General features: G+C 41.6%; 5 protein-coding genes and 2 long non-coding RNA genes across 10 annotated transcripts; 3 read left to right on the plus strand and 4 right to left on the minus strand.

The window, feature by feature from the left end:
• Positions 1 to 6,749: 6,749 nt before the first annotated feature.
• Positions 6,750 to 21,219, plus strand: pik3c2g (phosphatidylinositol-4-phosphate 3-kinase catalytic subunit type 2 gamma). The gene is made up of 32 exons (XM_061077246.1): positions 6,750 to 7,178; positions 7,253 to 7,365; positions 7,450 to 7,607; positions 8,848 to 8,962; positions 9,074 to 9,185; positions 10,158 to 10,228; positions 10,396 to 10,459; positions 10,567 to 10,692; positions 11,347 to 11,368; positions 11,646 to 11,829; positions 11,946 to 12,068; positions 12,707 to 12,835; positions 13,276 to 13,390; positions 13,489 to 13,622; positions 13,754 to 13,942; positions 14,710 to 14,803; positions 14,954 to 15,048; positions 15,354 to 15,534; positions 15,675 to 15,782; positions 16,120 to 16,212; positions 16,426 to 16,555; positions 16,650 to 16,786; positions 16,887 to 17,056; positions 17,374 to 17,530; positions 17,633 to 17,742; positions 17,839 to 18,007; positions 18,913 to 19,031; positions 19,181 to 19,274; positions 19,367 to 19,430; positions 19,536 to 19,615; positions 20,158 to 20,283; positions 21,067 to 21,219. The coding sequence occupies exons 1-32, from the start codon at positions 6,750 to 6,752 to the stop codon at positions 21,217 to 21,219; spliced, it is 4,164 nt and encodes a 1,387-aa protein (XP_060933229.1).
• A 2,374-nt stretch (positions 21,220 to 23,593) lies between these two features.
• LOC133009587 (1-phosphatidylinositol 4,5-bisphosphate phosphodiesterase zeta-1-like) lies at positions 23,594 to 37,867 on the minus strand. The gene is made up of 11 exons (XM_061077111.1): positions 37,672 to 37,867; positions 36,267 to 36,468; positions 34,695 to 34,839; positions 34,342 to 34,494; positions 32,078 to 32,269; positions 31,802 to 31,952; positions 30,568 to 30,684; positions 28,435 to 28,604; positions 26,030 to 26,156; positions 23,919 to 24,068; positions 23,594 to 23,676 (listed from the first exon to the last, which is right to left on the minus strand). Exons 1-11 carry the CDS (start codon positions 37,859 to 37,861, stop codon positions 23,594 to 23,596), a joined length of 1,680 nt encoding a protein of 559 aa, XP_060933094.1. The 5' UTR covers positions 37,862 to 37,867.
• Positions 37,868 to 62,589: 24,722 nt separating this feature from the next.
• LOC133009509 (pleckstrin homology domain-containing family A member 5-like) lies at positions 62,590 to 155,730 on the plus strand. Of its 3 annotated transcripts, XM_061077025.1 has the most exons (25): positions 62,590 to 62,692; positions 62,815 to 62,891; positions 64,644 to 64,701; positions 112,197 to 112,280; positions 120,731 to 120,851; positions 121,038 to 121,142; positions 124,043 to 124,115; positions 131,064 to 131,164; positions 133,216 to 133,331; positions 135,258 to 135,764; positions 137,464 to 137,944; positions 138,309 to 138,392; positions 144,327 to 144,389; positions 144,482 to 144,562; positions 145,255 to 145,404; positions 145,526 to 145,627; positions 146,359 to 146,517; positions 148,114 to 148,234; positions 149,769 to 149,884; positions 151,332 to 151,541; positions 151,685 to 151,846; positions 152,291 to 152,424; positions 153,323 to 153,465; positions 153,714 to 153,813; positions 154,688 to 155,730. In XM_061077025.1, exons 1-24 carry the CDS (start codon positions 62,601 to 62,603, stop codon positions 153,803 to 153,805), a joined length of 3,432 nt encoding a protein of 1,143 aa, XP_060933008.1. In that variant the 5' UTR covers positions 62,590 to 62,600; the 3' UTR covers positions 153,806 to 153,813; positions 154,688 to 155,730. The 3 variants fall into 3 exon arrangements, with proteins under 3 accessions (XP_060933008.1, XP_060933007.1, XP_060933009.1); XM_061077024.1 differs by lacking the exon at positions 154,688 to 155,730 and having other exon boundaries at positions 153,323 to 153,786; XM_061077026.1 differs by lacking the exons at positions 62,590 to 62,692; positions 62,815 to 62,891; positions 64,644 to 64,701; positions 154,688 to 155,730 and adding an exon at positions 101,095 to 101,336 and having other exon boundaries at positions 153,323 to 153,786.
• On the minus strand, positions 126,387 to 128,108 carry LOC133009239 (uncharacterized). The gene is made up of 3 exons (XR_009680530.1): positions 126,941 to 128,108; positions 126,728 to 126,821; positions 126,387 to 126,636 (listed from the first exon to the last, which is right to left on the minus strand). It is a non-coding gene; the product is annotated as an uncharacterized LOC133009239 (long non-coding RNA).
• A 1,728-nt stretch (positions 155,731 to 157,458) lies between the features above and the next one.
• On the minus strand, positions 157,459 to 160,272 carry LOC133009408 (uncharacterized). Its single transcript, XR_009680537.1, has 2 exons — positions 159,292 to 160,272; positions 157,459 to 159,170 (listed from the first exon to the last, which is right to left on the minus strand). It is a non-coding gene; the product is annotated as an uncharacterized LOC133009408 (long non-coding RNA).
• LOC133009407 (zinc finger protein aebp2-like) lies at positions 159,726 to 184,836 on the plus strand. 2 transcript variants are annotated; one of them, XM_061076908.1, is made up of 10 exons: positions 159,726 to 160,280; positions 161,612 to 161,822; positions 162,882 to 162,989; positions 163,367 to 163,553; positions 165,239 to 165,295; positions 166,015 to 166,139; positions 172,422 to 172,489; positions 181,082 to 181,195; positions 182,734 to 182,763; positions 183,948 to 184,836. In XM_061076908.1, exons 1-10 carry the CDS (start codon positions 159,739 to 159,741, stop codon positions 183,952 to 183,954), a joined length of 1,449 nt encoding a protein of 482 aa, XP_060932891.1. In that variant the 5' UTR covers positions 159,726 to 159,738; the 3' UTR covers positions 183,955 to 184,836. The 2 variants fall into 2 exon arrangements, with proteins under 2 accessions (XP_060932891.1, XP_060932893.1); XM_061076910.1 differs by lacking the exon at positions 165,239 to 165,295.
• A 25,566-nt stretch (positions 184,837 to 210,402) lies between these two features.
• LOC133009641 (uncharacterized) lies at positions 210,403 to 215,687 on the minus strand. Its single transcript, XM_061077171.1, has 2 exons — positions 210,731 to 215,687; positions 210,403 to 210,432 (listed from the first exon to the last, which is right to left on the minus strand). The coding sequence occupies exon 1, from the start codon at positions 215,653 to 215,655 to the stop codon at positions 211,006 to 211,008; it is 4,650 nt and encodes a 1,549-aa protein (XP_060933154.1). The 5' UTR covers positions 215,656 to 215,687; the 3' UTR covers positions 210,403 to 210,432; positions 210,731 to 211,005.
• Positions 215,688 to 228,431: the final 12,744 nt, after the last annotated feature.

Consider the following 228,431-nt stretch of genomic DNA (forward strand, 5'->3'; position numbering starts at 1 on the left):
TTCACACATAGGTGCGAAGTGCTACCCGGGGTAAACTCCAATTGGTCACTCTGGCCACATGACCTGAGGGTCATCAGCCCAATATAAGGAGAAGGGCTCCCCCAATTCTCTCTTTTTCCTCAACCCCACCGAAGACAGCAGGCGGCCAGCCGTCTCTCCTGCAACTCCAAGGGAGGGGGGTCCAGCCTGCTTCACTCTCTTCCACAACTCTTCGAAGGGGGAGGCTGGCGGCCTTTCCTCCTGCATCGGCGAGTGGAGAAACCGGATTTCTCCAGCTCAAATCTTCTCTTACCAACAACTGGAGGGCAAAGGTCGAGCTCCCAGCTCATCTTCTCAAGGAAATCTCCTCGCCCTTCAAGCTCTACCAGCTCCCAGCAGCGATTCGATATCCTGCAGGTTACAAGCGAGAACTGCACAGCTCAACAGAACCGCGGAAGCAGAGACCACACGAACCAGAGACTTCAAAGCCAGGACGAACGGCGAACCGCACAGCAACTTTCTCCCTGTTCAAGGACTTGTAACATACTGGGCTTAATTATTATACTAGAATAAGCAAGACTGTTTATTTGATTCTGTGTGGTGTTTATAAGTTTAATATATGTGGTGATATTGTGTAACAAGTTAAATCAAGGTTAATGTAAGTTGGGCTCTACACAGACTCTGCCATTATCTGATTAGCATTTTCACAGACACCGCATATCTCCTCACCTCATTAGCTCAGACCCCACTGCATGTCGTAAAACCACTACTGAAGAAGAAAGGGGGGGCTGCTATTTTAGGGGGTCAAACCACCATTTTGAAAGCATGCTGAAGAAGTTGTGAACTTTTGGTCGACAACCATTCTGAAAGCACCCTAATTTACATACACTCACACACACACCTTTGTTAGTTAGTACATTTTGTTAGTAACTTGTATTTTTTAATACTTTATTATTTTCATAATAAATGTTTTCTTTTAACCTTGTCCTTTCATTAATGTGGCATAAGTGAATTTTGCAAACCGTTACACTGTCAAGAACTCTATAAACCTTAACTGCTCATAATATAATCTTTAATAGTAAATATTAAGATTTCTAATTGAACTAGATCTAAATGAGACTGATCTTAATCAATAAATTGGTTATCGTTTCCCTTCTGTGAAGGGTGGTGCCCCGCGAGAACTTAAACAAATTGAAGTTAGGATTTAATATTAATATTTTAAATATTAATGTTTCATATTTTATTTTGATAACCAAATGTATTGAACGCCTAAAGGCACACCAGCTTATGGTATCACTCCTAACCATTATTGCAAAACTAAATGTACAATTTAAAATATTTATTCACAGACAGTAAAACATAATAGCAGATTAGATATTAAAATGATTAAAATTGACACGTTGACATCTGCCCTCACTGTAGTGCACACCTCAGTGTCAGACAACGCCGGCCTTCATCATTACTTCATGTTGAGGCTGCAGAGATCTCTTCTTCACATAATCAACCGTGACATCAGATTAAAGACGGAGCTCATTGGGAGTCTGTGGTCACAAGCTGCCGACCGCCACAGCTACACTGACCAGTGTCAGAGCGATGGAGAGAAGACCGGCTGTGACGGCCGTGCAGGAGTTGCAGTACGGCCCCTCACAGCAGGCGTAGGTCATGGTGTAGACGGTTCCCCTGAAGCGCAGCTTGTGCACCTGCTCGCACTCCCTCTTCGGCATGCAGCCCCTGGCCGACAGGGCGCTGTAATTGCCGTAGCGACCCTCTGCCTTGTAGCACAGCTCGTCAGGAGGGCACTCTGTCACAATGAGCTCGACCTCCGCCTGTTTGTCCAGGACGGGGCTGTAGTAGCACCGCAGGTTGTCACACAGCACCGAGGGGAGGAAGAGGAGGTGGAACCACAACACAGAAACATGCAGGAGCTGGAACATGTTCAGCCTGAAACAAGACATTTCACAACATCCGGGTTTCTGGCATCAAGGCCTGATATTGATATTGAGTACATTCAGGATTAAGTATCAAACTTTCATCATGTTAGGGCACCAGTGGGAAAACAGTCGGGGTCAAGCTCTGTCATCACAAGTTCACACAACTTTCATTTGCACCCTGTCCTGCCTTGTACGTAAAAACTCCATTTGTCCATCCATACCATTTTTACCTTGAGGTTCACTGGAGTTAATTTGCACCCATGGAGAAACATGCAACCTCCAATGGGATTCAAACCAGGAACCATCTAGCTATGTTCCAAAAAACCTCTCCAAAATAGTCACAGTCACAAAAATCAGCAGAATGATTTCAAAGCTTTTGTTCTGAGCCGAAATAAAAATTGTCTGAAAATGTTTGTTGATCAGAGCTCCACGTGTCAGTGATGTCTCCTGATTGTCACATTAGAAATGTGTACCTTCTGATGCTAGAAACACAATTTAACCACACAACAATTTTAGCAGTACAACTACAACGACAACTCACCTGCACATTTTTAAATCCAATAAAAATCCGTCGAAACAAGCACAAACTCTTCTCCAGGTGAACTCAGCACAGACCCCAGATCTCTCTGCACAGACCACACCCCCAACACACCTGCTCTAAATACACAGCAACTACACCAAAGAGGCATCTGATTTTTTGTTTCTGCTTTTATTGTGCTGCATCCATCAGTAACCACACAGATAATGTCAGCACTTATTCATACATATGATTTTTTTAACATCAGGAGGATGGCTTACAAGTCCACCCCTTTCTCCCCGGAGTAAAAAAAATAAAGGTAAAGACACAAAACACAAATTCATTCACACGTTAATTTATCGAAGAACATGCAACACATGTGACCACATGTTCCCCGGCAGAGACTCAGTTGAGAGCTTGTGACCAACAGGCCTCTCCTGTGCAGCCTCCTGGTTATGCAGTGTCAGGTACGTTGTTCCCTAATGATGTGTAGTTTGCACACGAGTCCCAGGCCTGCTCCCTGAGAACATCAGTCATGTTGCCTTTATGCATTATGGCCTTAATCATCCCCAGCAGCTTCTTCAGGCCGGCATCATCCCTTGGCGGCTCGTTGCATTGGTTCTTGCAGCAGCAGACGTGGCTGACGTTGTACTTGACCCCCCTGTGAGACATGAGTTCATGGGAGCCGCAGAGTTCACCGTCCAAGCAGCCCTGAGAGGATAGCACGTGGACGGAGCCGTAGCGGGCCGTAGAGCTGGAGCAGCGCTGACCGGGCAGACACTCGGTGGTGAAGTTGCCGTAGGATTTGCCCTTGTGCTGCAGGGGACAGAAGAGACAGAGCAGGGGGTCCACGCTCAGAGCCGGGAGGAGCAGAGCTGTGGCCAACAAGATGGAGGTCAGGAACCAATGTGGCCCAGATTGACGTCTGACGTAAGTCCTCACACACACAGGACTGATACACGATGAAGACATGCTTAGACACAAGTCCCACTCATCAGTTGTTTAGTGTAGGTGTGATGTTCACCTGTTGTTCCAGAGTGGGATCACTCTTCCTTTTTGTATTGAGGAGCCTCAGCAGCTGATTACCAAACAGAGACAGCTGCGACTCTGAGGCTGTTTGAGCATGAGTCATAAATCATTTTATAAATATGCACAAAAACAAGACATATATTAACTTTTAGCTTATTGACCAAAAAAAAGTATTTTATCTTATGTTTCAAAAGAGTTTTACCTGATTTAATCTGATTTTCCAAATGAGTGAAGAGACCTGATTATGCTTCCATCTAGTGGTTGGTTCTGGAAAACTCATTACCGTGTCAATTTGTTTTTATTATTTGGTCTTTTTCCAGCTACTGTTGTAATTCTTACTCATTAGATCTTCGAAACAACTTTTCATTCTAGATCCTTTACATTTGTATTGTTCATCCGCTTTTATGTTTTGTCCTCAAGACAATTTCCAAATATCTATTTAAATATACTTTTTTGTAAAACATCTGCAATACTACAATTGCCCTACATTCACCTTATGGAACCACATTTAAATACACTTGATCCAGATTTCTTATGTTTCAATATTTTTATTCAGGCGAAATGCTGTGACATCACACAATTTGAGGTAAAGCATTTTCATTTTCATCTGCAATTAAGGAGGCAATCCAGTGAAGTTGCCAAAACGAATAAATGGTAATGATAACAATAGATATATTTTTAATGATCATAAACAGACAAACACAGAGAAAAATGAGAGGGGGGGGGATGCTCACATCGAGGCTGATATGCCTGATTAGTGAAGATCACTGAGGTAGAACTAAGGGTCACAACCTAAACCACACAAGCACAGTCTAAGGTATTGAATGTTGGAGCTGGCTGTGAGTGTTGTGGACGGGCAGTGAGGCTGATCTGCACACACTCATAAATATCAGTCCCCTAAACATTTAGATTTATTAATCAAGATCCAGGAATTATGCTTCAAGAAATCATGGAAAATCGTGAAAAATGTTAAAGAACAATGTCTTTTAAAAAGTTTTTAAAAGATCAAATCCTTGAGCCTCACCAAACTGTTGTGGTTTCTTCCTTAGGTCATGTCCCATCCTTCCACCAGGTTTCATGGAAATCTGTTCAGTTGTTTTCGTGTAATCTTGCTTCCAAACAAACAGGTAATAGAGTCTAAAAGAAGAACTCCGTGGTCTAAATGGACACATTCTTCTTTCTTTCTTCTCTTGTCAAGTTCCATAACCAGATGAAAAGGAGAGTGTTCCCTCCTTGTACAAAGGCTCCTACAAAGAAAAGCACATTTAAATATGATATGATAGAAAATGTAGCTTTCATTGATGTGTCAAGTTGTGGCGGTTTGCTCACAGCCAGCTCCTCCTCCTCATTCTCCACGTCAGCGTCCCTCCACTCCTCTTCCTCGGCGGGGTCGTAGGTGTACAGAGGAATCAGCCTGTGACGTAGCTCGTCTAATCTGAAGCAACGAAAGAAACACGTAAACCAAACTGTGACAGAACAAAAAAGGATTAAACTGATCAGAAAGTGCTGCTTAAATTCACACGAACCAACTTACCTTGATTTCCTCCTGATATACAGAACCTACAGAGAAGTAAAACAACACACACACTTAACACTAAGCCCAGAATGCCAAAGAAAAACCAGCTCAAAGAACAGAAGTGCTCTTACCACTGCAGCAGCACATCCCATCAGTGTGAGGAACACCAGGGGGATGAGGACACTGTAAGCAGGAAATCCAGGACATCCAGGCGCTGCTCCTGTGGGTGAGACGGTTGGAGTAGTGTGGTTGGAATACATTTCCCTGTGTCCGATCTCCTCCTCCATCGTTCACACAGCACCCCCCTCTGCTGCACGCACCTCAGCTGCCACCTCAGTGAGACATTCAGAGGAGCAGTCGCTGTCATTCTCTGAGAAAGGCCACTTTGGGCTCTATCGACCAGGAAGGCTCCGGATCATTACCACAGAGTCAGAAAGGCACACGGCTTACTGTGGGCCTAGGCTCAGGATTTACATCATGGTCAAACTTTTTAAGATGATTAAATCTTACCTTGTGTATCATATGTGGAGTTTGTTGTGAGCGCATGTTTCCCTTTTGTGGTTCTCAGTTCAAAGGAGACACACACACTAACACACACACAGGACTTACATAGCCCAACCTGCTCAAGCACATTCCTGTGTGAGGAGCAGATGTGACGTGCTCTGCCGGTAACTCAACTGGATCCACGTGTCTATTACTGTAAAGGCAAAAGAAAATAGAATGTTCCTCATTAGAGTGAAAGTATATTGAGATTGAAAATGTATCTTTTGTTTCTCTGGATTATTTAGTTAAATATTGTAATGAGGTTATGTCTAATACAACAATATCAGGCCATGAATACACGATGCTCCTTTGCCTTAGGATGGAGTTATAGCAAGGGAAGTGTGTGTGTGTGTGTGTGTGTGTGTGTGTGTGTGTGTGTGTGTGTGTGTGTGTGTGTGTGTGTGTGTGTGTGTGTGTGTGTGTGTGTGTGTGTGTGTGTGTTTTAATTTGTTTACTAAAATAATGATAGTATTCCTATGATTGATCTCTTGTGTTCAGTTTTCTATATTTGTGGTTATAATAGATTCCTGTGCCATTGGCGATAAAGCAAAGTAAGAATTCATTGTGTCTCAATAAAGACTCTTGAACAATCACATACGTGTAATGCTGTGTTTCCTCCAGCAGAGAGAGCATGGCTCTGTGTGTGTTGGCAGTGGGAGGGGTGAGGAGGCGCAGGTGCAGACCTTTCTTAATGTTGTACTGGTTTAACTGGCTGAGCCTGGTTTCCCTCACACGCTCCTGGTGTTGACGCAGGATGAGACCCCAGCTCGCAGAGCTCTCACGGTGAGTTTCCAACCAACACATCAATTCAGGTATTTAAGAACTAACCTGAAAATATGAAGTGTGCCCAGTGGATGTAAGAGTCTCAGTTTATTCAATATTTAAGAGATTGGATTTTCGATTTTGACAGAGCTTTACTTTAATATAAGTTGTGTGTGAGGTAAAGTAGGTTACAGTTTAAAGTCGTCATGTCTTCTGGGACTTCAGTTTAACTGCTCTAAACTCAGTTGCGCGCTCAGGTAGATTTCCTGTTAAGATTTGAAAGCTTGTTAATTATTACACAAATTCTAAACCCTGAGTCATAAAACAGCTCACTGGTCCTGCCTGTGGTGTCCTCAGGGTCATACACTCAAGCGATTCATTCCAATAAATGATAATGAATTTTGTGTTTCTTTTAGGACGCACTGAGAGCGTGAAACAACCCAAACCAAGAGGGATTTTCTTCTACAATGTGATGGATCCTCCTGACAGGCAAGATGAAACACTCCAGACATACGAGTCCAACCTCCCCTTGCCTTTGAGAGCGGATGTAGATGACCACATTTACGAGGAGCTTGACCAGCTTCGTGAAAAGGATGAGGAACTTTTGTGTGAGACCTCCTGCGCTGAGTTTATCTTCCTGCCTGAACCTCAGCCACAGCCTCCGGGTCATCTCTCGGCTGGAGGCACTGAGATCACTGACCAGCACAACACAACTAGGCTTCGCCCAGTCCGCAAGCCTCCACCTCCACCCAGAACCAGGCCTCAGCCCTGGGTGGAAGATAGACAAGGCCTTGCGGCCCCCCCTGTGCCCACTAGGAGACTCAGAAAGCAGTTTTCCTGTGACCCGGAACGGAAGCCTGTTCCAAAATACGTCCGATCCATGACGGAAATAGACCCTCATGTGAGTATGTGAAGCAAAAAGCTCCTCATCTCCTGAATAATATCACCTAAACAAGACGTGGTGAGATCAGACAGAGATGCCTAAGTTTGTTTTTACTTTCACATCAGGAGCTCTGGACAATCAAACTTATCGACACTCCACAGGGCAGCACCAGGAGGCTTTCCTCTCTCTGTGAGGCAACTTCAAAGTAAGAGAATGATACCAAACGTACGTGTTGGGAGTGATTTCCATTTCAAACTGGAAACCTGTTTGTCTTGACCATCTCTGGCAGGCTGATGTCACGGCACAAATTCAATGACGGCGTTCATAACTCCGGCGTGTTGTGGGGTCGAGTGCTGCAGGTCCACCCGGCCCTGCTGCAGGAGGTGGAGGTGACGGTCAGCGTGGCCACAGAGTGGGGCACTAACCAGATCCCCCTCCCCACCACAGGTACCATACTCATTTACAAGCCCTTTCAACCTTGCCCAGATCACACCGGTTTTACAAGGGTATTATTTGTGGCTCTCGATGGTGAGAATAAGACATATTTTGGGGTGTTGGTGGAGTATGAGCTCTACTCAGTGCAGGTTTAGTATGTTAGTTTGCAGGATTGTACATAAACTAAGGGGAAAGGTGGGTCTTGACAGAGCACTGCACTCTCCTGGCTCTTTCTACTTTACTGTATATTTCAAGCCCTTTTCTCTATCTCATTCATAAACACACAGACAAGGCTGGAAATTCATGACATTTTTCTCATTGTCCACACATTTCATGAATCACCAGATCCTTAAAACAAATGTTTTGTTGCCATATCTTGATATAACTTCTACTTCTGAATGAATTTGTGTTTTTGTCCATAAACTGGTTTTATAAAGGGGACTCTATTCAGTGTCTCACTCTGTTGAGTGCCAATCTAGTATGTAGGGATATTATGTGTGTATTGAATCCTATGTCATGGTTTGTCATGTGAGCATATAACTATTTATAGTTATGAGCGGCAATTTTGGTTCAATACCATCATTGTGAGGACATTTTGGCTTGTCCTCACAGATTCAATGAGCTGTTTGAGGGTTAAAGGGATAGTTGACCCAGAAATTAAAATGCACTCATTATCTTAACTGCTAGCGAAGGGGTGGGTGAAGTGTTTGAGTCCACAAAACACTTTAGCACTCTCAGGGGTAAACAGGGTTAGAGCCACTGTAGTATCTGGTGACCAAATCGTCAGACGTAATAAAACCACAGAAAAAGATAACCTGTCTCCATACAGCTTGTGTGGTGTCATCCAAGTGTCCGCAAGCCCCAAAATTCATATTTGACTTCAAACTGCATAATTTACACCATGTTTTTAGCCTAAATGTCTGTTGATATCTTCACGTCGCGTCTTAAGATTTGGTCAACAATTACGTCCGTGGTATTGGATTCTGCTCCAACACTGTTTACCCCTGAGACTTTTGTGGACTCAAACACTTCACCCACCCTTCCATCGGCTTAGAGGTGAGTAGATAACAAGTGAGTTTTCATTTTTAGGTGAACTATCCCTTTAAGACTTGGTTTCGGGGTTAAGGTTAGGCATTTAGTTGTGATTGTTAAGGTTAGGGTAAGGGGCTGGAGAATGTCAATGAGTGTCCTCACAACAATAGAGAGACGTGGATGTGTGTGTGTGGACTCTGAACTCTCGTCTTTTATCCAGTGAACAGGACAGTGAAGAGTCTGATCGATGAAATCTTCCAGCTGCTGGACCTCACTCCAGCCACAAGTGGGCAACACCTTCTAAAACTGTGTGACTCCGAGGAGTATCTGCGAAAGTAAGACACTTATCCAGAAACGTATATGTACCAAGATGTTGTAGTGTATGATGCTCCACATTCTTGGTACAAATTGGTGCTCTGTGTGTGATTTCTCTTCTCTGTCTGCAGTGACGAGCTGCTGGGTATGCACGACACTATTCAGATCTACTCCAAGCTCAAACTGGAGGTCCCCATGCGACTGCTCCACGTGAACAACCTCAAACACAGTCTGTGTAGGGATGTAAGTCACTTCAAACTCTGGCTCTGTTCCCACCTACAGTGCAGATCATTAACCAAGAAGGAGTGGCCTGTCTTCAGTCTCGAAACGAAGTCTAATTGTCAGGGCTGTTGTAAAGTCCTCCACCCTGATTCCTTGACTTTGTTCTGTTTACACATAACGTCATGACTGGAGGCGCTCGGCCTCAGGAATGAAACACGATAAAGGTGAACCTGATGCGTCCTTTAGATTCAGAGCCATGGAAATTCTGAACAAACATTCCACTGCAATTTCATGATTCTACATATTTTCAAAAACAGCCACAGTCCAAAAAAGCAGCCAGTTCGTTAAAGGGATGGTTCACCCAAAAAGTGAAAATTCACTCATTATCTACTCACCACTATGCCGATGGAGGGGTCGATAAAGAGTTTAAGTCCACAGGACACTTTTGAAGTTTCAGGTGTTCAATCCAATACCATTAAAGTAACTAGTGACCAACTCTTCAAACATAATGAAACATCAGAAAAAAATACATAACATGCCTCCATACTGCTGCTGTGATGTCATCCAAGTGTCCGGAAGCCCCGACATTCTAATGCTACTCAAAATGCATTCACACCATGTTTTTAGCCTAAAAGTCATTTTGATATCCTCATCAGAGCCGAGCTAGCACACAACCAGCTCACAAGCCCTCGCTCAAGGGTACACACGGGAGCCTAAGCATCCAATTGTGGACTTTGAATGTTGGTGCTTCCAGGCACTTGGATGACATCACCAGAGCAGTATGGAGGAATGTTCCTGTTGTTTAAGTAGTTGTCACCATTCACTTCAATTGTATTGGATTTGGCTGCAACACTGTTTACCCCTAAAACTCCAAAAGTGTTTTGTGGACTCAAACACTTTACCCACCCCTCCATCAGCATAGTGGTGAGTAGGTAATGAGTGAATCTTCATTTATATATGAACTATCCATTAAACGTATGTTTCTTCTCTAAGGGGGCAGACGACAGGAGCCCGTGCCAGCTGTACCAGTCCCTGCGTCCTCCCTGTCTCTTCGACACCTGCAAGTAAGATGACACACAGTCAGGCATCCCACATGCGCTTTGTACAGTGGTGTCAATGACAATGACATGTTCAGTGGGTCATGCGTAAACCAACGTCTGTTAGCAGAAAACATGACTGTTTCTCCTTTCCACTCCTGTGAGTGTGTGTTTAATCTTTCTCCCTGTCACAGGTTGAGCCTGCAGGATGTGATCAGCAACTACAACAGAGAGGTGACAGAGATCATGACGAATAAGGTCAGTAAAGACGTGACATGATGGTCGGGTATATAAATTACTCTCACACACGTGTATTTATCAGTTTTGGTTATTGATTCTTGGGTGTGATCTGTTCATGTCTATAGACTGGGATCAACACCTTTGTGCTTTTGGGTCGAGTTTACACCATCACTAATCTTCTGTGTGGACTCTCATGTGAGGAGCTGGAGGACATCATGAGCTGGCTCAACAGACTCGGCCCCACATGGCTGGTAGGATGTTACATACAAACACACATATATGAAGTGGGATCAAGCACAGACGTTCTGTTATTCAGCCCTTTTTCTTTTTAGTGGTTTTATTGATAATTTCTAATGCCTCTGCACCAGCGATAGCCAGTGACTGAATGTATTATGTTTATGGTTGTTCGTCCTATTCTTGTAAATACGATATATCAAAACACCTTGAGAGAATCCCTTAAAATGTGGTTCACAGATTTCGTTCAACTCAAGAATGTACTGATTGGATTTTTGAAGCCAAAGGTTAAGGTCGCTGTGACCTCACACAACATTTTTTCCCTTGTGAACAGAATATCTCAGGAACACCTTGAGGGAATGTCTTTTAATTTGATAAAAACATTAACATGGATTTAGAGATGATTTGATTCGATTTTTTAGGTCAAAGGTCTTTGTGACCCCTTAGAATCCATAATTGATTTGTGAACATGTTATCTTCACAAGGTACTTCTAGGGCAGTATTTCTAGTTTTCTTGCTGTAGAATACTATCTCTGCTGGTTTGCTTTTTTATTGATTAAATACTTTGCTAAGGTATTGTGACTCTATAATGCACTATTATATATCACTATCATCCTTTCATCATTCCACCGATGAATTTATGAGATGTATTTTCTCCTTTTCTTCTTCAGAGTCCTGATGAGATTGAAAGTGGTGAGTAACTGTTAATCAATTATATAAGGGTGGCACTGGTTTGTCTGTTTGATATTGACAGTAGAGGTATGGACAGGAGGGGAAAGGGGGGTATGATATGCAAAATAGGTTGCCCAATTAAATCAAAAATATTGCCAATATGGTACAACCACTTAACCACTGGGTCACAGGGGAATTTCCTTGGTATTTTACCTATAACTGTATTATATTTTAAGTATTATAGATATTGATATACTAACCTTTTGATGTGATGTTGGTTCTGTGTTCTGAACTGTAGCGGTGCTCATGCTGCGGGCGGCGCTGCTCAAAGTGCTGCAGATCTTTTTTGACAGCTTCCAGTCAGACTTCAGAGGTCAGGAGGTCACCAGCAACCTGCAAACACGTGATGTGGAGGACCACGGTGACATCTGCCAGTTCAACATCGCTGCTCTCTACAAACTGCAGCAGTCCTGGCTCAACACGTACGTGGTCACATTACTGATGTGTATGTGTACACACAAACAAATACACAAGGGTGGACCACACCCCTGATATCAACACTAGATTTTTGTTGGTTTCTCTATATTTTTCTTCATAGGTATGACCACTTCTCTATTTCCTGTGAGTTGATGTACAGAGGAGTGAAGATCTGCGACACCGGTGTTTCTGAACACATCAGCACGGCCTTGTCGTATGGAAACAAGATCCAGTGTAACCGCATGTAAGAGTAAAAGCTGTAAAAGAAAAAGAAATTGACATATTCATTCTTCTCTTTCCTTGTCTGTGAAGATTCTCAGTCATCCAGGTCATGGTATATCTACATGATAAAAAGAGTCCAGTTGACCCGTTCTTTGTTGCCATAAGTTTTACATTGTGACTGTTAATGAAACAGAAATGGAATCAGACCTATCAGCTTTGCTTTATTTCCTTGCATCTGACTCAGGCTCTGTTGTGCCCTCACATGTGTGTGCATGACAAAGAGTTCCCATTAAATCCATAGTTTTTCACTCAAATTTGAGAACAATAGAAAAAGTTAAAGGGATAGTTCACCGAAAAATGAAAATTCATTCAATCTCTACTCACCACTCTGGAGGGGTGGGTGAAGTGTTTGAGTTCACAAAATGCTTTTGGAGTTTCAGGCCAGCGTTGCAGCCAAATCCAATACAATGATAAGTAAATGATGACCACTTCTTATTGAGTAGATAATGAGTGAATGTAAACATTTTCTGTGAACTATCCCATAAAGATTTTTTACTAAAGAGTTATTATAAGAGTTAATCTAAACAAACAAACAAGTGATGTGAGATAACTTAAACAGAAAGAAGCAGCATGTTTATGGTAGCATACGTTTGATTTCAGGATGGTGTTCCCTGTTCCAGTGAAGGAGCTGCCCTATGAGAGCATGTTGACGTTTCACTTCAAAGGCTCAAAGAAAGGAAAGAACCCTGAGCTCCTCGGCTGGGCCGTATTACCTCTCTACACCAACAGGTAAGTTGCCCACAACAGAATTCAGTGTTATATTATCTAACTTCTCATTATGTTAGGCTTTGCTTACGTGTTTGACAGTTTCAAGGAGAGTATTGAGAGGATCAGGGGCATTGAAAATGTTCAGCTAACGATTTAGTGAACCTGTCCTTTAAGAACTTTTCAATGAATCCTCCCTGTGTGTTAAATGCTCACATTCATTTTTTAATAGTTGGGGTCAATAACAAGTTTCAAATCACTTTGGGTTTCTGAATAATGTCAAAAACTGATTTAACTGATCTAATTTTGCATATGATTTGAATTTCTTTCCAGTAATTCTGCTATTACACATTTACTACACAGTGCTGTGGTTCCTTTTAAATTATATTGTGCTCATATATTTGATACTGCACAACAGTTGACACAATAATTAATGACATAGGGTGTGTGCTGTGTGTGTGGAGGACTTTGGTTACAGGGACCGTCCTGCTCAGTCTGTCCACGCTGGCCTGGACGCCGGCTCCTCCCTCCCCTGCCCTGTTCGACAGTCACACTCAACCTGCTGGGGTCATACTGCAGGTTAGTAATACTGAACAACTCTGCCCCCTGTTGAGCAAAACACCACACTACACCACATTACCTGCTCCATACTTCATCCTACGATTGGTCTGCTCCAGCTCGAGTTTCCAAATCAGTTCAAGTGGACATATCAGAGGCCCATCGCACTGCCTGGTTCGGTCATGTTCACTCAGCCTTGTGAGGAGCTGCAGAAGAAGATGCTGGACGTCTCGAGGAAGCACTTCCTCTGTTTGTGAGTAAAGAAAAACAAGTATCATATGATGATTTTTGACCATATACAGTTTAACTTCTAAAGAGAGAATTCCATTTCCTGAATTTTCTTCTCGTTGTCTGTCTCTCTAACCATATCATCTCTTCTGTCAGTCTAACAGAAAATGAGAAAGGTTTCCTGTGGGAGAAGCGAGACTGTGGAGACAAAAGCAACACGTTCCTCCACCTGATGCTGGGCGGAGTTCTCCAGTGGAAGCCTGAATACTTGACAGAGATCTATACTGTAGTAGAGAACTGGCCCATTCATCTACCTGAGGAGGCGCTCTTCCTGCTCAGTGACAGGTAGACTGCACTGGCTTCACATACACAAACTAGACTTGCACTCAATAGAGCACATAGCTCTGCCAGCAGTCTCCTAAAATTAAAGCAAACCTACAGGTGAGGCCACATTAGATTTCTCAGCTAAGTATTTGTGGTAGATACAGATTTATTGGGTTTTTCATGGTCCATATAAACATTGAAAACAATCAGGACTCAGAGTGAAAAGGTTTTCTCTCCGAGCCTTCTGCAAGACTCATCGGTAACAAAACAAAGTAATACTGAGGTTAAGTTTATAGAGTTTAGTGACATCTAGTGGTGAAGTTGCATGTTGCAGCTGAGTTCCCATTACCTAACCCTCCCCTTCCAAACATGTGAGAGAAACTGTGGTAACCTTCTGTTGTCATAAAAACTCAAATGGTGTTTAGTTTTTCCGGTCTGAGTTACTGTAACATGCCAGGCTCCACAGAGTGGACCCTTTCCCGATATTAATATAAAGTATTTAAATATAAAGGGCTTATTCTAGGGGTAAAGAAAACAACAATTCATACAATTTATATTAAACACACAGGATTTTTTTAGATTTAATTTCGATCTCCTAATAGATCCCTTTCATCTCAATCTTACCTAAAGGTTTATAGCCATATTAGTTACAATACTGCAGCTGAAACAAGCTGAAACACATTTAACTCCACTACATCCAGACCCATGGTTGACCTGTGACTGAAATTCATGTCAAACATCACAACCATGATTCATGTTTCCATCGGTCTTAACACGTCTTTCTTCAGTTTCCATGATCAGACTGTGAGGGGAGCTGCGGTTCAGTACTTTGATCAGATATCTGATGGAGAACTGGAGATGTTTCTGCCTCAGCTGGTCCAGGTAAACACACCCACACCCTCACACTCCTCCACATTATCCATATGGTATCTTTTACAAGTAAATATCTCAGCACAGGACCAAACCATTTGTAGTGTAGGTGTCACACCTTGTTACTTTCCTCAGACGTGTGATGAATGACATGTCCTGCAGGCTCTGAAGAGTGAGTGGGAGTTGGAGGGACCTCTGGTGATGCTGCTGTTGGAGAGATCACTGAGGAACATCCGAATCGCCCAGCAACTCTACTGGTGAGCAAGCGAGTCAGACATCAAACTGAGGGGACGTGGACTGTGAAATTCCACATTGAAAATGTTGGACTTTACTTTGAAAAATCTCCAGATTTATCCAGTAAAAATGTTTGATATTCAGTATGTAGGTAGTCAGAGAGGTTCTGAACACAGGCATATCAGTTAAAATATTAATATGACAGTTTGCATGAAAAGAAATGTCACTGTAATGCATTCATATCCTTGCTTTGGTTTTATTTTGTGTTTTTTTTTATGCTCTGTATTTTTCACTGCTATTTAAATTTTTGATGTTTCTATGGTGACAGGCTGCTGGAGGACGCTCAGACTGACCCTTACTACCAGAGTTGGTACAATAAGATTCAGGCGGCGCTGTTGCACTGCTGTGGCCGGACACTGAGGCAGGAGCTGGAGCACGAAACCCACCTGGTGTCCGAGCTGGTGCAGATGGCTGACAGGGTCCGCAACGCTGACAAGTCTCGACGTAAGGTCTGTATCCAGGTCTCTCATCCACCCATTCATGTATGCACTCACCTAATGGCTCATAATCCTCTATTGTTTGTGACTGTAACTGTGCAGGTTTAACATTTTATTTTAGTTAGTTTGTAATTTGATGAATTTGTCTGCAGAATGTTCTGAATGCAGAAAAGATGAAATTTATAAACCTCTTCAAAGACGGGATCAGCTTTTGTCTGCCCCTGGATCCTGCCGTCCGTGTGAAGGCGGTGGACGTGGATGTAAGAACATTACAAAACTTTATTATAGTTTAAGAGAAACTTTAAAGAATTGGATCGCAAATGTGTCAGTGATAAAATGCCAAATGCCTGAAAGGAAGTATAGGAAGTATTGTGATTGGGCCTCTCTGCTGTATGTAAGTGTTCTTTAGAGGAATGTAGACTACCGATAGCTGATGTCATCACAGGTTCTCTGAGACGATTGAAGTAAGTATTTTCTTATTTGAGTCAATGTTCCAGCACAAATTCCCTGACAAACTATATTTCATTACTCTTATTTCATACACACTCTGACTCTGAACCATTTCATTGTTTCCTTCTGTTGATGCGTTTCCTTCAGGCCTGTAAGTTCTACAACTCCAACGCTGCTCCTCTGGGGATCACCTTCGTCTGCACCGACCCTCTGGCCAAGAACGTCGGTGTCATCTGCAAGGTTGGTTATTGTCTTGCACCACCAGACATGTCTCCACTATTGTTCAATAAGTTGGAAATGAAATGATTCTTTATTGTCCAGATTTCCCTTCTGAAGACAATTTTAATTTGTTACAGAACAGCTCGCTCATACTGCTACTACCACATGTTACCTAAACTCTGTTGCTAAGTCAAAGAGCCAGATTTTCATCCCTCAGTGCATTGTATTGTTCAGACTGGAGATAACCTGCGTCAGGACATGCTGGTGCTTCAGATCGTCCGTGTGATGGACAGGCTTTGGCTCCAGGAGGGACTGGACCTGCAAATGATCACCTACAAGTGTCTGTCCACAGGCCCAGCTCAGGGTCAGTAAGATTTGTCTGTAAATGTATATTTCCCATCTTGGCTGTGAATTTGTGTTTACCTCACTTCCATGCTTGTGATCTATGTGTCTGTCAGGTCTGGTGGAAGTGGTTCCGGACGCAGTGACCCTGGGGAAGATTCACCAGGAGTGGGGTCTGAGTGGGACACTACGGGAGGACACGCTGGAGAAGTGGTTCCACATGTGGAACAAAACCAAAGAGGACTATGAAAAGGTTACAACATTTTGTGAATGTGAATTGTGTGCCTTGATCGTTCTCTTGAATATCCAGTTTGATGTTCATTGTGTAACATTGCTCCATCGTGTAACTGCAGGCTGTGATGAACTTCATCCACTCGTGCGCAGGCTGGTGCGTGGCCACGTTCATCCTGGGGATCTGTGACCGTCACAACGACAACATCATGTTGAAACCCAGCGGACACATGTTCCACATTGACTTCGGCAAGATTATGGGGAATGCCCAGAAGTTTGGAACCTTTAAAAGGCAAGTCGATAAAAAGGCAAGCAGCATTGTCAAAGGGAAATGAGTTGCTTGAGTGTTGTAGTTGATAGAATGTGGATTTTTGCTGGTAGTGGTGTTTTAAATGTGTCCCAGAAAGAATTTGAGGCCCTAAAGCAGAGTTTGCTGATTGTTTGCTTTTCCAAAACTGGTATAAAATATTGTTGGTCATTAAAATTCATAACAATATACATCACTTAGACTTGATCCCAGCAACCCCAACTCTAACTGACTTCCAGCATCCCTTTTCAAAGACAACAATGTGAATAAACAAGAATCCCTCCCACTCTATGTTGCAATAGGGACCGCTCTCCATTCATCTTTACATCTGAGATGCAGCACTTCATCACAGGGGGGGGGCAGAAGCCTCAGCGCTTGCATCGCTTCGTGGAGCTCTGCTGTGAAGCTTACAACAAAATCAGACGGCGATCGGCACTGATTCTCAGCCTGTTGGAGCTGGTGAGCGATTTACTGAATAATAACTTCAAAGTTATTATTATCTGAGAATAGATCATGTTTAAAATAACAAACCCTCACTCATGGTGTGAACGTGGCCACCAGATGCTACATGCTGGAATGCCAGAACTGAAGGACAACAATGACCTGCAGTACGTCCAGAACAACCTCAGACCTCATGACACCGACCTGGAGGCCACATCCTACTTTACGAAGTAAGTTAACAGGCAACACACAGGGTTTATATCTGCGGTTTCATTTTTGGGATGCAAGTTATCAGACACAGTTGTATTTATTGGTGTTTGATGTAGGAAGATCAAGGAGAGCATAGGCTGTGTTGCAGTCAAGTTTAACTTCCTGACACACAACATGGCCCAAGGGAAGAAGCAAGAACCTCTAACCAGGGACGGCATCCCGGCTCCCAGCACCAACATCCAAGAAGCTGTCATCCAAGGATACACAGACAAGGACAAAGATGTGGTGAGGCCAAAAAGGTTGCTCTTTGTGTTTGGTGATTTAGTTTCTTTTTACAACAAAACGTCATGCTTTCACACGACAGCCATTTCCCAAACATTCTACTAGGGGGCTGGCAGAGTGAGCTTATGTGAGAATACAGCTTGAAAATGTCCAGATTCACGCCAATGAGTGGGCGTGTCAGTGATGTTTGTTACTGACTGACGTGAAAGGAGAAGAGGACAAATATGGAAACACAACGAGATTCAAGAGTTTTTGATGCTAAGGGCCGAAACTGGTGACCATGTGCTAGCAGCAGAATTGTTATGTATCCATGTCCTGCCTCGTGTTTGCTTCACGCAGGCGTCTTTCCTCATCTGAATGATCCGTCAGTTTCCTGTGAACACATCTGATTCAAATAATCACCTGTTGTGTCCAGAGTTCACGCCTGAAAACATTGTCAGATATTTAGCCTCTCTTGTTCGCATCCAATATTCTTAACTTGGTTCAAACAAACAGACTATTAAACTGTTGAAAGATGAAACTATCCAAGTTCTTGAGTAGAAGTCAGTCTTTGTTGTTGAAATCTATTTGGCACCTGAAGTAAAAAAATAATTGACTATATGAAAATAATTAGTCACTTATTAAAAGTATTAAAAATACATTTGGGGTACACAGTGTGCTTGAACAAGGCAAAATTTGACATCTTAATATATAATATATAAAGATATATAATGTGTGGTGTTGCTCAAAGCTATAGAGTTAACAGTAAACAATGGATGACTTTAAAATGTTTAAATTGAAACACCCTACATCCACCACTCACGCTGAAGGAGTCACCTGGGAATCAGTTGTTTAAGAACATGGATGGATATCTGAAACCCTAATCCTCTCGCAGCCACATTGAATGATGTGTTTTGTTTGATCTGCAGATGTATAGCCTCAGAGTAACCATCGATGATGGTTTTCTGACCAGTGAGAAGACGTTCGCCCAGCTTGAGCTGATCCATAAGCAGCTGCAGAAATACTTCATTGAATCAATGCTGCCCAAGTAAGTAAAGAAAATAAGATTCACAGATCCAGCTTGCATATCATGACTATTTAAATTTGAACTAAACTTTTTCTTTTATCAATAAATAAATAATAATAAGATATGTTTAGAAAATAACTGGATGCATGTCATTCTCTTCTCCCTGAAAGTTTTCCGAGCAGGTATATTCCGTCCGCCACCACCAGGAAGATGTCTCTGCTGAATAAGTACCTGAAACAGCTTTTTGAGGGACCATGCAAGGGAGTGAGTTCCTCGTGCAACGCTCCACATCATCACTGCTTGATTCCCCCCGTGATATTTACCTGGCTCTAACTTGTTCATCTCTCTCACTGCAGAATGAGTTTGTGTGCAGCTTGTTCCTGGACGGCCCCGGCAATGTCCAAGAAATTGATCCGACCGGTAAGAAGTATTTTTAATGTGAAAGTTGATTCTGCTGTATACTAATAGTTTATATACATGTGCTATGCTATGATTTTCTGGCACTGAAACACTGATATTTTGCAGGAGCCACGCCTCAGATCCAGCTCTACATTTCTTATGTTAACTCTAAGCTCTCGGTTTTGGTAAAACACCTGAAGAACCTTGTGAGTTTCCTTCACTATGAGAGCTGGTGCACACTTAAGGATTATCTGGCTGATTTTAGATCAGATTTGTCTCCTCCGACTACCGTGGGGGGTTCCCTATTAGAATCGGCAAACTGAGCAAATCCGCAACTGCTAATGAGGATCAAAACTCATGCTATCAAAGCTTATTCCACCTTCACAGCCATGATTTCATCAAGCGTTTTTTTAGTTTTTCGCTGCAAAACATAACACACACAAAAGTGCAGCAAGGTTAGGGAATTCATCCCCCTCTATATTTTTGTTTACTTCTGAAGTCAAGTTTGTAAGTTTCTGTGAGATCTCAAGCCTCTGCAAGTGTGTGATTTGACTTTCTGGCCAAATCACAGGCGTTCTGTCTGTAGTCTCTAACCTTTTAAAATCGGTTCAGAGTTTAAAATCCTCGAGTGTGCACCAGGCCTTTTTAATTTTTATTGCAAATGTTGTAAATTGGTTCTCTGTAGAAATACAAAGTGGTTTGTGCTGAGGAGCAGCTTTTCTCTTTTGTCCTTTTCTCTTTTCGACAGAAACATGCAAACGGCTCTAACCCCGACGCCTACGTGGTTATGCGCCTGCGACCGGACCCTCAGCGGCGCTCCAAGAGGAGGACAAAGGTGGTCCGCAACAATGATAACCCCACTTTCAATGAACTGGTACATCACCTTCTCTGCTGTTCTCACTTCATTAACATATGTTTTATATGAGGAAAATGAATGGCACTCAGCAGAGCACTTACCTGCGCAAAGGTCCCCTTACTAAACCGCATTTAAATTCACTAGATCCAGATTTTCATTTTGATCTGCGCCCAATTACAAGGACGCATAATTATCAGTCCCCTGAATATGCCTGAGATGTAATGAGTTCTCCCCAAATCTAGCACATCCTTTCACCAAGTTCCGTGGTCATCCGTCCAGTAGTTTCTGTTTAATCCTGCTAACTAACAGACAAAGGCAGGTGATGTTGTGACCGCCATCATCTTTTCTTCAGGATTTGATGGAGATCAACAACAAAGAGTGAATATTGGACCTAAATTCATCAGATAAATACAACTTTTAATTGATGCTTCTCATTAACTGGGCGTCTGACTAGGCTTCTCTTTGCTATCTCGTTCTTTCATATGAACTCAAAAGGTGATAACATGTTAGGGAACCTTTTCCATATCCTCTTTAGGTGATGTGATGTCACTCAGCACAAACTCAATTTGACTGATGCGTGTAGCGTTCACTTCCATCGTGAGCTCTGCCGCTCTCCTCTCTGTGTGAGCGTGATGAGATCTTTGAGCGTTAAACCCAGCAGACTCCGACCCAGCAGCTCTGACAGCCTGTTGCATGTTTTATGTGAACCAGAGATTTGAGATAAAAGCCAAAGATTGGAGGCCACATGCAGCGCCGAGTTGATAGGAGCTGATAACTCAAACATCTGCCTCCTGTTCACAGCTGGAGTACAACTCTGTTCCGCTGCTGTATGGGATGGTGCTGGAAGTGACGGTGAAGAGCAAGAAGACGTTGGTGGCTGCGACCAACATCAGACTGGAGGACAAGTTCCTGGACAAGAAAACCTGGTTTCCCCTTGGGAACTGTACAGTCTGACCTGAGAGCACTGTGCTTCTGCTGCCAGCAGAGGGCGCAGACACACTGAGGGACAGGATCCAGACTGATGAAGTTTGGGAGATTCACCTGAGAGGAGGAAGTGTGCACTGACATTTTTAACTATTTATCTGATGCAACTGATCCTTATTGAACCCTGAGCTCATTGCACTGCTGGTGGATGGAAGACGTTACAAATCTGAGTCACTAGACTCCGGGGGAGAGACTGTTTATTGTGCGAATTATTGTAAAATATTTGATTCTGCTTGTTTTGATGCAGTCTCTGTGATGAAGGAAAGAAACTATTACTTGTATTATTGTACGTGCACTTTAATTTGTACATACATTTTGTTTTCGTTGTTGTAAATGTGCCCGGTTGAGACTGTCAACGTGGCAGATTGAGGAGGAGGTGATACACGGCCGTTTGTTGTTGTCATTCCGAGCTGCCTGTCAGTTACCAGACTGAACGTGTTGTTTGTCCCTTTAGGCCGTGACAACTGGGTGTCCTTGACCATTAGAAGGGGGAAGGAGAGTGTGTGTGAGCAGGATGACAACACTGCCTCTCTGGCCTGAGGGGTTGACTTAACACCCCCCCCTCCTTTCTCTCTCTCCATCCTTGGTCTTACCCATCAGTGGTGTCCAGACACAGTTATTCACACAAACATGCAGAGGCAGATGTTCACATGCCTGTACAAATATCCAGAAAAAAAAAAAACACACACACACATACACACACACACACACACACACACATCCACATGGCCTCTTTCAAGGCTGAGGCAGGTCTAAATGCCATCCTCCTCCTGACAGGCCTGCTGACCCGTGCTCTCCTCCTCCTCCTCCTCCTCATTCACAGTACTCAGTGATGAACGCAGATAGGAATAGACGCCCCTGCACTGGATTTGGCTCAATAATGTATATACCTCTGTGAAAGCTATTTATATTATTCCCTGTTGGCTCTCGCACAGGGTGGCTGGCTCGGAACAGAAAACAGTGGCTGCTACTCGCTCATCGGAATGTTCACGGAGTGTGAATGTATCCCGGTGTGACTCATCAATTCCAGCCTCAAAGGTGCTGTAACTGATTCTGGGGAACGGCACATGCGTTACCACTGATCTCAACAAGTTTGCATTGGCCATCACAAACATTAACTTTATCTGTAGACAAAAAACACCCGTTGCATAACCATGCGTTCAATGACCAGAATAAGCCTAAAGAGAGAAAGGGAGAGTTTGCGTGTGCGTGTGTCCATGAAGAAGCAGACAGTCGGACACTGATGAATGCTACACCACCGGTGCTCGTGACTGGCTGCTGCCTGCTCAGAGGACATTACATACCGGTATTTGTGGTGGCCACAGCCCACAGCCTCCGGTGGCCACTCCTTGTGTCCTCACTGCTCATCAATGTTCACACAAGTCTCCATAATTTCTTTACCTGAAGTCTAACAGCAGTTGCTTCCAAATTTTGCATCTTCCGCTCCAAACAAAGTCAATGTGCAACACGATTAATACAAATTTTATGTCATTTGCGTCTATCGCTGGAGTTGACATATTTGAACTAGAGTGAAACATTTGCTTGACGTGATGTCAGGAGAGCCAAGAGTCAGGTCCTGGCACCAATAGGAGCTAGCGGTTGATCAAACCACCCACCGTCGTCCAGACACAGCTCCTGGAGGAGACGGTGACATTTCCAGAGCTGTGTGCCTCCTGATGGTCTTATGGAGCCAAACATAATGGCACTGGCTTCACATGTACATCGCATCACCTGTAGTTAGTCCAGCCAGTAGTGCTCCTCTTCTCTTTTTCCGGCACATGTACACCTGTAGTTAGAGGTGTCTGCTTGTGATTGGATTACAGAAACCACAGACTTTTCTTTTCCCCAATACAGAGCCAGGGCTGTTATTTTTCCAGCACATACACATAATGTAGGGTGTGAGGTGTGAGGTGCTATTATCAGAGTTTGACAAAGTGTACTGTATTAATATCACTTACCCCAGCTTTAATATAAAATGTATTATTTTGGTACCTGATAGCATCACTATCTCATGGTTGGGGTATAAGATCGTCTCGTCTCCACCTCAATAACTGCACTTACACAATCTATTATTAATTCCGTAATAGAAATGTGTTATCATTGTTCTTGTCTTTCGAGCCCTGTCAGAACCTGATGGTATTTTCCTCTGCAGCTCACTGTGCATTCTGTAGGAAAATACTTTTCTCACAATAAAACTGGTATTTATAACTGAGGGAAACTGAGCTTTTTTTTAAATTATTTATTTTTGTTTGTTGCTACATCAGCCACACTTCTTTGTGTGTGTGTGATTGTGTGAGTGTGTAAAACTGTGTGTAACTGTGTGTAAGAGAGAGGGAGTCTGCTTTTAAGAATACCAGATAAAAACAAAGAGGGTGGCTGGCTCCAGACTGCATCCGTCTCGGGACAGGAGAGGTACCCAGCGGTAGCCTGGAGATGAAAAATAAACATATGCTAAATACACGAGCATCTTGTTTATATGCACACAAACAGGAGCATGCTCAGACCAACTGGACCACAGAGCAGAGAACAACCTTCAGTAACGCTGACACGGTGACCGAAGGGAAATACAATAATGGTCACACAATGTCACCTGATGTAATTAAGCTCTTTTGTATTTACTCCCCCCACAACCCTCACCCGCTGCCACTCTCCATGTCTCTGTGACTCACCTTTCTTCAGGCTGCTGAAGGGCAAAGTGTACTGGCCCACAAAGTCACTACTGAGGCAGCCGGTCCGATCCCGCACATTGAAGCGCACCAGGCAGAGCTCGGGGACGCTGATGTGGAAGTTCATGTCCGTGTCCCAGTGAGGAGTCAGAGCTGCAACCAGAATTCACCAGATTATTACAACCGAGAACAATTGATGGGTTTAGTTTCTATCATAAATGTTTGACACTGATAATGGATCAAATGTGTGGTGACCTGCCTCTCTGCCAATGTCAGCTGGGATTGGATCCAGCTCCACCACTACCCTCACAATAATAAGTGGTGTAGATAATGGATGGATGGATTGAACTTTACGATTCTGCCTCAGTGTTTCCTATTCCCTAATGCAACGCTCTACTGAATCATTAACTGGGCCTAATGTACATTCTCTTTAATACAACAGAAATACAGACAGATATTAATAAATTGTGCTGCAGATGATGCTACTGACAATAGTTGCATTGATTCATTATTGAATGATTGACATATTAATTAATGACTGGATCTCACCAATGGCCTCTTCTGAATTCGTTTTAGGTGTAACACAGTGTAAAACAGTAGAAAGTACCATTATTTGTGATATATGTAGTGAAGTAAAAATTTAATACAGTAATGAGGTAAATGTCCATGGTTACATCCCACTACTGCTAATATGGCGGATGTTTAGTAGGTGTAATGTTCATCATGACACCATGTTGATATGATCGTGATGACATGATAATGCGGAGAGAACACGTAGGTTACTAATCATTTCTGATTCAGAGCTATTTGAGAAAGTTCCTCAGTTTTCTTTTCTATCCACATTCATTTGTATTCACAAGTTACCTCATCTCTTTCATAGTGTGAAATGATTTTATGATTTGAACCCATGCACTGGTGCTCTGCACCCTCCAGAACTTTTGCCTATCTCCTCTTTTTTCTCTCCTTCTCTCCATCTTTGTCTGTTTTCATCAGCAGCCATTCAACGCTGTATCTCTTAATGTTATGTTTGGGTCTAAAGTACATTATTGAAAATGCCGGCTCCAAATTAAAGGCGACAGACTGCGTGTTTAAGGCTGATCCACAAAAAATATGAGAGGTCCTTATAAACCCTCGACAGCTGAGGAATAAGCTTCCGCACTTGAAAGTCTGATTATAGTTACAGTCTCAAAATTTAAAACTGAAACAGTAATTTTTATAGTTATCATCACAAACCAATAAACTAGTCTTAGTCATTATGAACGTTGGTGATACAGTGACGAGATAATTCAGAACAATCTTTGTATGTGTGAGGATCCAACTGGTGCAGTGACTGTCGGCTCAGTGTTTCCAGTCTTAGTGGCAATAGTGTGTGACAGAGTTCCCTTCAAAGGAAAAGCACTTCTACATTTTGAAGAATTTCATCAGCACATTTCTCCTCTGAAGCCAGACCGCAGCTTATCAGGAAAGAAAGAAGAAAAAGAGGAACTTACAGAAATTTAACATTTCTACCGTCATAGAAAAATGACAAGAATCCGGCTTAGTTGGTTTCAATGTTTTCTCTTGGAGGTTTACATTGTACTATGTTATGCTGGCAGTTGTGTCCATATGGCTATTTTTATTTGCACGTATGGAGATGTCAGAACTTGACTGATTTAAGTGATCCTATGATTTTACCTCAAGTGCTACCATGAACTTTTTTTGGCGTTGAGTGAAAAGACTTTTCAAAATATCTAGATGGATACAAATGCTGCCATGTTTGCCAAAGACATCATTTAGAGCGAGTCTTTCTACAAGCTCAACCAATTGTGAGTCGGTTCTCAGCTGTCGATCACAACGTCTCCCCCTGTTTTTATGGCATCAGATTACTACTTACAACCAAACGTATCTGACGCAGTGCACTGTGACTTTTTAGTTTGTCGCATCCACTAACATGGAGGAGGTAGGGTTTATCCCCTATACTGCAGCTGGGAAACCAAGTGGCGATTGAGGCTCTTTGGCTTAACAATTGGAGTGCTGTTGTGTGTTCCATCTTTACATACAGTCTATGATCCGACTTCAGAAGACACCTGAGAAGAAACCCACATAAACTCCCCAGTTTGCAATTCAGTACTTACAGTTGTTTTTGACAGTGTGTGTGTTTCTTTTGTGGGGTTCAGATGCAATCCCATTGATCTCCACTCTGACGAAGGGGTCCAGAGGTTTGCCGCTCCGGGGGAGAGGAAGGTTGGAGCCACTGATCACCTGCAGGTAATCACACAGACGATATGGAGAGTCACATTAGGGGCTTGTAAGAATCAAAGATTTCCATGGATAGACAATAGAAGGTACAGCAGGAGAGGGGGTGAGAGTAAAGAGGCATAGAGAGGAGAGCTGTAATTATGCATGGAGAGAGGCTGATCTGCAGTCCTCTCACACTGAGCCTTCCCTTCCTCAGCCTCTGATCAAACACAGACCTGCTGGTACTTATCATGACACGCCCCACTTGGCTCTGATGGAGCTTTACAGTGTCCGGCCCAAAATTACAGTCCCTCTCCTAAAGTCATGCCACAAATACTCAGCAGTCCATGTATACATATGTGTAGCTGTTTGGATTCAGGATCTGAAAACAGAACAGTTTGATGATGAATAAACTCATTAAAGCTCAAGGGGAAATATTGTTTTCCACAGCCGATGAATAATTTAATGTTTAAATATTGAATATCCGACCAAGTCACAACACTGAATGCTGCTCATGACACCGATAATCCCCGACTCGGGAGCTGAGGCAAAATGGAAGGATTTTCCCTGAAGCGATCGAATAATACATAGTGATGATGTGAATAAATAAGAGTTTTTTTTCCCCCAGGGCAGCCAAAAATCAAGCACAGCCCATATGTCAGTCAGTGTGTTGGGAAGGTGTGTGTGTAGGTGTGTGTTTGTGTGTTTTTTAGTGTGTGTGTGTTGCTCCGTCTCATGTGCTTATATTTAACTACATCATCATCATGAAGTTTTCACTATCACAGGTAAAGCAGAGACAGTAGTTATAGTAGAGAAACTTCTTTAAGCAACCAACTGGATCCAGCTGAAACATCAGAAAACAGTTTAAAAGTCAGTTTACCAAGATGACAAAGTATGTTTGTCATTGCCTCCTAGCAATGCAAATAATTTAGGTTTTATTTGTTCAGGTTTTTTTATCTGAATCCATTTTCTAACAGATTCCAAACCCAAAGGAGCTAACTGCAATCACTTTCACCATGGCCCAACAATTCCCTTAAACTCAATCAAACTGAAATTTAAAAAATTGAACAAATGTCAACACAAACATCCTATTTCTCAAAGTTTAAGGAAGTGATGAACAATTCCTGGATCTGTCTTGACCCTTGTCCCATTTTTCCAACCCTTTTTTTGAAAATCCATCACAAAGTTTTGTGTAATCCTGCAGACAATTGAACACTCAGACAGGGATGAAAACATAACCTCCTTGCTGGAGGTAACTGAATCAACCTTTCTATGAGCAGCAATGACTCTGTAAATCTGTGAACTCACTCCACTCTACACCTTGACAGAAAAGAACAAAACAATATGAAGCACTTTACTGTAGAACTAGAACATTTGCTTTTAGCTGTTTAAGAGAGACTCCTGCTCCTGTACCAGTCAAGTTTGATTGCACTTATGATAATTTGCTTTCGGTCTAAAACATCAGCCGAACTAAAATCATGTTTAAGACCTTGCTATCAAAAGTTTTTATGAGAATTAGTCACTGGAAAATGGATCTAAATGAAAATTGTTGCGTGAGATCTGTGGATTTCCAAGATAAGAGAGACAAAAATATATTGCTGTTAATTTGAAATTACTTCCACTAAGAAGATTATATTTTCATTTTCATTTGTTTGTTTGTTAACAAAATTACACTAAAACACGTTCCCTCATCGTCCTCATCTGCTGTGAATCCCACCTGATCACAGGCAGTTACACATATTGTCCGTACTGTACAAAGTCCTGTATATCTTTTAATCCTACCATTATCTTCTGCACATGAGAGAAAATAGTTGTTTTTCATAACTGGCCTTATCATATGTGTGACTGTGGTTGTCATGGGGAATCTGAAAAGCTGTTACTCAGTGTGACTTGTGATTGTCTTCACCCTTTGTCATGTCATGTGTAAGACAAAGTGCTGCTATTACTCTCTCCCAAGATGATTAGAATACTTGAAAAAGGGCGATTTCTAAATAGAAACCTGGATGTGATGGTGTTTGATCGTCCGTCTCTCCTCTCCCTTTACTTTCTGACAGAGATAATCTCATTAAACGCAGACACTCTCAGGGAGTTTTACATCATTGTTGGTTCACAGCAACCGGCAGGAGAGCACTTATCTGGGGGGGCGAGAAGTGAAATGAGCTTCGCTACACAATGGCCTAGATTGTGCAGGATAGACATTTATATCCACGTAAAGCGCACATGCACACAGAGTCCTCTAACATTACACCTTAAATCCATAAATCCCCCCTGAGTGGATTACGCAGCGTTCACTGCTCTGTACCTTGAGCAGCAGGCGTGTGGCTTTCAAGCCCCGGCTACAGCTGGGATCAAAGCTCGTCTCACTGGACATGAGCACCGCCGGCTTCAGGGTGTACCCGCAGCCCCCGTTGTCCTGGAAACGGCCATTATTAAGGTCCATAGGCAGGCCCTGTGACTGGAAGTTGAGAGCCACTGCAAAACAACACGGGACAGTGTTAGAACAAAGACAGCGAGGAGCCACAGAGCAGAGGCAACAAAACAAACTAAAGACCAAAGCTTGTTAAAATAATATGAGCTGCATGAGATGATCCGTCTGCATACTGTCCTTTTTCTGAAGCTCATTCTGCAGGAGGGAGCTAAACTATACAAAGACTCCAAATGTTTACACAACAATGGCGTTTATTGCATCAGGGAGGCGTTCAGAATCAGTGACTGCAGTGAGAGCATGTGGAGTGGGTTTTTTCTGCAGTGCCAACCCTCGAGTGTCGCCATGTGTGCTGCAGAGCTGTGCTGATGAATTAAGGTTCGCCCGGAATAACATCAATAATGCAAATATTACATTTTTTCCTCACTAACACATTGCAATGCGTACATCTTCCAAGCATTCACAGGATCCCAGGTGCGGTTCTGTACCAGTCTCAGTCTGCCTATCAATCAGCACAGCACTACATCAGGGTCTGTGGTTGATTGATAGTGATGGAAGAGGAAGTGTGAAGGCAGAGTGAGTGACAGGGACCATGGCCGGGCTTTGGAGACTCAGAGCTTGTGGGTGAATGATGCACATCTATGTCATGTGCTGGAGTGAAACCTAGTCCTCATGCTGGATGCTTAAATAATAATAGTTGCATAAAACTAAAATAAATTTGCACCCAGACGTTGATGCAATGTATAAATAAATACATGGAGGAGGGTGCAAAGGGATTTGGAAAAGGTGTAATGAGGACGAGTTCCCTTGAAAAGACGGATGAGGTGGACTGGAAGGAAACGTTCTTTTCTCTGATAATCCACAGGGCATTGAGTCAATTTGTTCCCTTTAAAGTTTGACAGTTTCAGCACTTTACTTCACTTCATCTCATGAGCTCATAATGGATTGTGTTGATTGTTTTGTCTGTGTCTAGAAATTTCTAATAACACAAGCAAATTATAGCAGTTTGACAGAAAGTACAATGAGCTACAGGGAAATGTCATGGCCCCTTTTTAAGATGCCATTTATTATCAATTATATATAGTTAAAACTTTTGAAGTTATAATTTTATTGGCAATTTATGTATCAATAAATTAAATACCTAATATTTTTAGCAGTTTAGTTTTATTTATTTATGTTAAAGGGACTCTTACCTTTGTTGCATTTTTACACTTTTTGTGGATAAGGTTAAATTGGTATTAATAAGGTAATGACACTCTAAAATGCAAGACAGACCCACCAGGAGTTAAAGCAAACAATTATTTCACTCTCGTAATATTTAGTGAAAACTTCAACCAATAAAATTCTTCGGACCGAAGGACCTTATTGGCCGACAGACCTGTCTGTTTGCTGCATGGAAACAGACAGGAAGCCCGTCTGCTTCGTGTGGCGCATTCGGGCCCGCGTCATCAAGGCGCGTCCTCAACTATAGGGTTTGTTTTGATTCCACGGCAGACAGTAGCGAGTAGCGACCGTATCGACCGTAGCGACTGACGATGGCAGACCAAAGTGGTCCACGGCGTACTGAAACAGCCGCTCCCAGGGGGAAAAACAAAAGAAAAAACACCGCGGATGGGAACGAGGGGGTGGGGCATTGGAGGAAGGCGGGATGATTTGAATGTGCTGTAATTCTCAAATGCAACAAAGGTAAGAGTCCCTTTAATGTATGTAAAATTAATCTATTTATTATTTCATGAGGATATTTACTACCTAGGTCCAATTAATTTGATTTAATGAAATGATTTATAACCATTTCCATGACTCCTACCATCTATCATAACTATGTATAAAATAATACAACATTCACTACAAAACATTTTGCACTTACTTTCTACTTATGGAAATCTGTTAAGGTTCAGCAAAATATGTTAAAATCTGTATTGTTGCCAAGTTACAACAATATTCATGTGTGTTGTGTGCTCTCTGCCCTTTTATACAGAGGCATCGACTCTCTGTCTCTCTCCGACTCACCAAGCTGAGAGCCCACGTTCCAAAACTCCTGAGGGTTGTAATTGGACGAAGACGTCCTGAAGGCCGCTGGGTAAATCCTGCTGAGGAACTTTTGGTTGTGCCGAACATAATCTGCACCTGAGAGAGTCGACACGCAAAGTTGAAAAAGGTCAGACGTCTCCTCTCACACACACACGTGTTAATAAGGGTTCATGAGTTCATTCTGACTTGTTCACAGTGACTATGTAACGCTGTGATCCTGTGAAAACAAGTCTATATTTAGCTCAGCCAAGGAGTTTGTGTTTTCACCCCTGTTCTTTTGTTTGTTGGTTTGTAAGCAAGATTAAACTAAGACACATTTTAGGATGTGGTATAGGTCAGAGAGGAACCTATTATATTTGGTGCAGATCTGGATTTCTTGTGTGAGATGGGCTTTGATTTCCCAGGGAATAATTCATAGGTCTTGATGAAAAATATCACATTATGGGAACCAATATCTCTGACTTTGGGGTGCAGCCTGATTGAATTTAAAGAGACTGTTGGGCCTTGTTGAAGTCACTTTGGATAAAAGAGTCAGCTAAATTAAATATAATGTAATGCAGAGACATTTTAGCTTTCTTATTTATTCAGCGAAAACAGGATCCTGTAAATGAGATCATTCTAGTGATCAAGTGTCAAATGGATACGCAGCCAGTGCCTGTATGTGATCGTTCCCCTGCAGGGTTTGACAAGGACAAGAGACTACAGGTTTTTTTTTACAGCTTCACAGTAGATGAGGCTGTTCATCATCCCTGACAACCAGGCTAACTAGCTCATAATGTGTCTTAGTGTCTGGAAAGTGTCATTTCTCCTCAGCAGAAACAGATTTCATTACTCTACATCCCTGTGTTTCTCCAATATACTGCCGCACAGCAGAGTGATGACAGTTTAACTGATTATCAGTTGATCCAAACCTCTGTGGGCTCTTTTTTCTTCCCCAACAGTGGGAATATTCCTGCTTCATTTCCTGAATTGTACTCCCCTATAACGTATATGTCATGTTGAATATGCATTTACTATTATGGAAGTTTATGGCCTTGGGTATAATTGCATTTCTTGTCAAAAGAGGGACTTTCATCTCAATGTGATAATAAATCCTGTGAATCTGCTGGGCTCGTCAAAACGATATTTTCTAATATTTGCAATCAATAACACTCAGTCAAAAAATGCTCATTTCCCTTGTGTCATGATTTCAAATCAATAAGTGACAGTTTACCTGAGGCTCTGGCTAGCTTGTGTGCTTTCTCCTCTGTTGTAGACGTGTTCTCACAGCAGCTCTGATTGTCCTTAGAGGAACTGAAGCTGACGAACTTGACCGACTTGGTGTATATGACCAAGTCAGACAAAGCTTTGGCCACCACCACCTTCTAATCATTTTAGGATTGAGAGAAAGACAAATGAAAGATAACATTCACCAAACAACAAATAGTTCACATTTAAATACTTACTTTTCATCCAAAATCTATCTGTGTTTCAGCCCTCCCTGACTTACTTTCTTCTTTTGCCCTGACTTTCTCGGATACCAGAACTTTGACGTGGTTTGAAACTCCTCGTCCTCCTCATCCTCCACAATGTCATACTCGCTTTCATCTACGCTCTCCTCTATCTCTGTTCCTGATGCATCTTCTGCACTAGTCTGAGGCTGGAGCGTTTTATTCTTGATGAGGATTTTATACTTCAGGTCCTGGCGTCCCCACAAACACACATATACTTTGGTATGAATTCACATCAAAATAGATAAATGTTGGGTTATCTTGGCACATGCATTTACATCCAACTAATAAAAGCATCACATAGACACATCAGTGTCCTTTTTCCCACATTCTCAAACTTTTAAAAAAAAATGTTTATTCAAGAGGATGGTATTTTAGTCTGAGAGCAAGAAATGTCGATTTCACATTCACATTGAGTAATGCTTTCGCCCAAAAGCCGGTGCCTGCTGTGCTCAAACTGTCTGCTTGCACTCAGATAATTTGTTGTTTGGACTTCCTGTGCCCCCGCTTCAACTCCTTTCCTTGATTTCATGCTACTTCTTTGCACGAGTGAAACAGACTTTTTGTTTTCCAATAAAAAAAGTTTTTTGTCTGTCAAAATTCCCTGATCAATAGAATTTCAGGTGTTGACAACTAAAATTTAAGCACAGTTTATTTGAGTGCAAGCACAGAGCTTTGGGTTAGAGCATTGCAAAATCTGAACGTGAAGTCCTGCTCTCAAACTGAAAGAACACACTCCTGGATAAAGATAGAGGAAAGAAAACCACCCTTATGGTTTGATACAAAGTCTTCACACCGCCAGGCATCCCATCATAAAGAAGGAAAAAGCAGCAGGTCTATCGAATCATGCTTATGTTGGCGTAATTTAGGATGGCACATGATGTTCTTGAAGAGAATTCTAGCACATCACACCAATGAACAGCCTTATTTTTGCTCATTTTTAAACTTTAAAATGGGTAGCACTGATGTTTTCCGTTGAACTTTTGCACCTTCATACTCCATTCTGAGCAACGAGGTCGACCTACCCGATGCTTCTGGATGTCCAAAGATCTTGGATGAAAAATAAAAGTGAGGCCTGGGCCTTTCGCAGTGGCTTCTCTATAACAGTTTACCTCTTCACGTCAGAACTACTTAGATCATATAGCAACAGTTAAATCATTGCTAAAGTCTCACTTCTTCTCATTGTTTTCACTTCCTGTTAAGTTTGAGACTTGACTTCATCTGCTATCGTGCAATGCTTACAATCTCAAATATTTATAACTTTTAACATTGTATTTATCCATTCCTTTTCTTCTGCTAATCCGAGCTCGGGTTGTGGAGGTAGCCGGCAAAGTAGGGTACCCCAGATGTTCTTCTCCTTTCCACCTCATCCACAGGGGACCAAAGTCTTTCCCGGGCAAGAATGGATATGCAATCCCTCCAATCAGTTATGGGTCTCCTACCTGTTGCCCGGTTTATGTGCCCAGTATACCTCCAGTGGTAGCTGCCCAGGAGTCAGCCTTACTAGATCCCCAAACAACCCTTTGTCCCCTTTCGACATAAAGTAGCAGTGGTTCAACTCCAAGCTCCCTCATAGGCTGAGTCCAGCCCCCCGACAGAGAAAAGAGAAAAGTCATTTCGGCCGCTTGTGCCAGTGATCTCTGAGTGGAGTACAAAGTAATGAGAACTTCCAGGCATTGTGTTGGTTCCACTGACATAATTGGGTGGTAACTAATTTGTATGAAGGGTTAGGGTCATAAAGACGACTATATAGGGGGAGATATATTGTATGCACACTCAGGATAAAATATAAGAATTTTTTTTTGCAGTAAAAGTACCACAAGTCAGAGGCAGCACAGCAACACACTCTCAGAGAAAAATCGTTTCATCCTCCTCGTCATATTCAACAGACTGCTCCTGTTTCAGATAAATCTAAATGAACAATCCGCTCAAGTGCTTAAGCATGTTCAAAATGATGGACACTTCTTAGGATCAATCGCTTCACGTTTGATTTAGTGAAATTCTGCGAGATTAAAGAGGCTTGCAGTCGTCCACCCCAACGGCCCATGGGAGGAGAGAGGCAAAGGAAGCCTCAGAGAGGGACTAATGAGGCCCTTTGTGCCGATGAAAAGGTCTTGATTTCCCTTATTTCCTGTGCTACATGACAGATGATGAGGATCCTTGCATACAAACACCATCATCCCTCTATATGCATTAGCGGCTCAAACATTAAACACACATTTTACTTCATATTCAGGTAGCCATTGCTTCCTCTGAGTCTTACATTTGGGCTCGGGAGGTCTCCAGGGGTCAGATGATCCAAGGGAGCTCTTAGCAGCTTCTCCCCCAGGATAAAGATGAGGTTCTGGGCAATGATCACTTGCTGCTCTTTGGAGCAATGGTTTTCCAAAGACAGGATCACCGGGAAGGCAGACACCTGTCAATAAATAATACCTGATAAAAAATAAATATTCAATCTCCTATTTCTAACAATTAACATCAACCTTGACACAGAAAAATTGCAAGAAAAGCTTAACTATCAGAGCGATTACAGCTCTATTAGGGTAGACACTGAGGTTGATGCCCGAGGCAGCACTCTAGGAAATACATGCCCTGTAATATTGTGTGTGATGTTACCTCAAAGGCATGTTGCGCAACTGTTTCGATGACATCCTTAAAGAGAATCTTTGTGGTCAGGGTGCGGCCGTGGTAGACGACAGGCTCCATATTTTTCCCATCCCAGCAGTCAATCTCCAGACAGCGACAGCCTTTCCTCAGAGCACTGTATCACACACACACACACGCACAAACATGGACACGCACATGAATATACATACAGAGACACGTGACCCACACTTATCTGTGGAGAGGCTATGAAAAGTATGTGTAATGTACTGTGTGAGAAATGAAAAGGGAAGCAGGGAAAAACAAACTAAGCAATTTTCTCTCCAACTAAAAATCTTTCATAATCTAGTATCACAACAACATCCAAACACTGAAATATAATTATTTTTTACAAAAGCTTTTGCTGCCCCATTTTCATTTTTTTATATAATTAGTATGATCAGGTTTATATAGTATAGAATATGTAAGATAAACCTTTCTGTTAATCCCTATGCAACAATTACTCTTCCAATTAGAGACTATACCTCTAATCTCAGTTGTGTTAATAAGGAGTGAAAAAAATGTAATTCATTCTTAATTGTACATTTTACAATGCAACTGCTTTATGATTGTTGTTTAGCATGTGCAAAGTTTTATATTTTATACAGAAAATTGAGGATCTACAGAAAAGTTGATGAAGAAAAAACAAACCACTCACGTCTGAGTGGGAAACAACTAGCTTAGCATAAAGACTGAAAACCGGGGAAACAGTTACATCCAATGTTCAATATTCCTTAAATCTAAATGTCACTAACACAGTGGACCGGGATTGTCTAATCAGTACACAAATTGAAATGTAAAAGTGACATGGTTAATCTGTTGTCAAACATGTAGTCACTCCCCTGCTTATAAATCATTGTCAGTCATCTAATCCTCATTTATCACTTGCCAATTCCACATTTCACAAGGATTTTGTGAATCATGTTTTTCTTTCTAAAACAAATTTGGTTGGTTATTTAACATTCTTCAGTCTTCCACCTGTGGGCTTGAGGAATAAAAGAACATCTCTGCCTCTCCCCTCCATCCCCTCGAGATGACCCTTTCATCATCTAAGTAAACCAGAGCCTCCAGACCGCTGAGTTGGAGCACTCCACTCTACCCACCAGTCAGGTGGCTCAGCACTTTCACAGGGACCATAACTACAGCACTTCTGCTGCCATCAGCCCCTTTTGTAATCACCTCCATTGTCCCATAATAGGACCACAGCAGTTTCACTGTCTGCCTCAGAGTGGGTCAATGACATGAGAGGAAAAGGAGATTATCCAGATAACACACATGCAGGTTTGGAGAAGAGACCTTAAAGCGAGGATCACAGTGTGTGGAGGAGCATTTTAGATCTGTATCCTTTTAAATTGATCTTATCATTTGTTTTGACTGAGATCAAAAAGTTGACTGATGCATTATCCAGGATTTAGCTGATGTTGGCTAATCCATGAGCAACTTGATACATGGCACAGATTAAAAAGAGGTTAAAAGTAATGGGGGAATCATTCTGACGAGTAATGGGGGTAATTTTCTCTGGTTCTGCTGAGCTGCACTTCTTACCAAACATAAGCATTGAGGTGGCTTTTTCCTACAAGCTGGTCTCCAGTCAGGTAGGTGTTGTGTGATGAGGAGATGAAGTAGCTGGTGAGAGGCTGCTCCATGTCTTGGTACACAGATCTGTGGGTCTGGTCGAACACGCAGCAGTCTTGGGACTCCATGTACCTGAAGAATCCCTCAAATGTCAAAGACCTGCTTTCTCTGGCTGGAGGAGGATGAAGGAGCAGAGTAACACTAAAGTCAGAATCAACATCAGTTCCTTTACCCACTGCAAAAAAAGGTTTAAAAACACAAGCAGACTACTGTTCCCAGTGTTGCTAGATTGAAACAAATCAATAGGACAACAAGCATAAAGGCACAAGCTGGTGTTTAGCAGATGTTAAGCACACAGTGTTTACAAAGGTCACAATCCAGCATGTTTACCAACTAATATATAAGCACAAGACACAAAGTAGGTTTGTGGTAATGTAAGTGTTGGAAGTATTTAACCTCAAACTGCTGAAGGGACTACAAAAAGATGTAGACAGAGTATAGTGACTATCCCAGTTGATAACCAGAGTCAACCATTCACACTTAACTTCCACACCGTCAGACAAGTGCAGGTCTCCAATTCATCTAAACTACTTTTTTTCCTGGTTATGATTTCAGCTATCAAAGACACATTTTCAGTAATTGTGCTGTAATCTCTCCCGACTAAAAAATCAGTTCAAAAGATAAGCAAAATCACTGAAACGGTTACAGGTAGAAAACTGCAAACACAAAAACTTGAGATAACTTACCTGCTTCTCCATGCAATGACCATAAACTGTGGAATCATATAATTACTGAGCCTAAAACAAACCTTTCTCATAGGTCATTGCAGTGAGGGCAAAGGTTTAATCGATAACATTCAAACCAATTGTAGATTCAAGATTATATAAATAATATAATACTATAAATATACAATATAAAGTATATGTATACTGGTGCTACATGAGCTTTAAAAAATCTTCTTGATACCCTCTCTTACTCAAAGAGTGAAGTGAATAAATATGCGGTCATGCTGCAGCATCGACTAGTTGATGTGAGCTTTGTGTTGTTGTTTTGACAGTTTTTCTGTTTGTGGCTGTATAAAGGATTCCACGGTGCACTGGGCCTGAGACAACATCTGGTCTACTGGTCCACTGACGGGCCTGATTCCTCCATTTTCCGTCTGTCATTTCAGCCTCTTGCCAGTGGGATCATACAGCCAATCACTTTGTCTGCCAGACACCACTGGAGCTCAGATCTGAACTCCTCTTCCAGCTAAATTAGTGTGATTACGTGGCAAAGCTGTACAGTCCTCAAAGACTATACAGTCATTTTCTCTACCCATATAGTAATTAGCAGCATGCAGCCTGACATGTCACATTGTTCTCCCTTCACTCACCTGTCTCTTCAATCTCATATCTGTCAATCAAACTCTCTGCCGTCTCTTGGTTTGCTGTGAGCTCCATCTGCTTCTCGTGGAGGAACCGGACGAGGTCATGTGCAGGCAAAGTGGTCTGGCCTGAGGCGTAGCATTCGTACAGATGCTGGATTTCAGTTCTCCTGGAGGTGGGGGGCTTGGTTCTCCTCATCTTGCCCTGCACACATAAAAACCTATCAATCCATTTTCACTGATAAGTTATTTAGGCCCCAAGCACCGACGGTGGGAGGCCCTATTGAAATTGTAAGAATTTGTATTATTATTTTGGCCCGAGCCCTAAACGGTGGGAGGCCCTTTTGTATTTCGAAGGATTTTGATTTCGCTTTTTGGGCTTTTTCAGGGCCTAGACATGCTTAAATTCTTACCAAAGTTTGCAGGAAATTCAAAACTCTAAAAAGTATTTGAATTCTGGAGTAATTTGAAATGGGTGTGGCAAAATGGCTCAACAGCGCCATCTAAGGAGAAGCCCCTCAAGTAGCTTTCACCGATCTTCACAAAAATCAGGACACCTGTGAATCATGACCAGACACACAAAAAAGTCTGAAGGTGCATTGTGAAAAACACAACAGGAAGCCTGCCATTTTGGACTTAGTGTAGGGCCATGTGTCTTTACATAACAAACAAAGGGTTAGGGATAGATATGCTAGACAAAACAGGAAGCCAGCCATTTTGCCATTTTGCCGAACTTGTCGTACGGCTTTCATCAGACCAACTTCATATTGAGATGAGTGTCATCTCAACAAGATGGAGAAATAAACTACCTCAGTATATACAATTTCATAACAGGATGTGACCTTGGCGTGGCGTAGAATCTTGATGATTCGCCAAGAAAGAGTCAATAGTGACACATGAACAATATCAGCTAACAATACCAACACCTGCAGCTCATTATACTAGCACATGGCTAACAATAGCAACTAACGATACCAACACCTGCAGCTCATCTAATGCAACAATAATTCTTGGGAGAGACAGTGGAGTAAGAAGAAGCCAGAGTGATCAGGAATCAGCCAAGAGGTACACAGACCTACATTTCTGTAATGAATCAAACATGTTATTAATCCTCAAACACAAATATATTCTGCAGACGATCTATGATTTTGTTGCAGGAGAAAACCTGACATAATTCCTTCCTTTGTGATTCTTCTTTATCTTTCAGATGGTCAGAGACAGTGACCTAGGAAGTAGGGGTGCTGGGGGTGCTGCAGAACCCCATTTTGGAAAAGGCAGACATCACAGAATATGTATATCAAATTAAACTTTTAAAAACAATTTCCCTGATCTTATTTACTTGGTTCAATTATTGCCTTGATCCATGACCATGATCACTTTTGACCCATGTTGTGTATCAAAGGGTTAAGCTGAAAGAATAACACTTGATTGTGACTCACTATATACAGACTAGTAGATCTGTTCAGGTCAAAAACACTCTCTCTTCAGATCGTATAAATCTTTTACCTTTTTATCTGAGACATCATAGGAATCTACCACCACTGACACTGTGACATTAAAGCAAACTGACAATAAATAATTATTTGCTTAATTAATCTCTTAGTTTTCTTTTATATAAAGGCTTTATATAGAACATTTCAAAGGATTGTCGTGGAGATTGATCATGATTTGAGATGAGTTTCTCAGACCGGAGTTGTCTTAGAGGTTTAATTATTAGCTCTGCAGAGGTTTACATAGTCAGCAACATGGCTCAGAGTGCAACTCCAAGAAAGTTTAAAAGGAGGGTTTTTATACAATGTGATAAATGGGAAAACAGAACAGAAAGCAGACAGGACCGTCTGCTGTCTGGCCTCACTTTTACAGAAAGAGGAATCAAATCCAGCACACTGTTGCACAAATAAAAGTCAACAGGAGGTGGAAGACATTGATGTTGTATGTCCAAACAAATAAGTCTCTTGGATAGATATGCTAGACCAAACAGGAAGCCCGCCATTTTGACTCGAGTGCCCATTTTGGCCATTTTCCACATTTTAACTTTGACGTACTTGTCGTACGGCTTTCAGCAGATCAACTTCATATTGAGCTGAGTGTCATCTAAACAAGATGGAGATATAAACTACTACAGTATACACAATTTCTTCAAACGGTGTGACCGTGGCGTAGAGTTTAGATGATTCACCAAAAAAGAGCGATTTATTATAACTCCTCCGTGCATTGTTCCATCAGCCTCAAACCTCATTCACACATTCACAGTCCTGCCCTGATCAGATCCAAGTGTCAATATTGACTCATCATTACAGCGCCCCCTGATGGCTACAAGAAGTGACATGTTTTATACTTTGATGAACTGCTCCTGGCTGCTTTACAATATACAGCTCAAAAGAACTCAGTCAAGTCATTGGATCATGGTCAGAGTTGTGACATTTTCTCAAACCGTGTAAACATTGAGGTGCAGCAAAGGTTCATCCTCCGCCAAAGGAGACAATGTGGTCATAACTCCACTCTGCATTATCCTATCACCGCCAAACTGCTGTCTCATGATCAGAAACCAAGCCTGAACAGTTCTATGTGTCAATATTTCCCCAACGTCATAGTGCAGGGTTAGGGTTACTTTGTACATCCACTCTGCATTATCCAACCGGCCCGGAACTACTGACCTATGATCACAATCCTGACCTGAAAAGCGCCATATATTAATATTAGTTCAGGGTCATAGCGCCACCTACTTATCCATGTGAAAATGAAGTTGTTGTTACATTGTCCAATTGAAACAAAATTGCTCACGTTACATCAGAGCCCCTACTTGAACAGATCTATTAGTCTGTATGTAATAATACTGATGGCGCCACCTACTGGCAACAGGATATAAGAAGTTACACAAAAACAACATGACAGTTTTCCACGAAAGAATGTGCTTTGAGTTCGGGAAGAACCGATTATAATTTTGGTGTGGATCGTGATCAGAAGGCGGATCGAGGAATATTAGTTTTCACTTTCTTGAACATTAGGAAATGCAGTGTCCAACATTTTCATGGATTTCTCAGCTAATAATTCATGGATCTTGATGAAAAAAATCAAGCTTATTTAGGGGACTGATATTTATGAGTGTGTCACAGGGACTGTTGAGCCTTGGCAGAGTTATTTATATCTGAGTGCCACTCTTTTTTTGTATTGTCATGTTGAAGATATTAGATACAGCGCATCTATAAATAAACAGGAAATACTGAAAAGCTATGAATGTGTGCCTGAAACACATCCCAGCATTTACTTGAATCTTTCTCTGCATGAGAGAGAATAAATCAGGCCTTCTCCCTTTCTCTCACCCTCCACCCATCTCTTCCCCACACCCCCTGCACCTCTTCTATCGAATGCAGCCTATGAGACTTTCTTATTTCAGTCCCTCTCTGCTTCTTGTTATTCCTCTCAGTCGGTGAGACAGAAGTCTCTGTGACTTTGTCTGGCTTTGTGTGTGTCTCTCATCCTCCATTCCTTTCATCCCTCTGTTCTGCAGCCTGTCATAGTTCAGGCAGAAACTGTAACTGAACCAAGAGATCCATGTAAGTTGGTGCTCTGTATTTACAACAACTAATAATTGACCAGAAACATCATACATCTTACACAAGATAAGATAAACATCTCTCACACTTATTATTTCCCAACCTGGAAACCACTCTTACTGAGGAAGAGATTAGCTAAAAACAACAGCTACAAACTGAAATGTTGAGCATTAACATGAAAACATAAAAAAGACAACAGCTTACCTCAGATATTAATGCTCTCTGAGCCCCTGTAATGTGGATGTTTAGGAGGTAAACAGGAAATCAGCAGGTCATGAAAATACTCAAAATAATCAGGCTTCTTCCAGCAGGGCTCTGAGGAAGTACATAAAATTATTGCCATGGTAACGGACATTCTGATTCTGGGGATTCTGTTTAGAAAAGATCACAACTGCTTTACACATGACTCTTTCTGAAGTATGGCAGAAGAGGATTGTGTTTTCTACACATTTTTTCGCCCCCAGACATGAGCAACACTCATGATTGAATCGAATATGTGAATAAATTATTTTTACCCTCACAAATACACTTTTTGAAAATTCATTTTTTTTTTTTTTTTTTAACCATTTTCCAAACGTCCATTTTTACCAAGCCTTTAATTACAAATAGGTGGAGTCCATAGGGTTGGCGGTGCAACCACAGTCACCATCCACTATGTCTTGACACGTTATGACTTTGTTGATGCCTTAACATTTTTATCAAGCACGTCAGGTAGAAATTGTAATTTGCTCCCTAGTTTTTATGATAAGTTCTAACAAACTTAATCCCATCAGCCTCACTTGTACACTGTGTTTGCTGCAGGCAAATGTTAGCTCACTAAATTTAGATGTTAGACACAGTAAAAGCTTTTATTCACACTGTTGGCAGAAAGAAAAAAAAAGAAACATCTATTCTTCCAAATGAGGGTTGTTCATTCATCGCTGCTCGTGATGTGGTCACACCAGATAAAAAGCCTGATTCAGATAGGACTAATTGTGTTAGTGTTAAAAGCTATTGCAAATTATTATGCTGTAATTTCTAGCTAAATCCATATGACATATCTTACCACTGCTTTAAATCTCCTAAACATCAATATATTAGGATTGTCATGAGCTTATTAGCAGCCTCAGAGAGATGCTTAGGGTTCATATAATCTGCTATTGCACTTAAATGCATTGTGTAATTGCCACTCGGTGAAAACAGAACTTATGTACTTAGCCTAAAAAATTAAAGAGTTGTGGAAGTTTGCAACTGATCACAATAAATGAAATGCCCTCTGTCGAACCCATTTGAATCTTCATCTGAAGCCCTGATATTCCTAAACAGGGTAAATGTATTTTTCAAAAAATCGTGGTCCTTATCCATATGTTGTTGAATATCTAAATCCACATGGACAATCGTTTTTTTTAATGATTTTTATTTGATATATTATAATTCATCATCATAGTTTTTAAACAACCAATTGTAGATGGATGAGTTCAGTGAGTGTTGCCTGAAGAAATTGCTTGTGGTTTCCCACGACAGCATTGTAAATTGAGGCAGTGGCAGTCTGCTGTAAGTGCTCCTTGGTGAACTATCTGCTGTCAGGACGTCATGCAAATAAATGCACAAAGTCTGGGGAGCAGTGGAGACTCATTATGCTGGTACTAATAAATGGTATAAAGCTCACAACTTTAAAAAATATCAAAGCCTCAGTGGATTAAATTGCGAGCACTGAATAAAAACTCATTTATGCATAAGTCGGTGATGGTGAAAAAGAAAAAGTCCACTGGTTCTGTGATGGCTTTTTTAGCAAGTTTGACAGGAACTTCCTTTCTGGTTATCGGAGTAAATCTGAATGTTATTGGTGTGGCGTGAATCACTGGTGCACAACAATAGTTATTGCCTAGTCATAGTCCAGCAGAGTCATTCCTGTCCACCAGGCTGTAATGGTTTGGCCTGGAGCCTGTCAGAGCCATTGGGCAGACAAGTTTGATGTGATAATTCCCAGGCAGCGAACATGAATCCCTGTATATGGCTCCTGTCTGTGCCTCACTGCACCGCTCTCCCTCCACGGTTGGTTAGTTGGACTCATTTGGGAGCAGAGTGTACTTTTGTTTGTAAGCTGTCAGTTTTTGCTCCTGTGAGTCTGTGCATATTGTGAGGGTCGATGGTGGATAAAAGATCAGATGTCCAAACATGTGTTCATGGAGATTCTACATTTCACATGGAGCTTTGATGCACCAGCACATTACTGCACTTCTTCTTCAAATGCTTAAGAGAAACCCAGCTGAGACATGTTCTCTTTTTTTAAAATGTGACCTGAACTGTGCCTGGGATAGGTGGGTGGGGGGCAGACCATGTTCCCTACTGACAGTGCGTTTCCCAGCTGGACTTTCACCGGCTCATTGGGTATTCGCCCATTGGAGTTTTGACTCAGGGAGCAGAGTGCCAGTGGTAATGCCTGGTGTCAGGGGATAACTGGAAAACTGGAAAACTGGAAAGCTGTGAAACAACCAGAACTCTCACACAGACAAATACATTCATTCACTTGACAATGGTCTTTCCCTAAACGTTAGTAGTTGGAGCATATTAAATGTATTTTTCATATGTTGCACATTCTACAGATAATTACAATAAAACATTAAATTGTTATACTAATTAAAATGTGATCCAATCGACATTACCTTTCCTACAAATGTATTTTCGAGTTGCATATGAATGTAAGTGTTGGGAGACAGGACTGCAGACTGGCTATTTATCAAAATAAGGAAGCACTTGTAAAATTGAAGGGATTAAATGGATATAACCCACACAAAATACACTTACACCCATCTCCCACACAGATGCTCATTGTCATCCACACACGCAAACACACACACACACACACAAAGTGCATGCTGGCAGAGTTTGTTGCCAGCTGGTTGAGGAAGATAATAGTGATGGGCTCATTATTATGAATGAATGGCTTTATGTTCTGGATCTGTCTCCTCTTTCTTAAGTTTCCCGGCAGAACTTTGTCATCAGAAAATCCCAGACTTCCCAGAAATCATTTTCAACATCAAAACAAAGGGGTTTCTTTAATTTATCTTTAAAAAGTTTATAAATAATTTAAAAATCGGGGAAAATTATAAAAGACTGGGAGCTTGTGTTTGCGGAGTGTACAAATCTAAATTCATAGCTGCTTAGTATTCTTGCTACTTCATTCTAAAGACATTGCTATAGCCAGGAGCGATTGGCCATCTGTTTAGAGAAAATCACCATCCAGCAGCGTTCATGTTGTGGAGGCATCAAAATCCTCGTTCTCTGAACGAGTGCGGAGAGAGGCGGGCAGTTGGTTATTATGAGAGATCCCTGCCAGGGGAAATCAGTGAGTCAAGCAGCAGGCAGAGATGTCCATTTGTTATTCAGCTCAGGACGGAGACAATAATACAGATATAGATCCAATCTTAAGGAATGTATGACACCGATGATAACTCGCATACAGCACGCGGGATGCCGACGTGTTGTGACAGGTCGTCCATATGCAGCTCACGACACCCATGATAAATATTACACAACATGAAATTGACAAAAGAAAGAGAAAAGCCTGCATCTGGGGATTGGGCGGCTGCAGGTTGTTACCGCACATCTCAAATAGCAGCACCTCTCTTTTTGACTGTTCACTTTGCTTTTCTTCTGACAGTAGACATGAGGAAATGTTTTAAAGCTGACAGAGCTAACCTCTTTCTTATTGTGCATTTTCTAAAAAAGACTCATAAGCCACTTGAATAATGAGCGGACCAACACTTTGCAGAAGAGTGGGTGCCGCTCTGAAGATTGCAAATTTAATTACTGCTTGTAAACTTATTGCATGATTTGGAAACTTTTGCTGACTGTTGTTTTAATTATCTCAGGTTGCAGACGATGTGCAATGAGCCCCAGCAAATGAAATATCCTCTTTCAGTCAGTGCCATCCCGATAGCCATGGGAGATTAATCGGTGACTTTGAGACTCAATGTCTTCCAAGAGCAATGTGAGGGAAGAGCCTCCCCCTGACCGGGGAAATGGGACGTTAAGCTTTCTGTTAAGGTTCACATCTCCTCTTTACTTAGCATCAAAACTCTCTATTAGACAGCTTGTTCTAGATTGCAAATACTGATATTGTTTGTGGTAAATCAATTAAATGTGTGTTACTTCAGGAGCAAGGGGTCTTCAGTCAAAAGACCTAGTTTGATGATGTTTGATTCAAGTTAAATTAACTCAAATATTCTAGTTAAATTAACCAAAATATTTAAGTTAATTTAATTTAGAATATTTAGTTAAATTAACTAAAATATTCGAGTTTATTTAAATTTCGAAAATTTTGTAAAATTTACTCAAATATTCATTTAGAAACACTAATTTAGAAAAAAACAATGACTGAGGAAATATTGACAGATAGAGCTGTTCAGGCTTGAACTCTGATCATGAGACAGAAGTTTGGTGGTGATAGGACAATGCACAGTGGAGTTATGACAACATCGTCTCGATTTTTGTGAAGAGTGTTCGGCCCCTAATTAAAATAAAAAGGGGTTTAGCTATTACAAAATTAGAAAAGAAATCCCCCTAATTGGTATACAGTAGCATTTTACATTCAACTACATCGGGTTTTTAAAACTAAAAAGAATAACGTCAGATGTAATGGTGTAGTAGACACAATGGTGTGAGTCATAGTTGGGGGGTCCTCTGTAACATCTAAACAGGAATATGAATGGAATATTTTAGTAGCAACTCATGCATGTAAACATCATAATCAAAATAATGTCTTGAAATTTAACTAAAAAAGTTAATAGTCAGAATTTTGCTGTCTTTGTAAAAGTAGTTATTTCTTTCGTCCCTTTTCACTTTTCTTTTTTACATAAACATAAAGCGACCTCTGATGAGGGATCCAACAATTTCGCTGTGCAGATTATGAATTCAAATTACAACTACAAATTGGGAACAAGATGATTGATGTTTTTCACAGCAGGTCTGACTAATGGCATTAATGAAGGCCCTGGTTCACCCTTGTTAATCTGATTATTCAAATCTGTGCATATCCTACTGTCACACGCCAACATGTCCTCCATGTTGATCATGTTTCCATTGGTCAGTCAGTCAATTCACAGTGTTCACCCCCTGCTGTCCCACCCACAGGCACAGTAACCTGTGACTAAGTATGTAACTGCAAGCAGCTGCCTTCCTCTTTGTTGTTGTGGAAGCCGGTTATTGTTAATTCTGAGAAGAGAAAGGAAGAGTTAATATTTTTAAAATAATTTCACAGATGACAGGACAAAATTTGTACAAAAGCAAAGATCTATATATTTGGTCAATACTGAGGTACCATCATTTGTGAACAGTAGAGCACATCCATCCACCAAGTCCCAACAGCTGCCTTATGAAACTACATTTAAATTCACTTGATCCCAATTTTTATTTGGATCTACACCAAATTGCACTCACTCCTAAATATCAGTCGCCTTAGTATGCCTGAACATCAAGATTCATCAATCAATCTTTGAGAAATCAATGAAAATGCTGAAAAAAAGACTAGGTCAGAGAAAAGGGATCCCAAGACGCCTCAAACTTTAAAGGGTTCATTCTTGAAACCCAATTCCACCGAGTCATCTGTCAAGAAGCTTATGAGTGATGCTACAAAAATGACAAACTCAGATGAAAACATGGCTCTCAGCAGAGAAGCCCTAGCCTGACGTTGTCATTCTCATAATTCTAGTCAGAATATGAGTCTGATACTGTTCCATTGGGCTGTGATTATGGGGCGTGTTTCAACCGAACCAGGAAAAGAAATGCCTCTTCGCTCAATTGGATAGACCTACAACCAATCAGAGCAACGTAGTATGTGACGTATGTCAAGCGACATTGTGAGTTATTTCCTAATTCAGACAGTCAAGACTTTCTCTTACCATTTGTAAGAAGGGATGTCAAGATACCAAAAATTCAGTAGTCGGTGCCAATACCAGTAAAATAACACGATTCTCGATGCCAATTCCGATACCACGGTAAAAAGAAAAAACAACACAGCGTGTTTCCTCATTGAGATCTTTATTACAAGATGAACAACTCTTGTGGCAGTTAAACGGAATCCGTTCAATGGTTACACTTGCAAATATGCACTGCTGTACTCCTAAGCCCCGCTGAGAGCTGCAGCTAGCTGCCCATATCACATTTTTATTTGTGTTGTGGAAATCCATTCAATAGTTTTTGTGTAATCCTGCTGTCAACCAAACCATCCCACAAATGAACAGGAGTGGAAACATAACCCCCTCGGCAGAGGTAACGAAGCTTGTCACATGTTGTGTTGAAGTTGCAGTAAAGTTTAACGTTCCCTGCTGATATAGAATTGTTTGTTTGGGGTCTCAGTGTGAGAGCTGGTGGACTCCTCGGACCACTGGGACTGATACCAGCTCCACCATCCAGATTCCACTGATGCACTCTCAGGAGGCCACGCTAATTAATCAGTTGCCTGGCAACATGTGGCGGGGACGGGATTTTGTTTATCACTTGTTACGCTGAGGCAGGGACGGGAGGAAGTTGAGTCATGGTGCAGCCCACCAGGCCCCCCCACCCGCCAGCTGCAAATATCTGGCAGCAAGCCTCTCTTCAACAGAATGTTTTAAATATTCCGGTCTCATGCTCTGGATTTGAGCAGATGAACACAATAGCCTCGAGGATGTACCAACTCAAGTCTTATTGACAATTTATTTTTTCTCAACCAGCATCGTTTCACCGGATCACACGCCACGCATCCATAGTGGGGTAAAATGAAATGCATGAAAAAAACATTTACAGATCAAATAAATAGAAGCTTTGTGACTCTGTAAATGCTTCCCCTCGCAGCTTCATTAATCCCTTGCATCATATTCAAACAAAGCTTCACTACAAAGCAGAGCTTTACAGAGAGTATACCTCCACTTATTACCGAGCCGTGTCCTGTTTACCACACAAATCCTCAAGCAGCGTGCTTGTGACTGAAGGGAATGGAAACCATCCAGGGAGTCTTGTTGTCCCACATTTTGCACACTGTCACCCTGGCATCTTTTTGCAAAAAAATAAAATAAAAGAAAGATAGTCTGTGCCTTTTGCATGACACTGCACCTGAACCAATACTAACAATAGGCTGTTCCCCTGCTATTCTGGCATCCCTCTCATCTCAGGAGACGTCGGAGTGACAGTGCTGAGCCTGTCGAGTGAATCCCGGCTTTATTTCTTGTGTCTAAATGATACCTGGAATTTAGGAGATTTATTCTTTTAACAATATCTAAAATAACATTTCTTTTAATGTGCCTCCTCCTTCTCTGTCTCTGTTTACATCCATTCACACAGAACCACTTGACTTCTGAAAGAGGACATCATACTCAGCGTGGATAGAGCTCTGAACGCTGCAGTCTGTCTCTGTGAGCTGCGAGGAACTCATTCATCACAGCTCACTAAATAAATCAGGAATCCATTAATTGCATTTCACAGCAGTCATGATCTGCAAATTAGGAATCGAGGGACTCATTTTGTGTACACTGCTTTAATTGCACGGCAGTCGCAAATGCAATTAGTCCAATCCTGAGTCTCTGCCAGGTTCTGCTCTTTCTGTCATTTTCCCCGATGCTTTGTTTTGACATTGTACACAAATTGGCCAAAGGAGGAAAGAGGAAGTGCATAGCATTGTGTCTTTTATCATTAATATTTAATTGGAGCAGTAAGCAACTGCTGAAAACTATTTTCCAGAAGGGAAAGACTCTGGATATCATAAGCAAATTCCTAAATAAAAAGCTGTATCTCTCATTACATTTGAGGAACAGTTTCATCACAGCAGCGCAAATCCCATTTTGAAGACTCCTTCAATTGCGGTAATAAATGTGTTCTTCCATCCACAATAAATGAAGGCTATAATTGGTGGATATTTCCTGGCCCAACCCTGTCCCAGGATTCATTTGGAATCAGTGACAAAACTTTTTTCAAAGAGGATATGGTGCCGGCACGCGACGAGACAGCATCACGCTTCAACTCAACCAAACAGCTAAAAACCAAGGGACATTAAAACGTTCATGTTGTGTCCAACTTCAGCTCTGTTGCTATTGGCAACAGCAAAAAAAAAGGGCAGGGCGAGCTGGTGACACCACTCACGAAGGAAGCAGGCCCTGAATTGAAAACACATATTATTCTGAGTCCATTCAAGAAATCAAGGAGAGGAGAGGAATGTTCATTGTCATCCATCCATCCATCCATCCCTCTATCCATCCATCAATCCGTCCGTCTTTTAGGGTTTGCTTGGTCTTTATTTATCCTAACTTTCTGCTGAGCAAAGCAACCGCAGTACACATGAGCCGTCCTGGCCTGATTAATTGTCAGCTTGCAATAAGAGGAGTGAGAGCAGTGGAGGGAGGAGGTTTGGAGATGGGTGGGAAAAGGGATAGCGGGGGGGGGGGGGGGGGGTAACCGTCCATGCACGCAGGGACACGTCCTGCCTGAAAAAGGAAACAGTCCTCTGACTGAATCACTGTGTGTCATATACATTTCTGGTATGTGGACCCAATGCATACCTGTTCTTGGGTGTCCTGTGTCTGCCTGTGTAAACCACAGGTATGCAAGCTTTTTGTCTTTGTCCAATAGTTTCTTTGTTCTGCAGCTCAGCACTTACATCCCCCATGACATCCCTCCCTTGCTCTCCTCTTCCTGCAGGAGGTCAGAGGTGTGACAACTCGTCATCCAGGACGAATTTGAGATAAGTGAGGAATCGATACTTATTGATTAGAGAAGCTGCCACAATAAACTCTTCTCTTTGCCTGCCTGCTCTGCCTCAGCATCCCAGTGTAGGAAGCAGATGGTGCCCAATGGTTTCCTCCATGCGGGACATGTTTAGTGGCCCAGACACAACCTCTCTGCAGGACTCAGCTGTGTCCGACTGCCTCTCCAACAGACAGACAAATTTAGATTCACATGCAGACATACTGTGGAACACTGTCAATGAAAGAGATGTCACAGAATCAAAGTCTTGTTACTTTGAGGAATATTTTGAAATTTAGGTAAATTTAATTCAAATGCTGTTTTTGAATTTTTAAACGCTGAGATTTTTCATTACGGTGAGTGAGTGTAAACCATTCTTTACATTTACGTGTGATGTGAAGTCGATGACTGAGAATTTATGAGCTATACCTTGATGCTTACTGGACCTCAACAAGGGAGGAAATGAGCTCAGATTTCCCACAATCCATCACTCCTACCCATCGATTCAGTGCTAATTTACTCCCCCGGTCGTTTCACTGGTGCTGACACTGGTCATCTTGCCACATGCATTTATATAGTATTTCTTCATTTGAACTTAAAATAATTGAGGAGCAAATATAAATAATAGGAAAAACAATCATTTTAAACAAATACACTATAATATACAGTACACACAGTAAAGCTCCACATTAAAGCTAGGGTTGGTAATCCTGGAAAAGTTAGTAAAACACTAGGCTACAATTTGAAAAAAAAATGCAGCCTGTACATCCCACCCCTTACATCGGCGCTGTCATCAAACACAGGAACGCACACTTCTAGATTAATTTTCTACGCCTTGCTCGCTAACTTCTGGCTGTAATCTCGGCTTCATCTGTGAATGTCTCTCCGGCTGAGCAATAAGAGAACGACAGACAAGCATGGCAGACAATCATTTTATTCGGCCTGATTTATATGATTGGTTGTGTTTATTGCAGTCCTGCGAGGGCCACAGACACAAACAAATGTATTTATTGATGGGTATCGGGGTTTGAAGATGATTTCAGTAAATAAGCCCAGGAGGTGGAAACCCAAAACTGTGTCACTGACTCACCACAATGTCCAAGGTTTAGTATGTCTCACAAGCAGAATAAATACACACACAGTTTGCTTGTGCACCAGAGAGGGGAGACACTGTATTAATTTAATTATTTACTTAGTCTATAATCAGTAGGTTGGTTTGACATGACAGCCAGAAAGAGGAAACTTCTGTCTCACAGGACATATACCACCATAAGATTTAATTTACAGAAGTTTGCTGTAAACTGCCTACAATTTCTCCTGTTATAGATATTACCAAATTTATACATTTTTGTCATAAACATCTCTTCATTATTTATTGATACATTTACATAATTTAAAGAATTTACACAAAATTACATTTAAAATAAAACAAAACAAATCCTGGATAAGGCCACTTTAATCAAATCCATTCTAGAAGTTAATATGTTCTATCTTGGCCGATACACCACCATTGCACCAAGTTTCAAGACAATTGCTGCAGTTCTTTTTGCGTATAAATGCTCAGAACTGGGCCTGCAAATGACAGGAAAACATTTACACATCATACATTTCAAATGCTTACATTTCCCATCAAAGCCATTTTCACAGCACTGCCCTGTGTGGGAGTTTTACCGATGACTCTGTGACTTGTGATGCAGAAAGTGCCTGTTTTTCTTGGGTTGTTTTATTAGCACGCTGTAAACTGGCAGCCTTGTGAGATCTCTGAAGACAGATGATTTGTTGCAGAACATGTCAATATGACATGAAGGGTTGTGTAAAGTTGTCAGGTTTCTAACTGCATACTTCGGCAATCCTGGCCAGATCCATCTTTTCAGGGAGTTACTACAAAGAGTGTCGTCATTATACAAACTAATAAATAAGGCAGAGCTCATTTATACAGAGCCGAAGGATGCTGGTTGGGTTATGAACAAAAAAATGTTTTTAGAATAATTGATAGGACAGTGGGTGCAGCCTGCTTTAGTCAATATAACTCACTCATTTTCATTTTGAACTGCACACACTCCACTGAAGAGCAGCACACACACACATTCACATAAGAATCCAAACTCAGGAGCCATTTATGAAGACAAACAGCCGAACGACTTCCTGTGTGTGAACAAACTCCCCTAAAAGGACAACAACACACAACTAAACAACTTTTCATGTCATACAAACAAGGACGTGACACAAGCACTGACTTTAATTTGATCGTGATGTTTGTGCAGATCGCTCCGTTTATGTGCGACCTTGAGTTTGAAAAGCTCCAGGCCCCAAAAATAGCCTCAGAGATGAACAGATGTTCATACATAAATATGTGAGCTGGGATGTCAAAGGCTGGGTCACATGTTTCCCTTCTTTTATGGAATATCTAATTGAGACTTTCTTTTTTATAAACGTGAATACTTACTTCAGAGGTCATACTCCAACTCACCAGAAATAATACTGTGTTCTGTTTTCATTTGAGGTCATTGCCCAGAGAACTGTAGTTTATTACCTCTTGTTTCCATCTGTCTTTGTTTGATTGGTAGTTAGCAGGATTACACAAAAACTGCGCAACTGATTTCCTTGACATTTTCGTCTGAGGTGGGGCATGACTCGCAAATTTTGGTGTGGATCCAGATTATAGGGGGAAGATTTTTTACTTTCATTAACATTGTGAGATAGGGCATTTTTCGACATCTGTTCTGATCCCTCACAATAATTCCTGAATCTTGAAGTATTACGGCCATGTTGGAGAAAACTTAATTTTGAGCTTCGTATCATTTAGAAGGGTAATATGAGGGCTAAATGAGGAATGTGAATCATCTTGTTAAATCATTAAGAATAGGTTTCGCAAATAGCGAAATACTTCTCTCTCAGTCCTTTGGCTCATCGGCATTCTCAAGTATCAGGACTTGAGAATGCTGACTAAAACTGAGCAAGAAACGAAAGAACCACACGGACATGGTCTCTTTTCTTAAAAAATGGGACTTCATAGTTTCATCATAAAAAATCGATTTCTTCTCTCATGCCTTTATTACTAAATATTCTGACTTTATTCTTGACTTTTTACTGATTCAACATACACAGATTATTTCTTCTGTGCCCAGTAAATAACATTCATAAAGAAATGTGCGCACTTAATTGAAAGGAATCTATTCCTGTTATTTATGAGAAAATATATAAGCTCTGTATCAACTATCTTTGAATCAGACAGTAGGGGGTGATAATCAGAGAGGTTGACTTTGTTGTCAAGAATCATCGTTTGGAAATATCATCGTTGTCCTTGAGGAGTACTTGCCATCCGCCTTCAAGAGTTATTCCTGGACTGGAGCCTTTCTCACTGTCGCTCACATGACCCTTAATGCCCTGGGAGGACGCTCATGACCCGTTTGTCACACTGCTCTGCTTTCCCATCAGACACAGGATATGAGCGTCAACAGGGGACGACTGCATGCTGTGACATCATGAATGTTGTGAGATATGTTTTTCGACATTTCTGTTTTAAGAGAATAATTTGTGGATAATTAAGTATGTTTAGGGGGCCTTCATTTATAATTGTGTTAAATTTGGCACAGATCCAAATAAAAATCCAGATCTAGTGAATTTAAATGTGGTTTTATCTGAGGACACTGAACAGATTTCCCCAGAAAACCAATTGGTTAAAAAATTCATGGATCTTGATGAAAAAAATCTGGCACATTTATTGGGACTGATATTGATGAGTGTGTTAAACATGGTGCAGCTTGAGACTGTTGGGCCTTGGGGGAGGGATCTGCTCCATTGATGGCCATTTCAGAATGTACATCACCTCAGACATTTAAGATGTTGGCAGGGCCGTGTGGCCTCATCCTCTCCCACAAATCCAGACAATCACGCTTTTGCATTACTTTCCACCAGCGCTTCCTCCAAGAGCAGATCTGTAGTGTGCGACTCGGGAATAAACACGCTGCAGGGCGAAGGCGACTGCTTGTACTCATTATGATAAAACCAGGGATTTGTGATGTCAGCACATGCAACCGACTTCATGAGTGCTGCATCACACCCATGTCAGGTTGCCTGCAAATGAAATCAAAGAGAGGAGCTTAAAGGCGCCGATCGATGTTAAGTAGTTCTTCATCCTAATTGATAATCTTCTCTGTTACTTAAGCACCACAGTGGGATCTTCGGAGTAATGATGCCAGCTGGAATCAGCAGAGAATCCACTTGTGTCCTGTGCTTTTACAGTAGCCATTTATAGTGCTTATATAGATAGCAAATAATAGAGATTTATGATGCACAGGGAGCTGGAGGGTGACATGTTAATTTTATGATTATACACAAAGGTTCTTATCTAAACCACCAACGTCTCTAGACAATTATGATGATGATAATAGTTAAGATCTTCAATGGTCTAATTAATCTTGAGCGATACAGACGTATGATTCCTACCTGCTTCCGCTGTTGGTCTTACAGTATAGCTATGACTCCTAAACTCAAGCTGCTTTCAGGCATGCATTGAACTCTGGATATTCCCATGAAATTGTGTGGATTGGTTGTATAGGAGAACATAAATCACAGAATAAGATTTCCTGCCAGCTATAGTAAACTCTAAAATAACCTCAGAGTGGGCCCATGTGAAATTCTCAGAGAGACGTCAGATTTGAAAGACATTTAGATTTAAGAGCTTTTGGGGAAACGGGCCAGCGCCGCGGTCGATGGGGTGTAAACAAAAATAAGTGATTTCTGCAGCAGAATTAAAATGTGATGTCCTGCCTCCGGCATGCTCTACCCAAACACCACTCCTCATCTGAACCTTCTGGAGATTTTCCTGTTGTTGTGAAAGCGTCTGACCAGGAGAATATCCTGCTGTGTTCTTCATGTGTGAAAGACGAACTCTGGAGACAGTCTGGCTCCCATTGTTCGGCCGTTTTCCAGAGTTGATGTCTGAAAACAGCTTCAGTCTGTGGAAAGAAACACAGTCAAACTTTTGAATATCTCAGCAACACCAAACTTTTAAATTGAACACAAGACCAGCTCTGTTTTTTTTAACTTCACGTTGTAAAAAAGACCCGGTACGTCTTGGGAAAATAACTTATTTTATCCCCCAGCAGAGACGCAATGCATTTCCTCTAACAGTTACAACTGACCACTTCCACAGTCCTCTAATTACAAAATAGACTACCCACTCATTCAGTCTTAATGACACATATCAGTAGTGGAAATCTCATAAAACCTGGAAAGAAAAACATTTGGACTGCACCCAAGAAGACTGTGGATCCAGTGAGGTCATGACTGTGGTGAACAGAGAGCCATTTGTGGGTTGGGTTTTTTGAGACTGTGAGTAACAGTGATTCACGGAAGCGTGTTTAATGATTCAGAAGTGAACTGTGAGAACTACACCTCCTTTCAGACTCTTTGTTTCTCCGTCACATACTTTCAAAGCTTAGTGACCCGTATTTTTATCATCTGTATTGCTCGTGCTGCATGCTTCTGCAGCTACAACTGAATTTTTTCCAATCTTGCCTATAATCCTTACTGCTGACTTGACTTGGCTCTAATAGCTGCACTGGTTTGTGGGTTGTGCATGCCAGTCAAATGATACCGTGTGTTACAATCGGAGAAGCAGAGATGACATCATATTCACATCATTAAGCAATGTGTAAGGAATGGGATAAACACGCAGTTCCATAGGAAGTTATTTTGCGCATTGTAAGCAGTTAAGTTAGATTTTACCGTTCGTGTGAGCTGAATATGAATTGTTATTTAATCGCATAAAAACAAATTGACCTTCAATAGTAGCTGGTGATCCAACCACCCATCTATTGATTCAAGAAATATCTGTCTCTCGGTCTCTCTCTCCTGAAGTTATCCAGATAGGCTGAAAGTGAGAACGCAAATGTCCAACTTTGTTGCTGCAGGCATTGTCTTGAGTCTATTTTGTCAACCCCCTTGTTAAAACTCAGGATGTTGTTCGAATAACACCATGTGAGACAGCAGGAGATTCTCCAGAGGATTCACAGCGAGAGGGTGGAGCCGTTAGTCGCCAACCTGAAAGAAACAAAAAGTATACAAATATTTCCGAATAAAAAAGAGGTGCCATACATGTAGAAGTCACAGACAAAGATTTTGGGGGGATATGGGCTGATACAGTTGTCGATGTGCTGTAAACAAAAACACCTGATCTCCACAAAGGATTTTTTATGTGATTTGTCCTGCCTGCCCTCATGTGAAGTTCTGGAGATATCTGTATTGTTATGATTATGAATGCATCTGACTGGAGAATCTCCTGCTGGGTTGTTCATGTGTGAAAGGCAAACTCCAGAGAATGTCCAGGAACCCATTGTGCGGAAAATGGCTTTTGTGGCTCTCATGTGTTTAGAACTGTTCGTCTTATCAGCTTCCTACTTGGTTTGTGTTTAGAAAAGCCCAAGGAAGTGCAGCGTGGAATTTGGTGTAATTCTGGAAACACAATACAGGGTCATGATTGAGGTTTCTGCGCTGATCCGAGCTGCACTAAACTTTGAATAGACAGGTGAACAGCTCTTTGTGCAGCAGCTTCAGGGTTCTGTGGACTGAGTACTGCAGCACATCTTTACTTTGATACAGTTCAATGACTGCAGGTCACTTTTATAGTTTCATGATGAAAGCAGCCACAGATGTATTCACACAGGCCAAACAAACAGCCCTTTCCAAACAGGCAGGTTTAGAACTGGCACTGCACTCGTATAATAGAATCCCCATATTTACAAGAATAAATTTCAAAGCACAGTGCTCAGGGTGGAGATGTCTCTATCTGCGCAGGCCTTTGATGCCAGCACATGAGAGGTGTGCACAGATGCCTAGTGGGTCAAGTCTAAAGATTAGAGCCTCCCCCCCGCCAAAACCTTTTACCTAGAAATGACAGGCACACGGCTGCTGCTGAGCTGGCACCAGAACAAAGGCCTCCAACAGCTGCTTGATAATGTGCAACAATTAATTACATTCTGATGCCTCAAGTCTGGCCTGTGTCGCTGAGCAGAGAAGCCTTGTCTCGCTGAGGGTGGAGCAATTATGTTAGAATACGTTGAACAATGTTAAGCAGACATAAAACAGTACGTACTTAATAGTAAATCTCTCTCTTGCACTTCTTCATTTTCAGACCCGAGTCTCCTCCAGGACAAGAATTCATATTTTGTGAGTTGGAAGGCTGATTGCAGTGTGTTGTTGGGCTCACCTTGTTCTTTTATTCTGTCACTAACAAGGAATAGGCCTTGTGTTTACAAGAAAAAAAGAATGTTAAAAGATTTCAGCTCCTTCAAAAAGTCTGTTGCGTCAAATATTGTATTCGTATAAATTATGAACAGTGCCTCAGATAATAATAACGCATTTAGTGGCTCCCAGAGAAATCAGTTCCTAACAAAATAAATAAACAACTGGAGCAAATCTGCAGCGGTCAAGGACTTAATGGCTCTGCATCTGTTTGGCTTGTTCTCCCTTTCCAGTCTCTCACTCTACAATAGAGGCTGTAGAGAAAGATTTAAGAAAAACACCAGCAACAACTTTTTGCGTCCTGCTAGCTCTACCTTTTGCAGAAAGACAAACATACTTTGTCACTTTCATTTACGGCTCCAACTTTAGCTTAATGCATTTGGTTCCTTGGCTGCATGCAGATGATATGCTATAGGACGGTGAAGCACGTATCATTCACCCAGGCAAATGTAGGCTGCAGTTGATAAATGTCTCTCCCAGCTTAAAGATGAATTACAGGAACTGACCCACAATGCTGGCGTTTCTGTTATAATGTCAGATATTGGAAATACAATAATAATATGAATCCATGCAAACTTGCATATTGACTTGGTTAGCTGTGAAATTCTCCCTCATTGCAGTACTTCAAGGTCTGGTGAAAACTTAAATTAAACGGAAACTGAATTCAAACGAGTTACTGTAGATTCTCTTTTACTAATATGCCTATTAATCCAAAGCTTTGTGAGTCAGATATAATTTCAATAAGAAGCAGGTATGACGCTCTAATCCAAAATATAAAAATGGGAAATAGGCCAGTATTGCTTGCTGAAAAAAATGAGATGCTCGGACCATATATTTCAGACCCTCCCACACTGTTCAAACCTGGTATTAACGTTGGTCCTGAGTGATCCTTCACAAGTAGTCAGCGCTAAGTTCTGGTCTGAAAGCAACCAAATGCATCCAGAATGCATTCTGAGATCCGATCACTCAAAACATCCTCACAACAGCGTGCATTTATTCTTTCAGTCCATCCGGACTCACCTCACTTGCTTTTTCATTCTCTTTATATCTCTCCCGCTCCAGACTCAGACACACACACACACACATAAACATTGTCATTGGACATATTTGTATCCTCAATCTGGCTAAAAACAACATAATGTGGTCTTCAAAAACAGAAACTACGTACGAAATCTTCAGGATGCATTTAAATGCCTGTGAACAGATGTTATTTGCACCGTCCACTTGTGAGTAAATCTCTCAGGACGGATGTTAATACCAGGTCTGAACAGGTAAACCAGAATTAACAGTTGGTATCAGGTTCTAATCCAATCTTTTCCAGACTAACAGGTTTCATGGATATTCTGCAAGACATAAAAAAGCTGGGGCTCCGGCTAGTAGGACATTGCATGTATTTTCCTAATAAGATACTTGAAATGTTTCTTTTCTACAAGTTCAATATGTGAAGGTAAGGATGTGGATTGTATTTAGCTATGCATTATGCAGCAGAGCCTCTGCACCCCTTCTCAAATCAATATGAGGTTAATCAAAAGGGCACACCAAATTCAACATTGCTGAATGTTGTTTTGTTATTTCCTCTCAGAGACCACTGTCTTAATTACCCGAGGGAAAAACAAGCAACTCTTTTATAAGCCACGTAACCAGAAAGCTGTTGTTCTGCCCCAGGTAAGGTAACACAAAGGACTCAGTGTTTGACATCTGACCAGGCAAGCTTCACCGCCTCCTTGCCCTATCTTTAGACTTCTTCTCCACAGTGAATGAGCGAGCAGTTGGCAGATATGTCCACTTCCCACCACCAGCCCCCGAAAAAACAGTGGCCTACGTCCAGAAAAACAATGCAACACAGTGCCAACAAACAGGCCAGGCACAGTGGTGTTGGATGACTTGTCTTTGTTTGGTCTGAAAGGCTGATGCGGCAGTTTCACAGCACACAGACAAAAGGCGGAGAGCAAGAAACCTAATGGTAGAATTGAACGCGGGGTTGTGCTCGTACACTTTGAATGTGTAGCGGAGTCACAAGGGCTCCATGCCTACTGTGTGTAATTTAGTTTGAACTCATTTGAATGAGACATATTATGCTCTTTCTTTTCTCTAGTTTGTTATATAGATTGTGTTTAGGTTAAAGTTCTGCAAAGTAAAATGGCCCAAAGTCAAGGGAGCTCATCTCCACTACAGTAATCTTTAATCCTGGAGCTCCTGAAAGGCCTCATCACTACCTTGGCCGATACTTCCACTAGGGTAGCACGACCATAACAAAGCCAGGTAATGTGAGAGTGGAGGCTGATGTTTCCTACTCATGCTGGATCAGTAACCAATCACAACAGAGAGGGTGGGCTGGCCAATAAGAATAGACTAGGTTTTTTGTCAGGGGGAATTAGAGAGAGATGAGAGTTGACATGCATCAAACATTTTTGGCCAAACTTGATTGAGAGACATTAATGTTACTATGGGTTTGGGTTGTGCGCAATCAGAACTATATGGGCTCCAAAAGTCAGGGACCACTTTCATAAAACATGGTGTCTGGACACATTGAATAAACAGAAAGTGTTTGTATTTGTTTTGAATGCTCACATGATGAAGAAAAGTTAGATTTCATTAAAAACGGAAATAAAGACTAACGCACTTTTTAGATAATCTCTCCTAGAAGATTTTTGTTGCACTTGGCTATTCATATGAAAATGAATGTCACAAAATGTGATAGAAATAGCTGTGTAAAGAATGACAAAAGAGCTAGAGGAAGAAATTCAAACCATGGTTTGTTTCCACTGGTCAATCATAGCGAGTGGCTGAGGATAAAATCGAGGTCAAAATTTGCAATAAAAACCAAAACAAACCAATATCTGTCAGACTTTTAAGAACCCTGGGTCCTTTACCCAGTGGGTAATTCAGCCTTGTACATTTTATAGACCAAAATCAATAGGTTTACTTGAAACGCAACACATCAAAACCCGGAGGAAGATGATATTCTGGCTGTAAACGATAAATATTTCACAAAAGTGTGACAGACAAGGTCTTAATGCAGAACATTTATACATGTCACACAAGGAAAAGCCCTCACGTTTGTGAAACTGAATTATTTTTGTTTCAGGGTTCTAGTGTCGTGCACATAGCTCTCACCTTGTCTTGGACTTAAGTGGCAATTAAATTTTAATTTAAAGGAATGTCTATTAACTCCCTGTTGCCGAATTATGAAGAAACACAATTTTGACTGAGCCTATCTGTGAATGAATGCAGATTGCCAAATCAAAATAATTTAAGATATAGAATTGGACATATCCCCACTAAAGTATTGAACTGATGAAACATGAGCTGACTTTTATTGGAGCTTTAATGTGTTTCAAAGCTCAACCATTACCACTGTCGTTCATTAAAAATGCATCCACAAAAGGTTTTTTTGACAGTAAATCAGTTTGAAATATTTCAGCGAGTAATGGAAGAGTCAGGAGCAGCCACAGGAAGCTGTAAAGATGAGGAGCTGCAAGCGACAGGCTGCACAACTCCAACTTCTTGGTCAGGTGACCAACTCCTTTCACTGTGCCCGGCTGTTTGCAGACTCATGCCGTGTGCAGCATGAAATCAGTTCGCGGGTGCTCACAGAAAGGGAAAGAGCCCAATATTGAATAACCTCAGCATTAGAATGACAAAAGTTTGCTTTTGCTGTCTCCAGAATTGTGTGATAGTACAAAACTGTATTTTCTGTTTCCACAAGTTACTACATGTGTTGTTAAATCAACCAGGCCTTAAATAGTTGAGTACAGAGTTCTGCCCTGGTTTATGTTTGCAAACCTGCACCCCCCAAAAATCTGTACTGGACCTGATCCGTTACACATCTCCAAGTCCAATTCATCAGCCGTAATTAATAAATACACATACACAGTCACTGACCTTGGAGGATTGTCACCTCCTTGTGCTGGTGGTTGAGTTGTGGACTTGGAAAAGCATCTGTCAATCCTGGAAGCCCCTGTGCGCCTACAGCTGTCAACGTGTTTCCTCAGCGACGACATACCGAGCTAATACCAAAGCTAATAATTAATTTTTTGCACTTAAATACTGGCCACTTTTGTCTTATTTTGACAGTTATTTGAGCAGATGTGAAGTGGTCTAAGGTTGTATCACAGGCTTTCACATTGAAAAAAATCATTGCAGCTGATTAGATTTCATAGAAACTTTTTTAGATGTGAAAAAGTACGGTATAACTTTCAATTTCTGATTACTGAGAAAAAAGAAAAAACGTATATGCAGCCCACCCACTTTTATTCAAATTTGACCCAAGCCCACACCTTTTAATTTGAATTTAATTGAATGCATCCTTTTCACCCATTAAACAACTTTTTTGAAGGTTAGCCATCGGGTACTCAACCCAGTACAGGACTTTATTTGAGATTAAATCTTTCAATGGCTTCATACCCTGTTTTCACATTGCCTACAAGTACGAGTATACCCTGTGGATTACCAATGCGGTTGGAGAGCACATCAAATTAACCAGTTCAGACAGACCATAACCTGGCCACTGGCCACTTGAAAAGAAAGCAGCCATTGTTAATATATTAGCAACACCTGTGCTTTTCTTATAGCGACGCTATCTGCTGTGAAGAAGGCTTATAGGGGCCCAACAGATCAATTTTGCCCTGGGGGCCCCCTGCTGCCTAATCCGGCCCTGCCCCATTGTTGTTCACACTTCTAAAGAGCTGTCTTTCTTCAGAACAATATGCATCCACGGCCATCGAAATGCAAACAATAACATGTGCATTCACAACTTTACAAAAAGCTACAAAGACAGATAGATAGATCAGTCGGTCGGTCGGTCGGCAGGTAGGTGGGTGTGTATTAGGTAGGCAGGTATATTGATAGAACGTAAAACGTTACCTAAAACCAAACATATCTATGTAAAGGTTTTTTTCTATTGAGGATGTACAAATATTATTAAGGATGTTGATATAATTTTTTCAAAAAGGAAAAAAAGACTGTTTATATATGTTTGAGTAACTCAGCTCTCTCAGACAAATTAATTGATAGACAACTAGATAGAAAGATAGCTAGATGGTAGTTGGTAGTAAGATAATAGGTAGGTAGCTAATTAGTTGGTTAAGAAGGCAGGTAGGGGGTTGGTAGTTGGTAGTTGGTAGTTAGGTAGGAAGGTAGGAAGGTAGGAAGGTAGATTGCCGTTAAACATAACCTAAAACCATAGAAACATGGTGCATTGGTAAACGCGTTTTTCTTTGGAGGCTGCGGAGGATATTGGATATTGATATAATAACGGAATAAAATAAACACGTGTTATGTTTTGTGTTGACCCCCCCCCCCCCCCCCCCAGACTAATGGAGTGAACCTGCCCGTCCTACCCCCCGCCCCCCCTCTCTTTGGAACCATCCGCCGTTGCCACGGTTTCCGTGTACGCGCTGCCTGCCCGAGCTGAGTCGTACAGTAGAGTCGGACATGGCGGCGGAGATACAGCCCGAGTGGATCTGCCGTCTCCCTGCGTGCTGGAGTTACGGGGTGACTCGGGATGGACGTGTCTTCTTCGTCAAGTAAATATTAACCCCCCTTCAACCCCCTCTCCCGCCGTAGGCTCCGGCTCGAGTGGCGTGCTCCTCGTTTCGGATTCCCACCAACTCTCCGTGTGTGGTAACGTTTCCTCTTGTCTCCGCAGCGAGGAGGCGCAGAGCACGACCTGGCTGCACCCGGTGAGCGGCGAGGCGGTGACCACCGGCCACCGGAACACTCCAGGTGAGCGGCCGCCCGAAGAGTTCCCCCGGCGGCTCCACAGCGGCGTCATGTGCAGCTGCTGTGGTGGTTGTTGTTGCCCGCATCGTGAAAGCGATACTTCCCACACTGAGAGAGAGAGAGAGAGGGAGAGAGAGAGACCGACCCTCACATCCACGCTGGGGTTCGAGTGGGCTTTTTGCCGCTGTTACACTAAGTGAGCCCTGTCATGCCCCCCTCCTCTGCCCGGCTCCAGAGCCCCTCTCCTCGGGCAGACACGTCTTACACTGACCGGTGGTTTGGCGACTTTGACCGACACACTTCATTTGAGAAGTATTGTTGTCAGACACGTGTTGGTTCACCTGTGACGTTACCTCCGGGCACACAGACCAACAGCTGCTACACACCGAGGGGTTACAGTAAAGACTGGAGCTATACACCTATTTAATTAGTTTTCGTCTGCCCCCTCCTCCACAAAACGCTAACCTAAGCTAAATCTAAAACACTGAGCCAAGTGGTAATATTAGTTTCCTTTCATTGTATTGTAATTGTGATCCTACACCGAGCCACTCTACACAGCAACAGCCGGAGGTAAATGCATCTCAACAGGTCTGCCACTGCTAGACTTTGAATTAAGGATTAAAATGCAGATTCGGCTTCTCATTTAATTGCTTCTTTTTAGTATATAAAATGTAATCAAATCATCATTTCAAACCATAACCGTCATCCTTTCCAAGACTAGTTAAAGGTCCTCTTCATGTCCTGATAGCCATCAAAATGTATTATAGAATGCAATACAATATACTACAATGCAAGGATAAATATGAAGGCATTAGAGGACAATTCTGTGCTCCATCTTGGCACATGAGAAACACACAGGCCAGTTTATCTGTGGCGAGCCTTCACATCCCGTTAACTTCAAATCTGTGAGAGCGAGGAGTCGAATAGAAGGCAAATGGAAGAGTTGTTTCCATTGAGTTTGACTTTGGTGAACTTTGACCCACATTTGCATATGTGCGATTGTCCCATTACTCTAAAATGCCTATCTGCCATATGAACTGTTTTATTTACTTTATTATTCTAGCTTTGATCTTTTTACCAACAGCAGTTCTATGGTTTTATTGTGTGGTTAGTTTAGGGGATGTTTGTCTGTGCCTGTCTGTATTTAGTTATTCTGGTATTCTTTTAATTGCCCTAAACCAAATTGAATTAAGGATTAATAAAGCTATACTGTACTGGATGAGTCCTCAGCAGGGAAGACACACACCGCTGAGGCAGAGGCCTGAAGCTAGGGAGCGAGTAAAAGTAAAAGTCGTCTTCTAGCAGTTGTCAGTGGGCGCTCATGTCTTTTGAAGGCGAAGCTTTGATGAGAGGGCGGATGGGAGAGGATGGGATGTATCGTTTGCATCTTTTCAAAGTGTAACCTGCTCTTGCGATCTTTTCCACGATTACCTTTAATGAACAGGAAGTTATCAGCAACCATTCTGATAACACTTTAAAAACTTTTTCACCAATTTTTTTTGGGGGGGATCTTTGATTGCTGGTCAGACAAAACAAAGCAATTTATTTTATAAACCAAATATGTAACAAATTAGTAAAATTCTCAACAGATTAATCAACAATTGAAAGGTGGAATCCACAAATTACTTAATTCGTCACAGTCAAAATCCTCCAGGTAGTTCTACCATTTTGAGTGTTGTGTCATCTTCTATTATAAAGAAAAGCATCTATTTGTTGTTGTTCACAAGTATTAATCCACATCTTGTTCTTTGACAGATCTGCCCACTGGGTGGGAAGAAGGATATACTTTTGAGGGTGCACGGTGCTTTATCAAGTGAGTCAAACGCCTTCATGACACCTCAACACACACATGCACACACTCACGCACGCACACACACGCACACGCACACACACACAGCATAACCCCAGATTCTGAGGCTCAGAACATTTGTACAATATCAAAGTATTCGACCTGGTAACCATGATGCCTCATTTACCTCCACCACGGATGTTTTGTTTTCACTCTGTCTGTTTGTTGGTTGGTTCGTCTCTAAGCTAGATTACACAAAAACAACAGAGCAGATCTTCATGAAACTTGGTGGAAAGATGTGTCATGGGTCAGGGAAGAACACATTGAATATTGGTGCCGATCCAGATCAGTTTACGAATCCAGGATCCAGGCTTGATATGGCGTTTTTCAACATTTTCTCTTTTCTCCCAGGGAATATTTGATGGATCTTGATGAAAAAGGTCAGGGGCGTTTAGGGAATTGATATCTATGAACGTGTGAAGTTTGGTGCAACTTGGTTGAATTTAAGGGAACTGTTGGGCCTTGGTGCAGGTTTGCACTCTACTGAGTGCTATTGTAGTAATTAAGAGGATATTATATATCTTAATTTTATTCACCTTATATGGAAGAAAAGCTCATTCAAACCCGAGCTGCTCCTGTGAGCATGCTGTGTTTCAAAGTTAAATATTGCTGGGCTGTAAATTATGGAACCTTTACTCCCTATCACCGTTCTGTAGAGGCCTGTTGCAAAAGTTAATGATTAAACAGGAACAATGTGCAAATACTAGACAGTCTTGGGCAAAGTGTGGTCGCTGTCTTCTTGCGAGCTGTTTTTATTTATTCAGACTTACCAATGCTCAAAGCTGAGCCTACTTTGGGGAGTTGAGCCAAAGTATAATGCGCGCTCTATTTTCTGACAGTTATCCTCACGGTTGGAGTTTACAGGGTCTGTTCACAGTTTGAAATCACACTTGTCATTAAGTAGACGCTGGAAAATGTTTCCAAGGTACATGCCAGTTTACTGTTTTTGCAGGAATTTTGAAAAGACATCTTATTTAAAGTCTCCTTCCATCAATTTTTGTTTGAGAATCATACTGAACATCCACAGTATGCCCATTTGTTGAATCTGTGTGGGCAGGAGAAAATGTGATATCTATCCTTCATGTCCACTAAGAGACTTTGGTTTGTTCTGTTTGTGCCCCTCTCCGTTTGAGGACTATGCAGAATCCACACAAATTACAATTGTAGTTGGGTGTGTTACGTAGTCTTTGAACTACATCGTATTTCCCATTTTGTTCTCTTCCTTTGGCAGCCTGATACATGTGACTACTCAGCAGAGATCACAAGCTCTGTCACTCAGTTTGCTCTGATCCCTAATCTGTCCTCAGAATGTTTCAAATCCAAGGAGAGGAGTTGAATCATTTTTTTTTTGTTATTTTGCAAGTCTTATTAAAACACTCCTCACACAGCAGGTATATATTCAAGTCATGTGAAGCAAAGCAAGTAAAGCAGCTCCTGAGTAACTCCATGTTTGGTTCTACCACTTAGTTTGAAAAAGGAAAAATTAATATAATTCTGTCAGTATATTCATGCCTACAGAAGATACTAGCCATCACACGGCTGCCTGCTTCAATGAAAGCTGGTACAGATTTTGTCGATGGCATGGAGAGAATAAGCCTAAATCAGACCAACCCTGCCAAAGGTTGCCTTCTGTGGACTGCTTCCGTAAGACACATTTCCCGAGCCTTTTTTACATTGACCCGCCCAGGAGGTTTCCCTTTGTTGCTTTACTTAGAATTCCAGTTACAACTTGTGGTTGTCCTTACAACTCTCTCTCTCTTTGTGTTTGTGTGTGTGTGTGTGTGTGTGTGTGTGTGTGTGTGTGTGTGTGTGTGTCACGAAGCTGGCTGCATACACCGATAAACAATCATGGTCGTTTCAATGCACAAGATCAATTTTTCAGTTTGTAGTAATGTGTCTTACTTAAGCTTTGAGTAATTGTACCTTGTAAAAACCATGCCCGTTAATTTATTTTTTACTCATTGTTTCATGTTGACAGGTTTATGTGATAACTGTCTTGGACAGTTCATAAGTAGTACATTTTGAGGCCTTATGTGAGGATGCCAAATATAAGCCTCTGAAAACTGTCCAAAACCATTATAGCCCGATGACAGCTAGATAAGACTATGCCTTGTTTAGTACATTAAGTTATCATTACTTAGTCAATTCAGTATTATTAAGTTAAGTTTATATTTTTGCATTTCTAATTTACGTAAGCAGGACAAACAACAGCGCCCTCCTCTTGTTCTCCGACTCACAAAACAGGGACAGGATCTAGATTCATTTCTGTGACTCCAGTCCTTTTTTTGAGCCGATGAAAGGATCTGGCCCATTCACATGCTGGCAGTGTCGCTGAGCTGTTACCATCGGGTTACACAGTGTGAGCATCAGTGAGCAGATTGTGCTGACGTTGCACTGTTCTGTGATCGTATGTGATGGGGAGGATGGGCTGCAGGTTGCTTGTGTCATCGTGAGGCAGAGGTCCTCACATGATTTAATTAATTTGTTGGCAGTGTGAATTTTGAGCGAGTGACGGTCAGTGCGGATGTTAATTGAATCTGTCACGGCTTGCTAGTCTCCTCACACTGAGCAGTCCTTTTTTTTTTGAGTTTCTGGCTTGTTTGCAATTGGCTCTGTGCCAGGTGGCTTGTTACTTTGGTGAACTAGGTGTCATCTGGTCAGTAGGTGCTCCCCCCCACCAACACAAAGTGAGAGCATGAGAAGGTGTAAATCTGCAAACTATAAGAGTCTTAATTTAATTCATAGGCAGACATGTGGAAGTGAAGTCAGACTGTTTTGTTTCCATGTTACATTGGACAAAATATCTTGAATAGACGATGCCTCTTCAGTTTGTCGTCCTCTAGTGCGTGCTAGTTTTTTTGTTGATTATTCTTTTGCATCATCGTGACATGACGAGGCCACAAATTTGCATAATACTCACCTAGCGGCTTGTCTGGTACGCCTGCTGATGAAGCCAGGTAAAGCAAGAGCAGAGGCTGACATTTCCTATTCGCTGTGAAAGCGGTTGACCAATCAGCAGAGTGGACCAGCAATGGACAGTTTGGGGAACAAAATGCTTTTTTTGTGACACACACACACACACACACACACACACACACACACACACACACACACACACACACACACACACAGAGACACACACAATCTGCTGTGACTCATCAAGTGTTGGGTGGGTCAATAGCACCCATCCATTAGTCCTAATACGTTCACATTTTAAGCCAGTCGCTTTTGTTCATGGTTTCAAATGTGCTACACTTGGCAATAAATCAGAAAACACTGAACAACATCCGGCTATTTTCCAGATTTGGTCCTTCAGGAGCTAAAACAATAAGACACACATCAGGGTAATGGACACTTTGTACTTTAGATCAACATGATGGTTACTTAGTACCCTGATTTATGGTCGAGAGGTGGGAGCTGGGAAGATTTATCTGTTTATGATCTATAGTGAGTGTGCTCTGATGTTGATGATAACATGTAGGCTCAGTGCAACGTGCTACATGGATGAACCATTCTACACACCAACCAGAGAACAGTCTCTGTTCAGCTCTGTTTTTGTTTGTGACGTAAACAGTGTTTTGATGAGACTTTGCCATCTGGCCGGGTTGTGTTTTCCATTTTTTTCCCTGGAGCACATGATCCTACATATTTACTTGAGAACAAGATGCAGTAAAGCAAAATAGATCCTCTCCTCCACAATGAACACTGCTCCTAAAGCTCCTGAATTGCCCGGTCAATAGCCCGGCTGATACTTCTGCATTATTGTGATGTAATGTTGTATCACAAATCCACATATTTGCATAATGCACACCCAGCAGATTCCCTGGCATGCCTCCTAACAAGGCCAGGTAAAGCAAAAGTGAAGGCCAAAATTTCATACATGTGCTACAAGCGGTTGACCAATCAAAAGAGAATGGGCCAGCTGGCCAATCAGAGCAGACTGGGTTTATGAAAAGGCTGGTCTTAAAGAGACAGGTGCTAAATCCAAGGATTTCAGACACAAGCTGAAAAGAGAAAGAAAAATAAGCTGATGTCTCTTTAAAAATTATAGTGGGAGAGAGATCACCTTTATTGTGAGTTGGATGTAGGAAGTGATTATAGATGACTTTGATATATATGATTTTTCATGAAAAGACAGGTGCAGACATCCTGTCAGTTCCCTCTGTTTGTTTGCTAGTCTTGACCTCACTGCAGAAGTCAAAGCTAATTGCTGTAGGTTGCGCAATGAGATGGTTGATGTGTTGATAAGTACAGTAGGGAACTCACACAGCTGACCCGCACAGCGCCATTGGCCAAATGTCTGGTTCAAATACCATTTACTTATTAATATATAATTTGATGACATTTTAAATTAGTCCATTAATGGCAATTTTCGACTTCCAAGTGCTCATTATTACAAAGTGCAACATGAAATATAAATATTGTGCTAGTGTGCTCTGCAACCGCCGCTCTCATTCGGCTCTTCACTTCTACATCTGCATAATTCATCACTCAGAACTTTGAGGAAAGCATGTCAGATTATATTTGGCCATTTATGACAAAACTCTCTATTTGATCTCTGTTTAGTTGTTAATTCATTTTCTGCTTTGAATGCCCACACAGTGTCTTTTATTTTAAAGTGAGAGCACCGCGTCACTCGCATTTGGATCAATACTCAATTGCGGTAATTGTCCCTCAAATCGAAGTAATCAAATCCTCATTATTTTAATGGCTCTGTGGTTTTTATTGATAACCTGTTCAGTATTCTGTTTGTCTTTATGACTAATGTGGGGAAAACTATTCAGAAGCCGTATATTTCCTGTGACTAACATTTGGCAAAATGACTCGCGTAAAGGTTCTCGTTTAAAAGACACGAAAGCATTGACACAGACAAATATGATGAAATGTCATGATTAGGCTGTCCAACTAAAATCCTTTGTTGCTTAACTAGACTGTGGTGCATGTTTGCATTTACAGAAAGGCTTTGCATGCAGAAAAAACACCTACAAATGTAAGAGCACAGAAAAGTATTTGTTCACTGAAATAGAGGCAATTTTTTTATGCCATTACAGTGGAAACAAGGTGTGAATAGTTGGCTGTATAAACAACCAGCATATTAAAAAAACTGTAGCTTGAAGTGAAGATATGTTTGTGTTGTTTTTTGAAAACCTTTTTCTAGTCCCGTTAGTGATGGTTGAATAAAGCTGCTCTTTAACGCAGTCTCTCTGTTGCTTGCTGTAGTGAGGTTAAAAAAAAAAACTTATAGTGTGCCCGATTCATCGTTTGGAAAATAAAAATTGGTTGATGTGAGACTATGCATTGTAAAATATCAAGCCTGAATTACGTTTTATTGTTAAAAGGATTTACATCTGTCAATAAATCAGAAATGTTTCACATGATTCTAATATGATAATGATAATTCTTTGAGGATGTCTCAAGACTAACTACTCTTTTTATATTCATCATTTATCATTTGATCCATTGTTAGAATGAAAATTACACTTTAATTACCCATAGTAAAAAGATTTGAAAATGTCAATAGTCATAGCTAATTATTTACTCAACATGAAGTGTCAATGTTTGCCTATGTGGGTTATCTGTATCTTTACCTTGGATGAAGTAAAATCTGAGTGTTGATCCTTCAGGGCAAGAGTGACTGAGTTCCTGTGCGCCCTTCATAAAACTCAGACGGACAGTTATGACATCACATTTAAAGGCTGCCCCTTCTCTGCATGGAACAATCCACGCATCTATCTGTGAGCAAAGCCTCATATCTGACCCGATTATATAACCCTGGAAATCCAGTCACAGAAGTGACAGTGTGAGTTGTTTGCAAGATTTTTATATATAGTAGAGTAGTTTAATCAACGATCACAACTGTGGCCTCTACATTCGGGCTAATTGAACACCATCAGGTAAAAGATTAGTTTTGTGACTTTTAATGCTGCTGCTCCGGTGCATTGAATCAAGAGCTGTCAACAGTCAGAACTGTGTGTTTCAATCAAGGTGTGATTAATTGCTCTCTGCCTCCAAAACAGGATTTCAAGCAAGAGCATTGTCACGACCCTGTTAATCCCCCTTTATAACTCAGTTTTCAATTTAGGAATCAATGTTGTTTATTCCTCGGACATAGAAAATACTGTGATTAGCTAGTAGGTGTAAAATTGTATTCGGGGACCCCTCCAGTCAACAGTTAAATGTTAAACCACCGCACTAAATCAGTGTGCATGGCAAATTAAGCTCGGAAACTCTGCCAGCTCCCCCACTGACGCCATCTATACAATGTGTTGTTTCACCAATTCGGCCAAGCACACATAAAACAAGTATTTACAATTCTATCAAGAAACTAAATACATCAAACATGTGGCCAAAGTGCACAAAACCATCACCATTAGACTTTCACTTTAACTAATGGACCCAGTATCACATGATAACTGAAATATGAGGACAAGCAGATACTGACATTGCATATTTGTTATTGCCTGGATGAAAAATTCCTAATTTCTAATTTGTTTGATAAATTTAAATCTGTGACACCAGTGAATTCTCATTTCTGAAAGTACCCCAATCCAAACAATTTATTTCTGAGGCCAAATTCTTTCTTTTTTTTCATCAGTAGCAAAAGTCAACTTTTACATGTAAACATCTTGATCTTTGGTTTCAGCAGCACATGCATCCATGCTGGTTTAACAACCTACAGATTTATGACAGCAACAAGTAAAGCTAGTAGTATATCCCAGCACACACTGGCTGACACACTGGGCAGCTCACAGAAAGACTGATGACCACATTCACACCTATGTGCAAATCAGTGGCAAATTACACCGTGCTGTAATGTCTGGCATGTTGGAGGAAACTTGAATACACAAAGACTACATGCAATCCCCTAGACTGACCATAAAAAACCTTTTATAGGGGTACCTGGTAGGTCACCTAGGTAAGGCTAACGTCCTCTGCAGCAGCCAGAGGTTTCCTGTCTGACTTTGGTGCCTCATTTCGGTGCCTGAGCTCTCTACTGAAATAGTTGCCCTGTTGACAAGCGACATAAACATCACCACACGTGCTGAGTTACCATTACACTTAACTCTAATGGCAACACCATCAAAGTTACTACAGTTAGATAGTAACACAGTTTAGGCACTGGTACCGTTTTCTAAAAGTGACGTTTTTTTTTACGTATTTTAAAATTTAGCCCCGGCATCAGAAAAAACTCAAATGATACCCAAACTGACAAACAGCCTTTTGCTGTTTGTCCTCTCCTTTCTCTCCCCCTTTCATTCTTTACCTGTCCTGTCAATATAGGCATAAAATGCTCCAAAAATCCTTATATAACCATTATCATGACGCCCATGTGCAATGTGTTTGGAAAGAACTAAGACATCCTCCTACAGATGGCTAGCATTAACAAATAACTCACTGGGTAAAATGCCATATTCAAATTGCAAATCTCTGAGCGACTATTTACGCACTCCCTTGGCAGGAGAGGCTCTGATGGCTGTGGCTGCTGACTCACTGACTCTGTCAGTGCTTGGTATTCATGCAGCTCACTCATGTGATTTAAGAGGGAAATTGTGGATGTGGATCTGCTGTACATCATTGTCGTGTCTGGGTCCATAACCCTATATTGTGAGGCTGGGTGCTGACTGGGAGACAGACACTCAACTAGGCAGGCGATTGAGCTGCTCTCAAACGTTTCCGTCTCTGTGGGGTCCCTGCCATCTGGCTAGGGCTTGAAGAAAAGCATGTGTGTGTGTGTGTGTGTTTTGGTGTTGGGCTGCTGTGTGTGTGTGTGAACATATGTGTTAAAGATCCTCTGATGCTGGTGACTGCCCCAGGTGCTGATTAAGACAGACTCTTAGTGAAAATCCACATCAGACCAAGTCGGCCTCTCCTTCAGTTCACAGTTTTCCTGGCTGCCGCTGTAATGCCTCTGTTGTTTACAAACATTGTGCTCCAATCGTGGATTGTTTCCCATTTTATCTCATGGGAAAGACTCTTTTCTCTGGACTGGAAAATAGAAGCATGGCCATTTTTGACTGGATAAGAAAGTCTTTGTCTGCAGTGGTCCCTTCTAACAAGGTGAGGTTGTATTGTGTGTTTTCAGGTCCAATATAAAGATATATCAAATCAAAAAGAAAAATTGATTGCTTGTTCACATAGGCAATGCTATTGCTGAAAAAAAAAGATACAACACACTGACATGGTACATTTTTTTATTGCATTATATAAGGGAAAGGGGGGCCTCCCGCCTCACAGCAAGAGGGTTGCCGGTAGGGCTGCACGATATATATCTAAAAATATAAGTATCGCAAAAGAAAGCTTGAGCTGCGATATATGGTGTTCCATGTGCTGTGCGTTAACGCTCTGCATGCCAAATTTATGTTTATAAGCAATTGATTACAAAAATTAAAAAAAAAAAACTTTCCATGGTCGAAACATGTATGTAAAGTACCCAAATTATCAAAGGTCGTTCTTTTTGGAGATGGGATGTTCTGTTTCTTTTTTCTCTCTGTACTCTGGCTTCCCCCCACAGTCCAAAAACATGCAGATTGGGGTTAGAATAATTGGAGACTGTAGGTGTCGATATGGAGGTGAATGTTTGTCTCTGAATAGCTGCTTTCAGCACTGAACTCCGGATAATCTCCTGAAATGATCCGGAGCGCCTGTGTGTCAGAATGCAAATGTTTGAGTCAGTTGCCCATTGACATTATACAGGAGTTTCTTTCCTGCCACCCCTTATTAAATAATCCAGAAAATGTCAGAGCAAGTCATACACAGAAGATGTGATTATGAGGGTCGACGCCGGTGTCAATGTGGTGTTAACAAAAACACATGATTTCCGCATTGGAATTTATATGTTGTGTTCTGCCTCCTGAATGCTTGGCTTAGGCGCTACCCCTAAACTGAATGTTCCGGACATTTTCTTGTTGTTGTGAACGCGCCTGACTCGCATCATCTCCTGTTGCGTTCTACATGTGAAAGGCAAAGTCCAAAGAATGTCCGGATCTATTCCAAATCAAAGGCGTTCAAAAACACATAAAATAGGCCAAGACTCTCGAGGGTTAAGCTTAATATGACATATTTTTAGACAAGTGGAGCAAACCTTGCTGGTGAGCAAACTGATTGATGTACTACATTGAAGAATATATAAGTAACTGCCAGTGGTACGGAATATGTTGATTGAATGTAGGCCTGCCCACTGGATTTAGTAGGCTGTAGTAATTCCTTGGTCCTAAAGCCTCTTAGTTTTGTGGTGTCTTTGATTTAATGCTGAGAGAGCTGTTGAACTTGAGTAATCCTGCATTAATCTGCAATGAGCTGTCCTTTGCTAATGCTTCGCCAGGTTGAATACATGGGCAGCTGCCATCATAGGGGCCCGGGGGTCATGCTTTTGGTCGGATATTATTCCACATATGTGATTATTTGATTTGCCAATTTTTAGGGAGCAGATCACAAGTTATATAGGGAATGTATTCTCTTCTATGAAGTCCACTTACCTTTATTTTCTTTTTATCCATATAGTTGGGAAGCAGAGAGGGATCTAAAGTTTGAGAGCCACATACGAGAACAATTTTGCAGCATTTGATCTGTAGCCCTGTGTGAAGTTTCAGTATCCTGGCAGTTCTCTGCCCTCCTCTGATGTCAAACATTCAAAATACTTACCCAAGCCTGAATCACTGCTTCTGAGGAGCCTTTTTACCTGCCACACTTAATATTACTAGAAGCTTAAACTCCCATTACAACTATGACACTTTGGAAGAGAAACTTTGAGATAGAAATTCTCATGCTGGGATCCTGTACAAACAAAACAAAACTTGATTATAGCACATGAATTGCAGATGAATTATTTTTAAGTTTGACTCCATGATATCTGTCTGTGCTGCCGGTGATGACTTATCTTTTAAGCTCTCAAAACGGTACAGCTGCTCTATCATGCCCCAACAAAGCCAAAACACTCTCCGCTTATCTTTTTTGCTTGTCAGTATACCTCAGTCCAGTGGACAGTGCACGGCCCAGTTGTTTTCCAGATGGTCTGTGATGATTAGGGAGCTGTTGGAAGCCGTCACTTTGCTCAAATGCGCTACAGCTGTGAGCTCTTGGAGCACCATGTTGAAATGTCCACAAGCTTCCCTAAAACAAATTGTTACAAATGCAGCCTCTGAATTTGACTTTATCCACGTCCAAACTATTTCCTCCCACTATTGAGCAGAAAGAGAAACCAAACCTCTGTTCTCACGATGTCCACAGCTGGATGAAAAGTGTCCACTAAAATACTGCAGCCTTTCTTCTCTTCTCACTCTTCCAGAGGATTGAATTAACGGTGTATTGCTTTACTGATTTACAGGTTGCTGCCAAGTTTTCAATTTAGCAGCAGCAGCGAAGGGATTAATATCGTACCCTCCTGGTCCTGCGGCTTTGGCTTATTCGCTCTCTCCTGGCAACAGTGTGAGCTGCACTGTTCTGCTGCAGCCCTTGACAGTCCCGTGAGGTCTGCTGTCAGATATGATTCAGGCTGCACATAATGTATGCTATCAGCAGGACTTTGTTTCTTTCTATAAAAGAAATCCCCTTTTTATTATCCCCTTGAAATTCTTGTCTGAATCTCTTGAGCTCAGTGACAGCACAAATACTATTGGCTATTAGCTGTAAGAAATTATAAACTTGGAATAATTTCTCTTGGGGTCTTTAAAAATCGTTTCAAATCAGTTTTCATAGAATAATGCCATGCTTTTAACATTTGCCATGTTTACCTACTCCAAGGGGGTATGTAGTCACTTTGTTTCTCTGTGTGTTAGTCAGCAGCATTACACAAAAACTATGGACAGATTACCATTAAACTTGATAGAAGGAAATAACTAGTGCAATTTAGTCGCAAATAAATCTCAATTCAATTTGTATCTTAAAATGTCCCAAATATTAAATAAAACGGACTTTCCAGCTCTGTTAACAATTTTTTGTTTTTTAATAAATATTAAACATTTGGCTCAGTATACGTTTATCAGCTTAGTAAACTGAATGGGATGGTTGTAAGTTAGATGAGCTTTTAGATTATTATTGTATTAGGTTAGTATTCCAGTATTAGTATTTACTCTTGGGTTTCGTGTGGGTGTGTGTTTGCTCATCTCTTCACACAGACAACCTCATGTATTTAGTTATTAATCGATGGTTTTGCATTATGAATCCCGATCTTTCTGGTCACTTTAACAGTTATGTCCTGGCTATCTGCGTCTCGTCTTCTGTGTAGCAGAGAGTGCACACTAAATGTTGGACTTTTTTCATTATCCTAACACTAAGTAAACTTCAGTACTGTTCAGGTTATAATGAGTTGTGATGCACAGGTCAGCAGGAGTGTGGAAGGGGGGCGGGGGTCACTAGACAGGAGTCTCTGACACGGTACAAACCTACCTAATCACTTCACAGCATTGGTTCCATGGTGGAAACCCTGTATTCACACTTTTTGTGGCCACTGTTTGACATTTACAGCCTCGTTCACAGCCTCTCCTCTGTCATCTCTGCTTCACTATGCGGGTGTCAGTGCGTGAGTGAGTGGGGGCGGGGCCAGTGTGTGTGTGGATAAACTCTGCAGAGGAGATGAGATGAGGAAGCAACACGACTCGATCAAATAAGACACACCAGCTAATTGCTTGGTGCACCGGTGCGACCACGCAAAAGTTTTAGTCGCACTTCAAAGACCACTGTTTTTTATTTGAGTAATCTGTCCCTGCTTGTGTTAATATATAAATGTTTTTTTATTTAATTCGCTGCCCATCTTGACCAAGACTGCCTGGTAGAAAAGATTGTATGTCAATAGACATATCATGGACAAATAAATAAATATTTATTTATCTGTATTATTTTATATTTGTGGCTCACAAGAACCCAATAGTGAGTGTTTATTAATAATAGAATAAAGAGGGTGCTCAATGTGAATGAGAGCCCTTAGCTTATCTCTATTGCTTTTATTACTTATGGGTGAGATGGGATGGATGACAGGCGCATTTTCTCTTCAGTCCCTCTTCGGTGCTGGCACTCATAGAAGCCATTCATGTGATTCGTCCTTATGCAATATCATAACTGTGTAGAGCACTTCAGTACTGATTCCCAAAACCATCAACCCAAAGTGAAACTGCTTTTTACAACCTCTTATCCGGCCTCTTATGTGTCTGTGTTCATTTATTTTAGTGTGTGCATGGCCCATCCTGACTTGAGTGCACTGTAGATTCTGCTGCTAGATGGGACACTTGAAAGATATAAATAGTACCGAGGTCATCACGACTGCTTCAAATAGTACCAAGTTCTGTAAGAGGTGTATTAATATGAGAGCCATCAGATTACACAGAGAGTAGAAACTTCTTGTAAACTACAGATACACAAGACATCAAATCTGTGCATAGTGAGTTACTTGCTGAGGATTTGGTTCCCTTTCTGTGGAAGGGGAGGGATTTATTGTCAGTGCCAGTGATTGGCTAGTACACTACATCTATTGCTCAACTGTAGGGAAGTGACTCCTCTACTGTCAGGCTTCTCTCCCACGCTCTGTCCTCAGATCAGGCCGTCCCTGCCTAAACAAATATTTGAAATCTGTTCCAAGTCCCTCATTAAATAATGTATACCTGCTGTGATTGATATTGCACATTTGTGTTTCTCACAAGCTAAATGGCATCGCTGGAGTTACCAGAAGAGGAATGTGCCAAACTGGGGTTGGAGTCACAGAAAACATACAAAAACATGTTGCCCCTCGTTACAAATGAACAGGAGTAGTTTGTGCAGCAAACACAAAACCCTGGAAAAAACAAACAGCTAAATGTAAATCCCCTGATCTAAATTGGTGCCTCCGGAGTTCTAGCCCTCTGTTTGAGGTCAGGTGATTCTCTTATAGCTGAGGAGAATCACACACATGGTTACTGTACATAGCCTTTGGATATTTACTGTAATATATAACATATAAAATAATACTCACCACAGCATTTAGTAGGTGTCTTCATGGCCTGAATAAAATTGTCCTTGCATTTCCATCTTCATGAAACATTTGCATAGTCTTGATTTGAAGGAGACACATTATGCTTGTTTTTCAGTTTGTTTTGTATATGTAAAAGTTCTACAAAATTTAAAGCCCCAAGTATTACCAACAGAAAACACTGCTCCTGAATCGCCTCATCAGTTGTCCAGCCAATACTTCAGGGGTATTGCAATTTCACCTGACATCACAATGCCACGACAGCGGGACAGCTGACCAAACAGGGCTGAATCGGGAGGGGGGCCTTAAAGAGATTGAAGCTAAAATCAGGTGTTTCAGACAGAGGCTGAAGAGAGGAGCTGCAGCAAAGAACAGTATGAGGAAAATGATGTGTTTCCTGAACGTGAAAGCATGTTAACTGTTTCAAGTAATAAGCCTAATTAAAATCATGAACCTGATTATAATATTTCTCCTATATATCTTTTAAAGACTGCGTTGTTTGCTGTCTATTCCACTGTTTATAATCCATTACAATTACCACCTATATTAGCGCACTCTGCATCATACTGTGTGTCCTTGTGAACACGCAGACAGACTCAAAGATGTAAATAGTAAGGGCCCCTACCTCTCAAAACATCCCTTCACCTCACCATAAGTGGTTCAAAACTTAATAGATTACCTTTACAGGCTACATGCAATAAAATCAATGTGCCCTTGCTTTTATACTGCATATCAGCTCGGTGCAGCTTGTTTTCAGGTTCAGTTAGAGGATGTGTGAGAGCCAGAGTGGAGTGATCTGACAGGGGCTTCATAACTGTAGTAATGGTTGCACCTCATAGTGATCCATCAGTCTAATCAGCTGTCAGGCCCCTGCAATATGTTTCTGCAGCAGTAGGGATGAATGTCTCCTGAAGTCTAGAGTCTGGTTTAAATATCAGCACTACTTGCTCAAGGATAAATGCAGCCCTGGCACCTCTGTGCTACTATTCACAAACTGACTGTGTGTGCAGACATTCATCCTCCACTCTGGGTGAGAGGCAGCACGCTGTAAGACCTCTGCTGGTGGTTCAGATAAATACACCCTCAGCTTTAACAGTGAATTGCTATGTTTCAGCCTCCGTGGGATTTGTGTACGTAGGGGAAATTTTGAAGACGTCCTCCCTGTGTGACAGCTTTATTGCTGCCTGCCACAAGACTGATGATGGCTCTTACTGAGTGTGTGTGTGGGTGGGTGGCATGGTGTTTGTGGGCAATAAAAGTGGTATAAATGTCAAAAACTGTGGAATATGATAGGATGATATAAAGAAAAAACTTTTTGCACCATCAAAAGATCTTCATTTAAATATCGATGAAAAACAGCAAAACTGACACATTATAAAAACAAGTGGAACTTTTCTTAAAATCTGAGAGAGATTGTGTATTGTATTCATTGCTGTTATGATCAGTGGATTGATCAATTTGTCGATAGATAAAAAAATTGATCGGCTTTGAAAACAGATTAAGCGTAACAGTCCTTTATCAAGCAAACATGCCAAAATGTGATTGTTGTACGTTTTTTAAATGTGTCTGTCAACATGCTTTTACCTAATACAGGGAAATTAATATTTTATAATTGCGACTTTTTATTTGCTCTAGATGGGCATTTCCAAAATAGTTCTTCCGTTATTTGAATAATAATCAGAAATATGAACACAAGGGATTTGGTGTGTTGCAGGTTTCAGAGCAGCAAAATGAATAGATGAGAGCAAGAAAAGTAAGAGTTCAGAAAGCTGAATTAGAGTAGTAATGAAAAAGGGTCTATGTATCTCTGTGTGTAGGTTCTATAGGTAGGTTGGCTGCTATAGCTTGTAGACTCCCATGGGTACAAGCATTGCAAACTACCTTAAACTAGATCTAGGTCTAGGAAACTAGGTATTTCACCCACTCCTAGTAATATATCTCACATGATTTTTGCTGTATCGAAATACACTACAACTTCTCGCGCCTTTTAAGTGACTTTAATCTTCATCTTAACCACTGAGAATAAAGCATCTTTATTTAATTTGGCCCACTTTTGTAGAAAGTTAGAACCATGAAAAACCTCCACTCCTAAGTTGTGGAAGCTTCATTAATACCTTTCAAGTCTCTCTGTAGTTCTTATGAGAATTTGAGGAGTTCAGAGCTCTGAAATGCTTCCTGGTAATTCAGGCTCCGGTCCTCAATTTGTCTGAATAATCTAAACCCTTTTCTGTGAAGTCATTTGGAACAAGCCTCTGTTGTGGACTGTAAGATCCTCTGAGCTGTTAGAATTGCCTCACTACCTATTTGTTTTCATTGTTTATGTATGGAGGAGGGAGGGTCATTAGTCATTCAGTGTGACAGAGAAAAATGTGTACACAAGAAGTTTGCTCTTTGCCAAGAACTAAAGCACAGTTGAAACTGGCTGTTTGCCAGGCTTGAAATGGGCTTGATGCTATCTACAGTCTAAATGTCAGCATTCTCAAACATATATATCCATTTTATTTTGAAATCCAGGAGCTGTTTAAATTTTTGGTTGAATTCAGATTTATACTATTTATTTATTTAAAGGGCTATAGTTAAGTTAAGTTTGACTAAGGTGAATCCCAAGCTCTCCATACTATCAATAGTTCTGAAGTGGGTCATTACTGGTGTCCAGTAAAAACCTAGAACTTTTTTGAATAGACACTGGTAAGTTACCTGATTGGTCTCACCTGACTTATCAATGCAAAAAATGAGCAACTGTGTTGTTGGTTCTTTGATTCAAAGTCAAAGCCCGTGCACACTAACCCAGTCAGCTGAGATGCTAAAGAGCATTTTGATAAATTGCAGTAAAGCTGAAAGTCTGCTGCTTGTGTCAATAGCAGATCCAAGCTGTATAAACTTTTTTTTATGAATCCAGCTTCTACTGATAGTGACTCAGCGTCATAATGGTATTAAATTAAGTGATGTTGAATAGCTCATTTTATCTATTCACCAAAGTAACATCAGCCTTATTCAACACACTTAACAAAATGTTATTTAGAGGCGAGAAGAACCATAACCATAACCATCAGACTAGAGCCCGACAGATATATCAGTTGGACAATAACATCTGCCTTTCACAAACATATTGGTGTTTATGTTTGCCGACATGCACAGATATGAACATTTTACAGAATAAACAATGCAGAAAAGATGTGCATCTATGTTTACATTTTAGGTTTTTGTTTATTTTCCTAATTTAAGTTTTATTTATTAGGTTGTATTTGTTTTCTTTTTGTTTAGGATACAGTTCATGGTTTAAGGATAAAGCCTTAATTACATTTCTTTGTCATAAGAGTTTGATAATAACACCTAAAGGAATTGTTGCCAGATTTGAAAATATATGGATCTTTAATATATATATAATATATATGCTAGGTATATCAGTTTTACTCTCTAATATTGCTATGGGCCACCAAAAATCCATGTGGGTCAGACTTTAGTGATGACAGTGGACCTGAAGCCTGCTGAATAAATAATTGGAGGCTCCTGGTGCTGTCCACACAGTTTCAGATTTCAGATGAAACATGACTCAATAGCTTTGTTACTCATGCTCTGTCTCATATTGTTCCTCTTGAAGCATGAACAGGTCTGTAGGTAATGCCCAGCAGCCATGTTAACAGACTCATTCTAGTAATGAGGCACTAATAGACTCATGTTGAGAGCCTGCCTCAGGCAAAGAGGAGAGGTATGTATGAATTAGGCAAGCTTTTCATTCCTATCCTCCCACGTCCCATTGCAACACCACACAGCTTTAAAACTGACTAAATAAACCTGCACTTAGTCACTGAGTGCTGTAAGGTTTTGGGCTCTGGTTGCTAATCCTCAGTTGCTCTTGATAATTTTGCATTAATTATGAAAGTCAACCCTAAACATTGTGAGTCACTAACATATTCCTTACGTCTAGACAGATGTTTAGAAACGTTTTATTTAACCCTTGGTAGAATACAACGACTATGTGGCCTGATGGAACCTTCGTGTTAATGGACAACACTTTGATAACCCTAACCCTAACCCATATTATGAAAATGAAGAAAATGAACCAAAAGAAGAGGTTGCCTTGACTAATGGAGAATTTCTGTAGTGTGGAGCAGCAGTACAGCTGTAGAACTGACATGGGTTAGGGTTCAGGCTTCATCAGACAAATTGGTCCATGTTCATGCTGCACAGTGTTCACAAAGCCAGGAGTTTCGAATCAGTCATATTTCCTTCCTATCACAGAGTTTGGGTGTGTTGGAGTTGGGATTGGCCCTGTTGCTTCAGTTCACTGTGGTTTGGATGTAATCTGTAACAGTCACCACCCATATCAAAGGTGCAGTAATCATGGAGATATGAAATTATATATTTTTGCTCTGAGCAGAAGATTACCAATTCAAACGTCCTTATGCAGACAGAGGGGCAGATATTGTAATTCTTTTTTTTTTTATCCCTTTACGAAATGGAGGCGTTTCCCCGTTTTCCCTGAGAATAATTTATGTTTCTTAATGAAAAACACATTAAGGAAACTGATGTCTGTGAGTGTGTGAAATGTGGTGCTGCTTGATTGAATTTAAGGGGACTGTCGGGCCTTGCTGGTGTCATGGTGCTTTGTTGGCAGACTGATGGTTCATATGAATGAATATCAGTGAATGTTTCAGAGGATATTTTCAAGCATTTGTCTCATGTAGCGTTTATGAATTTCATTTCTCCTGAGAACCACAGAGATTTCCTTCTGTTCCTCTTATGTGAATATCCAGGTATGACATTTCACATCACACATCACATCTTTTCATTGAAAAGTACCAAAAGTATCGCTACTGTCAGTGCTTTCCCACAATTCAGAATTCTCAAAGCAGAATAAGAAATCGACAAATATAAATGTATTTAAATATATTTAAAGCGTGTGAAAGCAATTATTGTTGGTGTTAAATGCAAACATGAGGATACAGTATATAGATATTAAAATGAAGATTCATTCAATGAGATTCATGAGCTTTTCTACACATTCTGCTCTTTGAATGGATCTCAGTTTACATTAAGGCGTGTAGCTAATTGAGGGGAAATCCATGGGGGCCTTACCGGAACAACTTCATCTTCAGTCTGTAGAATTTGTCGCCTTTCCTGTGATAAACAGACCCTGATTAGACAGACGTGGTTTTGTCTGTCACCTTTACAAAATGAAAAAACGACACTGAAGGTGATAATCCATAAGTCATGAATGTCTGCAAATCTTGTTTTTAAGTTGTGGAGATGGAAAAGGCCAAATTGAATGTTCCCCAAGTTATAAGGTATCTGGCAGGAGGTGTTGTGGATGTGTTTGCTTTAAGGTCCTGCCAACAATTACTTATACTTCTTGTTATGGAAACATAGAGAATCACTATTTTAATTTTTCTACTACCATAAAATAACACACAAAACAACAGGTGTCCCTACTTTACTAGTGGATTACAAAATAAAACAGGAGGTTAACCCACATGCACACACACACACACACACACACACACACACACACACACACACACACACACACACACACACACACACACACACACACACACACACACACACACACACACACACACACACACACACACACACACACACACACACACACACACACACACACACACACACACAAACACACACTGAGATAATTACATTCAAATTTTTAGGGTATGCTGTAGTCTGTTCCATTGTCGTTCCTGTAGGACCTTTAGAAATCCTTTCTATACAAGACCATAGTAATCAGGGTGGCTTGAAATGTTGTTTGTGGTGGGTCATTTCTTTTTTGGAAACTTTTCTTAGTTTCAAAATAAGTTAATTTAAGGTAGTTAAGGTATTAGTATTTCGTGAAACATCTTCTCAGTTTATATGGCAAGACATGTTTGAAAAGATGAAATCCATGACCCACACCATAGTGGTACAGGAAAAAAGAACTATATGTATACTGATTTTGCTAATTTTATTTGTTCGTAAACCTTAAGGATTCGCCATCTCTTTAGTTTTGTTGTATAGAATTTATCTATTGGCAATCAAGTGGTTAAAAACAAGATTAGCCGCTGCTTTTTCTACAAATTGTCCTAACTAGAATCTTTAGACAGGGTTACCAGGGGGGCTGGGGGGCCATTTGATCTTTACTCACTGGCAACGAGGCAGCACGTCTGCGCTCTGTATCTGCAACAACTCATCAAGCCACAGCCGAGGCCTGGAGAGCTACACCAGTGTTTGAGACTATCCCTCTGCTCCCTCTGTTGTTTACAGATATCATTCTCTTGGCTTCATTTGAACATTACCTCCCACTGAAATGAAGTAGCTTTTCTGCTGAGGGAGATGCTGTTTGACTGAGTTCGAACACATTTCAATCTAAGAGCCTTTTCTTCACTCTGGAGACCAGAGTTTGTCCATTTATTCTGTAAAGTAAGCAGATGTCCCACTTGGTGACGTCTAAGCGGGATTATCATGTGGACTGCAGGTGTCTCAGTGATTGTTAGACAAGTCTCCACTTCCTCCCACTATCCAGGAATGAAACAGAAATATCCCGTATACAAACACTGGCATCTTGTGAATTTGGAGCCGCTGTAGCGAGATCCCGTTGATACATGCACTTGACCAATCACAAGACTAGTCTGTCAGCTATCAAGCATGTTTTTATAAAATAAAAATTTTAATTCTGGAAAAGGGAGCACTTGGACATACATCAGTGTGATTAACTTAAATGACAGAAACCATCTTTGAGAAAAATGCATTTGATGTGAACTTTTGTTTTTGTTTGGTCCACATCCCATCAACTAACATTTATGACCTATACTGACCACAGCCACCAGATGGCGACCAAGATGCTTAGGCTGTACTTATTGGATAACAGTCATCTTTATATATTGTTTTCACAGACTAGAAGAGAAAAAGAATCCAGGGATTATTCAGAGCCCTTTGTTTAGTAGTTAACATTTGTGCTGACCATCGGCAGTCATCAGAAACAGGATCAGTGATGGAGGCGGCCAAAAAGCAGTAGCTTCTATCATCACTTTCCTTGACTAGAGGAGGAGTTTAGTGATGCTGTTGGACTCTAGAATACAGCAGCTGTCTCACACTCCGTTGAGCAGCTCGAGGGGATTCAGGCACGTGGAATGGATTCCCCCTCTACATTCCCCTTTTGAGGGTACCATCAGGAAACAGATGATGGAAAGAATGACCTGGGTGCAGACCTGTGACGTGGTGGAGAGGCCACATGTTAAATTTAGCCGGCGGGCAGCTGGGCATCCCACAGAAATTGCAGCTGCTGGGAAAGAAAGGAGTGTTGTGACACTTTGACTGCACCTTGAGGGGAGAGGAGATGGAAGAATGATTTGATGTGTGTGTGTTCGGTGTGTGTGTGTCTGTGCAATACTGTCCTGTCATTTTCTTTTTCCTCCGGCACAGCCATTAATAGACTGAGTTGCACATCTCTGTGTACGGCAGAGAGATGAGAAGCCACTTTGATCTGGATTATTTTGAGGTTTCCTCATTTGATTGAAGTTATTTTCAAAAATTAAATATACACTATTCTTTGAACAAGCTTTAGTTTCTGTCATTGTCTGATATCTGAACATTTGTCTTTTCTTTGATCTCAGCAATCTCTGTGCCTCTGTGGAAGATTGTGTAAATAAAATAGAAAAATAAGACTGTATAGTCCCTGATGGGTTTTGTCTGTAGTTGGTGCGTCTGATGCAACAATAGCACGTTAGATACCTCTCTCACTTTTATCATTTGGCAATTTTCAAGATAAACAGTGTCTTTGCATGTACGTACTATGCTTAAATCATACTTCACAATGAAAATCACAGCCTGCATATCATGAATATCCTTCTGTGCTGTAAGTTTGGGCTTTAACAAAAAATAACCTTGAAACACTCGAAGATTTTTTGCACTTGTCTGGATTAGGGTGGATGAACGTTATATTGATGTTGGATATTTTCATGGGTGGGGGAGAAAGTCCCAGAGGTAAAAAAAAAAAAAAGACCCATTTGTGCTTTGGATTTGTGTCTCTCCCTCTGCAAGGCTTTTCTCCTAAACATATACGAGTCATAAAGAGTCTAGCAGCTGCACTCAGAAATCTCCATCTTCTGTGATTTATTTGATGAGTGTGCATAAATAGACTGAGATCATCCAGCCCTCCTGTGATGTGGGTTTAATTGTTTATGCCCTCGTGCATTCCCGTGCTCATCTCCAGAAAGTGCTGTTTTTCTTTAGCCTTGGTTTCCAGCTGCAGGGAAAGCTGACTGTACTGCTGAAAGTGAGAAGTAAGCACTGAGATTAAGACCAGATGTTGGCTGGCTTGCATTAAGCAGTAGTTTTGCTAACAAAGTGTAATAATTGCTTTTGCCCAGCAGAGGGCCTCAAAGGAGCATAACATAATCTAATATAACCTCAACATTAAGATTGAACATTGCAATGTATAGATAGATCTATGTTGAATTTAAAATATGACATTTGCCCTCACAACTTGTGTTTTAAAATGTTGAAACATACTTACACTGGCAAACCGGAACATTTTTTTGCATCAGTAAGAAATGTTTTTGTCATAAACCCCTTGAGATTTATCGTCTTGTTTGTGAGGGAGGGGGGGCGGTCCCAAACAGTACAAGGGACAATAATACAGCACACGACAGTTACAAAACAAGCATTACAACAAACAAGAGAACAAAGTAAGGACAGAAAAAACAAAAGACCAAAATTACTACAGCCTCAGACTAGACAAAGTCAAAAGATAAACAAAAAGATCAATCTGTTAAATAAATAAGGAATGAAGAAGAAACAAGAACTTGTGGAACAGTGACATCATTACTGAAAACAAAAGAAATTTGGTTTAATACAACATTTCCAAACAAGCTAGATGATGATGGAAAAAACTAAACGGCAACAAATTACAATCATAAGGAGCCTAAAAAAGTCTTTATACAAATGGTACAATCCAGAGGGTCTGATCCGAGTTGCTCAGTGAGTAATGGGGCATGTAAGGGACAAAAAGTTTAAGTCAATTTAGTTGAAACTAAATTGAAATCCAATGAAATTGAAGTCTCATGTCTAGAGGGAGTGGGTCTCACATTGAGTGATGGTGTGTAAAGAAATAACAACCAAGTACAAATCTGTTTCATGTAATATTGAGGGGATGGAGAGGCTTTCTGGTTAAAAAAAACATTCATACATGTTTAGCAGCATTGTCTCTTGATCTTATTTGGTCCATGTAATTATATCATTGTACTACATTTTCCAAATATATTCTATAAATAGTATAGTACTATAAAAGTGTCCTGTCGAAGTCAGGTTTAACTGTGGCCCTTAGAGGGCAGTGTTGAATTCTTGTTCATTATGTCCAACATCTCTGCATCAGAATGAGAAATGGAAAATAAATATAAGTATGACAGTAAATGGAAAAATGGAATGCATCTAAGATTTTAAAATAAAGTTTTAAAATTGTGTCCATGATAATATAATATATATAAAAATAAGCCAAATAACAATATGTAAAAATACAGTATACAAAAGATGATAACTATGAGTGAGTGAAAATAAATTCATGAATTTGTATGTGAGCAAGGTAGTGTGGCTGTTTAAATGTGTGTGTCTGTGTGTGTATGTTTGTGTGTATCTGTGTATTTGTCTGTCACATTACTTGTTAGACCATAAGTCTTATTAACAACCCATTTTCTGTTTTCCCGCCCCCCCCCCCTTTGCTTTTTTCATCATCAATCCCGATAAGTGGCGCTTGAGAGCGTGTTTCTCTTAGAGAGTGAAGAGGCCTTGACTCGGCTCAAAACAGGAGGAGGACTGGGTACATTCACCTTGAGATGTTTACAGTAGAGTGTGTTGACCGAGCGGGAACATTTCTTCCCACTATCTGTTCCTCACACTGCTAACTCGGATGTTTATGGAAACTGCCTCATGCATGTGGCCCATGTTTTTCTAAATAGAAGAAGTGGACAACATTCTTAGTTTTTTTGCAGTTCAGTTTGTTGAACCATCCACCTTACTCCCTGCTTCTTCCTCTCCTGTCTTTCTGAGTAACCCCCTCCACTCTCACAATGCACATGCTTGTCCAGATGTTGATATATTGCCTCGGCGAGCCCTTATAACCACACACCTGACACATGCAGCTGTTGGTCAGAGGACCGTAACCAGGAGGGAGCTGCAGCCCACAAAATTCTGAACACATTTCCAAGGAGCGTGTTGATGTGAAACAATATTATCCTTCCACGGTCATCGTCAATGAGCTGGGCCTGACTGGCCCGGTTGTGGGAGTGCTGAGCTGTAAAGGAACTGAGTTTAAACCGTGACAGAAGTAGCTTGTTGTTCTTCTTCTCTGAGGATTTCAGTAATGCAGCTGCACCTACAAAAACAACAGACCTTGGAGTAGACACCCTGTTAAACAGATTTAAAATGATTCGGCCTCTCCCCTTGATGAGTCTGTTTTTACAGACGAGGTCAAATTATAGAAAATACTTAACGCAGTCTCTTTCAAATTAAAAGCCTTATAGCACTTCATGCTTTTAAGCTACAATTTTGCCGTTGATCTCACTGAGAAATGCATGAAAAAGATACTTGAACGTGCCAAACTTGCAATGGGTTGAGTCTCCATCTCATCCGACTGCCCTAGACTGAGAGCTGTCCTCAATTTGTCGGCTGGGTCTTCCCCTGCACATTCCCAGTTGTTGTTTCAGAGCCGCATTGATCGCCCCCGTTTCAAATATGGATTAACAGGGTGTTGTAATAGAATGTCAGATCAGGTTATAGGAAGGTTATGCGGGGACACTGTGTGGGATACATAAAAGCCCCATGCTTTTATTTTATTTGTCAGCAATACTCATAAAAATAGCCTGTATGTAAAAACTGAGGTAGAATGTGGAATTTCCCTTTTAAAATAGGCTACTTCTGAGAAACTAAATACACACGTCTCCTTGTGAGTGGACTCATTCAGGAGTCAATGTGTGTTTCAATGTCACCATCGTCTCTGTGTGCGTCTGTAGATTTACATTAGACAGCATTCCGGAGCTTTGCAGCTGTAGCCAATCCGTTCCCTGTAGGATTCAACATTCAGCAGCATGTCTGATTTGTTCGTTGTTGTGTCTGCACAGACGTTTGTATTTCTAACAGGTTTTTTGTTTGTACAGTGCTTCTGTTCTCTCTGGGAAGTTTAATCAGTTTCATTGACATTTAACCTGGTTTTCAGATCATGCACCTCTCAAAAAGCTTGAAGACATTATTATTTACAGTAAGAACGTAATACTTAATCTATATTTTAAGGGCTAATGCAATATAGTCTTATTGCAATATAGCATCCACTACACTCAGGAATGTAAGTCTCTCTTAACCAAATCAAAATGATGAGAAACATAACAAGGCAAATGTAAACAATTCAGCTTGTTCTTACGCTACCAAAATACTTGAACAGTCATTTACATGTAATCACCAATGGTTTGATCTCAACGCTTTTGTATTAGAGTTAACTGTTGGAGCTCCATAACACAGTATATTCTTTAGTGTAATTCTTTGTAAATTACCTCAAAGATGATGATTATACGGATCCATGTTTTCTCTTTGCATTGATGATATTTGATCATAAATCATTAAACCAATGTATTGATCTAGATTGATAGATTGTGACACCCGAACTACATAACCAAGCTGATGCACAGCAAACTCATGAATTGAACCTGTCTTTAAAGCAGAGATGCAGAACTGATGAGGTGACGTTACATGTTTGTTAAGGTGCGACTGCTTCACGTGACTGAAACTGGAGACAGGAACTATAAAACGTGCTGCTCCCCACAACGTTTGTTCAGTCATCTGCTGTTTGCTCACCAGCAACCTGAAGATGTTAATATTTGACAGTTCACAGCCCATGATGGGTGTTTTTGTGCTTCTTCAAAGAGCTAAAGAGAGCCTGGAGAAATTTATGACTGTAATAAACAAATTTATATGTAATTGTAAGTTAACGTGTCATAGGAAAAAAATGGGCCTGTATGATTACAGCTGTTGTGTGTTATTGGTGTACCTTCTAGTGACTGGAAGTTAGAGGGACTAGATTCTAGTCCCTCTAACTTCCATCATGTGTCATTTCTAGAGTCGAACACTCACATTTACATAAACCTCCTCTGCTTCTCACTTTGTCATCTCTCTCTTTCTCTCTCTGTCTCTGGAAGTTTCTTGGTCTGTCGCTCTCATGTCTGACCCACTTCTGTTGGTCATCTTTTTGTACAATGAGTTGGAGCGATGTCTGAGTGAGACAGCGCTGCCCCATCTCTATGCTGCTTACGCTAGCAGTTATCTCTGCCCGAGGACGGGAGGAACTAGAGCTTAACAGATCCTGTGTTGCGTTTCATTACATTGTCGCTTAAAGCCGGCCATTCTCTCAGTATCTGCTCATCTGGAATCAAAGTCCTTTCCCCTCAGCTGCAATTGTGGTTGCGGCTTTTCCCGCAACCCCAGTACGTTCATAGCGTTCCCAGTTAAAGTTGTGGATGACAGATGGATCAATAGCAGTCAGCACCAGGGGGGTTGTTTTTTGTTTGTGGCTGCGGTTGATGATATTGGATTTTGCTCCTATATTGAGGGCACAATCCTCCCTGTCACATATTCTCTATCAAAATGACATGCACGCACACTGTCTCACACACACGCACACGCACATTCCAAATGCAACTTTCCATGACATTACTGGTTTTATCAGAAGTAGGCCAAAGCAGGAGCCCGGCCCTCTGGCAGGCGTACTGAGCATGCTCAGTACTGCTCTAGGCGAGTTAGTGGATCAGGACCTTGTTCTATACCACCACCACATTCCCATCTCTCTGTCTGTCTCTGTCGATCTGTCACAGCCCCTCAGCTTCATGCACCAGACAAAGAGGATTTAACACTGGATCAAAAGAGAGATAGCCAGTGTTTTGTTCAAAGGCTACAAAAATTATGATACATTTTACTGTTTTTGTTTTCATTATAGATTATCTGTTTGATTATTTTTTGGTCTGTAAAATGAGAAGAAAAATGTTTAAAGGCCATTCACAGTATCACTTCAGTTGGTCATCATGTCTTGTAAATAAGTAGTAGGTAAATAAATAAGTATAAACAAAATAATCAAAAAATGTTTGAAATGTCTGTATTTATACATTTATACATTTATATTTTTACATTCAATTATTCAATGGTTTCCTGCATCTACATGTATATACTAAAACCCAAAATTAATTGATTTACTGTTAAATAAGACAGAAAAAAAGAAAAGCAATACATTGTATAATTAAAAATGTGGTTAACATAGAGATTTACTAAATATTTGCAGTTCAGCTTTATTCATAACTAAGATAGTTAACAGTGTTGAGTTAGCATGCAGTCGTTCTGCATTGGAAACTGACAAACCTACACACTCACAGAGCTCTCCCACGGGAAGGTCTCTATGGTCACCACTCTGGAAAAATGCATCCCCTCAGCTGGGTTCCTTCCAAGAGAGGAGTGCTAACAGGCTCCTCATGAAGTGACGTGATCTACTTCAGCTGATCAGAGTCCAGTGTTGAAGGGCTGCATCTCTCACAGCCTGAGTGGCACTTCAGCGATCATAGATCCCATCATGCCCAGTAACTAATTATTTAGAAGAGCAGTCTGCATCTGAATGTGAGCCAGCTGTGAGATGTAAAACCCTTGAAAACAGCATTTTTCCTGCCCTGGAAATCAAACTACAGGAATCTACAACTGCCATCAATGTAGCTCCCCACACCACCTGTGTTTCTCACTCTTTCAGCCAATACTCTCTTTCTGCCCCTCTCAGTTATATACTTGCACCTATTGAAGCAGTTGTGTGGCTGTGACAATAGCTAATTCAAATTAGATCATTTACCATTTCAATGCATTTCAAATGTTCCCATTCATATTCATTTAGACAATTAGAAGAGAGTGCCATAAAACTTGAGGCTTTTTGTTGTGGAGCATTTGAGATGGGGTTAGAGTTCTTGAACGGTCGAGTTGAATTGACAGTTTGCATCCCGTTCTTTAGGAATAAGTACTTTGGTATTTTTTTATTTTACACAGACACACACGATGTCACGTTTGGTGAAGCGTAGTTGACTACATTCGTGAAACATTTGTCTCAACTCTTTTGCTGAACTTTACATGGTGGAGGTTTGAGGCATAAAAGCTGGTTCTGCATTTCAATTCTTCTCCATAATCAGTCTGAAACTGAACTGTAATCTAATGAGGAGAGTGAGCAAATAGATGGCGCTATGACACATGCTGCCTTGGGCTTCTCCACTGCCGTGTAATCGTCAGTTTTCAAGGTTTCCTTCTTAAAAAGTGTAAAATTCAATAATTTATTGCTCAATGATACAGTTATTTGCATGCTGTAATAAAAACTAAAATCAAGACATGGAACTGTTAAATATAGATACCGTCTGTCTCTGCCTATAGATAACGTGGTGTTTCAGGGGTTATTTTCTACTAGGTTACTTGGTTTTATTTTTCAATTAGGGGATGGACGTGTGATATTCCTTCATATCTGTTACCTTGTTTAGGTGTTGGTTACGGAGGCTCCTTGTGTTTGGGGCTGAAGTTGTTATTGGATCATGGCCTACATTATCCACTCCCAACATGCTAATTGCACCGGTAGACAAATCAATGTATTTGTTTAGCTCAGATCCACTGTGGAAAGGAGTGATTTACAACATTTCCAAAGCTGGCATTGACCTGCAGGATGAGTGAAATGTTCTGTGAAGCGTTTAATAAGATGCCAAGGTTTCTCATGCATTCAGAGTTATTTTAGTATGTGCATGTGCTGTGCACATACTGTATATTGCTGTAAAACATGTATTTTACAATCCTCTTATTAGAAGGCTTAAGAAGTACTACCCTGACCAAGTATGGGAGACATGCATGGCTACTGAACTGGTTGACTTAATATATGCTCAGCTGCTAAATTATTAGGTGCTTCCACTTTAAATTAAGGCTGTTTAATAATTGAATCACCTCCATGTAAAAAGCAATGCAGTTAAACAACACCACCAACTACATCCTGCTTATGTCACACAGTTGGATCAACATCTCTCATTAGCAGTCTGAACATGACATGAGTATCATAACCTTGTTGAAGGTAGGATTTAGTACAGGGCAGGTGTATTAGACTGCAGCAGTTGTAGCCAGGTACCCATAATCAACTGTCAACTGAATTAACTGAATATCCAACCTGCTACATGAATCTACTTCCACATTTGTCACCACTGCCTGTTTATTATTCACTAACTGTTCATACTAGTTCCCTATACACGTATGCACACCCTCAGATTCACACAGAATTCTGTGGCCTACCCAATAGAGTTTCAATTTCACAAGTTTTAGTTCTCTCTCAGCGAGCTTTGTCTCGGGAGTTAAATTTGGCTTCGATGTCAGTAACAAACTCTGACAGAATCAAGTGTCCACCAAAGCTGTATTTTATCCATGTTTGAAGTGTATGGGTTAGTGCAACAACCATCAGTGTGCTTATGTGAAAGGGTTATTAGAAGATATATGTAGGAAAAATAGTGAAGGAGAATTTGTGTACACATACACTATCTTTTCGTTGCAATCAAGAGACATTGGTTGAGTAGTAGAAACCTAAATTCCTGTGTACTTGCAGTGTTGGGGTGCGATCTCACATCCAAAGCGCTGCCATGTGAGCAGTTGACATTTTCCCATCCAGTGCCCACATTGTTTAAATAGCAAATGCACTTGTCCCCAAGGGTGTGTTGGTGTTCAGATGAGGTGCGGTCGGACACATTGTTGGTGTTCTGCTATCTTGACCAAAACGTTAAGATGATAACATGCAACTACTCATACAGGAGGTGGGTGGCACCTGCTTCACCTCAAGCTGCTCTTCTGTATCCTGCTGTTGCCGTAGATGGTCTGCTCTTGTAATTTCCTTAATTTACTACCTGTTATCATAACCAAAATCTAACAAGGTGCTAGCACTCCTAGCTTTTAAAGGGAATAGGATAAGACATTCCAATTGGTTTATTGCGAAACACACGCATTAATAATTAAGAGACTAAGTGCAACCCTTTTTTAACCATGTGCCAACTGCTGCAACCTTTTTTTCTGCTGTGTAATGAGCAGACGTGGATATTGATGCTTCCCAAAAACACTTTCCTCATGCACTTAAGATCATATAACATTAGGAGCGCTCAGTGTTGTGATGTATGCACAGGAACATCTCTACATACAGTGATAATAAGATCATGTATAATTTTGTTCTAGTCCCCGAGCTTCCTATGACTTGATCATTGCTTTACTAGACAGATTTAAACACACTTATCTCATCACTTTGCAAAACTGGAGCTGCACAGTTCAATATGAATGATTCAAAGGCGAATGATTACATCTGTATTTGCCTCAGAGGTGTAAACAGAGAGTTGACAGGCTGATGTTGTCTAGATATTTCTGGAGTGGGATTGGAGTCGGGACCCCCCGCTAATACACTGAGTTTGAGGTAAGAACGAAAAATGAAAGTCAAGCCTGGTGAGTAAGGAGGTCTTGTAGTTGTGTTGGAGGGGGCAGGGCTGAGGACTCGATTGGTGTTTGGACTCGCCATCTTTGGAATTTGTGACTGTCAGTGCTGCCAAGGTTCCACAAAGCAGACCGAGCAGTGAAGCGAGTGGTCCGACCCCTCTGTTCTCATGCTGACCTCCTGTGATTTCACTCGCTTCTGCCATTGTGCTTGAAGAAGACTCCAGTTCACTGAGCTGCAAACCTGATCTTTCTCCCACTCATCTGCTTCATCATTGCTGTGACTTGAGCATCGCAGGGCTACACATTGCCTTTGCCTCCAACTGGCTTATCTGCTCTAGTATGAGACAAATCCCAAATACTGCCTATTGATTTTCAATGTGTCATTAGCTCACTGATTTATGGCTAGCTCATTTATATTATTATAGTCAGCAGGATGTTGTAATTCATTAGAGGGTTTGACTCTCCTAAACTTCCTGGCAGCCTGGGGGAGCGTGAGTTTGACCTCCTCAGTGACTGGTCCATTTTGTTAGCCTCTGCAAAATGATCCATGTTCCCTTTTGATCTTTTTCTAATTAGTCCACATGCACGCACAGTGCTTACTGTAAACACATTTTCCTTTCATCACCTCCTCCCAGTGCAGTTGGGACTGTTGTATTTGTGCACCATGAAGCATTGTGTTGTTTCTAATAACACATCAACAATACATTCAAAGGAGACAGATTCAGGTTCATCATTTTAGTTTAGGTTATTACTTGAATGTTTACGTGCTGTTATGCTCAGAAAAAGCATCCCTTTCCTCAGGCTGTCCATTACTGCAGCTCCTCCTTTCAGCCTCCTTCTGGAACGCTTGGTCTTAGCTCTTGTCTCTTTAAGCACCCCCCCTAGTCTGCTCTGATTGGCCAGCTGATTGGCCCATTCTGCTGTGATTGGTCAACCTCTGTCAGTGCATGTAAGAAATGTCAACCTCTCTTCTTGCTTAACCTGGCTTTGTTTGGGAGCGTGCTAGACTAGCCGCTATGTTTTCAATATGTAAATGTGGGTCAGTTGACATCACAAAGATGTGGAAGAGGCAGCCCGATGACTGATGAGGTGAACCAGGTGCTTCAAGAGCCATTCTTTCTGTAAGGGAGAGGAGCTCTCTGTACCAAGGACTTTGTGCTTTTTAACTTTGCAGATCTTTTAAACCTTAAACACACAATAGAAAAGGGATAAACAAAAAAAATGCATTATATGTCATTAAGAATAACGTTTCATACTTTATGATCACAGTCATGTCAGTTTCCATGAGAAAATTACTTTTATAATCAATGTAAATGAAAAAACAACTGATTTGTGCTTATTCCCATTAATCGTATCTGCACAGTGAAGGGAACAGCTTCAGATGTTGTTCTTTGTTGCTCTGTTCTTGGAGATCATGTTGGATAACATCAGTCTTGGCTGGTATTTTTCCTCGAGCGTGCCATGACATGTCATGGATTATCTAGAAGTCCTTCACTGTGCACAGCCTGAATCCTTTGGTTTTTTCAAAATAAAAATGACATGTATTTGCATTCATGTGAACACTCGTCTTAATCAGCATAAATTCATTATTCATTACAATCGTGACCTCCACAAAGTCCTTGGTTGGAAACACAAAATGATTTTCAATTCCCTGATGTCACTAGAGTGACTACATCTTGGTCTTGTTTGTCTGCCTGGATGTAACTGCTCAGCACTCAGGAGTCCACTGTTGTTTTTCTGCTTCATTTGCCACACTGCTAATTACTGGAGTTGGAGAACCCCTCCCCTAAACCACACGCTCACACAACAAGGCGCCAATAGGGTGGCCGTCTCAGCCCAGCCCCTCACTGGCTCCCCTAAGACAAGCTCTTGATGGGACTATTTATGCATGCAGTATTCTTTCACCCTCACTCAGCTGAAAAAGGAGGCGCCTGCAGAACCCTGGCTAACACTCCCATTCTGGTATCTTCTTCCATCCGAAGTACGTAGTTCTTCAGAACTCTAGCAGGTAATAACCTGCAGCTCAGTGACAAAGGACAGCATGTGTGTGTGTGTGGGAGTGTATACAGGCGGAACAGGAAATAGCCAGAGACGAGCGTGAGTGGGCAGGTAGAAGAGGATCCTCTAAGGGAGGGTGGATACACATGTGAACACTTACAGCGATTCCCTCTCCCCTGATGTCTGTCTCTCTGCGACTCTGCGTGGGCCGTTAATGAGTCTGAAAGCTTCTCCTTGGCGTCTGTCAGCTGAGAATTGGATGAAGCCTCTAGTGCAAAGCTGTAGCAGAAAAGAAACAGTGTTGCTCGTTGATAATTGGTATAATGTAGGTGGAGGCTTTTTTTTTTCACTTTGTAGCCTTCTCCATAGACTAGCCTGCCTCAAGTTGCCTTGTGTTCTCCTGCACATGACAACTGCTTATTAGTCACACAAGACGATTATGTAGTTGAAGGTATTCCACGCTTTCAGGGGGCAAGACTCTTACATGAACACATCATTGTGCACACACAATCTTTAGCTTTACTTTAAAATCAATCGAGGTTCCTCATCACTTGTCTCATACAGCACACACACAAAAAAAAACGTTAAGCATTTTACTGGATTGTAGAGTGTGACAGTGACCACTTTGAGAACGGCTCTGGTTCTGGATGTAAATTTCCCATTAATTTTCTTCATTAATATTTCAGAAAATCCTTTTAAAAACAGTTTGAAGCGTGGAACCAGGCCGACCAGCCTGGCCAACAAGATTATTCAAGACCATAAACATTTGATTTGGAGAAAAACAATTATAAGAAAATGGAAAAAAGGCTAAGTTAACCCTAACACTGTACATACTTATTATAAGAGTGATATTTCCATGGTAACACGGCTTCCACCAATCACAGATGTCCCTATTAGACCCCTAAGGATTGTAGGTAGTGTAGTTCTTCCCCATAACATCGCATAAAACGTGTTTTTCTCCACATGCATTCGATATCATTCGGACTTGTGGCTTCTACAGGAGCAAAATCTCATTGTTTTACAATTCTGTAGCTTGTGGACAGTCTACCTCGGATGGTTACAATGATGACCAAAATCTCTAGTCAGGATATAAATGGGATTCTTACTTCCGCAAACTACACTGTTGAGCTATTTTTGTTGCACAGGAGATGCTATTGTTTACAGCCTCCATACAACTTTTAACTACACACACATTGTCTCGTACTTTACGAGTCTCTCAGCTCTGACAGGCAGACAGGAGTGCTGGAGCCAAACCATTCTGCTCTGATAACATCAACAGATCTGAGCATGCCCAATGTGTTTATCCTTACTCGTCATAAAGCCTAATTGTGTGCAGCCATAAAATTGGGTGGAGTAGTTAAGTTTTGAGAGGATGAAAAAGAGTTTGTGTGACCTTGGTATGGTCGTATACCCTGTACTCCCCCATACCCACCCATTCCTCTCATCTAGAACAGATTCTTGGAACAGAAGTCAGGTCTCTCACTCCATTTGAATGCCTGATGAACTGCACTAAGGACTACTTCAGATTTGTTTCCACCATAAAGCCAGAGTTTGACATGTTTCCCAAATATACAAAAGAGGAACTTACAACAAATACAGTTGCCTTCAGAACAATTGTTCAGCTGGAGGATTGAACGTGACAAGGCAGCAAAATGGAAAACACCCTGAGCAATTGAAATTGATGGCATTTGTGATTTTGAACTTAGCTTGATGACGTAATTTAGGGAGACGTGTCTGCTTCGATGGTGACATTTTGTCTAACTGTGTCCTGATGCTCCCTCGATGACTCAGACTACATCTACACTACAATTATTAAGTGTATAAAAGCAAATCACTGTTGTTTAGTTTATTACACTACCCCAGAGTTTTTTAGCACCTAAAACTGAGATGTTTATAAACGCTGTTAGTCTACTTTTATTTATAAAGCTCCAATCCTGTGACATTTGGAATCAACACAGTCACACGCATTTGCTTCCTGTTAAGTTCAAACTCGAATACCAGGGGTGAATGCTAAACGTTGTAATAGTAACTGTTAGTACCAGGTTAACCTCTTCATAAGTACAAGAAAATAAATCCCTTGTCTTGCTTTTCACAATAGTTTTTTGTCGTTAGTAGTATTTTCTGTAACTAAGAAACCATCTGCAGAGCGACAATCTTCCTCCTACTTACACCACAATAGTATTGTGTCATACTTTTTCAGGCGCATGCTTGTGTGGATGGAGATTGAAAACAGCATTTTCAAGCTAAGACATATTGTGGATGTAGCTTTACAGTGTGTGAGCAGTCTGAAAAACTCTGTAGGCTAAAAGAGAATACTTTGAGAAACCTCAGTTGTCAAACACAGACTGGTTGTTGTAAAGATGAAACATGAACTGATGTCTAAAGCCACACTGTCCAGTTTATGTTTTAACGATTGTTTGATTTGGACACTGACAGCAAACATTGATTCACTTATCGCAGATTAAAAAAAAACTGTCCACAGGCACAGATGGCTGGACAGCTTGCTTTGATTTTCCCCTCGGACACCTTTTTTTGGGGGCGTTGGAGCACAAAGATTCGCCACAGACTCCTCTTTCATGGATTGAGTCAGTAAATATCATATCAAATATCCTCCAGACACTCCCACTGCTTCCTCTCGGGCGGCAGGTGGTGGTTATATCCCCTGGCACCATGCTCCAGCATGGGAAGCCCTCCCAAGAGAAGCAAGGATAGCTGAAGGACTGAATATTTTATTGCGGCCCCCCCACACACACACATCTTCATAAGGAAGACCAATGCATTATTTATGGAGTAGAGCTGGTCAAGGTATAGTTCACATGTTACGTATTGGGTTAACATCTGTAATGTCTTTTTACTGTTTTTTCAATCCATTTAGCATTTGTGTTCAGTTTCTATTAAAACTCAGCTACTTTGACAGCTACAGTCCTTGCTTTAGAAATGTTGAAGTGTAATGAAAAGGAGGGAACGGGGAGAGAATAGCAGCCATTACAAGTGTATTGGCTGTCTCTGGGTGTCTTCCTGTGCCATTGACTGCACCCAGCAGGTTGATGAGTGGAGGAGCTGTTTGGCTTCTAGGTTGAGCTGAGGTCATTGTCCAGGCTTTCATGTCTTCAATAGCTGCAGGCTCCCTGCTGAACCTACTTAATATTCAGTTCTTTCACTCACTTCATCCGATTGAAAGTAACAAGCCTCTTAGCATCAGTCCATCAACTGGGATGGACAATAATGAAAAGTAAAGATACCTAAGATTAGGTGTGGGCAATATGACTTCAAATCAAAACCACGAAGATTTCAAACTTTGACCTCGATTATGATTTAATGAACAATTTTTTTATGCCTCCCTGTACATGTCTTAATAACTTCTGATTAGTGTTGGTGTTTATTGTTAAAGTGAGTGCAGGTCAGTAGGGGAGTGAAGAGGGAGGACATGCGGCTGGATAATACAGCCTGGAACGTAACGAAAACCTGCCAGTTCGTGAATGCTCACATTTGGGAAATAATTAACTGAATTATCCGATATGAGAATAAATTAATTAGTTGAGAGGTTATTACATATCGGTTCCAACACATATTTGGTTGATTGCCTAGTACAATTATCAGGATGGTTCAAATTTCTGTCAAGATGCTCCTTTGAAGGACCTGTGCAGCTCCTTTTCAACATGCGACTTTGTCAGGACTTGCTGAAGAATTAGCCGAGGGTGGTGCAGCTACACCACAGCCCTCATTCATATTAAGGCAGTATATGCCAGGAATAACACATGCAGCTCACTGAGGAAATAAAGCTCAGGTTCATTTATGTGCGAATTATTGACTCGCCCTCAATACAGTCCCAAAATAAACAATGGGAGGAATGGAATATGTTTAAATCTTGGAGATGGAGTCGCTTTGGTTTCTTCATGTGGTCGACATGTTTTCAGTTGTTATTGAGTTGTCCCCTACTGCTCCATGAAATGTTGTGTTTCTTCCATGTAGGGAGCAGTTTAGAATATTTGTAAATTGCCTCCGTCGGGGTATCTACAGCCCTCGAAACTATTTCTAAAGAACTGAACAGTGTGGCGGCAGCGAGGTGGTGCAATGGTGAGCACTGTTGCTGGTTTTCGGTTCAATTCCCAGGTCAGCTGGGGTCTTTCTGTGTGGAGTTTGCATGTTGTCTCTGTGTCTCTGTATTCTTCGAGCACTGTGGCTTGCAGAGACATGCAGATTGAGTTTAGTACGTTTGGACACTTTGAACTGTCCAAAAGTGTTAATGTGAGAGTGACTGGTTGTATGTTGGCCTCACTTTACACTGGCATCCTGCCCGTGTCCCCCACGACCCTCAATGGATAAGCAGTATAGATAATAGATGGATAAACAGTGTGTCAAAAATAATGGCCTTACAAGGTCTTAAAAGTGTTAACTTACATTTGAAAAAGTGTTCTTCTTACATATAACAATTTCTAAAATGTAAAGATATTTAATTTAATGTTATTACTAATCAATGAATTGACTAATCATAAATAAAGAAGTAGTTCTTAATAATACATACAATCGGGGAGCAAAACAATTCTGATTATATAATGTACAATATTTTATTTACAAATAAATACCCTTTAGGGGTTTCCATCATACATTATTCTTCATACTGTAGCTGCTCAGTCCGTGTATGTGTACGTGTGTGGGTGTGAGTATGGGTGTGTGTTGGGTAGTGAGTGTGGGTGTGTGTGTGTGTGTGTGTGTGTGTGTTTGTGCGAGTATGGATGTGTGTGGGGGGGGGTGTGAGTTAGTGTGTGTGTTAGTGTGTGTGTGTGTGTGTGTGTGTGTGTGTGTGTGTGTGTGTGTTGGAGGGTGGGAGGGTGGGAGGGCTCAGTGAATAGCACCTCTGGCCACCTCGCTCTCCTTACATCCGGACTGTGACGTCATCATCCTCTCTCTCGGGTTTCACGGTGGCTCTACTACGGACGCACGCGCCGCAGCAGCAGCAGTCAGCGCGAGGCAGCAGCGGCGGACCGAGCGCGTGCTCCAGTACCGACGCTTCTCTGAAGTCACAACAACAAACCGGCCACGTCTGCACATCTGGATCCAGCGCGTCTGCACATCTGGATCCAGCGGCTGCTCGCTGCTCTCAGACTGTGTGACTATAGCCGGTGATCCTCCAGGAGCCCGGACCTTTCTGGAGCTTTTCACCGTAAGTACGAGGAAAAGCTGCAGTGCCGTTTCACGTGTGCGCCACAGTGCAGCCCGCACCGAGCCCAGGGCTTTGTTTGGGTAGGGGGGGGGGGTCTTTCATTGTGCTGACGCTGATGGTTGATTGGGGGTGGGGGGGCTGTTTAGACGCATAGCCCGGTGCTTTAATGGCCAGCTCCTGTCAGCCTCTCTGCATTGTGCTCCTCACATGGCTCTCTCTCTCTCTGTGTGTGAGTGTGTGTGTGTGTGTGTGTGTGTGTGTGTGTGTGTGTGTGTGTGTGTGTGTGTGCGTGTGCGCGTGCGTGTGTGTGTTGCACAGTTCACCGCGCTTTTCCAAACTACACTCTTGAGTCCGTCCTGAAATGAGAATTCAATTCAAATATGTATGTGTGTGCTGGTTGGTCGGTGGAGCTGAGCCCTCCGGCGTCTTCATGAGCTGTACATAACGGTGAATGTAAACCCGCTGCAGGGGGAACACTCACACAGTTTGCATGCTCTTGTGTAGTGTCAGGTGTTGTTATTGTGTTTTCCCCCCTCATCCCTGACAGTGGGTCTGGATGATCTTTTTTTAAAAAACAAAGCTTTTATCCGTTAATCACATCCAGTTAAGGCCGTAATTACAGCATTGCCCACTGTCTCTCCTCCAGTGATCCAGACCTCGTCCTCTCATTAATAACACATTCAGCCCAAACCACATCTAAGCAGCAATTGTCGTTGCTCTTTGATCTTGTGGTTGTGCAGGACTTCCTAGGAACACACAGGGAGAAGTTAGACCTGTTTCTCATAATCCTGAATGATGTTCGTCTAGGCATGATGTTTGCCGGCTTACTTTGTTGAACTCGTGTACGCACGATCATATCAGGGATTATCTGACTGACTGGCTAGATATCCTGTACAGTTTAGTGTTATGGCTAACTATTGAACGTCATACACATATTTAGTGTTGTGTGATAGATTGACACATGTCAAACCCACAGGGAGGAGGGGGCGGTGGATCTGCTGGCTCTAGTGCTTGTTCCCCCTATGAGCTCATACACTGACTATTGTCCTCAGAGCTGGAAACACTGATGCCTCAGTAATGTTTCCTACAGACAGATTGTATTTGTGGTGTTCAGGCTGGGGGGGTGGGGCGCTCTCTTATTAAACACTTCAAGTCAACTGCAAAACATCCCTGCATTCACAATCGAATATCTGTTAAAGGACATCTTACAAATGATCACATATTCTTGCAGACGTTTACACACTCTGTTTCAGCTGGACAATAAATATATTTGAAATATGGGTTGGGGCAAATCTTTTTTTGTATTGACCCTCTTAATAAAATCTGTAAATGTACGAGATGCATATCATGAAAGAGCAGGTCAACAGCAGTAATGGAGGAAACCAGATGCTTTGTTATTGACTGCTGGTCCAGTCCCAGCTCTCTCTGAGGGGGAGACATCAGTGGGAGAGGAGGAGACATCAGTGGGAGAGGAGGGCGGGGCTGCGTTTGATGCCAAGCTTGGAGTCATGACTGAAAAACCAGTGTCCTCTACACATTCAACCAAGGCCTGCATTAACATATACAGGCCCAGCGTCCTTGTCGGATCTTTATATTTGTGTTCATATGAATGGGAAATTATTGTAAGCTGTGGTTGTCGAGATGTTGTTGAGATAATTTATTTTGTAAAACAGAAGCAATTTCTGGGGGAAATACAGTTGGTACATGGTGCTAGCTCGTACCTTTTTATAGCACTGTGAAATCAGACTTTTTCGGTTTTGAATTGAGTAGTGGAAAGGGGAATGAACATGTGGAAGCAAGAGTTACTGCCCACGTCTTATGACATATTTAGTCTTTAATCCTAACAATGCAAGGGAGCTGAAGGTAACTTTTTAAATCACCTTTTACGCATCTCTTTTAAAACATCCTTAGTTTCCTTTCCCTCGAGCCCCCTCCTCGAATCTCATCCATCTTTAAATCGTTGCCTTTGATTTAAACTCTTGTACTTTTTGTCCTGCGGTGGATCTACGTAGCTTTAAAATGTGGATGTGATTCCGACCTCTCTCTGAGGAAGTGAAGACATAAATATCAAGAAGCGCGTGGTGCAGCACTTTCAGCCCACTGGTCTTTGGTTCCTTTCACGTACAGCACCGTGAAAGCCATATTGAATGCCTGCCTGGCCCGGCTGACGTCTTTAATGAAGCCTGAAATTGAGCAGTGAATGGTTAACAAGGGGAGTTTTACGGACACTGGAAATGAAGATAGAAACTCGAGATGTGTGGCTACTGCAATGACATGAAGTTGGCTTGTTTTTTTCTGAATAAATATTTAAGCGATCTCTTGTCTGGTGTGGGAGAACTCGGAGCTCGGCTGGTATGATTACTGTGCACTTTTCCTCCACAGTCATCCCATAAATATCCAATTTCTCTTCCTACAATCTGTGTTTTTATTTTTCCTCGAGACGGCAGCTTGTTTCCATGGCTCTGAGTTCTCCTTGAATAGCCTGTTCCGCTGAGTCACCTTGACACACTTTGCTCAGAGTCACAGCTGCTTAGAGGGAGCTGCTAATTGAACTGTTTGTGGGAAAAAAAGGAGATTGGTTGCCCGAATGAGCAGCTGTTTTCTGTGCATGAATTAAAACAAGGCCTACGGGTGATGGTCAAAGTCTAATAAGCGTGCTGCTGAAACTATTGACTGTGTTACTATGCAATATGGCGCGGTGGAGAAGGTTTTTGACGTCATATCCGTAAAGATCGGTCCCCCAATTAGTCCAGGATATGCGTCCCAGGTATCAGCATTTTGTGACAGCCCATTGTTTTATTTTGTTCCGCTGCACTTCATCTGGCCTCTCTACGACCGCAAAACCCCTGGGTTTTTTTTGTCTGTTCTCCCGCTGCCCCCCACATGCCCTCTCACAAACCCGCCTATTCTGCTTATTCAGCTCAGCTTTTGTGGGGAGGTCTATTCATACCTCCATGTCCGTGTGGAATTGAGGCGTCCCAGAGCAGCACTAACACTCCTCCTATGCTAGTTAAGAGTACTTACCTGATAACACGAAAACGCTTATCAGTTCTCGCTGGCCTCGTCCTGCGTCGTGTGCGTGTTCCCTTCCTGTGTAATAGGATTAGATTTATGAGCATTAACAAGAGAATTAATTATTGCTGAAAGGGTCTTTTTAGTGATTTGCAGTCGGATTTGTGTAATGCACCAAGAGGTTTTCATGCTGGACTAAAAATGAGCGTGATCTTTAACTGCATTTTGTATTTAGAATCCATTTTTAAATAACGATTGAGATAAAGTGTGCTACATGGAGACAATAGATATGTGGTCTCATTGGGTAATTCTAGTAACTAAAGTTACATGTGTGAATGCAGGATTAAACGTTACATGTTCAAATATATAACACTAATATGGACTAGGGAGCTTGAGCATTTGGCTTAAATAGGATGTTGTGATTTTACAAGCGCAGCACTGTCAGTGTAAGGGTGTGAACTACTGGACAGTAAACTGTTCTCACTTATGCTACTGGAAAGAGCTCTGAGTAGACCAGCATCTTCTGTGGGCGGAATGAGATCATATCCTTTAGAAGGGAGGCTGGATGCTTGATTTGCCCTGACCTTCACTGTTCCCTTCCAGACAAAGGGAGGCACAGTCGAAGAAGCCTTGAAGCAGATTAAAGGGACTCTTACCTTTGTTGCATTTGAGAATTACAGCACATTCAAATCATCCCGCCTTCCTCCAATGCCCCACCCCCTCGTTCCCATCCGCGGTGTTTTTTTGAAGAAACTTTATTTACAAGCAGACTTACAACCTACTGCCTCCGCGCACGCACGTGAGTTTTTTCCCCCTGGGAGCGGCTGTTTCAGTACGCCGTGGACCACTTTGGTCTGCCATCGTCAGTCGCTACGGTCGCTACTCGCTACTGTCTGCCGTGGAATCAAGACAAACCCTCTAGTTGAGGACGCGCCTTGATGACGCGGGCCCGAATGCGCCACAAGAATGTCCATGCAGCAAACAGACAGGTCTGTCGGCCAATAAGGTCCTTCGGTCCGAAGAATTTTATTGGTTGAAGTTTTCACTAAATATTATGAGAGTGAAATAATTGTTTGTTTTTACTCCTGGTGGGTCTGTCTTGCATTTTAGAGTGTCATTACCTTATTAATACCAATTTAACCTTATCCAAAAAAAGTGTAAAAATGCAACAAAGGTAAGAGTCCCTTTAAAAGGTTTAAAATGATTAATATATTTACTTTTTTTTTTTTATTTGTATATGTATAAGAAAGGACCTTGATGACAGGAATGGGTTCATTTGCTTTGAAGGTAAAGCTAAAACCACTAGAAAAAGCTTAAATCTTGTAGCAGCATAATAAGATAACGTGTTAAAAGATACATATTAATGAGGTTCTAAACATGCCTGTTTGGAATGGGTCATTTTCTTGGCCTATACCTTTGCTGGTTGCAGCTTTTTATACCGTTGATTGAGTTGGTCAATTAAAAATTTCTGCAGACTTGTGCTGCTTTCAGATACGCACTTAAATCTGGACCTTTCCTGCCAGCTCCTTAGTAAAATGTCTGAGCTAGCCCATGTGAGAATATAGCAGGAAGATTTCCAGAAACTTCACAACTAGCATGGGTGAATGATTTTTGTCCAAATGCTTGTACTTGTACGCAAAAATATCCATTACAGCTGCATCAGTCATTTATTCTCTCACCATCTTTGATCTGCTATATACAAAAAAAGCACATTGCTTACCAAATCAGAATGAATACGTATTGTCCAGCCTCCTGCATGCTCTACCCACGCGTCACTCCTCTTGTGAATATTCCAGAGTATAACCGATGCGATCTCCTGCTGCATTCGTCATATATGAAAGTCAAATCTGACAAAGGCAAAGTTCATGTCTGAAAACAGTAATGATGAGGACATGCAGGACTCAGTCCGCAGAGCCCTGAGGCCAGTACTGTCAAAGTCACAGAATTTGTACCCAAATAAGCTACAGCAGTTAAAACCTCTCACAATGAGGAAACCCCCTCAGTGTTTACAGTTTCTACACACGGAGAAGATTGACAAAACAAAAGGCCACAATCATATTTTTATTTTCATTCCATCTTCCAATCGGTCCGTAAAAAATAAGTATGTAATGATGTTAGCTATCCCCATCATTTCTCTTAAGTAGTTAACAAACAACATACTTTGTCACTATTATTTTTCCTTTTCTCATCTCACTCGCCACTGAACTTGAGATATTGAAAGAGAGATGATAATGGTGGTATTTGAGATTCTCTCCAGTTCAACAACTTAGTTTTTAATGAACTTTAGACTTGAATAAACAAAGATATTATCTCTGGGTTAATGACCCAGAAGGATATTTGCTGTGTTTGGGTTCAGATATGATATGTGCAAGGTGGAATGTGAGCCTGAATGTTTGTACCCACCTCCCCTCCTGAAAAAATGCAGGAACGGAAGATCTGGAGTCCAGCTTTAGAATAGATTTTTTTTGGGGCTTCCGAACCTCTGTTTTAAATTGAAATGATATGTTTCAAAACTCATGAAACCCCCCCCCCCCCCCCCCGCTCTCTTTCACTCCAGTGTAAAGATCCTTTTTCGGAGCCTCTCGGTTGTTTGTGGTTAAACTATATTGGAAGGGGGAGTAAAGGATCAAAGACCCACCCAGAACAGTAAAACCCAAAGCCGGTGGAGTGTTGACCCCCAAACCTTAAGCTCTTCATTACAGCAGCTCACTGCTAATTGCTGTGGACAGGAGAGTCCAGAGCCCAGAAAACTGCCCGTCTCTCCTCGCTCAGTGCTGCTCAGCTCCTGGTGCCACTCCTAGTTCCAACATCTCCATGCATCCAAGGTCAAGAGGAGGAGGAACCTCCTGGTGGCCTCCATCCAAACCCACCCTATAAACCAACATACTCCCTCTGGAAAACAAAAAGGAAATCCTGAGTCTAGTGGAGAACGAAGAGCACAATGTTTTCAAAGCAAAAAAACATATTATATGCTCCCCTTACTCTTAAGCCCCATGATTTTATTCTAACCCAATCTGGACTGATGTGACCACTGACCACATCCCTCAGAGGATTTGTGACCATTTTAAAAGGTCTTGCAAGATAAAATTAGCTGGCAGAGGTATTTTGAAAACATATTTACTCTAATTAAAGTTTTAGCTGATAGCTTTGCAGCATCAAGTGATTTTGATGCTATAATGGCTGCTGTCATTAACTTTAATTGCACTGTTTTCTAGTAATGTTTTCACAGGAAACTTGTGCTACTTAAGACAAGAAAATCAACACACTTACTTTGTCAGCAACTTTTTTGCAATATTATATTTGAATAGAATAACAAAATGGCTCAAGGAGCAGACAACCACTGATTGTTGTGGGCTACTTTTGTAGGTTGTTCAAAAGGGATTTTATTTCACTATTAAACATGTTTTTTGTAACTTATCCTGCCTGTTCGGGCCCACACATATCAACCACAGCCATCGTGTTACTTCATCTCCCCATGTTTTCCGCTGAGGTTTAAGAACTCGCTGTCCTCCCTGTATCACATGTATCATGTTGGAAATGTGTAGGGCCTTCTCAAATAGCTTCCGCCCATATAGGTGCTGGGGCGCGTTTGATGTCCCACGACCTCCTTGTAAAAACACTGACCTCGGACACGTGTGCAAAAAGTTTCTTAACACCAGGAGGGTCCTTTTAATTTCCAATCTGTAACTTCAAGCACCTTGTACTGTTTTATTTTGATATTTTAACCATATTTGAATACGTATTAGTCAATAATATGATTCACATCGTATGATCTTAAATATGTGTGATTTATATTTATTTTAGGTTAATCAACAGTCCCCGTCAAACAGATACATTTGGATATGTACATCAGTGGATTTTTTAAAAGTAAAGTCAAACAATTTGATCTACAACTAGAATGGCACTCAGAGAGTGTATACCTCTGCCAAGCTGCCTTTACGAAACTACATTTAAAATCACTAGATCCAGATTTTTATTTGGATCTGCACCAAATTTCACACACTCAGAGATTTGGACCCCTCAACATGCCTGCATTCTCTGAGAAATCAACAAAAAGGTTGAAAAATCCCAAAATGTTAAAGAAAGTGGGGCAATAATCCTGGAACCACCCATTTCAGATCCACACCAAAATTGTATGGATTATTTTCTGACAAGAAAACCTAGCTAAATGATAGAGACAAGAAACAACTGATATTTACACACCCTCCTTGGTGGAGGTAGTTAATTAGATGTACCATTTAATAGAGTCTAAAAGTTAATATTTCCCGATGTTTCACAGTGAGGTCAGTGTGAGGTGTTATCAAAAAAAGCAGAATACATGTATGCACCACAAGGTAATTGTTTTTTTTTTGTGTGACCCCACAAAAGAAAAAGGTTCCATAAACCTGTATGTCAGGCATCTCTCTTGTTTGATTCAGTGTCCCCTCAAATATTCCTGATGAACAGGTGCTGATAATGACTCTTGTGTTTTAATCAGCGGTGGTGGGGTTTTGGGCCGGGGCCAAGCTCCAGTATCGAGTTCCTATGGCTGATATTTCAGCAAACACCTGTCCAACATTACTTACATGTACAGAAACTGCCGTGACAACGTACAACATGACCATATTTGAGCCTTCTTTTGGTGTGGAGAAGAGTAGACGTTGCCCTTGTGAATATCGTATTCTGGTCCGCTTGATTCTAAGAAATATGTCTCTGTCTCTTTTGGCTGTTTACTTTGGCTGTTTTTACTCTGACATTTTTCATTGGACAAGTAGTGTACATTCGTCTTCTCTGAACTTGTGTGCTCATGCTCATTTACTGTACTATCAATTAGAGGCGATGAGACTTCAACACATGGACCTCTGAACCAAAAAAATGATATGTAAGCAACTGCACTGAGCTGCAGACTGCAAATACTAGCAAGAAAAAAAGTTGTTTGGTTCAGTATTTATGCAAGACATTTTATTTTATTTTAGAAACGAACACTATGCAAAATGATATGTACAGATAGCCTGCCTATTGCATAGTTGAGAGGTTGTATTCCCTTCGCACATGATACATGGTAATGCATCACTCTTGATTTATTGTAGTTTATGCAGTGTAAGCATATGGAGTTGTGGCAGTCACTGTTTTATGGATTAGTTTTCAGCCTCTTAATGTCAGACTATGTATCTCAGTTGGGTTTTTTAATTTAATTGTTACTTTTTTTAATATCCTTAAAGGTATCAAACACTTTGATTCCCTCTAATGAAATATCTAACTTGTGGAAAACCTCTTCACATTCAGATGTGATCAGCCATCGATATATTAAAAAAACAAAAACAAATATGTGTGTTTGGCCCTCACATGACTGGTTCTAACAAGTCCAATAATTTCATTGAAATAAAATGTTTGGCTCGTATACCTGTCTGTCACTAACCAACCTGCCTGCCTGTCCTGTCACTGACGGACAGATTGTTAGACGGATAGTTCGAATTTAGCAAGTGGGTCTCAGAAAAGTTGCCTTCTCTCAGTTATCAGGCACTGCACGATCATGTGTTTTGGGTGTGTAGCTTTGACAAGAAGGCTGATGGGAGGGGGTGGGATATTTGCTATATAGGTGGCATTTTCTTTCAGTGTAGTGTACGTAGCCTGAACTTGTTTAGCTTTTCTAGGATTAACAATCCTAGTTATGTCATTATTTCCAAGGAAAGAAAAATTTGATTCTCAAACATTTGATTTTTTTCATTTGTTTTTGGGACTCGTACATTATTGTAACGGTTAATTCAAATCTGCATAACATCTTACTTTTAACCAACCGTGGCGTTCATATATACCTATCCAGACTCTCTCTCAAACCCTTTAATTCCGCAGCCAACCTATGTGCCGAGTAGTGCAGGCATGTGTGATGGGATACCAAAGGAAAACGGTGCCGTTGGTCTGCCCCAATACCGCATAGAATGCTCTGCTGCCAGCAGTGCCTCCAGTAATTATAGACCAGAGCTGTGGGGACGCTTGCTCTCCAGGCTAAACTGAAACTAAACCCCCTATTCCATACTTGGTATTCACTCTTTTCCGTACATGAATACCCAGTGTTTAAAAACTGTTATTTTTGGGCTGTAGCTTGACTCTCCTCTGTTTATACTTCAGCCTGCATGAACTGGAATATAGAATAACTGTTCACGTAAAGGCAGTAGTAGCTTTGGAAACTGTTGTTGACACTACGGCTCTTTCCTTTATGTCTTCTCTGAAGCTGTCAATATACTTGATTATATTTCTGATTTTCTTAATCATTGGTTATAAAATAAGAAGTTGATGACCTGGATCTTCATGTTACATTAATTAATCAGTCTAGTCATTATTCCAAGGATGCTGCAATAGAAAGAAGTTGATTTAGGGTTTACTAGTAAACATTAAAGAGCAGTGAAGCTTATCCTTCTTTCTGGAAAGTTTACTGAGCTCTCTGCCACCAGGGCCGTCACATCTCACACAGCACTGACCAGGCTCCACTGCATTTGAAACTGCTCTTGCTGTAAAGGCTCTAGTCAATGGTTCTCCAATGTTCACATGGTTTGTGTCCTCACATGGCTGGGGGGACTCTTCTATGCCTCTGTCGTTGGCTGGTGAGTTTAGAATGGCATGACATCCTTTTTTAGGTTTTGGTCAGGATTAGTGAGGCTGTTTTGCAAACGCCAATGTACTCGAAGTCTAAATCGATCAAATGCTGCTTTCCCCTTTTGTATATTGTTGTAAAAAGCTTAAGTTGTGAGGTGTTTTGCTCCAAACCTTTTGCAACACTTCCGGTTTCAAAGCTCTCAAGTGTTTTTGTTGACTGAATCCATTCATTTGTTGTGATGAGGTTTTTATTATTGAAATATTTGCAGTACTGTAAGATGCCTGTTTTCATACCGTAGAGTCTTGGCACTTAGTTTAGTACACCGGCCTTCTTTTATTTTAGAAAATGCACTAATCATTCTAGAAATCTCACGTAGCTCTGCTGCAGGCACGCAGCATACCTGTGATGCAGCCACCACACATTGCACACACAGCCCGTACTGCCAGGCATCATGTTTTATCTTTTACTTTTTTCTTTTTTGTCCCCTTTTGCCATATTTTTTTATTTTTTATTTTTTTACAAGCTCTATTTGTTTTTGTATGGACTTTGGTATTGCTCGTTGAATGCTTGTTTTGGTGTTCAATTATTCTCCAAATCCACTATTTGGTTCATACCTCTATTTTACACTGCTGACTCAAGGTCTGCAATATATGGGTTGTTGTCTATCTCTAGCTTATTAAAATAGCCCTCACCTTTTCTCTAGGTTTGAACACTCAATCATGATTGGATCAAAATATTCACATGACATATGCAGCTATAGGTGTAACTTTCAATCTTGCAGCACAGACACATTTCTTATTGATGTGATTCTCCTTTTAGATGTCCACACATTGGACAGCTTGTCAGGTTTATGCAGGGCCAACTTACAGACACAGCCATCCATACTCACATTCACTCCTACAGTCAATGTAGATTCTCCAGTACTTAACCACAATCTGCATGTCTTTGGACTGTGGGAGAATCGCAGAGAACTCGGAGAAAACCCACGTAGATACAAGGAGATCCTGCAAACTCCACACAGAAAGACCTCGGCCAAATCAAGATTTGAACAAACTCGATGTGAGTCAACAATGCTAAATGCCGCACCATCGTGCTGCCCTCATTTCATGCAGCTTACAAATAATATTTGCACACTGTGTAACCGTCTACCTGACCAACACAAAGTGACCTCATCTGGTCTCGACCCTTTGAAAATATAGGTGTTCAGGGCATCACAGCATATCCACATTGATCACTAATTTTTGCTTTTTTCCTCCCTATCCTTTTCTCAACAGTCACAATGAGCGGAAGGTGACCTGTAAGCATCCTGTCTCAGGCCTACCCTCACAAGACAACTGCATCTTTGTCATCAACGAACAGTAAGTCTCTTGTTTATGCTTTCAGAATGCCACTGGGTAGCATTTTTTAACACTATTGTATGTTGATGATGAAACTCCTTATGTGGAGGAACAAAACGTTTCACAACATAGGCCTGGGCAATGTGACTTCAAATCAATATCAAAATTATTTCAGCCACCGATCTTCTTCGCAAAAGCCTTAAAATCAAGGGCTAACTTACTCTATTCAAGAGGTTTTCGTGGCTTAATTGGGCTGTTGTTTTCTATCAGTGCCAAGGCAACGTTAATAGCCTTAATGCTAATGGCCAACAGTTGAAAGCCATCGTATCATGTATACATCAGCTTGTGGGAATAGCATGATTCACAGTTCCCTCGTTGTGACCTGGTCAAGAGGTCACAGCCTTTTCATTTGTCATAAGTACGAGATAAAGTCCAACAATGTCGTGTCCATGTGATCATCTGCTGTGCTCTCAGCGTAACACTCATCACATGTCTGCCCACATGACGAGATTGTTTAGAGGTCATCTTGAACTTTCACTTCAAGGGGAACTACTCTGTGAATCTAAATGTGGTCAGTGTGTGTTTTCCTCAGAAATTGCTAGTACTCCCTAGTCCAGTTGATGGTGCTTTGTCTAGAGTCTTGCAGAATGTCCAATAGAAAAAAAATATGGTGGATACTGTTGTGTAATTTTGGCCGTCTTTGCAGATTCCGCTTGAAATTAACTCTGTCCCAATCGGTAAACATACTCAATGCACCAGCCTGTTGCATCACAGACTGCACACTGACATTAACCTCAACTCTTATCTCCCTTCCCCCTAGCCTAAGCTAGTTGTGCAACACTCCCTTTCTCACTTCCCTTAGAATCCTGTGTAAAAGTAAATTTCCCACAATGCCATACTAATGCACTGAAGTCGTGTCATCACAACTGGTGTCAATTATTTTATTGAGCAACAAATGCTTATTGAAAAATGTTCTGCGTCAAGATGTGAAATGTCATTCCCATGTGGTAAATTGTTGCTAGAGTTTCATAAATAATGCAGGAGGAATTCCCTAATGATCCATCACAGGCACCAGTTTCAGTTTTTTCAGTATGTTGCTCAAAATTCTGAAATTCTGGTTTTGATGAAATACACAGATTTTCCAAATATCTCAATATTTTCATGACCTGCATTTGGTTAAGCAGGGACTGAATAAGAGCGTGTTGTGCCAGAACTGTCACCCTGCACTCTCTTGACACATTCCTCTGCACACTGTGTTACTCTCACATCTGTGCTGTTTTTCACCCTGAGTGGAAAAACATACCAGCGAAGATGGAATCTCATATAGAGATTTGGTGTTCTATCGTTTTAAGATAAGATGCTAAATTAATCTATATCAGATGAGCTGGAGGTCAACTTTGTCAAGGCAAACAGCAAGGAGATGAAACTAAAACCGGATTCATTGTTGTTTTTAAGTTCAGTACAGCTCATTCCATCCAACTGGTAGCTGCAATTTAGCAAAAGTAATGAGGAGGAAAATCTTTACGTTGGCTGAGTAATAAAAGGCAAAGACAGATTTAAGCTGCCACAGGGATTAAGAAGCCAGGCTAGAAATCACTGACTAATCTTCTCTGCACTTTAAGTAAATACAAAATACAAAACTTCAGCTTCAATTTGGTCTTTTAATTCCAAGTACCTACTATATAATTAAGTAAATCATTTGAAGATCGTTTCCACCCACCTCAAGACGTATAATAAGTATAAAACATTTATAAATGCAGCCAAAAGGGAAACTTAAGATGGAGTTGACCTGGATTTGTTTTGGGTTAACAGATTAGAGAAAGCAGAAGAATTCTACTCTCAGACTGTGCTTTTATCCCATTATAGATAAAAAGAGACAATGTCTCTCTTGATGTGAAAAATCTCTTTAAACATCCATGAAGTCAGTTGTCACTGTGGTTGTACTGCACAGTGTCGGGGAAAGTTGCCACTGATCAGGACAGACACTCAATAATCTGCTCCGTAGGAAGAACTCTCTCTCAGGCTCTCAATGTTATACAAATAAAGCATAACTACTTTGACCTGGAATACAAACAGAAAAGGTTGTTGCCCTTATTACAGTTATTGTAGCCTCTGTTTCAAGGTTCAGTGTCAGTCAAGTTTTATGCAGATTGTACTGGCGAGTTTGACAAATACATGTCAGCAACTCCCAGTAGCAGACTCCACTGTGTTGCTGTTGAGGGACCAGTTTGAGCTGTGACTCGTACGGTATCCTCTCCTAATCCGCTTTAACATTGTTTATAGGTCAAACAAGTTGACATTACAAAGACAGCAGTCACTCATACTTACCCTCTCAGTTATGCCGGGAGGTACACGTTCCTGCTCGAGTCATGGGTCAGGCACATTCTTGACACGTGACTACACCTTCCTCACCCTCGGAGAATGTCAGCCTCAGCAATCTTCCGGCACTACTGTACATGTCTGAGCATATTTTTAGTGGTGCACATGATCATTTGCACGGGAATGTTTGTGTAGAAGTGTCATATGAAACACATTTAGCAAACATTACTGCAGGATGATTCATGTGCCAATCAGGGCTGGTTTCTACAAGTATAATCCAAATTACACACACAATAGTTGTGTCTCAATTCAGGGGCTGCATCCTTCGGAGGATGCAGTCTTTGTGAATTAGTGTAGACTGCGAAGGCCGACCCAAAATTAGACCATCTGGTCTTTAGAGGTTCTGTAATCACCTTCAACAGCTCGCACCATCCTTATTGCTGTTGCCTAACAACAAGAAATGGGGAAGGTTGTAACGTGGTTTGGTTTTTTAACATGTTAACTTTTGGCTGTTCACTTGAGTTAAAGTGTGATACTCAAGCATTGGACATCTCGTCCAGTGCTTGAGCATCCTTATGCAATCCTTATGCAATGAATCCTGGGATAGGTTGGGCCAAGAAGGATCCACCCATTGGAGCCTTCGTTTCGCTGGGAAGGAAGGATGCATTTGTTGCATTTGAAGGAGCCTTCAGATTTCTGTGTGAAAAAAAATCTGTCTCCGTATACAGCTTTCGAAGGATGAAGTCCCTGCATTGAGACAGCTTGTGTTTTTTTCCTTTTTGGAGTCCCTGCAATGTCTAACGGTTTCGCTGTTTCACGTCAAAAGTATTCAAGTATAGTACATTTTTCTTGTATTGGAAATCAGCATACCACTCCATACCCTCATTCGACAATAATATTGGACAAGAAAACAAAATAAGTGCTGAAATGCACTGAAAACATGTTTGCAGTCGACATAGCCTTGTGCAAGTAACTGGATGTGACCTTTTTCAGATTGTTTCGACATCAGCACATAACAACACACAATAACAACCATTCTGAGCTCGTCATCAAAACCCCTCATTTGTTGAAAGATAAGTTATTTTAACATGTCTGTCTGTTAATAATCCTTGTTGTTGCACACTAACAACAGACTGTGAGTCGTTTGAATGGTGTTTTGCCGGTTGACCTGTTATGGATTTGCATTCCAAAGTCTGGTCAGAGTGAACATTACTGTCTGAACCGTTCTGTTATGATCACGTCAGGCCTCATAAACAACGCAGGCAGATCTTTACAAACCAAGGCCAAGCTGTACATCCTCGATTAGAGCTGAGCTGTCGAACAAATATTTTTGCGTCACTACCATTCAACTTACTTTGTTGGCAGTTCATTGATTTCCCAGAATAGTCAGGTCGTAACAAAAGGTTTCTTTATAATAGGCCAAAAGCATAGGAAAATGTGACCATTGCACACTTTCTGATACACAACTCCGTTAAGTGTTAACACCCCTTCATACAAAATGAGAAAGGAACTGTATTTATTTAATGCTTCCAGTCTTATCGACCACTCAAAGCGCAAGTACTGCACTCTTCCATTCACACACACCTTTGTACATTGTCGGTACAGCCTTGAGGGGCAATTTGGGGTTCAAGGAAACTTCTGAATGGAGGAGCCTGCAGGGATTGACCCATCGACCTTCTCTACCTCCAGAGCCCAAGCCGCCACATTCTGTGTCCCTCCTGGAAGTAAAGGCTACATTTACTGTACAGTTCTCACTATGTTGCTTTGCTCTGTTAGAGCTGGGTGATATGACCCAAAAAATCTGTATCGTCGACATTTTGCTTACTCGCCTAAATATAAATAAATATTGTAAAATAAACACTTTTCTATGTGAGGTAAATTCAGAAACAAGATTTCTGTCCTCCATTGGGGCCAAAGGACGACTATATGTCAGCATTATATAACCTAACGAATTAGTTTCAGTTTTGAGAAGCTTTAGCATTAGCTTGCCATGCTGCCTGATGTTGAATGACGATTCATTTCAAAATGATAATAATGCATTTAGTCACTTTCAGAAACACTGCACTGTTACAGAAAAAACTAATATAAATGCAGGTATGAGTACAATAATTATCAGTATCTGTACATGTTCCATTTATCGCTGAGCTCTAGAACCTGTGATGGTGTACAAGAGTACAGCTTGCCTTATTATTCTTGTCTTTTTTGTGTAATGGTCAGGTTCACCACCAAACAAAAGTCTTTAAAGCACTTATTTTCTTTAGAAATGCTGTGTGGTCATTTAAAAAAAACGCACCCTCAGCCGCTCAGCTTAGTGTTTGCTTAGAATGGCAACACACAGACCCAGTGCACTCACACAGACGCACAAAATCCATGACGGTGATGTGACACTAATACACATGGGGTGGTCTTCCTTTGTGGAATTGCTGTTTGGGGTTTGTTTTTTGGTATTTCCTACAAGACTAAATGATATCAACTTAGTTTGTTCACATGTATTGCTCAAACTTTCTAATTTATTGTTTTATTTAACATGGAACATGCAAATATTTGCATGTAGCTGTACCACAGATGATATAGCAGCATTAAAATAAGTGTGGCCTATGCTGAACTTAAAAGTTAATGAATGGTGTTAACATTTTAGATCGGGTTATATTGTAAAGGTATGATTAAACAGTCATATTGTTCGTTGTGGTAATCCCTCCAGATGATTTTGCATAATTTTGCTTACAATCGAACTAACCAACAAGCGGAAAGGTGTAGAATCATGTCATTGGCAGAGGTCAACAGGAAAGTCAATGTGAATTGTTAGAGTAAGAGTAGTTATCTGGACATGCAGCTCATCCACAACTGTTTCTTTTCAGGTTGATGAATTTTTTTTTTTTTTTAAGTTTACCAGGTAACCTTTTATTTTATTATTTACACATATGAACATAGCAATATGCTGCCACAGTGGCTTTGCAACTACATAAAGTATCTAAGTAGTAGGTTTTTTTTCTTCTTAAGTCTACCACGTTTGGCTCTTTTAGATTTCCAGTTGAGATCTTCATTCACTTCACTGTTCACATAGACCTGTGGTAAATGACTCTGTACAATACAATATCCACTGCTGTTGGGTGACAAGCACCATCTTAAACAAGAAAACTGTAATTCAAAGCAGACAAACACTGAAAACAGCATGTTGTGGATATGAACATATGTCATCCATGTTGTGTCCCGTGCTAACATGTTACTGGAAGCCAGTCAGAGCAAAGTCTCATGTCAAAGTATAAATGTGAAGCAGTTGGTGGTCTCCATTGCGTGTGTGCATTGTGTTTGACATAAAGGGTTGAGAAATAAATACTGGTGAGGCCCAGATAGGGTAAGAGACCTTGGAAGCTTTGTCTACACGACTGCAGATCTATTTTTGTTACAGATATTTTCCCCTCGCTTTAAAAGAAATCGCTGTCCTCAACGATCTGTTGATATGCTGATATATAGCACCCATTGATTCTGGTGCATGCTCAAACAAAGCAGTAGTGGGCATACATCACAAGCTGTGACATCATCGTTTCTCAAAGGCTCTGTTTTACACATACACACAAATGCACATAAAATGAAATCAGCTTGTTTTTAAAAATCAGATTTTATATTTAAAATCCTGTTTGCGTTTGGTTTAGAGGCCCAAAAGCAGAGGGAAAGTTTGTTTAGCAAAATATCCCAATTAGTCTGGTGATGGAATGATTTCTCAATATGACAATGTTTTAAATTTACTTGGTATTAGCACTGGATGTTCTTTTTCAATGGAGTTTCCCACAATTGAAGCAAGCCTTCATTATCCAAGTATTAGTACAGTTTTGAGCTTTAAGCCTTTATTTGTCAAGCTGGACATTTACAAGAGTGGGCATAAAACGTTAGTACAAGTATCATATGGATGCTTTAGTATACATAACATTATTATTTTGTTTTCAAACAAAAATATAATTTCATAATATACCACAAAAAAACCTTGTTGTTCATCATTTGTTTAGCTTATTTGAATCACTCCAAACACAGTCGATGTACTGTAAGTATATTTTGACTGCATAGTTTCTTCTGTTCTCGTTGTTCTTTATCTTCTGGTTGTCATTGGGCAGTCATTTCGCTAAGGCAGCTAATCTGACACACTGGCTACTTTTCAATTTCACAGCATGCAGATTGATTATCAGGCCCAAACTAATTATCAACAAGGAGCCAACACACACACACAATCACACTGGAGCTCAGAGGCTGGAAATGGTTTATCGGCTAAATAGAGCATCAAATAGAGCAGTTTATCTGTTAAACCAAAGTGAGTCCATTTTCTTCACTGCTCCCTACCTTTGTTTTGATGACAAGTCCACACACCATTGATTAGGGTTCACTTAGGATTTCTCCCGTCACTGGAAGTGCTGAAAGTCTCTGGAGCTCATTTCCTGGAGCCAGCTCATTAGATAGAGAAGAGGTCAAATCTCAGCGGCTGCTCATCACTCTGCACAATAAGCTATTTCAGACTAACAAGTTGAAAATTGTGCACACTTCAACTCAAGAGAGCATTAGTCACCCACTTCCCTGATAGTGTTCATGGGAATGTGTCACCTCTACACAGAACCCCAATTATATATTCCAGCAATCCAAGGGAACCAATTAACTTTAATGATAAAATAAATAGTCTTTCTTGTATAAGTTATGTGTGAAGTTACATAATACGATTATGCTGCTTCTAGCAACCTATTGTCAATCTCAGTCCATCGGCAATCATCTTAAGACGAATTAGCCTCCTTGAAAAATGGCCATTATTTGGGTGGTTCTAGTGTCGACAGGATATCCAGACCTAGACTCCATCTTCCATTTGCTGGACAATGTTTACAGTTGAAAGTTTCTCCTCTCAAAAACATGGAAAGCGATACTTTCTGTAGTTGTTTTAGGTCTACATCTCTATGAATAGTGTTCGGCCTCTTTTGCTCTACAAGAGGACTGTTGAGGGCACGGCCACACACATGCGAGGCGAATAACTTGAGTCAGAGTTCACCAAAGTTAAACTCCACGTGAGGCCAGGCTGTGGATTTGCTGCGCCACCCCCTCGCTCGCACATTTGCATATTTGTGACTGGGTCTTAACCTGCAGACAACTAAAGCCTGCTCAAATTTGATGGAGGCTTTAACTTTCAAAATCTTGTCACTAACGAATCTATATTTTCACATGCGAAATCTTTCTTTAGAGACTAGCTGAGTCTTGACCCGTAACAAACAATGTAACGTTGCCTATAAATACAGGTAAAACAAATACAGATTTGGGTTGTCAGTGTTTTGTCTTGTCATGTTTCCAAATGTTCCACAGGTCGTTTCAGTTCTGCTCCAGTGCTGCACGTAAAAGAACATCCTGTGTGTCGCCTGATCCCTTGTGATCCCTTCTTGTGTTTGTGCACCGTCACAATAAAAGCATGGAGGTGTTTTTATCGATGTTAACAGTCTTGTCTTTGTGTCTGACAGATGATAGACTGAACGACTGTAGGTTATCTAGATAGATGTACCGTTTCATCTGAAGCCTTTATATGTTGGGATATTAATTGATTTAGCAGGGTAGAGTTTGCAGCAAGAGTTTGCAGTTTCTGTCCCTATTCAGTGACCTGGAACCATTTTATCTGAGAGATCACACTTTCTTTCACTGCTGCAGTATTTCTGCTCTACTCTGGTTTCCCTGTCTTGTTCCCTCTAGACCACAATGTTGTTCCCTTCCTAAAGAATGTAGGACATATCCATGAGCCAGAAACAACAAGGTGTTCTATCCATCTATCTATTCTATTTCATATTTTTCAAACTAGCTACACTTTTCCACATTTGCTTTAAAGAAAGCTTTATAGACATCCTGGCCTGATTCACTGCTGTTATTGCCGTATTCCAATATTTTGGACAGACACTGCAGTGCATTAAAAGACAATAGAGGAAGGGAAATGTATCTATGGTGACGTGGTGGGAGTAATTGGCTTGATCCATAGGTCTGGGTTGAGATCTTATTATAATAGATTGAACTTTAGAGGAGAGAGAAACCAGAGAATAAAGGCTGCTTCCTCCTATTCTCCTCCTCTTATTGTGATCATGAATTTAGATCGGTTGTCTATATCTCTGTGCTCACTGCATACTTTGTTCTTTTCATTTCAGATCTGCCTCTAAAGTGCCAGCGAATGAGAAGAAGGAACGAGCACTTAACATCATGAGTGAGGCCTCCAACTACACAGGTGGCTCGGACTATGCCGCTAACACCGGTAGTCCAGCAGGAAGAGTACGTAACACACATTATTACCATTGGATTATCAAGCATGTCTTTTAAGAAGGGGATATAATGGAAACCCAACTTAAATTCTTTTTAATTCCTTTTTGATAGTTTGAGAAAAGTTTAGGAAAAAGTCGTTGTTTCTTTGTGGATTGAGCTCACTTTGTTGGTTATTCATTCATGCTCTTTTTCTAGCCCTCAAGGCCTTCCAAAAAGATTCATAATTTCGGGAAGAGATCCAACTCTATCAGGAGGAATCCCGGGGCCCCAGTAATGAAGAAAAACTGGCTTTATAAACAGGTAAGCAAGAACACAGGACTCCAAGTTTAACTTTATATGTATTCCAGTAAATCGACCAAGTGTTGAGAGGCAGAATATGTAAATGAGTCTGATTTCAAGCCATTCTTGTGACATGGCTCTGTGGATTGCCATGAAATCTGGTCCAGACCATAAATGTCATGTAAAGATGAATTCTACTATCTTTGTTGATTCCCTTCCTGTATTTTGTGATTATCACGTTAGCACGTTATCATATCGCTGTAAATTATGTCTGCATTAATTGATTAAAATACATAAATAGATTAATCTCAAAAAGAAAATATGTTTTGTACTTAATTTTGCCCCTTGCTAAAAACAATCCAGTATCAGTTAGGCTCTTGTTAGCACTGTCAGAGTGAGCTTATCGGTATGCTGATGTTAGCATTTAGCTCTACCTGCCGTTGTGCCTCAGTAAAGTCTCACAAAGATGCTAGCATGACTGTGAAGTCATGTTAGAATGAAGCTATGCCATCCATTACACATAACAACGTATGGCAGAACAACAACAGTATTAACAATAATAATAATTCATATTGAGGTTTAATTGACAATTGACTACAAAGGGATTTGATGTTCAGATGTTCACATTAGTTTATTTTATTAGTTTTGTTCATTTTTAATAAATATATTTGTAATAATGCAACTGATAAATAGAAATTCGGATATTTTAGAAAGTTTCTGTATTTAGCATAGTTGGGGAACATGAAATCATCTTATTAATGCAGACTACAATTTCCCTTCTTCTTACACAAGGAACAAGGCTTATGTTCTCCCTCCTTCTGTAACTTTTTCAGCAGCAGTCTTACTCTGAGCACAAAGGAAGCTTCTTTTTGAAATCTCACAGTATCCGAACATTTCTTTTGTCCAGTGTTTCTGCTCAGCCAGTCAACCAGCGCGGCCACTGTTTAAATACCAATCCCTCATCGCAGCTCCCTGGTTACTTGCAGCAGAGTGAAGAGGGGGGTGCTTGAGGCGGCTCTCAGCCAGACAGGGCTCTCTCGTGCTTCCTATAAGTGGGGGACTCATTTAGTTTTGATTGCAGCCTCCCGGCACAGTTTTGTGAACACATGATGGCCTCCTTTGGTACAGCTGCCAGCTGCTGTTTCTTTGGGGACCTCAATCGGGGTGACGTAGAGCAAGCTAAAGACTCACAAATCTGCTACCCTGAATAAAAGCTGGATTTGCACTTTTATTTTCCAGCCTCATTGAAACCTGGAAGCTATTGAAGTCCTTGGTGGAGGAAACGCTGCAGCCTTTCAGTTGATCCTTTGGGAGAACAAAGTGATTGATGTGATTGGCAAAAGCCTCGTTTTTTTTCTCCCGCTGAACAGAGGACTACCTAACAGAACCTGTGATTTCTGAAGTTTATTCATCAACACATTGTAAACCCTGTGGTTGGGACTTTGATTGTACAGAGGGAGGGTGGCAAAAGAATGGATGCTAGGAAATTTGAATCTAATGTTATATTTTAGATATGGCTCCATACTGCACAGCATCTGGCATTGTGAATTCTTTTTGGTTCTAATGTGTTAAACATGCTGGTTCGCAGAACTGAATTTCCATTTAGAGGAAACTGCAGTCCACATGCCATTTGACCATAATGACAGAGTTGTTGAGGTCCCTCCCCCCTGCTTTGTCCCAGGGTGGGATCCACGATCAAGGACTCGAGTTTTCCAATAAAGCAAATGGAGGGTTAATACCCTTATCCTCACCCTTCATCCGTTTCATGCAGCAGCCTGAAAACCCTCTTGATCACGGCGTAGCAATACTGAAGAACGACTTAAGCACAGGATTTATTTATTTTTGGGCCACTAAGCAACATGCTTTGAAAGAGAAAGCTGGTTATTGGTTGAGAATACAGAAGAGCACTCTGATTATTGTTTTGCATCATATTAGAAAAACATGAATGTTTACAAATAAATGTCCCTAACTCCATTACACAAATTAGTAACATTTTGATAAGAATGACTACTGAATGAATTCAACATTGACTCCATGAATGTAACTTATTTACATATAACATTTTAAATTACCAAAAAGTCCAAGAAGGGTTTTATACCACAATATGCAGGCACATAAAGACAAAACAAGGAAAAGGATACCAGTTGTTTTAGTGACGTGTCAGTTGGAAGTATAAGATAAGGGACATTTTCTGTCTTACACCAGCAAAGAGGACAGTCCAATCAGACACCAGTTAATGCAATACATGAGTAAACATGCAACATAAACACAAGGACAGTTAGAAAATATATGATAGAAATGATTATTCAGTGTAATATTCAGTGTAAACAGAATATCCCCTATGTTTGTTGAGTATATACAGTTTAACAGATTGTGCTTCAGCCATTCAATTGCACTGATACGAATGAGTATTGCACAGTTCAATTTAAATAAACATTGGTTTGGCCCAGAATTGTTTTGTGTGGTCCATTGGGAGCAGAGCTGCTTGTACAGTTTGACAGCAGCAGGAAGGAAGCACCTGTGAAACCTCATCACAGCTCCTTCAGTGACAGTCTATCAGAGATGACAGCTCTTATACTCCTCTGTCCCATCACCACCACTGGGTCAGAGGGGTATCCCTGAGCCGAGCTGGCCCTCCCAATGAGTCTATCTAGTTTCTTTCCTGCCAGCGTTCTTGGATTCATATCAACTTGTCAACAGATTATTTAGCATATTGCAGACTTTAAAATTTGATTCAGAATCTAATTGAATACGTTTGAAAGTACATCATTCATCGGGTGATTTGTAGTCTAATGGTTAATCACTTGGAGTGAATTCAATGAGGCAACCATACCAAACTCTTTTTCTTTGTCGTTTTAAAATATAACCCCCTCCACTAGCAGGTGGAGTAACTGTATTCTGTTCCTCTGCTCTCTTTGCAGGATAGTACAGGGATGAAGCTGTGGAAGAAAAGGTGGTTCGTGCTGTCGGACCTGTGCCTCTTCTACTACAGAGGTGAGTCCTGTCCACGTGGCTGACAGCACGTTTCATTTGTATGGACCTGCTAACAACAGTGAACGGTTTGGATTAGTAGGTCACTGAGCTTGTGACCTTCAGAGCACCACAAGCCGTTTTCTTGGCGATTGCAAGTCTCTGTGGTGAGCCACCTGTCAGGACCAACTGAACAGACGTATTAATCAAAAGGGCTCTACTGTCGTCCGACTTGATATTTAAAGGATAATTTTTCCCCCAAAGCAAAGCCAGGGTTTTACACAAGGCTTAGATGCTGCCATAAGCATAGCAGAAAATTGGATTTCACATGTCCAGTTTCCAGAGATGATGCTCTTTCTTTTCGTTTTTCTTTTTATACTTATGTAATCCTTGGATTCAGATACTGTACATCAAACAGAATAGATCCGGCATATATTTACCTATTTATTAACTCCTCTAATTCCATGTTAAAGAGACCTCATACTGTATCATTAGTTGCTCTTTTTGAACATCTTATACATGTAATTTAGTAAAGACAACCAATGTTTAAATTTAGTAAAGCCAACCCATGTCATCCACTGGTGTGTGCACGGTGGTGCAGTGGTTTGCACTGTCGTCTCACAGCAAAAAAGATTTGGGGTTTTAACCTGAACATTTCTTGGTGGAGTTTGCATATTATCGAAATGTGTGCGTGGTTTTTTTTCTATGCAGTTGAGAGCTTCCTGAGACGTCTCATATACCCAGTTGTGAAGTTGTTCCGATCTTGGGGTGTTATGTGTATTGAAGCCGGAATGTGGAAAAACATGGATTCTGTAACTAAATGTGTTGTAGTTATTTGTTTAGACACTTTAACAACATCTTGACATCTCAATCCAATATTTGCTGTTATATCCCGTCTAGTAAGAGACACAACACAAGCACAAAACAAGCTCCCCATCTTCCCCAAGTCCCACAGAGAACAAATCTTTCCATCAACCTATATATTTATGAACAAAATTCACAATTTAAATCAAGAGCAGTAATTTACCTTCATTGTGGACAAAGGCCAAAATAAACAAACAAATATAACTAGATATCAACATAATCATCTATCATAAAATTCAAAAAAAGTGAAATGGGAGTCAAAGCCAGGGGCAGGACAGACGTTCCAAAGAACAAAGTAATGATGTGGGCGTTTGGGAATTGAAGGAGAGGAGTGTCCCCTTGCAGCTCAAACGCAACATCTTGGTTCTGCTACCGAGCAGGTGGCCAATCAGCTGCAAAATCTACCACAGTCCACCTATCACAATCTCGTCCTGGCACAGGCCTATTTGAATACATTCACTCACATGTCCAGTCATCTTTCACCATGAGAAAAAGAAAACATACATCCACCACTGAAAATACACAGCAGCAGTTATAACATTCCATAATAACCAAGATCAGAGAAAAAGGATTAGGTGTGTCATCAATAGCTTATGCATGTTAATCATTAAAAAGTCTGTTTTGGCTAAATGGTTTGGTGTTAGGCGCTTGTTAGTATAGACATACAGTTTGCATGTGACATTTGATGGGTTCACTTTCAAAGCTCTTTTTAAAAGCTGAATGTAAAATTATGTTAATTGGTTTCCGCAACTTTCCAACATGTTGTTCTGACTTGAGGTGACATTCACGTGAAATCTACAATTTGGAAGCAAGTCTCTCAAATATCGTCAATGCATTACGACCTCGGGTACGGCTTCCTCCCACCACTAGACGAAAAGCAGTATTATTGTCACAGTGAACCTCTACGGACAGGCCTAATCCCCTGCTGTAACCAACTGTTTCCATGATGTTACCTCGGCGTTCGCCAGTGAAGACAAGGTGGGTCTATCGGCGTTTGCGGACCTTAAGGGGGATTTGGAGAACAAAGGAGAGAGCCGCGGGGGGGCTCGCGCCGCCGCGCGGACCGATCGCGACGTGTGATCTAATTAGCATATGAATCGGAGTCCAGCCGCTGGCTAGAACCTCTCTCTACTCACCATTGGAGGAAACCACAGACCCTTGAAACTAATGTCACTCGTGATTGGCTGGTAGAAGTGTTGCTATTGGTCACCTTATGGGTCATTGCAGTGCACACGTGGGGTCACAGCATTCCGCACGTGGGGTAAGCCCCTCCCACACAATATTTATAATAAAAATGTATATATTAATATTTATTATTATTTATAGGTAAGCCTTTACCAAAAGCACTGCAGTTAATTAAAACTAAACATTCATGTGATGCTTGATGCTATAGGTGAACATATTGTACAGGGAACAAATGTGAACAAGGTATATGTGGAGTGAAAGCTTTATTTACATACAGCAAAAATATTGTACAAAATCTCAGGTGAGGCTTGAAATGTTTCTCTGCAGCCTCTGGGTCATGACTTCTTTGTGGGACTCTTCTCCAGTGTGTAGACGTCTGTGGTGTGTAGCTGTGAGATCAGTGTAGCTTCCAGTCTTATATGAAGTGTGGGACACAGGTCGGTGTGCTCCTGGCTGTGGAAGGATGGATCCATGTCGTCTGTCCCGCTTCAATCAGCTGTAAACACATTCAGTAAAATTAGCACAGTTCAATGACAACATACACCTTTACATGTAACTGGAAAATTATTTAATGAATATAACCTTACCCTCTTTCTTCTCCGACAACTCCTCAATGCTGATGTAAGGTCTGGTCGGATCATACTGGCTCATAGTGTGTCTTTGTACGTCATGGACAGGCAGCTGGAAAACAACACATGTAACATGACTTTATTATTAATAAACGGAAATAGCCGCGCTGCATCACCGTTGGAAGATCCACAGCAAAAAAACACCAAAACAATTCATAAACAGTTACTTACATTCAATGGCTTAATTTTCTGCACTTTAAATCCGGACTTTCAGCGTCTCAGCCTAACGCCTCTTTGTTTGTGTGTGTGTGTGTGGGGGGGGGGGGGCTGAGGCTGTGAAAACATACAGAAAAAAGTCACGTTGATGAAAAAACTTAACGAGAACAAACTGTTACATCTAAGTAATTCATACATATTTACACATGCACTAGATCTGCTCCAGCACTCGATGCTGTATTCGTATTTTAGCAACTTTCTCGCTATCCCAAAGAGTGGCGGACATGCTTTCAGATGTAGGGTTAGCTTAGTGGTTAGCATGGCGTCTCTAGCTCACCGTAACTCAGGGACTGTGCATCCGTCTTCTCCGCCTCGACTCGTCCACACCGGGCCCGCGGCTCTGCCTCCACACGCACTCATCTTCTCCTCCAGGGAACAGCGTCGTGTCGACTTCAGCAAGTTATTTACCCCGAAGACAGAGTCACTCGTACGGGACAAGCTAAACACGACCCGCTTCCTGTCTGCGGGACACTCGACGCTGCTGCACGGCGTTTACGAGGCTCTGATTGGACGAGTCCATCAGCTGATGACGCGAGCGGGTGACGTGAGCAGCGGTTACTTCATGGGATAAGTATTTGACTGAGGCCAGGTTTATTTTTTGTGGTGTTTAGTAAATTTACACACATGATTCACTCATGCTGTTCTGTGTTCGTAACCTTATAGTTGAATGCACTTATTGTAAGTCGCTTTGGATAAAAGTGTTGACTGTTTTAATGGAATACTGAGAAAGTTTAATAACAACAATTAGACAATTGAAGTTCAAATTATGAAGGAATTTAAGCTCTATATTGTGTCTCCTTTATATTTAAAATAATAATCAAACTGAGTGGAGATGTATGTTGTATCCAAACAGCCGGCTGCTGTGTTTTGTCACTGTGCAGTCCATGGGGGATTAAATATTACACTGAAAAAATAAATCATTAAATCAATGAATGTTTCATAGCAATTTTGAAAGTAGTGGTGAAAAGGTACCATTTATAATTCATGGAACAGCTTAGTTTGCCATTGACATGTGAATTTGATGCCAGTATTTTGGGAGGACAGATATTTTTATGGAAAGCCAGTAGAAGTTTGGAGCTTACAGGACACAGATGATCATACCCAGCATCATTTATTTGCTGGTAGAGGTGTGGTTTACACTTCCTCTGTGCATTTAACCAGCACAATTGAAAAAGTGACTGTAATCATGCCACTCTGTACAGTTGTTGAGATTTAGGATTGTTTTGGATGACAATAAAAATTTGAAATAAAGTGCATTGTTTCATTTCTTTTGACTGCATTGACCTTTGTTCGTGGTATACAATATAATTCATTATAGCACACTTACTTACTTAAGAACAATTTAAAATTTCAGGTTTAATATTTATTTTAAGCCTGGTTTACTCAGCCAGATAGTTTGTTGGTGCCTCTAACACATTGGTGTTATCTGCTCTCAGGGAAACTGATTTGCATTTGTGAAGCTCAGAGCATTGTCATTTGCATGTGAAAGCGTCCTCTAGGAGTTGGAGCAGGGGGGGTCAAATCTCAACAGCTCACAGGCTTGACAACTGCAGGAACCCTGAGCGTTTCCTTTGCTGCCTGCAGATACGTGTGAAAGTCGTTAACCGAAGGATGTGCCAACACTTCTCTGCGACACAGATTGACACAAACGCTTCTTTTCATGCAGTGCACCCTCCAAAGACCTGCAGCTTATAGGTCGACCCGAGACTCTAAATTGCCCCTAGTCGTAAATGTGAACTAGAATGGTTTTGGTCTACGTCAACCTTGTGATGGACTGGCGACCTGTCCAGGGTGTACCCAGATCCCCCACGGCCCACATAGGAGAAGCAGAATAGCTAATGAATGGACAGAACAGATATTTCCTGTAATTAAACGTTTTACTTTGATTGAAGTGGAAACTTAATGTTTTATTTATATGACCACTGCCACTGTCCACATCAGGATTTTTGTGTAGGACATCTAGTTTAAAGCAGTTTTTCCATTTAATTATAAAGTGTGGCTGTCCTTATAAATCTTTCTTTTTGCTACTGTTGCCCAGCAGGAATATATTTGCAAGCTTTAGATGGGATCTTTTTTATAAGCTGCCCCCTGACTGGGGTATTTCAGCATTTCATATCAAATATTGACACAGCTGTGTCCGAGAGCCTTGTGCCTGAGAGCTTTCCTATTGGAAAAAAGTGAATACTGTGAATGACTGGGGCTGTTAGGTAACTGTAGACTAGGTGTACTGTTGCTGTAGCTACAGAGAAAGTCTTGCGTGCCCCCCTGCGCACATCATGTGGATACAGTCGTCATTTCTGCTGAACGGATGACATCCAGTCTGTGTTGTTTCCGTCTGCCAGTCCTGTCGCCTTCTTTCCGCCCACTGACTGACAAAAGCCACAGACGACAGCGGACGGGCTGATGTTAGGAAATTGTATCCATCAGCAGTGAGTGGGCAGATGGGGTCATGAACTGAGCTGCCCTGTAACTCAACACAACAGCTCTCTGTTGTCGTGATCAGAGCATTGGGGTGCACTGAGGTTCTTTCACCATGTTAGCCCGTGTGCAGAGACTTTTCTGCAGAAGCCTCTGTGTTTATGTGTGTTTTTATAGAGAGAAGCAGAGAGGCAGAGTCTTGATGAATAAATAAATGTGCAGCCATTGGGCTCAGGTTCACCTGATGCTGGTGATCAATTTATCTTCCCTTATAACTTCATTAGTTGATGCATGGCTCAAACATGGCTTCAGGGTAAACAGATCTAGGAATAAACTAGCAGAGGCAGACCAGAGTTCAGCTATCTTTCAGAAATATTACTCACTGTTCATATTGAGCCATTACAGTATGATTGGACCCTGTTTTTGAAACATTTTTTGATCTTATTTGATGAAATCCTCCTCATGTCTTGAAAGCATCAATATGTTAAGTTCACTAGGGAAAAAAAGAAAAGGAAGCTGGGATATGTGGCCTTCGCAGGACTGTAATAAACATGACCAATTTCATTTGGTCCAAATTAAATGATGCGCTGGTGTCACTCACCGACCTGCCTGCCTGCTCACACCCTGCCCTCGGTCTCGCTGCACATAACCGGAGGCTTTACAAAGCGGAGAGGCATACACCTCTGAAGCAGAGATGATAGTCTCAGGTTACTGAGCGAGTCATGGAAAAGTCAACTTGCAGCAGATGACGAGAAGGTCGATGGGGGGTTGGGATGTATGGTTGCAAATTGCAGCCTGGCTAGCTTTTTTCCAGGCTTACCAACCCTAGCTGTTATACTCTGAAACCTCTTCCACATCAGGATGAGCAGAAATTCACAGCTTTTCCAAACTTGCATAAACCTGCTTAATAAGGCGATTTACTTCTTTCGCCTCACCTGTCAAGGAGTTTGCCTTTCTGTTTTTCCCCGTCATATTCAACATTATGAACGGAGCGACAACTGATAAGCTCTCTAACCTCACTTTCTTGCCAAATTCCGACGTTCAACCTGGTGAAGAATGCCGATTGTAGCCGGAGCCCATTAAAACCTGTGTCTCCTGCAGAGTCATTTGAGCTGGGAGTTGATACTGATGTATCCACAATGTAGACAAAAGCCACGTGTAACTGAGTGTTGGTGGGTCTTTTTACAAGTGGAATAGGGGCTAAACCTAATGCCTCCAGCCAACACTCTCACACAAACATGCACACATACCACAGTGCCTGCCTGTAATATTTTGTTTTCCTGCTCTGTTTAGCGTAAGCAGTGCAAATTGCCTATATCAAATTGATAGGACAAGCAATTCTCTGCTTAAAACTCTGGACTCAGTCTAATCCCCCCTGTGGAGAGTGCGCCATTGTCAATGTTGAGCCCTGTCTGCTAAATTAATGAGGATTAGAGAAGCGAGCTACAGAGGACATCGAATCAATGCTCAACTTTCCTGCTGATTGGACTCCATCCCCTTCACTCATTTGACAAACACTCCAACCTTTGCATTTTCTCACTGTGGACATGGTTCTGAATTGTTTTACTGTTCAACACTAGAGTTCAGTGTAGTGTCATCAACAAAAACATGAACACAGAACAGTTCCTAATTCACTGTGTTGATTTGTTTTAATCTGCAGATGAAAAGGAGGAGGGGATACTGGGCAGCATCCTCCTGCCGAGCTTTTATATATCTATGCTGTCTGTGGATGATCACATCAACAGAAAATATGCCTACAAGGTCAGTGCATGGTTTCAGTCCTGTCAAACTTTGTAATACTCCACATTTTGTTTTATATTTATAATCCATGTTGAGCCTAGAAAGGTGAACAATTGTTTTAGTTTTTGGAAAGAAAAATGAAAGGTCAATCAAATGAAATGAGCTTATGATGTTAGAAAGATGATTTTACTGTGGTGGTCAGACTGTATATTTTCACAATGTTTTCTTACTTTTCTTTAGTTTCTTGTTTGAAAATATATTTGAGACATGAATTGCTCAATTAACTTAACTTTATTATCTGTCAAAACCAGAACATAAATTAAATTTTCCTTTGATCAGGCTCACCAGTTGAAATATGTATGCATATATATATTCAAAACAGGATAAGTACTCAGTATAGTGCATTTTGCCCAATAGTCCCATTTTGAAACTACGTTTACAATCACTAGATCAGGATTTTTATTATGATCTGCACCAAACTCAATGACAATGTTGGGTCTGCCTGTTTATATATATCCAGTCAAAAATGTATTGGGGTTTTGCTTGGTTCATGCCCCACCCCTCGACAAATCTCATGGAAATCGGCACAGTGGCGCAGTTTTTGAGTAATCCTGCTGACAGACAGAAAAACAAACGAAAATGAAAACATGACCTACTAAGGGGAGGTAATGAACTATTTTTTTAGATTTTTTCTGAGCCATTGTGACTTTATAGCATTGACCTGATGGCAGCAACTAAAAGTATTGCTAGACAGCATGAGAGGTTTTTTTTCTAGATGTGCTGTGAGGCTTAGAAAGCAAATGTGTCATATTCGACTTCTATTGCACTACAATACTACGTTGCCTCAGAGAACCCAAGGTCCAGGCCGACAGGCATATTTTCTGGGATCTCAGTGGCGTGTAGAGTATTTGACTGTGGATCCCTCATAAACCCTGAGAGACAACAGAGTTGTCCTGCCAAGTGCAGCCAAAAACCAGACGCCCAGAAGTCTGCTCATGGTCTCTCAAACCACACAACCCACTCTTTCCAGCTTTGTCTCAGGCCGAAGGAGAGTCGAGGTAGAACAGGGCCCAAACTCTCTAAGTTCACAGCGATGTAACCGAGTGTTTTTATTCTTAACTTTCCCTGTCTCTTGTTCCTGTCCTCAAAAGGCCCCATGTCATTTGAAGCTCTCATTATTCTGTCATAACTGGAGCGATGACATAAACAGGATATTGAGGTTGTTGCACTAAACATTCTGTTTTTCTCTTTCTTTCTTTGTCTTAAACAATAAATTGCTTTGTACGCTGTGAGGGAAGAGCAACAATGGAACAATGTGTCATCCATACAACCAACTGCATGGTAAGTCCTACAGTACTACGGCAGATTTACTGCCCTAATCTAATGGTATGCATGAAACTCAGGTGACACACGGTTTGATTTATAGTACATATATAGTGAGTATAGTGCAGATGACCACAGCCGGGAGCATTTCACTAACCAGATTTTTTTCCACCCTTATTTGGGAAGAAATATGACCCGAAATCAACGTCATTATTCTCTCAATCTCGCATCAGCTGTCGTTTGAGAACAAATCTGGGGCTCTCTGTGTAGACGGCAAATTTCCAATTTTCTCCTCACAAAACACAAATAGAGATACTTTTGAGGTGTTATAGTTCCACACAACATTTTGGCAATTTTTTATGAACAGCAAATAAATGTAGATAAATTAAAAAATCTATAGCCGATGCATTTTGATCAATGTGCTTTGCTCGTTTGCTCTCCACATGTACTGTGCAGGCGACCAAACCCTGCTTAAACATGATTGGTCAAACAAGAAATTGAAACCAGAAGGCGTCTGGTCTTAAATCGTACCTACAGATTCGGTATCTTCACATACAGAATCTGTTTATCGAGATTTTGTTTTTCTCACAAAGTGTCTCAACAGCTCTACGTTCTTCTTATTTAGGGAGAAATCTACATTTACCTGTCAAAGTTAAAGTTAACTTTATTTTTTTTGTCTTCTCTCTTTCAGGTTACATTTTCTGTGTGTGACTGTTCCTCTCCCCGGTCCCGTCTATTTGTCACAACAGGCAACCCATCCCAACATGAGGACATACTATTTTTGCACAGACACAGCGAAGGAAATGGAATCTTGGATGCAAGTAATGACGGATGCTGCCCTTGTGCATTCAGAGCCGGTCATAAGGTTAGTAACTGTGTCACTCGTACAGTATAGGCATTTGTAGAGACAGGCAGATTGGGAGATTACAATGGGATGTTTCGCTGAGAAAAAGGGGTTTTGAGTTCTCAAAACAATCACTAAAGACTTCCTTGGTTTATTTCTTCATCCTGATTTTCTTTTTTTGCATTTGTTCTGCAAAACAAGTGCTTTTAAATCCCCCTGTTAAGCCTTTAAGGTTCTATGGCATCAACTGAACTCCCACTTTTGGCATTTCTGGTCTGTGGCTTTGCTGAAGAAGCTGTGGCTTTTCTTTCATATCATGTATCTATTTTTACTACGTTAGAGTATCATACATAAGTATGCCATGTGTATGGTAGACATGCGTGTGACACATGGTGCATGTGTTTTGTTGTGCACAGCTGCACCGACGGATCAGGATCACTGCCTCCTCAGGATTGGGTTATTTCCTTTCCTTTTTTAAAACAGTGTTAAGTGTCTGTCATTTGGCAGCGTGCCGGTCTAATGCCCTCCTTTTACATGGCCGAGCAGAGGCGTAATTGTGAAGTGCTCTGTAATTACACAGAGCGGCAGTGCCTGAAATCCACTAAATAGCATTGTTTAATTTGATGCTGTTGAAAGACTATTTATGGTAATAGCATTGGTATATATATATAACTAGTTAAGGATTCCTATATTTGTTTTGCATCTTGTAGTCCCTGCTCTATTACCACATATTTTAAGCTGTTGAGTAGTTACAGGTTTTTTCCTTTATTCAAAAAGAGTGGTCTTTCAGTTTTAGAGCAGGACACATAGATTTCATGTAATGCTCTGACTCAAAACCTGCCATTGCACTCATATGTACTGCTTCTGCTTGGATTTCCTTCGCTCCAGCTTCAACTCTTCTCCTCGGGACCATGCTGCTTCAGTTTACACGCGAAAGATTTCTCTCCTGCTTTTTAAGATTTGTTCTTTTGCTCTTTAATCTTTTTTTCTTCTGTGCTTGGATCATTTGTTCACATCTGCGTGTGAGCGCAGGGTTTTGAGTGAAAGTACAAAATGGTATGTGTGCCTGTTTATGTGCAAAATCTGAATGTGAACTCAATAAGCCCCCTATCAAACTGAAACGCCACCTACTTGAAGAGAGGGAATAAAGTCAGTTACATTAACCTAAAACCTAATTCTTCTCGGACTTAAAAGGTTAAGTCTTTCTAAATTCAAAAGTATGAGCTTGAGACTTTCATAGGGTTAAAAGTGTTTCTCTACTGGGCTGGTGGAGCCACAGAAGGCTGCAGAAGTCATTATGTGAATAGTGAGGCTATTTAAAAAAAGGACACAAGTGGAAACTGTGAAGGAATGCTTTTGCCGCTGCCCTCTTATTGCTAACCCAGTGAGCCGTGCTGCTGAGGGGGAATTTGAAGAACTTTGAAGTTGTGACCTTGAGTCCTTCTGATGCCAAGGAGTCATGGTGTCTGTTACCACTTGAGACCTCCCTAATGACCACAGAGTTGTAGGTGGGTCTTCTAGAGAGGAGGTAGAGGAGAGCTGCAAATGGATTACTTGGTCCAGAGCACCACCTCTGAGACCTGCCCACATAGGCGGTGTTTTATTGGGGGATATCCGATTTCCTTTTACACGCTCGACCTCCCCTGGCAGCTGGAAGGGACATTGTGCACCACAAACCTTTCTACTTTGCACTTTTATTTTAATTTCAGATCATTGTGTGGGTTAAAAAAGGTAGAGCCTTAGGTCTGCACAGTTTGTTTTACCCATACTCAATATCGTGTCTCTAACTGGGGATGTGAAACCTGAATATCCCAGCTGCCAATTTTTATATAATATAGTTATCATCCTCCCATCACTGCCAAGGCAATCTCATCTTGCTTTTGGATCTCACTGCGTTTGAGATTATTCCTCTCGCCGTACTCAGACTTTCTCTTTTGTCTTTTCCAGGTTGGACAGACTAAAAGTGGAGCAGTGCGGCCCTCAAGAGATCAACCACGTGGCCAACAACAGGCCAGTGCTCACACAGCCCGAAATCCAGAACAACGAACGCAACCGAGAGGTCGACCTCGAGTGCCCTTTGTCAGTCACCCCCGACACGGCAGAAGAAGAGAAGAAGCAGCGAGATGCGGAGCGCTACGGCTTCCACAAGGAGGGGGCGGTGCGCGAGCGTCCCCTCACCAAGATCAACAGCATCAAACTGCAGCCCGCCCAGGCAGCGGCTGTCAAAGCCAACATCGCCTCGCCACAGACCCCAACGGAGATGGATGGGCCCCATCGAAGTCCGCAGGTCAACGGATCTGGTGGGCAGTTTCCAGCTGATGGAACCAGAGTCCTTCCTCAGCAGAGTCCCAACTATGAGCCGGAACGCAACCTGAGTCGTACCAGCTCCATGCAGCAGCTGGAGCAGTGGGTCCGCACACAAAGGGTGCGCAGCCAGGACGACGACACCAGGAGGTTGGTTTGATTATGTGGCACAATTTTATATTACTGTTTCGGTTATTTCAGTGTTTGACCTCATTAATATGTGTGTCAGGAAAGGAGAAAAAAAACCTAGTACACACTGTTTTTAGGTTATTGCACATGAGGCTGATGTTGTCCTACTTCAATATGAAGGGGAACTTGGCTTAACTGCTGATTCAGACGAGAAGGATTCTCCTCGAGCGCATGCTTTCGACTGACACTGATTTTCCAAAGCTCTGCAGTCCGATTTCTTTTTAAGGCTGTGTTGTTTAAAAACAAGGGCTTTCACACACTCCTCACCACAATTTAACATGTCAAGAGCGTTTGTGGAGTTATTGTGCCATAAACAAAAACATGAGGTATCTGGAACAGAATCAGTAAGGTACATCCAGCCTCAACCTGCTGCATCAACCCGCACCTGAATCCTGCTACTGAATCCTCATCCGTTAAAGACAATGTCCGGAGAAAGTCCAGATCTATACGATCCTCCGTAGATCATGTCTAAAAACGGCTTAAGTAGAACTAGGGGGTGAAGAATGGCCAAGCGAAGCCAGAATAACTGTCTTCCTCTGACCATGCAGTGAGAGTCCCAGTTTTAATTGGTCCTGATTAAACTCTCACCGTGTCCGTCTGCCTGTCCGTCTGCCTGTCTCGCCATCTGCTCGCCCTGCTTGTGCTCCTGTTTGACAAAGCCTTGCCTCTTTTTTCGCCCAATCACACCCTGAGTACATTAATTTGAAAAAATGGGCACACACCTGCTTTGAGTAAGACCTTGAGAATGACTAGACCTTGAAGCTTCCCATCCTCCCTCAGTTCAACAGTCTCTGTTCGTCAGCCACAAGCCTTTTTTTCTTAAATGTGACAGGGTTTTAAAAAGCAGAGCTCTGACTTTGAACATTCTGTGGAAGTGGAGCTTTTCCTTGGTTCTCTCTATCCGCTGAAAACACACAGAAACTAAAAATACCCACTCTGTAACCAACTATTAAATCACACTGTGGTCATCTTGATTGATGTCATGTTGTGCTATTCAGACACATCCAGAGCAGAGGTTCGGAATCTAATTTGAATCTAGGCTGGTGATGCTTCGCAACTATACGTGACACTGGCAGCCATTTGAGATCAAGATCAGGGACTGTAATATAAAAAGTTGAGGATACAAAAACTATCTTAAGTAAAAACTTAATAAATAAAAAAATGTTGGATAAACATAATACAAACAGACATTATGATAGTGCACACAACTGAATGAAATTACACATTGAATAAAGAGATAAATACGATTTGAACAGACAGGCTGATATTGGATGAAATTGCCCCAGATGTGGATAAATATATTATAAATGGTGTATTATAATGTCAGATTTAAGGAAAGAGAAGTCTCTTATTTGTGTGCACTGAACACATAGAAGATGATGGTGTAGTTTAAGAAGTGAGGTCTTTACTCAGAGGTGTTCGGGTCATACACAAAGTCAGAATCAGGTAATCATTACATATAAGGGTCAAACACGAGGAGACAGCACAAGGAAGAACACAAGACAGCATGAACACAGAACACTAAGAACAACAATGATACTCAGACAGAGAATATAGGGGGGGTTTACTGGTGGTAACACAGGGGCGGACAAATCAGGTACAGGTCAATGAAATCAGTTCAACTGCCTATTGATGATGGTGATCGGTTCTTTCTCCCCAGCGTCACGTCGTACCAGACACTGCCTAGAAACATGCCAAGCCACCGGGTCCCCTACCAGCCTCAGTATGGAGATAGTTACCGCAGCATGCCCAGGAATAGCATGGCCCAGCGGGACAGCATCTGCAGCATGTCGCCGTCGCTGTACGAGCAGGTCTTGGGTTCCATGCCGGCCGACAAGCGCCGCTCCATGCGCGACGACACCTTGTGGCAGCTGCACGAGTGGCAGCAGAGGCAGGCGTACACCAGGCCGCCGGGGCTCTACGGCACCATGGCCAGTCCCAGGACCATGATCAACCTGTCGGACCACGCCCCACCGAGCCACTCCATCCCCCCCTCACCCTCCCACGGCTCGCTGTCCATGTACGGTGGCTACTCCCCGATGCGATCCTACAACATGAACAGCGGCCATTCTGAGGTCTCCTCCCCCGTTTACAGAAGAGACGCGAGCATCGACAGACGTCATAGGCCGCAGCCCAACAAGGTCAGTTCAGGCAAACAAACGCCAAGAAGTCATTAAGCAACAAAACAAAAGAACATATTTCACAAAATGTCTTAAAAATCAGAAGCAAGATCTCTTAACAATGGTTGCTATAGAATATGAATTTAGCTGTTTACGTTAGAGCTACTTCTGAAGAAATCCCCATTTCTAAGTATTTACACATGTACCTTTGATTGTCCAGGCACCAGATTATGTGCGTAAAGAGCGTTATGTTTTTAAATATAACTTTTTCCGATATAACGAAATTGCTTAAATGCCACTATGTACAAAATATTTGTATTTGGGTGAATCCAGTCCATGGTGTAATTGACCGTCATGCTTGTTTTTGTTTGACTGTGTCCTGCAGTATACTTACCCACCTGACAGGAGGTCCATGCCCGCTGGGATCCCAGTTCAAACTATCACTGCCCAGACTCTGCAAGGCAAAACAGTAAGTCTTCTTCTGAGTTGTTCCCTCCTGTGTCCTTCACTGTCTTCAAAGGCTGCGTCCTTGAAGAAACGTGCATGAATTTCTGTAAAATGCACCACCCAGTAATTTCACACCTCGGTTGCTCTATATGCACACACACGCGCACACACACACAGGTAGGGAAACAAGGCTATTTTCATAACATTACCTGCCTGTTCCTCTTTCTGTCTCATTTGCCACCAAGACGACAGAGACAGAATCTTTGAACGTAGATTTAGGCAGAAATTGAATGCATGTTCCAAGTGGTAGGATTTAGAGTACTTTCCCTTCAGGAGCTCCTTAGACTCTCCTCACATCAGTGGAGACTTAAAAAGCCTGTCACTCACAACCCTCTAAGTCAGATCAGGAATTTATTTCAAAGCCGTACACGTTGCTGTGCCCTCACAGAGCTGGGAAACTGTGTGAACTGTGATTGTGTAATAAATGCTAAACTTTCCTGTCTTGAGTGGACCTGTCGAATCTGCCTTCTGCTGACAGTGATAGCACCTGGGATAATCTTGTGGTCCTGAGCTGCATGAACATTCACTACCTGGATATAAACTTACACCTATCTTGTGCCTGACGCCTCTAAAATCTCCTGTCCTGGTGTGTTCTCTCCTTTCTTCTCCCGCCCCCCCACTGCGGTGTATCCCTGTTCCACTGTGGCTGTATGTCCCTCCCTCCCTCCCTCCCTCCCTTGCAGTCTGAGGAACTGACTCTGCTGCTGATAAAGCTGCGGCGGCAGCAGACAGAGCTAAACAGTATCCGGGAGCACACTGTAGCACAGCTTATGCAACTAAACATGGATGGTGACAACCCAAAGGTCAGGCCCCAAGAGATACCTCACAGGCGTGTGTGTAATCGTGTGGTGTGTATGCCATCCTTACCCACGACCATTATCCATCTTGATCCGGAGCATTTTTTTTAGTCTTAACACATGGCTGACTTAAGGGGAAAAGCACTAAAGTGGGCATTTTCTCAGTAAATCATAGACTTTGGCTTGAATTGCCCTCTCAGCATAGTTTGGGATCAGCTACTTTAGAAATCAGCTTTTTCCAAAATGTGTGAAATGTCTCGAGACAAAAAAGACTAAGTTTTAAAAAACAGAAGATCCAACTTGTTACAAATTGATGACATAGTCACATTAGGGCAAGCAGCTGATCGAGCCATTTTTTCTGCCATGAAGAGTCCAGACAGATGTTACCCGGAAATGAAGCTTAAAGCCACTGGCAAGCTTAAAAGAGCCAGAGGCTAAGGAGGTTAAGACCACTGGCAAACGTTCATGTTAATTCAGGATTTTTGCATTTTAAGTCTCCTGAGAGACGACAGATTTGACGGTCACTGATTTAGGTCAAGCAGGCGTGAGGTGGAGAATGGTTGAGATTCTGTGATACGGGTCAGTAATGACTTTGGCTTTTGCTACTATTAATCTAAGATCTTCTTGTACCAGTTTCACTAAAAATATGAATGCCTTACTTTTATGTGGGAGCCATTTGCCTGCACTAGTCCAAGACAGTACATGGCCATTTGATCATTATAAAGTTCTATTACTGCACTCACTCTGTTTCTTTATATAGTGCATCTGGTACCTAACCCACCATGACTGGTCCTACCCTCCTTTCTTCCTGGTTATCTTCGGGTACACTGCACAGGACATGCCTGCGTGTGTTAATCTTTGTGCGTGTGTGTAATTGTGTGTGAGAGACTGTGAAAGAAAGAAAAACAGAATTTCTCTTCCTTTGCCTTACTCTCCTTTTGCCTTTTTTCTTCTCTCTTCTTTGCTGCTGATGCTAGAATGACATGCTCTCTCACCACCTCCAAAGGAACCTCATGTTTTTGGACAATCAGGTGGGGTAATGCATGAATGCATGGCCCTGTCTCCTCTTGACATGAACTGAACTCATATAATGCTTTGCTATAGTTAAAATAAGGAATATGAAATATTAGTTGTATAGAATAGAGATAACTATGGAACAGTGTTTCTTTACCAAAGTTTTACCAACTAGTTTGTAGCTCCTGTCTCTAGATGTGCCATTTAAATCATAAGTTCATCTAAATACACACCCTGCACAAACCTTCAGCTTTACTAACTATTATGTATAGTAGGGGCATGTGGACAAGCTTCAGTCCCTGAAAATATTTTTTTTTAAACTGAAATCTTTTCTTTGAGAGTTTGAGTAACTACGAAAGTGCACTTTTTGAACAGAGGTACAAAAACACAATACACCTAATGAAAGGAGGTGGTCCCAGATTTTTGCACTGATTAAGATATATGTAATTTTGCTACATGTAGGACATTTGATATTTTCATCTATATAATACATGAACTGCATGTTTTTATTCCTAATTTTATTTTAGAGCCTGGTCTTTCAGTTTGAGAGCAGGATTTTGTTCTGCTTTCACTCCCTGTGCTTGCACTCTAATCTGTTTGGGCTTGGATTTGCTCTGCTTGAGCTGGAACTATGTTTTTGGGGGGGCTGGACATATTTCCTGCACCTCCTCTTAGTCAAGTTGCTTCTGTGCACACTTGGAATGTCTGCTCTTGGATTTTGTTCTTATGCGCTCTATGAAGCGCTGAAGCTAGAGCGCAGGGAATCTGTCCAAGCAACAAAATATGAGTGCAAGCGCATGGTTTGGGCACAAGCCTGGGCTTTTTAGGTGTGACAACACGAAATCAATACGTCCTGTTGTCAAACTAAAAAACCATGCTCTTAATTAAGGATAAGAAAGAAAAAAAACATAGAAGTGGAAAGTGCCTCCATTAATTAGTAAGCCTCTTGGCGTTTTGCTCGACAATGTGTTGATGCTGGTCGGAGGATTTCTTATTGCCTCTCTTGCCGTATCCATCCCTGTTCATGGTGGATGCACACGTTGGTGTTTGAGTCTGCTTAATGAGAGAGAGCTCGAGCTAGTGAGGGTGTCTCAACAATAAACATTGTGGGTGTGTTATCTCTGAAGTGAAGCACTGCTATAAACTGACAATTGCTGTATCGCTCCTCTCTACACTGGACAAGATGAAGGAAAATGACCCTTTAATCGTCATGACTCACTCTTTGATTGAGAACTCTGCCCCAAGGCCTCAACTTTACCAGCAAGTAAGGGCCAGCTCATAGACTCTGCGCCGCCTCATCCTCACCAGTCGCTGTTGTCCCTTTTTTGGTCTGTTGTGCAATGCTCGCCCGATGTCTGGGTCCCCGTGGCATCTTGAGACCGGTCTCCCCTGTATTTTGTGTTTTGCTAGCACCCCCTCATCCATTGCTTTTTGACTGTTCCTCTCTGATAACGAAAAGACATGCCAAGTATGGGCATGACTTGTTTGCTTCACTGTTCAGTTGAATCCCCTCCTCACTCTCAGGTTTGGCTGAATACTGTTTAGATGTTGTGATGTGTTTAGAAAGTATTCAGCCTGCTGTCGGACTCTCCTGAATCAGGAGTTAAAGCTGTGGTCACACACTTAGCATTTAGATTTCAAAGTCCTGTAGTTGTTATTCAGCTTGTTTTGTCTAGCGCCCCAAACAGTGAAGGTCAAAGTGTGATTTTTCAAAAGCATTTGCAGATGTGTTCTCTCTCTCATCAGCCACCTGGTCTTGGCAGGAGGTTTCTAATTAGCTGAAGTTAATTCTGCATTGCCAGACTTGTCTCTTCAGTTCATTACCAAATACTGTATCTATTTGTGAGAAAATATACATCCACCTGAAGCTTGCAAGGGATGGTTTGTCTGCAGGATTTTTCTAAATCAGTGGCCATAAAGGGCCCACAATTTGCATGGGGGGGGGGGCAATTATATGTCCAACATCCATGTACAATTCCTTGTCCAGTAAGGTGCATATTAAAGTCAGTACTTGTTTGCTGTTAGCTCTAACTAAGCTCCAGCCTTGAGCAAAAGCCGCATATCATTGAATATTTATTGAATATTTTGATAATTGTTCCTTGTTTAAACATTTCAAAATGACTACTTACAGGACAGGAGCACTTCAAGGTACTAAAATATTTCAGCCGCCGCCCTACCCCTGGTTTAATATAAGTAGTACATTTAGTTAATTAATATTCATGTTTCTGAAACAGGTATGTAACTCCATATCCTGTTTGAATTTATCTTGCGGTCTGCTCTTTTCAAACAACCCTGTTGTTAGCGGATGTCTGACTGGACATACTTGATGCAGTGAATAGCCTTTATACAGAATAAGATCTAATTAAGTCAGGGGGCCACTTTCTCCTCCTTTTTTACCTGTCTTCTTCATTCCGTCCTCTTCACCCACTCTTTCATTCTGCTGATGGAAAGAATAAAGAGAGCCGGCTTGTTGTTTGTGACGATGGCTGTGACATCACTTTGCCACTTTTGAAGTTTAAAAGTGCAGCTGAGGACCGCTCCCACCCACCTTCACCCTGTCACGTTGTCCGCCATTCCAGCCCAGCAACAGCTGCATTCCCACCTGTTCAGCTGCTGGAAAACTGTCTCCCTCTTCCTCTTCCTCATGTCACACGTAGTCCACACAACATCACAGCGAAGCCCTCGGAGCTGTGGAAGTATCTGCATGTTCTGTGTGGAATGCAATGTGGTGCTTAGGTCCCACGTGCTTTAACTGTGTTCTGTGGTTTAACTGAGGAACGAGGTGTTAGCAGAACGGTGTGAGGGTGGAGTCTGAAAGTATTTTTGACAGTGAGATGTTTGTTGTTGTTTTGACTCTGTTGGCTAGCACGTTGGATTTTTAAATTGAATAATTCGAAATAAAGCGTAGAGTAATGCACCTAAACATACATAAATAAAAAAAATTCTTGAGGGAAACAGAAATGTGATCTGATTTATGATATGATCACATAATGAGCTGAAGAACAAACTAAAAGCCAAAACGAGCAAGAAGAAAAGATGTTCCAGTTCAGTTCTGGCAGAGCATCACAGAGGAAGATATCTGCTGATGTCTGTATATTTCTGATGTGATGATTGTTTGATTCAAATGCATGCTGATCCTTTTAATTGGTCAAAAGTGTAAATTAAAGCTAAACGTCGGGTTTAGCTTTAATTGCTATACCAATAAAGTAATTATTTAATTTCATATCCAGTGAGAGAACAAACCCAAAAGAACACAGAAACATGTCACTGTCCTGATACTATTGACTGCACTTGTGTACTTTTAGAATTATGTGATGAATGCATTGCCTGCAAACATGGGATCCAATGCAGTAAAAAACATTTACTCCGATTTTTGTTGTTGTTTCAAAATAAGATTATTTACATTAAAACAAGAAATAGCAAAGATTGGGTTTTGTTTGTTGTGACTTTATACTACTTTCATTTCGGCATATTAAGAATATAAACATCCAGTATTAATTGAAGTGCAGTCTTAAGCTGGAAACATAGTGAGACTGCCTGTCTTTCAATGAATATAATTTCGCTTGGATTAATACTAAATGCTGGTTAATAATAGTTGTAAGCATTATGAGTGTTTAAACATCCTAACACGCTCTGTGGTTAGTTTGTTATTCTTGAATTAATATTGCACTAAGACTCAATGCAGCCGACCGAGTTCTTGGATCAATTAGCTGCAGAGCATGTACTGGATAAAACACAGTTGTTGGATACAGTTAATGCGCTGACTCCAGACTTTAGTAGGTAATATCGTTTTACATGCAGCCATCCCATTGCATTTCCAAAACACACTTTGTGCTGATGGAGACAAACCAGTGAGGCTGATGTAACATGATGCACCAGCATCATCAGGGGAGAGACTGTGTAGACTGGCTGCTCTCCCTGTTGTTGGTTTGCTAACTCAGATGGTCTGAAATCTAAGTCTCCACTCAGGAACTAATTGTGAGGCTCAGAGAGAGAGAGCCATGTTGTGACACTGCATTAGATCTCCACATTTTTTGCATGTGCACATTTGTCATCCCTTTCTGACGTCCTGTGTTTCTCCACAGCTGAGTCAAGACGACTACAGAGGACACACCTACACGTACATGCCAGGAGAAATGGACATTGATGTAAGTTCAGTGTGACGTGATGCTACACACGGCACGATGCTCGGTTCAGCTGCTCACAATCAGTCCCAACTCTTTGCCGTTTTCTCTTTTAGAGCAAACTGAGCCTGCTGTGTGAGCAGGATAAAGTGCTGGGGACACAGGAGGAAAAACTTCAGCAGCTGTACAGAGAGAAGGTGACTAAACACAGCACATCTGTCTTCTTCACAATCTCGCACTGTTTACCGGGGTATGTTGTGGTGTGGTGCCAACTGGACAAAGAATAAACTAAACAGAATACACAGTTTACAGTGGTTGAGTTCTAAGAATAGCCGGATTTCAATTCATGTGAGAAAGAGAGAAAACCTTCACTGTCTCCATCCTGAGATTTTTTTCTGATTTAAAAGGTTGTATTGTATTTGTTGGACTGAATAGAGCCCAACTCATTTATTGGTTGGCCAATACAAATCTGCCAAATATGAGCCTTTCACAGACATATCTGTAACAGTGTATATGTTTGCTAAAATGCGTAGACATGAAAACCTTTATGTTACAGACTAAACAATGCAAAAAGTGTGTTTACAGTTGAAAAAAAAAATGTTTATTTTTCTTGGGTCAATTTTATTTATGTGGTTACGTTTTTCTTATATAAATAGTTATTTATAGTAAAACTGTAAACATCAAGCCTCAATAACACTCCTTTGTCAAGGCTTTAATAACAACATCTTAGAAATTCTGGAAGAGATATGTGAGCCGAAGACAAGGTAAACATAAGAGTGTTGAAATCCCTGCCACAGGCTGAAATAATTATAATCATCCGATAATGTTTGATAAAGTGAACTGATCTGAAAGGTTATGTGTTTTTTTGGTATGTTGCGTGTTACTTCAGCACACCCTTGAGACGGCGCTGCTGTCCGCCAGCCAGGAGATCGAGATGAGCTGTGATAACTCTGTTACCATGCAGAGCATCATCCAGCAGCGAGACTTACTGCAGAACGGCCTGCTCAGCACCTGCAGAGAGCTGTCCAGAGTCACTGCTGTGAGTCACACAACCCATTCCCACACACAAACACAGGCTGGACACGGAAATCCTCTTTCTTCAGGCGTGCTATTATGATGAGAGTTTTTCTAACAATGTCATCGTATCTCTCCCAAACCAGGAGTTGGAGCGCTCATGGAGGGAGTACGACCAGCTGGAGGGAGATGTGACTCTGGCTAAGAACAACCTGCTGGAGCAGTTAGAAGCACTGGGAAGCCCTCAGGTAGGATCACTCTAGAGATGGAGGCTGCACTAGTACTGTCTAACACTGGCATGGCATATAATCCGGCTTTGGTAGAATAACTTGTTCTCCTCAGTGCTATAAACAAAGCTGGAAGTGTAGCAGATTCCCTTGAACACCTTTTTTTGGTCTACACTTTTCTTGACTTTGGGGAAAAAGTGTGTGCAGCTGTGTCCTTAGCTGGATGTGGATGAGGGGAATAAAGAGAACTAAGAGCAGTTCTTAATTAAATCTTTCTTTTATCTCGTCCTTCATGTAAACCCAGCTAACACTATTATTCCTGGTCGAGCCGGAGCAGCGGCTCGCTCAGATTAGAGAGGTCAGAGGGCCAGCAGGGAAGCTGTCAGTGGTCTTCTTAAGTGCCTTTCACACTCTGAGAAACCCTATCATCAGTAACGAGGAGATAATTAAGTGTCAGTTTCTCTTGCTCCTCTGTTCTCCCGTCTTTCTCCGGTCTATCTTTAACCCTCTTCTCCTCACTCCACTTTGCTGATCCTGTTCTGAGGATAATATTTCTCACAAAGCTCTTGCAGGAGCTAGAACAGATCAGTGTCTGCGCTGACAGCCCACCTTAGCCGAAACATGATCTCCCCTCTTACTATTCCACATTCCGCACTCTATCGTCTGCATATTAATCTTACTTGATTATAAACTTGAGGTGAATCTCCAGGGGATGTTTGGTGATTTGTGAATGTCTCTGTGTGTTTTTTCAGACGGAGCCTCCCAGCCCGCAGCACGTCCACATCCAGAAAGAGCTGTGGAGGATTCAAGATGTGACGGAGGCCCTCAATAAACACAGAGCTCAGAGAGATGCTGCTGATGGGATGGGCTTCTATGGGCCCAAGAACAACTTCAGTAAGCACATAAACGAGGTGAGGCACAACTGACTGAGAAAGTCATATATCAAACAAAATGTTAATTTCCTGGGTCCAACTCTTTAAATCTGAGGATTTTTTAAATCTTCAAAGCAATTACATTTTAAACAACACATTAAAGCTGCTTTCAGCCCCTCCAGATAATTTCAGGCGCAGGGGGTTTATGTGAGAAGGAAAATATCTGAGTCAGTTTTTGCAGACGTTCTTCTGAGTCGGGCCCCAAGTGAGAACACTAGAGAATGTCAGATTGAGCCCATGTGAGAACCCAGCAGGAGATTCTCCGGAGGATTCTCCACAAGAAAATGGGTGCGTTGATGAGGTTTCTAGTGGAAAACTGTGAGAAAAGATAAAAGAAAAAACTACAAATATCTCGTGATGAAATGTGTCATACATGTAGAAGACTCAAACAAAGATGTCAACTTGGAAAAAACAATTAGACTCCAAACAAAAGCATGTGATTTCCTCATTGGAATGTATAGACTACGTTCTGCATACTGGGCCAGCCGTCACCTGAACGCTCTGGACATTTTCCTGTTGTTAAAAAGCGTCTGACCTGGAGAACCTCCTGCTGCATGGTTCATTTGTGAAAGGAAATCTCCAGAGAAAGTCTGGACCCCATCGTGCGGACACTCATGTCTGATATAAATCACCCACATCTCTTCCAGTTGTGTGTTTGATGATGATCATAAGCCGGGGGCTCAAAATGCCAGCTCTGCTCATGAGCACTGTGAGTCACTGGTATTATTAGAGTGGATGTGTCCGTCATGCTCCAGCAGCATGTGGAGCCCTCTTTCTGGCTAATCAGCTGCTTTACCCGTCCTGTGGGCCAGAGCAACCCAGTACCAGATGGTGGTCGCCCTGAGCGTGCGTGGCGGCGCCATGTGTCACCTTCCTTCTTGTCCAGTCATGCCATGTATAATCCCCAGGAGGAGGACTCTGCACCCCCACGGCCACCTCTACCCCAGTCATACGAGCCCAACCCCCCCCCAGTGCCCCCCGTGCCCTCTCCCGCTGGTGTTCGCCCTTCAACACTCCACAGGGCGGAGGAGAGGAAGGCCAGTCAAAGGAATGGCACGCACAGTGTAAGCTCGCTTGCATTGACCCCGCCTTCATCCTTGTCATCGCACGCCATTGCTCGCTGTGATGGTTTTCACCTTCATTTTGATGCCACACCCCATGTCGTCTGAATTGTTTTTGGTTGGATCATCGGTTTTTTTCACTTGATGCCATATTTCCCTCATGTTTATTTTTTCAGTTAGATGAATGAAGCCTTGTTGGTTTTTGTTTCCTTATTTTAATTGAATTGTGCCGCTTCATTTTCTGTTTCTGTGAACAAACGTGTCCATGTTTGCAAATTAAGACACGTCTGAGTTTGAATGTTTGCTTCTTACTTTTATTTATTTGTCTGTCAAACAGTGGTTCAAACTCTCACTACATACGCCTTCTTTTCCCCTTCAAGCTGTGTTTATTTCTGTTTTTAACATTGCCCTGTCTTTAACACTGTCACTTTGTAAGACCTAGTTTTCCAGCTTGGAGACAAACTCTCTAATCACTACATCAGCACTGTTTAATTTGTCTGATGTTCCTCTGCAGGGTCCTGACTACAGGCTGTATAAGAGTGAACCAGAGCTCACCACAGTAGCTGAAGTGGATGAGAGTAATGGAGAGGACAGATCGGAACATCCGTCTGACAGAGAACATCCCGGAAACAAAGGTACGCAACAATGAAATAAGATCAGGCAACACGATGCCACTTTCTCATAGCTGTGTTTTCTTGTGATTCCAAGTTAATTATCATCACCTGGTGAAATTATACTGTTTCTATTCGGTTGTTGTGTGATGTCTGTGTCCAAGTGCGGAGATTTTTCAAGTTGCTGTGTCTCTTGCTGTAATTGTGGAATAGATTATGGAATAGATAAAAACAAATTTGTCCTTTGCTAACGACAGCTAGCTCGTTTTAGCTGGGCTGCACCGAAGCATTAATTGTGTGAGGACCAGCTCGACTGGGAAAAAAACAAAACTTAAAATAGAAGAAACAGATTCCATCCCTTTTTTCCCTTCTCCCAAAGTTGACATGTTAACTAGCTAGCTCCATCACATCCCGTCTCATAATACCTGCCAGCACCACTTATGCTGGCACCAAGAAACCATATTTTGTGGCAGAGAAAACTGACATCCAGTAAATCCTGTTTATCCCGTTTCTAGCACTGTTATCACTTTGACCCGAAAAACAAATACATGGTCAGACTAACCTTAGATCAGTGTATCACATTTAAACTTTTATGTCAGCCATTACCCAGTGTCCATCTAACACCATGGGTACATGGTAACACTACATAAATCACCGAACTGCTCAATTTTATTGGGTTGAAATGTGTGCAAGAGCCAGGATCACTGAGTTATTACTTTATTTAGATTTAATGGCACGATGCTTTCTCTGTGACAACATGGATTCGATTTACTTGCAGAGCAAATTGGTCGACATCAGGTGAAAATGGCTGGCAAGGCATAATTCAGGTGTTGTGAGGCTGAATCATTACACTGTAGCCTGAGCAATCAATGGTAACAAGAAGCTGATGCTGCTTGCAAATTCTGCTGGGAATTCTGTAATTATCAGTGGATTGAGCATGATGACATGATTCAGGGTTAAATTTAAGGGTCTCACAGATACATATGTTTAATCCTACAGATGGACCAAATATTAATAATCCAATTGATGCGAAAACTCCAGTTTGGATAACAAGCTTATTATAACACTTGTCATTTAAACGACCATTCTGGGCTAAATTACCCCCTTATTTAGCTTTTCTTTTAAACTGGAATTATAGAAGTCGTAATCTTCGTTCGATGGGCATTTTGCAATTTGTTGTCACCAAATTCTGAAAGACTAAATTCAAAAAAGAAAGGTCTTTGAAAACTATTACTTGGAATGATTCACCTTACTTTACATTTTTACCGCTCTGGTAAAATCTCTTGAGACGAGTGCTTAATATGATTTAGTTTAAATTGTATTCATCTATGTGTTAATCTGTAAATTACTTCTACTGTTGAGCCTGTGTAATGCTTTTCTAAGCCAGCTGTCAGTAGAGGATAATGATATATAATTATGTGCACGCATGGATAAGTATCTATGAAGAGTTTTTCTGTTCCAACATGTACATCCTGTATTTTTGTATTGTGCAAACTGATGCATGTAATGCAACAGTTTAAATTTAAAGCAAGTGCTCTGCCATTGAACGTGTTACTAGGAATGTCCTACCCAGTTGGCATCGTCCCACCTAGAACCAAATCTCCGGTGCCTGAGTCGTCCTCCATCGCCTCATATGTTACTCTAAGGAAGAGCAGGAAGCCTGACCCCAGGATGGTGAGTCCGTGGACCTTTTTTTTTTCTCTGGAAGTGATGTGGCCTTGATCTTGTGGCGAACCAGACATTTTGGTCTCTATGCACTAGCATTACAAATATTAATGTTTAACAAATGTTATTTCCTTTTCTTATCTTGAACTGACAACAACTTTATTTTCTTAAACCTCCTTATTTGTTTGTCCTTGTTATTTAGCTTCTGCTTGAAGCGAACATGTGCAGAAAAGGCCGCTGGTAACGTGGCCAGGGTGTGACCCCTGCAAACCCACGCTGTCGTAAAATAGATGCCGAGCTGGTTTAGACAGTTTCCAGCCTCAAACGGCTATCAGCTTGAATATAGAAACATGTCATTAGTGCACCACACTGCTGGGTGTGTCCTGTTTTCCGTGTGTCTGAGTTGGAAAAAAGATGGACATGGAGTATAAATGAACATATGTGAAGCGTCAGCAGCACACACATGCTCACGCAGTTCTTCCTGGAGGACCTAGAGTGCAGTCTGTGGTTTTATGAGTTTGTTATAGGCCAAAGAGTTCAGCATGGGCCTTTGGATCTGAGCCTCTTGAACAATCTGGAGAGGGGAAGTCTGAGTCCTCGGGCTCTGGACTGAATCCAGTTCAGCCGGCCCCTCAGCTGTGGCACAAACCTGAGAGTGAACAACTTCTCCTTAGTTCACGTAACAACATCAGCTATGATCACCGGCCTCTTTCTCTCTCTCTCTCGCTCCCACTCAGGCATTAACAGGCCCCCAGCGTCTCTGAGTGCACCCATGTGTGCCAGCAGGAGCGTGCGAGTGCAAAGTAGTCAGGTGGTTTCCATATGCGTTCGCTCACTTTGGTTCGAAGAGAGTGAACATTAAAGAGCCATTTCGCCATCATTATTGTGGTCATTATGTCCATCATGACTGTTTAAAGGGGCAAACGGTTTTTCCAGTGGGTGCAGACAATGGGACTCAAGTTAAGACATTTTTTTCAAGAATACTTAGTATTCAGTGTAAGGGCTGCATTATGAGAAGTGACCAAACCGGATGATGATTCCATTTAGTTCCAAACATCAACTGCAGCTCTGCCTAGTAAAAACTTATGATGCTTGCATTTGTGTCCTAGTGATGCGTATCTGATAGTAATGCTTGATTATTAGCTCTACTTCCTTTCCACCAAAATAACTGGGTGTATGGGTTTTTCTTAAATGTAGGTAAACCCACTAAAAAGGTGATTAACTCTTTTCCGATTACCAGGAGAGGATTGAAAGCCGATTGTATCCATTCCCATTGCAATCAAAAGCCAGATGTTAGTGGGTTTTGTCACCAGTGGAAAGGGCTGCAGCTGAACACACCAACTGTAGTTCTGTCTTGTTTGCCAGTTGGAATTTGTGTCTTTGCTTTGCTTGACTGATCGCGATGCTTCATAATTTTGATGCCTGCGTGTCTAATGTTGTCCACCCTTGCTCACAGGAGCGTCCACACAGCGCAGTGGAGCAGCAGCTGTGTGCTGGGGAGAGTGGTCGGCCCAGGATGAGTGTGGAGGAGCAGCTGGAGAGGATCCGCCGCCATCAGCAGGGGGCCCTCAGGGAGAAGAAGAAAGGCCTCAACATCCGGGGCGGCGGCCACGACAACACACCCTCCCGCAGTCACTCGTTTACTAAAGGCACCCGCGGCATGCAGGTATTGGATGACTTATCGCAGCCATTATTTAGACACTTACTCAGAACTGTAGTTGAGTAAAGGTTTAAATCCAGCCTGGAACCCTGTCACGTGATTGAATCTCACTGCATCTGTGTCTTGCTTTTCTTACGCGTCTTTTCCAGACCCAGATGAGACGCAGAGATGAGGTGATGAGCTTTGACATTCAGGCGCTGGAGGCCTCTCTCAGGGACCAGGAGGTGGTGAGGGAGCAGGAGACGCCCGCTGAGGAAATTGCACGTCTCAGAGAAGCCTCACACAGTGACCACTTTAATTTGGACCGAGAGGTAAGACGCAGCATTTGGCCGTCTCACTCATCCAGCTGAGAAGGCTAATATTAGCAGAGGCACATTATTAAGGAAGTGTTCACCAGCACAACATTGAGTATAAGGGATGTATGGAACAATCAATCTGGAATAATTCAAAGAATTGGCATAATTAAATGGTATTATGCTTTTGATCTGCTCATTCTGTAAAAAGATGATATGGCACTTACCATAACACCATGTGTTTCCTTAATACAGGGTTGTGGGAGAATGTGGAACAATCTTCTCTGCAATGATATTAATGAGCATATGTCACTTATGGATAATTTTCTGTTTATTTTCTGAATGTTTTTATTTTCACCCTAGTCTTCAATGTATTTTTCCTTTGTTAAGAGTCAAATGTTTTCCATTAACTGTATGAAGTGTGCTATATAAAGTGTTTGCTCTCCGGTTGTGTGTTATCAGCTTTCTGTGCCTGACAAAGTGCTGATTCCTGAACGTTACATTGAGTCGGACCCTGAGGAGGCTCTGAGCCCCGAGCAGGAGGCTGACAAGCAGAAGAAAGTCAACCGCATCAAAGCTCTTATGGTAAAAAACAGGTAAACAAACATCCTTGTGATCCATCATCACTGGTAACAGTTTGATAGCAAAGAAAGATCTGCCGGCATTTCTTAAATCCAATAAGGATGCTTTGGTGAAGGGGGCTGTCTGTGCATGTGAGCAGTGATACTTCGCTGCAGATTAACACAAAATCTTTCCTGATCTCAGGGCGATATTTTGGAGACTGACTGATATACTAGGATATATAGATTAAAAAATCAATACATAAAATATTAAAATGGATATATAACTTTAAAATATAAAATAATTTTTCAAAATAAACAATGCAGGAATGATTTGCACTTATGTTAATATATTGCATTAAACAAATGTTTATTTTCTTAATCCACTGTATTTGGTTGTATTTGTGTTTTTTTATACTAAAGTGAAATGGATAAACTAACATTTAAGGAATCATTTCAATTTTTTTCTAATATACGTATCAGCTGATTTTTCGGGCTTGGACATTTTTTACAACATAATATCGTTATCAGCATCATCACCCCACCGCTGATCTTTATTGATCGGGCTCTTTGAAGTCTCGGGCCACAGCAGATCATGATCATAGCTGTTTCACCAGCGTTCTTGCTGCCTGCTCTCTCCATGCAGATCAGTGCCTCAGATGTGCAGAGTAGTTCACGCTCTCATCTTGCAGCCGCTGTGGCATTTAAATCAAAATGTCATCCCTCTTGAGTTGATTTGAAAAAGATGGCGTGTTTATCCAGCGGTAAACAAGTTTAGTCTGGAAGTAAGTTTGGAATTAAAGTTGTATATTTTTTTGGATACTGAAGTCTTTTTGGTATGTGTGTGTGTGTGTGTGTGTGTGTGTGTGTGTGTGTGTGTGTGTGTGTGTGTGTGTGTGTGTGCGTGTGCGTGTGCGTGTGCTCGTGATCGTAGTATGCATAACGTGTTGCCGAGCACGGGTCTGAGCCCAGAGGAGGAGAATGAGGAGGAGGTGACTCTACAGGAGAAGGAGAAGATGATTAATATCTCATACGAGCTGGCAGCTGAAGCCTCCAAACGCAGCAAGTTGGTAGCAGGTAAGTCTCTGCAGAGAGTGGGGGGGGCTTGCTCTTACTTCATTTTGTGCTTAATCAACATGTATCTTCTTCCATTGTGCACGTGTTTGGTCATTTATCATTGCTGTCTCAGTTTCTCCATTAATTCCATTGACTTCAGTGATTCTTTGTGGTTTTTGGCTGTAAGCTACACATACAATTTGCTTTTGTTATTTCTTTTTTGCGTGTGTCATTGTGTGTTCATCATGTTGCTATGTTTTTGTTTGCAGTGAGAAGCCTGTCATCCTCTTCCCCACCCCCTCCACAATCTCCTAACACACCCCCTCAGCTCGCTGATGGGTCTCACTTCATGTGTGTGTAGTAGCACCAGTAAGGGCCTTCACATCAACCTGTTTTTGTCCATACTCATAATGCCAAAGTGGATTTATTTTGTTTGTTGTCTATGGAGGGGGGGATCAGCATGAAGGGATGCATGAAAATTTATATTCAAGTAAAGGAAATGAGTCATGTGTTTGTAAAGCAGCTTTCAGATCTGCACTGAACTCCGGATAATGTCCTGAAATTATCTGGAGTTGCTGTATCTGAGAACGCAAATGTCCAAGTCAGAGGCGCCGGACAATCTCTGGATTTGTTCCTGCCAGCCCACTCGTAAAAATCAGGAACATTTCCAAGTGAGCCATGTGAGAATACAGCAGGATAATGTCTCAAGGATTCACCACGAGCGAGTGGGCATGTTGATGAAGTTTCTAACACACAAAACAGAAAAAAAATAAGAGAATACAAATATCTAATTGTGAAAGAGAGGCATCACACACGTAGAAGACGCCGTCAAAGTTATTAACTTGGAAAGACAACAAGATTCCAGAACTTTTGGTGATAAAGGAAGACGAGGGTGTTTATTTCCTGTAAACAAAGCCACGTGAATTTATAGTTTATGTCCTGCCTCCTCCATTCTGCATCACACCTCCGCTGAATGTCCCAGAGATTTTCCTGTAGTTGTGAAATTATCTGATCCCGATAATGTCCTGCTGCGTTCTTCATATGTGACAGACAAAGTCCAGAGAAAGTCTAGGCCCCGATGTAATTTGTATTGTAGCTTTAGCTGTAGCCACCACTTGTTCTCATCCTGTACATTTCTTTGAGTCTGTGTAGCTACTCACAGTATTTGTTGTTGCCTGCTGATGAACCCTAAAAGGCCAGTGAATGGAATGATTGACTGTTTTCTCACCTTCCCCTACTGCAGCACAGGCTCTGGCTTCAGTCAAAACCTACACATGAAGGAAACAGCAGTGGAAGTATAAAGATGAACCTGTAAACCCAAGGACATCAGCACAAGGCCCACGGCCCACAGAGAGTGACACTTTCCACTCGGTCTTCACCTGTGACTTCTGTTCGCTCACTGTGACGTCTCAAGCTCCTGTGCCACGAACCACACCTTTCTCTGTGACACTTCTCTGCAATCACCTTCAGACCATTAACGTCGCAGCTTCCTTTCAGTTTTACAAGGCTTTTAAGTTTAATTTTATTATTTATATGGTTTTATTAGGTCCTTGTTTGAATATGGGCCGATGTCTATGTGTGTATATGAGGCTAATAGACAGAGTTCTGTTTTGGCAATGCCTAATTTCCATGTGTTCTGATCATTTTAGCTCACTTAAGTCTTTTATAATCCACTCATTTTGTTTTTCAAACATTGGTCGTCAGCCAACGGTTCATATTTATCCATTAACTATCAAGAACATATGTGGATGCGAGACATAAAGAGACAAACTGTGGATCCTTCCATTGTAATGAAAGGAAGAGCCACGTTATGGCTGCAGACTAAGATTATTTGCAATTTTTTCTTATTTCTAGGTTGTAATTATTTAATAACGGATCCTCTGCAATCCCTCTCCGTTTTTGCCGACACTTATGTGAATGTTCTGGCTTAAGTCATTCTATACTGTTTTTTTTTTTTGTGTTGTTTTTTTGACAGAGAGATATTTAAACTGAGAGGAGAAAAAAATCGGATTTTTGGTTCTATTTTGTGATATTTTGGTTTGAAAAAGAAGACGAAGAAAATATTAGCACATGTAAAAAGCAATAACATATGTTTTGTGGATCCAGGATGATTTTTTTTGTGTGTGTACAAAGTGTAATTATCAGAGGTTTACTGTGTATATAATGTACATGGTACAGCAGGATGGGAGATTGTATCCGACATGAGGTTACATACTATATTTGATTTGAAAATGTTCATATCCCCATCTGTTTTATAACATGTGAAATAAATGTTGCCATTTTTAACGTGGAGTTGAATCTGTGTTCTTTACCACCTGTGTAGTCAGTTGTAATGTTTAAACCTTTTACACTTGCTGCTGTTCACTAGCTCTAATGCAAAATTCAATGTTCAAACTTATTTTCTTGATATTCACTCAGTCAGGACTTTACAAGTTGGACAATGAGAGCTGAGTCCACCTGTGAAAACGGTTTCCTTAATCTCTACATCCAGGCCCTTTTAGAATTTTGATCAGCTTCATCAGAAATGATCATATCTTAAACGTCTCATTGATAAAAGGAGGTAAACGTGATTTAATGTGAAGGTTCTGGTTAGTGATGATGGCCACTGTAAACATTTTACTGTGGCTCCCTCTTGTGGGCATTTTGCTGCAGCACCATGGGTCATATTCTGCTACTTGTCCCCCAACAAGTTCAAGTAAGAGCGAAATAAAGAAAACAGGAAGCACTTGCTAATAACGGTCCCTTTATTCAAGGGGTTATAGTTGTTACCAATTGTGTTATTAGTTAAGTGAGAAGAAATATAAAGAAAGCTAATTTTGTGGTCAGGATATGAATAATACCTGAGGCAGTAATAAATGTTGGTCGTGGATAGAGTGTGTTGACCACTTTGTAGTAAGCCTCAGAGAAATACATGTTAATATGATTCTCAATTTTGGTCCAGACAAACCCTACAGGTTTTCCTAGAATATAAATGGTATATCATAGTTTCTACCGAACAAACGAGGTGACCATCTAAAATGATAAATAAAGTCTCTCTCAGTGGATGAGCATCAACACCACTTAACAGTCTGGCAACCCTGAATTAAGGCTTTTTAATGCATTGACGTTCAAGTGCAGAAGAAGAAATGTCCAAGCGGCTCGTCGTGAATCTCCTGGAGAGGATCTTCCACTCCACCCTGAGAGACGCTGCAGTCTTTACATCCACTTGTATGGAGCTGATAGTGTGGCTGTCAGAAGTCGATGCGTCAGGACTTCCAGGGATGATCAAGGAATGGATTTATCAGCATTAAATCTTGCTGATGTGGCTTCTGCTGATATTTGAAAGACCACTGTGGGGGGTCGGTTCCTTCTCAAGAGGCTGGGTCTACTAATGAGCCAAAACAGCATGACCTTATATGTCCAAGCTGCATCTCCCTTTCACCGGCCTGACCGAGGATTTAAAGTCACTGGAGTCAAAGAGGAGGAACTTTATAGAACTAGAGGGAGGAAGGAGCTGGCACTTGTAGCAGCCACATGGGCAGAAGCTAGGCGGACTCTCACTGCCCATAATATCACCTGAGCAGCACCTTGGAAGTCAGAACCAGCGAGTACAGGTTTCTGTCTTTCCAAGCCTATTGAGCCTGCATTGCTGGTGTCAAGCTTATACCCAGACACCCCCAGATGGAGCTAAAAGCATCAAATGGGCAACTAGGTTGACAGACGTAAGCAGATGAAGTACTGGAGCTCATTGCAAGGATGACTCTCAGGCAGGGTAGGAAATTTACATATTTTGTAGGGGGCAATTTTTGCCCCCACTGACTGAAATCCAGGGGCATTTGAAAAAGATTGGGGGCACTTTTTGAAACTTGTGAAATAACATTTAACCTTTGTTCAAAATAATAAATATACTTATTTAGGCTTATAGTATGAGTAATTGCCATCAAATGTCAATAATAACACTATTAGGCAGTAGTCTACAGATTTAAAGTGTTTTCTTAGATTTTTTTTTCACAAAAAACAAAGAGAAAACATAAATCAGACAATCAAATTCAATTTTATTCTTATCTCTTTGTGGTTATATATTCTTGGGACATGGCAGGCAGCATCTATGCAGGCAGCATCTACACAGTAGACGGGATTTACAAAAATTTAAAAAATTGACATACCATATAACATATAACAAATTACGTATAACATAATAAAATTACATTTTTTGGATGGATTTGCAACTTAATAACTCTCACTGCTGTAGAGCTTTGAAGTGCAGACACTTTGCCTGGGCACTGAAAATACCCTAAAGTACATGATGATAATAATAATATCATCAATGGTGATAATCTGAATAATATTAATAATTCTTATTATTAAGGCTTCACTATAATGTTGGGAATTAGTTTATTGTTATTTGGGTTAGGGTTAGGGTTAGTGTTACTGTATCCCTTTTTAAATTTACATTGTGTTAGATATTGTGCAATCAATGTGGAACTAAATTCTTATTTAAGTCCTCCGGCATACCTCATGTACCCAACACGGAATTTTACTTCAATTCCACCAAACTTCTAATCTCAAAATCAATGGGAATAAGAAGAGAGAGGCAGTGAGAACATCATCCAAATGTAGAAGGATCATCGACATGGGTGTGGGGTGCTACAAGCTGGGGACTGATGGTGAGGGTCTGTGATGGCTGGTTTAACACACAAACAACCCTTTGACCCCAGATTTAGCAATGATGATGTGTCAGAGTCACATCATCTGGTATTTCAGAAGAAAGCAAGGGAAAACAAACACATACACGCTGTAAATATCCAACATTGTATCGGATAAGAACGGAATCAGTGAAATACTATCTTGTCTTGATGAGAGACATTTACTGGTTCAGTGTGTAGAATTTAGTGGTGAGGTTGCCTGTGGCAGCTGAATACCCATCACTTCACCCTCCCCTTCCAAACATTAAAGAGAACCTGTGGTAGATTTCAGTCGTCATAACAACTCAAAAGGTGTGTAGTTTGTCCAGTGTGGGCTTCTGTAAAAAGCATGGCTTCCGCTGTAGAGAGGACCATATCCTTATGTAAATATAAAGTATTTAAATATGTTGTTGTACTATGTTATATGTTACTATGTTAAATGTTTTGTTTTTTTTATCTTGTATTGCCCAGGGCTGGCCGTGGCAATGTTGGCACCCTAGGCGAGATTTCAAATTGGCGCCCCCCAACATACACACGCAAACTGTCATGCATCCACAATAACTTTTGGACTCTATACAGATGCACACACAGGCAGACAAAATTGTAAGCTATAAAAAACAATAAAAATATATAACAAAAAATATAAAGAGTCTGAAATCAGCTGTACTGATAGCATATCATGTCATGTCGACAAAAATTAACATTAGTAATGTCCACAATCGGGGTGATTCTGACCTCTATATTGTTCTTTCTTCTCCTCTACTTTGCGGTGCTTTCTGAATTGTGCACCTGATAATTTAATCTTTTTTTGATTCATCTTTGACTCTAACCGCAGTCTGTCAACGCAGCGTGTCTGTTCACACAGGGAGCCATCCAGGAGGCTGTTTTAGATGCTGGCTTGCCTGTCCACGGAGACCCGGATGGTGACATCAGCAAATGTCACTAGGCAGTTTGGCCTAGTAGGTAGAGTGGTCGTTCTTCAACACGAAACGCGGGTTTGAGTCCCAATCCTTCTTATCTTCGTGCCGGCAATATACTGAACTCTGGCAGGATTTCCATCACCTATTAATTGCAAAATATATTACACTATGTACATTTAAATTAATTAAATATAAAAAAAGAAAAATTTAATTAAATTAAATGAATATATATATTTTTTTAAATAATTAAAAAATATAAAAACCTGCGCGCGCAATCCCTGCGCAATGGGCTTCTGCGCAGGATGTGCGCCGCAGTAGGTTTCTGCGCAGGATGTGCGCAGTAGGTATCTGCGCAGGATGTGCGCAATGGGCTTCTGCGCAGGATGTGCGCAGTTTGTTTCTGCGCAGGATGTTTTCACCCTAGGCAACCGCCTATGTCGCCTGTACCAGGAGCCGCCCCTGAGTCAACCTCAGGGATCCCTCTTCTTCCTCATGCTCTGTCATAACAACTCCTGTAGTAAACACTGACTCCTTTTTAAAACACAGAAGAAGAAACACATGGGAAGTTTAAACATAGATGAGTTTAAATCCCAACATATCAGTCTGGCCTCCTCGTGCTGCCGCTGACCAATCAGAGCGCTCGCCTGGTGGACCCCGCCCTCTCTGTAGTGACGGACTCACAGACACGGAAACTGTCCCACGGTGCAGAAATGGCTGCTGAACCCACCGGAGAAACACCCGCTCTGGCTGCCGAGAACCACTCACCCTCCACGGGGACAAGCGAGAGCAATGGCCAGGACCAAGAGAAGGGCCTCAACGAAGCGGAACCAGCGGAACCAAGCGCTCACGTAGAGCTGAAGATGGAGGAGGCGGGCGGGGAGGCCAGCGAGGAGAAGCCCGCTGAAGCTGCGGACAAGGCCCCGAGCGAGGCGGAGGCACACGACGGCACCGGGACGGTCAGCCAGGAGGAGACAGCCGCTCCCGAGGAACCGGAGGCGAAGCCCGAGCCCGAGCAGAGCCCCGGGGAGGGCAACAGCGAGCCCGCCAAAGACAGCGCTATGAAGGAGGCGAAAGAGGAACCGGGGGAGGACAGCCGGTGCTCGGAGGCGGACTGTGAGAAGAGCAAAGCGGGGTGTGAGGACGGGGAGAAAGCGAGCAGCGGAGGCGGGGAGCTGGACGACAAGAGGCGGCCAAGTGTGGAGATCTCCTCCTCGGACGGTGAACCGCTGAGCCGCATGGACTCGGAGGACAGGTGGGTGTGTGAGCAGTGACAGGTCCCGTTGACAGGAGGTGTGTGTGGGCTGTGACCAGAGACTGGCTGTGACAGGTCCACGTTGACCAGGGGGGTGTGCGCATCAGCAGCGAGTCACGGTCCGTACGAGCACAGCAGGACTGTTCATCTTAGAATGTACGGTTTAAATAAGTAAACATCTAAACTGATTTCATACTATGAGGCTGCAAACTAAAACCTAAACCCCTCATCTAATTTCAATTGAATTGTCTGCACATATCTGCACCTCAGCAATGAAGCGCAAACGCCCCCCCCACACACACACACGTGTAAACGCTGCATGCATATGGACATGGAAAGGTTTAAGAAGAATCCACAATACATATCACTAAATCATCTGTACAAAGTTAAACCCATGTCTCTTATGTCATTGAAGTGTCCATTTTCAACAGCCGATGCTGGTCTCCAAAACCACACAAATGTTTTTTTACATACAAATTTACTTTTCTACTCATGTATCGACATTCAAAATACGTGACAGGCCGGAATATCATTGAGTGTAAAACAACCATTCAACATAAAACACAATATACAAAAACACAGTGCAACATAACAAAAATGAAATGCAACACAGAAACATAACTGAGCTATAACGTGTACATGGGTAGCTGCTGTTTTAAGGTGCTGTATGCTCACATGGCTTGAGCACAGTAACAAGTAGTCATGATGGACAGAATCAATAAAAACTAAGAAGAATACAAAAACAATATATGGTAAAGTAAATAGTGATAATTATTAGAGGAGGTCCAGTGGTGAGGTTGATCTCATATATTTATAAATATATTCACGGGCATGTTGCATCAGGTCAAAATGGGGTAAGGTCTTAAAGACAGAAACTTCCCACCTTCAGTAGGAGAATGTGTCAAAATACAAATCAGTCGAGCACACTTATACAAACAATAATATACAAAACACATTTTAGGTGAGGGAGGTCTAGACTTCTAATGGCTGAATTACATGTATTATTCTGCTGATAAAACTGGTCGGACTCTGGAAAATAGGGAATAAATTATTGAACAAGCGATGAGACCATTTCATAGAAGTCCCTTGGTGATTTTAACAGTATCACAAATGAATAATATCGTGCGAAGAGCTCTGAACAAAATGATATAATCGATTTGGTGTCAGTGATGAACGTGGCATGCATGGACAACCAGTTGCCGCCAGAAGCCTTTCACGCATAGCGAGCATGTAATGCGGCAAGTGGTATTTGCACCTGTTCTTCACGGCTGTGTAAAGCCTGATCTGAGAGGATGTTCTCCATGACCCACTCACCCTCTCCTCTCCCTCAGTATCAGCAGCACCCTGATGGAGATGGAGAGCACGGTGTCCAGCGGACGCTCCACTCCTGCTATGATGAACGGACAGATCAGCACCAGCTCCTCCGTGGCTAAGACCGTGGCCTACTCCTGCTGCTGGGACCTCTGTCTGCAGTGCTTCAACTCAAGTCCTGATCTGGCTGAGCACATCAGGGGCATTCATGTGGATGGACAGAGAGGAGGGGTTAGAAGACTTTACATATGATGTTGTATAAGTTTCCTGTTGAGGATTTAGCAAGATAATGTCGTTTTTTACTGTACGCCCACCCCTGCCGCTTGTAGGCAAAATCCAAGAATTTCTCCAGACTCCAGTGAAGGGATGTTAGAGGACTTGACAATGTTACCACTTTACTTGGATTGGCTCCTAAAAAGTATTAACTGTTAAATGTAAACAGTAGCATGGGTGGTATAATAATTCAATCCAAGCTGCCTCCAGTTCCCCAAAAAATATTAAGTTTAAAAATGCAACAACAATGATGTCGGCATGGCCGCTGAGCTGATCTGCTGGGGGGAAAAAATCACTAGATCCACTTGTCATTGCAAAGAGGCCTGTGACATGTGAGCTGGATGGAGCTGGATCTTTGCTAGTTAGTTAGCTAGCAACAAACGCAAAGCATGAACTCAATTATGAGTATTCTGTGTTACAGAACCCACAGAGCCAGTGACGCCTTTAAAACTAAGAATCACTCCCCCTCTGTCCTGCGCTCGCTCTACACGTTAACAATAAACCTCAACACTAATCAGAAGTTATTACGACCTGAACAGTACTGAAGTATATTTTATGATGTTTTGATTTGCTCTACAATTTATGAGATATGTATTTAAAAATGCTTTTCACCTGCTACACACAACACGAGACGTAACAGCCAGGACATCAGGATTTTAGTATACGTAACGATAGGGATTCATGATCTGACACCATCGGTGGTAAATGTTTTATCATATCCCTTATTTAAAAAAACACAAGTTGTTTTTGTTGCCCTCCTAAAATTCTTTATGAGCTACTAAATTTTTGAACTTTGTAGCACATGTGCTTGGGACAAAACTGTCTTTCTGTTTTTCTTTCTGTCTAACAATCCTTCCCCAAGCTGTCTTGACAATTATCCCTTTTTATTCACTGTTATTTCACTGTTTCCAACTGTTCCCTTTAACTTTTCTTCTCCTGCACTGTGTTTTTATTCGTCCCATCACTCTCACTATATAAACCTCCTGTCCCATATTCCTCTCTTTCTGTGTTCCTCAGGTGTTTGTGTGTCTGTGGAAGGGCTGTAAGGTGTATAACACCCCATCCACCAGTCAGAGCTGGCTCCAGAGACACATGTTGACCCACAGCGGAGATAAGCCCTTCAAGGTAAAAACCAATGCCTCAGATAGGATGAACACCTCATGGTGCTGATGATGATGATGATGATGAATGTTATTGTCCGCCTCAGAATTGATACATGTACAAAAAAAATAAAAATGCAAAATTCCAGCATTTGATTAATATTTACTTAAATATTCAAATTGTATTCAACTGCTGAAATATGTTCAAGAGCCCGAGTGTTTAGTGTCGAGGTTGAGCCGTCATCTGAGTTTCCTCTCTAACGCGGTCTGGTAATCTAACACAGGAACAGCAGCTTTGTATGTGTTTAAACAAACTTAGTGAAATAAAACATTTTGTAAGTTACTTGTTTGTTATCATCTTGTCCTACTAAGTGTAACACTGTTGGTTGTGTTCCTCTGCAGTGTGTAGTCGGTGGCTGTACCGCAAGCTTCGCCTCTCAGGGAGGTCTGGCTCGCCATGTGCCGAGTCACTTCAGCCAGCAGAGCTCCTCTAAAATGTCCAGCCAGGCCAAACTCAAAGAGGAGTCCCCGTCAAAGGCTGCACTTAACAAGAGGAAGAAGCTCAAGAACAAACGCAGGTGCTCCCTACGTACGTACCTAACACACACACACACACACATACACACACACACATACATATGCACACATGCACACACTAACCCTCTGTCAAAATGTTTCTCGTCGGAGAGGAAGCACATCACGAGTGTGGCTAGCCTCGGGAAGTTCTGTTAATCGTGAACATCCCTGTTGGACAGGAATACAAGCTGAACACATTTTGATGTATTATATTATTATATATATATTAAGTTGTGCTGAAAAAGTTGTTTTCAGCCTCTAATGACCCACATGTCTTCTAGAGACGAAAAAGGACCACACATACGCACCTGCACGCACACACAGGAACATACAGAAAGATTATGTCAGCATCACAGACTCTAGCCCCATGGTAATGTTCTACATTACGTTTTTTTTTTATGTGATTCTGCTGGTGCCTGTACACAGGTAGATACTGATGTTATCTCATGGTGGCAGTGTTTGCTCAGTAGACCTGTATCTGTCTCTGGATTGTACAGACTCACCATTTTTCTCTCGAACACATCTACATGTCTTAGGGCTGCTCAATTAATCGAAATATAATCGTGATTGTGATTATTGGGTCAAACGATCTCCAAACTACTATAATCGAGGTGAAACGATTATTTGGCATTTTTTTCTAAAGAGACGCGCATTCGCAATTCAGTCCCTCCCCCAAATCATCAACGCGGCCCCGCTGACTGGCACTCTCTCTCAAGCAGCTGTGAAGTGAAGGAGGCGAGTTGTTTGTGTGGGGACCGGAGGTATTTAAAAAAAAGCACGAGTGGAAAATGGCAGAGGGAGGGCAGCTCCGTCTTATCGACAAAAAGTGTAGAAAAAGTTATGTTGTATGGGAACACATCGTGTTCTTCGAATCCGACGAGCAGCAGCACCACACAGTGTAGCGGCTGCGCCGCGCAGCGTCCACTCTACAGCGTGCAGCCGCCGGCTGTTCACATGGGACCCGCACGGGTCAGCTCGCGATTCTCCCCTTTTTGTTGTATGGAACCCGTTCAATGTCGGGGTTCGGGGGTAAATGATGATGGTCCTCATAGCCCCCCCCCCACCCCTCTTTTTCTCTCTCTCTCTCTCTCTCTCTCTGTGTGCTTGTAGTGGGGGGGGCAGATGGGGACATTTAATATTGAGAGGAAATTTCAAAGTTCTTAGTTACAAAGTGCCTCTATGGAGAGTGTTAATGTTGCCATCATTAAGGGTTTGAATAACCAGGCACCGATATCCTGCATGGTTTCACGGAGGAATGAGACACGCAGCCGTAATCGGTGTTTACCGGAACCGGATGTGACTGGTACTTCCGGTTAGTCATTTAAAAAAATAAGGGCACATATTAATAATCGTTTGAATAATCGTGATTTCGTTTTTGTCCAAAATAATCGTGATTATGATTTTTTCCATAATCGAGCAGCCCTAACATGTCTGTTTGTTTTCCTTTGAATTCATATGAAACAAGCAACTAAATCCAATTTTACTAAGTGTTAAGTGCCAAAGTCAAAATCAAAAGAGATGTATTGAAAGTTGCTTCTGTAAAACATGTTTATTAATATATTTGTTATTTTTTTTGGAAGGTGTCGATAGTTATTAAAAGACTCTTTAGTTTACCTTATTTCAGTCCATTAGCTACAAATTGTACATACGGTTATTGTCCGCTGTTTTCCTAACCAAAACATTTTGATTGTTCCCTAGATATCCATTCATTTTCAAAAATACACATTGCAGAGACAGAACAGAAAACAGGGAGAGGTAATGATCCATCCAAGCAACTGTCTTTTTTCTTTTTTTTTTAAGTCTTCTACTGATGCACGTCAATTCAGTCAACAGCAGCTGTTTTGAAAAGTCCTCACAGTGATGCATTCATGGACACACTTAACTTGTAAGAGTTGATAATAGACAGACAAGTTGCCAAAAAAACTAGAACAATAAAACAACTTGATACAGCAGCAATTATGTTTTTATTATATTAATGTAGTATTATATCTCAATTGAAATGCAGACCTTCATCTTTGATTATTTTCGTAACATGGCCAAGATTTTTGATGACGCTCCAAAGTAAACTTCACTTGCTAAAGACCAAACAAAAACACTATGCATATAATTCACATGATGTAGAATCCCAACTTTTGATCAACTGTAACATTTAACAAAGTGCCTTGCATAGGTCTGAATTAATGTTTTTAATAATACCAGCAAATGTCAAGAGGCCTAAGTTTAGTTACCACTGAATATTTACAGTTGGGCAACTACACCATATGAATCTCATTGCTGCTTCTGTCAATGGACTTTCACCTGTTTTTTTCATCAGTTTAAACCCACAGAAAGATCACATTGTTCAGTCATGAGATAACTCTGATGTTGTCATGGCTAAGTTTTAGAAACGCAAAGCATTGGGATTGTTGCAGTTGGAGTCCTGGAGTTATGTTTGATTGACTCTGGTTCATCAGGCTGCCCTCCTTCCCTTCCAGCGAGACACCACGACTTCTTCGATGCTCAGACCATGGATGCTATCCGCCACCGGGCCATCTGTCTCAACCTCGCCACCCACATCGAGAGCGTGGGCAATGGCCACAGTGTGGTCTTCCACAGCACGGTGAGCGATCCCTTTCTATTCTATGTCTTTTTGGGTTTACCAATGGCTACTTTTTTTCAGATTAACCGAATAAATGAGGAAGTATTCAAACCTTTTACTTAACCCCAAGTACAAATACATACGCAAAAATGGATTCAAGTAAAAGTGTTTTCTTATCAGCAAGTGCTGCTGCTGCAGATGTGCTTTGCTCCCGCTGAGGAAGGCGGGGCCTAATGTAACCTGCCTGCTCTGATTGGATCAGTGGAACAATTCCCCTCTTGTTATTGATTACTTTTGGAAATATAAAATCTGTCTGTGTGTATTTATTTATTTGTTTATATATATATATATATGGAAGTTAAAGTGAAAAGAACCTGAAAATACGTCTACTTAAGTAAAGATGCCCAATAGATACACAAATGATTATTATTATATCGGTACGTAAGTAAAGTAACAGTAAATATGCGTTTTGCTTTGTATTGGCAAAATCATAATTTATATTGTTTAATATTCTTCAGTGTAATTTATTATAATCAAAAAAAATTCAGACAAATAGGCTTATTTAAGATTTAGCAAAATATACTTAAAAATGGCCTTTCAATACACATTGGACTATTAAATATACCTTGACATTATGAAGAGCCTGTTAAGAAATTGACAGTCTCGTGTTTCCATGTACACAAAGGGCAAATAAAAGTATCACTGATGAGAACAATGTTCACAGATTATAATCAGTATGTATTCTGAATCCTTTCTCAATTGAACTTTTTCTATTAATGAATTTAGACACTATGTAGTGAATCTCTTTATTATGTTATTTTCCTTTTGGACAGCAGGGGGTGTGAAAGACTCACTGTAAATTCATTTATTTCTCCTCGTGCACTTGAAGTGAACCTTGTGAATCGCCCCGGGGCTTTGACGCTATTTTTCTCTGAATCGAGCTTCACAGGAAACACAATTGGATTGTTTTTGTGTATCTCAGTCCGTTCTGAGCCCTGTGCATTATACATTATTAATGAGTTGTAAAGTACCTTTGCACCTTTCTATCGAGGGCATTCATAAGCACTTCTCACTGACGATGATTCTAATGCGTGGATTCTATATTAACGTTAACTATAAGATAACCTGGATGTTTAAATAACTGCTGTTCCACTAGGGATTACCCCGTCTCTTGTTCATAGCTCTCAAACTGCATTATAGTGTAATTTTTACATATTAAATTTAAACGGAAATAATTGTCATGTACAACCTAATTCCCACTTCCTTTAATTACATAAGACAACATAAGATAATCCTTTATTATTTCAACAATTCAGAAACTTGCTGCGTTACAACAGCAAAGAGGACTGTCAAAAGACAGACGTCAGTAAACGTAAAAATAACATGAAATATAAAAAATGACTAGAATAGGAATAATATTCCAGCTCTCTACAGTGAGAGCAGCTTATATACAGTGAAACAGATTGCACATGAAGTATTGAATTGCACAGACAGAAATAAGTATTGCGCAGTGAAATTAGTTAAACATAGAAAATACTAAACAGTGGTTACAGTTCCACTCACTCTTATGTTCAGATATGTAATCCTAATCTTGTTTGTACCTTTTAACTACTCTTGTCACATATGTTATATTGATTGGTGTTTGCATCTCCTAATCTGAATAACTAATTATCATGGGTTTATTTATTACATATTGTAAGTGTCCTTGGGTGTCTAGAAAGGTGCCCTGAAATAATTAGTTATTATTATTTTTGTGCCATTTGCCTTGTATTGACCTTTTCCCCAGCAGCTATTCTCTCATGTCGCAGTAGTAAAACAATAACAATGGCTCTGTACCACTAATTGACTTCATTATTTATACCTACTGTATGCGTTTCCTGTTGTGACGTTTGAAAAAGGTCTTTCTTTTTTCCTTATGTAGCACTTTACACAGCGAATTAGCCATTTTATGTGTTAACCCCCTCCCCACACCCACAGCTAAGTCCTATATAAATAATACATTAACTGTGCTTTTTTGCATGGTAATGTGGCACGCCATCCCTCGCTAACCTAGCAGAAATAATTGGTGCACTCATGAGCAGAAGAATCTACATTAATAACTGCACATATTCTTGTCCTAAGAGAACAGCGTCCCCTGGAGCACTTAATGTACTGTTTTGCATTGTTATTTTGTACAATCAGAAAAGTTGGAATTATCATCATGATATTAACAAGGATGTAGGTCAAATTTTGTATGTCACAATATGGCAAAGTTATGCAAAATCTCCCAAAAATGAATTAGGGCAAAGAATCGGGTTCCATTGTTCTGAATACATGAGTTCCAACTCTGAAGTTCTTAAATAAAACTTCTTGTTTTTAATTACAATTTGCTTTTTCAGAACAAAAACTTACATATTTTCATTGTATGAATTTTAAGTCAGTAAAGCAATAATTATATTGATATTAAATCCCCAGTAAATTAACCTTACTCACAGTTAGAAAATTGACATCATTTTTGAAAAGCCGCTTTGTTAAACAGCTAATTTAATGCAAGCATGACATTTTTTTTACACGTGAACAGATGTCATGTTTTTCATCTTTTTCCCTTTCAAATCCTTTTCCACTGGAAATAATTGAAGCGTTATGGGAACAGTAGAGTGTTGGATGCAGTTTTACACAAACCCAAGATTAAGGCTTCTGTTCATGTTAAATTTAATTGGAGTGTTAATTAGTGCTATCGTCACTACAGTATTGCTTTGCTCTTAACACAGTCCCTTTCAACTCTGTTCTGTTGCCCCTACAAACCTCAACACTCTCCAGCAGCAAAGAGTTTTAACAGAAAAGCTCAATGAAGAAAAAAAAAAAGTGAAGATAAAGCTTGGGAAGAGGTTAAGAGAGGTAAACTGCATATTTGGACATAGAATGAGGAGGAGGAATAGCCAGCCAGCGGAGAAGGGGGAGAGACAAATGTAGAGAAAATGAGAGAAAGGACGAGGAAAAGTGGCGAAGTAAAGGTCAGAGTCATGGAATCGGAAGGAGATCTGGCCAGTTGAGCGTACATTCTCCCTCGCTCTAATCCCTGGAGGATTGTGGTGGAGAAGGACTGTGGGGCTGCGTCAGACCTCAGGCCCCAGCGGGCCCTCCCAGGCCTGGGGAGATGGAGCAGAGCTGTGGGGGGTTCTGTGGAGTTCGGCCAACAGTCCTGCTGACACGCCAGAGAAACTCAACAATGTTTATGATGGGATGTTTTTGTTGCGTCAATCTGCGTCATCCACTGCTTGACCCCCTGACCCTAGTCAGGCACCCAGTTGTAGCAGTTCTGCCTTCCCCGGCTGCAGCCCAGCCCCTCTCACTGCTTTGTTTTGGAGCCACTCGAATATCCACTGTTAACTCCTTATTTCCTCCTGCTCTCCCTCTCTCCCTCCCTCTCCGTCTCTTACCTCCCTCTCTTGGGTCTAGAGTGGATTAAGATCTGTCCCTTAAAGCACCGACTTCCATCATCAAACCACTAATCACTTCATGCTGCTTTAACACAAGCCCACTTATGATCTCCGGCCTTTACATGGCCCATTCAAGTGTACTCTGGGTTTCTGATTATTAACCTGGTGCGGTGAGGAGCCTGAGGGCCTGAGGGTTTATAACAATGCATTTTTAATTAAAAGGGCAGTAAAGCAGCTGATGGTGTAGTAAGTCTAAGAGACACTTCCTGTTCAGCCCATTGCAGCAAGAACTGGATTCATGCTTTAGCTTGACCACATGGCTATTTGTTTCATCTCCATCATGTGAATTTACGGGACAGATAAATGAGATTAATGCTCTGAAAACAATTTTAAATAAAACTGGCCCAAGAGAAGAGCATGTATAAAAACTATTTTGTTAAAAATGGGGGATGATTTGTTAATAACAAATGTTTGGGATTCTTCATAAGACCAAATAGAAACATGAGTAGAAATTAGGTGAGGGTTTACAATGGCAGGCAGTTTTGAAGACAAGCTTATAAACCATAGTTCAGAATTACCTGCATCTGTATGCATCAATGCTGCTGCACAGTGACAGCATGCTTTTCAAAACGGCAGCCGACAGATCAGTACCATTCTAGCAGTAGGCAAATGTATTTCTTTCGCCATGTATATGTGGTCGCACTGTACCGTCTGGGTGCTCTGGTACACCCTCTAGAGGTATCTAGCACATGCATACTCTACACAAGCATGGTTAAAAATAAAGAATAATCCGAGCCTTAGACAGTATGCTGACACCAGAATCCATGACATTTTACCTACACGTTTGCATTCGTCATTAGAGAATTCAGGCAGACAGCAGGACGCCCCTATGACGTCAATTCACATGTTACACTCTACTCCTTCCTTTCTTTGAGTCACTGAAACCTCCACCATTGTTTCCATTTACAGTCAGACTGTAGCAAACATTTATTTTTATTCGTCATTGAAGGGCTTTTCAATTTCATATAAAAAGTATATCTGTTCAAGCGTGGTCGTTTTTCTCAGGTTCATCACTCGTGCTGCTTCGCCCTCCCCACTTCTTCCCCAGTCCATTCAAAGGAGTTTAATATGTGAACAATATATAACAAACAAGAGACAACAACATAGTGGATTCGCAAACTTGGCTGCAATTTAGAAGGCTTCTCACAGACAAATGTTATGACACGAGCCGGCAAAAACAAAATTCACATCTGCTAACCTAGGCTAAATATTTCTTCCAAAAACGTCATCAGTCTGTAAAGTAATGTGTTTGTTGTGCCATTTGTTTTACTAACTACGTCTTTCAGACAACTGTTTAGCTGGAAGCTTTTCAAAATATTAATAACAATGTCATAAACCCCCTCCAGATTGAAAGCAAAAGTGAGTGTGCCATTTCCTTATTTATTAGCTTGGAGAAAGTATGGAAAGCTAAAATTAATAATCAGATTTTCACGTTGTGCTGGACAGAAGAGACAATCTTGCACAATTTGTCTTATTGGTGTGGTAAATAAAACCAATTTAAGATCCTGTTAATAAGATAATTTGCTCATATTTTCGTTAAAATGTGGAAGGATGGGAGAAGCGATTCTAGGGCTTTGTCTTCGTCTGTGTCTGGTGTCTCAGCGGAGCCTCCTCCCTTCTGTCCTCAAACCAGTTTCCATCATTGCCGCAGCCAGTCCCTGGAGTCATAAAAATAATTTCAGATATTCCTGTGCGTAAGAGAAGTTCTTCACATGTGAACTCATTCACTATCCTAAAAATAGACTTTCCTGACAAAAAAGAGCCAATTGACGCAAGAGGTTATATCTGTGGCTATTTTTGACACCACTGGTTATTTTTCTAGCTTTTCTTTTCCCTACTGACAATATTTGTGTGGATTCCAGGCCAGTTTTACTATAAACCAACGCAGCATGATAGATAGAATGTTATACATAAAAAGCACCAAATATTTAGGAAATCTGCCATTGTCCCTAGTGTATTTTCACAAGAAGAAAAGCTGTGACGTTTTAGGTTGCGTTGGCAGATTAAGACATGCGAGTAAAAGCAGGTGACCGAACACAAGACAAATATTGAACACATTCAATATTAGCACCATAAACATTAGAAAGTTGGTGCTACATTCAGTCATATTTACTCCTGTTAACAGCGTTAAAGCATCTGGTGCTAACACCAAGAGATGGGACTTGTTTATACCACATTTTTTATCTTCTTGGCTCTCTACAATCCCAGCTGGGTTGAGCAGTCCTTACTTTGGTCCAAATACTTTGGGCATATCAAACATTTGTCTGAACTTGAATTCCTTGGTCTTACAGTATGTTGCATGGGAATATGGGATAGCTCCCGTTGAAAATAGAAATCTCACTGAGCTCTTGCATGCATTATTAAGATCGTTCCCATTGCTTATTAGTGTAATGATCAGCCACTATATCACTTGGTGAGATGTCTGAAGCATGTAGCTAATTATTAGTCAGAACTGGGGCCAGGGTGGGGGCATGTCTTTGAAGCTGATTCTCTACAGAAAAATGAGACTGCAATATGAGCCGAACCCAACACTTTCATTCAAATCGGGTGCTTGTAAAATTACATATTGGCTTGAAATAAGAAAAATATATAGATTGAATCATACGTTTTTTGTATATATTTGGTGGTAACCTTTCATTGGTGATGCTGGTTATGGTCTGGCTATTGGGGTGTTCATATGTCAAATCACAGCAGTGCAGCAGAGACAAATTGACTGACTGAGTGAAATAACAGTGAGGGGGCAGGAGTAGTCGTTTTCTTGGTGTCCTCGTTTTTGTGTCTTTCATAACTCGTCTTGAGTTTGTGCTTGATTGTCTGTATGCAGGTGTTGGCCAGAAGGAAAGAGGGGTCTGGCAAAGTGAAGGTTCTCCTGCACTGGACACCTGAGGACATGTGAGTAAATCTACTCCTATTCTATACATCATCTGCTTGAACCCTTCCCTCAACTAATATATGCTTTGATGATTGTGAGGCTTTTTGCTGCTACTTTACCAAGTCACTCCACAAGGTGGTGGGACCGGGCCCGGCACAACGAGTTTGACTTTGCTTCTCACACACCTTGAGCATCATGGGATGGATGATGAAAGATCTTCTGGTCTTGTTGATCTTGTTCCTGTTAAGCTCACGTCTCACCTGGCTGGTTGTGATAATGAGGCTGGTTAGGGATGAGATGAGGTTGGGACTATCTCTTACTTTGGGCAGTCATGCCATTGTTCATTTGGGTGTAAGTGTACAGAGTTGGAATTGAGGAGGAGGGACAAGGATCAGAGGATAGAAGACAATCAGGGGATGGAGGGAGTCGGGACAAGAGATCAGAGACTGTGGTATATTGCTGTAGAAAACACCCCTCATTAGCCAGCTTTGCTTGTTGAGTCTTTTTACACAGATGTTACACAGATTCAGACTAATTGATCTATATGCCTATGATCTATATGTCTCCGCCACCAGTATATTTCTGGAACAAAGACACCCCAATCCATTTTCATGCCTTCTATGCAGAACAGTGAGGCATCAGAAGGGCAGCCTAGAATATGCTGTTACAAAAAAGATGGAGAGGAATGGAAGAGAGATGAGGGGTGTGAAGGGGAAGGAGGGTTTTGCAAGGTGGTGGTGATGTCCAGCGGCTCAGGAATGTTATCTGTTGGTGGTAGGAGAAGGGCGGGGCCTGCCGTGGAGGCTGGCGGTATTGCCTGTGCCTATCATACAAACATTTCCTTTTCGAGCTGCAGGGGTGCCTGCATGTACAAGTGCACATCAACAATGTATGTTTATCTGTCAGATAGTTTTATGATTCTCCTTTCCATTCAGTAGTGCAGTCAACATGGTGGTCTTCGTTCATGTCAGGGTTTGCGATAAATCTTCCCATCTTCCTCTATTCGCTGAGCCAGTAGCCTACTTGTCATGGAGAACTCGCAATGTGGGAGCTTAAAGCCCTGGAGCTCTTCCTTAAATGGAGCTAAGAGGAATTACCCATGTTGGTATTCTCACTGAGTGTAATGTTACATTTATTCATTTCTGAAGCACTGATGATGTGAGGACTGGCCATTGGCCGTTAAAAAATGGTTGGTTCTGTACCATCTACTTGGCTTTATCTAGGTCTACACCAAATTTCCCCTTGGTTCAGTTTTTTTTGTTGCACAGAGATAAATCAAAACCAACCAAAATCCATCTATGAGAACAGCATGAGAATGTTCAGTCTACACATTAGTCACTTATGTCCAGGACAGGAACAATAAGGTGAATATAGGAAAAAGGTTCCTCATTGCTAGTCCAAGTAACATCTCCATTCATTATCTAGTTAGCTATGCAAGCTGCCAAAGCTTGTCTGCTCTACTTGTAGTCGGGTAAGATTGAGGTTGGATCATGTTCCCACCACAAACGACTGCTTCGGAGTTTGTTTGGGACCCTAACGAGACCACCTCTTCTTAAGTTGCTTAATGTGGTTGTTTTGGTCTACACCTTTTAGAGTTTGACCCTTTCCTTTTGCCCAAACAAACTGCCCAAACGGGTCTGCCTAAACGGGACTAAAAAGTGCAGGTGTGAAAACTTCCTATGATAAACCTTGAATAGTTCCCCTGAAGTAGTTCAACATCCAAAATTACTCATGGCTGATTTACTGTCTTCCTTTTTTCATGGTTTAGGTTATAAATGTCCATCATAGTAACCATTTTGTGTAACCTCTGAATGCACTTTCGTAACAACAATAATCATGCTCAGCTCAGCCATGTTGGGCATTAGCTCACAGTCCTTACCAGCCTCACCAGCTTCAGCCTACTATTGGTCAATCTCTGCACCACTTTTGCCCCACCTCATTTAAGCAATTTTGCAGAAGGACTGGACGTTTGGACACTGTGTTCAAAATGAAATGGGTCTCTCTCACAGAGTATAGTTCACAGAATGCTGTGATTTTCAGCGGGGCTCTTGTTCAAGGAATCTCCTACAAAACTGCCAACACTCCCATTAAAGAGTTGACATGGCCTCTGAAGATAATCAGAGAGAGGAAAGAGGAAGAATGAAATTGAAGAAGACTAGGGTCAAGGGACAGGTAGGAGATAAAAAGTAGGATCAGTGCGGGGCGGGGTTCAAAGGAGACAATGAAGAGGCTGAAAAACAAAAAGATTTTGTGAGTGCAAAGTTGGCACTGGGCAAAGAACGTGGATGATGCATCATGAAGTACATTGCAGCTGACAGCCTCGGATGAACACACTGTAGCTAAACCCTTGTACTCTCATCCCTCTGCCTCAGCCTCCCATTTTCCCTTCTTTCCTTTTCCCCGCTCTGATCCACCTCTGCAATCTCCTTCTCACCCCGCAGTGGGAGTTTAATCTTGTGCATTGAGAAATAATGAGGTGAAGGGAGCGGAAGAGAAAGATGAAGTTTGGTGATCAGGAAAGACTCGTCAGATTAATTCCAAACAGAGAGACATAGATGGAGATTGATACTGAGACTCAAAGGCAGGATGGATGAGGGAACGCACTGCAGAGACAGAGAATGGAGGAAAGTGAGAAATGGGAGTGGGAACAAAATGGTTGTGGGAGAGAGTAATGTGACGGAGAGGCAGAATGAAACCAGAGAGAACAAATGATGGGGAGAGATTTAAACAGAAAGATAGAAAATGAGAGTGAGATGGCTTTTGGCTTGGGCCATGCAGGAGAAATCAGTGATGCTGCTGAGTGATACATTTGCACCGCAGTTAGCGAGTGCTTTATTAATGAGTGTGTTCATTAATACCCACAAACAATCGATACAGGGGTGGTGAAGAAAATGCATGCCCGATGCATAGTGGTGGTGCAGTCTTCATAATAACAACAGTTTCATGCTTGGGACATACAACATAGATGGCCTTTGTGCTAATGTCCCACGCTTAAGAGAAGAACACTGGAAATTGGGTTCATCTCTCTGATTTCCGGTCATTCTGGTCACACAAAATAAATTTCAACACTGTTCAGGTCCTACTTACTTCTGATTAGTGTCGGTGTATATTATTAAAGTGTAAAGTGAGCGCAGGTCAGCAGGAGATTGGAGGGAGGACACGCAGACAAGAGACCCTTTCATGTGCGTCTGTCCTGATCCTGAAGCAGTGGTTATAATTTTGCAGTGGCAGGATATCGCTGAAACAATGAACATGGCGGCAAACTTGAATCAATTATGCATCTAAGAATCAAGAAATTTCCCTACCTCTAGTTCTGACATACATCCCCTCATACAGTTCAGTACACGTTTGAAAGCAGCTTTACATAATATTTTGGCAAGTGGAGAAGTAGAAACCTCGATGGGCTTTCTGTGTTGTGCTTCACTACCTAAGCTACGATTTAGGGTTTAGCAAATAATTGTGAAATATTTTTAAAATTGGCCATTTTAGAGTGAGTGTTGATTTGTGCTGGATTTAACATCACAGTTCAAATGTATTCTTTGACTCACTGTCATGTCTTAGTATTAGACAAAAATCTTATGGGCATTTTTCAGCCATCATGTGTGTGACCCTCAACAGCAAACTACATCAAGTTCTGAACTATGTGTATGTTTCCCAGTCACTGAGTCAATGATTAGCCTCGTAAATGTGGGAAGTCATGTTTATTAATGCAGGAGCAAACCATTCACTTTATGACTGACACTCATTAACTTCATTTGGATTAATACGTAACTGATTAACATGAACCCTTCTGAACATGAACCACCCAGCTCACTGAGGACAAAGAGAAGGGTGTGTGGGCTGAGAAAGAGGGAGAGAGAGCACTATAATTGCCGTCTAATCTTTGATGGATGTGTGAATGGATTCCCCTGTATGCTGCTGAATGCTTTGGAATAATTAGACTACACAGACTGTGACGGGGAACGCCATGGGCCACTGGCATCCTAGCTCATCAATGTGGACAAACTATAGTGCTTATAATGCACAAGATAGGTTTGTCTCTTAAACCTTTGTTAACTTGTTTGTAATTTGTTTTCATTGTGTTGTTTATCTTCAGGCAGGTACCAAAGGGTACAATAATCACAAGCTAGTAGGGCTCCCCTTAATCGTTTTTTCTCGAGATTTATTACACAATTCCTGGTATAATATTAAAATATGTATTTTGCTAACAAGAAAAATATTTACTTTAAAAACCTGCCTTTTGGTTTTATGCCCTTGCCAACCAGTGAATTTCAACGAAATATGGTTGATTACCTGCTACTCTTGAGAATTGAAGTTGACATTTGATCTTTTTGATATAAAATGCCATTATTTTACTCTTAGACATTGGTGTTAAATTGTTTAATAATTGGCATATGAATTCTTGATTAGGATAAAAAAGTTTTGTGAGGTCACTGTAACCAGATTATCAGTTCATCCTTGATTCCAAGTGAACGTTTGTGCAGATGTAATGAAATTCCCTCTCGTCATTCCTGATTTATCACAACCACAAGAATCGGACAGAGGTTAGGTCACAGTGAACTTGACCTTTGTCAAGGCCATTTTCTTGTACACTGAAGACATCTAGGATGGAGTGAGATTTTATTTGAGAATTTCAGCCTTTAGTTCCTGGCACCATTTGTCAACTAACCCTTTAAAATTGAATCAACATGAAGAGCAGAATGCTGTGAATGATGTGAAAAAAGCAAACCAGAGACAGGCTGAGAAAAAGAAGCATTGCGCATTGCCAAATTTGTTTTGATTTGTTTCTCACTCATATGTATAAATTGTGTTAGCTCCCTGACTCCTACTAAGAAATGTAATCTTTGGAACTTTGTCACGTCAAGTTGGAAACACTCATTCAGTTTTCAGAATAAGAGCAAAAATCAAGGATGTCTAAAATCACTAATGATCCATAAATGACAATCCATTCGAGGTGTGAAAGTGATGATTCCCTTTCTTTATGCGTATCTCTGATCATTGAGCAACAGCCGTACATCAATGGCTGATCGTGCTTTGAGTGAGCGGCCAGTGAATATGGGTGACTTGGTCGCTGGCCTAATTTCTGCCTGTTTAATTGTATTATGGCTGTGATATTTGGAAAGTAGTCTGTCATTTTTTCCTCAGCATAAAGATACGGATCTGGTCTAAAGAAAGAAGAATAAAAGGAAGACGGAAAAGCTACAAGCAAACGTTTAAATGCTGCTGTTTATAAATGTGATTTAAAACAACAGAGGAACTGCTACTTTGATCTAATAGTAATAAAACCTCCTCAGCATCAAATGATCATACATGGGAAAAACAGTCACATAAAAATAGATCACACATTTCCTGCAACACGATTGGTTGGTAGAGGCATAAAACCATGAAGCAGCCATACAAGTTTATAGACTTTTTCCCAGTTTAAACCTGTTCCTTTGTTAATTTATCAATCATCTCTTGTTAATTGTGAAAAAATAAATCATACTCTCAAAAAACGTATTCTGTTTCAGATATTATCAACTATTTGATGACCCATCTGCACTTGAGGGTATATACTACTTTTAGGTCCAATCATAATGCATCATATTATGACCTCGCTCTGCCAGTCAAGACCAGTGTACCTTTCATCGGTTAAATCCTGCAGGCGTATACAAAGGTGGCCGCGACAAGTCCTCAACAACCGAGAGCAGACTGCTGTCATGACTTTCGGGGGTAAAAATATGTGTCATATACAATATGTCAGTTTTTATGTTACTTCGTGTTATTCAACTTTTAAAGTGCCCCCTAGCTTTCTGAGCTTTAAACAATATTTTTAGTATGCTGAAAGAAAGCCATTAGTGAGTGTAATAGCAGTAACTGATTGTAGTAAAGTTGCGCCGTCCCTCTGTTTATGACGAGGGATTTTTGAGGCTGCAGTGACCTTTGCAGTCCCTGGAGCAGCTCTCTGAGCCGGCTGTCCTGTACCTTGCAGAATGATGCACTTCATTAGGAAATTGAGCTCCTCCAGTCACTCTGCCTCAGTTCCATGTAAAGCCATTTAACAAGTCAGTGCTTTAATATGCCCCCAGCTGACTCTTAATGAACGTATTGCTCCTGTCACCACTGTGAGTGTCCAGGTCTGAAGAAATCCCAGTAGCTCTCCCACACTGCTACTCATACAAACATGTCTGGCTCATACAAAAGAAAAGCAAACAGTGTCATCTGTAAAATCAAATAAATCCATTTGTCTTTATTTGGCTCAGTGTGACTTTGGCTTTGAGGGGACATCTGTTTGGTAGTGATGTGGTGTTTGTGTGCGTGACACATGCGTGACAGGCTGCCCCCCCCTCCCTCTGTGCAGCGGTCCTGTGTGCCTCCCATATATCAGAATATAATAACTCATCAGCACCACAGCACACTCGCTCTGACATGTTTATGGTGACTCTGGAGTGGAATGTGCGCATAACTGTGCACACACACAAACACACATGGGTGTTTACTGCATATTTAACACTCTGCAGGTCCTCCTCTGTTATTTGAGGTTTGCTTTTCACAAGGGCACTAACTCAAGACTAACCCAAACTTTAAGGCCACTTTGTAGGGGACTGTTTCTTGTCTTGTCCCTGCCTCTCCTCAGCGTCTTCTTTCAGCTCTCACCACCATTAAAGGGGATGCAAACACTTTAGCTACGCACTGCTGAGTAAAACAGGAACTTTTCTATGCTTTACCAAATTTAGGACAATTTCTTATGTATAAGGCTACAACAATTAATTGGTTAAAACGATTAAATTATAACTAGATATCAAGAATAGATTCATCATTGATTAGATGGGTCTATGTTTTTTTGCATAGCACACACTGGCAATGTCTCCTGAGGTGGGGGCGTTCAGCCAACCAATGCTGGGCCTCGTGTATCTCATGTGGCTGCTCCTCTGGGGTAATCGTTTGAAACATTGCAGAGGGAAACACTACAAACGATACAGCGGAGACAAGTGTACAGACCTAGTTTTCAAAAGTGTAGGAACATTTTACATGAAAGCCTTCAAAGAAGACCATTAATTGCAAAAAGTGCAAAGCTGATATTGTGTGGCACAGCTGCACAACTAAGCTATCATAACCTTCATAGGCCTACTAACTAAAGTTTCATGAATTCATTTTTTTATAAAAAAAATTTTTTTAAATTAGAATGCAAATTATGCAAGAAGAGAGTTAATTCTGGACCTCCGCAACTTAAAGACGCAAAATTATGCAGGACCGACTGCGACCTGCTTAATCATCTGGGGGGAATCTCTGAGGGGCCTTATATTTTAAATTGTATTATTAATTTTATTTCGAAACACTGACGTGACAAATGTAGTGTTTATAGCTTATATACAATGAATGTGATTTTTATGACCATATTTTTTGTGAATGTGTTAATTCAAAGTGCACAGACAGAAGTCCACCTTCTAATGAACATCTAATCAAACCTGGGCCCAACAGTGATGTGTGGAAACCTGAAGGGTTATGTTAAATGCAACATTTTGGTAGATGAAAAGAATGCCGCAGTGGTTTTCATAACTTTTTAGTATTGACCAAATTGTCCCTTGTGGCTAACCCCACTCTCCCAGCACTTAAACATGCCATAAAAGGATTTTAATCCACTGTGTGAGTGTTTCCCCTCCCACTCGTCTCCCCCCATATCTCCTTTCCTGTCCTTCACTTGTCCGCTTTCTATTACTTCCCCTCTTTTGTTCTCCATCGTTACCTGCACCCAGTTACCCAGTTGCTCTGAATGTGCTGCACATGAGGCACTACCTGCAGACGCTCTACTTAATGGGCTGACTAGGCATGTGAATGAGGGATTTTGGCTCGGTGTCTGCCTGCTTGCCCAACTGCTGCTTGCAGTGTGTGTAAGTGTAAGTGTGCGTATGTGTCTGCATCTCTTGGGGCTCCTGTGATGACGCACATGGTGACGGGGGGAATGCTGGGGGTGGAGACAGGGGAGGCTGGAGGAGGGAGGGGAGGTGCACTCAGCTTGCAAAGCTCTTTGTTTCTTTCTACTGCACCTTGACTTACCACGCCAGTGCTCGCACGCTCCCTCTCTCACAGGGGATCACACTGCTGTGGGGTACAGTAAAATGCAGCTGAGCGGTACAGTTCATCACATGCACGTGTGGCTGTGTTGGTGTGTCACTCTAAAGCTATCACCTCTCTGTCCTTAAAGAGGGGGAAACAATCAGGTTGTTCTGATTTGAATGTGCCCTGTATCCATATTTTAACCCGTTTTCATATTAGATCACATTAAATGCAGTCCAAAATAGTCTCACATACATGTTCACGTACACACAGTTTTTCACATGTCCCACTTTTGATATCTACTGTAAGTACACAGTAGTTAACCATGGAGGTGATGTGTTGCAGCTACTGGATAACCGACATCACAGGAGGGTACAAAGCTTTGTCCTTTGTTTGTGTGTCTGTGAAGGTCTTTGTAAGTTCCATATCATTGGTCAAGGCCATGTTACCTATGGAAATGTACTCGGTGTTCAGAGGAAGGTGTGAACATGTGCCCTGGACTCAGTGAGACTCTTTGTCCATCGCTCTTGTTCGAGCTTCCACCCTGACCCTTCTCTGTGTGTGATGTCCTGCAGACTACCTGACGTGTGGGTGAATGAAACGGAGCGATGTCAGCTGAAGACCAAAGTGGTGCACTTATCCCAGTTACCGCAGGACACAGCCATGCTGCTGGACCCAAACATCTATAGGTGAGTGTGTAGTGGTGTTTGTTGTGCAGACACACAACCCCACACTGCTGTAAATTAATTTAGTCTCAGCCAAACACAGTGTAAAAATTATTATTATGAAAAATTAGACTGCAACGAAAGAAAGAAGCTTTTGCCTCTTTGTGTGAGAGAGAATGTGGATGTCTGTAAGTGTGTGAGCCTGTTTTTGTGTGTATGGCAACACCTCCCTCCACCAGGTGGCACCAGAGCAATCTGGTGAAATACAAGTGCAGATTTAGTGTTGTTAAGTGTTGTTTTTTTTGTCTGTGTACGAGGAGGCAAACATCCCAACTGTACAATCTGATAAAGGATGTTAATGTTTTGCCAGTAGCCAGATCTTGTGGCTGTTTTGATTTGTCAGAAATAACAAACAATCATAATAAAGAGGCCTAGTTATTGAAGTATTAAAGACTGTTTCACTTGAAAAAGACTGAAATTACAGTTCACCAGTGTAAATTTGATTAAAAGCATCAAATTCCGCCCAACATCATCTTAGATATTATTTAAAAAGGTCTGCGATTCTGCAAGAATTAGTACACTTACCACGAAGAAGACAAAACAAGGTTAGCTTTATGGTAGACCATAAAAGGGTGAAAATGAATCCTGAAAGAAGAACAATGTGCCTAAAATAACAGAGCGGTCATCTTACCAGAGATAGATGGCACAAGACACTGCTGATCAGCACCTTGGCTGACTGATTTTAATTAGACCTGAAGGCTTAGTAACTTTGAGGGCTGCTGCTGGACTCTGGTTTCATAGTTGAATATAACCATCAGCACTCAGCGGATTTACGTAAAGGTTGTCCTAATGTGTGAAATCCCTAAACAAATGAAGAGGCTGGTGCCTGGGACAGCAAATACAGCCAATCAGCTCTGTCCCAGGATCACATTGGATAACAGATATCATACATAAGCTGCTTTCAGACCTGCACAGAACTCTGCAGGTCCCCGTATTGTCTCCGGAGGAGTTGCATGTTTGAACCCAGGTGTCTGAAATAGAGGCTCCGGATTACCAATTGACTTTCTCCCCCTAACCTCCTAGTGTAAAGTCCGTAGAAATTCAAAAGAATTTGATGTGAGTCCACAGCAGGGGATCCCCCGCTGGATTCACCGCAAGTGAGTGGGGGGTTGATGAAGCTTGTAACACGCGACAGACGCTAAAACGAAAAAATATATAATAATTGAAAGGAAACATATCTCCCAATGAAAAAGCAGTGACACATACATTAAAGACACCGCCAAAAATGTCGAGGTGTAGTAATAAGAGCTTTGTGTTGTAAAGAAAATCATGTGATCTCCGCAGTAGAGTTAATACGTCACTTCCTGCCTCTCTCTGCTCCTCCCCTTGCCTGAACGTTGTGGAGGATTTAATGCTGTTTGTGTCTGTGCAGAGAATCTCCTGCTGTTGTAATGTGTGAAAAACACACTCTGATTAAACTCTTGACCCACTTCTCCGGATTCAACATGTCTGAAAAGTTTTTTTTAGAGATGCTCTCTCTCACACTTTTTCTCTGTTTTCAGAGCACTTCCTCAAAAGCGGCTGAAGTGCAGGTAAGCTGAAGCAAATACAAATACTTTTAAATCTTTAACAGTATTGATTTACTCTTAAATATTTGTTTACATCTATATATTCAACACACACAGAACCAAAGTGTGATTTTAACTTAATATAATGAACAACATTTAGAATCATATTAATCAATGACAATAAGTGAGGAGTGATTTGACCTGGTTATTGATGCAAACACATTCAACAACAAAAGCACAAAACAGAAATTAAAGTAGATGCTGAACAAGACACAGAAACCAACTGTCTTGTTCAGACGAGTCATACTGTACTATTACAACTATATATACGTATTATATATACAACTACTTTTACATATTATATATGTATATGTAGTTGTATATAAGACTAAAATAAATGTTAAATAAGTATACATTTGAGAAAAAAATAAGTATGCATGAAGTATGTGTATTGAAATATAAGTCATCATAACGACTATTGTATATGAACTAAGGAAATGGACATCTGTTCCTTCAGATACCTTATTATTTGAAGAAGGGCCGTACTGACAGGAGTTTGCAGCAGTGAAGTCAGATGTACAGGAAGACGAGGCTGGTGCATAAACAAAGAAGCATTAATGTGACAACATCAGTGCATCCATGCACATCGCTTGAAGATGACAGTGGTGTTTTAATGTGTATCCACACAACACAGCTGCCGCCTCCTTCTTGTTTGTTAACCCGACTGTGAAAGCCACACGTCTCTGCTGTAGTAACACACATTTACATTTTCAATATTCCTTCGCTGTAACGTATATCAAACTCTGCTGATGCATTGATGATATGGTAATGTTGCACGTCTGCAGAATTACCCGTGGCCCCGGCTCTCCTGTGGTGAAACATTAACGCAGCAGATTACTTGTCGCCCACAGTTTCACCGCTGCTGTTTACTGTAAAGCCAGCAAAGTGAGAAAGGAGCTGATCCGAAGCCACGACCCTTGGCATTTCATAGTCTCACTCCAACATGAGGCCCATTTTTTGCCACTGTTCGTTATTTCCTCGATTGACCTCAGTAGTTCAAGCGCGTAAAAGCTGTAAAATACACAGTGTAACGTGTCTGCAAATGAAATCAGCTCAATGTGGATAAAACCGATTTTTCATACTGTAATCTCTCCGCTGAACAACTCATTCTCTCCCTCTCTTTCTTTCTCTCCTGTCTTTGTGCTCAGCCTGTGAGGAGGCTCCCGTGGACTCGATACTTAAGGGGAAATCCTTGTGCATAGGACATTTATCTGAAAGGGACGGGACACTCTTCATCTGTCTCTGCTGAACGGGGGAAGTGAAGAGGCGATAAAAGGGAGTTCTCCTTTATTTTATATTTTGTGTACATGAAACAATGGTTGTAGCCAAGTGTGGTGGTAAAATGAGACTAAAAATTTTTTTAAAGAAACCTTTGTGTTCACCAAAAACTTAAATGAATGTTTTTAAAAAGCACCAAGCTGAACATATTCTTCATACCCAATGGTGTTAAAAGCAGTTTTGTGTACGTTTGTCAGAAGATGCAGCATCTTTTATAACTGTTTTGTGCAAAATATTTATGCAGATTTGTAACTTATTTTTATACCATGTACTGTGGCTTTTTGTGAAGGTTTTGAATAGAACCGTATTTACTGTGATAATCTATGTTAACTATCACTTATTGGGATATTTGAACATTTCTAGTTGTAATTATGTTGTACATAACAAAAGTCTTAACAGATGATCCTATTTATACTTCCTGAATGCAGTACTGTTAGCTGTGTGTAGGACAGCGAGGTGTGACACTGTGTCACATCATGTCAGACTTTGTATTCAATGCATTGCAAAATGTTACAGAAGCAATAACTCTGTAGTAGCTCTTAAGCCAGTATGTAGAGTACTGCATAATATGACTCTGACATGTTAGCACACACTTCATGTGTAAATCACACCAGTTATCAATTCAAACAGGAACTTTGCATATCATAGTCCGTATGATACATTTACATCACCGCCATTTACAATTATTGATATGAAGTTGTGTTTTCTACTGTGTTTGGAAATTGAACATGTCTTTTTAATAAAATGGCGGAATCAACAGATGTTGACAAAATGCAAGTTGTTTGTTTTTATGATAGACCGTGTTTAAAGATGGAAGACGTGACTATAGGTTATAAACCACACCTTCTCCTTGTCCATGTTGCTATATGGGACATGGACGGAACTAAGAAAGTCAAAGTACATGTTTACAGTTTTCTCAAATATGGTTTCTGTCGTCTTCTGTAGTTCTCATCACACCAATGTACTGAATGTTAATGTGCTCATTCTTCTCGTTTTAAACAGTTATTCGAAGCTATAAAATGGGTAAAATGTTACAGTTGACAGCTGAGACTCATTTGTTTGAACCCGTGTATCAGCCGGACCTTGATACCGCTTCACACCATGATCACTACTACACAGACTCTGAAAGCAAATGACGCCGACGTACAATGGCGGCACCCATACATGTTTTTCATTTTTGTTCAACAAAAGAAAGTAGAGACGCGTCAACCATTTTCATGTCCAGTTTATGGCATTGACGCAAGTACACATTGTTGAAATGACCGAAAGGAGCAATGCCTCCGTGAGGACGAGTTCCCTGTGCGTGCGTTGGACCGATTGGCTGGATTATTTGGCGTCTGTAAGTGGAACAGCTTTGGGAGCATGCTGCGGAGGAGCTAATGAATGGGCCGGGAGGGCAGAACCCCTGCTAGCCTCAGCTGTCAGTGAACATGCCTGCAGAGACGACTGGGTTCAAGGAGAGGTCTGCTACAATACGGCCGCCCGGCTCTTCAATATCTCATGCACTCACACGCTGACACATACAAAATCCATGGGAGTTTATGACTCCAGCTTGCGATATAATGAAGTTCAGGAGTTGCTCCATTGTTTTGCGAAGGAAAGCACTGAAAGTTTGTTGGCACCCTGTTGTGTTTGTGTGCTTTGTTTTATGTCTTTCTTATAAATGCAATGGGCTCTGGCAGCTCATGGAACAGTTTGGTGGTAAAATTGATAAGAGATTAGCAGAGACATGAAGGCAGCTCATTCTTTGGTCATGTCACGTCCTTCCAGAAACTTATCAGCGAATGGCTTTTTTTCCTGGGATCTTGAATCAGGACAAGATTTAAAAAGTGCATGCTGTTCTCACAAATGTTTGGTTTTCCACACCAAATGTAGTCAATTTGATTCAGCTTCAACAGTCCAACACTGGTACCTTTTAGACTGGAGTCCCTTTTTGAACTCTTTCATAAACCGTCGTGGATTATTGCATTAATAACACCATTAAACCTATTCATTCATGCTATTGATCAAGCCACCAGTCATGTGGCAGCAAAGAAATGAATACAACCATTGAGAAACTGGTCGAGAGCTCCAGTTCAAGTTCACAGCGAATATAACATCAAGGGAAAAATGCGATCTGTGTGACTTTGACTGTGGCGAGATTGCTGGTGCCAGATTGGCAAGTTTAAGTATTTCTGCAACTGCTGACCTCCTGAGATTTGTACTCTCTGCAACCTGATTTACTGAGAATAGTTTTTAAAAAATATATCCAGGGAAAAGAAGCTCTGCAGACAGAAATGCCTCACAGATAAAAAAAAACAGTTCAGAGGAGAATGACCAGATGGGTTGGAGCTGACAGAAAAGCTACAGAGACTCAGATAATCACTTTTTACAACTGTGGTGTGCAGAGAACAATCTGAAGCAGCTTGAGGCAGAAGATCATGTCAGATTCCACTTCCATCAGCCAAGAACAGAAATCATCACCACTGGACAGTTGAAGATCTGAAAAACATACCCAGGTCTTAATGCCTCAGACTGAGTGCTGTTGCTGACCATGTGCCACAGTTTACCATCTTTTAGTGGATACAATGTCCCAAGGAAAGGTGTCATGAAAGTGACTTGTTACTACAGTGACCTCCTCGGTTATCAGCTGATAAATCTGCAGAAATGAAGTGATGAATTCATGTCAACATGCAGCAGAATCTCAAAGGAAAGTGGAATCTGTGACAAAAAGAATGTAGGTTGTGTTGAGGGGATGCCATACACAGCTTTAGCCTGGTTTTCCCAATTAAGTGCTTGGAAAGTGTCATTTTTCCACACAGAAGTATTTTGATTTTATTGTGTTATCTAGGATTTCCATTCACCAATCCATTTCCCATGGTGACCTGATGAAGTTGATTATATTGTTTGGTCAGATTTACTGTTATTATATTACAAAATTATGTAAGACAACATCTAAATTCAGCAGTTAAAACAATACAACATCATTTGAAAGCAATGGTAAAAGACAGGGATAAAATAAGTAAAGTAAAGTAACAAGCCATTTGGTAAAAGTCAGTTTTGAGAAAGGACAGTGAAATTTTGTCAAAATACTGTTCATCACAACAGAAACTGTTCACAATTGAATTTCATGTGTGTCCCATTTATCTGCTTGAAATTGTGTTCACCATCACTTACTTTGCTTTTGGCTTTTTTCACAGTGCGAGAATAAACACAGGATCCCATATTTAAACGAATGGTTGAGCAGGAAGTTCTGGATGATAGGCATGTCCTGTGAGCCCAGAGCGCACACATTATGTACAATAATTCAGTTGCCTGTGAGTCATGGTGCCAGACAGTTGAATGGACTCACAAGTTCCCACAGTTAGGTCGACAAAACTCAAGTCATTCATTTCAGACCATGTTGCTGTGACAGGGTTTGGAGCCCACGGTACAAACAGGAAGTCGGACAAATCAGCTTTCTTCAATTGTCATCGTGCAGTTAGGAGATGGGCACATGTTTGCAATGTTCTAAGTTTAATGTGCTGCTGTTAATTGTCTCCTGTTTGCAGCTATATTTGTTAGAAGTTTAAATCTTTGAGGTTCTGATTTTCATTTGAGGCTCTAGTAGTAGAATAGTTCTCCATGCTTCACATCCTTGCTGTTCAAAATATGCATATTTTCTTTCATACCGTACATCGGTGCAACGCTTCTTTTCCCTCTCCGTTTTAGCTACTGGCCCACCTTTGAAAAAACTCAGTCTGTTGTGATTCACCAGCTGCTTGATGTGCATGTTGGGAATGTAGCAATTCATGATCAGTTGTTAACACAACAGCTTTACAAACAAAATTGTAAAATTGTTTTGGCCCAGATTTGGCCTAAGCTGCCACACTTTCACCTGGCCCACACACCACGTGGCATGATGACACTTGGGCGCTCCGCCCCTGTTTGCCAGATCTAGGCCACGAGTCAGCCATAGAAATAACACCTCAACCAAAGGTGCCAAAAGTGGCCCAACTTTGTCTTGTTCTATTTGGGTCAGAATTCATCATTGACCACATTAGCCACTTCACTAGAAGACCAGAAGTGCCGTGTCCCTGCCCACATCTGTTTCTATCGGAGGAGCAGAATGTCTCACGGTGAAATATTTGAATTATGTGTCAAGCTCTTATATTTCATATGTAACAATATAATTGTGTCATCTCAATATGTCCGGGTGAAACATGTAAAGCAGTGATGTAAACACTTTAACAAAAACAAGCCACACACACACACACACAAACACAAACACACACACACACACACACCAAAACAATACATGTGCACTTTAAATATGAAGAACATGGTTTTGATAGCATGGGTGTTCCTCTAGTCCAAAATCTAGAAGCATGCTTTATTTTGTGCACTCATTTTTTTCTAAGCAATATGAATGACTTGATGGTGCCCCAGCAATAGCCATTAAAAACTACATGTGATTTCATTATTTCTCAGGTTTATAGTTTTGCATGTGACAACCACAATGTAAATACCGTCAGTTTGACTTTCCTATGACCCCACAGCTGGATTGAGTGTCCACATTTCTTCAACGTCTTCATCTGTCTTTGGCGGACCATATTTCGAGTGTCTCCCTCACCACAAGTGATGATTTGCAGGATGTATTGAGCTAAACAATAGCGTGAATACTTCCTGACCTGTTTCTGAATCATGAGCTGAGAAGTTGGAGCAAACAGAGTGATTGATAGAAAGACTGTCAGAGACGGACAGCGTGCACCGCCTGCAGAACCTAACCCCGCCTTAGCCTGCCTGTGGAGAACTCTGGGAAACTCCCCTGAAGTGATGTCTGTTTGCTCAAACCCAGTGAGATGGATGAGCTTCTCCTCTTCATCCCCTCTTCCTCCCAACACCCATTCTGATGCCAACCCCCTCTATCTCGACTGGAAAATCCCAGATGCAGTTTTTTTTGTTTTGGATTTATCACTGCATGTTTGAATATAGATGAAGATATTCCAGAAAATGAACCCTCAATCTGTAAACTGTGTCACGTGACCCTCATAAAGCTGGTCCATGAGTCATGTGTGACACTGCAGCTGTGATGTCCACTGGTTCTTGTAGTCCAACCACTCCATCCTGAACCTTCCATCGTCTCTGCCTTCTCTCACTCGAGTCATCCATCTGAGTTTTCCTACTGTGCATTAAATCTCACCTTTTTGCTTTGGCTCCATGCGCCACTGTCTCAGTGCAGAATGAAGGCATTACATCAAAAACAAAAAGTGATGAGCTGCTGCCCTGAATCCTGGACTGGACTTGTTTTTAGACAGAAACACTTTTTAGTGAGTAGAACCTGAATGGTTCCGTGTGGGGTATTGTTGTATATGCTGATGAATGAACAATGTATATGAGCAGTGGTTATCAGAAAAGTAATGTCCTGGCAACAGTTCAGTTTTTTTTGTCATTTAATGAAATCTAAATCTTAAGTTGAGGTTTTTATTTGATTGTTTCTACTCTGGCTCAGTCATCCAAGCCTCTTGGCAACTTCATTATTTTTCATTAACATCATCTCTCTTTGCAAAGAAATTGCGTTGCACAAACATGGCAGTTCAGTGTGACAACAGTCCATATAAGGGAATCATGCAGGGAGCTGATCCAATCAGCACCCGATGCGTGCCTGCAAAAACAGGGACAGAGGCAGATCAGCTGTGAGATGATTTGTAAACTCATTTTGGGTAGAAGTCACTTTCATTGGGTTTCCGTCTTGTTTCCGATTCATCTGCTTCAGCACGAAGCTCTAATGGTCTTTTTATTGAGTGGCCTGGCCGTCTCCGTGTTTCTCTTTGAAGTCTATTTGAAATACCACAGGTCTGTGTTGTGACACAACTGTCCATCCTCAGCTTTATCGCCGTGTATGTTTCCTTCGGACTCTTTATTCGTCTATTCAAAGCCTTTTGCACAAACATATTTTGACAGCTTTGGAAACTTACTTTATCTCAGATGTGCATAGTGGAGAACCGGTCAATAATCTGTTCTTAAGTGGCGCTGACTGTTGACCCCTCCTGTCAACACAAGGACAGGATCCCGTCTAAACACCTTCCAGCTGGGGGACGCCCGTCACTCCTCAGCGGTGGTCTCAGGTTGGAGAGCAGATGATCCCTCTCTTCAGTCTGTCTCAGATTTTATTGGTCTCAAGGATTTCTTTTGTCCTCAGCATGGAACAGTTTGATCAAAAACAGTTTGAAGGAACCAGGGCTGCAGTGTTTGGTCACAATTTACTACAGAAGGTTTTAAAAAAGGAGAAAAACCCTTCACATCTAAAAGCTTCTGTGAAAGGATTAATAAAGGATAATAATGAATAATGAAGGATAATCATTTAACAGGAGCCTCTAGGTGTGTGGATTTTCTCCTGGGAAAAATCTGCTATATTCTGTTAATCCAGCATCTATTAAATTCTTTTAGTGGTGTGTGTGTTGTTACCATAGTTTTCACAAGCTATGAGAGAACAGCACCATGTTTAATCTCAGTTTATCAGATGATTCTAGTGTTGATTGAGAATAAAGAGAGTTGTTAAGGTTTAAAAGATCAGAAGGCCAAAGCAGAGGAATTCAACCATCCTTGTGCTGTCAAAACTTCTGAGATACTTTTTTTTTCTTTTTTCCATACTTTATTTTTAAAGAAACAATGAAACATACATACATACAAGGAACAAATAGTTGGTCACCTATACATTTATACTGATGGTACAATGATGGAAATAAATGTCAATTCACACAGTAACAGATCAGTGATGATCCTGTGAGGTCATAAACACAATCCATTTTTTCCAATACTGCAAACATTTGTCAAACCTGAGATACTTTTTGTGTACTTTCTACTTTTGGAACTTTGATTTATGGAGTGAGAAACACCTTCTGTTTGGACCGTTTTTTTTGTATAATTGGATTCGTCTTTCTTTATACTGAGTTCTTTATTTTATTTTGAAACCACTTTCCTTGTGTCTCTCTTACTTTCCTGTCTTTGTCCGATGTTCCCGCTCATAGGATGGACTGCTCTGGTCCTAATGTGTTTCACCTGTGTTCAGTTTTCTCCTCTGCTAGTTCGCTGGGCCCACTATGGTCTTTGTCACGGAAGTGCAGTTTTCCTCCCATGTGTGCTCGGGAATGCACGGACACATCGACTGGACATACTCAGGTGAAACCAGTCCACCTGCTGGAATGGAATGTGGTGTCAGGTACACAGACCACTACGTGTTCCCTCATTCTATGAATGGAACCGTACTCTGACCGGAGCGAGTACCGAACTCTCAGCGGACACGAGGGCAAATGTGGTCAAACCCTCATCAACAGTCTCATTGGTGTTAATAATGTAATTGATCTATTTAGGATGTGTGGTAGTTGCCTTTCTAGCTCAATAACCATGTATTGATAAAGCGTGTGTTTGTTGTGACATTTCCATTGTATGGTCCCAAAGAACCAAATGGTTTCTCCCTCGGTGCGAACAATCAAACAGACTCCCAGCTGACATCACACAAACACCACTAGAGGAGCCTATGAGGGGGGGGAGTCAGAGTGTAGGTGTTACATAAGTTGTCATCCCAGTTGACCTGCATGCAACGGAATGGCCTCCATTAATGAGTTAACGTCGGGCTCTGTCATTGTGCTCGGCCCACGACTCACTCACTGCTGTTTGAACATTCGGCCTCTGCCACAATGTCGCACGGCCCTTTGGCCATTTACTGAGCATCACGCTCCCTCTCCACTCTCCCATCAGACTGTGCGGCTGGACGATAGTAGCAGCTTTTATTTATAGACGTTGGTATTTTATCAGATCCACAGTGTGTCATCAGCACTTGAGGAGAAACGGCAACGGCAGGGAGAGGAAGAGAGAATGTAATTGGGGCATTTTGTGTTTCCTATTTCAGCTCAAAGTTATTTCTTTGTTCGAATGTGTTGTTAAATTACATCATATATCACATCTTCCTGTTGTTTGTTTTTCATGCTTGTTTTCTGAATCTGGTTGGAAGAAGTGTAGATCTGGTTGGATTAGATTCTGCAGAGATAAAGCTGTATATAACCTCCAGCTGGTGAATATCATACAACAAATAATTACTGGTATGAACAGTTAACCAGTGATGCTCCACATCCTTTCTCTAGCATTTATAAGCAACGCAGAAGCTCTGTCCCAATTCAGGGGCTGCATCCTACAAAGGATTCATTACAGGACTCATTTGAAGGAGTATTTGAAATGGGAAGGATGCAGTCCCTGTATGTTTGTGTTCCTGTACTTGTATCTTTGTGAGGACCATTTTGACCAGTCCTTACTTTTTCAATGGGCTGCTTGAGGGTTAAGACTTGGTTTTGGGGCTAGGGAATGTATTATGTCAATGAGTGTGTGTGTGTGTGTGTGCACAAGAGAAACCAGCACTTTCTTTATTGGGACATTGTGTTTTAATCGTGACAGGTTTACAGGCAGCTTTACGAGGGTCAAGACCAATGGATGGGATATGTCGTGATGACAGATGCAGAAATAAATGGTCAGGGCTGTTTTTCTGTGTTCTGAACTCAGGCCCTGGGGAGAACCAATTAGTGAAGGCACATTAGCCATGCCCAGCGTCAGCTCCTCTTCGAGCTCATGTGAGACAGAATAAGTCTGTCTCAATCCTTTAGGGGCAATGCCATAACATATTCCCTATGCATACGTCTCAGGAGGATGGATGTTGTGCGTGACCCAGGTCACCATATGGGAATAATGTCATGCCTCTTTTCTGCCTTTTAACCAATCCCTCCTGTCGGAAGGCTTGAGATCATCCTCAGCGTCAGATAACATCAGAACTCCTTTCTGTGGACATATGAGAGAGAGAGAGAGAGCAGTGGAGTGCAAGATAACGTCAAAAGAAATTACTCACAAGACGTCAGGTCAACCACATTGAAGGAGCAGTATGGCTCCCACATTGTGGGTATCTCCGTCATCGCCATGATTGGTTGTCAGAGCAGTGTAATCGGGCCTCGCTGGTTGTGTTCTGTTTATTAGACCCCTTTTATTCTCATGATTAAACACATTTGTCCTTGAAATATGATTGGTCTGCTACCTCTCCTCTTATCCTCCCATCTCTAAGCCCTTCAGAGATTTATCAGCATTGCCCTCTATCTTTCTTCACAGCTTCTCACGATCCTCATCTCTGGCCCCCTTCATTATCCCCTCATGATATTGTGCATTAGGCTCTGACAGATACGACTCTATTTCTACATTAATGAAAGTCCATCAGTTCTTTTTGGCTATGGCAGGCCTGCCAACAGGAAATTGATCATGAATATGTATGAGGCAGGAGTGGCAAACCAGCATGTTTGTCCCGTTACCCACCAGCATGCCATGAATGCACCACAGTATTGACACATTGCTGTCACTCACACAAAAGACAATGTAAATGATGCAGTGTATGGGAATGGTTATGCAATATTATGCGAGTGTGGATGGAGACGATTTTAGTTTCAAATTGAAAACATGTGAAGTAGCTAAAGCTGTTTGCTGTGTTCTTGTAACAAATCATAATTTACCACCAAATTTTAATCAGTTCATCCTTTAGTCCAAATGAACGTATGTGCCAAATATTCAGAAATCCCCTCCAGGCGTTCCTTAGAAAACATTTTCGCAAGGCATAATGAGCACTGGACCTAAATCACTTCCTACTTTATAGCAGGGATTTTAAAAACGTAAAAAAAAGATATTTCAGAAGATGCTCTCTGTCGGGAGACTCGGTCAGAATGTAGAATTAGTTGGAGAAAAACAAACTACACTCAGCTTTTGTGCTTCGTGCAAGTTGAAGTGTGGAGCAGAGCCTATTAGATGTGGCTGACTCCCAAGGTTAGTGTTTAGCTGTCTGCTCAGGTCAGATTACTTAATGCAGTGGTGACCGTTCTCTCTCCTCACTCTCTCTCCTCACTCACACACACACACACACACACACACACACACACACACACACACACACACACACACACACACACACACACACACACACACACACACACACACACACACACACCACACACACACACACACACACATACACACACACACACACACACACACACAGTGAAGGGGCATGTCACGCTAACTCTGGCATGGATGTTTTCATCTCAGGGCCAGCCCAACTCTCTGAATGGGCTCCCTGACACCAGCTGCATTGCCTGATATGGAAATAACTTGTGACTGTAAAAGTGTTAGTGTGTGCGTGAGTGGACGCTTGTGTCTTAAACTATTAAACGAGCCTCGTGTCCCGAAAATAAAAAGTCTGGTCTGTAGAGCACTTTTATAGGTGGGATCATGAAGCCTGAGACGAAGCGAGCGAGTCTCTGTTGCCGAGTCGTCTAAATCTTTCCAAGAACGAGTGGGAGGGTTTGGTATTTGTCAGTATTAGCAGTGTTTGCACACAGGTAATATCTTACCCGACCATTAGCTTTTGAACTTTTCCTTTTTTGTTGGACGTCACCACTTGACAGCGCAGCCTCCAGATAATAATCACGAAGCTCAGCTGGCCTCATGTTTAAGAAGTTTCCTTGAACGCAACATCAGACGATATCTAATCTCTGATGACAAAGCTGTAAATTCTGAGCACTCTTTTACTTTCAGCTGACACACTGCTGATGCGAGTCCAACGAGGAGCCTTTTAATGCACTGTCAAGCCGACTCTTCCATGTTGTTCTTACTCTTCTCTCTAAATCTGTTTCCGGGACTATATGTCATGTTTGCTAGTTGTTATTGGTCCCACGTGTGTGGTAAATCACAGTCGGGGAAACTATGGTTTAGTGTGCGGAAAATATAATATTTTTGGCTTGTGTAAAATACCTGAGTAGGATTTATGTTGGCTAAATGTCCGTTTTGTTTTGCTAAGTGCTTCGTCATACACTAATCAGATGCAGATTCCATGTCAAAATACTATCATCGACATCAAACCGGCTCATTTGAATGGATGTGATTCAGAACACCGCAGATTAACACTATCTCAGAGTTGTTCTCCGCTGTCCAGATGTTCTAACCCTAACCCCACAATGAGATACATGACATCCGCACATAGCAGCCGTGGCCAAAGGCATGATGACAAGCTGCCTCCCGCTCTCAGAGAGACTCAAGGAGGAAAGTGATGATAAGGGCTGAACACAGAGCGCTGCAATGTGTCTTTGTGCTCCGGTCGGGGGGGGGACACGTGGAGCAGGGCCTTTGCGGCCTCCTGCCTCTCAGGGATCCTTTGGCCTGTGTATAATTGATGAGCGGAGTGAATAAGAGATGAGTTTGTGACTGTCAACCAGCCTGATGGGGATGGACAGAGCTCAAGTTTGGCTCTACTCATCTGGCTGATGATGACAATGATGGTGATGATGATGATGATGATGCCCGTGCTGCTTCCACGGCAGTGTCCTGGACTCAGCCCGGCTCGTGCATCACCACTATATCACCGCTGCCTCTTCTGGATGGCAGCACAGAGACAAAGGGATGTGCCAGAAAAAAAAGGGAGAAGGGAGCCAGGGAGAGGGTAGAGCGAGACAACGGCGGTGCTGCTGTGTTGGGGAGATGAAGAGAGCAAGAATGGAAGATGTGTAAAAGGAGGGCAGGGGATGGGAGTGGGGGAGGGGAACGCTGCAACTGCTAGCGAGTGGGGGAAATCACTTTATGTAAGAACTGTACGTAGTCAGTTGCTCCGGATGTTTAACAGAGTTTAACCTGCCAGCCACCTAGAAAAATATCAAAATGTCTGAGTGAATCCATGTGAGAAAGCAGGAACACTTCCAGAAATTTCACAATGAGCAAGTTGATGACATTTATAACATGTGAAGGATGCAAAACTGGAAGGATACAAATATCTTGGGATGTAAAAGAGGCGCCAAACAAAGATGGCAGTCTCTCACTCTGTCCCGATTCAGGGGCTGTCTCCTTCAGAGGATGAGGTCTACATGGCTCACGACAAGAACGTTTCAATGTGTACATGTATCCTGTTAGCTGTTGGGTTGAATTAAGGCCTGATACTTAAATAAAATACTATATTACATTATCCCCTTTCAAAACATTTGTTTTTTGGGCCAAACTCCATCCGTTTGAGTCTTTCTTTGCCCGGGATGCATTAAGAGGAGTCTTTACAAAGGTTCTGCTTAGTTGTGCCTCTATGACATAATTGTTCTTTAAATGCAGCCTCTTAAGGATGCGACCTTTGAATTGAGACACAGCTTCAGATTTGCCATAAACAAAAACACTGTGTTACGTCATGTCCTGCCTCCTGCGTGTTCTGGAAATGTCCTTTGTTGTTGTGAACGGGTCTGACCTGCATATACTCCCCTGTTGCGTTTTTCATATGGGAAAGGCAAACTGTAGCAAATGTCCAGCCCCAATTTCCCAGACATTTCCCATTTTATTCTTTTACTTTTAGCTGACACAGAAAGAGGGAAACAGTTGGAGAACAAATACGTCAGCACAGTGAAACAGTTTCCAATCATGTATTTGAGCAGCTGGAAATGATTTGGCAACGTTGTTAGTAGCATCATTGTAGCATCTGCCTGCTGCAATAAATCTTTAGTAAACGCAGAAGTGTCCTATGAATTTTTCTCACCTTCAGTATCTTTCCTCTATTATGATTATAACATATTCTGTCTTGTATTTCTCTCTGAGTAAACAGAGGCAGTGTGTGTAGAAAATGTGTTGAACTGGTATGTTTGAAGGCTGGGTCTCCTCTCATGAATATTAGGAATACTATCATGGCGAGGTCAGCTCAAGTCACCAGGACTCGGTTCGCCATAAGCCTTTAAAACCCTGGGGTGATTGGATAGTTATTACACTGGGAGATGAGCTGTCCCTGCGTGTATGGTTCCAGTACAGCGGAGGGGTCCGGACCTTTCCCAGTGCCCCTGCGCTCGGCTGATCTCTCCTGGAGACTGAGATTGATGTGAGCGCACACAGGTCAGGAGCAGGCAGAGGAAAAATGTCAGAGTTTGCCCCTGTCACATATCGAAGCTGCCAAATAGATATGAGATGGCAGAGCTGCCTTTTATTCAATGTTCCACAAAGCGGTAAGAAGGGGGAAAATGCTATTGGGCTGAGATCATTTTTCATGTTCAATTTTTATTTTGGAATATTTGGAGCACATCAATTTAAAATGCCCCAGAGGAAGCCTTGATGGGACTTGTTTTTTATATTTAGAATATCTATTTTTACCCTGCTGTGGAGGATGTAATTATTTGGGTATAACTGAGCATTTATACATGACTTTTAAACAATTTTATTCCTTAAACTCTGTCTCAAACGTGTCAAGCAGAATTATGAAGTAATGATTGTGAGGTGAAATGCCTGTGGCAGTGTTACATTTGAAATGTTGGAACAGCAATGTTCCACCATGGCATGAATACATTACTGAGGTCGTCTCCGAATCATTTTCAATCTGTGTCCCCTTTTTAATAAGCATTCTGCCTTTCTGAGACAACAATTTACATATCAATGTGTTCCTTCACAGAGGGATTACCAACAGAAAATGGACTCGTTACAGATTTGATGGAAAGAAGCGTTTTACAAATGGCTCATAAAGGAATGCATTTTCCTCCTCGCTGACATGAATGCTAATGCTCAGTTGTCATTGTCGTGTCCAGAGATAAACTCTGCGATGCGAACTGTTGCCACGATGTAGTTTCAGGACAACACTGAAGATTGTCCTGGATTTGAGAGGTGAATGATAATTACTGCATGCAGTTAATGAGACAGGTGTCATCTGTGTCTTGTTTGAGATTTTGACATGTAAATAAACAGCATTCACTTATAGAAGCATGTTAAATATGCAAAGCAAATTTTGGACCAGACAGAATTTTGTAATTTCAAAGGTCAGGATTCATTATATCAGTGCCAGATGTGCCATCATGAAGCAAAACAATCCTGTAAGGGAGCAGGTGGTATCACACAATGTCTGCTCTGATCCACATTGTGTATAATAAAATAATAAACAATGACAAATTTTACTTAAATCAAGACCACAAATTTACTTTCATAATTACCATATACCCTGTGATTATCAATTACCAAAGGAAAATTAACCTTTTTTAAATTAAAATCATGAACTTTTATTTTCAAAAAATTAAATATATCTTATTGTATGTCTCTTTTTTGATTTTCTTGACCTCTTATTCAATCATCTTCAAAATTGATGTATAGCTGAGGATCAAAGGAAGTGTTGCTTCGACTGTGAAGCCTTTTGGATGAGGCACCGATTGGAAAATCAAAAATACAGACATCAAATGATCTACACATCTGAAACGCTAAACAAACATCCAACATCACAGTCATGTTAGGGATTGTGTTGCAGGAGTTTGACATCAGGGATTGAGATAATAAATCATGACAAATATTTGAATTATGTGAAGTATATCATAACCAGCACTTTCATCTTAACTTGTGGAAAGTGGACATCAGTGTGTGTGTGAGATGTCAGAAAGTTTTTGGGATTCTGCTCTCCAGAAAGCTGCAAGCCAAATTAACGCAGGCCAAGCAATTAGCCCTGACCAACCAGTTCCGTCTGAACGGGCACTGTCCTGCTGTTATTAACCATACGTTATTGGACAATGTCCTTCAGCTGCAGTCCAGCTCTGGCAAACTTTCAAACTGCCCAAATGTCTTTGAGCAAAAGTCTTTCAAGGATGTTGCTCTGTAAGGAGCCCGTCCTCTGACCAAGTGAAGACAGTTGCCTTCCAGGGTCTGACAAAGTATTATATCATCATTTCATTATTTCTGTCCTTAAAATTTCCCTGCACCAGCAGCACTAAGAGTGGTGATGATGGATGGCTGTAAAGTTCTGGATAGCTATCCATTGTCTGCAGATAATTTTTACAAATTCAATTACTTGCACTGCCTGTCAAAATGGGCCTGTTGGTATGGATGGTGATGAAAGCAACGTTTTTCAAGAACGTCTCTTCCTATAAGCATCAGGGCCGACTGAACTACAATTGTGAAGTTTGAAATCACATAGACTGTGTATTATGAAGGAAGTTATGACAGCTTCCCAAAACCAAACCCAATCTCCTCCATGTCGGTGGATGAGACATGGGCCAAACTAAAAAAATCAAAGCACTCCCCGAATATATGTTTCTCAAAAATAGTTTCTGCCATTTTAGGCCGTGCTTTTATACAGACCAGCTTTCCACGCTGATGGATGGTAATATTTTCTGGAAAGTTTGGTTTTAATCAGTTATTTGAATGTGGACCTCTATAGAGTGGCTCCACTTCACGATCACTGCTGCGTAGACTCTGGCTCCAAATGACGTCAAAAGATCAAGATGGCGACACCCTGATATATTTGGCTTCATTTTTGCACAAGGGGAGGAAGTGGAGATATGTGATCCATCTTTTTATACAGTTGATGGGTCGTACCAATAATTAAATAACAGATAATCCAGTGTATTTAGACTTGAATCAATGCACATGCTATATAGAGCAATACACAAAGTTGTAAACCGGAAGTAATAATTTCTATGAAATTCACTGAGCACCTGAGGGAGAACAGATTTATTGTCCCAACACCTTTTGATTTTTTATAACTCCTTGGCCTTTTCTCAACAAAAAACCTAAAAAAGTTGTCATCTTAATCATTCTCTCTTAAATCGTTCTAATCACAATCACACAGAGATCTGGTCTTAAACAAAGACTTCTCACAGTATTTTCTATTGCTGAAGACTATAGTGTCAAGCAAATGTCATCTGCAGCTGTCTGTCTGCTGCATCTCGTGACAGTGGAATAGAGACATGCTCTGGGAACCCGCTGGTTGAGGGGATAGCTGAGGTGGAGCCATGGAGAAAGAGAAGTCTGCCCTTTACACAACCGCTGGGACTGGGTGACTGACATTTCTGCTAATGCCATCACATGAACCGTGCCATTTCAGCAAAGACGTGGACCGATGCCACCCCGTGCTCACACCACGGTGACCACACAGGAAACTCCATGTCTCTCAGTGTTTTCAAGTGAGACCCTGTGGAGGTAAACTCTTCCAGCCGTCCATGGACGTCCGCTGCCTCCTCCTCCTCAGACGTCATATCATGAATGTTACAGTATATTTATATACCAGGACACGGCATGGCCACACCATATATCACATGGAAAAGCTTTTATATGTTGCATTTACAGCTTCAAATGCATTTCAGACATGGGAAGTTAGGTGTCTGAATGTCATGAGTGTTGACCTCAGAAGGACAACAATACACAGTCCGCTATCACAGCACACTTTTGGAGGGGAGTTGGAGCTTCCTGGGCTCAAGGACTTTCTCTGCTCCTCCATTGACTGAACCCTCCTCTCTCTACTTTGTGTCTTTTGGGGGAAGGTGTTAGTTGGAGACGAAGCAGGCGAGTAGGAAAGCGGTGTAGCGAGGGGAGCCGAGAGATTCAGCTGAGTCCAGCGTTTTTTCTCTCTGCTCCCTGATGGCTCCCAGATGTTTTTAAAGCAGTTGCTTTCTCTGTATTTGCTCTCCTTCTACAACCCCCCTCCTCTCCTCTGTGTCTCAAGCCCCCTCCCTCTGGGTCCGTCCTTGCAATTTCCCCTCTGTTTAGGGATCACACCCTTCACAAAAGTGCTCGCTTCACCTTGTCTGATCGTAATCACCCCTCGTCAAATAAACAGTCGTTCTCCACACTTGTTCACTTTATTTCTCTTTTGCCTCTCTTATTTTCCCTCCTCTGTATTTCCTCCTCTTTTCTTCTCTCACTCTCTCCCTCACCACTCATCATTCATCTGGTCTGGTCGAGAGAAACGGCCATTTTTCCTATAATATACCGGACCGTGTTATGTTTTGCAGTGTTTAACCACAGAGCCAAATTCAATATCAAATGCATTACACATGCAGAATTTATTTGATTCTAACGCACCCGAGCATCAGAGCGGTTCCCTCTGCTCATTCATTCAGTGCTGAAATGAATTTGGTTCAAGTGCAGAAATAGAGCAGTTGTGCTTGCCCCTTTTCTCAAGCACACATCTGTGTGTGTGTGAGAATGTGGAGACAGTGATATAAGGAGGCTGGTAGTAAAGTGGGTGAGGAAGTCTGTGTAATTCTCCCTTCTCTTCCTCAGCTCTCCCTGAAAACACAGGAACTTTACTCATGTCTGTCTTCACCATGAAAATGTCTATGAAGGCACAAGTCAGGGTATACCAGGATTAACCCCATCATCCTAACCTTCACCTCTCATCTGTCAGGCCTAACCCTGGCCTTAACCACAACCGCTTCAATATGACTCATAACCCTAACCCCTTTGGTCTGAAACAAACTAACAAAAATCTAAGTTGAAATCCCTTTTTCTATCTAACCACTAAATATCTCATCAAGGTCATAATTCATTGAACAACCTAACTTTGACCACTTGACCTAGATGCATAAACCTATCTGTCTTGGTCTTGAACCCAGAGATCAAAGGGTTATAATACTGTTTGAGAACAAAAATAGAAAATTTAACCAACTGAGGTATTCATGCGATTGACAATTTCGAAAACCTGCTTAAAATCCAAAATAATATCCATGACACATTTTAACATCCTACTCAGGAATAAAACTAGTCCCAATCTCAACCTTTAGAAGATGAGGCTTCAAGTCGGAAATCTCTCATCTGAAAGCTGAACACTTGCCAAACACAAGTCAAAGAGAGGACTGAAATCCAAACAACTGAAAACTTGGACAGTTCACTCTGGATCTAACCTTAAAGATGGAGATATGATGTGGTAAGTCCAGTAGGTGATATGTGAATCTAGAGCTATTAACTGAAGTGCGTCAGCCAGGGCCACTTCCTTTGGCTCTTCGTTTAACAGCAGTAGATGGATGAAGCAGGAGGAGTCATCCAGATAATTTACTTCTTCCTAACCCTAGCTGAGTATATGTAATGCAGTATGAAAATATATGTCAATACAATTATTTAAGGTGACTATTAAATCCAAAAACCCAATTCACAAAATATACACTTTTGAATCTTTGAGCTTAATTAAAACAAATCTTGAATTATCTACTGATAAACAAATCATGTTAACGGGTGAGGTCATCATCTGACTGGGTGAGTGGCTAGCATTGTGTTTTTCCCTGGTCATACACCATTTGCTCCTGGAAGTTCTGTCAGACATGTCCAACGTCTCGGGTGGCGACCAAAACCAAACATGCCGTTACCTCATCTACACTCAGGGAATACTCTGGGTTTGAAGATTGTTAGAAACATTTTTGATAACACAAGTACACAAGTCAACAGGCTATATACAACATAGGTCTATTTGTGTTTAGACATTTCAATGAAGAATATTATATCTGTAAATGTTGGCTTTCTCTGGCAAGAATATAAAGTATACATTTTACTAATCCCAAAATAGTATATCTGGCTTTAAAAAACATTTTTATAAATTTGACATAACTATGGACATGCTTTTGCATATTGCAATTTCACATTGTTCTACTGTTTTGCATTTTGCATTTCACTTTTTACTTTACTTTTTATATCTTTTATCTTTTATATCTTTTTATTTTATATATTTTGTTTTATTGTTTTTCTTATGTTTGTTGTGTTTATTGTGTTTTTATGTTTCTATGTTCCTTGTATGCACCAATAACCAGAGCAAATTCCAGGTAGGTGTAATCCTACTTGGCAATAAATACCTTCTGATTCTGATATCATTTCTACTATCTCTTCTTGATTTCTGTATGGGTTCAGATATTTTACGTAGTGCATTATTAAGCACATTTCCCTAAGTGTTGCTGCATTGCCCTAAAAGCAAGATTGTCCATGAGGGCCACTGTACTGTGGTTAGTAGTGCAGGGAGATAATCTACGGCTCCAGCGTATGAGCTGCAAAGTTAATGATGCGTCATACACTCTGGTATTACTGATAGCTCCAGTGGGAATTACATTGTTTTTCTTCAAACCGTTGACATCACACACAACATGTCAGAGACTGCTGATTAGATCTGGCCAAAAGTGAAGGGACTTAATGGTCAGATTGCTCTATTTGGTCATATTCAGCTCCCCTGATTAAACCAGCACGGCTCCCTCGGTCTGTGCGACTCCAGTTTTTCCTTTCTCTCTCCAGACACAGGTTTCGTGTTCACCGACAGACAGTGAAGTTGACTGTAAACAGAGTGATATGTTGTGATGACGCACAACCCACTGCAAGCTCATTGATATGGAGAGGGAACTGAGGGCAGGGGCTTCCTCATCAGCAAACACATTCCTGTGATGTCGACTGAATGAACTCCTGACTGCGCCGCATAGTATTCAAGTGTATGTGTGTATTGATGTGCAGAAATGAAGCAAAGTCGAAGAGACACCGAGTTAGTGACTTTGCTTTGACTTTGTGTCACTGCTGCAACAACAATCTACAGTCAACGCACCGTTAGCAGTGAGGCGGGTCAGTCAGGAAGCAGCTTTCTGCCCACTTCTTTCCTCTACGCTTACAGTACTTGTTAAACAAGCTTTCCTGCTAACCGCCATCAACAGTCTTGTCATTCAACACATCAGCACAGCTTTTTCATTTATCACAGCTCTACAGCTTTGTTGGCTGGGCCTTTTTGCTCCAACACATGGCTCTATTCAGTAGGAGTGGGTCCTCAGCAAGGGATCATGGGATCTTTTCCTAAGTGGGTGACCTTTCTTCTCACAGATCATCTTCAAGGAGATCATTTGACCTTGGCAGTTTATTCTACAAAGTTGAGCTCCTCTTTTCCCCTATAACGTAGATGTATGCTTCTGGATTAATGGGCTTTGTCGTATGTATGGCAGCTGCATGTGTTCACTCAAAGGATACGACACGGCTGAATCGTGCCTTCTCTCGTTGGGCCATGACATCAATGGAGATACCACTCAACTATAGCTCAAAGCAGCACTCACATGAATCGCCTTAAATGACTAAAATCAGGTAGAATTTTGCTAATTGCAGTAATTATAAATATATTTTCACTTTCTATAACAATGGCTCAACATAAGGTTGAACTTAGCAGAGGTATGTTCTCTCCAAGCTGCCTTTTCGTGAGTTTTTTGAGTGGATGTTATCAATTATCTGCTATCTGTGTTATATTATCTTAGATTGTACAGGTGTAGCTATTAAAGTGGACGTAGTGAACTACAATGGCAAACAGTAGAGCACATACCTCCACCAATGCCCAACACTCCCCTTATGAAGCCAGATTTAAAATCACTAGATCTACACAAAATTGCTCACGCATATATATATATTAATCCCATAAACATGCCTGATCACTGTTCATCAAAGTCTGTGGAACATTTTCTGAGAAAGTAAGGAGCATTTTCAATGCAATGTTGAATCTTTAGAAATAAACTCCTGGATTTGCTCCCTTATCCGGATCCACGCCAAAATGTAATGGGCTCTCTCCTCAACCATACAGAATCCTTCCACCAAGTGTCATGGAAATCTGTCAAGCAGTTTTTGTATAATCCTACTAACTAACTAATGCAGATAAAAAACCGAACCACGTGGTGGAGGTGAGATGTTTGCAGTTGTTCTAAATCTAAGTTGGTGGATGCTAGTGAACAGTAACAGTACCAACTCTAAACTAACCGACTCTATAAATTCTATTTGTACTCAGAGTTCACGTAGTTTGTTTCATGTGAGCTGTGAGTCTGAAATGGTGTCGGCACAATTATGTGTCTGTATTCAGAGAAAAATGCAAACATACAAAAATACACGGATGCCTTGAGCAGAAACTACTGTTTCTATTTCTTTCCTTCAGTGTTTCTCATAGTTCTCTTTTCACCCTTTATCTCAACCTGAATACTGTTAATGCAAAGAAGATACGTGTGTGTGGTCATGTGGAAACTGGAGTTGTGATGGATGTAATCCGGAGGGAGAAACTCATCTTCAAAAGAGGCATGAATGTAGTTATCACACAACAATGGCTATAATTAGCAGAGCACTAGCTGCTGCTCTTAAGTACAATGACGAACCTTGTCCCAGATTCTTTGAATCATATTGTTTTGTCTTTTCTTCTTGTAAAAATGTTCATTATCATGTGGCGAACTGTTGACCTGCCTTTTCTTGAACCCATCTCAATCGGCTCGTTTCTCTTTCACTGCAGATGACTCCCTTTGTGTTCTCCTTCTTCCATCCTTCATTATACCTTTCTCTTCTTCAGAAAGATGTTTACCCTGCTGTTTTTCCCCCGCTCACTCTCTCTCGCTGATTACCACTTACTGAAGAGTCCTTTTCATAATCTGCTGCCTCCATTCCCTCTCCTCCCCTCTGTCCCTTCTTATTCTTATTAAAAAACTCTTCCACTTTAGTGCCGTCCTGGCCCAGGTCCCACTTGCCTCTACTAAATGATCCAAGGTATCCTCCAGACGCTGTGAGTCCTCTCTCCACCTTCCCTCCCTACCTCCTCTGCCAGCCCTCACCACCTCTCTCTCTCTCTCTCTCTCTCACTCTCTCTCTCTCTCGCTCTCTCTCTCTCTCCTTCTTTCTCTCTCTCGCTGGCTCGGCATGTGAGTAGTGACGCACGGCTCTGCTGTCAGGGAGAGATAGCAGACCTGACTCCGGCTATGACGTCATCAGGTTATCTCCAAGCCTTACTTCTGCAGAGCTCAGAACCACACAGGCATGCACATGAACACGCACACGCACACGCACACACGCACACACACACAAAGACTCACACACACAGACCTGCACACACGGTACTTTTTTGGCAGCACACGAGCACAAGCGTCGGGATTGTGGACCTTCTGCTAGTACAGTGTATGAGATGCACACATGCACATGCATTCATGTTTCACCGATCCAAAATGCATCCACGACAGTCACGTTCCTAGGTAATTATTAACATGAAAATACAACGTGAAATGAAATAAATTAATCCATCCGAAGAACAAAAGAATGACAAAATAAGTCAATATGTCTTTTGCAAGTGCAGGCTTGTGTATGTGTGTGTATCAAGATAATTATCTGTCACATTCAGTGATGTTGTTTTAATTAAGTGTCCCTCACTTTGTCACATGCTGTCTCATATCGTTTCTCTCCGAACAGAATCAGTTGCTTTCCACTGTCAATTTAATCTGTGAAGTTAAAGGATAAGAAATCAAATATCTTCTAGTATTCCACTCTGATTCTCATATTATTATATTTACAAACTAGAATGGCACTCAGAATGTGTATAACTCCACCAAGGCCCAACAGTTCCCTTATCAAACCACATTTTCCTCTAGACATCATTTCTTTTTTTACCTATACCACATCCTTCCAGCAAATTTCATGGTAATCAGTAATCTATGTAATCCTGCCAACAAGCTGACAGACAGACCAATACGGATGTAAACATAACCTCGGCAGAGGTAATGAAAATCATTTTTGTCCCAGCAGAGAACGCATGTCTCGCTGCCAAATGAAGCCCTGCTCCAAAGACAGATAATGGAAAAGTTTCCCAGCTGTCCAGCCATTATTGAGGTCAATGTGGAGCCAGTGATCTCCAGTGCTGCACCATCTCCTCCAGAAATGAGAGGAGGGGTTTTCACAGGTGATGAACAGATAGCGACGTACCTGGAAAGCTTCTCTGTGCGCTGCAAAGTAGCGAGCATGCAATTTCTCTTTGTTGTTTTGTGTCTTTTTCTAATTCAATGTTTTTGGTTTGTTTCAGTTTCTCACATCAAAAGGTAATTTTCTCAAAATATTAAATGGAGAAATAAAACAAAAAAAATGCTTGTAAAGAACTAAAGTTCATTCTATTAATTTAACAGTATAATTTAAGATGCAGCTCCTTATATCCTGTACAGTTTGAATCTTTCCTAATATGTCTTGCTTCTAATATAAAAGCAGGAGGTATGTATTTCCATCTGCACTTGTTTGCTTGTCTGTTAGTTTGGAGGATTATGTAAAAAATTATATGGACAGATTACAATGAAATTTGGTAGAAGATTATTTTTAATATCTGATTCCACTTTTACACTCTTACCTGAATGTTATATTTATTCACAAAGCAGAAGATTCAATATCCCTCTGAAGGGGAAAATAGGGCAATGGTGAAGCTCACTGGGTTTGGGTGGGATTCACATGAATATAATTAGACAGCCTGCTTTTTTCCATGTCATTGAATTCTGATTAGGACGTGGTGCCAACTCTTAGATGTGTTGCAGAGTTTGGCACCTTCATTAGGATTAAAGACGTTTCTGCGTTTTCATCATCTCTTTGTTGAGTTATGGATCCTCCTCTTTTCATCATAATAAGAAGAATAATGAATGTTCCATATTGCATACAATGGTTTTCAGGATATCTTGTCATCATCATCTGTGCAGTGCTTGGCTGAGAGGAAATGGTGGTCCTAATAGATATGGGACAGCCAGATGCAGGCAGATGTTTGGAGTGGTGTCTGGGTGCGGTCAGAGACTCTGTCTGAGGACAACAGAAACAGCAGGACAGGCTTCATTGAAGTAATGGCTATAATGGCAGAGCAGCCGAGGGCTGGGATGGATGAAGCTCCAGCTCTTTTCCTTTGTACTCACCAGCTTACATCAGCCTGCAGCCATGATGCAACATGTTAAAGGAAGAGAGGCTGACAATAGCACATTGAGCGGCTCTTTGAACATGAAGTTTGTGTGACAGCAGGAAGTGACATTTGCAGCTTGTCAGGAGAAGTGGAATCAGAGTTGTGGGCTCATAATACTGTGAACATTTGATCACTCACTTCAAGTTCAATCTGAGCTCTGTGGAGGAGGACGAGGAGGAGGGACACTATAGAAATGTGGAGGAGATCAAATGTTTTCAGTAGATTTGTCAGTCATTTACATGAAAGAAAAACTTAGCTCCTGAAGTCAGATCAGTTCTGTCAGGTGTTAGTTAATAGAACAGGTTTATAATGCGTGTGTAGCATAGAAGAGCAGTTATCCTGTTCCACTGTTATCTCCAATGCTCATCTTTTTTTCTACTTTCACTTCTATGTTGATACTTACACCGAGGTGATTAGCTGATACTGAATAAATAACCAAAATATTACATTGACATGACTTTGGAATATTTATAACATATATGAAAGGGTGTAATCTAGAATTATCAGTGCTCTTTGTTTTACAACTAGAAGTGACTCTGTTATATATAACAGAGTCACTTCTAGTTTCTGCAGAGACCATAAACATATCATCAGTATTTCAATACTGCAATTTATTGTTACTCATTGGCACTGATTATCAGTAATAAGCTGTGAGAGATTTTTTTTCCCATTACATATCATTTAACTGACATATCTTTAAGCAGTGGGCGGGATTTCTACAGAATTAAGTGTAGCGCACCTAGATGTATTTGAGGTGTTATTTAGATTCTGGCTTCGAAATGTGGGATATATACTATAGACATTTCAATTCAATTCAACTTTACTTGTATATAGCAACAAATCATAATATACATTATCTCAAGGCACTTTACATAGAAAGTAAAGAGCTTAAAATGTATATAGAAACCCAACAGTTCCCACAATGAGAGATAAAAACTCCCCCATTAACTGGAAGAAACCTTGAACAGAACCAGAGTTGATGTAGGCGCCATCTGCCTCGACTGGTTGTGGTGAGCAGGGAACATTAGGGAGAAGAGGGGAGGGGGGTGGCAAACAGGGGAGACAAGAGAAAGAGAGATTGTGTGGAGGGGGAGAGAGAGACCAGGAACCGCATCAGGTTTCAGCTCTGACAAGTTCTAATGAAAATATTAAGAGTGTAAAGATGTTACTAATGATGGCAGCAAAAATTAAATAATAATAATATTGTTGCTATTCTGATGCTCTGGAGTCAGCGATACCTAGAGAGGGAGGGAGAGAGAGAGAGAGAGAGAGATAGAGAGAGAGGAGAGAGAGACATTGGGGATATATGGGACATAAGATCCCGAGTCCTTAACTCTGGAGCCAACGTGAATTAATAATATTAGTTTATTTAACAGGGGCCATGCACCACACAACCAATAAGGCAGAGTTTAACCAACAGTACAACACAAGTAAAACATCCTACAAAATATACATGGCATAGTCTCCATTATAGAAAAATCTTCCAAAGGTCAATGATCACATTAACAATTATTAGTCTTGATATGGGTGGAAATAAGGACTTATGTTATGTAAAGTATGAATGGATGTGGAAATGGGGCAGTTTGAAAGACGCACTTGTTACCTCCATGTTTCTGGGGTGCTCCTTCCTGAAGGCTCACCACACGTGACCCAGCACCAGGCAGCACAGTCGACTCTTGGCACAGACGCATACAGTACAGGCAACGAGCGATGATGTCATTCCTCTTTTTGGGGATCTCATCTCACTCCTGCAGGCGTGACCAGTGTGATTCATCGCTCATCTGATTGTAAGTCAAAGGAAGGTGAGAGCAAGGAGAGGGACACTGACCACAATCCCTCGGTGGCCTTGTATGTGCCGGAGAGGCTTTTGCTCCCTATTCACAGGGAAAAGTGAGAAATGAGCCGTCTGACAAAGGCTTTGTCTCTTGAGCTCCGAGCTGTTGACCTTACAGATGGAGACGAGTAGCGGACCTTTATGTTGCTCACAGAAAACAGACGTGTCACAGGAGTCGCAGACGGAGCTGGGAAACAAGCTCGTCGGGTCTCGACATCATACGAATCTATTGACTGAGAGTGTAACAGCTCTAAAAAAGGACAGGACGGAGATTAGTGCAGAGCTTCAAATGGGAGACGGATAATCGTGTCTCCAGTTTGCTTTGGCAGGATCCTCTCCTTACTGAGCCAGAGATATCAAACAGGTCAATGACCAGCAGAGACAGATATCACCCACAACCTCGGCCAACTTCATCAGTCACCCCCTGACTGTTGGCACAGCTCCTACCTGACTCGACTTCTAAGGATTCACATTGTTCCCACTGTAATTTGACTCGATTACGACTCAATAAGAGCTGCTGCCCAGTTCACTTCATGATGACAAAAATACAAAGCGAATCCAAACTCCATGTTCTGACAACAAGTCAGTATATTATATGGTTGTGTAGCTGGAGGCGATTTACTGGACTCATGGAAGAAAGATGATTGTATCTCGTATCGAAATGTGACTGTGCTCACACCTGCTGTCCTGAGGCGTAGTTTTTGAAAATGTACTTTTATTTAAATCTTAACTCTCAGTGGTGAATAAAGAAACTTTAAAACAGACTGTGAGTTAAAGGGATAGTTCACCGAAAAATGAAAATTCACTCATCTTCTCAGCACTATGCCATTGGAGGGTCGGGTGAAGTTTTTGAGTCCGCAAAACCCTTTTGAAGTCTCAGGGGTAAACAGCGTTGCAGCCAAATCCAATACAATTGAAGGAATGGTGACCACGTCTTCAAAAGTACAAATACAACAGAAAAAAAACACAACATGCCTCAATACTGATATTGTGGAGTGTCAGGGAGCCCCTGTTACGGCTCCAGGATGTTAGCTTGCTACGTCTAGGGGGGGAGTAGGGGAACCATAACACATGTTACTGTTAGGCTGACTCGGAGAACAACAAAAACAGGGCACAACAGCAAACTGGATCAGTAAGTGTGTTTTATTTAGCCAGCGATCCGCCAAGGGGAATAGGGAACTATAAGCGGAGCCAAAGCAAAGAAAACAAGATAACGTGACAACTAACTAGTGCACACATACAACCTAGCTAATACATACAGAGGGTGGCCCCGCTCCTAACCTGATGTGATAACAGAGTATGGTCTACGTGATGGCAGTGTAAACCCAAGGGTGTCTTACCTATTCACCTAAACCCCGGTGGCATCTCACAAACAAAAAGCAACAGCTCCACACAGCCCACACACAGGCAGACAATGGCCTCTCTCCATGGAGACAAAACAGGTGCAAGTTATCAAGGCCTGACGACACTAATTGGCCAACAGACAGCTCCCAGATTGGACAGGGGGTTGGACGATGGTGGAGGAACAGCCAATGGTGTGAGACCTGCAGAGAATGAGAGGGGAGACACAGGAAAACAACCACACACGTAACACCCCCACCCATAAGAGCAAACATCACACACGAGAAAGGGCATCCGCACACATATTCTCGGAGCCCTTCTTGTGACGAATCACCAGGTTGTACCCCTGCACAATCAGCGCCCACCGCATGAGGCGCTGGTTCTGATTATACATCCGGTGGAGAAAAACCAGCGGATTGTGATCCGTGTAGACCACAATTGGCCTAGAACTCGATCCCAAATAAACTTCAAAAAACTGGAGTGCCATCAGCAAAGCCAGAGCTTCCTGCTCAATAGTAGAGTACCGTGTCTGGCACTCATTGAACTTCCGTGAGAAGTAGCAGACCGGATGGTCCAGCCCGTTGGAATCCTCCTGGATAAGAACGGCACCGGCACCTACATTGCATGCGTCTACCTCCATCTTGAATGGCTTCTCAAAGTCAGGAGCCACCAGAACAGGGGTACTACATAGCAGAGTCTTAACAGAAACAAAAGCGTGTTGGCAATCTGGAGACCACGCAAACGGGACCAAGGGGCTCAGCAGACTAGTCAGAGGGGCGACAACAGAGGAAAAATTCCTACAGAACCCACGATAATACCCAGCCATACCCAAGAAGCGGCGCAGCTCACGCCGGGTGATGGGCACTGGGAAGGCAGTGATAGCAGTCACCTTAGCCTCCACGGGGCGCACCTCACCACCCCCAACCTGTTTACCAAGGTAAGTAACGGTAGCCCTACCAAACTCACATTTTGCCAAATTCAGCGTCAAGGAAGCCCTCGCCAAACGCTGGAACACTGTTGTCAAGGTATCTACATGAGCAGCCCAATCAGACGAATACACAACTACATCATCGAGGTAAGCAGCACAGTGTGGGACGTCAGCTAAAACAATATTCACTAAGCGCTGGAAAGTGGCAGGTGCATTCCGCATCCCAAACGCCATCACTGAGTACTGCTGAAACTTGTCTGGAGTGACAAATGCGGAGATCTCCGAAGCACGAGCAGTAAGTGGGACTTGCCAATATCCCTTTAACAGATCCAGCTTTGTCACATACCGGGCAGACCCAATGGTGTCCACACAATCATCAATACGCGGCAACGGGTACGAGTCAGGAACCGTGACTGCGTTCACCTTCCTATAATCCGTACAGAAACGGAACGTGCCATCAGGCTTGGGTACCAAGAGGCATGGTGAACTCCAAGGACTAGAGCTCGAAGACGCCAGACTATTCTCTACTAAATAAGACACCTCCTGCGACATGATCAACCTTTTCGTAGCGTTAATGCGGTATGGATGCTGCTTGATAGGTGCTGCACCTCCCACATCTATATCATGCTTCAAAACGTTGGTCAGGGAAGGAACATCACCGAACAGACAAGGGAACCCACGTATTAGGGCTACCATGTCAGCCCTACGTTCCTCATCCAGATAGGCCAGATGCGAGTCCAGAGATGACAGCATCCGAGAGTTCAACAACCGAGGGGTCTGTTGAGGAGCACTCCGCAACTCCAATCCATCCTCGTCACCCTCAGGAACCTGGTAGGAGCCTGGAACCAATACAGCTGGAACGGCAGACTTGACTGTGGGACCCGTAGACCCTTCTACGGAGTCCTCAGGAGGAGTAACTTTTGCATGATACAACTTAAGCATGTTAACATGGCAAACTCTTGTCTTGCGCCTCCGATCTGGGGTCTGTATAACATAATCTGTGTCACTCAACTTCCGTCCCACACAATAAGGACCGGAGAAACGGGCAGAGAGGGAGGATCCGGGAATGGGAAGCAGAACTAGAACCTGGTCACCCGTCTGCAGTGAACGTGGGACAGCCTTCTCATCAAAGTGACGCTTCATCCGCTTCTGTGAGGCGGACAGAGCTTCCCTAGCGAGGGCACAGGCACTGTGCAACCGTTCACGGAACCGGCTCACATAAGTTAACACATTTTGAGAAGAAGCACTACCCGAGATAAGCTGGTCTTTCAGAACTCTGAGAGGGCCGCGTACCGTATGTCCAAAAACAAGGTCAGCCGGACTAAACCCTAAGGACTCCTGAACGATCTCACGAACCGCAAACAAGGCAAAAGGAACACCCTCATCCCAGTCTCTCCCGGTCTCGAGACAGTACTTTCGCAGTATGGATTTAAGCGTTTGGTGCCAACGTTCGAGAGCACCCTGAGACTCAGGGTGGTAGGCACTGGAAACTCTGTGTGTAATAGACAAAGATGTCAGCACCTGCTCAAAAAGGTTAGAAAGGAAATTACTTCCTTGATCAGTTTGCACCACTTTCGGGAGCCCAAACGTCGAGAAAAACTTAACCAAAGCCTTGACCACTGCCTGAGCAGTGATTTTCCGAAGGGGAATAGCCTCAGGATACCGTGTAGCAACACACATAATCGTCAATAAAAACTGGTTACCAGTCTTAGACTTAGGCAATGGGCCAACACAATCAACTAACACGTGCTCAAAAGGCTCACCTAACGCGGGTATCGGACAGAGAGGAGCGGGTGGAATAACCTGGTTTGGTTTTCCTGTGACCTGACAGGTATGACAAGTACGACAGAATGCAGCTACATCACGTTTCAGTCCAGGCCAAAAGAAGTGCCTTAGAATCCTGTCATAGGTTTTCGTGATACCTAAATGACCAGACCATACGTGACTATGAGCAAGTGATAGAATATCCTGTCGATATGCAACAGGCACTACAATCTGATAGATCACACTCCAGTCACGTTCTGAATCAAGAGATGAAGTCCACTTACGCATGAGAAGAGCATTATCTAGGAAGTAACCCACCTTACCGTCGATATCCCCACCCGGAGTAACAGCCTTCCCATAACACTGCTCCAGTGTAGAATCTATCTTTTGCATAGCAACCAGCTTATCACGAGTTATCGGTAGAGGCAATGGGTCGAGACTAAGGCCAGCACTCTCAACGGCACTGTTCTTATCAGGCTGTGGAGGGGGCACAGAGGTAGAACCAGTAACCTCATTTACGTCCCCCACTGGGACAAGAAAGGAGTCAGACAGGTCAACCACATTACTCAATGGTCGGGACTGCGCCCGTGTAACAGCCCCCACCGGAAAAATCCCAGGGAATCTCTCGGCTAACTCATCCTCAGCGTTAGCTTCGGGACAGTCCAATACCTCCAACATAGGCAGCACTCTGCCTCCAGCAATATCATTGCCCATGATAAACTGAACGCCTTTTACCGGCAGGTTATGACATACCCCGACTTTGAAAATTCCACTGACTAAATCACATTTTAAATGTATCAGGTGCAAGGGGACTGGCACAAATCCCATCTCTATGCCCTGAACCAAAACACTGGAACCACAGAATGAATCACCTGACAATGGCACTGCATCAGAGAGGATAAACGACTGGGCCGCCCCAGTGTCACGGAGAATCTGAACCTTTTGCTGTTCCTTTGGATCACCGGTCAGTGACACAAGACCACTCAAAATGAATGGTTTGTAGCTGGGGTCAGGAAGGTCAGAAATGCACACATTCGGCATAACTGCCACAGAGCGAGAAACTGTACTTATCAACCCAACCCCCTTTTGTTGTTGAACGGGCGGTGGATGATTTCTCATACGAAGCTGACAGTCAGCAATTAAATGGCCAAATTCATGACAATAATAACACTCCCGTTCCTCCCTAGAACGTAAAGGTAGCGAAACTGACCTGCGAAACTGAGTGGTTGGAGAGGTAGAGAACGAATGAGCGGGCTTGTGGGTGAGTACAAACTCGTCCGCTAATACAGCTGCCTGGGACATTGACACCACTTTTTGCTCATTCAAGTATGTTACTATACGTTCTGATACACTATTCTTGAATTCCTCCAGCAGGACTAATTCTCGAAGAGAGGAAAAATCTGTAGTTTTAGTGGCGGTGCACCACCGATCAAACAAGGTGGCCTTCTCTCGAGCAAACTCCATGAAAGTACGATCAGGAGACTTTTTGCAACTCCTAAATTTTTGTCTATATGCCTCAGGTACTAACTCATACGCACGAAGAACAGTGGTTTTAACAATTTCGTAATCTAGACTGTCCGCCAACGAAATGGACGCCAACACCTCCTGAGCTTTACCAGTTAGTTTACACTGAAGCAAGAGGGGCCACACCTCTTTAGGCCACTGCATAGAAACTGCGATGCGTTCAAACACACCAAAATAAGAATCGATTTCCGATTCCCGGAACTGCGGAACCAACGCCATTTGTTTAGTCACATCCAATGTGCAAAATGAGCTAGCTAGTGGAGAAGAGAGGGTGGTTTGGGGTGAACGTGCTGCACTTGCAGCCTCCAATTCCAACCTCCGTAGTTTCACCTCCTTCTCTGCCTCAATCCGTCGGATCTCCAGATGGTGCTCACGCTCAGCTTGCCTCTCTCCACGCTCAGCCTCCATTTGCAAGCGGGCCAACCTTACTTTCAGACGGGCGTCCTGAGACGACATTAATAAAGTAGGTGACAACGGATTAAAGCGTGGTAAGGTAGCGGGTGGCTTAGCCTCTGCCCCAGCCTGCATGTCCTCCCTATCATCACTACAAGGAGAAGCCGCATTCACACCAAGCACCTCCTTGCCCACCAGCATATCCACGACACACTCCTTAAGTCTCGCTTTGAGCAGGGTCCCCTGAACTGGAAACTCAAAATGAGCCGCTATGGCATATAAATCAGCCTTCCGGCATCTGTCAATTCGATCCATAGACGGATCAGCCAAAAAGACACCCAACTCAAAAGCCTCCATAACGAGCCCTACAAAAAAAACTACTGCCTATCTTATACACACAAACCAGCTACACTATGTGCACACCTGCATCGAACACCTCTAAGCCAGCCCGACGTGGAGTCCTACAATGAGGATCCCGGATGAGCCCCCAAATATGTTACGGCTCCAGGATGTTAGCTTGCTACGTCTAGGGGGGGAGTAGGGGAACCATAACACATGTTACTGTTAGGCTGACTCGGAGAACAACAAAAACAGGGCACAACAGCAAACTGGATCAGTAAGTGTGTTTTATTTAGCCAGCGATCCGCCAAGGGGAATAGGGAACTATAAGCGGAGCCAAAGCAAAGAAAACAAGATAACGTGACAACTAACTAGTGCACACATACAACCTAGCTAATACATACAGAGGGTGGCCCCGCTCCTAACCTGATGTGATAACAGAGTATGGTCTACGTGATGGCAGTGTAAACCCAAGGGTGTCTTACCTATTCACCTAAACCCCGGTGGCATCTCACAAACAAAAAGCAACAGCTCCACACAGCCCACACACAGGCAGACAATGGCCTCTCTCCATGGAGACAAAACAGGTGCAAGTTATCAAGGCCTGACGACACTAATTGGCCAACAGACAGCTCCCAGATTGGACAGGGGGTTGGACGATGGTGGAGGAACAGCCAATGGTGTGAGACCTGCAGAGAATGAGAGGGGAGACACAGGAAAACAACCACACACGTAACAGCCCCGACATTCAAAATCGACTCTAAACAGCGTCATTTACACCAAGTTTTCAGCTTAAATGTCCTCCGATATCCTCCTCGGAGCCACGTTCCCACGCACAACCCGGAAGCACCGCACACACTTCACACAAGCTCTCGCCCAAGGCTGCACACTAGGTCCGTGTTAGCATCACTACATATGCTAGCTATTTCCCAGTAGCAGAGATTTAGGTTAAACACGGTGATAATGAACTCGTTTTAAAACGAATTTGAATGCCGGGGTTTACAGACACTGGATGACACCACATGAACAGTATGGAGGCATGTTGTGGGTTTTTTCTGTAGTTTTTTCTACGTTTGAAGAGGTGGTCACCAGTTACTACAATTGTTTTGGATTTGGCTGCGACGCTGTTTACCCCTGAAACTCCAAAAGTTTTTCGTGGACTCAAACTCTTCACCCACACCTCCATCGGCATAGTGGTGAGTAGATGAGTGAATTTCTATTTTTCGGTGAACTATCCCTTTAAGGAGTTGACTTATGGACGTTGTGTGAGTAACTTTACCAAATCAAGATGTGATCAATATGTTGAATTATGAGACAAAGCTTCAAGAACAGTTTGTAATTCTGCTTCCCTTAACATGTGCCTTTACTCCTGCACTTTGGTGTGTTTGCCACCCTGCAGGCCGCCCCACCGATCAGGTAGATTATCTCTCGGTGTTGTCAGCAGGACAGTAGAAGGCCAAACCCAGAGGCGGCTGTGATATATTACTATGGTGGCCTCTGCACTGTTTATCAGACTTCATCCTTTTTACTGCCTGCATCTATCAGGCTCACTGTAGTTAAATACTGCAGATAAAAGCATATAGTGCAGGACCCACATAAAAACCACCACTCAGCTGATTTATGAGCTTGTCCTCCACCAAAGATCTGTGATTCTCAGGGCCACAGTGCAATGACGACTGCACCGCAACATGTCATGTGTCCCGTGTTGTGTAGCAGCCACTGACGGCTCTATCCACTGAGCCTCCCGGTGATAATCGTCACCTCCGTAAAGGCTCATGTTGGTGAAACATGGAGCTACTTGGAAGGTGGTGTTCTTTGTGGTGGCTGGCTGATGTCCCGCTGACGACACATGGTATCACACATTACTGTGCCGCAGGTGATTGTGGTGCTGCCACCTCTTGTTCACTCTTCTTGACTTCAGGGATTTCTGGAAGGAGCAGGAATCGGGGATGCACCTCCTCCTCCGTGTCCTGCCCGTGGTTAATGTGAAGCTGACACCACAGCGGTTGTTTAAAATGTGCTGTCTGCAGCTCTCCTCTCTGTTTGATTGACATTCAGAGATAGCAGGGGCTGATGGAAAAGGGCCTGTTTGCTCACTGTGATGGGGGAGAAGGGGGGAAGATAGACAGCGTGATAGAGAGAGAATGGGAGAGCGGATCATCCTGAACTATGATAACCTTAAGTTCTCTTCTGATGACACACGCTCCCGTCTCTGTCTGGGCTGATTATGGTGACAGCAGCCTTGCTCATCTGAATCCAGCCCCTGCACCACATTCCTCTGATGAAGACACTGGGAAGGAGAAACAGTCTTTGTTGTTTGCTTTGGGAGCAGCGCCTCGGTGTATGTCTGCCGTCACTGTGCCTCGCTGCAACAGACGGGTTCCTTCATCTCATCAGAAGGAAATTTTTCCTTTTGATAATATCAAATGGAGGTTTTTATTTGATATTTTTTTTAAACAAATCAACTTAAACAAATAGAATTCCTTTTTTTCTTTTCCAGACCTGAATCATATATTACAAGTATAGAAAAGGAAAAAATATATTGCTAGAAGCACAAAATAATTCAATGCAACTCTCCCTGCATTAACATGGATTAGAAAACTGGACTTAAAGTATACACTTGCTCCATATCGTTTATCTGTCATGCAGGCTATGTCCATTTGTTGGTCTGTCTTTCTGTTTGTTTGTTCATTTATTTGTTTGTAAGCAAGATTACAAAATTACAATTGAACGAATTTCCACGGATTTGATTTGTTTTTACCTCCTTTAACATTGTGAGATTTATCAACATTTTCCCAGGGAATAATTCATGGATCTGAATAAATAAAACCAGGCACATATAGGGAACTGATATCTATGAGAGAGTGACATTTGGTGCAGCTTGATAGAGGTAATGTAAGGAGACTTTTGGGCCTTGGCAGATGTATACACAGTGCCATTCATACATTAACAATATTTCGTATATTTCTGAGGTGAAACAGATATTCTCCCAAAACCTGTGTTTTAACCTCTGGGTTTGACCCAACACTTTATTTATGGGGGTGTAAGAGGAAGTGTGACGTCTGACTGGAGGTAACTTTACCAGGCTGTTGATATGGTATCTGACTGAAGTGATCTTTGGACTCTCTGAGAGTTTTATGGCACTATGTTAAACTATGATGACCAACCAGCACTGCATCTTTACTGTTCACTTATCTGATTTGATGCATTTCTACCCTATGAATCATTATGTGTTGATTATCTATTGTGATCAGTGATCTTTTATAGATGCCGAGGTACATGCCGTTCTTGTCTGGAGCTGCATATTTAATGCCAAGACCTCAGTTAATGAGTGGCTCCAGCTCTGTGTTTGAATACTGAATGAAAGCATAGAAATGCATTACTTGGACATCAGTTTTGTGAAAACATCTCACTGTGTGGTTGAGCGTGTGTTCCTCTGTCACGGCTCAGTGGAGCCTGTTGACTCCATCTCAAGCCTGGAATGTCCCCTCTGTGTTAATGTGTCTTTTTGTTCTGTATATTTGCGTGTGTGAGAGAGAACGGGTGTTTTTTAATTGCATTTTATTAGACTGTTAATTATCCAGGTTTCTCTTTGTAAAAAGAAATCCTGGCGGAAAAAAATAATATGGCCATACAGTATGTTACACAAAGCAGTATTCACAGAGGGAAAGGACATCAGAAAAGACGGAAAAACAATAAAAGGCATTGTAAGACTTAAATGGGGCAGTCACATATGTAATGCATGCACTAATGTGTGCGTGCATATGACTGTTTGTGCATGCGTGCATGTCTCCGTCTCGAGAGATTCCCCCACAGCCTCTGGCATTCTACATTGCATCATGTTGTGTTATTTCATCTCGTACATGAGATCATGAAGAAAACTCAGTGAGTGAGACTATTGTTCGTGCCCCTTTATGTTTAGGGGAACATGATTCGTACACGCATCTTCCCTTTAGTCTTATTTCTCTGCTCATTGAGGAAACTTAACACACTGTACATGTGTTGGACTGCAGCACACCAGCGAGCCGACATATGATTGGAATCTGCCAGCCTGACCACAACCGCTGCTGCCGTCACCACCGCTGCCACAGTCCTTCTAAGAAATAGATCACCTCCAAATATTGTGTTATGCAACCTTTAAACAACTGCAGATTTTTCTTCCCGTTGCTGCTTTCATGAAGAGACGCCGGACCACAAGCGTGCCTGGAGGCCAGATGCAGATGACGGTCTGTCAGTTTGCGGGCCCATGGTCGGGCCGTCACGATGACATTAACACTCCAAGAATGTCTGTAGCGCTCGCTCTCGACCATCTTTCCACCCTCAGCTCGAGCGATGTAGGCTAATTCTCCCCCTGCAGAATGTGGATTGTAATGGGGGGGATTGCTTGTAGCGTATGTTTGTTAAACCGCAGTGCTCGCATTTTAGGTAAGCCCTCCCAACCCCCCCGTTTATTTTTGTAGTGCTTGAAAGTGGTATGAAATGTTTGTATAGACAAGATCCAAGATGATCCTTTAGTTTGACTACATTTTGACTGGATTGCTTGTGTCACCAGTCGATTTGGGTTTGGGCTCCTAACATCCACTCTGACAGTTTTGACCCTTCGAACGATGTCGTGCAGCATTAGGGTGAGTAAGGGAGGACGGATGAAAAAAGGATTTTTCACGCATCACAGAACTCCCTGTGGATCAGCTGACGACATGCACGAAAGCCTTATATACTTTGAGGGGGTCAGGCTGGTTTTTCATTGGCTCGGGTTGCACCACCTGATAACAGCCTCTCAGCCTCCTCCTCCTCCTCTCTGCCGCTGACCTTTTTTTTGGAGATAGCAGCAGCCCTGATATGATGAGGGTTTCATGAAAGAAATATTTAGACAGATCACAAGCTTGAGCCTGTGCTTTGACACTAGCGATGCTGGTGCTGACAGCAGCTCCTGCAGTGACTGATTAGACTGTGAAAGGCTTCTCTGATGCAACTTGGAAGGAACCCAGCTAATGCCAGTGCACAATAAGGCTACGGAGATAAAGCCTCCCAAATAACCGCTTAAGTGTTTACACTGTGTCACTTACATCTGCAGTGTGGGTTGACATTCAGTTTGTTATTACCCAGTGCTTTGTTGAACAGCCAGATGAAGCCGGGCCTGAAGCTTGAGGTTAGCATGGGTGAAAGAACCAGGCCCGGCCTATCCCTCGTATTTCATGTGCAGCTTGCTGAACATAAATCTCGGGCCCTGAGTTCCATTTTGATAAAATATCTGAAGCAGGAAAGTGGAGTAGCTGTCGCCTGTGAAGGCAGCTTCCTGTGTGGAGGCTCTGGCTCGGTGGGGCTTGTATAAATTAAACATGGAGCAGGGCCATTATAAATGACATGGTCAGGTCGGCCGAATAGGAATGTTGGAAAAACAATGCGACCAACAGAATCTATCATCTCTGCCAGCTCAGTGAAAGTTTGTCCAGTAAGGCCAAGTCAGCAGCTCTGAGAGTACGGCTCCAGTGAACACGCAAGTACTGAGATAAACACAGCCGCATTGAAACGAGTTAGGAGAGGAGTGCAGTGATGCTGGTTGTGGTGTCGCTGTTGGTATGTTGTGAATGATAATCTGTCTATTACCCTTCTATTACCTTTTACTATACATTATTGTTTCCACTTCCTTAAGGTTCAATATATGTTTTTTATATTTACCCCTGCCGAGAAGGTTATGTTTTCATCTACATTTATGTATTTGTTATTTGTATTATGATCTTCCTGAGTGCAATTTGGTGCATATCTAAATAAAAAGGGCTAGTGAATTTAAATCTGGTTTCATCATGTGATAATTTGGCCTATTATATGTCAGCAAATGGGGAACGAAGACAAAAATCATGTTTAATCACATATGACCAGCGAGCCACAAATCAAATACAACTATAACTCTGGATGTATTATATTTGTTAAAGAAGATAAAGATAAGTAATCATTAATTATCTTTTGAGTTTGTTTTTTTTGCTTAAAGCATTTAATCAATGATCAAAATTGTGGATTACTTTTGCCTTGATAACAAATTTTAATAAATTTCCTTTTGACTGAACAGGATTTATTTTGTTTAAGTTCAATTCAGCTCATGTTTGTTATACGGCATCTGTTCACATGGCAGTGAGACACACTTCCATGTGCCTTAATAAATGAATTGTACTTCATTATTTTACAGATTTTCAAACAAGGCCCCTCTGGTTTTTCCTGACATCCAGACTTGCAGCCAAAAGAGTCTGCTGACATTATTATTTTTTATGTAAAGTGGTTTATTTTGACACAGATATAAATATGTAGGTAACTTTATAAAGAACTATACTTCATTAGAGATTTTACTATTGAAAGCCAATATTTATCTCCATCTATCAGTTTCTGTTTGTCACTTGTGTTAGTGTCACCGCAGCCGTAATCGCCCTGTGGGACTGTTTCCTGTCACGGCTGTGTCACGTTCGCCATGCCTCTCCGCTGATGACGGTGGCAACACTGGGCGCCAAGACTGTGGCAGCTCCATACAAGTCTTTCACTGGATAGAACTTGGACTCCGTGTTTGTTTCATATGTCTGAGAGCTGTTATCTGGACCAGGAAGAGACACGTTGATTAAGTGGCCTCTTGAACAACAGTGGAGGTTGACCAAAACACATCTGTCTCTCTTGTCATGAAAATAAACCAAACAAGTATGTCATCAACACACAGTCTGGAGAGATCCTCACTGAACCTGGCTGATCGGTAAACACTGCTGATTTAGTTTAATTGCCAACTTACAATAAGGGAAAAACAATAATTAATTATATACCACATCGCTCATAGACTGTATATAAGGCACAGCCACAATTTATCGAAAAAAAATAGCACTTGAACAAACATCAGTGGGATAAGAATTACCTTTTGACTCAACTGTATTTAACGTCTACTTTCCCTTTTTAGTTTTGTCCATGTCCCATCCACTATCATGGAGGAAGTAGTGCTTATGACCTTTACTGCAGCCAGCCACCAGGTGGTGATCTTTCTGACATTACATAAACATGTTGGGCCAGTAACCTTGAGCGCAACAGTGCGAGGACCTACGTTTTAATTATTTTCTGACAAATTAAATTCCTTTGTTGGAGCCTTACCATACTCGAAAACTTACAAAATTGAATTGCAGATGGGTCAGGTCTGTTGGAAATTTACACATTTTGATGTGTTTGGAAACGTGTGACCAAAAATAGCTCCATAGTGCCCCCTACAAATTTCCAATGAGGGTCTTCCTATTCATTTGCCCAGATGCACAAAAAATCCTTTACCCCCCCTTGGCCACAACACAGGGAAGCCGCCATTGTGGATTAAACATGCAAATTAGCTGTAACTTCCGTGTTTTGCCTCCAATCACTGTCAAACTTCATGTTTGTGATGAGGAACCCACCCAGAAAAGTTCTATACGCAAATATACTTTGATAGTCACAGCGCCCCCTAGCTGTGAAGGAAGTATCATGTTTTATACTTTGATACACCTCAAAATTGGTCACGGAAACCTTGAGATGCTGGTGACGCCTTGTTGTGACACTTAAGCCTTTAGATCGAACCGCAAGGGCGTACATTTCGATGAAACTCAAGCAAACAGGAAGTGGTTATAAAATCACCGCACATGCTCCAATATGCCTCAAAATGGACATGTATACTGAGAGTCACTGTGAACACAAGGACAATATTTGTAAGCCGAGGCAGAATGGCTCAACAGCGCCACCTACTCGAAACTGCAAGTAGTCTCTCTGGTTCAAATTTCATTGGAATAACCTCAATATTTCACAGCCGACTCAAGAGCTCAGCCGAACCGTGAGACATGATCAGCGAGTATTCTCCGACGCCCCCCAGTGGACACAGGGGCGCGCTCTGACATCCTTCCCGCCAAATCCGGAGCAAACGCCTCTTTGGCGCGGCCGCGTCGTTTCCCTGTGGCCGCAAGAGTCAGGACAGCATCGTACTTGCTTGATTTTTTAGCTTAAATTTACGTTTACCACACATCTATATAGAAGTGTATTGTATTTGTTTTGCAGTTGAAATCTTCAACATAAATATATATATATAAAATCGAATTTCAGCTGTGGCAAGTGATGCCCTGGCGGTGCCCCTGGATCCAGGTGGTTTAATATCGGACCATCTCAATAAAATATTTTCAAAATACTAGTGATAGAACAAAGTCTCACGTTGGTCAGGTGAACACATTTATGTCTTATATCGCACATACTATTCGAACACGGGTTCTCCTTTGCTGTAACATTGTGTTCTATCTGCGTTCCACTGTGGGTGTCCTGCAGTGTTAGTGCGGCTGTATCTGCCACATTCTTCCTTGTCAGATGCACTTTCATCTAGTGTAGTCTAAAAGGTAAACAGGACCCAGGGGGTCTGCGAGCTCCAGTCTGCATTCGCTGCTCAGTGTCAGAGTCAAGTGTTGGCTAATGGAGCCTGACAAAATCCCTGTAGCCTAAAACACCTGCCTCTTGAGGCCTTGTGCGTGGACGTCAACTCACTATAGTAAAACCCACCATCCCCTGAAGCTAGTCTCAATACTGTGCTGTCACACTTGATTTATACACTAAGTAGAGGGGAATAAATGCTCCAATTAATCTTAATTAAGCCTCGGTAATCCTGACAGAACTTTATGAGCTGTGACTGGTGTGACATTGTAAGAATACTGCCACAATTCAAATTTTACGTTTACAATTGTGGGGCAGTATTTTAAATTTTTTTTAGTTCATATGTGGCATTCTGTCATAATCTGATTTCCTGTTGTGTACAGGGCTGTACTTTGTCATGCATGGCTTGCAAACACAGCAATTCCTTCATCTTATTAAACTCACAGGCCTTTAAGAAAAACTGGAAAATTGTTTGCTTGTAATCCGCTCTGTGTCATTTCTTCGGGACAGACTGAATCTTTGGTGAAATGTTACTTTCTCTGGTTGTAGAAGCTCCACAACAACAAGGCTCATTCACAAATTCACCTTCTGAATAGGATTTCATCTCCTTAGCTATTAGCTCTCACCACAAACTTGCCTGAGTAGCATTGCCTCTATCTGAATTCAATCTTTGAAAGATGCTTCCTGGGCACATAAACTCCACCGTGGAGCATTCATTTCATCCAAGAGCTTTTGACCTCGCAACTCATCCAGTTGAGCTGCAGGTTTCCAGCTGTAATGATGCTAAAGATCATTCTGCAAACTAGCTACGCTGTCTTCAAATTCAAGGGTTAGGGTTTTCAGCTTTGTCATGCATTGTTTGTTGTGCAACGTACAGGGGGATGTGGGGAGCTGTTGGATGAGTTTCTGACTTGTCAGTCTTGCAGTCTTCAGGGTCTTGTATAGTTGAATCATTGTCATGAGTCAATTTCCCAATCTTAGCACGTTTTCCCTCACTGCGTCTGCGCAAAATGTCAAAACGGTTCTGGAAGCAATTACACAGCAAGAAAGAAAAAACGGGAGAAAAACAGTTCTTACAGTTCAGTAATCAGAGTGTATGTAGTGATCAATTTGCAAACCAGTAGCCTCAAGCATAGTTTTATTTCTTTGTTAGCAAACAAAGATAATTTACTATATATACTATTATATAATTTATAATTTACTTGTAGAGTGTGAGGTAGAATTTAACATCAACATTTTGCACAGTTTATGCGTGCAGCCTTAATTCATCAAAAAATAAAATGTGTCCAACTTAATTGGAAAGTGCAACACTCTGCATCTACTTTTCTTGTATTGTCGCCGTGATGCTTGTCAGCTACAAACATTGTGGTCATGAGAAGTTTTTGTACTTGTGAGGTGCTTTTTTGCATTTAATCTGTCTTGTGAGCCACGTTGGCTCGGGTAAGGCTCCCCGCCCCTGATTTAAAAGATTACCTCTCAGAGATAATGGGGGAAATCAAACAGGATGGAGCATGAGTAGACTTTGTAAATTGTAGCGTTTACTAAAGCAACCAACATCACTGTAGTGTAGTGCCACACTAAGTGTTTACTGTATAAACATGGTTGTCATCACTGTGTATTGTATGTACTTTATGTTGTGGTATTAGCTCCGCAAGATATCCTCAGCATCCGGCTCTTGGTTTCACTGCTGCAGATACATGTTGTACCATCTCGTATTTGTACCTGTAGATTTTACTATTGCCTGTAAGATTGTCTTTAGTTTAAATTGTCTTATTCTTTTACAGGCTGCTTAAACTGTGCATACATTCTCTTTTACAGCAGTGGTCTGGAGGGTTCATAGAGCAACTTTAAAAAATGCATAATAAACAATGCAGAACAGAGTGCAGGCTCTGATACGTGGATAAGCACAGGGAGACACAGTCATAAAGTCATAGCATATAATAGGTTGGGATTTCTAGGTTGTTTTGCAGAATATTCAATGAGATCATTTTTCTCACACTAAAAGAAATATTTCCCAAATCACCTCTGGGACCTGGAGCGACTTAAGTATGGACCAGTGTTCCAAGTCTTCGAAGAATTATTTTATTATCAAAATTAGATTAACTGTGCATTGAGATAAACGTTCACAGCTGATGCATTACAGGATACAACAAATTTTAAATGCCTTGATGCAGCACTTTTCTATCACACACAGCCAGATTAGGGGTTCAGTGTTTTGACCAAGGACACTGTGGCATGCAAACAGGAGGAGCCGGGGATTGAACTACCAACCACCTAGACAGTAGACTGGTGAATATAGCGTTAAATCAAATGGCCATCATTCGCCAGAGGGTTGCAAATCAAGCATGCACCGTAAAGAGCTGGAAACAATATGATGTCATGAGCTGTAGTCAATCTTTAATTTGATTAATGGACACAGATATTGATCTCCAGCTATTTTAAGGTGATATAATAAACCTCCTTAAAGGTAGACATGTGTATTCCTTATTAAATACTTACCATGGGTCGTCCGGGGGTCGATGAGCGAAATCACATGATGTCAGTGTCTCCAGTGGAGCTGTGGGAACAGCAAGTGTTCTCCTTTGTGCAATGGAAACTCCATATCACTTCTCTGCTAGTCGCCATGGATCAGCAAAAATATCCAGCCAAGGAAAAATGAAAACACAGAGTACGTCCATCCCAGATGTGCCTGCTGCATCAGTCAAACATGATGTGCATGTGCCTTCAGCTGCACATACAAACAAATACGCACACACAGCCATGGTCACATGCTTATACATCCATTCACAGACATATGTTCCCTTAACAGACTTTATCTTTGGATTCCTGAGTGGAGGACTTATCTGGCCTTTGAGTCCAAAATCAGAGTGCACGTGTGGAGGCAGGAGCACTTTCCTCATGCACTGGAGGAATAACAAGCCCTGCTGGGTTGTTCTTGCCGAGCAGAGATTAGATCAGAGCCAGAGCCTGATGGTTTGGTCCGCCTGAGAGCTCCAACTCTTTGGCTTTTACCACTTGGACTACGTGGAGGCCCGCTCCCCAGAGAACAGTCCAGCTGAGGCCAGGCAGAGTAGAGTGCTGCAGGGAGAGTCCAAGTCCAACACACATCGGTCTGAGCACCAGGAAGTAGAGAGAGGAAATGACCTGGGCCTTTGGAAATCATTAAACCTTTAATCTTATACCACAGGGATAGAACAAACTTCAGCTGCTCCCATCGCCCCGACTGTGGAAATGTTATTCACTTTCTCAAGTAAATTTTTTAGTTTGTTTTCAGTGTTTTTTTTCTGCTGGAGACCATATCTGTTTGATTTGATTTCTGATGATAGCTCACGTAAATTATTCAGTCCATTAAAGCGTTCCGGCTTGAATATTTTAAGTCCAACATATCATGGAAAAGCCAAATAAACACAATCTTGTCACAAACATCCTTCCAGCAAAGGAATCCTTATAATTTGGACCAATCAAATATTGATCTAATATCAATTTTGGAAACATAATGTACATGACAAAAAATGTATTTGTTTATGTGATGCTTTCCTTTTCTTGATCTGTATTTACTTCCTTTGCTTGTGTTGTTCTGAATGAAATCAGTGTCATAGGTATCCTCTTAAATGTGGCTGTACGATACCCCCCCCCCCCCCCCCCCCCCCCCCCAAAGAACACCAAACTGCTGGGATAGTGGGAGGTACAGTGCAATGCACAAGTCCGGCAAAAGCAAGCGGGGGTTGTTTAAATTTTTCAACATATGACATTTTAGCACTTTAATTATTGAATGCTCCCAGTGAGCCGTGAACTTGTGCATAATGCAGACCCAAAGAAATGTTTCTGCTCTGTATATTCTGAGAAATTTGGCTCAGGCGTGTGCTCGGCTTACAACTCAATACGTTTTTTCCGTACGGAGAAAAGAAGGTTCTTCTGTTCAGGACTCAAAATGTATCGTCAGCATAAAGACAAATGTTTACAGTAGATGACCTGGACTGATTGATTTATTCATTGGGGCAGCAGTGATGGGCACCTTTGTAAATGTGGGAATCCTGTAATTTAAAAAACAGTTTTCTTGCCCCTAGCATGTTAATTCTAAAAGGCTGAGGACTTTATTATGATTGCGCTGGTTGGGAAAACTCAGACCACAGCTTACAACATCTGCACCCCTTATTCTCAATCATCATTTCAACAATAACACGCATTTCCACTGGCTTTGCCTTTAAAGGCTAACAGGGATCTGTTGGTACAGAGTGTCTTTGCATGCACCAGGCTCTTATAAACACTCCTGACACGGGGTAATGTTCAGTGTATCCTGGGGCACACACGCACGCCTCCTGTGAATTGAACCAAATCTACTCTGCTGTGAA

Source organism: Limanda limanda, chromosome 8 (genome assembly GCF_963576545.1).
Source record: "Limanda limanda chromosome 8, fLimLim1.1, whole genome shotgun sequence".
NCBI classification, from domain to species: domain Eukaryota; kingdom Metazoa; phylum Chordata; class Actinopteri; order Pleuronectiformes; family Pleuronectidae; genus Limanda; species Limanda limanda.

Excerpts from the sequence above, each read along its gene's own strand:
- LOC133009587 (XM_061077111.1), bottom strand. The coding sequence starts at position 37,861 with ATGAGGAGAACCAAGCCCCCCACCTCCAGGAGAACTGAAATCCAGCAT. Across the intron at positions 34,495-34,694 it reads TTGCGCAACATGCCTTTGAG|GTGTCTGCCTTCCCGGTGAT; the intron begins GTAACATCACAC and ends ATTTATTGACAG. Across the intron at positions 32,270-34,341 it reads GAGACCTCCCGAGCCCAAAT|GACCTGAAGTATAAAATCCT; the intron begins GTAAGACTCAGA and ends TGGGGACGCCAG.
- LOC133009641 (XM_061077171.1), bottom strand. The coding sequence starts at position 215,655 with ATGGATCGAATTGACAGATGCCGGAAGGCTGATTTATATGCCATAGCG.
- pik3c2g (XM_061077246.1), top strand. The coding sequence starts at position 6,750 with ATGGATCCTCCTGACAGGCAAGATGAAACACTCCAGACATACGAGTCC. Across the intron at positions 7,179-7,252 it reads TGACGGAAATAGACCCTCAT|AGATGCCTAAGTTTGTTTTT; the intron begins GTGAGTATGTGA and ends GAGATCAGACAG. Across the intron at positions 15,535-15,674 it reads CTGACAAGTCTCGACGTAAG|AATGTTCTGAATGCAGAAAA; the intron begins GTCTGTATCCAG and ends ATTTGTCTGCAG.
- LOC133009407 (XM_061076908.1), top strand. The coding sequence starts at position 159,739 with ATGGCTGCTGAACCCACCGGAGAAACACCCGCTCTGGCTGCCGAGAAC. Across the intron at positions 160,281-161,611 it reads CGCATGGACTCGGAGGACAG|TATCAGCAGCACCCTGATGG; the intron begins GTGGGTGTGTGA and ends CCTCTCCCTCAG. Across the intron at positions 161,823-162,881 it reads TGGATGGACAGAGAGGAGGG|GTGTTTGTGTGTCTGTGGAA; the intron begins GTTAGAAGACTT and ends TGTGTTCCTCAG.
- LOC133009509 (XM_061077024.1), top strand. The coding sequence starts at position 62,601 with ATGGCGGCGGAGATACAGCCCGAGTGGATCTGCCGTCTCCCTGCGTGC. Across the intron at positions 64,702-112,196 it reads GGTGCACGGTGCTTTATCAA|TCACAATGAGCGGAAGGTGA; the intron begins GTGAGTCAAACG and ends TTTTCTCAACAG. Across the intron at positions 152,425-153,322 it reads GCTCTTATGGTAAAAAACAG|TATGCATAACGTGTTGCCGA; the intron begins GTAAACAAACAT and ends TCGTGATCGTAG.